The sequence below is a fragment of the Manis javanica genome, chromosome 4, assembly GCF_040802235.1.
Source record: "Manis javanica isolate MJ-LG chromosome 4, MJ_LKY, whole genome shotgun sequence".
Classification (NCBI taxonomy): Eukaryota; Metazoa; Chordata; class Mammalia; order Pholidota; family Manidae; genus Manis; species Manis javanica.
Window position 1 is genome coordinate 104,376,063 of NC_133159.1, and position 243,793 is coordinate 104,619,855.

Genomic DNA, 243,793 nt, shown 5'->3' on the forward strand with positions numbered 1-243,793 from the left:
AGGAACACACTCAACAGAGTGAAATGGCAACCTACATAATAGAAGAAAATATTTGCAAATTATATATCTGAAAAAGGGCAAATAACCAGAATACATAAAGAACTTCTAAAACTCAATAACCCAACAAAAATATAAACAATCTGACTTTAAAATGAGCAATGGATTTGAACAGACATTTCTCCAAAGAAGATATACAAATGGCCAATAAGAACATGAAAAGATGTTCAAATCACTAATCATTAGGGAAATGTAAATTAAAACCACAGTGAGATACCACTTCACATCAATTAGTATGGCTGTTATCCAAAACCAAAAAATAACAAGTGTTGTCAAGGATATGGAAAAATTAGAATCCTTGTGCACTGTTACTAGGAATGTGAATGGGTGCAGCTGCTATGGGAAACAGTATGATGATTCCTCAAAAAGTTAAAAAGAGGATTACCATATATGATCTAGCAATTCCTCTTCTAAGTATTTCCCAAAAAAACTGAAAACAAAGACATGAACACCTGTGTTCATAACAGTATTACTCACAATAGCCAGAAGGTAGAAGCAACCCGTGTCCATCAAAGAATGAATGGATAAACAAAATGGGGTATATACATATCATGTAATATTATTCAGCCTTAGAAACAGGTACATTCCCTGACTAACCTTGTCAAAAGAATATGGAGAGGTTTAACTAGACAATCTCTGTATTCAGAGATAAAATCAAAAACTGAGAGTGAGCATGAAATACTGTTCTTTAAAAAAAAGAATGGAGTAATAAGTAAATGTCAAAATAAGAGTGCCGTCCACTGCTGAATTCTCAAGGCCCTCATTGCATTGCTCTGTAGGAACTGAAACTTGAAAAAGGACACAAGAAAATGATTTTCTGGCTGCTGTTATTGCTGTGAGTAATAAACTTCTTTTTTTTCTGACCCAGTAGTTTTGTATCTTTTGCCAGCATCCATGAAAATGAGGCATGCTAATGTGTTAGCTCAGAATTAGGGTAAAATGTCAATCCCTTCACAGTTCTTGGCAGTCAACAATTACAAATCAGAAAATGAGGCTCAGCGAGGTTAGGGGATATGCTCAAGGCCACAGAGCTAATACAGAGCAAAGCTTGGATATAAACTGTCTATGTAGCTCCAATTCAAGACTAGATATGCTATTTGAGTTAATGCTTTTGAGAAAGGAAACCTGCTGATAAGAAGGACTGAGGGACAGGGGATTATCTGTGTATCACTTTCACATGAGATGTATCAGGCTTTAAGTGGGATGGCTATTAAGAACTCCCTGCAAATTCTTCAGAAGGGTAAACTTTACTTTCCTTTAAAGCAAGAGAAACTTAAAGAATGGTCTTTAAAGTCAGCGATGGACTTTCGAACTGTAAACCTTTCCTAAGTACCATTACAATAGTTTCTGCTTTTGAGAGATTGCTGGATGGCATTGGTTATAATAATGAGGTATTAAAGTAATGTGATGTTAAGGGACACACAAGGCTTTATGATCCTTGCTTCACAGTAAGAGAGGTATGTGTTTAGGCCAGACAATAAAAATCAAATTGAGAAAACCACAAAGTGATTCCAAACATGTGAAGCTGCTGCCACCTAATGTTTAGCCTTGACCAACATCTGTCTTCCCCACTTCTTTTGATTGCCTTCTCACTGTGGGAACCACAGGAATGGACTCCAGGCGAGCAGAGCCCTGGGCGTGTGATGGTTATCTTTGCCACAAAATAAATGAGCTGGTCTGGAAAGCTTCACCTTCAGAAGGAGACTTTCACTTTTTGGTTGATATATTGAAATCTTTTCCTGAGGTATCTGCTAAGTAGAACTCAGGTTGTATAGTGGGTGAAAAAGAGAGGATATATATAATATTTCTCAGAAAATTGAGAAAAAATATCATTCATCTGAATATTCTTCTTTTTTTTATGTTTCAAGCTGTTATAACAGTGCTAAAGAAAGAAGTTTAGCTATCCCCAAAAAAGTAACCAGTAAAAATTCAAATCTCTCCTGAAACCCCAAATTCTATCCAGCTCTCAGCTCTTCTGAGCCCTCACAGGGAGCAGGTGAGAGCAGAGAGCGGTTACTCTCATGCTGGTCTTTCCTCAGCGTCAATCTCAACCTCCAACTCTTGTTCTGTAGACATGGAAATTGAGATTTCTAGATATTTAGGTATCAAGACATGCAATTAATAAATATCAGCCTCCAGGTTTGAACCCAGTAGGCCCTAACCTCCGAACTGTAACATTTCTATTTCCTTATGCTGGCTTCCCACTGAGAATGCCTTTAGGGCAGATGAGGACAAAAAGCACTAAGAACTAATAAACCAAAACCCCAATTTTCCTTATTTTGGAATTTTCTATGGTAGACCCCATACAGTCCCAAAGACTCAAAAGCTTAAGAAAAGGTAAATAGAAATCACAAATTATTTCAGATCAAGTTAGGACCAAATCAAACACTTCGATATGACATTTTTTTTTTTTAAATCATGAAGTGAGCCATGGCAGGACAGTCCTGAACTAAACAGATGAGGTATCCCTGCCCTCGTGAAGCTTACTTCCTTAATTAAATCCTTCCTCCTTTCCCAAGAACCTTGTTCAATTCATTCTTGTAACCTTCCTGGCCCTAGTGAGGTACTTGCAGCGCCTGCTTTAGCCATTTGGAGTCTGGCCTTCATATGGTAGAATTGCCTAGAGAAACTGAGTATTTCTCCCTGTGCTGAAGGGCTGAAAATGTGGTTGTCCTGGATGCTCACTGAGTGTCTGCGTGGGTGTATCACCCAGTACAGTAGATGTAATTCTGGATCTGTGAGGCAGAGATCAGAGTCCTTTTCCTGGCTAGTGCTAATCAGGTTATCTTGGGTCCTTTATAATGGAAGCACTAATTCCTGTCCTATCCATTTGCATCAGTTACAGTTTTTTATTATAAGCAACAGAAATGGTTTTGGCCATATGACATTTTTAGCTGAGGTCTTCTTCAATTATTTTTCTTACAGAAAAAGCACTGTGCACATGAATGTAAAGAATCATACCTGTCCATATCCATTAGTATGTAAGCATCATGAGATCAAGGTATTTATGTTACTTACTGGTATATCCACAGCACCTGGGACAGTGGTGATCATCTATCTAGTAAATTATCAATGGAGATTAATTAAATAAGTGAATAAATGAAAGAGTGATTTCATCATTATTTTTTTGTCTCTGAGTTCAACTTCAGATACTTCTGTCTATAGACTCATCTCCATTGAAATCCAGATCATGTCTGAAAGTATTTTAGAAACCCTGTCTTATCAGTGAGTAGGGTCTAAAATGAATCTTGTGGCCTTATCTAGGTACACCATGAGTTCATGATTTGCTCTTAAGCTAGCTAAATAGCATGTTTTTACTTTAACTTTCACAGCACAAGTCAGTGTATATGAATAGACATGTTCTAGGATCAGAGATCTGTCCTATCGGATAAAGTTTTGATCTCCAGTCTGCCCCTATCTCCTTTCTACAAAGGCTGGACTGATCCTGTGTTTTAGCAACTGACTTGTGTGCTACCTTTCTAGAGACACCAACTGCCACACCTCACCTATCATACCAAGCCTATTAGATAAGATGCAATAATTTATATTCCTTCATGTGTTTAAACTTTTCTCCAAGTTTCACATTCTTCAAAAAAATGAATTTTGCTTTTTAAAAATCCATGTACTGAATACTATGTGATGGCTGTAATATGTATTTGACATATGCTTGTTCATGGACTAAACATTGGTTGTTCTAGCAAATTTCCTCCAATATACAATATGATAGAACTCATGGCAGAGAGACACAGGAAGCAAGCTCCATCAATGAGGGCTTCATCCTCATGATCTGATCACCTATCAAAGTCCATCTCCAGATTGCATCACATGAGGGATTAGGGTTTCAACCTATGATTTTTGGGGTGACATAAACCTTCAGTCCATAGCAGTACCCAAATCAGAGGTTCAGATAATAAGAGTGTAACAGAGAGAAAAAATTCTGCTCAGTGCTGCGGCCCTGAACACAGGCTTGTTAGTCACGAAAAGGAGTTTTGCTTGTGGCATAAGACTGATGCAAAAATCACTTACCAGAAACTTACCTCTCCCAAAGAGATAAGGAAGTATGTACAAAAATGACAACCAGTTTGTCAAGGATTTATAGGAACATTGTGGCCAAACCTACATCAATGAAATGACTGGAGTCAACTTACCAAGAATAAAGAGTCTCACAACCCTTCTCAGACTCTTACTGATGCCCAGATGTCTGAGGCTGAGGGTCGCTCCTGACTTCAGCTCCCATCTGCAACTCCCCTTCCCCAATATGAAAGATGTTTGAACTCAAATCTATCAAACTGAGTTAAGATGGTTCTGTAGGATATTAGTCTGTCATTTTCCCAGTTTTCTGGCTTTCTAATAAAGTCTCTTTCCTTGTCCCAATACTTTGTCTCTTGACTTATTGGCCTGCTGTGTCATGAGCAGTATATGAGCTTGGATTCTGTAACAAGAGATCAGTGTACAATGGAAGAGATGGAAAAGTTTTCTTTGAACATGGGGGGGACACTCACCCTAAGCTTTGTGAAGTGAATATAAAGAGTGAGAAGAGTATTTAATCATGGGAAACATGAACTCTAGCACACATACCCACAAAAGGATTGGAAAGATGGATATTTTCTGAAAAGGAATCTTAATGTAAGTTGTAGTATAGTTCAAATGATGTTGAGTTAATGACGCAATGTTGTCTATTGAATGTGCATAGAGAGAAAGAAAAAGAGATGATGGGGCCTGGGAGAGGGAATGAGAGAGACCTGAAATTAGTGAACAGCTAAAACACTGTGCTTACATGAACACACATAAAGTATCTTCTAAAAAGATATCTTTTGGGCAGCCTGAGTAGAGCAGAGGAAATCTCCTCCCAAAACCAAATATATCTATGAAAATATAACAAAGACAACTCTTCCCACAATAGAGACCAGAGGACACAGGACAACATCCAGACCATGTCCACACCTGCGAGAACCCAGCACCTCGCAAAGCGGGTAAGATACAAACCCCGGCCTGGCGGGTCCCAAGTGCCCCTCCCCCCAGCTCCCGGCGGGAGGAGAGGAGTCAGAGCAAGGGGGGAGAGGGAGCCCAGGACTGCTGAACACCCAGCCCCAGCCATCTGGACCAGAGCGCAGACACAGTGCATGTGTGGGTTCCTGGATACTAGGGAAACAGACCAGCAAGACTGGTGAGCAGGTACCAGAGGCCGGCGCCAGAGGACAAACAAAAGCAAGCGGCCATTTTTTTTTTTTTTTTTTTGGCAAGTGCTTTTTGGAAGTCTTAAAGGGACAGGGACCGCAATACTAGGGAAAGAGGGCAGCAAGACCGGTGAGCAGATGCCTGAGGCCGGTGCCTGAGGATAAAGAAAAGCTAGCAGTTTTTTATTTTTGTTTGTTTGTTTAATTATTTATTTAAATTTTTCTTGTGGTTGTTGTTGTTTTGTTTTCGTGAGTGCTTTTTGGAAGTCTTAAATGGACAGGGTGTGACACTTAGTCCAGAGGTGGGGAATCTGGGGATCTCTGGGCACTCTGACCCCCTGGGCAGCAGGGAACACGGAGGCCCCTTACTGAGATAAATAGCCTCCTGGCTGCTCCCCCTACAACAGGGCTCCACCATTTTGGAGCAGCGGCCCAAGCCAGGCCATGCCCACAGCAACAGCAGAGATAAACTCCATAACAGCTGGGCAGGAAGCAGAAGCTGGGTCGGCATGCAGCTGCCCAGCACAAGCCACTAGAGGTCGCTGTTCTCCCAGGAGAGGAAGGCCACAAACCAATAAGAAGGGAAGTTCTTCCAGCCATCACTTGTTTCAGCTCTGTAAACTTTTTCTATCACCATGAAAAGGCAAAATTACAGGCAAACCAAGATCACAGAGGCAACACCTGAGAAGGAGACAGACCTAACCAGTCTCCCTGAAAAAGAATTCAAAATAAATATCATAAACATGCTGATGGAGATGGAGAAAAAAATGCAAGAGCAATGGGATGAAGTCTGGAGGGAGATCACAGATTCCAGGAAGGAGATTACAGAAGTGAAACAAACTCTGGAAGGATTTATGAGCAGTATGGATAAGATGCAAGAGGCCATTGAAGGAATAGAAACCAGAGCACAGAAATGCATAGAAGCTGACATAGAGATAAAAGGATCTCCAGGAATGAAACACTATTAAGAGAACTGTGTGACCAATGCAAAAGGAACAATATCCATATTATAGGGGTACCAGAAGAAGAAGAGAGAGAAAAAGGGATAGAAAGTGTCTTTGAAGAAATAATTGCTGAAAACTTCCCCAAACTGGGGGAGGAAATAATCAAACAGACCACAGAAATACACAGAACCCCCAACAGAAAGGACCCAAGGAGGACAACATCAAGACACATAATAATTAAAATGGCACAGATCAAGGACAAGGAAAGAGTTTTAAAGGCAGCTAGAGAGAAAAAGGTCACCTAAAAGGAAAACCCATCAGGTTATCATCAGACTTCTCGACAGAAACCCTACAGGCCAGAAGAGAATGGCATGATATATTTAATGCAATGAAACAGGAGGGCCTTCAACCAAGGATACTTTATCCAGCACGACTATCATTTAAATATGATGGTGGGATTAAACAATTCCCAGACAAGTAAAAGCTGAGGGAATTTGCTTCCCACAAACCACCTCTACAAGGGATCTTACAGGGACTGCTCTAGATGGGAGCACTCCTAAAAAGACCACAGAACAAAACACCCAACATATGAAAAAGGGAGGAGGAGGAAAAGAAGGGAGAGAAGAAAAGAATCTCCAGACAGAGTATATAACAGCTCAATAAGCGAGCTAAGTTAGGCAGTAAGATACTAAAGAGGCTAACCTTGAACCTTTGGTAACCACGAATTTAAAGCCTGCAATGGCAATAAGTACATATGTCTCAATAGTCACCCTAAATGTAAATGGACTTAACACACCAATCAAAAGACACAGAGTAATAGAATGGATAAAAAAGCAAGACCCATCTATATGCTGCTTACAAGAAACTCACCTCAAACCCAAAGACATGCACAGACTAAAAGTCAGGGGATGGAAAAACATATTTCAGGCGAACAACAGAGAGAAGAAAGCAGGGGTTGCAGTACCAATATCAGACAAAAAAGACTTCAAAACAAAGAAAGTAACAAGAGATAAAGAAGGACACTACATAACGATAAAAGGCTCAGTCCAACAAGAGGATATAACCATTCTAAACTAAATATATATGCACCCAACACAGGAGTTCTGTGAAACAAATACTAACAGAACTAAAGGGGGAAATAGACTGCAATGCATTCATTTTAGGAGACTTCAACATGCCACTCACTCCAAAGGACAGATCCACTGGGCAGAAAATAAGTAAAGACACAGAGGCACTGAACAACACAGTAGAACAGATGAACCTAATAGACATCTATAGAACTCTACATCCAAAAGCAAGAGGATATACATTCTTCTAAGTACACATGGAACATTCTCCAGAATAAACCACATACTAGCTCACAAAAAGAGCCTCAGTAAATTCCAAAATATTGAAATTCTACCAACCAATTTTTCAGACCACAAAGGTATAAAACTAGAAATAAATTATACAAAGAAAACAAAACGGCTCACAAACACATGGAGGCTTAACAACATGCTTCCAAATAATCAATGGATCAATGAACAAATCAAAATAGAGATCAAGGAATATAAGGAAACAAATGACAACAACAACACAAAGCCCCAACTTCTGTGGGATGCAGCAAAACCAGTCTTAAGAGGAAAGTACATAGCGATCCAGGCACACTTGAAGAAGGAAGAACAATCCCAAATGAATAGTCTAATGTCACAATTATCAAAACTGGAAAAAGAAGAACAAATGAGGCCTAAAGTCAGCAGAAGGAGGGGCATAATAAAGATCAGAGAGGAAATAAACAAAATTGAGAAGAATAACACAATACCAAAAATCAACGAAACCAAAGGGCTGGTTCTTTGAGAAAATAAACAAAATAGATAAGCCTCTAGCCAAATTTATCAAGAGGAAAAGAGAATCAACACAAATCAACAGAATCAGAAATGAGAACGGAAAAATCATGACAGTCTCCACAGAAAACAAAGAATTATTGGAGACTACTGTGAAAACCTATATGCCAATAAGCTGGAAAACCTAGAAGAAATGGACAACTTCCTAGAAAAATACAACCTTCCAAGACTGAAGGTTGTAACACAAAAGTTAAACAAACCAATTATGAGCAAAGAAATTGAAACGGTAATCAAAAAACTACCCAAGAAAAAAACCCCTGGGCCAAACGGATTTACCTCGGAATTTTATCACACACAGAGAGAAGACATAATACCCATTCTCCTTAAAGTTTTCCAAAAAATAGAAGAGGAGGGAATACTCCCAAACTCATTCTATGAAGCCAATATCACCCTAATACCAAAACCAGGCAAATACCCCACCAAAAAAGAAAACTACAGACCAATATCCCTGATGAACGTAAATGCAAAAATACTCAATAAAATATTAGCAAGCCAAATTCAAAAATATATCAAAAGTATCATACACCATGACCAAGTGGGATTCATCCCAGGATGCAAGGATGGTACAACATTCGAAAATCCATCAACATAATCCACCACATCAACAAAAAGAAAGACAAAAACCACATGATCATCTCCATAGATGCTGAAACACCATTTGACAAAATTCAACATCCATTCATGGTAAAAACTCTCAGCAAAATGGGAATAGAGGGCAAGTACCTCAACATAATAAAGGCCATATATGATAAACCCACAGCAACATTATACTGAACAGCGAGAAGCTGTAAGCTTTTCCTCTGAGATGGGGAACTAGACAGGGATGCCCACTCTCCCCACTATTTAACAGTGTCTGGAGTACTGTGTACTGGAGTGTACTGGAGGTCCTAGCCACGGCAATCAGACAAAACAAAGAAATACAAGGAATCCAGATTGGTAAAGAAGAAGTTAAACTGTCACTACTTGCAGATGACATGATATTGTACATAAAACACCCTAAAGACTCCACTCCAAAACTACTAGAACTGATATTGGAATACAGCAAAGTGGCAGGATACAAAATTAATACACAGAAATCTGTGGCTTTCCTATACACTAACAATGAACCAATAGAAAGAGAAATCAGGAAATCAACTCCATTCACAATTACATCAAAAAGAATAAAATACCTAGGAATAAACCTAACTAAAGAAGTGAAAGACCTATACCCTGAAAAGTACAAGTCACTCTTAAGAGAAATTAAAGGGGACACTAACAAATGGAACTCATCCCATGCTCATGACTAGGAAGAATTAATATCATCAAAATGGCCACCCTGCCCAAAGCAATATACAGATTTGATGCAATCCCTATCAAATTACCAGCAACATTCTTCAATGAACTGGAACAAATAATTCAAAAATTCATATGGAAACACCAAAGACCCCGAATAGCCAAAGCAATCCTGAGAAAGAAGAATAAAGAGGGGTGATCTCACTCCCCAACTTCAAGCTCTACTACAAAGCCACAGTAATCAAGACAATTTGGTACTGGCACAAGAACAGAGCCACAGACCAGTGGAACAGACTAGAGACTCCAGACATTAACCCAAACATATATGGTCAATTAATATTTGATAAAGGAGCCGTGGACATACAATGGTGAAATGACAGTCACTTCAACAGATGGTGCTGGCAAAACTGGACAGCTACATGTAGGAGAATGAAACTGGACCATTGTCTAACACCATACACAAAAGTAAATTCAAAATGGATCGAAGACCTGAATGTAAGTCATGAAACCAAGAAGCTCTTAGACAAAAGCATAGGCAAAAACCTTTTAGACATAAACATGAGTGACCTCTTCTTGAACATATCTCCCCAGGCAAAGAGAACAAAAGCAAAAATGAATAAGTGGGACTATATTAAGCTGAAAAGCTTCTGTACAGCAAAAGACAACATCAATAGAACAAAAAGGAACCCTACAGTATGGGAGAATATATTTGAAAATGACAGATCCAACAAAGGCTTGACATCCAAAATATATAAAGAGCTCACCCACCTCAACAAACAAAAAACGAGCAATCCACTTAAAAAATGGGCAGAGGAACTGAACAGACAGTTCTCCAAATAAGAAATACAGATGGCCAACAGACACATGGAAAGATGTTCCACATCGCTAATTATCAGAGAAAAGCAAATTAAAACTACAATGAGATATCACCTCACACCAGTAAGGATGGCTGCCATCCAAAGGACAAACAACAACAAATGTTGGCGAGGCTGTGGAGAAAGGGGAACCCTCCTACACTGCTGGTGGGAATGTAAATTAGTTCAACCATTGTGGAAAGTGGTATGGAGGTTCCTCAAAATGCTCAAAATAAACTTACCATTTGACCCAGGAATTTCACTCCTAGGAATTTACTCTAAAAACGCAGCACTCCAGTTTGAAAAAGACAGATGCACCCCTATGTTTATTGCAGCACTATTTACAATAGCCAAAAATTGGAAGCAACCTAAGTGTCCATCAGTAGATGATTGGATAAAGAAGATGTGGTACATATACACAATGGAATATTACTCAGCCATAAGAAGAAAACAAATCCTACCATTTGCAACAACATGGATGGAACTAGAGGGTATTATGCTCAGTGAAATAAGCCAAGCAGATAAAGAGAAATACCAAATGATTTCACTCATCTGTTGAGTATAAGAACAAAGGAAAAACTGAAGGAATGAAACAGCAGCAGAATCACAGAATCCAAGAATGGACTAACAGGTACCAAAGGGAAAGGGACTGGGGAGGATGGGTGGGTATTGAGGAATAAGGGGGGGAGAAGACAAAGGGGGGTATTAAGATTAGCATGCATAAAAGTGGGGTGGGAGAAAGGGGAGGGCTGTACAACACAGAGAAGACAAGCAGTGATTCTACAGCATTTTGCTATGCTGATGGACGGTGACTGTAAAGGGGTTTATAGGGGGGACCTGGTATAGGGGAGAGCCTAGTAAACATAATATTCTTCATGTAATTGCAGATTAATGATAACAAAAAAAAGAAAGGGGGATTACTCCTTGATAGGATAAAACTAACTGTAAGTCAACGATTAATGCTTGCTTTAAATATCCTTTATTTTGATCATTTAAAGGGTATCAGATGATCAGCTATGGAAGTACATTTTTCTGATAATATTCTTTTCTCTTAAAAAACAAACAAACAAAAAGCAGTTCCTGTGTGGTGACCTCCAATAAGTTATTCACAATGGTATAAAGGGGATTTCAAAGGGTGGGCAAAGGGTCTGTTTGTATTTATACAGAGGATCAAAGTCTAATTTGGCTACCCAGAAAATGAACTAAAATACGATATGAAGAAGAAGTTCCAACATCATCATACTCTGGAAGAGTCATTCCAGAAGATGATCATCAAAAAACGTCAACAAAGATCCTGGCGCTGTTGCAGTTGCAGCTGCATTCATCCCACCGGTTCCTGGAATTGCCATTGGAATTGCCATTGGAAGGAGATATCTAAGCTGGCCTGTGCATACAGTGAAACAACAAATTTGACTAGATCTATACTGTTGGAACTCAACCAAGAATTAGGAGAAGTGCAAGTTGCAGCGCTTCAAAATCTTGAGACTACAGACTATCTACTGTTAAAAGAACATATGGGATGTGAACAGTTCTCAGGAATGTGTTGTTTTAAATTGTTTTATTTTTTCTCAAACTATTCAAATTAAGTTAGACAATATCCATCATATCATAGATAAGTTTTCACAAATGCTTAGGGTGCCTAACTGGTTTTCTTGGTTTCACTGGAGATGGCTGGTAATTGTAGGTCTGCTTTGGTTATGTAACTGTATTCCTATTATGTTAATGCGTGTGCACATTTTAATTAGTAGTTTAAAACCTATACATGCTTAAGTTACTCTACAAGAAGATATGTCAAAGAAATAACCAATCTTCCCATGTTTTCTTCCATCTGCTACTTCTATAGCTTTTTTTCTTCCTTCCTAATTACAACCCTTAAATAGAATTCGTGCCTTATATGGAATTTACCGAGTATCATAATTCTTCCAAGTGGTAAAGATACCTCAAGACAAATGTTGGGCATAAAACCCACAGGGCATAAATCTGCAAAGAAGTAAAAAGCTAACCTTTTCAAACAATATGGCTTCTCTCTCACTTACCAACTTTACATTTCCCTGTATGGCCCCGGAAGATGACTGGTTAGCCAGAGACGGGTAAGATTCCTCAAGGGAGGAACAACCTAAGACAGGCACAGTCGCAGGGGGGCCATCAGGTGAGAAATTGGAGATCAACAGAGGTGAGGCTTAGAACCTCGCCCCCCCTGTTTTGAGAGAAATCTTCTGCATCCGTGGATGTTTTGTTGCCCTTGTCTAGCTTGGATTAATACTTAGTCTATAGGCACACACCTGATCATCTACATTTGCTTTCTTACAGCACTAAACTATGTTTTCTACCTTTATCTTGCATCTACCTACAAGTTCAGCATTTTATTGAAAATAATAGTAATAATAATAATAATAATAATAATAATAATAATAAGGGAGAAATGTGGGATTCACATACAAATCAAGTATAAAAATTAAACGAATATTCATATTTGACCTGATTGTTTATAGTTCATAATGCGTGATCAAAACCGAAAGTTTCTGTGACGACTGCCCTTGTACTGTTCACCACGTAAGAACTTATTCACTATGTAAAAATTTGTACACCATGTAAGAACTTGTTCGTTATGCTTCAGAAGATCTGAGATTGATGAGAATTAGGCTTGGGGTGGATTAATGATTGTGCATTGAGTCCCCTGTACAGAATTTTATTGTGGTTAACTATTAATAACCATTTGATCAATAAATATGAGTGATGCCCTCTCAAAAAATAATTAAATAAATACATAAATAAAAAATAAAAATAAAAAAAGTTATCTTTGATTAGTCAAGAACTCAGCAGGAAATAGGTTGAAGAGAGTTTAATAAAGGGATTGTTTATAGGAGCAGGAGGGTTTGAAGAACCAGTGAGGACTGGCACCCAAGGACTTGCAGCTGTGGGAAGCCATTACCATCTCTACACCTGATGTTGCAAGAGCAGGGAATGCTCTTACTCTTATGTGACTCGGAGAGAAACAGCCTTGAAATGAAAGTAAAACACACAAAAGAAAAACTGCTAGCAAAGCCATCATTACCTGGTAATGGCTGGGCTACTTTAAGTACACAGAACACTTCTCTCCCTCTCCCATCTACTGTTGCTTCCTCTTGTTAATCCGCTGCTTCTCAGTGGGGCCAGTTGCCCCCCAGTAGGACATTTGACACTGTCTGGAGAGATTTCTGACTGCCATAATGGGGGTGGGGTGCCATTGGCATTTAGTGGGTAAAGACCAATGGTGCTGCTGAACACCCTGCAATGCACAGGACGGACCCGCACAGTAAAAATGACCTGACCCAAAACGTTGGTAGTGTTCTGGCTGAGAAACTGTTAGAATAAACAAATTTAACTAGAAGCTGAACGTAAGGAGGCTGAATGACACAGCCCATTGGCATCAGCTTTTTGGGGCATAGAAAAAAGAAATTCAGAGAAACGATCTGGGCATAGGGAGGTGTCAAAAGAATAATAAGCAAAAATACTCATTTTTTCTATGTATTTGCTTTCAAAATACTCAGGTAGTTTGATAGTAATTTGATAAAAAATAGGATAAATTTTGAAAAGTTTTGTTGTATAAATAATTTGTGGCAACATCTTTTAATGCAACACGTCAATTTTAAAAGATAATGTTTTCAAAGAGGTGATTTATCTTTAAATCTCCAAAATCCTTAATCCTATAGTCAGGGAAGAGTCAAAAGAAAACACTATAAAATGTATGCGTTTCCTTAAGGAAATGGGTCAATAGCTTATTGAATTGTTTCAACTAAGAAAATACATTTATTATATTAACTATTGAATTCAACTTTATATTGAGGAAAATTGTGATTTTTAAAAGACCTCATATGTTCTTTTAAATAGCATACTTAGTTAAATATAAAGGAAGAGTATAAATAAGCATATAGGAAGATGAGTTCAAGTCTCCAGCCAGTGGAGAGCAGTTTATCCCAGTGCTCGTGGAGGGATTTTGTTCTCCAGCTTTTACAGCAACATGGTGCCCAAATCCCTTCCTGCCAACTACTCACACCAAAATTATGGTTGTCTTTTGTTATGAAGTATTTTATTTTTCTAGGTTGTGTCCAAGTAATGCTAAAATGAAATGAAGTATCAGTTATCTTCATTTTTTTACAACAAATGTTTGTAAAACATCTGGATATATGGCAGCCTGCATCACTGATGAAGAGCTTTCCTTTATTTGTAGATATTTAGAAACATGTTTATATAGTCATTCATTGTATGTCTCAAATGTCATTAGAATCAGAGTTTTAACTAGCATATAAGACAGAAGAACATAATTTCCAAGACTACATTTTAAAATTTAGGTCAGAAGCTCAAAATTCCACTGGCAGGTGATTGTCCCAAAATACAACTTTTGCCACAAGAGAACTGTTGTGTAGCTCAATAACAAGTTCCAGTCATCTAAGCCTGTCAATTTTATAATATATAAATATACACAGTCCACTCTTCTTTAGTCAGTAGTTCCTTTGTATGTATTTAGTTTTCAGAGGGTGGTTTGTATGACCGTGCCTTCACCTCAGCTGCTCTGATAACTGAAGCATGTGGTACTGAGCCCAGCAACTGAATCATTACAGCCCTGAACAAACACTTCCAGTTCTTCAACTGTGGCTTCCCATAGTGAGTGCAGACTGTATGAATGACTAGTGACTACATAATTTAGGTGCAAAAAAATAACCATTACAGCATTTGGATCATTATCAATATGTTGTATTTCCTGTGCTTATTTCACTGTAGCTGGGAGACCTACTCTTACAACAGCTCATCAAAATAAAACCTTCAAAGGTACGAATCACAAGACCTTCATGTTGAGTTTTATGTGTAGAGATCTTAGAAGTTTATTTTAAATCTTTAGCTTTTTGCAAGTACCATATAGGACCAGCCTCATGGACAGTGGACAGTTAGACAAAATGTGTCTTCAGTGTCTTCATACCACCCTGGCAGCTCATTTTCTTCCTGTCCCCATATTCCAAATGAAACATTTTGCTTGTATACCATGTAAGAGAATTTTGAAATACTATGCACCCTCCCGTTCATTTTAAATTTGATATGATATAAAGTGATAAGGTTTAAATAGTAGTGAAGGGTATGTTTTCCTGTATATGTTACAAACTTTTAGTGCTTTAATTGTATTTTATTATAACCTCAGAGTAGTGGATTTACCTCATTCAATTTATGAAAAAGCTCACCATATCATCCAATGAGCAAAGTCAGTCCTCCTTATCAAACTAATTAGCCAAATCAATTTTGTTTCCTGCAGAGAGTCAGAATGTATTTTTAACATAAGAATCTATCTATATATATAAATCTCCATATGAAAACCTTACCTTTGCAATCTGGTCCTAGGAGAGTTAAGTGAAAAAGTAAGTAATGGCATGGAACCTTGCCTGGAGTGGATCACAGGGATAAAGTTAGACATAGACCCCAAGAAGCTCTCTTTCCTTGTCTTCACTGAGAAATATATTCTGCTGTTTCATGCCTTGGAGATGTTTGAACGATGGGACTGAAAATATTCTCCACTGGTAGGGAATAGGCTTTCTTTTGTAATGTGGTAGAAGGGCAATCGTAAAGAAGGGAACTGAGATAGCAGAGGTGGCAGGCTAAACAAGCTTTCCAAGGACCAACAATATTAGGAAAGACTCACATGGATGTTGAAGATTTGAATATCAATTCCTTTAATGCTATTGATGCCTACCCTACTCACTAAAAAGCTTTCACATATCCTCAGGTGTGTGCATACCCAAGTTTGAAGATCATTCTAGCAGATCAACGGTGTTTGCTTTTTCTAATTCAAAAAATATACATTTATACATATATAACATATATTTCCTAGTCTTGATCAATTGATAAATTGTAGTAATACATTCAACATACAGTAATGTAACCGACACTGTTCTCAGTCCCTTGGGTCATATCAGTGTGGCAGATTGTATTCCTGTTTCATTATTCACCCTCCTGTCTGAGAGACATGCCATGTATCCCTGTAAGTGTAGTGTCATTCCTCATTCCATTGTCAGTCCTGTCTATGTGACTTTTTCTGGTAAAGAAGAGTGAGTGAGTGCATTATGTACCTCATCCAAGCAGAAGCTATAAAAGCTTTGTGAAATACATTGATCATGTTCTCAGCTTTCTGCAATAAGCACATCTCAGCAAATGGCTACTCCTTTAATGTATCTCCTCTACCTGGCCTGAGAAGGTACATGCAGTTCAGCAGAACCTGGCAGGAGCTAGCAGAGCTTTGGATGAGCCACAGCCCTCATGTAACCTGAATAAGAAATGAATGTTTCTGTAGATACCACTGAGATTTGTTAATTACACAACAGTTACTGCCACAAAACTTACCAAGAAAACCAATCAACAAAATTGACAATATTCCTACTCAAAGAGGTTATGATCTACATATGTTCAGTATATACAAGAAAATAATGTATGGTCAGTATGTGCTCAGCTATGACATTAAAGAGTTCATGCATATTTCTGTTTAGTTCACATTAAATTTTTTTTTCTTTTTGGTTGTCCTGCTTCAAAGTTGTAGGAAACAATAGCAATATATGATAACTTACACTTTTGATTCCCTACTACTGATCATACGTTTACTTGAAGCAACAATAGCAAACAAAAACTGCTGTCCTTAAACAAATTATTTCACCTTGCAGTGAAGAAAACTTGAATTTATTTGGCAAAGGAAGCTTGAATGGGCATAAAGCCCTTACATAAACTGAATGAAACTATTAAGCTGAATGAAAATTTTCATAATATCCTATGAAATGTCCTTTCTTAGAGTGTGAGGTTGTTTAAATATTAGTCTAGTATTTCCCTTTTCCCATTAACATTTACCTCTTCTGTGTGCCAAAATCTAGTCATTCAGTTCACACCTACTGAATGTCTTTGACATACTGCCACCATTCCTATACAGCCTTTCTCCTACTGGAATCACAAGTATCAGTGGGTTTTAAGTGTTTTATATAGTTCCCTTTTAAATATACATTTCCATTTACTTCAATAATTTTATGAAATTGATGATGTAATCCTAATACTGGAATAAACAAATACTGGTTGATTTAGGCACAGAAAATGAACATTGATTAAAATTCTAATATTAACAACATACCTAGAAGTTTAGTTTATGGCTCTGCATTATGAAAGTAAAAAGGTTATTGCAAGTGCGTATAAGGTCTCTCATTGTAAGATATGGAATAAAGTATCAGAGTGTTATAATATTATGCCTGTCTGATACTTTGTGCATTTTTAATTACCGTGACATATTGTCTTTATACTTTTAGCACCTATATGTGTTCCACAATAATAAACAGCTTAGCTTACTTGTGTTTTAACTTTATTTTTTACATATTTATTGGAATAAAGTTGACAAACAATGTTGTATTGGTTTCAGTGACTTGATAATTATATACATTACTAAATGCTCCCCACAGTAAGTGCCATTATCACCTGTTACTATACCAAGAATATTACAATATTATTGATTATATTCTCTATGTTGTATTTCCATTCTTATGACTAATTTATTTTACAATTGGCAGTTTCAACCTTTTTTCCCCCTTCACCTATTTCAGTCATCCCCCAGCCCTCTCCCTAAGGTAACCAACAGTCTGTCATCAATATTTATGGGTCTATTTCTTTTTTAGGTTTTGGTTTTGTTTTTCCAGATTCCACATAGAAGTGAAATCATGTGGCATTTATTTTTCTCTGCCTGGTTTACTTCACTTAGCATGATGCCCTCTAAATTCATCCATGTGGTCACAAATTGCAAGAGGTCCATCTTTTTTATGGCTAAGTAATATTCCATCGTGTATATGTACCACTTCTTTATCCATTCATCTATCGACGGGTACTTGGGTTGCTACCATAACCTTGCTATTGTAAACAATGCTGAAATTAATATAGATGTGGATATATCTTTTTGAATTAGTGATTTTGTTTTCTTCTAGAAAATTCCCAGAAGTGGAATCGCTGGGTTGTATGACATTTCTATTTTTAGTTTTTTGAGGAACCTTCATATTGTTTTCCACAGTGGCTTCTCCAATTTACATTCCCACTAACAGTGTAGGAGAGCCCACTTTTCTCCACATCCTCACCAACACTTGTTATTTCTTGTCTTTTGGATAATAGCCATTCTGACTGCTGTAATATGATACTTCACTGTGGTTTTGATTTGCATTTCCCTAATGATTAGTGATGTGGAACATCTTTTCATGTGCTTGTTGGCTATATGTGTATATCTTCTTTGGAAAAATGTCTATTCAGCTCCTCTGACCATTTTTAATTTTTTTTGAGGTATATGAGTTCTTTATATATTTTGAATAATCCCTTATCAGATATATCATTTGAAAATATATTCTTCTATAGAGTAGGTTGCCTTTTTGTTTTGTTGAGGGTTTCCTTTGCTGTGCAGTAGGATTTAGTCTCAATTGTTTTCAGTTTGCTTCTTTTAAGATTCTCTCTTTGTCTTTGATCTTTGACATTTGATTATAGTGTATCTTGGTGTGGACCTCCTTGGGTTCATCTTGTTTGGAGCTCTGTTTCCTGAACCTGGTAGACTGTTTCTTTTCCCAGGGTAGGGAAATTTTCATCTATTAACTCTTCAAATAAATTTTCTTCTTGTTTCTTTCTCTCTTCTCCTTCTAAGACTCCTATAATGTAGATGTTAAGATATTTGATGTTGTCCCAGAGCTCTTTTATCCTATCCTCTTTTTTAAAAATTCTTTCTTCCTTCTACTATTCAATTTGAGTACTTTCCATTTCTCTATCTTCCAAGTCACAGATCCATTCTTCTGCCTCCTCTAGTCTGTTGTATCAGAGTGTTATAATATTATGCCTGTCTGATACTTTGTGCATTTTTAATTACCGTGACATATTGTCTTCTGTGTATTTTTTTATTTTGTTATCATTAATCTACAATTAGATGAAGAACATTATGCTAACTACACTCTCCCCTACACCAAGTCCCCCCGACAAACCCCATTATAGTCACTGTCCATCAGCATAGTAAGATGTTGTAGAATCACTACTCATTTTCTCTGTGTTGCAAAGCCCTCCCCTTTCCCCCACCCCCCACATTATACATGCTAATCATAATACCCCCTTTCTTCTTCCCCGCCCTTATCTCTCCCTACCCTCCCATTCTCCCCAGTCTCTTTCCCTTTGGCAACTGTTAGTCCATTCTTGGGTTCCGTGATTCTGCTGCTATTTTGTTCCTTCAGTTTTTCTTTTGTTCTTATACTCCACAGATGAGTGAAATCATTTGGTATTTGTCTTTCTCTGCTTGGCTTATTTCACTGAGCATAATACCCTCTAGCTCCATCCATGTTGTTGCAAATGGTAGGATTTGTTTTCTTCTTATGGCTGAATAATATTCCATTGTGTATATGTACCACATCTTCTTTATCCATTCATCTACTAATGGACACTTAGGTTGCTTCCATTTCTTGGCTATTGTAAATAGTGCTGTGATAAACATAGGGGTGCATCTGTCTTTTACAAACTGGAGTGCTGCATCCTTAGGGTAAATTCCTAGAAGTGGAATTCCTCGGTCAAATGGTATGCCTATTTTGAGCATTTTGAGGAGCCTCCATATTGCTTTCAACAATGGTTGAACTAATTTATATTCCCACCAGCAATGTAGGAGGGTTCCCCTTTCTCCACAACCTTGCCAACATTTGTTGTTGTTTGTCTTTTGGATGGTAGCCATCCTTACTGGTGTGAGGTGATATGTCATTGTGGTTTTAATTTGAATTTCTCTGATAACTAGTGATGTGGAGCATCTTTTCATGAGTCTGTTAGGCCATCTGAATTTCTTCTTGGGAGAACTCTCTGTTCAGCTCCTCTGCCCATTTTTTAATTGGATTATTTGCTTTTTGTTTGATGACGTGCATGAGCTCTATATATATTTTGGATGTCAACCCTTTATCAGATCTGTCATTTATGAATATATTATCCCATACTGCAGGATCCCTTTTTGTTCTATTGATGGTGTCCTTTGCTGTACAAAAGCTTTTCAGCTTGATATAGTCCCAGTTGTTCATTTTTGCTTTTGTTTCCCTTGCCCAGGGAGATATGCTCATGAAGAAGTTGCTCATGTTTATGTCCAAGAGATTTCTGCCTATGTTTTTTTCTAAGAGTTTTATGGTTTCATGACTTACATTCAGGTCTTTGATCCATTTTGAATTTACTTTTGTGTATGGGATTAGACAGTGATCCAGTTTCATTCTCTTACATGTAGCTGTCCAGTTTTGCCAGCACCATCTGTTGAAGAGACTGTCATTTCCCCATTGTATGTCCATGGCTCCTTCATCAAATATTAATTGACCATATATGTTTGGGTTAACACCTGGACTGTCTATTCTGTTCCACTGGTCTGTGGCTCTGTTCTTGTGCCAGTACCAAATTGTCTTGATTACTATGGCTTTGTAGTAGAGCTTGAAGTTGGGGAGTGAGATCCCCCCTACTTTATTCTTCTTTCTCAGGATTGCTTTGGCTATTCGGGGTCTTTGGTGTTTCCATATGAATTTTTGAACTATTTGTTCCAGTTCATTGAAGAATGTTGTTGGTAATTTGATAAGGATTGCATCAAATCTGTATATTGCTTTGGGCAGGATGGCCATTTTGACAATAGCATGGGATAAGTTTCCATTTGTTAGTGTCCTCTTTAATTTCTCTTAAGAGTGTCTTATAGTTTTCAGGGTATAGGTCTTTCACTTCTTTGGTTAGGTTTATTCCTAGGTATTTTATTCTTTTTGATGCAATTGTGAATGGAATTGTTTTCCTTATTTCTCTTTCTTTTGGCTCATTGGTAGTGTATAGGAGAGCCACAGATTTCTGTGGGTTAATTTTGTATCCTGCAACTTTGTTGTATTCCGATATCAGTTCTAGTAGTTTTGGAGTGGAGTCTTTAGGGTTTTTTATGTACAATATCATGTCATCTGCAAATAGTGACAGTTTAACTTCTTCTTTAGCAATCTAGATTCTTGTATTTCCTTGTTTTGTCTACTTGCCATGTCTAGGACCTCCAGTACTATGTTAAATAACAGTGGGGAGAGTGGGCATCCCTGTCTTGTTCCCGATCTCAGAGGAAAAGCTTTCAGCTTCTCACTGATCAGTATGATGTTGGCTGTGGGCTGTGGCTTTATTATGTTGAGGTACTTGCCCTCTATACCCATTTTCTGAGAACTTTTATCATGAATGGATGTTGATTTTGTCAAATGCTTTTTCAACATCTGTGGAGATGATCATGTGGTTTTTGTCTTTCTTTTTGTTGATATGGTGGATGATGTTGATGGACTTTCGAATGTTGTACCATCCTTGCATCCCTGGGATGAATCCCACTTGGTCATGGTGTATGATCCTTTTGATATACTGTTGAATTCTGTTTGCTAATATTTTATTGAGTATTTTTGCATCTACATTCATCAGGGATATTGGTCTGTAATTTTCTTTTTTGGTGGGGTCTTTGCCTGGTTTTGGTATTAGGGTGATGTTGGCTTCATAGAATGAGTTTGGGAGTATTCCCTCCTCTTCTATTTTTTGGAAAAATTTAAGGAGAATGGGTATTATGTCTTCTCTGTGTGTCTGATAAAATTCTCAGGTAAGTCTGTCTGGCCCCAGGGTTTTGTTCTTGGGTAGTTTTTTGATTACCATTTCAATTTCTTTGCTCATAATTGATGTGTTTAACTTTTGTGTTTCTTTCTTGGTCAGTCTTGGGAGGTTGTATTTTTCTAGGAAGTTGTCCATTTCTTCTAGGTTTTCTAGCTTCTTAGCATATAGGTTTTCATAGCAGTCTCCAATAATTCTTTGTATTTCTGTGGAGTCTGTAATGATTTTTCCGTTCTCATTTCTGATTCTGTTGATTTGTGTTGATTCTCTTTTCCTCTTAATAAGTTTGGCTAGAGGTTTATGTATTTTGTTCATTTTCCCAAAGAACTAGCTCTTGGTTTCATTGATTTTTTCTATTGTTTTATTCTTCTCAATTTTGTTTATTTCTTCTCTGATCTTTATTATGTCCCTCCTTCTGCTGACTTTAGGCCTCATTTGTTCTTCTTTTTCCAATTTTAATAATTGTGACATTAGACTATTCATTTGGGTTTGTTTTTCCTTCTTTAAATATACCTGGATTGCTATATACTTTCCTCTTAAGACTGCTTTCGCTGCATCCCACAGAAGTTGGGGCTTTGTGTTGTTGTTATCATTATTTTCATATATTGCTGGATCTCCATTTTAATTTGTTCATTGATCCATTGACTATTTAGAAGCATGTTGTTAAGCCTCCATGTGTTTGTGAGCCTTTTTGCTTTCTTGGTCCAACTTATTTCTAGTTTTATGCCTTTGTGGTCTGAAAAGTTGGTTGGTAGGATTTCAATCTTTTGGAATTTTCTGAGGCTCTTTTTGTGGCCTAGTATGTGGTCTATTCTGGAGAATGTTCCATGTGCACTTGAGAAGAATGTGTATCCTGTTGTTTTTGGATGTAGAGTTCTATAGATGTCTATTAGGTCCATCTGTTCTAGTGTGTTTTTCAGTGCCTCTGTGTCCTTACTCATTTTCTGTCTGGTGGATCTGTCCTTTGGGGTGAGTGGTGTGTTGATGTCTCCTAAAATGAATGCATTGCAGTCTATTTCCTCCTTTAGTTCTGATAGTATTTGTTTCACATATGCTGGTGCTCCTGTGTTGGGTGCATATATATTTAGAATGGTTATACCCTCTTGTTGGACTGAGCCCTTTATCATTATGTAATGTCCTTCTTTATCTCTTGTTACTTTCTTTGTTTTGAAGTCTATTTTGTCTGATACTAGTACTGCAATACCTGCTTTTTTCTCCCTATTGTTTGCATGAAATACCTTTTTCCATCCCTTGACTTTTAGTCTGTGCATGTCTTTGGGTTTGAGGTGAGTCTCTTGTAAGCAGCATATAGATGGGTCTTGTTTTTTTTATCCATTCAGTGACTCTATGTCTTTTGATTGGTGCATTCAGTCCATTTACATTTAGGGTGATTATCGATAGGTATGTACTTATTACCATTTCAGGCTTTAGATTCGTGGTTACTATCTAAGAGTCTAACTTAACTCACTTAGTATGCTGTTACAAACACAAACTAAAGGTTCTTTTCTATTTCTCCTCCTTTTTCTTCCTCCTTCATTCTTTATATATTAGGTATCAAATTCTGTACTTTTTGTCTGTCCCTTGATTGACTTTGGGGTAATCAATTTAATTTTGCATTTGCCTCTCAATCAGCAGCTCCACCCTCCCTACCATGGTATTACTACCTCTGGTGACAGCTATCCAACCCTAGGAACACTTCCATCTATAGCAGTCCCTTCAAAATAGACTGCAGAGATGGTTTGTGGGAGGTAAACTCCTCAGCTTTTGCTTATCTGGAAATTGTTTAATCCCTCCTTCACATTTAAATGATAATCTTGCTGGATAAAGTAATATTGGTTCCAGGCCCTTCTGCTTCATGGCATTTAATACATCATGCCACTCCCTTCTGGCCTATAAGGTTTCTGCTGAGAAGTCTGATGTTAGCCTGATGGGCTTCCTTTGTATGTGATCTTATTTCTACCTCTGGCTGCTTTTAACAGTCTGTCCTTATCCTTGATCTTTCCCATTTTAATTACTATGTGTCTTGGTGTTGTCTTCCTTGGGTCCCTTGTGTTGGGGGATCTGTGGATCTCCATGGCCTGACAGACTATGTCCTTCCCCAGATTGGGGAAATTTTCAGCAACTACCTCCTTAGAGATACTTTCTATCCCTTTCTCTCTCTCTCCTCTTCTTCTGGTATCCCTAGAATGTGAATATTGTTCCGCTTGGAATGGTCACACAGTTCTCTCAATATTCTTTCATTTTTAGAGATCTTCTTTCCTCTCTGTGCCTCAGCTTCTTTGTATTCCTCTCCTCTACTTTCTATTTCATTTATTGTCTCCTCCACCGTATCCAACCTGCTTTTAGTACCCTCCATTTTGTTCTTTAATGATTGGATCTCTGACCTGAATTCATTCCTGAGTTCTTGGATGTCTTTCCGTACCTCCATTAGGATGTTGATGATTTTTATTTTGAACACCCTTTCAGGAAGAGTCACAAGGTCCATATCATTTAAATCTTTCTCGGGAGTTGTATTAACAATTCTACTCTGGACAAGGTTACTTTGGTGTTTCATGTTTGTATATGGTGCCCTCTAGTTTCCAGAAGTTCTATTCTGGAGCTGTTCAGCCCCTGAAGCAGTGTTGTGGGTCACCGGGGAGAGGTACTGGTGCCTGGGTGTAGGAAAGAGCTGTTCCCTACCTCCTGGCTGCTGTGCCTGTCTCCACTGCCTGAGCCAGTGGGCCCATCACACAGGTATAAGTTTTTGTCCCAGAGCAGCCAGATATGGATCCCTGCTTTCCACAAGCAGCTGGAATCCCAGTTTCCCCAGGAACTCTGCCTGTATTAACTTTCCAACCCAGTAGTCATGCGAGTCTCATGAAAGCACCATGAGATGTAGGTTTGTGCTCCCAGCACAGATCTCCAGAGCTAGGTATTCAGCAGTCCCAAGCCTTCCACTCCCTCCCTGCTCCATTTGTTTTCCTCCCGCTGGTGAGCTGGGGTGGAGGCGGGGCTCGAGTCCCATGGAGCCATAACTCTGGTACGTTACCCCATTCAGTGAGGTCTGCTCTTTTCTCCAGGTTTGTGCAGTCTGATGCCGTCCTCTTTCCTGTTGCTCTCTCAGGATTACTTGCACCATTTAAATTTTCTAATTGTATCCAGTTTTAGGAGGAAGCCTCTGTCTCTTCTCTCTTGCCGCCATCTTTTCCGTGATCTCCCTTCTGTGTATTTTTTCTTTCATCTATTGAATTCTTCATTTCTGATTGGTCCCTTTTTAGACTTTCTATCTTTGTTGAGGTCTTCCTTCAGTTTCACTATTATTTTCTCAATCTCAGTGAGTCTCTTTATAACCATTGCTTTAACTTCTTCATCAGGTACATTGGTTAACTCCATGTCATCTAGGGTTTTGTTCTGTTTTTGTGTGTGTGTGTTGTTGTTGTTATGTTGTTTGGGGCATATTCCTCTGTCTTCTCATTTTGTGTGACTTTCTGTGCTTCATTCTATAAATTAGTTGAAAGGGCTTGCTCTTCCACTCTTGCAGGATTAGCCTTGTGTAGGAGAGTACTCTGTGTAGCCTGAATGTACATCATGATTTTGGCATACTAGAGGCCAAGGAAGTGTAAGAGGGGCTTTTCTTGATGCTAAGGCTCTCAGGGATGATCCCAGAGATAAGGCCTTGGGGACCAGTTGGAGGGGCCCTTGGGTGCGTATGTACAGGTTCTGCACTGGTGGGGCAAGTGCTGGGGAGTGCACTTTAGAGAACTCCCAGATTGGTGCCAGCTAAGTCCCTCTTCCTCCTCATCTGCATGCCTGTGTGTGCTCTGGGCTGCTGGTGACCCCTCTGGAGAATTGCTGCACGGTCTTGCTGGTCGCATGGAGTCAAGCTCCATGCACTTTCCCCCTCATCCCCTGCATGCTTGGGCTACTCCTAGGAATTCCTGCATCAGCACCTGCCAGTCCTGCTGGTGGTTGGGATCAGGCACTGTGTGTGTGTGCGTTCTCCCTGGGCCTCAGTACTCTGGGCTGCTCTAGGAAATTCCTGCATTGGCACCCACTGGAGCCTGCTGGTGGCTGGGATTGGGCACCATGTGCACATATTCCTCCATGGCCCCCATGTGCTCTGGGCTGCTCTGAAGAGTTCCCACCTCAACTCCTACTGTGTTCTGCTGGTGGTCAGAGGTCATGCCCTGCACTCACATTCCCCAGTGGTGTTCTGGGAAGTTGCCTCTGCTGTACCAGCCTGCAGATTTGTGCACACTCCTGTAAGCCAGGGAACTTTCTGGTTCTGCTAATGGGGGCTAGGCCAATAGATAACAACAGTCAGCAAGATGGGACTGCTGGATCTCCTGCATACCTGGGTATGGGTAGAGGTTGGGGAGCTGCGTAGACCAGGTCTGAGTTTGGTGTGTGTGCCCAGATTATGCTCTTGGCTGCACTAAGATGTGTAGAAGGAGCACAAACAATGATGCTGGCTGGCTCCCCCAATCCCAAATTGCCTCCAGTGTTTTCCTTGCCAAGTGGTGGATATTTTGTTCTGAAACTTAGGTTCTCTCACTTATGGTGTAGTCAGACTTTAAACTGACAAATGTTATGTTTGTTTTGTTTTTTCTCTGCACCTCAGGGCAGAGAATCCATGCTTGGCTCTCTCAAAAATATCCCTCTCCCTTGGCTCTGCTGGTCACTGTGCTAGGGTTGGGGTTACCATGGTTACCCTGTCTCTCTGTCTCTTCTGCTTTTTTTTTCTTTTTTATGTGATCATTGTCCCTGGTTTTATAAACATATTCACTTCAGTCTCCATTCTTCTTTAGAGTGAAATGCTCTGTGAGTAGGTATAGATTTGTTGTGTAGGTGTGAAAAAGTGGATTCAGGCTCACTCTACTCTGCCCATCTTCCTAACTTTATTTATTTATTTATTTATTTATTTATTTATTTATTTATTAAGGCCGTGTATTATTTGCTGATTAATGGACACAACACCATGTAATTTATTTTCAAGTGTTTTTTTTTGAAAGGCTGTGCTCATAAAAATCAGGAAAAGTTGGAAAGACTGTTAAATCACTGAAACTTTGTATCTTACACAATCTTATTTGTACAAAAATACAAATTAAGTATAAACATAAATTAGTGATAATTTTATGCAAATATGTTTTATGTCATTTCAGTTATATATAAAAGTTTCTTGGTTTAGTTATTTGTGAAAATATCAATACCAGATTGAATTACTACCTATTGGCAAAAAGCCCTAAAAAGCTTACTTTAGCATTAATCTTTTTTACATGGTTAAGTGCATTTCCTATTTTGAGATCACGTAAACACTGGAAAAAAAGAAAGAAATGAAAGGGCAGCATGTCCATAAACCAACAAATAATTTGGCTGTCATGTATCATAAAACACAACCCACACACACCTGTACAATAAACATTATGCATTACATACACACATGGGTGTACATGTGTGCATGCATGTAAGCGCATACACAAGCACATACCTACAGCCAGTCATAAAACAAAGCCTAACGACCGGCTATTTCCAGTTCGATACTCAACTTTGCATTTTTTCTTACTTTATGAAATGAATAATTTTTTGTCACCTTTCCATTCTTGAAGACAGTGTGGAGAAGATCTTGACCATACTCCTCTAGGTCTCCCTTTTCCTTCTTCAAGTGTAACAAAATTCCCTGCTGGTATCCTATGTAAAGATAATCAGCCTTTTTTGGACCTTTTTCTTGGGACGAGCAACTGGGTACTCAAAGACATTAGCCCCAAGGCCATTGGTTACAACATAATTGTACTTGAAGGAACAATTCAAGAGATCTCTTGTGACCTTCTGTAGCAAACCACCACCAGAACAGAAGGCAATATTTTCAAAACTCCTTTTGTTTTGCTTCATGCCTTCTACAATCTCTTGTAAGGTATTAACATCTACTCCATCTCCTTGAGTAATTCTAAGATAAGGAGGCAGCAACTTGTAACCCTTTGAGTTCTCAGTAACAGGAAACTTCTTACCTAAACTATCCAAAACCTTTACTACAGTGTCAAGAGGATTTCCAGAATCAGGTCTGATTATTAGTGGTGCCTCTGTACTTCTTGATAGTATTAAATGTCTTAGATCTTCACCCCATATTTTCTCACAGGCATTAAAAATGTCGTATCTATTGCTGACCACAGATGCAGGCACTGATGAAAGCTGTTACTACATGTCCAAAAGCATCTTTTTCACTCTTTCTCCCAAGTTGCTATGGTACTGTGCTCTGCCACTGCAACAGAATAACCTGCCATAGGATCTTTCGTTTCATAGTATTTTTTAATTAAAGCAATTCCTGCTACTGTGTCTGTGCCTTTGAAGTTAACCAAGTGAGCAGACCCTCCGATGCCAGCAGTCTCTTCAGAGGAGACTCCTCTGTAGCCAAAAGCCATGTAACTTGAATTCCAGACCAAGTTACCAGAGGTTTCTAACAAATATTTGGCCAATATTTTCTTCTGCTGTCTAGAATTTGTGGCCACCGTGATTGGACACCAGGACTGAACAAGAATAGTCTCAATCCACTTTGTAAGCCAGTAGCACTCGGATCTGTGTTTTCCACTGTGAAGAGAACATTTCCTCGGGGAATGACAGAGCCTTCGGGAACAGCTTTTATTTCTATTGGAAGATGCCCATCGTATTTCTCAAGAATGTAGTTCCATTCCTTTTCATTAAAGACGTGATCTTGGAAATGCTCTCTGTAGATCTCTTTGGCTTCCTGGATGTTCTCTTTGGTTACTACTTTACCTTTTAAGTACTTATTAAGAATGTACTCAACCCATAAAATACTGTTTCATCGAATTTCACCTTCCTTATTTTGGAGTCTTCTGTCTTCTTTTCACGGCATTCAAAGTAGAAATAGACTTTGCTTGTGTTGGGTGGGTACGTTCATAGTGGGCAACCTTGTAGGGGTCGGTGGCCAGGAGGATGTTGAGCTCGGCCTGTTCCGCAGCATTCATCTCGGGCCAGAGAGCCGGGGCCGCGCGTGGCGGGCTGCCCGGCGCACTGCAAGGGAGAAAAATGAGCTTCCCCGCGCTCTGATGCGTAAGTCACCGCTCGGTCGGGGCGGCAGGGGAGAGGAGGGAGAAACGGGGCAGAAGGAGGTGCCCGGGGAGGGCGCGCCCGCAGCCGTGACGCGGTGGGGGGCGGCGGTGGCTGGTGCGCTCGCAGACCGGGGACTCCCTAACTTTATTTAAATATCGAAAAGAATAGGTTCTACTCACACTTTCTTCTTATACTACATTTTATGTTTATAAATTACAGCTCTTTTGATATATGTAGGATGGGGCTCATTTATTTTCACCTGCTGACTTGTATCATAAATGTGTAAGTACACCACATTGTATTTATCGATTCTCCTGTTGACAGACTGAGTTGTTTCCAATGTTTTGGTACTATAAAGAATTCTATAAATATTCTTATACATGTCTCCTGGAACATAATACTGAAGAATTTCATGGTGTATGTTTGAAGTAAAATTGAACATAAAATGTGTACATGTCTAACTTTATAAAATTAAGCCAAATTGTTTATCACAGTGGGGGTGCTGGTTACATTCCACCAGTGATAAATTTGAATTCTTGTTATTTATATTCTTATAATACAAGTTATTAACTAATCTTTCCATTTTCCTTTTTTTAGATAATTCTAGTAAGTACAAAATGATGACAATTATGATTAATTTGAAATTCCATGTTAATATTTTTGGACACGTTTTCACTCCTATGTAACTACTGTTCATATTTTCTCATTTTCAGGGGTGGCATGTATTTTACCATCTTGACTTTTAGGTATCATTTATACGGTCTAAATATTAATCCATTCTTCATATCTAGTTCACAGTAGACTTCTCCTAGGTAATGTCTTAAAACTTATAAAAATGTAGCATGAGTAGTTATACTCCTTTTCAGTTCCCCTGAAATTACATAAATGTAAAGATATTTACATTAGATACTGAAAATAATACTTAAAGGAAGATGATGACATTTTATGACATTGTTAAGGAAGAAAAAAATCTGCTTACAGGTAAAAGATCATTCCAAATTCAGTCAGAATGTTTTTGAAATCCTATACGTTCTAGGCCATGCTTTTTGTTATGCTTTCAAACACATCATTTTTAGAACACTTCCCTTTAGAATACATACTTTTGCTTGTTTGAAAGTATCCAACTGGTAGTTTTTTACCCTTTGGAATATTTGACAGATTAAATGAGTCTCTTGATTTTGGATTCAGGTCCCCTTAGTTATTTACTGTTTGCACCTGAGCAAGTAAAATCGCTAATTTTGTTTGTAACCAAAACACATAACAGATCAGTGAAATCTGTAGTTACATGTATAACACAAAACTATAATAGCACATAAATTTAATGGTCACTTGATTTGTATCAGAGCTATAGAAACAAAAGCCAATTATAATTAAAAATATTGTATTTACCATGAAAATTGGATCATTATTCATTCCAAGTAACATCCAATAATCCATTATTTAGCGTAGTATTCCGGTGCAAAATGAATAGAGATTGTGTATAAACTGAGCTGACTGGTGTACAACCAGAAATGTCTACTTTTACCCCAAACTTCTGAACTTTAATAGGAAATAGATTAAAAAAGCAGTGAAATATTTGTCTATTAATGAAAATGTTATTTTAAGTAAAAATAAATGAGTTATACATTATAACTATGTTCTTCATGCCAAAGTTTATTATATACTCTAAAGGAAACAAAAAAGTTTAAGAATTTGCACCAGGTAGGTCAATATCAGGGCTCACATATTTTTAGTAAAACCAGCTATTGTGTGTTTACAGTTGTTTTGTGGCTCCTTCATATGGTGAGCAGCTGGGAGTTTGCAACATCAAGTTCATGAAATATTGTCCTACATAATTCCCAATGCCTTCCTTATGCAAAACAGCATAGCAGTAGCAGAGTTATGAATTTAAGCCTTGGATGAATAATACATTTTAATGCATCCTAAGGGTTCTATAACAATGCCAGAATACCTGAGTTATTCTTAAGAGCTCTAAAACTGAGTGATTGAAGGTCTAAAAGTTGCTGCAAAGGGATATGGGATGTCAGTGACACTGTAGGCTATACGGAAAAGCATGCATTATGGAAACAGTCCTGGATTTGTATTTTAATTCTCCTTACTAGCTGTGTAGCTCACTTTAATGTGTAAAATAAGATAGTTAATACTAGTCTAGATAAGGCTGCAGTAACAAACAACCCCTTATAAAAACTGAGTGGCTTATAAAAAGAAGGGTTTTTTTTCTTACTCATGCATTAATGGACTGTTTGTGTGCTGCTCTCCATTACATCAGCTCACTCTGTGACACAGCCCAATACAAAAACCTCTGCCTCGTAAGTTGTTAGTTGAAATAGAGGGAAAGAGCTCCCACCAATAAATAGTTCCATACGGAAGTGACACATGTCACCTTCACTCAACAATGTATTAACTAGCACTCATTGCATAGTCTGACCTACTCATGGTGGAGTCTAAAAGAGCTCTCCAACCATTCAACCAAAAAGCAAAATCTAGAAATCCAAAGATCCAGCAGCATGAAAGATTACCACAGGATTGCTGAGAATTTACTAATAATCTGTGTAAGGTTTTTAGCATGGTATTTATGAAATGTAATAGTAAATATCTGGAAACATTCTTCATTAAGGGTTGGTATTGAACATACAATATTGGTATTACAAAGAAAGAATAAAATGACATCATGTATGAGCAAATTTGTTTATACTTTATGTTGTTTCTTTGGTGAATGTATTTTAAAATATATAAAACATCTTTTTAAACTTTTAAATGTTTAATTTTTAAATATCACCATGATTTGTCACAATTATCCAACTAATATGAAATTGAGAAATTAGAAAAATCAAAGGACTTATGTTTCCATATACTATTTGAATCTTTCCCAAATTTATTAAATATGGCAGGAAAAATTTTGATAGAAAAGTTTTAATTAATGATTTAAATGAAGAGAATCAAACAATAAAATTTATAGTTCAACTCTAAATAGAACTCAAATTAAAAAATTAATTTTCTTTCCCCAGGGCATGCAATTACTTTCTGATAGGAGCAAAGAAATAGCTTCCTTCATATTTTCTCATTGTTTTTGCTGGTAGAGAGAATAACCACAAACATGTTCAGATTTATACAAGTACTGTGCTTTCTGGATTGTTCCATACAGAATAGTACATATGATGTTAAAATTCCTATAATGAGCAAAGAAAATTTATTGTTATATTTCCAAGTTACTGTGAGACTATCAAAAGCACACTTTAATTCCATTTGTATTTACTGATTATCAAAAGCAAAAAATTATGTTTATATCAGAAAATAAGAGCCATGAAAGAGATCGAGAAAAAATATTTTAGCTATTTATGGGACAAAAAGTGTCTTGAAAAAGATTTGTGTTCCAGTTTTGACCTCCAGGTACATCAGTAACTCATAACCCAGAAAAGATTATCACACTTTATCTGGAAAGTGTTTAGAATACAGGCTTGTATTATCATAAATCAGATGTTATACCCAAGCTCTAAGCAAGCAAACCTCCTCACAAATGTAATTGATTAGACTTTTCCTTATTTATTTATTCATTCACTTATTATACTCATCATGATTGTGCATCACCTCCTCAAAACTTCTGGTAACTGGAAGTTTAGGCCTGTGGGGTAAATGGAAGTTTTCACGCAGAATTTCCAGAATTTCTTGCCTGGCCTTAGTCCATTTACGTACCAGTGGCTGATTATTGCAGCAGAGCATCCAGGTCCATCTACAGCAAAGGGTGGAGAGAAAATGGCCATTTCTCTCCTCCCCTCCATTTCTGGTACATAATTGGTCTAGCCACCAAGGACCTGCCCATGGAGTTTCTCCCCGAGGGGACAGACAGGGGAAGAGAGCGCGCACAGTGGCCGAAGGGAATAGATGGTGCAGGGCCTGGCTAGCCATCTTGAGCAAGTTGTAAGAAATAAGTCTTTTGCCCAACCTTCCCCTTGCCCTCTTTCAGTTTCAAGAGATTGATAGGGAACTTATACCAGGAGGGAATCACCCCACCCACCTGTTACTCCCAGAGCTACAGTGCCTTAGACTTTAAAAACTATTTCCTAAAACTACCAAAAAAAGAGAGAAGTTAATGCATCTTTTAAAGGCATTTTATTTAAAAGCCAAGGAATAATATTAGCTTCTTGTGGAGGAAAAGGGATTTTTATAACCATAACCACATTTAATATTTGTCTAAATGTGAAGGCTTGCTTACCACTTACCTAAACTATGCATATCTCTGCAAGCTTAAGATGAACGTCTGTACATTTTTTAATGCTAAAAACCATATCTACTAATTCTTCAATAAATTTATAAATCCAGTGAATTGTAAGGAATTGCAAACAATAAATATATATAAACAATACATATATATATAGTATTTGGGAATATTTTTTAGGGCATGGCAATTTTTTTCACACTACTAAAAGTAATTATGGATTTTCTTTTTTAGAATATTTTCCATTTTTCTATCTTCAGGCTTGAATAACTACCCAAGTTGAGTAAAATATATTACATTCCAATCCTTGTCATATAATATTATTCTGGCAAGGTTAACTGCCACAGACTTTCCCAGGATCAGAAACTGCTCTTAATTCCTCTTAAGAGATGAAGCTGGATGATATGAGTTGTGAGATAAAATACAGACAGACTGGCTGACTCTGGTCAACATTCTCAATCCCTTATACTTTATCGTATCTCACTTGAAGCTAAGGAATCAAGTATTAGGAAATGGAACTAAAGTTTTTCCAGGAGACAGGTGAATATTTATTATCCTGATACCTGAAATTTAGGAACAAGAATTCTTAGCATTTACTTGTTATAAAATGAATTTAAGGCTGCTTGCAATGTAATAATAAGTCAAAACTAAGTTAAAAAAAGGAAAACAATAATATATATTAACACCATGTATAATAGTGAATGATTGAATGTATTGCTCATAAAACAAGGAATAAGGCAAGGATGTTAGCTCTCACCAATCTTATTCAACAAAGCATGAAAAACAGAAGAAAACAAAAACAACGCAAAACTCTTTTACCAGTGAGTTCAGCAAGGTCTCATGATACAATCATATTTCTATAGAGTAACAAAAACCAAATCACCATTTACAAAAACTTAAAAGTGAAATACATATTTATAAATATAAGAAAACAAGTACAGTATTTGTATACTGAAAATTACAAAACACTGATGAAAGAAAACAAAGAAGAACCAAATAAATTAAGAGACATACTACTTCCACGATTTGGAAAATGAAACATAGTCAGGATATCAATTCTCCATGAATTAATCTATAGGTTTAACGTAATTCTACCCAAATCCCAGTAACATGTTTTGTATATATAAGAAGTTTATTCTAAGAATTATACAGAAATGTAGGAGAGCTAGGAAAGCTGAAACAATGTTGAAAAAGATGAATAAAATGGGATAGATCTCTCCCCAATTTTAAAACTTGGTACTTAAACTTCAGAAAATTATTTTATTTGAAGAAATATTATTCTTCTTAATAACGATATGTACAATATAAATAGCACATACGTTATCCTTTAATTGTTCTTATAGTTCTTAAAGGGTTTATGCATAAACTACTTCTTGCTAATCCTATCACAGTTTGCTAGATGATTCACATGAAAGTGAATTGGAATTAATACATTTAGTAAATGGAAAAAATTGTAACCCATATTTCTGGCTCTAATTTCAGAATTTCCGTATTGCTACACAAGTCTGTCTCTTAAAGGCAATATATAGTTTTATTTAAAATGAATAAAATTTTACATTTTATTATAGTGTAATAAAAATTATTTACAGTGAATATTTACAATGAATTGTTTGCAGTTATTTATGAGTATTTCTATATGCATTCCTTGGGTATGATTTGTAAGGTTTAATTTTCAAAAGTGTAAGTGTATAAAAAAGGATAGTCTTTAATGGAACTTGAGGTGAATTACTTTGTACCCAAAGAATGCTCATAATTGACAACTTTTTAAAAAGTGTGTGCATCTGCATTTGCAGTTTGGGATCCCAAAGTCACACAATATAGCATAACATTTTGTTTTATACCGTATGTAAAATAATTCATATAAAACATAAAAATGGGCAATCTGTGTTTTTCTACTTAAGCAAAAGGATCATGGAGAACCAGGAGTGATGATTGCCAGCATCTCTAAAGCAAATCAAAGAAAAGTGGAATATTTAGGAAAACTTTGTCAATTAAAAATTTTTTCTTATCATTTGTTATCCCAAATTGTGGAGAATTGAATATTATGCAGAGACAACGATTCACTAAATCATGGAATAAAACAAAGTGGTGAGATGTTTTTACATTAAAAACAAACAAAAAACCTCTCTCGGTCTCTGTCTCTCTGCTCCGCTGCTCCCTCTCTCTCTCTCTTTCTCCACACCCCCTTCTGGAGCAGCCACTCTCTCCTTCAGATAATAAAGTCTCTTGCGTGGGCCCGTGTCTCCTGAGTCATTCTGGGTAAGGAGGGTCGCGGCGAGATACCCTTCCATTGGTGCCGTGACTTCCATGAGGCTCTCCCATTGACTTTGCTCTTCCTCTGGGAACCTGAGCTGTTCTGGGAACCTGAGCTGCCTGATCCTCCTCCACGGGCTCACTGTCCATTTCCCCGGCCGCTCATCTTCTCACTCAACACTGGCCTTTGATTTGGATTACCAACTTCTCTCCAAAGACGATGATCTTTATTGAACCTGGAAAATGCCATCGCCACTGCAGACCAAGGGCTCATCTGAGGACTGCCCCCCATCAATACAAAAATGAACTTCATCGCCCCTAATCAGCAGGAAGCAGTTACTGAAGACTGACCTTCACCCCTTCCCAAATCCTTTACCACTTATAAAACAGAAAAGGGAGGAATGTAAGAAAATAGTAATTTATCCTCCATTTGTCCCATGGCCCCAAGCACATAAGCCGGTGAGAATTATGCCTGGGCTTGCCTGGGGCTTGACTGGGTTTACCCCGCCTTATCTCTAAACATCCTGACCCTCCCCCAAGGCAACAGGTCGAGAGGATCCGCCACAATAAAAGGCAACACGCTGCTGCCCCCTCTCTCTCTGTCACTGTCTGTCTCTCTGCTGCTCTCTTTCTCCACTCCCCACCCCACCCCACTTCTGGAGCAGCCACTCTCTCCTTCAGATAATAAAGTCTCTTGCGTGGGAAAAAAAAAAAAGTTATAGTGACCAAGAAAATGCCCATCAGATCAGTTTCTTCTCCTTGGCTGCTCCATTTCAACTCCCACGTGACATTTGGTATTTTTTATCTTGACACATTAAAGTCTTAAACCTATGACCTTTCAAAGAGTTTAGCAGTCAGAATTTATTGCTACAAAGATAAAGGGATAATTCAGTTTTCCAAATATGGCTTGGATAAAGTCAAGGCAACATATCACAGACCTAAAAACGCAAATGGCACCCCTATAACCTAGCATCATGGCCTGCTTCCCAGAGAACCTGTTCCTTAATTCAACCATATACAGAGAAGTCCACCATATTTACCAGGAAAGAGAGGAGGTGGACAATGGGGGTGTCATAAGCTCACAAAGATCAGTGCAAGTGCTATAACTTATAACAGCTTTGCTCTATAAATGTCATGAGTTTGACATTACATAAGTGAAATAAATGACCTCCTTGGCCTTTTTATGTATATTGGTTTACGTATGCACTAGAGGTATGGTGAATATCATACTAGGATTCATAGAGCTTGGATTTTGATTTCAGCTTTACTAATAACTTCATGTGTGACCCTGAGCAAGTCACTCAATGTCTGGCCCCAACCCCACATTGATAATCTATAATTGGCAGCCATGGATGTTGGAAATTACTTAAATAGCTGGGTCTTGATTATTTTTTTCTCTTATTTTCTTAACTGTATTTGGCAATCTTTTTTTAATCTTTGAGATTTCTACCCCATTTATTAATTCATCAGCAAATTTTTTTTGATATCATTAATGTACAATTACATGAGTGACATTATGGTTACTAGACTCCCCCTACTATCAAGCCCCCATCACATATGCCATTATTACAGTCACTGTCCATCAGCATAGTAAGATGCTATAGAATCCCTACTTGTCTTCTCTGTGTTATACTGTCTTTCCCATATTCCCCCACCCACTACATTATGTGTGCTAATCGTAATATCTCTTTTTCCCCCTTATTCCTCCCTTCCCACTCATCTTCCCCAGTCCCTTTTCCTTTGGTAACTCTTAGTCCAGTCTTGGGTTCTGTGATTCTGCTGCTGTTCTGTTCCTTCAGTTTTTGCTTTGTTTTTATACTTCACAGATGAGTGAAATCATCTGATACTTGTCTTTCTCTGCCTGGCTTATTTCACTGAGCATAATACCCTCTAGCTCCACCCATGCTGTTGCAAATGGTAGGATTTGTTTTCTTCTTATGGCTGAATAATACTCCATTGTGTATATGTACTACATCTTCTTTATCCATTCATCTACTGATGGACACTTAGGTTGCTTCCATTTCTTGGCTATTGTAAATAGTGCTGCAATAAACATAGGGGTGCATATGTCTTTTTCAAACTGGGCTCCTGCATTCTTAGGGTAAATTCCTAGGAGTGGAATTCCTGAGTCAAATTGTATTTCTATTTTGAGTTTTTTGAGGAACCTCCATACTACTTCCCACAATGGTTGAACTAATTTACATTCCCATTAGCAGTGTAGGAGGGTTCCCCTTTCTCCACATCCTCGTCAACATCTGTTGTTGTTTGTCTTTTGGATGTTGGCCATCCTAACTGGTGTGATGTGATATCTCATTGTGGTTTTAATTTGCATTTCTCTGATGATTAGCGATGTGGAGCACCTTTTCATGTGCCTGGTGGCCATCTGAATTTCTTCTTTGGAGAATGGTCTGTTCAGCTCCTCTGTCCATTTCTTAATTGGATTATTTGCTTTCTGTTTGTTGAGGTGTGTGAGCTCTTTATGTACTTTGGATGTCAACCCCTTACTGGATATGTCATTTATGAATATATTCTCCCATACTGTAGGATGTTTATTTGTTCTACTGATGGTGTCCTTTGCTGTACAGAAGCTTTTTAGTTTGGTGTACTCCCTTGTGTGCATTTTTGCTTTTGTTTCACTTGCTCAAGGAGATGCATTCATAAAATAGTTGCTCATGTTTATATTCAGGAGATTTTTGCCTATGTTTTCTTCTAAGTGTTTTATGGTTTCCTGACTTACATTCAGGTCTCTGATCCATTTTGAGTTTACTTCTGTGTATGGGGTTAGACAATAATCCAGTTTCATTCTCTTGCATGTAGCTGTCCAGTTTTGCCAGCACCAGCTGTTGAAGAGGCTGTCATTTCCCCATTGTATATCCATGGCTCCTTTATCATATATTAATTGACCATATATGTTTGGGTTAATATCTGGACTCTCTATTCTGTTCCACTGGTCTATGGGTCTGTTCTTGTGCCAGTACCAAATTGTCTTGATTACTGCGGCTTTGTAGTAGCGCTTGAAGTCAGGGAGCATAATTCCCTCCACTTTATTCTTCCTTCTCAAGATTGTTTTGGCTATTTGGGGTCTTTTGTGGTTTCATATGAAGTTTAGAACTATTAGAACTATTTTCTCTAGTTCATTGAAGAATGCTGGTGGTATTTTGATAGGAATTGCATTGAATCTGTAGAGTGCTTTAGGCAGGATGGCCATTTTGACAAAATTAATTCTTCTTATCCGTGAGCACAAAATGTGTCTCCATTTATTGGTATCTTCTTTAATTTCTCTCATGAGTGTCTTTCATCAGCAAATTTTTAATGAGTACCTACTATGTGTCAGACACTGTGACTAACAGACAAAATTCAGTATTCTCTTGTAGCTTGCATGCTGAAGTCCAGCTCCAGCTGGGTGGGGTGTGAATCCTAAAAGGATGAGATGGAGGCGGTGCATGGAGAGACAAGACACAGAGTCAGATGGAGGTGGTCTCTTGATAAAATGCCAATGACAGCTTTATTTATTCCATTTTGCACATGGATATGATTATTTTTATTATTCTGCTGAATAATTGGTATAGGCAGTTGATTAATAGGTATAGGCAAGCTTTTTTCTTCTTCTTTCTAATCTATTCATGGTTGGTCAAGTGTTAGACAGGTGATTGTTTTCTGTTCCTTGACGGAAACTTTTCCTAGCAGCATGTACTCTTTTATATTTTACGTTTCTATGCAACGCAGTTCCTAAGTAGTGCATGTGACCATAGGAGCGTGCAGTATGTAGCAGTGACTATGGAGTCTATCAGCTCAGGGTGAAATACAGGTCACCTGCTGCCACAGTTAGCTATGATTCTTTCCCACAAAAATATTCTTAGAGGCTTTAATAAATTTATAATCAATCTAAAATCATAAATTCATATATTCATTATACACTCATTTATGGAGCACAGTAAGCAGCAAACTAAATTTCCCCTTCTTTTCTAATTTCTCTTTCTTCTGGGTGAATACCAAAATCTCCCTGACATATAATACACAGGTCTCCATGACTCCACTACTGCAGGGATTAAATAAGTTCTTACATGATGAACAATGCAAGGGCATTCATATCATAGAAACTGCTTCAGTTTTAACTACAAATCTTAAACTATAAACAATAAAGTCAAATATGATGTATGATTATTCATTTGATTTTTATACTTTATATGTGAATCCCACATTTTCTCCTTTATGTTTCTAATAAAATGTTGATGTAGTAAGTAGATGCAAGATATAGATAGAAAGCATGATTTAGTGCTGTAAGAGGGCAAGTGTAGACGATCAGGTCTGTGCCTACAGACTAGGTATTAATCCAAGCTGAACAGGGCAACAAAACATCTATGGGTGCCAACAATTTCTCTCAACACTCGGGGGGGTGAGGTTCTAAGCCTCAACTCTGTTGGTCCTCATTTTCTCACCTGATGGCCCCCCTGCAACTGTGCCTGTCTTAGGTTGTTCCTCCCTTGAGGAATCTTACCCGCCTCTGGCTAACCAGCCATCTTCTGGGGCCATACAGGGAGATGTAAAGCTGGTAAGTGAGAGGTAAGTAATGTTCTTTGAAAATGTTAGCTTTTTACTTCTTTGCAGATTTATGCCCTGTGGCTTCTATGCCCAGCACTTGTCTTGAGGTATCTTTACCACTTGGAAGAATTATGGCACTTGGTAATTTCACGTATGAGGCACAAATTCTAGTAAAGGGTTGTAATTAGGAAGGAAGAAGAGAAGCTATGAAAGTAGCAGATGGAAGAAAACATGAGATGGATTAAGTGTCAGACAGGGTTATTCCATTCAGTAATCTCTCATAACTCTATTTCTATAAAACTCTCCATCACTAATTTCACTAGCAATGTAAAAAAGGGGGGCATTCCCACTTAGGTGGAGATGGGGTAGTCTATGTTTGACTATCTCCCTGCAGGTTTTGGTATTCCATGCCAAGATCGCCATCTGGCCCCTGCGTGTTCCATTCTTCAGGAGCACTGTCCTGAAAAGCCTCTGGGAAGTTTATGTTCTCCTCCTTTCCATGCTGCTTATCAAAGGTTAGCTTAGCCCTTGGCAACAATGCAAGCAAAAGCAAAGCCAATAGTATAATGGAGAATAACAAAATCAAGGTGGGTAATAGGGGGAGCCAGCTGGGAAGGCCCTTGATTTGAGAGGGTCTTCCTCCAGCCTGAGCTTTGCTACACAGCTGGAGTAGCATGGCTCCCGGCACTTGCATTCTATTCCATTTTCTCCAGGAATAATGATTTACATTAGAAATGATTATGTCAAACAATTTTCACTACCATTGCTTCTAGTGAGCTAGCTTATCTCTGACACTCTTTTTAAAAGAAGTTTGTGACTTTATTCGTTCAGCTTTTATTTGAGGGGGAAATATCCTAAAAAAAAATACACTTTGTATCAGTTTAAGTGCTTAAACTGCCTTCAGAAAATCAACCCTTAACATAATCTTAATGACACCTTTACCAAAAGCCTCATAACAATTTGGCCTTTCCTGCAGAAAGTTCAATCTATTAATAATATTCAGTGTTTTAAAGGGAGAAAAACACTTATAGCCCTAATTCTAAGCATTGATTTCATTCTGAATGAGCCTAGGAATCATAGAATCATAGAATTCTTTATGTGCTACTACTGGTGCTCACTTGTGGGTCTGGGTTCCCATTCAGACACCGTCTGCAGATCATGTAAATCCTCAAAGTGAGGTAAAGTTATTCATGTAATTTAGCAGTCTTCATTAGAAAATAAAATGTGTGTACTAGCAAAGTGCAGAGGCTCAATGCTCATTGTCCCCTCTGTCAAATGTCACCTCAATTATCATTTATTTACTGATGCTAGACATTGTATGCCCTACAAAAGATGTAATGGTACTAGTAGTGGCTGCCATTTAGTGAGCACTTACTATGTGTCATGTGCTTTAACTACTTTAGCTCATTTAACAATCACCAACAATCACCACAACACATTTTACAGATGAAGAAACAGAAATTTTGGGAGGTGAAGTAACTTTTCCAAGGGCATGCAACTAGTGAATAGTAAATTGGCATGCAAGACCAAATAATCCGATGCCAAAGCCTGCTCATGTTAACACTGGGGTCTCTCTCCAGCTTTTGCTAACAGGCTGAGGGGAAGGTCAATCATACACACGTGAAACAATGCAAGAACTAATGAACCAAATAATGTGTTATTGTCTCTAAGTCCAAAAGGATGCCAGAGGGAAAAGCATTTGGCTGCAGTCAGAGAGGTAGTTCCTTAACTATCAGATTAAATCCACTCAGAATACATACATTAAACATTTATTTGAATGTTTGATACTATCGGAGATACAAGTTCGAACAAAGTATGTGCCTTCTCTGAAAGCATTTTTAACTCCTGAGAAAGAAATCTAAATCACAGACACTTCTCACGCAGCCCACGGCAAGGAAGAAGGTGGCGAGTGCTGTCACTGTAGTAAGAAGATGCGCTACTCATGAGAGAGACGATTTCTAAGCTGGTCTGGAATTGAAGTGAGGTGGGTGCAGAGTCAGAGAATTAAGGGAAAGAAGTGAGAAGAAAGAGGAAGCTCAGAGAGCAAAGGGAAGGGCAAGTTCTGGGCACACGGGAGGCAAGGCACGCAGACCAGTTTGGCCAGAATATGAAGCGTGCGGTCTACAGGAGAGAATGATAAGGCTGAAAATGTGGGTGCAACTCAGACGTGGAAATCTTTGCTAATGCGAGGAGTTTAAAATCCATTCTTTACAATGGAGAACCTTTTGTAAACCTTCTAATTGGACAGTGACAGTGATGAAAGGCAGAAGGAAGCAGGCCCAGCTGGATAGAGCAGCAGGGAAGAAGGTTTGAAGACTGCGCGATACTCAGGTGAGAAGTAGAGGGCTGTGCTGTGGAGAAGGTGGTGAGACGAAGAGGAAAAGAGGAAGGAAGCCCTTACAATAATTCAGCGAGGACATACTGAGTATCCTAGGCTCTGCGACAGTAGAAAATGAGATGCGCGCTCGGGCCAGTGACACAGGGCTGGGGAGAGGAGCCCAGGTGAACAGACGACTTCAGGTGACGGCGCGCGAGTGACGCAGACGCAATCTGCGGTGCCCCCGAGAGGACAGCTTCCAGGGGAGCGCAGCCTTCTGCGCCTCAAGTAAGATCGCGTCTATCACTGGTAAATCACTTATAAATAAGTCGTTGCGGTTTATATTCTGGCTGTGTTAGATTTAAAGTAGACAACCTTGAGGTGTCTCCCTGGGATGATCATATTTTTCATGATTTTTCACAAGACTTTACCACAGCACTATGGTCTCAGTGTGAGATCTCAAGATGTCCTATCAGTAAGAAACTGTAAAAACTTATTCATGCAACAGATGTTTATTGAGGAGCTATTCTGGGCCTTCGGGTATAGAAAAGAATCATGGGGCGTGGTTCCATCTAAAAAGATGTGCAGTTGTGTAAGGAAAATAAAACCAACATATGAGAAACTGTGGATGCTTCTTTGTCCACAAAGACATTGCATGGGAAGGAATGTTTTCCTTTCATTCACTCACCGGACTGATGAAACTATAATTCCTTGGATTTCTACAACATTCTACTGCTGAAAGAGTATTTTTTACATAGATGATGCCTTTACTTCTAACAAATCTGCAGAATGGGCACTGTTAGCTCCGCTTCATAAATGGACAAACTGAAGTTAAGTTTTAATACTTGACACAAAATAGTGCTAAAGACAAACTACCCCCACATTGCCAGCGGCCTGGAGTTTACTGAGTGACCCTGGAAGATGGACTTGCTGGTCCTGGCCTGGAGGTGGTGGCCACAGTCGTGAAACAGGTCACGCCCCCTGACCTCTAGAGGTTTCTGACCAGGGGTAAGCCTTGGGTGAGTGTCTGCTAAAAAAATTCATCAATGCAGGAACGAGGTGGTTATTGATAAGCTAGGCCATCGTCATCTTGATGGTCCACATGGTTTTCCAGGACCTTCCTCCTATGCAGAGGGCCTGGGTAGAGGGCGACCCGGCCGAGGGAAAGGTACAAAGGTCTTGGGAAAAACGTCCAGTAGGGAAAGGAAGGCGCCCTCCCTCGGCAGAAGGCAGTTCCCCTAACATAGCCAAACTCCTGCTGGCCTCGGTGTACCCCCTTCCCGCCTCCCCCTCCCAGCGGTGCGGTGGGCAGGCATTCACGCTATTGCTGAAGCCCCGTGGGGCAGACCACCAGCGCCTTGACTGCGGTCGCGGGAGCCGGGGGCTGCTAGGGGGCGTAGCCGAGCACCCAGGGGGCGGAGCCCGGAGGTGGGGCGGGGCCGGGACGCGCATACCGTTACCCGGCTGGTTACGGGAGAGCGCGGAGCCCGCAACGCCGGGAAGCGCTGGGCGCGCGCGCGCGCGGGAGCGAACCCCGGCTCAACCATGCGCCGCGTTCCGTACCCGTCGGCCCTGCGCGCCCCAAGTCCCCGAGCGCGGCCTGCGGAGACTCCCAGAGTAGGTACCCGCTCTCCCCGGAGCTACGCGGCGCTGCGCGGGGGTTCCCAGCTCGCGCTCCTGGAGATGCCCGAGGCCCGGAAGCCCTGAGAGGAGGCAGCTACTTAACGGAGGGACGGACGCTGGCAGGAGATGCTCTCGCGCAGAGGAGGAGAGGGCGGGCCAAGCAGGGCGCGGGTTAGCCCTGGGCAGGGTGACAGTTGAGCGTTGCCGGGGGTCGGGGGCACCGGCGACACTGGAGCTTGCGCGCGTGGGTGCGAGTGCCTCCGGGTCGTCATTGGCTATGGGAATGACGGAACTTGTCTCTCTCTCTCTCTCTGCAGGGATCTTGTATAGAAAATCTGCTCGCCAGGCCAGTATACGTGGGTGTAAGTGACTCTTCCGGAGGCTCCCCCGGGCCTTGAACCCCGGTCCGTGTGCCGGGCAACTCAAGCCAGCGCAGTGGCGGGAGCGCAGCTCCCGGAGGAGCAGGTACCCCGCGCGTTTCTCGGGAGCTGCCTGCAGGCCTGCACTGCCCTCTGGAGCTGGGGAGGCGGGAAGGGAACGTTCACGAGATTCATAAGCAGTCCGTGACCATACTCTGTGGAAAAATTAAGTTTCGCAGCTATCAGCAGTACTTAGGGTATTAGAGAGAAAGGTCAGATGTCACAGCCTTAGTCAAGGTTCTGATGCCATTTCAGGGAATGGAAATTAGTTAATATACTCGTAAAGATGAAGTTTGGAAGGATCAAAATTCAATGGTCTGTTTTGATGATCGCGAAGTAGTCGTCAAACCTACATTTACCAGAATAAGAAATCCATGTCACTTTTTTTTGCATTTTAATAAAAAGACAATTTGCAAACAAACCAGAAGCGTTGTTCAGTATTTCTTTAATTAAACAATTTAACTCAAAATATTATGAAGGTGTAGTTTTGACAATAATGACAGTTTTCCATTACTAGGAGACAATTTATATAAACAGGAAACGGTTATGGTTAAACACGACTTATGCAAACAAGAATTTATTTTAATATGTTGTTATTTCATGATCAGATATTTATATGTGAAAGGGAGGATTATATTGCATTAGTTCGGGATTTACTCACTATGGTTTCTGTTGTGCATTTCCCCTTGGGCGTTTTTGCCAGTTCTACTTTCATATAGTTTAGAAATACATTTCATTTCAAACACTGCTTATACTAGAATGGGAATTGAATCCTGCAGAAGACAGTTTCAGTTTTTGACGATCATAATCACAGAAATGTACTTCTATTTAAATACAGCTCTGTATTTAAATAGAAATACAGCTATTTTAAGTAAGACAGGAAAATAATTTTGCATGTTTATCAAGTTCTGAAAATAATTCAGAACATAGAAGTACAATTTCATTTTGAAAATATTGCCTTGACAATACATAGAACGCTTCCTTGAGCTCTGTAAGTTCTTTATTTTTTAATCTATGAAAATATGACATCTACTTTATTACCTAGGCCACATATCTTTATTGACTTTAGAATTTTTTTCAGTGGTAAGTGCTAAAACTCTGGGACATTGTGCTAGTATTTTCTGGAACACGCATGGAAGTTGTTTCTTTGATGAGAGTGTCTTTTACTGTGAGTCCAGGCTGGATCTTGAATTTAAAGTTAAGGACATGTGAAAACTTACACGCTTGAAATTGCAGTACCTTTCCTTTCCAGAAGATTTGAATAAGGAACGTCATTAATATTTAAGTAGTTATAAGAGGGATTTTAAAAGAATAGAAAATTTTTTTACTTTGTTAATCATGAACTTTACATACATATACATACATTCACACACACATATATATAATACATACACATGAATGGGAAATAAACATTTCCCATGTAATGTAATACATGTAAGACATGTAATAGCCACATGCTGTCCTTAATAAATTAATTCATTAGTTAAAACTCCAGTACATGAACCTAGGGCATATTGGGGGATTTTTAAAACACATGTGAGGAATTCCGATAACACTCATGAAGAGAATTTGATTCTCCTTTTGACCTTTTTAAATCTGAGCCTGTGACCTGTTCCACCATTCAAAAATTAGCACAACACAAAAAGCACACAGGCATCTTTTGTACATGAAAAACGTCAAATCATTTTAAATTTGATGAATCAATATTTAAAGTCAAACATTTACAATTCTGGAAAAGATCAACGTGCTCTATCTGTTGACTACAGGTTGATTAAGAATGCCCACCATACAGCTGCTTATGTAATGAGAGAGCCAGAAACAGTTTAACCACTGAGTATATTTTTCTTATGAAAGCTGATTTTTAAATGTTCATAGCCTTTTTGAAGTAACCCTAAAAAAAAGAACAGTAAATCAGTATGAACACAGTTTCTTTGCACGATTTACTGGTTGAGCAGTGAGTTCATTCATTGTATTTTGTCTAAAATGTTTACATTTAAAAGTAAGATGTTTAAACAGTATTGGGTTATCTTCTAGTTCACACACCATAGAATATGTCCCTTTTAAACTGAAGTTTTAAAACCTGGGTTTTAAAAAGAACAACCACCCATCAGCAATTCTCTAAGACAAAGGAACTTAGTATATCTCCAGATTAAATGTTACTCTGCTCTTCATTGGGCTTGGAAAGGTCTAATAGGAGGAGAGTCTAAAAGAATGGAGGCTACTTATACTGGAGAAGAACATTACCAATGTTACGAACAGTGGTTTTGGAATCTAGGCTTCTGAAATAAAAATTTAAACAGCTGTGTTTTAGACGTGGTGGTGCACAGTACTCTTTAAGATAGACTGTCCATGTTTGAGGTCCCATTGGTCCTTGAAGTTACAACTGTTCTTTTTGTATTTAAAGATAGAGAAACATTTATGAATTTTTGGGAAAGTACTTTGGTTATAATATGCCAACATGTCATATAATATAATACATTAATTGAACATGCTGAGAAAATTGACAGTGATTTTCCTAAGCCAAAGTAAGGAGTCTACAGCTGAGAGAAATAAAAAGAACCTCAAAATACCCTATCCTAGGTTAAGGTCAGTTAAAAATAATAATAATTATAGAGTCTGACAGTGAGTGGTTCCTAATGTTTTTGAGCTTTAGGAAAATTGAACATATTGTATTTGGCAACAAAACATTGTAGAGTTGTGGGGTAGTAGAAAGTATTTCATGGTTAGAAAAAGGGAAATATTTCTCATTTCCCAGCCAACAACAATATGTATATGCTTTTTACTATATGCCTTTGTGAGCTTCCTCAGCTACAGAAAGGACTGCCAGATGCATGACGCAGGGAGACAATTTTCAGAATATCGTGAAATTGAACAATTTCATGAGCCTAAGATACAGAGTAGCTATAAGCTAGGGGCAATTGTCCTGTTTGGAAAGAGCCATACCCTAAATTTCTAATTAATTTCTTATTCTCTTGCCTATGAACTGACATCGCTAAGCCATTCATGATTTTGTTCCACCATTAAAATGTAAAAGGCTTGTATGTATAACATTGGCTTTATTTCAATGCTGATTTTATAAATTGAAGCCTGCCATTTTACTTTAATGTTGATTTTTTTAAAGTATTTAGTTTATTGCATACTGGAAAAGTGTATGGGTTCTATGTATTTTCATTACATAATGGCAGCACAGTTTTATTAGATGAAAACCATTGCCGATTGTGTGTACTGCATGTTGGGTAGTAAATCGAATAACTTTCAAGGATTAAAAAATAAATTAATTCTGAAAAAAATATCCAGATTATTTGAATTATTCTAAAATTCATGTAGTCTGCTCATTTACAAGATAAAGAAGAACATTCTCAGGAAGTTTACTGAGTTGCTAAAATTAGAAAGATAAATACCAGATCTTCCTCCTTAGAGATCTTTGTCAATATTATATAGCATTGCACTCAAGTAATGAGGTCCTGACCTGAATTGTGTTCTACCAATGTAATTTTTATTTCAATCTCAAGTTACAGTTGCAGTTGCACTTACATTATCTTAGCCCTTACAACAGCCCTAAGAGGTAAAATATTATCCCTAATTAGTTAATTTATTTATTCCTTGAGCATATATTGGGCACATATTTTGGGTGATTTACAGTTTTAGAGTGAAATCACAATTCTAGTCTCTAAGTCTTCAAACCCTTCGTGGTGATAAACTCACCAATACCTTGATTGGTGATAAAATGAAGAGAGCCCTGCTTGACAACAGGGAATGGTAGAGACTGGGCCCCAGAACATATATGTTCTTCTGTATGTGGACAACTGATGCTTGGCTGTAGTTCATGTTGCTCATGGTTGCCAGATTTTCTGATTTTTCAAGAAAACTATTTTTAATATTGAAAACCTACCTTAAAAAATGAAGTGCTGCAGTGACTGAAGAAAACAATGCCACTGGCCAGATAGAATACAAGGGCTACAAAAGAGGGAGAAGTAACCAGATAATAATGCCATGAGATGGAGGTAATTCCTGGGTGCTAGGGGAACACAAAGAAGAGATTTACGGATACCCCAGAACTTTGAAAGTCAGTATGGGGCCTGCATGATAGATGAAGGCACAGTGTATAAGAAGACGCCAAGGCAAGAGGGAGGGCGCATTGAGGGAGTTGCCCGTTGCAATGGCCTTGGTGGTTTGGGATCTGGAGCTGCTCCCCCTAGCGGCGGGCCTGCAACTGTCACCTCTTTGCCTGCTGACAGCAGCACAGGTTTTCATGATTTGAACAAACAAGTGGAAGAGGTGTGCATTTCAGCACCTGGTGGTTTTATCCGCTTTAGAGGATGGCAAACTTACACACATCCCTATTAATTAGCATTCATTCAAATGAGCAAGCTGAGCAGCTTGGTTTGATAAAAAGCCACTGTCTGTGCAGGTGGACAGAATGTTTTGCCAGCTCTTTTGGCTCCTGTCTCTGTTTTGTGCCTGGCTCTCCCGATACTGCCACCCTGCTCACTATTGTTGAATAGCAGATAGTGAGACAGAAATTCCAAACTCCTAGAACAGAGTAAACCACGATTATTAGTCTTCCCCTTATTATTCAGCTAGGGGAATTTTCTCTGCACATGTTTTACAAAATTGTTTGCTAGGTTGTAGATGTTATCTAGTCTGGATATTTTGGCAAACTATGAAAATTCCAGTGGACTCAGTATATAATCTCAATAATTTGTTTATGTCTTCTTAGATAAGTCATCCCCAAATAAATACAACACCAAAGGGCCAGACAGAAAAATATTTCTTTTCTACCGTGAATGCCCAGAAGTTAAAAGCAATTTCAGTAAATACCATTCCATGGCCTTAATTTTATTTTAAATATTACTTAAATTCTTGTTATTTCATTAAATTTTTCCTTCTTTTTATGAATGCCAAAGCATTTCATAAAGTGTTTCTTTTTATTCCAGGAAATTCACAGTGACACAACACCCCACCAGCTAAATTGTTTATTTCTAAATACTGCCTGGCCAAGCTATATTAAAAGGGGATCTCACCACCCCTGTTAAACTGTAAGCTCCTTAAAGGGCAACTTGTAGGGTTCCACCCTAACTTGATACTGCCTCCTTTCAGGTGCCTAATAAATGTTTATTCAAAATATGTTGAATAAATAGATAAATCATTAAATGTATTACATTGTTACATAGTTTTGCTTTTTTGTGAATGTAGGCCAACTGTACCAAATGGAAGGGGTCACTGGGTGCTGTGGTGTAGTTTGACACAACCCTAAGTCAACCTGGCAGAATGGCTGGGAGCCACGTTTGGAGTCACCAGGCATGAATTTGACTTAGTTTCCAACATCTCTGTTAAATGTGTCCTATGACCCTCAGTTGTCTTTCACATTGCGAAGGGCTGAATGTCTACTTTAGGGCTGGTAGTAAGGGGGAAACAGTTGTACTTATTATAAAACCTTTACACAGTCCTTAACAGTATAAATGCTTAGTTCAAACTTTGAATCTATCCTGGTCTTTGAATACTTTCTGCTGGCCAGTAGGTCTGGAAGCTGCTTGATTGTGACCCTCAAATCATGTCTCATATTCATCTGTCAGATCAGTCTTCAAGGACTGTTAACATACATTGGATCATTTGATTTTCAATAATATTAACAACAAGAGCAGGCATTGCTAACACTTAGACAGCACTCATTATGTGCCAGAAACAGTTTGCATTAATTAATTCACCTTTATGTGCTCCGTATCTATAAAACACATGGATTCCTCACAGCAGTCTCAGGAGGCACGTATTACAACTATGCCAAATTTAGACATTAAAGAAACAGACTTAGTTAAGTAACTTGTCCAAGTTCACATGCCAGTAAAGTGGTGTTTTCAGTAACAACCATCACAACAACATCTGCCACCATCATCTATTTAGTTTGGGCCAGGCATTGTTAAGCACTTTATATGCATCATCTAAGTTAATCCTCACAACACCCCTGTGAGATAGGTTCTGCTTTTCCCAAATGATATGTAGTCTCCAAGTGACATTGCCAAGAAATTGTACCGAAAACGTAGGTGTTCTGGCTGCCATTTTCCCCTGACAGTCTGCAGTAGAAGGCAGGCTCTTTTTACCCATTTTGGGCTTACATGCTGAAAACTTTTCAAACCTGGACTCTAGATCAGCCCACGGCTGTCAGGACCATCTCCCCAGTCTCAATTATTTCCCAGCCTCTTGGTACAAAACACCAGGCTTAAAGAGAAGTGATGTATTTCAGTGGCACATTTCCATCTTCAGCCCCAAATGTGAGAAATCTTCTGTAAATAACTGCTTGCATTTTTTACAGTGACTTAGGATGTTTAAAAGTATATCCCTGTATCATTTATTCCTGTCTCCTACCCTGAGGCACTTAGTGCCTTGAAGAAAATAATATATATCTGAAATAAAAGGCTTACTCTGTCCACCACAGAATTCAGTCAGTTATGTGCAACCAAATCTCAACTTGTTTTCCTCAATATATTTTTATTGGTTTATGCTTCTTCATTCATTAATTCAGCAAACATCCACTTATCACCTCTATGTGCCAGGCACTATGCTAGACACTGGGAACACACAGAGCAATAGGGGCGGTCCCTACTTTAAAGTTGCAGACAATGTGTTGAGTAAAACTGATATACAAATAAGCATAACTGTTGTACAATATGACAAATACACATACATGGATGTAGAAAGAGCTGCAGGGCAGCAGGGAGCAAGTCTCTTCACTGTGCTTGGTTGTGGACAGCATCTCTGCAGGGTCGATGGTTGAGCTGGTTCTTGGAGAGATTCTGGAGGAGAAAGGCCCTCCAGACCAACATTACAGGCTGTGCGAGAGGTCAAGATCACAGGAGCTCAGGAGACATGTGTATTGGGATGACCAAGCTGGATAGCCAGCAAAATCAGTGGGCAGTGATGAGACTGGTGGGCCAGCCAGTGAGCTTATAGAAGGCATGGGTGGACAGCTAAGGAGTCTAAAAGATAATTCACAGGGACAAACGCATTCAAATGATTCAGTGTAGCATGTGTGTTGGGAGAATAACACAACTCAGGACGTATGTTACAGATCTATTACTTTGTTTCTACCTTGTCCTCTAAAAAGTCTATATGCAAAAACCGTAACACTTTATTTAATTTTCTCCTTTTTTTTTTAGTAGGGGTTATGTCTTCCTTTAATTACATCACCTCTTTTATTTATTTACTTTCTATTTTTCAAAATTTTGGTATCATTAATATAAAATCACATGGGCAACATTGTGGTTACTAGACTCCCCCCATTATTAAGTCCCCACCACATACCCCATTACTGTCACTGTCCATCAGCATAGGAAGATGCTACAGAGTCACTACTTGTCTTCTCTGTGCTGTACTGCCTTCCCCACGCCCCCCTCGCCACGTTATGTTACATCACCTCTTTTAAATTAGAAACTCTTCAAGGTAAAGAACCACTGACTTTAACTTTTTCCCCAAGAACATTATACATATTTTTCCATATTAATGAAACATTCACATTATAAGGAACTTTTAGGAAAAAGGGGGAAAAATTCACCCAGGATGCCATAGTATGAACCTCACCATTGATAATATTTTGAAGTCAAAACCATATTGCCATGACTTCTAATGTAGTGTGCATGCCAGTGATGGCTTTTATAAGAAGATAACTACAATATTTGTCCACCTTTCAAAGTAATTACTACAGTGTCCCAGGAGAAAATTCTGTCCAAACTAGTTGCTTGATTCTGGTATGCTCTGACTCTCTTTTTTCCTCATGTTTTGTGTAAATGCTTTGGAATTTATGCCTTTTATTTCATATTGGTTTAATCCATATAGATTTTATGTTTTTATTTTTTTAATTTTTTTCTATTTAAGGGTTGTAATTAGGAAGGAAGAAGAAAAGCTATAAGGTAGTAGACGGAAGAAAACATGAGAGGATTGATTATTTCTTTGACATATCTTCTTGTAGAGTAACTTAAGTATGTATAGGTTTTAAACTACTAATTAAATTGCGCACACACATTAACATAATAGGAATACAGTTACATAACCAAAGCAGATCTATAATTACCAGCCATCTCCAGTGAAGCCAAGAAAACCAGTTAGGCACCCTAGGCATTTGTGAAAATTTGTCTATGATATGATGGATATTGTCCAACTGTACTTGAACAGTCTGAGAGAAATCAGACAAATTAAAACAACCCATTCCTGGGAACTGTTCACATCCCATATGTTCTTTTAACAGTAGATAGTCTGTAGTTGTAAGATTTTGGAGCGCTACAACTTGCACTTCTCCTAATTCTTGGTTGAGTTCCAACAGTATAGATCCAGTCAAATTTGTTGTTTTACTGAAAGCACAGGCCAGCTTAGATATCTCCTTCTTCATTCCAGTGGCAAGTACAGGGAATTGGTGGGATGGATGCAGCTACAACTGCAGCATCACCTGGATCTTTGTGGAGGTTTTTTGATGATCATCTTCTGGTATGACTCTTACAGAGAGTGCTGATGTTGGAAGTTCTTCTTCATATCATATCTTAGTTCATTTTCTGGGTAGCCAAATTAGGCTTTGATCCTCTGTATGAACACAAACAGACCCTTTGCCCACACTTTGATATGCCCTTTATACCATTGTGTAGAACTCATTGGAGGACACCACACAGGAACTGATTTTTTTTTTAAGAGAAAGGAATATTATCAGAAAAGTGTACCTCCATAGCCAATCATCTGACACCCTTTAAGTGATCAAAATTAAGGATATTTAAAGCATGCATTAATCGTTGATTTACAGTTAGTTTTATCCTATCAAGGAGGAATCCCTCTTTTCTTTCTTTCTTTTTTTTTCTTTTTTTTATCTTTAATCCACACTTACATGAAGAATATTATGTTTACTAGGCTCTCCCCTATACTAGGTCCCCCCTATAAACCCCTTTACAGTCACTGTCCATCATCATAGCAAAATGTTATAGAATCACTACTTGTCTTCTCTGTGTTGTACAGCCCTCCCCTTTCTCCCTCCCCCCATGCATGCTAATCTTAATACCCTCTTTCTTCTCCCCCCCCCTTATCCCTCCCTACCCACCCATCCTCACCAGTCCCTTTCCCTTTGGTACCTGTTAGTACATTTTTGGGTTCTGTAATTCCGCTGCTGTTTTGTTCCTTCAGTTTTTCCTTTGTTCTTATACTCCACAGATGAGTGAAATCATTTGGTATTTCTCTTTCTCTGCTTGGCTTATTTCACTGAGCATAATACGCTCCAGCTCCATCTATGTTGCTGCAAATGGTAGGATTTGCCCTCTTCTTATGGCTGAGTAGTATTCCCTTGTGTATATGTACCACATCTTCTTTATCCATTCATCTACTGATGGACATTTAGGTTGCCTCCAATTCTTGGCTATTGTAAATAGTACTGCGATAAGCATAGGGGTGCATCTGTCTTTCTCAAACTTGATTGCTGCATTCTTAGGGTAATTCCTAGGAGTGGAAGTCCTGGGTCAAATGGTAGGTCTGTTTTGAGCATTTTGATGAACCTCCATACTGCTTTCCACAATGGTTGAACTAACTTACATTCTCACCAGCAATGTAGGAGGGTTCCCCTTTCTCCACAGCCTCACCAACATTTGTTGTTGTTTGTCTTTTGGATGGTAGCCATCCTTACTGGTGTGAGGTGATATCTCATTGTAGTTTTAATTTGCATTTCTCTGATAATTAGCAATGTGGAGCATCTTTTAATGTGTCTGTTGGCCATCTGTATTTCTTTTTTGGAGAACTGTCTGTTCAGTCCCTCTGCCCATTTTTTAACCAGATTATTAGTTTTTTGTTTGTTGAGGTTGTTGTTATATATTTTGGACATCAAGCCTTTATCAGATCTGTCATTTACAAATATATTCTCCTATACTGTAGGGTTCCTTTTTGTTCTTTTGATGGTGTCTTTTGCTGTACAGAAGCTTTTCAGCTTAATATAGTCCCACTTGTTCATTTTTGCTTTTGTTTTCCTTACCCGGGGAGATATGTTCAAGAAGAGGTCACCCATGTTTATGTCTAAGAGGTTTTTGCCTATGTTTTTTTCTAAGAGTTTTATGGTTTCATAACTTACATTCAGGTCTTTGATCCATTTTGAATTTACTTTTGTGTATGGGGTTAGACAATGGTCCAGTTTCATTCTCTTACATGTAGCTGTCCAGTTTTGCCAGCACCATCTGTTGAAGAGACTGTCATTTTGCCATGGCTCCTTTATCAAATATTAATTGACCATATATGTTTGGGTTAATGTCTGGAGTCTCTAATCTGTTCCACTGGTCTGTGGCTCTGTTCTTGTGCCAGTACCAAATTGTCTTGATTACTATGGCTTTGTAGTAGAGCTTGAAGTTGGGGAGTGAAATACCCCCCACTTTATTCTTCCTTTTCAGGATTGCTTTGGCTATTCAGAGTCTTTGGTGTTTCCATATGAATTTTTGAATTATTTGTTCCAGTTCATTGAAGAATGTTGCTGGTAATTTGATAGGGATTGCGTCAAATCTGTATATTGCTTTGGGCAGGATGGCCATTTTGATGGTATTAATTCTTCCTAGCCATGAGCATGGAATGAGTTTCCATTTGTTAGTGTCCTCTTTAATTTCTCTTAAGAGTGACTTGTAGTTTTCAGGGTATAGGTCTTTCACTTCTTTGGTTAGGTTTATTCCTAGGTATTTTATTCTTTTTGATGCAATTGTGAATGGAGTTGTTTTCCTGATTTCTCTTTCTATTGGTTCACTGTTAGTGTATAGGAAAGCCACAGATTTCTGTGTGTTAATTTTGTATCCTGCAACTTTGCTGTATTCTGATATCAGTTCTAGTAGTTTTGGAGTGGAGTCTTTAGGGTTTTTTATGTACAATATCATTTCATCTGCAAATAGTGACAGTTTAACTTCTTCTTTACCAATCTGGATTCCTTGTATTTCTTTGTTTTGTCTACTTGCTGTGGCTAGGACCTCCAGTACTATGTTAAATAACAGTAGGGAGAGTGGGCATCCCTGTCTAGTTCCCAATCTCGGAGGAAAAGCTTTCAGCTTCTCGCTGTTCAGTATGATGTTGGCTGTGGGTTTATCATATATGGCCTTTATTATGTTGAGGTACTTGCCCTCTATTCCCATTTTGCTGAGAGTTTTTATTATGAATGGATGTTGAATTTTGTCGAATGCTTTTTCAGCATCTATGGAGATGATCATGTGGTTTTTGTCCTTCTTTTTGCTGATGTGGTGGATGATGTTGATGGATTTTCGAATGTTGTACCATCCTTGCATCCCTGGGATGAATCCCACTTAGTCATGGTGTATGATCCTTTTGATATATTTTTGAATTCAGTTTCCTAATATTTTATTTACTATTTTTGCATCTACGTTCATCAGGGATATTGGTCTGTAATTTTCTTTTTTGGTGGGGTCTTTGCCTGGTTTTGGTATTAGGGTGATGTTGGCTTCATAGAATGAGTTTGGGAGTATTCCCTCCTCTTCTATTTTTGGGAAAACTTTAAGGAGAATGGGTATTATATCTTCTCTGTATCTCTGATAAAATTCTTAGGTAAATCCGTCTGGCCCGGGGGTTTTGTTCTTGGGTAGTTTTTTGATTACCATTTCAATTTCTTTGCTCGTAATTGGTTTGTTTAACTTTTGTGTTTCTTCCTTGGTCAGTCTTGGAAGGTTGTATTTTTCTAGGAAGTTTTCCATTTCTTCTAGGTTTTCCAGCTTGTTAGCATATAGGTTTTCATAGTAGTCTTTAATAATTCTTTGTATTTCTGTGGAGTCTGTCGTGATTTTTCCATTCTCATTTCTGATTCTGTTGATGTGTGTTGATTCTCTTTTTCTCTTAATAAGTTTGGCTAGAGGCTTATCTATTTTGTTTATAAGTTTGGCTAGAGGCTTATCTATTTTGTTTATAAACAAAGAACCAGCTCTTGGTTTTGTTGATTTTTGCTATTGTTTTATTCTTCTCAATTTTGTTTATTTCTTCTCTGATCTTTATTATGTCCCTCCTTCTGCTGACTTTAGGCCTCATTTGTTCTTCTTTTTCCAGTTTCAATAATTGTGATGTTAGGCTATTCATTTGGGATTGTTCTTCCTTCTTCAAGTGTCCCTGGATCGCTATATACTTTCCTCTTAAGACTGCTTTTGCTGCGTCCCACAGAATTTGGGGCTTTGTGTTGTTGTTGTCATTTGTTTCCATATATTCCTTGATCTCTATTTTAATTTGTTTGTTGATCCATTGATTATTTAGGAGCATGTTGTTAAGCCTCCATGTGTTTGTGAGCCTTTTTGTTTTCTTTGTAGAATTTATTTCTAGTTTTATACCTTTGTGGTCTGAAAAGTTGGTTGGTAGAATTTCAATCTTTTGGAATTTACTAAGGCTCTTTTTGTGAGCTAGTATGTGGCCTATTCTGGAGAATGTTCCATGTGCACTTGAGAAGAATGTATATCCTGTTGCTTTTCAGCCTTCCTCAGTTTTTAATTGAGCATTTTATGTGATTCTTTTCTTTTTTCTCCCGAATGTCAATTATATTTCTTTAAAAAATATTTCTAGTGCCTGCTCTGTAGTTAACAATATACATTGACAAGTAATCTCAATCAGCTTTCAAATAACACTGTAATGCTTCACAGGTAGTGCAGTACCTTATATCAGAGTACTCCCAATTCTTCCTTACCATCCCTTGTAATGTTGCTGTCATTCATGTAATTTCTCCATAAGCTGTAATCACCTAACAGATTTTTGCTATATTATTATTTTGAACAAACTGCTATCTGTTGTATCATTAACAATAAGAAAAATAAAAGATTTTATGTTCATTTATTCCTTCTGTAATGTTCTTTTTTTCTCTATGTAAATATGATTTTCTCACCCTATGTCATTTTACTCTTTGAAGAACTTCTTTTAACATTCTTCACGAGCCAGATTTATTGGCAAAGAAACCCTTTGATTTTTGCTTTTCTGAGAATGTCTTTATTTCTCCTTCACTTTTGAGGGATAATATCGCAAGATACAAAATTCTAGACTGGTAGGGGTTTTTCTTTCAACACTTTAAATATTTTATTTCACTCTTTCTTCCATGGTTTCAGAAGGGAACCCTGATGTAATACTTACCCTTGCCTTTCATAGAGGAGGTGTTTTGTTCCTCAGACTTCTTTCAAAATGTTCTCCTTGTTTTTTATTTTGTAGAGCTTAAATATATATGCTGTGATGGTTATACCATTTTGTATGTCAACTGGTTGAGTCATGGTGTCCATCTATGTGGTCAAACATTATTCTGGATGTTTCTGTGAAGGTGTTTTTGGATGAGATTGACACTTAAATCAGAGGACTATGAATAAAGTAAATTACCCTCCATAATGTGTATAGGCCCCATACAGTCAGTTGAAAGCTTTAATAAAGCAAAGACTGAACCTCCCCAAGCAAGGAGTTCTGCCAGCAGACTGCCTTTGAACTTGAACTGCAACTCTTCCCCGAGTCTCCAGCCTGCTACGCTACCCCATAAGATTTTGAACTCATCAAGCCTCCACAATTGTATGAGCCATTTCCTTAAAGTGTTACATACCACACACACACACACCACACACACACACACATTCACCCAACCTGTTGGTTCTACTTTTGTGGCAAACCCTAATGAATAACAGATTTGGGTGCTGGGAGTTGTTCTACAGGCACAGAATCTTAAGAATGTCTTTTAATTGGTTCTGGGGTTTCTAGAACTGGCTGTCTAATCTGATTAGATTTAAAGGCATTAATGACTTTCTTTCCAGTAGCAAAGAAAATACTGATAGTCCATGGCATGATGTTGAAATAGAGACATGCAAAATAGCACCACTGGATTCTCCTACTCAAGCACATACAAGAAAGCAAGAGTCTGGGTGACCACATATATGATACCATCAAACATTTCTGTCAGACTAACGGGTATAATGAGATTTACTCACTGCATCACAAAATACAAGTGATATATATGGGACTGGGCCCATGTACACCCTGAAGGTGCAAGTTACATGAAGAGGTGACATAACCCCACTCCTGCTACTCCACCTTGTCTCTCACAGCCTGCACATGTGGCCTCATGGGGAGTTCCCTACAAGTGACAGAAAGGGAAGACTGAGGCCTGGTTCACAGGTGGTTCTGCATGATATGCCCTGAAAGGGGACAGCTGCACCACCACAGCGTTTTCTGGGACATCCCTAAAGGACAGTGTGAAGGGAAGTCCCCCAGAGGGCACAAGTTTGAGTAATGGACCTCGTTGTTCATTTTCCTGGGAAGGAACATGACTGGAGAACTGGTGACAAGGAAGTCTGGGGAAGGGGTATGTGGGTAGATCTCTCAGAACGAGTGGAAACATGAAGATATGTGTGCTCCATATGAATGCTCACCAAAAGGTGACCTCAGCAGAGGAGGATTTTAATAATCATGTGGATAGGATGAACTGTTCTGTAGATACCAGTTCAACCTCTTTCCCCAGCCACCCTGATATTGCCCATGGTGGCAGGGATGGAGATTATGCTTTGGCTGAGCAAGATGGACTTCCACTCACAAAGGTTGACCTGGCTACAGTTTCTGCTGTGTGCTCAATCTGCTAGCAGCCAACACTGAATTCCCAGTTTGGCACCATTCCTGAGGGTGATCAGCCAGCTACCTGGTAGCAGGTTGATTGCATTGAACTACTTGCATCACAGAAGGGGCAATGTTTCGTTCCTACTGCAGTAAACACTCTGAAAACAGATTTGCTTTTCCTACACACAATTGCTTCTGCCAAAACTACCATTCGTGGATTTCCAGAGTACCTTGCCCACTCTTGTGGTAGCACTGCTTCTTGTTATAAATTAAATTGTTCCCCTGCCCACTGCAGCCCACTGCTCTTAGCCCCCCATGTGACTGTATTTGGAGATAGAGCCCTTCAGGAGATAACTTAGGTTATATGAGACCAGGTAGGGTCCTAATACAAATAAGACTGGTGTCCTTATAAGAAAAGGGAAAAGACACCAGAGTTTGCTCCCTCTGTGCTCAAGGAGGAAAGTCCATGGGAGGGCACAGAGGAGAGGTGGCCTTCAGTAGGCCAGGAAGAGAAGCTCAGCCAAAAACCAGTCCTGCTGGCACTTTGATCTTGGACTTGGACTTTGATCTTCAAAAGCAGAAAAATGGACAACTCCAGATTTAGAAGGCAGGTAGCCTGGAACCAGACATTTTTAAAAGTAAACTTGCACTTCCAGAAAACAGCCAGCCTCCAATGACAGCTCCTTACTTTCTGGAGCAGACATGGCATATGTTTTACACTTTTTAAAGAGGCAGTGATGCTCTGGCCGACCAATACCCACATCTCCTCTTAACCTGTTAACAAAAGGCCACTCTATATAATCTATAAATATCCAAAGCAGCATTATATTAAAACAGTGTTTTTTTATTTCTCTCTTAATTGGAAATTCTCCAGGCAAAGATTATACATGAATTAACTCCACTGAATATCATTCAAAAAACTTAATGATAGATCTAAACATCATTAATTGAGTTGTCACATAACAGAGAAATGGATGTTGGAACCACATGTTAGATGACATAGCCAAAAATTATAAATGGAGTAACTGTCATTGATTTCTGGAGTTACTCTCAAAATTGTAAGTGGAATAGTTGTCACTATGATTTCTAGAATTATGACTTAATGTCCATTTAAAATATACTATATGGTATATTTAACTTACCTGAAAGCATACTTTTAAATTTTACAAAATTAAATATTTATTGGAACTAAAATTTACTTATTGGACAAGTAAGATCAGTATAGGAAATTTAGGAAGTTCGGTGTCATTAGGAAGAGAAAATAAATACAAGACTTCTACAAACTAGAATACTATGCTACCAATATTTTCTACATTATTAGAAAATCTGGAAGAAAGGAAAAGTAGTTTTTAGGCCAAAATTATTACACCAGTCTGATGCATACAAGAGTCTTTAGAAATACAATGTGACATAAACATTTTCTATGCCCTTAAATGTCAATCAGAATTTTTTTAAGTGTTCAAAGGTATTTCAGATTCATCCTTAATGATTTGATTGTTTTCCTTATACCTAGCACTAACCAGTAATTTATCTGCAGCTAACCTTCGTCATCTGTTAATTTTTTTGAATTACAGATTCAACAAGACAGGAAGGGCTAGAAAAAAAAACCATCAACAGGAACCTTACACTCCACTGAAATTCTGCAAACAGAGGTTCAGTAACAATCCCCACTCTGGGGCGAGGACGGGTTGGCTGTGCACCACAAATCAGGATGTCTGTGTCTGCTCGGACTCAGATGGCAGCCATTGCCGAGGTCAAGCCAGGACAAGATGTATCACCTGTCACCTCTCCTACCTGAGAGATGCTTTAGCTCTTGAGAAGTCTCTGCACTGAGCCCCTAAACGCTGGTGAGGCCGGGACTCGGGATCTAAAGGTTAAATAAAACTGCCCTTAAGAAAGAAATCTCAAGACCAATGAGAGAGAAATCCTGCCATCATGAAATCTGCTTGGGCTGTCGCTGGGTCCTCCACCCTCAAGATCTGCCCTGAGATTTACATTCGGCCTGATGGCCTGATTTTCAAATAAATTCAAAACAGGCTAGAACACATGACTTGGACTTTGCTGGATATTTTGATATTTTAAAAAAGGTGCCCTAAGACCTCGGCCTTTGCTACCATACTTGCTATAACATGAAACTTTGATTTACGTATTGGACTTAAATTAGGCGCGGGGCGCGGATCCGGCTGCTCCCTGGAGGTAAACTACTTGACCTTTCTTCCAAATTTTCTAATAATGTAGAAAATATTGGTAGCATAGTATTCTAATTTGTAGAAGTCTTGGATTTCATTTCTCTTCAAAGTCCTAATGACACTGAACTTCTGAAGCCGCGATCCTTTGCCGAGACCCCAGCGCGCCGACCGCTGGCGCCGGCAAAGGGGCCCCCGCGGCGCGGGAGGGGCGGCGCCCCCGCTGCTGGGCGCCGGGGTGGTGGGTCGCTGGGGCTCAGACGCACCCACCCCGCCGGCGCCTGCAGCCTCCGCGAGCCGGGGCTTCTCGCGAGCCGCAGTCCCCTCGCCCGAGGGATCGCTGGTGCTGCCAAGGGCCTCTTGCACCTGAACCTGGGGGTGGCCAGGACCCTTGTGGCGCCACCTGAGGCTTCAGGGACAGACGGCTGGGGCCCGAGGCCCGTCCCGTTTCCGCAGTGCGGCGGTCATCACGTTCCCCTCACACCCGAAAGGTCCCCCGGTTCAAAACGGGGCGGAAACAGCCTCCTTTTCCTGAAAGTTAAACTCTCCCTGTCTCAGTGGAACACCCCTGGCCGGGTGTGCGGCCGGGAAGAGCGGGAAGGCGTGGTTGCACCGTGATTCTGACGGAACACGAGAGAAGCGCCGTCACTGCACGCGCGGTCTGCTCTCCGTGAGCCAATGCTCATTTCTCTTCTCCTCGTCGTGTTGGGTCCCCGCGACAGTGAGCACTTCACGTTTGACTTTAGAGCAGGAAATCCTTTACAGTTCTCCTTATCTTCTAGTTCCTCAATCTTCTCCGTAGACTCACAGCTTCCCTCGACTCTGGAGCACGATTTCGCAACAGGGTGATTTGCATGACTCAGTCAAAGGACACGAATCTCATCCGCACCTGGGTCTCAAGCCTTGGGTATGTAGAGCCAGTATTGCTTATCCACAGCAACTCAAGAGTATCTTTTTTTGTATGTTGCTGCAATTTAAAAAATCAACGCTCACCCAAGGCTGCTAGAACCAGCCTTTGGCAACGATACTGTGATACTTACCGTGTATAAAAGGTTAAGTATTTTGGTTGTATTCCTGGACAGCGTGCTTGACTCTTAACCTAAGGAAGTTGCGATTCACATCCACCTAGGGACCATGCCCTGCAGTGCCACCAATGGGTTTCCATTCTATTATTTTATCCTTCCTTCAATTGCTCATTACCCTCAAGTAATTTATTCCTGATGCTCTCCTCCGTTACGATTCTTCTGGTTTTCTCCATCTCTACATGTTAGTATGTCTGGCAAATGCCTGAAACCTTCATCAAAGACAAGTCACCCAGCTGGACACAACCCCATTTACTCCCACCTGGAACTCCCGTGGGGCAGGAGGTTTCAGAGGTGGAGCAAAAGGACTTGAATAGATGCAACTATCATTCCTTTTCGAGGGAGCAACTCCATAAAGAAGTTTTTGTCTTCTGCCAAGTCTAAATTGTAAGACTGGAGGCACCAGGGGAAGGGGTGAGCCTGCTGGACAAGCTCAGGCCTCACCAAACAAGCCAAAGAGACCAACAGGTTCTGGTCTGACAACATTCCAGAGCCTGATCGGATAACATTCCTAACTAGAGCCCTTCCCCCAAGCTAGAAGAGTAGTGGTAACTTTCCAGTACCTGGCTAAAGGCCATTGAGAGACCCCCAAGCATACCCTAAGCGAGCCAATCCTGGCGCCATTGTACACCTTTCCTCTCACTCCCCCTGCTTTCTTTAAAAACTTGCTGCCTGCCCTGCTGGGTACAACTTCCCCAGCCTCCATTTCTGTAGACGGAAACCTCACCTGGGAATTGCGTTCAAATAAACTACCTGGCCCTTTGTTGCCTCTCTTTATCTGCTTATTTCCGCTAAAATTTATCTTACATTTGGTGCCAAAACCTGGGAGACAGCGTGAGCGTGGGGCCCCGACCAGCCACCGGTGGCTCCGCCCCCTCCTTCCCTGACCCAGGACCTCAGCCTGCTCTCCACTGTGTGGACTATTTTCCAGTGAGTCCCTCAGATTCCCCTGGTTTGTTTCCCTTCCTAACTCTGTTTTCACCTGGTCCATTAGAAATCGTAGCTATGTCCAGGTGGGGGTATCCGGCCCCTGGGCATCTGGCCCACCCTCTGCAGGCATCCGGCCCACCCCTGGCCCTGCAGTGGGGAAGAACCCCAGCCTCACCCAGGCTCCCAGAACGTCTCGCCTGACTTGGTGCACTTGGGACGCTGGGCGCTCCTCTCAGCGGGATTAGTTGGGGAGTGGCACAGACCTGGGGAACCAGCCCTCAAAAGCAGAGGCCCAGACCCTGTTGCAGTGTCTCATTTCTAATCTGGCTACTCTGTATTTGTCCTGGGAAGTTTGCAAATGGAAGCTGGTCTTCCTTTGCTCTGAGGCCTGGCCTCAGTATCTCTTGGACAACCAATCTCACTGGCCCCCTGAGGGAACTTTCGATTTTGGCCTCCTCACCGACTTAACTAATTATTGCTACTGGAGTGGAAAGTGGGGTGAAATTCCATATGTGCAGGCTTTTTGGACTCTGAGCAGCCACCCAGATTTGTGTGTTAAGTGTACTCCTTCCCAAGTTTTGTTGGCCCAGGCCTCTGCCAAAGACTGCCAATCTCTCCCCCTCCTATTACTGGGAGGCTCCTCTCTGACAGACTTGGCAGAGGATCTCGGCTACCCCACTTCCCGCTCCTCCAGGCCCACTGTGGGGGCCAGCTCTCTTCCTCAATGTTTCTCTCCTCCATCTTGTTCCCCTTCTCTTCCAGTTTCTCCACCACCTCATTCTCCTTCTCTTCCAATTTCTCCACCATCTCGTTCTCCTTCTCTTCCGGTTTCTCCACCATTTTGTTCCCCTTCTCTTCTGGTTTCTCCACCATCTTGTTCCCCTTCTCTTCTGGTTTCTCTGCCATCTTGTTCTTCTCTTCCAGTTTCTCCACCACCTTGTTCTCATTCTCTTCCAGTCGCACCGCCATCTTGCTCCACAGGTGCCGACTCCACTTCGGATAAAACAGATAAAACTCCCCCATAACCTAGTCCCCTCTCTTCAAGTTCTTCACTGATTCCCAGGTTGTATCCCCTGCTACCAAGGTTGCCTCCTCCATCCCCTCCTTAAAACCCACCGCTGTCTTACTTGCCAAGGCTGGCGCCCAAATGGTCTAGACCTCCTATAATTCGCTTTAAGTCACAGCGGTCTCAAGCTCATGTGATGGCTCCTCTGAGAGAGGTAGAAGGAGCTGAGGAAGTAGTGCAGGTTCATGTTCCCTTTTCCCTGGCAGACTTGTCCCAAGTAGAAGAGTGATTGGGGTCCTTTTCCTCCAACCCCGTAATGTTCGCTAAACAGTTTAAATATCTCACTCAAGCTTACAAGCTCACTTGGCATGATATACCATGTCACGGCAGTGGCACAGCACTGTGCCAATGAGGCCCATGCCACAGATGAGCAGGAACCTATGGGAAGAGAAGCTATTCCTCTACAAGAACCCCTGTGGGATTATAATTCTCCCAAGGGATCACATGGTTCGGTACTTATTGGCAGGTATGAACTCAACTGCCCAAAAGGCTATCAAATATGATAAGCTTAGAGAAATTATCCAGAAACCTGATGAAAACCCATCAGAATTCCTCAAGCGCCTCAAGGAAACCCTAGGGGCTTTCACTAAGACTGACCCAGCCTCAGCGTTAGGTTCCTCTCTCCTGGCCATGCATTTTATAACTCAGTTGGCTCCTGACATCAGGCGCAAGTTTAAGAAGGCTGAGGATGGTCCCCAGACCCCACTAGGAGACCTGGTAGATACGGCATTTAAAGTTTTTCATGCCCGAGAGGATGAGAGCAAGAGGAGGTCAGCTGCCCGACTGGCAAAACAGACTCGCGCCATAACAGCTGCTCTGCAGCTGGCTCGTGGAGATCGTTGGGGTGTCCCTGAAGATTGACTCGAACCTCGGGGCCCTTGCTTTTGGTGCAGCAAAGAAGGGCACTGGGCACAGAAGTGCCCCAACCAACCACACAGACCGACCAGACTGTGCCCCCGCTGCAGTAAGCAAGGTCATTGGAAAGTAGACTGTCCACTCAGGGGTGGTCCTCCTCCGGCGGCAGAGCCCTGTGGGGGGTGGATGCCCTCGAAAGACTACCCTTCAGACCTGCTGGGCATCCTTGAAGACTGAAGATGCCTGGATTCAGACACCACAATCACCCTCGCTGAGCCCAGGGCCAAGCTGTGGGTATCAGGTAAGCCCATCTCCTTCTTGGTGGACACAGGGGCTACCTACTCTGTTCTCCCCTCCTTTAAAGGGCCTCTGAACCCTGCCAAGGTGTCCATAGTTAGGGTCATGGGAAACCTCTCCAAGCCTTTAGAGACAGGCCCAGTGGCCTGCACCTTCCAAAGCATCCCATTTACTCATTCTTTTCTGGTCATGCCTTCCTGTCCTACCCCTCTGTTAGGACGGGATTTGCACTATAAGTTAGGAGCCTCTATTTCCCTCCCACCTTTTAAATGCTTACAGGATGCCAGAGACTCCCTCATTGCTTTGGTCGGTGAAGGGGAGTTAGACGATGGGAACCTGAGTCTCCCAACTCCCTGGACTGCTGTCAATCCGGTCGTGTGGGACATCTCCACCCCTGTAGTAGCAACCCACCACACCCCTTAAAGACCCATCCCACTTCCCCTCTCGGCCTCAATTTCCTATTTCACAGGCTCACTGTAGGGGGACTACAGCCTATTGTTAATCATCTACTCTCACAGGGTCTTTTAGTACCAACTAACTCTCCATGCAATACTCCCATCTTGCTGGTAAAAAAGCCTTCTGGAGCGTATCGCCTTGTTCAGGACCTCTAAATAATTAACAAGGCTGTTATTCCCTTACACCCAGTGGTGCCTAACCCATATACTCTTCTGTCTCAGGTCCCTTCAGGTACCTCTCATTTTGCTATACTAGACCTTAAAGATGCCTTTTTCACTATACCTCTCCACTCACACTTGCAGCCGCTATTTGCCTTTACGTGGGAAGACCCTGACACCTGTCGGTCTAGACAATTGACCTGGAAAGTTCTACCTCAAGGTTTTAGAGAGAGCCCCCATATTTTTGGAGAGGCTCCAGTGGAGGACCTCTCATGACATTCAATGGGCAAGAGTACCCTTCTCCAATATGTGGATGATCTTTTACTTTGCAGCCCCTCAAAGGAGGCCTTGGTCCTGGACATCACATCCCTTCTTAATTTCCTGGCAGACATGGGATACAGGGTATCCCCTACCAAAGCACAGCTGTCTCTACCTCAGGTTACATACCTCGGGCTAACTCTAACTCCCACCACTAAAGCCCTGATGGCAGATCAAACGGCTGCGATTAAAGCTCTCCTGCCACCTACTTCAGGAGCCAAGATACTATCCTTTCTAGGATTGGTGGGGTTTTTCAGACACTGAAACTTTGCCCTTCTGGCCAGACCTTCTGGCCAGACCACTCTATGTGGCTGCCACAGAGACTCCTACTGGGCCTCTAACATCACCTGCCAAGGTAGCTTCTGCTGTAATAAGTTGTGGGATATGTTGCTCTTATCCCCCCTGTTAATGCTCCCTGACTTAACTAAGCCCTTTACCCTATATACAGCAGAGAGGGCAGGGGTGGCCACTGGAGTGCTGGTACAGCCAGTGGGGCCGGGGTACCATCCCATTGTCTTTCTCTCCAAACAGTTGGATACCACCGCCAGAGGGTGGCAGCCTTGCCTCTGAGACCTGGCAGCTGTGGGAAGTCTGGCCCAAGAAGCTCTGAGATTAATTCTCCAACAGCCCATTACTGTGTATTCCCCACACCAGTTACAAGATATTTTGAGTCATAAATAGCCTCCTTGAGTCCTTCAAGGGTACAGGAATTCCACCTCCTGTTTATTGAACATCCACAGGTAACCCTACAAGTCTCTCCACCCCTTAATCTAGCCTCCTTGCTTCCACCCCTTAATCTAGCCTCCTTGCTTCCCATCAGCGATTGGGCAGATGAGCCCACTCATTCCTGTGTAGAGATTGTAGAGGCTCTTAGAAAACCTAGAGAGGGCCTACAAGACATGCCCCTCGAGGACCCTGACTTGACCTTTTTCGTAGATGGAAGCTCAGTGAAGGGGAGTGATGGGGTGAGAAGGGCAGCCTATGCAGTGGTGACTCTGTCACAGGTGATAGAAGCAAACCTACTCCCATCTAAGACCACCTCCCAGAAAGCCAAATTAGTGGCTCTTACCCGGGCGTTACAGCTGGCAGCCGAGAAGAGGGCCACAATTTATACTGACTCTAAATATGCCTTCCTAATTACACACACTCATGCTGCAATTTGGAAAGAAAGGGGCTTCCTTACCACTAAGGGAACCCCAATCATCAACAGCAGGCTGTCAGCTGCCTGCTACAGGCCCTACAGGACCCCAAGGTAGTAGCCATCATGCATTGTAAGGGACATCAGACTGGAAACAATACAGTAACCAGAGGTAATGCATTGGCAGACACCATGGACCAAAAATTAACATCCGGGTCTGGGCAACTCTCTGTGCTGTTTCTTTCCCCCTCACTATTGCCCCAATACCCCGATGACAAATGGAAAATGCTTCTACATCAAGGGGGAATGTTGGGAGATCATGGATGGATATATCTCAGGGGACGAACTGCCCTCCCCCAAGCCCAAAGCAGAGATATCATATCCAAAATTCATCATTTTTTTACATATTGGGCCAGAAGACATGCACCAGTTTCTCTCCCCCATATTTGCCCCTTATGGTCTCTTCAAGGCCATAGATCAGGTGCACCAAGCCTGCACTATTTGTCATCGCGTCTCATCTCAAGGTGCTCTGAAGATTCGGATGGCTGTCCACCAGATGAGAGGAACAATCCCTGGACAGGACTGGCAGGTCGATTTCACCCACATACCTAAGCATAAAAAGCTCTGGGATTTACTAGTTCTGGTTGATACCATTTCAGGGTAGATTGAAGCCTTCCCCACCAGCCAAGAGACAGCTTTGGTAGTGGCACAGACATCAGTGGCGCATATCATCCCCCGCTTTGGCCTGCCTGCCTCGCTACAGTCAGACAACAGGCCTGCTTTCGTCTCTCGGGTCACTCAGCTAACAGCCGAGGCTCTCAATATCACCTGGAACCTCCATATACCCTACCAACCCCAATCGTCAGGTAAGGTCGAAAGGGCTAACGGTCTCCTAAAGGACCAACTAACTAAGCTGTCTCTAGAGGTAAAGCTCTCGTGGCCCGATCTTCTCCCCATCGCGCTCACTCGGCTGCGTGCTGCCCCCCGGGGACCGGCTGGACTAAGTGCATTTGAGCTGATGTATGGCAGGCCCTTCTTATTAAACACAGGCCTGCCCGCTACCTCTCCTCCTTTGGCTTCCTACCTTCCTTACTTTACAGTGTTGAGACATCTTCTTAGGGAACATGCAGACCAGCTCCTACCCAAACCTACATCATCCAACAACCCAGGAGACATAGCTATCCTTCAGCCAGGAGACGAGGTACTCCTAAGAGAACTCCAGCCAAAATCTCTCCAACCCCGCTGGACAGGGCCTTATGCAGTAATCCTCACTATGCCCTCAGCAGTCAAACCACATGGGCATTCCCTCTGGTATCACCTTTCTAGGCTCAAACGGGTACCCAGACATGATGAGTGGGTGTCTTGTGAGGTGGATCCTCTTAAGCTGTGGGTTAATCATGTCAAGTACAACCAGCCAGACGAATAGCCTGGTGGTCTCCAGGCAGAGTTATTCTGCATGGAAATTTAAGCTCCAACTAACTCTTTACGGAAACCCAAAGTTGCCCACGTGTAGGTTGTCAGGCACTGATTCAAATACCTGTACACACAGACATCTTAAACACTTTCTCAAACCCTACTCTGTACTTTCCGTATGACCAAATCTCTCATACATGTATTTTCCAGTCTGACATGTATGGGGGATGTCATCCTGAATTAGACACATGTAGAGTTCATGCAGTAGAAAAAACAGCAAGAGGAGTCTCTGACAACATGTTCTTCAGAATACAAGATAAGCTATACATTACCATTAGTGACCCATGGGAGCCACGGTGGGAAAAAGGAGTACAAGGCAAGCTATACGACAGTTACTGATGGTCCCCACAGGGCACAGTATACATCAAGAGGGAATGGACCACTGTAAATCCCACTCTCATGGAAGTTCTAAACACCCAGGCACAGGTATCAAGTAATATTCTAAAAACAGGACAGGCACTAAAACAGAAGATTCAGTCGGACCCCTACCCCCACTCTCTACGACCAGCAGGAGCACCACTTTCCTGGGTCAGAGTCATTAGAGAAACAGTGTGGTTTCTTAATGCTTCACATATCCTCAGCAATGTGTCCGATTGTTTCCTCTGTGCCTCCCTCCAATGCCCCCCGGTGGCAGCAGTTCCCATTAGTTTTTTCCAGAATCAACTAGTGAACTCCTCTGAAAAAGACTGCGGCCTCTCTTTAAGCAAGGTACCAATGTGGAAAACAAGCCTTAAGCCTGAAGCTCGACATAGGTCCGGGGCCACCAGAAAATGGCATGAAGAACCATCATCCCCACTGACCTGCTACCTGACCCAGCATTCCACCATCTCGAAATTGTCAACAGGAAGCCAATGCTGACGACGGGTAACTATAGACACTCTAATCTCCCTTCAAGGGGGTGTGTTCTTCTGGTGCAATAATACACTTACCCAATGCATCAACAGCACCACGGTAGGACCCTGCTTTTTGGTGATGCTGGTGCCCCAACTAACACTGTACAGCAAACCTGAGGTAAGACAGGCACTGGACGAATAGTCTATATATCAAAACACTAGACAGAAGAGGATGGTTTTTCTACCTGTGCTAGTGGGAGTGAGCCTAGTTACTGCAGTGGCCATGGCTGCCACAGGGGCAGGAGCATTAGGCCATAGCTTAGTCAGCTCTCAGGGTCTAGCAAGTCAATTGGCAGCGTTAGACGACAGAGTGAGCTTAACCTTGGGAGAAACCTCGACCTCCCTTATTTCCCTCCAGCGACAACTTACTTCCCTTGTCCAGGTCACCCTTCAAAATCAGCGGGCCTTAGATCTGCTTACTGCAGAAAAGGGTGGAACCTGTATTTTCTTGCAGGAAGAATGCTGCTACTGTATCAATGAGTCTGGGGTCGTAGAACAAAGCATAAAAAAACTACAAGAACTACAAAAAGACCTCCACAAAACATGAGTACCTGAAGGCGGCCCTTATGGGTGGCTTCAGTCCCCCATAATGGCCTGGCTAATGCCTCTGCTAGGCCCCTTAATAACAGTTTGTGATTTTCTCTTAATTGCCCCATGTGTTTTCAAGTTCCTTCAACAGCACATGGCAGAAATTTCACACATAAAAGTTAATCAACTGTTGCTGCACAAGTACTCACCCCTCCCGACTGAGCCTCCTCTGGCCGTCAACCAGCCTTAACCCCCTCCCCACAATGCCCCTTGTCAGCAGGAAGTAGCCAGATCAAGTCATCGCCCATTATGACTAAAGGGCTGGAATGTAAGGCTGGAGGCACCAGGGAAAGGGGTGAGCCTACTGGACAAGCTCAGGCCTCACCAAACAAGCCGAAGAGACCAACAGGTTCCGGTCTGACAACATTCCAGAGTCTGATCAGATAACATTCCTAACTAGAGCCCTCCCCAGGCTAGAAGAGTAGTGGTAACTGTCCAGTACCTGGCTGAAGGCCAATAAGAGACCCCCCATGTACCCTAGGTAAGCCAATCCCAGCACCGTTGTATACCTTTGCTCTCCCTCCCCCTACCTTCTTTAAAAACTCACTGCCTTCCCTGCTGGGCATGACTTCCCCAGCCTCCATTTCTGTAGATTGGTAAACCTCACCCGGGAATTGCATTCAAATAAACTACCTGGCCCTTTGTTGCCTCGCTTCGCCTGCTTATTTTGGCTAGAATTTATCTTACATAAATGACCTGGACCTGATTTCATGTTGTAACCCTCAAGGTATAAGAATTGCCCATATGCATGTTGGACTAAGCTGGCCTCTTTACTTACTTTCTGAATGTTGTCCCACTGAGATTTGACCTTTGCTTCTGAACTACTAATCCAGAGCTTTGATCCCTGGACCTTAAGATAATGTTGGGAGGAGTTAGTTCATAAAACTTTTTGAAAAACAAAAATTAGCTGACCACCAGTCAGAGAAAAACATGCAGTTTTGATTCATTCTGTGAACCCAACAAGATTGAAATGTTCAGTGAATTTGCTTAATCTTAGAGTGCCAAAAATTCTCTATAGACCTGTGACTGAAAGAGTTCAGAGTCCTACCAATGTAATATAATCCTTCTCGAGTTCTCCTCCAATTGACTGAATCACAGTATTCTTCAAACTTCCAGGGAGAACTAAGCTATGCCTTTAGAGAAGAAATCCAGCATGAAATGATGTGACTTCCTACCAGGTCCCTCTGGTAACTGGGTTTGACAAGGCAGCTCCACTGGCTTTCACTGGCACATCGGAACCAATATTTAAACATATATATGGAATTTCATTTCCCTTCTCCTTACATAATCCATAAAGCCACTTATTACCACTTATTCCCAACCCCAAAGACCCATCCAGGACCCTTTTATTATCTTACACTCAAGCAAAACTTTGTTCATGCTTATTTTATTGTCTACCCTTCTCAATTGTTCTGCTAGAATCTCTCTATTTTGCAGTAAATTCTCCTTCCTGTCTTGCTCAATTCCTTTCTTGTGTGTCTATCAGAGAGCGGGAGGGGAATATTTGTTTCTTCATTTATCCATTCTTTAATTAATAATGTAGATTGAACACTATGCTAGGTCCTGAGGATGTATTATGTACTTAAATGATTGGCTTCCTAGGAATTACCAATATTTTGGAAGACAGAGACAAGTAAAAAAATATTTCACTAGAGAATTATTAATGTCAAACTGTGAATAAGCACACCAGAGGGCTTCTAACTCAGGTTAGGAGAGTCAGAAAAATCTTTCAAAGGAAATGGCTTCTGAAATAAGACTTGAAAGATGAGAATGAATTAGAAGACTGAAGAGGGAGCAGTGAGAGACAATTCCCCATAGAGGGAAGAACATGCCTGGAAGTCTGAGAGTGACTGACATTTGGAAGTAGTTCACTGCTCCTGGATTTGATACTTGGCAAGAGATATTGGGATCATGAGCATGGATACAGATAGTAAGGTATTAAGACATTTTAGTGAAGGAAGATGAGGGACACTAAATGGAGTTAGGCTGCAGGTATGTCCAGCTGTAGGGTGTGGAAGGGCCACTCACAATGCCATGTGTCAAAAAGACTGGAGTAGACTAGACTGGTTGTAGGGAGGCCAACTTTATACTGGTGCATCGAAGGAGGTAAGTGTACAGGTAAAGATGTCAGGTGTTGGCAATACATATATGTGCTTTCCTAAGCACCAGAATTGTCTACTGATAGGATGACTGAATGTGAGTGTGTTAGCTCTCCTCCCAAGATGTTTGAGCAGAAACTGCATGATGATGTGTCAAGAGTCTTTCAAAAAGATTCTTGCATCAGTTGCCTCTCAATCCTTTCAATTCTTAAGATTCTTTTTTACATGCTTGAAAATTCTTTCACCAGACAGGTTTGTTGGTTTAAGATGTTTTTACACTCACCTCAATATGAATTATAAAATCGGGTGTCCTGAATTATAGTAGACAAAGATCAACTAACTGTGCCTCAAGAAAATATGGAGGGTAATTTGCAATAACAATACAGCTATGTCACGGGGAAGGCAGTACAGCATGGGGAAGACAATTAATGACCCCATAACTTCTTACTATGCTGATAGGGACTGCAATAGAGGGGTTGAGGACTTGATGATATGGGTGAATGTTGAAGCCACTGTGACTGTGTTGTTTATGTGAAACCAGCATAAGATCGAATATCAATGATACTTTAACAAAAAAGAAAGAGAGGAAGGCAGGGAGGGAGGGAGGAAAGAAGGCAGGAAGGCAGGAAAGCGGGAAGGAAGGAAGGAAGGAAGCAAGGAAGGAAGGAAGCAAGGAAGGAAGGAAGGAAGGAAAACATGGAGGCTATACTAGGACAAGAGATGTGCTTGTGTAGAGGGCACCTGGTATAGGGTTGGGATCAGGGAGGGGTCAGCCTCTCTCCAGGGGAGGATTTGTATAATTGGGTTGTGCGAAGAAATTTTGAGTAAGAAAGAGAGGCCAGAAGTTAGATACAAAGATCGGGTGAGGAGTTTAGAATTTGCGTCATAAGTAGTGGAAAGTAAGTCTCACAAACAGAGCATGATGGGAACAGGACTTTTGGGTAGTAAGATTGGTAAGACATTTGATAGGAGATGATAGAATCAGAGAAAGCAGTGCATTAATCCAGGCATCACTGATGAGACTCTGGCATAAATTACTACGAGGGAGACAAAGTGGTAAGAGATGCATGGAAGACATTTTTAAAAAAAACCTAAACAGACCCTGGTGAGAATGGGGATATATAGAGGGGAGGGGGAGGAGCCCCAGGCCCCCTCCTGCATGTGACTGAGTGGACATGAAGCTACTCGAAGACTTCAGTCAGCCCACTCTGTGAGAATGTACATTCATTTCACAGTAGAAATCTAAATGTGTTTCATTATGGAGTGCTGCCCCGGATCTCACTGGAAGGATGCAAAAGGATGGTGCACTGAATTATCTCCCTAGAGAACCTCAAAGTTCTGATTCTGACACTTCTGGCGCCTACACTGCTGAGAGGGGCCTCAGACCTCCACACATTACTTATTTTGATGATGGAAATAGATGTATGCATATTTGAGCAAATAGGTGAGGGTGGTCAAAAATTACACACAATAAGAAGTTTAAGAGGTTCCAGAACCCTAATAAATTTGTATAATTTGGTTCTTGGTCTATAGTTGCCCAACCCCCTATTTCATGGTGTCCTTGAGGGCACCTCTCCCCCTTTTATTTTGTGACTGTGTTTAGAGATGCACAATTCCTTCTCTCCCATCTTCTCCTATCTCTGTAGAACCTGCTCTCTCTAGGTTAGAGGACTTAGGTTAATAGTAACTGAATAATAGGTGTGACCTCATCTGCTCATCCAAGTGCTCTAGACCCAAGTGGGTGATTTTCACCTCAAGAAGATTCCTTCCTGGGCACCTGACATCTCAGTATCCCCAGATACAAACATGAAAGGTGGTATCTCCAGTATTCGAAGGCCTTTGTTCATGCTTATTTTATTGTCTACCCTTCTCAATTGTTCTTCTAGAATCTCTCTATTTTGCAGTAAATTCTCCTTCCTGTCTTGCTCAATTCCTTTCTTGTGTATCTATCAGAGAGCAGGAGGAGAATATTTGTTTCTTCATTTATCCATTCTTTAATTAATAATGTAGATTGAACACTATGCTAGGTCCTGAGGATGTATTATGTACTTAAATGATTGGCTTCCTAGGAATTACCAATATGGGTATGCATCCTTAATTTTGGATATTATGGTTATTATTTCAAGAATTCCATTTTGTTCTTTTCAGAGTTTCCATTTCTCTTTTGGTTGCACATTTATTTACTTTTGTTTTTCAAGATCCTATTTCTTAAGTCTTTGGTAGTCCAACTTTTTATGGACTATATTTTCACTTGATTATGGTACCTCTTTTATTGTTTGTCTCATTAGGCATCTTGTAATTTTTAGTATATGTCAAGCAGTATGTACAAAGAATAGTAGGGATTGAAATAATACTTACTCCCAGATACGATCTTGCTCATTTTCTTATCAGGCCTAATTTACACTTGAGCCGGGTCTAGGTTTTGTTACACCTAAATTAGATTCAATTTGCTGCTGGCTTCAAATGTCTCAAAGTGAGATTACAATTTTTCTGTCCATATAGATTGGGATCTGAACATCAGTAAGACTGACATTTATTTATACAATACAGCCCAGAGACCATCCTTCTCTTTCTTTATCTGGTATCTTCTGTTTGTACAGTATGGCTGCCAGCTTCTGGTCTCACAGAAAAACTTTCATTGTCCTCCATCCCTGCTGTAGGCTTCCTGCACTCTGTTCTTTCCACCCTCCTTCCCTGCTTCCAGGCTGCAATGGATGACTGCAGTTTGCAGGATGAAGTCTTGTTGTGCCACAGAGGGATGTATTTCCGGCCAATGCAGGGCTACTGATGGGCACTCAGTGAAGGCCCTGAGTTTCTAGTGGTTTTGTTCTCTGCAGTCCTGCCCAACCAAGACTTCAGCAGTCCATAGATCTGCACTTGGGCAAGGCCCTTATGCCTGGGAGTAATCTCTAAGCTTATCTGCCATGTCCCAGCCTTCAGTGGACTTCTGTCTAGCACTTGGGGAAAATATCTGCCTTGTGCTTGGACAAGATCTGAGTGTGACCTCTCTCAGCAAATTTTTTTTTTTTTTTTTAGTTCTCAGCATTTGTCAGGTTGCTTGCTTGCACTTTGGGAAGGCCCTCTGTACCCAAGGGAAGGACTCACTTTCCATATGAAGAGTCCAGCTCCAGGCCAAAATCCTATGTGTGACTCTTCAGGCCCAATCATAGGCAGTTAGAAAGCTTTGCCTGGCAGACCTCACAGGGGAAGCTGCCCTCTCACGCAGACTTGGTGAGCAGCCAGTGCATTCACTGAGGTCTTTGGAAGTAGTTGCCATTAAGATCTAAGCATCCTCTTCCCATAAGCAGCCTGAGGTGATCTCCAAAAATGGTTTGCTATTCACTTGACCCAGAAAACCCCATAAAATCATGCAAATCAAGAGGTTCAAATCTTTGTGTTCACTTTAAGAACACTTGTGAAACTGCCCAGGCCATCAAGTATACCCAGTATCTGAAGGACGTCCCTTACAGAAGCAATGTGTGCCATTCCGTCGCTACAATGGTGGAGTTGGTAGGTGTGCCCAGAACAAACAGTGGGGATGGACACAGGGTCGGTGGTCCGAAAAGAGTGCTGAATTTTTACCGCACATGCTTAGAAATGCAGAGAGTAATGCTGAACTTAAGGGTTTAGATGTAGATTCTCTGGTCATTGAGCATATCCAGGTGAACACAGCCCCCAAGATGTGGCGCAGAACTTAACAGAGCTCATGGTTGGATCAACCCATATGTGAGCTCTCCCTGCCACACTGAAATGATCCTTACTGAAAAAGAGCAGACTGTGCCTAAACCAGAAGAGGAGTTTGTGCAGAAGAAAAAGATCCCAGAAGAAACTCAAGAAACAGAAATTTATGGCCTGGGAATAAATTCAGCATAAGATAAATGCAAATAAAAGTAAAAGCAGAAAAAAAAACCGACCTCAGCATCCCTGCCCACTCCCACTTGGCCCAGCCCTGCTCTGATGCGTTATCTGCATTCCTAGCCCACGAGTGGGAGGTTCGGCTGACACACTGCTCAGAGGTCTCTGTGAGGATGATCTTATCAGGTAGCCTCAAAGACACTTTTCTCCACTCTGACTCAGTACACAGTACTTTTTGCTAATCCTAATCCTTACCCCTTTGCTAATCCTAATCCTTACCCCTCTTGCTCCCCTGGCCCCTGGGAGCCTTTCGTTCAGGGCTCCCTTGTCAGTGAGATGATCCTCCCATCTGTACAGATATATTGGACGCTTCCTTGTTGTTCTATGGGGGAAAATGGAACATTGAAGGAGCTGGCATCTATTCTGTTTAGCCTCTGGCTTTTCCTACAGCAGTAAATGAAGTAAATAAAGCCTTGGCCGTTACTTTTCATTTGGCTTGCTGTCTTAACTGACCACCCCAACGCCTGGCAAGCTTGCTCTGTGGCACAGCCCTCTGGCACTGCCCTCAGCTTCCAGTGTACTATGAATCTGCTGATGTCTGTGTAAATTTGCTATGGCTGTCTAACAAAATACCACAGACTGGGTAGCTTAAACAACGGGAATGTATTGTCTCACAGTTCTGGAGGCTTGAAGTCCAAGATCAAGGTGTTGGCGGGTTTGGTTTCTCCTGAGGCCTCTCTCCTGGGCTTGCAGAGGGCAGCCTTTACTCTCTCCTCACAAAACCTTTTGCTGTACAAGGAGCACCCTGGTGTCTCTCTCCCTGTGTCCTAATATTCCCTTTTGATAAGGACACCAGTCAGATTGGATTGAAGCCCAGCATTACAGCCTTGTTTGAGCTTAATTACCGTTTTAAAGGCCCTATCTCCAAAAACAGGTACCGTACTCTAAGGTCCTGGGAGCAAGGACTTCAATGCATGAATTTGGTTGTGGGGGAAGTGGGGGGATACAATTCACCCCATAAAAATGCCTGTGAGAAAAGTGGATAGATGGGTACTGACTTGATCTGTAATGGGAGCTTCTTGGGATTCTAATCCAAAATGTTGCCATTAAAACTTTGTTAAAGATGTGGCTGATTTTCGTGTACTCACCTCTATTGCAGACTCCCTCTAATTCCATCAGTTCACAGGAGATAAAAACAGTCACAGATCTCTTCTTTGATGGAATGGGCTTGTCACTTCCTGGAATCCAGTTCACTTTACTTTCTTTGCATTCTGGCTCTCTGGTGGCTTTCAGCTCATCTAGATTTTTCTCATGGTTAGGGCAGAAGTGGTATTTTCTTGCAATTTTTACATCCTAATTGGAAACAAATGTCCCCCTGGTGATCTTTAAAAGCAACGCTCTACCTATACACACCTAGTGGCATGACCTCTAGGGGCTTCAAAGAAATCTTACAGTTGAATCGAAATTTTTTGGTTGGTAATAGTATTGTGGAGCAATTCTGAAAATCATTTAGGTTTATTACAAGCAAGAACAAATGCATAAATATGCTGCTGCTGTGGAAATTGGTGTCCTCACTGTGACAGAAGAATAAAAAATGTCATGGGGAAGGTTCTGATGTCCTGATGCTTTTATTGCTGAGAGACAAAGATACCATATCGCTGAGAACAACTAACACCCAGATTTTGGTTTCTAAATATCAATAACCACTATAATGACCCAGGGATTTTGAGAAATGGCTGATCCTAGGTCTGGCTGTATAAAAAATAAGATCCTGGAAAATATAGCTGTGCTATAAATCAATAAGATGCTCAAAGACTAATGTGGACATGTCAGGAGCACACAGGTACTGACTTGGAGGAATTCATACTGGCTACATCGGTTTGTCACCTATCACCTAACTGAATGGATCTCTGTCAACCACTAACCAAGTTCATCAAAAGAAGTTCATTTCATATATCAAAACCACAACCCCACACACTGATGTTACTGATGGAAAGAAAGAATTGTACATGTACAAAGAGGACAGATAGATGATAGATAGATAGATAGATAGATAGATAGATAGATAGATAGATAGATAGATAGATATAGACAGATATTAAATAAAAGGACAAGATTTAATGTGTAAAAGCCAAAACTCTCATTTTTACTCATGAGATTCAGCAGGACGACCAATGGAACATGGGCCTAAGGATCCTGGTCCGCACAAGGGGCATTGTCAGGTATGGCATTCTATTGGCTCCTGTGAATTGTGTAAGTTGATCATTTTTGCAGAAATAATTAAACACTGGCATGGAAAAATACTGAGTCAGTTGTCAGCATTCTAGTTTACTGTCATATAGGAAGGAGAACGGATGTTAGATTGTTTGCATCCAACAAAGGCAAGAATACAATTTATAAAGAAAAGAGAGGAGGATCAAATGTCGGGGACCAGCCGGTTTTTTATCCCACTGGATAAATGGCTTGGCAGGAAACTATCAGAGAGGTCACTCTGGCCATTCTTCTCTGGACCCAATTAGTTGGAAGACTTCCTAAACATCCTGGAAGTTTAGTTGCTGAACAGCACACAACAGGGTATCTCTGGATAGTGCCCACATGTCTTTCTGTCATAGTTGAGTCAGGAAGGCAGCACTGCCCATGCTAAGAGTATCAGATAGACGTATAGAAATTTTGGTGTGCTGGCAAAAGTATGAAGAAAAACAGTCTCATTGCATTAGAAAAATGCATTGGAATATAAATTGGCACACTTCCTCATGAGGTCAAACTAAGAAAATACAAAGAGAAGCAGCTTCTAGCAGAGGTGGAGTAATAGAACTAGATTTACCCACTCACCTGAAGTCACTCTCACTCAAAACAAGAACAAAAAGAAAGAGATAATATACATGAAATTATGCTTTTCAAGACCTGGACATCAGGCAACAAAGGGTAGCAAACCTATGAGACAGCGACCAACAAGGTGAGCCTTGTGTGATGGCCCCAGCTTTGTCAGAAGAACTGTTTCCAGACTAGGCACAAGGGAGGGATCTGAGGCAGTTGAAGAGACTGCATCGAGAAGCTGAGGCCGAGTGTCAGAGAGGGGAGGAACAACCACAGGTCTTGGGACAAAGAACCAGTGAGGAGAGAGCTGGGTAGAGAGAGAACCCAGGAATATGGAGAGGTTCCATTTCTAGCATTCAGCAGAGTACTGATCAGTGAGCTCATGCTTGCAAAGAAATTGCGTGAGGCCAGGGAAAGAAATATCTGAAGAGATTATGGAACAGGGCCTGGTATTCACATAGCGCAGGAAACAGTGCCTACTCCCACCAGTTAGGCTGGGAACTATTCACAGTTCACACTGCTTCAGTAGTAAGAAATAATCAACCCTTGAATGAGAACTGCTCCTGAACCACCTAAAACAAAACAAAACAAAACAAAACATAAAAGCAAGATCCAAAAAGATTAAACTGTTTACTAGTTAATTAACTGTATCTCAGAACAACACTCAAGAAGATTTATAGGAATATCAAATAGCCAGTACCCAAGAAGGTAAACATTTACAGTGTCTGGCATCCAAGGCATGCAAATAGGTGGGAAAGCATGCCCCATAATGAGAGGAATGATCAACCAAACTGAAGCAGAACTGACAGGATGTTAAAATTTGCAGGGGGGACTTTAAAATAATTACTACAACTGTGTTATATATGTCCAAAGAGTTAAGTAGAAATATGGAACATACATAAATGGCCGGAATCCAACTTTAGAGATGGAAACTCGAAGATCTGAGATAATAAATTCACCAGATAGAATTACAGCAGATTAGACACTGCAGGAAAAAAAAAAAAAAAGATTAGGGAACATAAAGCCTGAACAATTGAAAATACCCAAAATGAAACTCACAGTAAAAAAAAAAAAAAAATGTTTTTTAATTGAACATCGTGTCAGTGAATGGTAAGGCAACTTTAAAAGGTCTAATATGTGAGTAATTGACGTCCATGAAGAGACCATGGAGAAGAAACAATTTTTGAAGAAACAATGGCAGCAAATTTTCCAGTCATAATGCAAATTATAAACCCACTGATCCAAGGAGCCAAATGAACCCTGAGCACAAAAAATCATGAAGAAAACCACACCCACTCACAAGAGAATTAAACTCAAATTCACTGAAAAAGGTATAAAGTCTAAAAAGCAGCCAGAAGAAAGAGACGATAAATACAGAAAAAAGTGAGGATTATGTCAAGATTTCTCATCAGAAGCAGTGAGAGTGAGAAGACAGTGGAGCAACATCTTAAAAGAACTGGGGTCAGGGGTGGAGGTGGGACAGTTGATGGGGAATTCTATGCCTCCTCCCCTAAAAAGCCTTTCAAAACTGAAGGTGAAGGATGACATTTACCAACATACAAATGCTGAAGGACATTGTCACCAGCAGACCCACATGGCAAGAAATATTAGAAGAGTCTTCCACTCTCACAACCTGTGGAGCAGTGTTTATCAGGCAGTGACAGGTGTGCAGCTCCCCCATTGCCCATCACATCCTGGACAGTGTGCAGACATTAAGGGCAGTTGCTGTATTCATCACATTCTCAAAGAGGAACCCCTCTCCTGGGGCTGTGAGGCTTTTTAGCTGCGTGGCTGAGGCACCAGTACCTTTCCTGGCAAGGCCACGGCCTTGTGTCCAAGTCCATTGTTCCTGCTGCATGTGATGCGGCAGCCCTCAATCTCCAGCCCTGCTCTCCCTCCTCGGATTTCATGGCTGCAAGAACCCTGGGTCCTCCCTGCTGGGTCAAGGGCTAGGTATGTAAGCTTGCGATTGCAGGGCTAGGATGTGGTGAGCAGACCAGGGGCTGCAGTCCAGATCCCCTGAAGCAGGTTTCCATGGAGCAGGTTTGAGTTCCCAAATAGTCTGAAAAGGCAACTCCAGCTCCAAGAGGCCAGGCTGCAGAGGTCCAGACTTGGGAGAACCATTCCTTAGCTCTCAAATGATTTCCTCTTTACACCATTACAAAATGTAACGGGAAAACGCAATGTGTTTTATATAAAATTATAACAAGTTCAGGACAGCCAATATGTGCCGCCTGTTGTGTGAAAATGTGTGTGCAGATCTTGAATAAGGCTCCTTCCTCTGTTTAACTGAAACATATCCTGAGATTTCAAGCCAAATCATTTTAAAAAGTACCACTACCATTTAGAATTACCTGTGCACGACTCAGAAGTTTCTGCGAAGCTAGTAACATACAGAAAAAATGTGCTGACATGTTGATGTGCAAAATACTTTTATAGTTGTACACATTTAGTTCTATACAAAGTTTAATTTGAGTCATAATACTGCAAACTGGTAGTTTAGGGTATAGCACCATTGGCAATATTAGTTAAGCCCCAGTTGTCCATTCTGGCTCACCAACGCCTTCCACTTCCATCTGAGGGCGCTTTGTCCTGAGTATGGCCTATGTCCCCAGGGAGTGCACAGAGATGTGACTCCATCTTGTGATGCTTCCTATTGGACAGACGCTTTCTCCTCAGCAGCACTTATTTGTGATTTGCCTGGAGAAAGGGAAGAAATGCCTAGACTTTGTGGTATTCAGAATGAAAAGCAAATGATTTCTCTCTCAGCAAATAATGACATTGTGAGATAAATCATTGCAAGACCAGGGATATAGGAATGGAAAATAAAAACTGCTATGCCATCAAGCTTGACATGTAATCTTTTTTTATTTTGTCATAAAAATGCTTTTATATAAATTTCATCTTACCTACTTTAAGAAGGAAACTTCGAAAAGTAAAAACAAAGTGTGCATTTTCCTTACTATGTATAGTTAGGAATATGCGGTCATTCTATTGGTTATTGGGTCTCTCATACAAACAGATATAGTATCACTTTTAAGAGAAACGTACACAAGGAAGGAGCCAAGTAGCACACAGTCACCAGGGGGCCTCAGGGCAGGTGAACGCGTCCTCCCGCACAGGCACCTACAGTCAGTGAACTGCTTAAGGCCAAAGCCCCAAACCACCTGCCAACATACAGTACACCTTTGGTTCTCTGCTCAAGAGTTATGAACTTGCAAATTTAATAATAAGATGATATATGGCCTTAAGCATCACAGCTGATTGCTTACATTAAAATCTTTAGTTCTCAGTCTCTCCTTCACATCTCTCCCTGCCTCACTGTCACATAAGTCAGAAAACGATGCTTAACACAACACAGAAGAAACAAATTTTAAAAATGAATCCCAAAGGTGGACAGGAGTCAAAGGAAAAATTTATAAAAGTGAAGTAAACCAAAAATGGGGGTGAGGGCCTATACATGACATGAAAGATGCGTCCCATAGGAGCACAGTCTCCAGTTCAGAACCCAGATGAGAAAGTGATTCTCTGTTTCACCCTCTTTTTTTTAGATACTATACAACTCAAGGGTTCTTAAAATCTAAGAGACTGATAAATGCTCGCAAGGGAGTGTCTTCCTCCTTCTCATTGAAGCCTGTTGTCTGTAATGGCAGCTTTCACATTCCCTTCCCTGAACCCAAAGGACCCCAAGGAGAGACAAGCAGGTCAGGCTCGCACTGTGCTTGGGGCAGCAGGAGGCCGTAATCCCAGGCTGCTGGATCCCAATCTTTGGGGAAGTGGGGCTGGGACAGAATGACAGTGAGGGGCAGATGTTGCGGGGGCCACACTGGGCACTGTGGATAGGTTCTCCCCATGTGTGAATTAACAGGTGGGGCCAGGGGTTAAGAGTCTCCATTTAGAAAGATAAAATGCTACACGCTATGAAGAAGGCTGACAGAGTTGCCATGTGAGGGAACATAGAATGAACAATCCGCTTATATCAGGGCACAACTGATTGCTTTTGTTGGCTCAATGAACGTGGGCAGGACTGAAAAGCCATTTGCAGACCGCCTCACTAACAGACACACAAGTTTTCCTAATGGGACTGCAGATACAAATCAGGGAGGTGTGAAGCCAGGACACGCGCCCCCAGCCATGGCAGGAGTGAGGACTATTAATCCGACCCGAGCAGGGTAGGCGGTGGGCCTATTAACATCTGAACAATGCACTGGCAGAGCAAACACGTTCCAGGTGCCTCTGACACCCCAGCACTGGGCAGAAGTGACAGCGTGGCCACAGGACCAATTGTATGCTGACTCTGGGAGAAGAGGAAGACACGTATCTTTTTCCTATTTCTAGTGTTGACTAGAAAGCTTCTGCCCTTGACAAGACCACAAATCAAGACAGCAAACTCAGGTAAGACACAAGCACAATCTGAACATGAGGATGACAAAGACAGTGAGTCTGTGATTGTCCATTATCACCTAGAAAGTGACTCCAGGAAAAGAAAACATCCCCACTCAGTTTCTACATTAATTGCCTAAAAGGGAATGTCACGACTGCTTCAAAGGAGAAAATGGTGGCAAAAAATAGCAACGGCTGACTCATAATTCCTCCCTTTCTAACCTTCTAAGAGGGCTGTACTGGACCCTAGAAAACTAGGCCCACTTTCTACTTCCCGCATTTGAACACAGACAGTCCATGTGTTCAGTGAGGACCTACTGGGTGCACCAGTAACTCAGACCATGCAGGATGGAGGGAAGACTGGTGCACTGGCTTGCGATCAGAAAGAGAATCAGAGGTAGAGACTGACCTCCGGACCCAAGAAAGACAAATGTCACGAGGTCCCTCGAGCTGATGAAAGTTCAGTTCTAAACTGAGGGAATATCCTTTGAGACGTTTTCTCCTGTGGCGATATGTGGAAGGAAGGGTTTAACAGCTAAGACTGGCTTCCTCTGCTGGGGGTGAGAGCGGCAGGCTGAGGGCTCTGAGTCCCAGGATCGCACGTGTCTCACACCGGCAGGAAGGGGAGGGGCTCACCAGGGCGCAGCCGCTTCTTACACTGGCTCATCTCTCGGCCATTCCCCCAGCATCCTGAATCTTCGTCTGTTCAGTTTTCTTTCTTTTTAAGGGAGGGCATGGTGCCTATGCTGCCAGATAAACCTCACACTGAGTAAGCCCACAAATGGAATAACCACCGCTTTGATACTTATCCTTCTTCCTGATAAGGTTTATATGAAGCCTGTGTGCAGGCAAGAGAATTAAGGTGCAGCCTCTTGAAGGAGTCTCTTGTTCCCCAAAGTGGGTTCTAGAAAAATATTTTGCTCCCCTTCCTCTTCTGGGAATGACTGTCATGTAGGAGAATGCAATGTGTCTATTTTCTAAAGAAATACACTTGAAAGATTTGTGCTGAGAACCATAACCTAAGAAAACTGTGAGACTCCTAGGGACCCTGGGGAGACAGGAGGGCAAAAGGCAGCTGGAGTTGCTTTCCACAGCAGGAATGATTGACGGCACAGAAGTCCTGCCCTGTGACGTGGTGGGTCCATGACCACACAGGGAGGTGCAAAAATTAAAGCACCAAATGAAGTCAAAAGTATTTCCAAGGATGAGAAGATGAGACAGGTGAGTCAACTCAGGCAGAATTCCAGGGCACAACTCCCAAAAGGACTCCACTGCAGAATCTTCTCATGGGTGAGGCAGAAGCCCTCAGGGCTTAAAGCGCAGCCTGAGCTCCAAGACCACCGTGGCTATACCAGGCATCCGTCCTCGCCTCCACACAGAGGAGAGTAAACGTGGTTCCGAGTCTTGTATTTGTCTTGCATTTCAATGAACTTGGCTTGATGGGCAAGAGATTAGAAGGAGCCATGTCCCTCTTCGAAAAAACCCTTGCAAATACCCAGGGAAGCTGAAAAAATTGCTTCCTTTGCATCACCTAAAAGGTTAGACAACCCCTTGCCTCCTGCCTCCAGAGCTGGTTGCAGAGATTTCTTCATTTCTCTCCCGGATGACCTTCATTTGCTCCTCAGCAGCAAGTACAGCAGGCAGCTCTGACCCCACACGGGCGGCAGACTCCCTCATGCGTAAACCTGCATGTTGCTGCGCGGTGGCTCAGACATGTGTGCTCCGGGTCCCCGCTGGCCTCCTCCAGCTGCCCCAGGGGTAGGGCTGGTGGTCACATCTGACCAGTCAGAAGCGGAGTGGGGCGACGAGCTCGACCACTGGTCAGGAGATTCTGGGGACGGAGTCAGGTAGGGATGCTCGCCCTGCAGGTGGCCACTGTGACCGGGCGTTCGCTCGGCAGCATTTGAGGAAGCATAACTGTGCTGGGAAGGGGGCGTGGGATACTTGCCCACAGAGGCTGGGAAAGGGTGATAGGCTGGGAGAATGGTCTGAGCGACCTGCCCGTCCTGCTGGGGCATCATGGCGGTGGGGAAAGCCATACTGGGCACACGAGCCATTTCTGGAATCTGGTACATGGTGGGCAGAGGGCCTGCAACAGTGGGAGGGCAGTTGGACTGAGGCTGGGGAGCCCCAGCTGGTTGGGCAATGCTGCCCTTGGGGATCAGCTGGAAGGTCACGATGGGGGGCAAGGGCTCCCGAGGGGCGGCCAGATGCTTCCCTTCGGGTGGCCTGCTCTGGGAAGCTGCACCAGGGTGGGTGCCCTCGGCTGGAGCCAGGACCACACCAAACATCTCATTGTACTGGGTCTCATTCATCTCCATGTGGCTCATCCAATCCGCTGGGACAGGGACGGGATGGAGCCGCCCCAAGCTCCCGGCGCTGCCGCTGCCTGGGGGGACAATGTGGCGGTGGGACAGCAGCTGGCTCACAGAGGGCAGCATGGTGCTGGCCCCAGGAGCCAAAGGCTGCATCTCATGAAGGCTGGAGAAGGAGAGGGCATGCTGTGCATGGACCGGGGCAGCGGGGGCAGCAGTGGCCAGCATAGGGTTGGGGGAGGCCTGTAAGATTCCAGGTGATGTGATCAGTGGAGAGGATGTGGTGTCAGAAACGTATGTGTGAGGAGACTCCAGGGAGTCAACGGGGGACAGAGTCACTGAGCTCTCAGACAGCTGGCCCTTGTCACTCAGAGACTTCTTCCTCCTACTACCCTTGGCCTCCTTGGCCTCCTTGGCAAGGTTAGGGAGGCTAGTGGGCATAGCACTTTTGGCATTGGGCCGTCTAGGCTTCTTGCCCATTGGGGTGTGCTTCAGACTGAGGAAAGGTCTGTTGGGCCCGCAGATGACAGGTGAGAGGGCAGAAGTCAGCACGGTGCCTGGAGGGCTCGGTGCCACATTGTACTCGTCCAGGAGGCGCACAATGTCATGGTGCATGCGGTCCCGAGCCACGTCCCTGGGGAGTCGATCCATGTGGTCTGTGATGTCTCGATTGGCAAAATGCTCCAACAGGATCTTGGCTGCTTCATAGCTCCCCTCCCGGGCAGCAAGAAACAGAGGTGTCTCTTCCTATAGAAAAGGCCCACACAGAGCATTCTTGAGAACACAGCAGTGTTTCTCAATCTTTTTGTTATTATCATCTCCTTTCAGACATTTTTTTCTGAACCATTCCCTAACATAAAAATTTAATACCACATATAAACTGTATATCTGTGTACTGAATGGATATCTGTGCTTTATACATAAAAAGAGTAAGACTGTTTTATTCCCCCTAAGAGCTAATTTCAGCCCACTGGGGGAGGTATCTCCTAAATTGGGAATATGTGAAATAAAGCATGCTCCTGAGCCAGAGATTTACTTAACAGGGCACCAAGTTTATCAAAATAGGATTCTAAGAGGAAAAAGAGTTAGAAATTAGAAAGGCAGGAGGAGAAGAACCTGAGGTAAGTAAGAACTTGGTAAGATAAGGGCAAGTAAAAGAAAGAAGAAACAACAGGCACAAGTAAGAACTAAAATAAAGGAAAAGAGGAAATACGTGAGAGAAGATAGGATGAACCAGAGAGGGAAGCATGGCATGAAATTTAGAGAAAGAAAAGCAAACAGGAAAATATCATGGTGTCCAAGAACAGAAATAAGAGCAGCAGGAAAAACAATGAAAATAATAGAAAAAGAAGTGAGCATGAACAGAGCAGGGAACAGGGAAAAGGGAGGTGTCAAGGAAGCAAAGAGCAGAGAAGGAGACACCACAGCCCTTCACAGGACAGCCTGCTTCAGACTGAGAGCTGAGCAGGCAGAGGGCTCGATCCTTACTCTGGCCTGAAGAGACCCAAGACCCTTCCCTCCAGCTCTCTGGACCGAGTTCCCCTCAAGGCCACTTCCATCTTTGTCTAAACCTATTCCAAGACGAGCTACGGGAGGAAAGGGAAGGCCTCAGACCCCGCGGTGCAGCTATGCCTGCCCCCTCAGCTCAGAGCCCGGCTTGTACCTTGTTGTCCTGCATGTCTCGGTTGGCCCCATTTTTCAACAGCAAAAGGGTTGCCTCCACATTATTGACAGCAGCTGCCCAATGAAGAGCAGATTTTCCTGCAGGGAAAAGCATTGTTATAATCAGACAGCAGAAGGACATGTTCTTCTCCTACTATAAGGAAGCTTCATGACTTGTACAAGGAAACCTTGAACTTCCCAGAGAGCAGCAGGAAGCCAGTTCTCTGTGGGAGCCCACAGGAGAAATATAAGTATTATCTTCCTTTTCCTCTGTTCTAGAAATACTCCAGTACAAGCTGCCTAGCCTTCAGAAGACCTCCACATAAAGGGTCATTTTTCTATGGTATCCACATCCTCCAAATGGCAGACTCTACCCTGTCCACAGAAAGGACAATAACCTACTTATATATCACATGGCTGAACGCTATTCAGGATATCTCACGATCTCCTAGTGAAGTCAGCTCTCAGAAGTCCTTAGACCCAGAGGAGTATGCCTGGGTACCCACACAGGCAAGCCCTTCATAGACCTGCTGTGAGTTCTAAGAACTCTTATTAAAAATCCCTTCCCATCCTTATCCACGGCTTCCCAATGGCTCAGTTCTCTCAACTCAGTATGTTAAAGGAAGAATGAATGAATGAAAGAATCTTCAGTGGGTTCAGATCTGAGGCAATTCTCCAAGGGTCATGTCACAATTCTCCCCCTTAGAGACATGCTTTGCAGGCCAGAATCTGGATCCTGCCTTGCGTCCCTACCATGGTCATCCACTGCATTCACATCTGCTTGGCAGTTGATCAGTTCTGCCACCATCCCTTCTACAGCCAGGCGGGCAGCCAGGATCAGGGGCGTAGTGCCGTCATTCATTCTGGCATCTAGATCAGTTACTCGGTTGCGGATCAGAATCTAAAAGAGAAGAAAGTATAGAAAAAGATAATGAAGATAAAAGAAGATAATGAAGTGAAGGGAAGAAATAAGAACATCAAAGCTGAGGCTCTAGTGGAAGTTCCTAGGAGGCAGGGAATGTCTTGTTATCTTTGTGCCCAGGACTCAACCACGGTCAATCAATAAATATCTGTTGAATGAATGTACAACAAATGGGTACTCAAAGACAACAGCTCATGTAAAGTGACATACTTTTCCTTTCTAAAGAAAGAAGAGGGATGTAGGAAAACATCACAACCTCAATTATGGTATACAGTTTAACATGATTCAGAATGCTTCCAATTTCCTCACACAGGTAAAATAAAAGGGTGTCAAGGAGTACACTGTCAACTCATGCCAAAAAAACTACCAAGGAGCAGCTAGAATCCCACATGGTCAGATAAATCTGGAGCAAGAAGCTAATACTAGTCAAAGGCTTCAAAGCAGGTATCACTCCTGTTACGCTGGGAGGCGTTTTGGCCTATCAGAAGGAACAGTGATTCAGGATCTGGAGACTGGTGTTATCTGCTATTGGCTCTGCCACTGACTGGTTGTACATAGTTAGGTTGGTTTGTCTGCCTTCCTTTTCCTGTTTCCCGTCTAGCAAGCATGACTCTACACCATCTGTCTACTCTCTCAAAGAATTATTGAATGAATGTAATGAGATATTAAGTGCCTTAACAAAGATCAATGTTCTTTACCTGAAAGACACCCTGGGCGTCAGCTGCCACTGCAGCATGGAGAGGGCAGCGGCCCATGTTGTCCTGGGCATTGGCATCAGCACCTGCATCCAGGAGACGCTTGGCAGCATCAGCCCTCGAGTAGCGGGCTGCAAGGTGCAGGGCCATCTCACCAGTCCGGTCTGTCTGGGCCTGGAGACTGGCTCCCTGGTAGACCAAGTCTGTGATGATGTTGGCAGAAGAGTCCTCTGTATCTTCTTCTTCATCACTCATATCTGAGCTGCCTCCTCGGAGAGAAGCCAGCATCAGTGGAGTGCACCCATCTAGAGGAAAGAAAAATCCCAAGAAGTATTCAAGGAGGAGGGCATTAATAATGTTCCATCAGCCCTGTTGTTAAAACAGTTCAATTTGAGTGAAGTTAACTCTTATGGGAAAAAAAATCTCTCTGCTTACTGTTGTAATTGGCAATTAGATTTACATTTATATTTATCTACTTTTCCTCTGTTAATGTCCTTTTTGTAAAGAGTAATGAGAAAGTAAGAGTTTTTTAATGTGGGTGTTCCTCTTTAAGTTAAAGCAAGCTTTTCTGTTCAAGTTTCTATGTGCTATGTTATTTTAAGTTGGACATTTAAGAATACCCAATATTAATAGAACTGAATGCAGTACAGTATCAACTAAATTAATTATCTATCCCTCTGCTTTGGGATATTATTTTCTATCCTACTAAAATCTAACCCATAAAATCAGCCTATTTGTTCTCAGGCATGCTGTATATGAAGCAATGTGAAATCCTTCCTTTCCTTCTCATGTAAATTCATAATTTCTGCATGCCTGTACTCCATAAGCATTCCTTCCCTCAAGCTGATTTAGAGTCTGAAATTGGCAGGGGGCCTATTGCCAAGCAGGGCAAACATAGGGGCTACAATGCAGAGCCAAGGGAAGGCATGGCCTGGTGCTAAGGGGAGGCTGGCAGGTGCTGACCTGGGCCACGGACGTTCACGTCCAGCACATCCACCTCCTGCTCTGCCTGCGGAGGAGTGAGAGCCAGTGATGGTGTCCTACGGATATCCGCAGCTTCCAGGTGCTGCTGTGTCCATGGACGTCGATCGACGGGGTCATCCTCTTCCGAGAGTAAAGCCTCATCTTCAGCCTGAAAGGAGAAGACAACTCCCCACCTCAGTTTGGCCCACCGCCAGGGACTGTGGACAGGAGTTAGTCCAGAGTCTCCCAGCATGTCTCCTAATCTTCCACCCAATGTTTTCTCTCCTCCTAGTCGAACCATCCAGATGATCACCCACACCGGTTTCCCACTGCTATCATCATGTGGCTCCTGTTTACCTCTCCTGCATCATCTGTACAATTCTCCCAGCCTCCCCTTCCCAGCCTCTAAGCTTCAGCCTTAATATGCCGCTGACATTACCTACCTAATATGCTATCTCTAGATTCCCTAAAGCACCATTTCTTGCTTCTAGGCTTTTGCTTGCTTCTCTGCATGCCATGGCCTCTCCCAATTCTTTGACTAACTTCTGCCTATCCTTCAAACAGAAACTGGACTTTAATTTCTCTTGTTGCTCTTAAAAAGTACACTCCACTTACCTCTACTTAACCCACTCTGCATTAAATGCTTATGTGGCACTTCAGCATGCTCTACGACTAGGTGGTAGGGTTCTTGAGGAGAGGCAACAAGCCTTGTTCAAGATGCCTCCCTGTACTTAACACAGTACCTAATACATAGCAACATTCAGGAAATATTTGTTGATCAAAAATTATTATTGTAATTTAAAAAACAGATATCCTTGATTGAATATTTAGTGATAGTAAGGCATTTTATATATAGTATTGAATTTAATCCTCGCAGAGGAAGAATTATATTATCCTTATTGTACAGATAAGGATAATTAAGTGCAAAGAAGTTAAGTAAATTTGCCAGCTACTAAGTGGCAGAGTTTTGGACTTGAATCTAGTTCCGATTGTAACTAATGCCATGCTTCAGCCATCATGCTATATTATTCATGCCTGTATTCCTCAAGCATTTGTTTCTTTGAGCTAATCTCGGATACCCACGGGATCTGTGCATATCCCAGCCATGAAGAGCTATGGATGGGTGGTCTCCTTCACAGCAGCCTCAGCCCAGTCTACCTGTCACTCTATGTGGTTTTAGTTTCCTGGGTTGAAGATGCAAAGCTTCCAAATTCAGTGGTCACTGGCTTTCTTACCTGCTTGATTTCACCTTCCCTTCCAGAAGGCAAGGAGCACCCAGAGAGAAGTGGGGCTCTAGCCATGAAGGAAATTGCTATCTATATATATCAGTCCTCACTGGACTACCATTAGCATGACACTGGAGGAAGGAAATACATTTGTTTTATTATTTTATTATTTTTAAAGAGCTCTCATTGAAAAATATATGTAAGTAACCTAAGGTCAATCAATGACTTAACCTTTCATAACGACCTTGGAGAGCCGCTGCCTGGGCAACAGACGAAGACTATCACCCTTTCCTTCCATTCAGGATACTCTAGACACCGACAGAAATCTGAAATGTGACCAGATAATGCCTGACAGTAGGGGTCCTCCCATGGCAGCTTACCTTGGCTTTCTTTGCCTGGGGCCCTTCATCATCAACCCAATGTTCATTTGTTCCAGAACCAATTAGGTTAGCCTCTGAGACTTGCACTGAGAGATTTCTGATATGACAGGATTATGAAGCAGAAAAACAAGAGCAAAGGTTAGTCACAAGACTAATATAATGTTTTTCAATACTTTTTCCACCATGACACACTCTCATGACTATACTCATATTTTTGGGGCCTTGGCCCAGAAAGAATGGACAATCTTTACATCTTACTGCTTGAGTAAACATCCTTTCTCTGTTGATCAAGAACTTAACAATAAAAGTGTGCCTTAACACAGAAGCTGAGCACCACTGCAACAATACGTGCAGAATAGAGGCATCCAGACTCTGAGAGTTATTTAACAGTCTCGCTGAAGGCACTGGGTGAGCATCATGCTCTAATGGGACAATGCGGCAGGACAAGAGCTCTGCTTTCTGATTTACTCCTGCTTATTACTACCATGAAAAGCAGCTTGTTGGCAAAGCCTCTTACTTTAGCCCCACGGCATCCTGTCCCACCGGCTCACGTCGCTTGTGATTGCTGGAGTCTCGGCGAAGAGTAAAACCTTCCGGCAGCCAGAGAGAGCCATGCTTACGCTTTCGTTTCGCCATGATGACCCCCAGCAGGATAATAAACAGTATAATGACAACAGCAACAGCAAGAAGGTAGAGAAGCTGAGTGCGTTTGGGGGTCAGGGATTCGCCTGAAAGTACAGAGACAGAATGCGCCGAATAAAAACATCAACCTCTCAATATTAGCATCAAATTCATTGAGAGGGCAGTGCTGACCTCAGCAGCCCTGAAAAATAGAGAACTGCACACTGAGAAGTGTGCCATTTACTCTCTGCCCCCAGGTGGTGCCCCCCATACCAGCACTACTTACTGACAACAGACACCAGAGGGTATGACAGTGTCCCCTGGATGGCATGGGAGGCCAGAAGAGCTGCGGCTGCATCCGTGTTTTTGAAGCACTGGTCTGAATCTTGAACACACTGGCGGTTGTCGATTTCCAGAAATACCTTAGTACTGTGGGGTGGCATGGGAGAAGAGAGAAAAGGGAAATGTTGAGTAAAACAGAAGGCTGCCAGTCAAGCAAGCTGAGTTAGAAAATGAGTCACCTGCCGAGCAGGAGCCTTCCTTCCTCACCATCCTCCCCGCCTCTGTGACGCTGCCTCCAGGAAGACCTCAGAAACACTGTCTCTCTAGACCCCAGACACTGACTCCTACTTACAGAGTGTCTCCCCTTCCTTGATCTGGCTTCTGACACAGGCAATGCAAGACCAAGTGAGAAAACGAGGGAAAGCTGATCTTCACGCCCTTCCACCCCTTCCTACAGACTCAGTGGTATGTATTAGCACTCTAGAATTATACCCTTCCATATTTGTTATCCTTATTCTCCTTTGTCTCTGCATCTGTAACTCAGCTAGATATGGAGCTGAAAGTTGTGGGATAAACAAATAGAGGGTATGAATGAAAAAAACAATTGTAGAGTATTACCCTTGTCAAAAAGACTTACATTATAAATGGCCGTGAAAATAAGGCAATGATTGACACAAAAAAGGAGCCACTGCTAAAGGGATATGAGGCAAAAGGTTAGAGATTCTAGCATGTGAGAAGGCCTTCCTACATCCTGCTACCTGCTTGCTCCAGCCCACCTTCAGGATCCAAGATCTAGGCAAACCTTTCCCCTTAAACTCGAGTACTGGGATAATGGGACTGTTGTGCTTGGTGGGCTCTTATATTTGTCTGCACTTTGCAATTATTATAAGTTCAGTTATGACCTCTGCATATCAAAGTGCTCAGCTCTATAAAACTGAGCTTTAGGAAGTTCAGAACCCAAAAACCTACCCAGCCACCTCCTGTTCTTGATCGCCAGGGAGGGACCTGCGTGCCATCCTCTGCTCCTTCATGGCAGCAGACCTCTCGCCATAGTAGGGGTAGACCATGAGGCGGCCCTGGGAGTCCCGCTTAATGCGTAGGTTGGTGTGCAGCAGGGTGCCCAGTGCCCGCAAGAAGCTGCGGGCGTCCTGGAGCAGCTGTTCGGGTGGCATGAGCACCACGATAACCAGGGTGCCCTCTGCCAGGTTCTCTGGCTGGTCAGCTGCACAGTCCAGCCCATCCCAGCCACACTCCTCGCTGTTGCACCCCTGGTCACAGTGGTTGTCGTTGTAATGGTCTGCGCAGTACTTGTCATACCTGCGCAGGGGAGGCAGAGTGGGGAGAGAGTGAGAAAGGGGCTCCAGCGCAGTTCTGCTTGGGTCTCCACTTGGAAAGACTGTGGGCTCTCTACCCGCCTTCTGTGGCCCAAGCTAGGCCCCAGATGTCCTTTGACGCCTCCTTGACTCTCCTATCCCGATATCCTAGAGTACATGTAGTCTATGCCACTCCACCCCAGGGAGGGCTCCTCGAGTGACAACCAGCACTGTGCTCCCTGTGCTGTGTGGGCTTACAGGCTCCCTGCAGCCATAACCTTGCTAAGTCAGACTTGGAAACAAACCTGCACACCTGTAACAAAACCAGCCTAGTTCATGCTTCCTCTGTTCTGCTCTCCACTGCCCTGGGGAGGTACCAACAGTGAGAGTGAATGGTGCCTCTAGAGGTGCCCTCTAAACCCAGACATGTAGCCCTAAATACCAAGAGTTGTTCTACAGAGGACCATGTCCACATAGCCCATTTCTTTCCCAGTCAAAACTGAATTCCAACTGTGGAAGTAGGCAGGGAAGGCTGTGTTCCATACAGGACACCAGATCTAACTTGGACAGCCTCTTTCAAATGCTGGGAAAAGGTCACTGGAGTTCCAAACCTAAATAATGCTCAAGCCATTTCATCTCCCCTCTTCTCCCACTCCTACCCACTGTGGGTCACACCATTTGGTACGACTTGCCAGGCTAGCACAGTGAAGAGATTTGGGGTCAGGAACAGTTGTTAAGTGCTTTAACCTCCTGGGCCTCAGTTCCCTCATCTGCAAAACACCATTAACAATGCCTATGCCTCACAAGGTTGCTGAGAATTAATTGGAGTAAATTAAATGGGGTGGCTACAAGGGAAGTTCCTGTGTAAGCCATAAAACACCCTCTAACTGCAACAATAAAGCCCAGGAGGCTTAAGGGGCCTACTCTAGTTAATGCCTCTTGATATATTTAGATGGGGAAGCCCAGTCTTAGGGAAAGGAATGGGGTGAAGACAGAGGTACAGACCTTTCCATCCATCCTGCAGGCAGGTTGTGTGAGAGGCTGCCTGAGAGTGGGTAACACACTTCCAAAAATTATTTCCCCTAGGAGGTCACGAGAGCAGCAGATGAGAAGGCAGAGAGAGGCACAGAGAGGGTGGCTGTGCAGTGAGCATTCCTGGACCATTGTCAGCAAGGGAGACCACAGGATAGCATGTGACAGGACAAGGCTGACACTGGAGGAAGAGGGACTCAGGACACCAGTCTGAAAAGCAGAGGCAGCTTGGGCTGAAGCACCGGAGTGGTTAGGAGCGAGAACAAGAAACCAAGGTGTGTTAGTGACAGTCTCCCTCAGCTTCTGGGGACCCTGGACCCTTACTTGCACGTCTTGCTGTTCCCCTGGCATTCGAAGTTGTCAAACAGGCACTCAGCTGTGTTGCATAGCTCATCACATTGGTTGTTGATGTAATCCCAGCAGGCAAGTGGGGAGGAACAGTTGGCCCAGGGGTTCTCCATGGTGAGGGAACAGTCACCTCCATCCCATTGGCAGGCATGGCTGTTGCAGGCCTCATCGCAGACGCCATCTCGAGCTTTGTCAGAGCAATACTGGCTCAGACAGGTAGCAGGAGGGGTGCTAGTGGGGGCTGAGTAAAGTTCACAGTGGCTGCCCCAGAATGGTGGAGAACACTGGCAAGAGTAATAAGGAGGCTGGCGCTGAGGGTAGCAGCTACCCCCATGCTGGCAGGGGCTGCTGGCACAGCCTGATGCGCAGTCCTGAGGGTTGGGGCAGAAGCAGCGAGGTCCTGAGACTGTGTGCACACACTGCTCCCCTCTCCTACACTTCACTTGTCCACAGCTGCTCTGGCACCTTGCCCCCGAGAATCCCTGTGGAAAGCAGTGAACAAATAAGGACAGCAGGCCGACTCTCAAGCGTGTGCCCCATTTTCCCTGCCACTCCTTCTCTGTCACACTTCTAGGGAAATAAGGCCTAGACTCTTGGCTAAGATCCCTCCATGTAGTCTCCTGGACCAAGTTCTAGGAAAAGACCACTTCAAATCAACCTACAGATCAGGGCTGAAGGTTCCATGGCATGAATGCAAAATTCTCTCACTTTAAGAGCTCACCTCTAGAAATTAAGTCTACAGGTCATGGTGGGATAAGAGTCAGGTGACACTATCTGTAAGTACCTCCTCTAACCATCATTAGATCACTTATATAATGACTTTACGGCGGGGGTGGGGAATCATTTCAGGAATTTTGGATCTCTAAAAAAGTTTACCATGTCAGTTCATTCTTTTTTTTTTGGTATCATTAATCTACAATTACATGAGCAACATTACAGTTACTAGACTCCCCCTGTCATCAAGTCCCAACCCCATACCCATTACAGTCACTGTCCATTGGCGTAGTAAGATGCATAGAATCACTACTTGTCTTCTCTGTGTTGTACAGCCCTCCCCATGACCCCCAATTTATGTCTGCTAATCGTAATGCTCCTTTTTCCCCTTATCCCTCCCTTCCCACCCATCTTCCCCAGTCCCTTTCCCTTTGGTAACTGTTAGTCTATTCTTGGTTTCTGTGAGTCTGCTGCTGTTTTGTTCCTTCAGTTTTTTTCTTTGTTCTTATACTGCACAGACGAGTGAAGTTCATACTCAATACTTCCTGCTCAGCCCAGGCTAAGGTTATTAGATGTTTTCCACACATAGTGATTTCTGATTTGGGGAGATTTTAGCCTCTGGCTATGATAAAAGTTTGCACAGCAATTGGCTAAAACTTAAGTGGCTAAAACTTAAAAACTAAAATGGCTAAGTGACATTTCCAACCAACTCTGCCACAGTCTGGGCAGACAGACTACCCTTTACAGAAACCAGAAGCTAGAGACTCTCACTAGTCCTGTTTTCAAGGGATATTCCACCACTTCTTGTGGTTTTCCCTTGGGGATTCTGAAGATTTGCCATCACAGATTAGGGAGCTCACTGCTTCCGGGAGTATCTTAATGGTTTTAAATGAAAAACCCAAGCACTTTCTTCTGAAGAAGTTAAAATTAAGATTCCCCACCAAGAAAGTTCCCCACAGAGCTTGGAAAAACCAGGTTTGATCTCAGCTTTGTCACAGACTGCATGGAAGAGTGCTTCTTAAATAGGCACAAGGCACTTACCGGGGGACAACGACAAATGAAACCATCAGGCATGCTGCTGGCCACAGCACAAGTCCCTCCATTCAGGCAAGGCATCTGGGGACACACATCGACGAAAGTTTCACAGTGACGACCTCAAGGCAGAAAATGAAAAAGAGTTTTAAAAGCCAGAAGCAGTAATGGCCAGTTACCGAGCAGAACACTGCTAGGATATGATCTACCAAAGGATTACAGACGGAGCAAGAGGTATGACGTTCACTTCTAAGCCTAGGGAACAGAAGAAGATGAAGAAGGACTCACTGGGTCACAACCCAGCTGAGCCATCACTGGTCCCGGCCAGCTGCCTGTCTGTCTTGCCTACACAATAAATATAAATGGTGGCATACATTCCCAGACTCGAGAAACAGGATGGATATGAAAAAGCAGTCTAATCCCACCAAGAAAAAAAAAATGGGGGCAATGACACCTCACAGCTTTCTTTGAAGGTGCTTTAACTTTCCTAATTCAAAAGAAACACTTAGCAAAACTGTTCACTGCATTTTGTTAACATCATCTACTTCACAGAGGAAGGTACAACAGGCTAATACATCTAAATGGTGATTTGCAGTTTTAGAGAATTTTAATCTATGCAATGTCTCTTTTCAAACATTTTCTAGCCTTTCTGTGACCTGACTGACATTGCTTTAAAACACAGCTCAATTTTCTCAGAGTTTTCTCTAGAAACAGATGTAAAACAGAGGCATTTTGAGGCTGCTACTTCATGATATAGTAAGCTAAGCAACTGAAATATCATGGGGGAGATGTGGAGGCACAGCTGGGGCCTCTTGGCAAATAGCAGGAGACAGGACGCATTTAGCCGGCAGTCACTTAGAAAGGAAGAGGTGGCTTTAAAAAGGAAATTAAAATAGTAATCATGCTGGCTAGCCAGAATTAAGAGGCAAGAGTTACCTGATGTTTGTCTCTTCAAATCCCAGCAGGAGCCACTGAAAGTAGCCATCACATGGACACAGGGCTCAGGGACTGAAGGTCCCTCATTGTTCATCTCAGCAACGGCACCCCACAATAATTACCATGAATGGACTCCAGGACTTTTTTCACTTTCACAAGTGTGGAAAATGTGCAAACACCACTTCCTGGCTGTGTGACCCAGATTCCAGGTGTTCTCTACTCCTTCCTTCATCTCTTTACCCCTTTCTTTGGAAGTGCTTGTCCATGTGGCAGATAAAGGAGGCCTCAGAGGCAATGACAGGAACAGGAGCCAGCTTTGCCTTTCTGGCTTCCTAAGCACATTGTGGCTAATATGTGGCTAAAAAGATGGACCGTTCATATCTTTCTGGCTAGCACTGCTTCAGTAGGTGTGATGTGCATAATGGATTATTTCTCTTTTGAAATTGCATCCAGGCATCTTTCATTCTGCAAAATCCCTCCCATTCTTTATTCAAAGTTCTGAAAGTTAACATATCTTTAAAATTGGAAGGAAGGAAGTCTGGAGATGGGCTCAGCATGTAGCAGAGTCCAACTTGCCAAATTATCTAAATAGACTACTGCAGCCTCTTATCTGAACTCCCAAGGAATACTACTACAGTATAAGACTCTGGGAATGACTCCAGAAATGCCAGGCAGGTTTCTGAGTATCTGATAGTACTGCCACAAGTAGATACAAACAACTATTTAAATCCCCAAAAGTTACCACCTGCCCTTCTCTAGAAGTAAGTAGTAGGTGCTTATGATAAAGCCCTATTCTGAGGTAGGACCTGGTCATCTTCATGATCTAAGAAAAAACAAGGACCTTGAGGACAAAAGCCTCCATAGGAGCATGGCCATGTGCTAGCTGCGTCGGCCTCACCTGGGACCACTGCAGCTTTCTATTCACACCTCATCAACTGACGTTCGGTTCAACACACCCCAGTTTGGGGCCTACTCCCCTGCAGTGACCTAAAAGATCCTAAGCTTCTCTGGGTTCCAGCGTGGAAAGAAGGTAGTCATTGACACCCAGTAACTCAAGTCATTACATGTCAAGGAAGGAAGGCAGGGTGATGAAACCAGAGCTGGACATAAGGTCCCAAAGACAAGATGTTATTTTGCTTAGATGGAAAGAGTTCTGTGGATGGATGGTGGTCACAGCAGCACAACAATATGAGTGTGTGTAATGCCACTGCATGGTGTGTCCTTAAAAACAGTGAAGATGCTAAACTTTACATTATGTGCACTTTACCACAATTTAAAAATTTTATTTTGCTCAACTACTCCCAGCACCTATTTCTTCTTTTATGTTTCTGCTATGGTATGACATAATCAATATGTAACAAAAGAGAAACTGTTCCTCAGGAAAAATAAAAGGTAGAGATTGATTATAACATCCATGGAGCACAGTCCTAAGGACAAAACGGGCACTTGAATTAAGCTGGTCTAATTCTTCATATATAAGAAAAGCTTCCCTGGGGTCTAGGGCATGTCTCACAGAGCCCAATTTCCTCACTCAATGCCCCCTCCATCCAGAGGGGCTGGGAAGCTGGGGAGGCTCTCACCAGTGAAGGCACTGCGGCAGACACAAAGGTAGTCGTTGGTGAGCTGTATGCAGTCCAGGCTGCCCTCAGAGCTGCAGGGGTTGGAGAGGCACTCATTGATGTCCCCCTCACACCGCTCTCCAGCAAAGCCAGGCAAGCAGCGACAGCTGTAGCTCCCGATCCTATCCACACACTGACCACCATTAAGGCAGTGGGGGCCCCCGGCACAGTCATCAATGTTCTCTTCACAAAGCAGGCCTGGAGGAAAGAGAGCAGAGATGGGGAATTATGACACTCCTTGGAACACTGCTTTCCAGTAAGGGAGAGACACCTTTGCAATCAATCAAGTTATACTCTTTTATCTGTGGTGAGTCCTTTCAGGTCAGGCAGGGCAAAGCACATCCTTGATCCATGACAGTGGCCATTCTCCTGGTGACTGGTAGGAGCAAAGGAAAGAATCTGTTGAGGGCCGCACATGTGCTCTCCCATACAACCCGGGAAGCAGTTCCCTATGGAGCAGCCGGTATTATTTGTCCCACCTGGGAGATGAGGGAACTGGGGCTCTAGAGAGACTCGGTAAGTTTTCATTAGTTTATTCATTTTAATTCAAAATATAAAATAGTTCAAAGAGAATATAACAATAAATATATAAATTACAAGTATGTAAAAATATTAGTAAGAAGTGGAACTAAATTTTGAGTTGAAACAACTCAATGAATTGTAAATATGATAAACTCAAAGAGACCCACATCCACACATCATAACCAAACTGTCAGGCAAAGGCAGAAACAAAGAGAATTTTGAAAATACCAACAGAGAAGCAACTTATCACATACAAGGGGTCCTCAATAAGGTTAACCACTGATCTCTCACTAAACAAACAAACAAGCAAACAAACAAACATGAGGTCAAAAAGCAATGGGATGATTTACTCAAAGTGGAAAAAAAAAAGACTGTCAATAACAACAGCAAAACTATTGTCTAAGCCATCTTTAACAAATGGTTAGAAGAGAGAAATTCTGTTGCCATAGGAAAGGGTCCACTCTAGGACTGACATCTCTAATTTATAAAAAGGTTGTGGTATAGCAGAGATTTTAGTGTGCAGTGAATATCTGTGTGCCCTCCCACATTTCCCAGCCTCTTCTGCAGTCAAGTTGAGACCATCTTCCTAATTCTTGCCAATATATTATGAGCAATAGTGATTGGTGTCACTTCCACATGAGATAGTGAGAGCTTTTACATGATCCTACAAGTCTGTCTCTTCTATCCTGCTATGGCGGCCTTGGAGGCCTACATATACCTAAAATATCTAGAGAGGTAGCCCAACATGCCCAGACTTTATTTGGGTGACCAGAACAAAACAAAACACAAAAACCAGAATAGACCCATAGACCTGTGGAACAGAATAGAGAGACCAGATATTAACCCAAACATTTAAGGTCAATTAATATATGATAAAGGAGCCATGGATATACAATGGGGAAATGACAGCTTCTTCAACAGCTGGTGTTGGCAAAACTACATGTGAGAAAATGAAACTGGACCATTGTCTAATCCCATATACAAAAGTAAACTCGAAAAGGATCAAAGATCTGAATGTAAGTCATAAAACCATAAAACTCTCAGAAAAAAACATAGGCAAAAATCTCTTGGACATAAACATGAGCAACTTCTTCATGAACATATCTCCCTGGGCAAGGGAAACAAAAGCAAAAATGAACAAGTGGGACTATATCAAGCTGAAAAGCTTCTGTACAGCAAAGGACACCATCAATAGAACAAAAAGGCATCCTACAGTATGGGAGAATATATTCATAAATGACATATCTGATAAAGGGTTGACATCCAAAATACATAAAGAGCTCATGTACCTCAACAAACAAAAAGCAAATAAGCCAATTAAAAAGTGGGCAGAGGAGTTGAACAGACACTTCTCCAAAGAAGGAATTCAGATGACCAACAGGCATATGGAAAGATGCTCCACATAGCTAATCAACAGAGAAATGCAAATTAAAACCACAATGAGATATCACCTCATACCAGTCAGGATGGCCACCATCCAAAAGACAAACAACAACAAATGTTGGCGAGGATGTGGAGAAAGAGAAACCTTCCTACACTGCTGGTGCGAATGTACATTAGTTCAACAATTGTGGAAAGTAGTATGGAGGTTCCTCAAAACACTAAAAATAGGAATACCATTTGACCCAGGGATTCCACTCCTAAGAATTTACCCAAAGAACGCAGCAGCCCAGTTTGAAAAAGACATATGCAGCCCTATGTTTATTGCAGCACTATTTACAATAGCCAAGAAATGGAAGCAATCTAAGTGTCCATCAGTAGATGAATGGATAAAGAAGATGTGGTGCATATACACAATGGAATATTATTCAGCCATAAGAAGAAAACAAATCCTACCATTTGCAACAACATGGATGGAGCTAGAGGATATTATGCTCAGTGAAATACGCCAGGTGGAGAAAGACAAGTATCAAATGATTTCACTCATCTGTGGAGTATCAGAACAAACAAAAAACTGAAGGAACAAAACAGCAGCAGACTCAGAGAACCCAAGAATGGACTAACACTTACAAAAGGAAAGGGACTGAGGAGTACAGGTGGGAAGGGAGGGATAAGGGGGCAAAGGGGGTATTACGATTAGCATGCATAATGTAGGAGGTGTGGCACAGGGAAGGCAGTATAACACAGAGAACACAAGTAGTAATTCTATAGCATCTTACTATGCTGATGGACAGTGACTGTAATGGGGTATGTGGTAGGGACTTGATAATGGGGAGAGTCTAGCAACTATAATGTTGCTTGTGTGATTGTACATTAATGATACAAAAAAATACACACAAAAAAAAACAGAAAAAAACACTGTTGTGTGAAGCTATGGAGATTTGAGGTTTAATTTTCTACCACTGTCCTAAACAGTATAACAGCTCAAAGGAATGAACCAATAATGAGTCATAGGACAAATCTTCAAATATTTAAAGGCTGTTCTGCCCTAGTTTTCTCTTCTTATTCTCATTGTATATCAGCCTGTATGTGGGGTACTCTTCTGTGCTAATTTAGCCAAACTCCGAACTCAAGGAAGTTATCAAAAGTCACTGACATAAAGGTCTAAGACAATAATAAATGCCTCCCTAGCATTCTATTCTCTTTGACACTGAGATGAAACTTCCCACCATTGTGGATGACTTACATTTTTTTCACATGCTACTCAGAGCAGGTACCATTATAACTACCTCTCTTCTAACATGAAATACTCCAAGCTCTTTCCAGGAGATTGTTAGGAGGCAGGAGCAATGTCCATAACAGAATGATGGTCCCACCATTCACAGTCTAGGGTTATATCTCATTAGGCTTTATTGCAGTTCTTAATTACAGCCTTGGGTCATCAGCCTCCTCCCCTGGGCTTATGAACACAGACAAGTGTTTTCATCTCATTCATTCCCCTACCTTACAGAGGAATACATAAGCAGGTAAATGTGAATTTATTCATTCAAGAGGCCACTAGGTGCTTTCCTTTAAAGCATCAAGAAATCCTGCTAACTAGGCCAATTTTGTTGCAATATTATGTCATTTCCACATTCTGTGTTTTGTGGAACATAAGATTCAACAACAAACAGACAGAACTGAGAACATGAGGTAGAGCATCAGAGGTAAGCAAGAGATAAGAGAATGAAATGGCTTGAATTACCAGGATTCAGAACTAAAGGCGTGACTTTTTAAAATCCCCCTAACACTGAAGATGGGTTTATAACAGAGAGGGCCCTGGCCAGAGAATGGGTAAGGCTGATTTCATACCCCGAGTGCCTGGTGGGCAGGAGCACTTGAAATGGTTCACAAGGTCGATACAGGTGCCTCCATTCTGGCACGGCTGATTCTGGCACTCATCCACTTCATACTCGCAGTTGACGCCCTGATATCCTGGGACACACTGATAGGACAAGGCAAAAAGGACAACAAATGTTGGACCACTGCTGGAAACAGCATGGGAGCAAATGAGATCTGGAACATTAATGTGACCCTCCACGCCCCCCCCAGCTCCTGTACCCCTCTCCAGCATCACCACACCTACTAATCATCCTGTGCTGAGTCAGTCTGCAGCTTACCAGAATTTTCATCTTCCAGCTAAAACAGGCACTTAAAGGGAAGGTAAAGGACTGAGTAATCTGAGGGGTATTTCAGATATGACCCCTGTGAGAACTTTCATTCATCCTGTGTGCAGTTTTCCCATCTTTAAAATGAGTTCCTTTGTATGTGATGAGGACCCTGTGACTCAGTCAAACGGTATGTGTGGATGGTAGCAAAGGCATTGCATTTATTGATCTCCAGGTTCACAGAACTCTTTTGTGTGTGAGAAACTGGTTGAGATGGGGGTGAGAGCAGGGGGAAGTGGGCTAAGCTAGTGAGGTAAATGAAGGGGTTTGAGAGATTTCAGGGCTAATCCAGGAAAAAGAAGTTGGCCATGAGGTGGCTTTATCTGGGCAAAGCTTTGACATGGTGCAAGTGGGGGAAGTCCCTTACAGCATAAGCTTGTCCACAGTCAGGGAGGAGGGTAAGGGGAGGAGTACAAACGAACTCCAAGGGAAGGGGGTAGCAGAGAGGGGCTTACATGTTTGGTGATGTCACTCAGCAGCCAGGAGCTCTGAGAGCAGCAGGAGCTTGGGGTCTTTATGCCCTGGGCTTAACTATGGCTACTAGATATTGGGAGCAGTTGTGCAGAATATACAAAACAGGCTAAAAATCTATTTAAAACAATTGGATGTGCAAAAATTTAAGTTTGGCACTGGTGGCTTTTGAGCTGACAGATTGCAGCCTGTTGTGAAGAAATAAATAACCTACGGGCCAATACACAGGGGCCATCTTTGACTTCTTTATGAGAAATACAGAAACAAAGCTCTTCTCAGTGTTGCTGGGTGGCCTGAATTGGTATCAAATTCATGTATCTGGTGTTTTGTTAACATCTTGTTCTAACCATTATCAGTTTAGGCATTAAGGAGACAGTGACACGTCCCTTAAAAGACACACAATTCCTCAAACATACACAGGTAGCACTTAGTATGGTGCCACATGGAATAGGCTGAGCAACATTCTTTTTGAGAGAATTTTTAGTTGATTGATCAATGACTGCACACGAAAATGGCACGAGTCAGAGGAACACTCCTCAAAGCAGTTTCTTCTCCCTCAGCTGCTGTTCTGGGAAGTACCAGGGTCCACTGAGTTGGGTAGGCCTGTGAAATACACTCTAGCTTTGAATCCTGGAGGCAACCCTGTGGAAGGGCGATGGTTCCAGACCTTTACAAAAATATCTTGCAAGAGGTATGTTAACTTATTGCACAATGGGACTGAAGGAAACAGTGATTAGTAATAGTGTAATGGTGACTGGTAAAACAATCTAGAAATTGTAAAATAAGACCTCAACAGCCAAATCAATAATAGTGCTCCCAACAGTGGTGCCAGGCTCTGGGAGGTCTCCGACTTCTGCTGCTCATCCCTCTCACCTCACACCTGTATCCACCAGTGGAACCCCTGCAGGTGGCTCCGTGCCGGCAGGGGTTGGACAAGCACTCATCAAGCTGCTCCTCACAGTAGCTCCCGGTGTAGCCCAGGGGGCACTGGCAGTGATGTGAGTTGCCCGCGTTGATACAGATGCCTGAGTGCTGGCACAGGCGGTCCGTGGACACCCCTGTGAAACCCCGTGGAGGAGGAAACATCACAGAAGAGCATATGACACATCCGGTTCATACCAGCGAATGAACAAACTAATCTAAGCCACTGACACCTAAAATCTTATTCTTGTCTCATTCACAATCCTCAGCACCAGGTTTACATACACTGAAAACATGCAAGCCCTGAAAGTAGAATATGTCTTTGCTTCATTTCAAATGCATTTCTTTTTGGAATCTCTCCACCTGTTCCTCTGCCCTTTCACCTCCCATCTCAGACTGTTTCTCTAGAGCCTTGCCCATCCACTACCGACTCCCCTTTCCTCTCCTCCCACAGTAACAATACACGCCCTGAAATGCCACTGGTCAGTCTATACTTGGGGGAATGGTCCTTGAGCCTTAGGGGAGGAGCTCACCTCTGCGGGAGGCTGCCACCTCACAGGAGACATCGGGCACGTCACAGTAAGCACCTGCCCATCCAGACGGACAGAGGCACCGGGACTCCGCTTTTTCCTGAATGCAAGTACCTTTGTTTTTACATGGAGACCGACTACAGAGGTTCACCAGGGTCTGAAACAGAGGCGTACATATACAGCAACATCCAAATACCAGAAACAAAGACAATAAGTTACATTGTGTTTTAGGAAATCAAAGAAAAGCTCATTAATTAATCCAAAAATAAAATAAGAGCCTTCATCTAAGCCTTAAGATAGACCGTGTTCCCAGGTAATCTAATCATTTCATATAGTCTAATTCCTCTATTTAAAAAGTCTAATATTAAAAAGTCTAATTCCTCTATTTAAAACCTGCTATTTAAAAAGTTCTTACTACAGAACTGTAAGAACTTGAGGAGGCCCAATAGGTTAAGTTATTCCCTATATCATGATTATGTCTAGAGGAAGCTGAGTGAGTGGGACAGAATTTAATTACCTGACAGTTTTTTCCAGTGTAGCCCAAGGGGCAGGTGCAACGGTAGATACCCAGGCCATCAACACATATTCCCTCATTCAGGCATGGATGAGAGTTGCATTCATTGATCTCATGGACGCAAAAGGGACCAGTGAAACCCACGGGGCACAAGCAGGAGAAGGAGTTAACCCCATCGACACATGTGCCACCATTGAAACAGGAGCTAAGACACAAACGGGGAAACAACATCAGCCACGGAGCCTGATTCCTCTGCCCAAGAAGTAAGGTTTCTGGACTCTAAGATATTACAGGCACAAATACTTCTGAGCCCCCCTAACTCTAATATCCAGTAAAATTTTCTTATTCCCAAACTAGACTGGGTGCCAATCAGCTTGAGTCCCAGTTTCCTTTCCACAACCAAAAAATACAGAGGAGTATGTAAAAGACTGAGCTTACTACAGATTCCCAGAGAAAGTGAAGGTCTCCAGGTTTTACCCAGTCCTATAGTTTTCCATGTATGATATTTCATTTTATCCCTAAGTCAATTTAATTTGTAAAAAAAAAATGATAAATATATAGCTCTTGACTCAAGACTCCTTTAGAAAGAGAAATAGGACTTGTTGATAAAGAGAAACTTGTTGGTAACAATAAAAAGAAGCAAACCTCCCTGAAATTACTTAAAGGCTGATGACAAATCTGCAAAGAAATAGGTGATTTTAGATTGCCACCTGAAATGAACAAGAGACCAAGAGGAGAATGGGACAGAATTATAGTTCTTTCTGTTTCCTACACAAGAAATAAATGATGATCCACCGTATGAGCTTTTCAGCCTCTGACCTTTAGCCTGTGAACTACATGTCTACAAGGAATCAAGAACTGGGCAATAGGAGGTGCTGGTGGAGCAATCCCAGGAATGTACTCTGTAGTTTTCACTCCTTTCTACCTTTTACCGTAAAGACACTAGTAGCTGAGAGCAGGGGTTGCTCACCTCTCAGTGCACTCGTCGATGTTGTTCTCACAGTGGACTCCATCAAACCCCACCTGGCACTTGCAAGTGTAACTGTTGACGTAGTCGGAGCAGGTCCCTCCATTCTTGCAGGGTTCACTCAGACACTCATTCATGTCTGTCTGACACTTATCCCCAGTGAAGCCCGGAAGGCACAGGCAGGAGAAAGTGTTCACTCCATCTACACAGGAAGCTCCATTCTGGCAGGGATCTAAGCCATTACATGCAAGAATCAGAGCTCTGAACAGCAGCGCCAATTTAACCTTACACTGATAAAAATGAGTAACCTGAACTGAGTCACACTAAGAAAAGTAAATATTCAGATTTTTCTGTGCTTGTACTTTTCTTTATGTCTATGTTGCTCTGATTCCTCCATTTATGAAAGTGACTATAGTAACACTTGCCTGAGATTCTTAACCTGTTTAATAAGTGAACTTTATGTACACCACTAACAGTTTTACAAGATTAATGGGGTCATAAAACTTGCATTGACCCCACACACATTAGCAAATTAAATATGTGTCCCCAACATACAGAATCTTAGAATATCAGCAAATATTTTCAAAAGGTGCATGTGGTGGTGGAGTAGGTGGGGCAGATCAGAATATATATTAATCAGCCCCTGTGCTGATCTTTCTTTCTTTCTTTTCCCTCCCTTCTTCCCTTTTTTCCTCTCTTTTTTGTTTTTTTGTCTTTTAGATTCAGGTAGAATTGAGAATCAGATTTTTACTTTAAATATAGTTTAAATAGAGCAGAGTTTTTGAACACTTTACACTCACAGCAATTAATCAACAAATTTTGATTTGATAATAATAAATTATTATCTTGGTACAGTCCTCTGCAGTATAGACTGACACACAGATCAGAACAAGAAAAACAAGATGTAGCTCCTGCTCTTACTGACCTTAAAATATAATTGCAAAGACAGGCCATAAACATAAAAAGAAAAATAGACACCAGGTGGGTAATGTAGCCCCTATCTTATAAGAGAGATATTTAATATACCTTCTTTGTCTATTAGGCTCCTTGCATTCTAAAGCTCATCTGCAATCTCTACTGAAGCAACTGTAAAAAACGTATTATCCCTTGTTGTTCACAGTACACAGCACACAGCTACTACAATTTCCATAGCACTTTTTATGAAACTCACCATAACTTACTGAATTAATTTAAACTAACCATACATATTGCAAAAGTATGACTTTAAATAGGAAAAAATGTTAAATACTGAAGATTTAGGCTAATATACTAATTAATGTGGGAAAGGAATCTAAATATTTGATTCTACCCCCTTAAATTTCTCCCTCAATTGTACCTTGGACATATTTTTTTCACTGTCACACAATATTGATGTTATTTGTCTACATGTCTTTCCTAATAAACTATGTGTTTCATAAACGTGAAGGCTGGGTTTTATTTATTGTTTCACTGCCAGGACCTAGTCTGGTGCCATCCATATGACAACCTGAAAGCATCTATGCTGTGAATTAAGGTGTCATTATTCTTAATGCACTGTGATAACTTCATCAGAAGCTTAATGATTCAGTCATCACACAAGTAACTGAGTGCTAATAAGTGTGTGTGTGTGTGTGATGGACCTACTGAAGCTGGACCTCTAGAGAACCACCAAGAAGAAGCAAGTGGAACAATCTCCAGGGTCTACAGCAGGCTGAGAACAGCTGATGTTCAGGCCAGTCAGAATGAAAAGACTTCCTAACTTGTGTGGCACTGAGTACAGACTTAAAAGAGTAAAGTCCCAGTAATGAGCCATTTCAGCCCAAGACTAATGGCTGTTCTGGACCCACCCAATAAACTTTGAAAAAAAGACTCAAAAATATCAAACTGTTTCCAAATAATCCCTAAACAAAGTTTGAAAATGTCTCGAAGATTTTTTAAGCCTAGCATCTGGTCAAAAATTACCAGGCAGGCAAAGCAGCAGGAAATACAACTTGTGAGGGAGGAGAAAAATCATCAATAGAAATGGACCCAGGAATTCTCCATATGGTAGAATAAGTATGTGGAAAATAAAACAACCATTCTAAATATACTCCATATGTTCAAGAAGTAGAAGAAAGCATGAACGTGACAAGGACAGAGACAAGTTTATAAAGACTCAAATAAAACTTCTAAGATAAAAATAAATGTCTGAAGGGGAAAAATATACTGAATGGAATTAACAGCAAACGAAACACTACAGAGGAAATGACAGGTGAAGTTGAAAATATGGCAAAATACCTTCAAATAGTAAAAGTAAGTGAAATAGAGCATTGGTGAACAGAGGAACAACTTCAGACAACCTAAGAGGTGTATAATTAAAGTTGTAAATGCGAGGCAAAAACGTTTTGAAAAAATAGTGATTAACTATTTCCCAAATTTGTAGCCACATACTGAAAAGGGTCAATGAAGCGAAGAAAGAGCAGAAGAAACATGACACTACAATAAAGGGCATCAAAGATCAAATTGCTAGGAATCAGCAGGAAGAGAATATCCTAAAAGCAGCCATAGTAGAGAAAATAACATATAAAGAAACAAATATTAGAATTACAGCAGATTTCTCCTCAGAAATGATGCAAGGTAGAAAACAACAGATGGATGATTTTAAAGTACTGGTGTGAAAAATCAACTTAGAAGTATATTCCCTCGGAAAATATCTTTGAAAACTAAGGCAAAACCAAAACCTTTTAAGATGTACAAAAGCAGAAAGAACTGATCGCTTAGGAGATAAGCACTATAAGAAGTAGTAAAGGAATTTCTTTAGACAGAAGGCAAATATATCTGATGGAAATACAGATCTACACAAAAGAATGAACACCACCAGGAATTAAAAATATGCAGATAAATATAAAGACCTTTTATTTATTTTTCAAATTTCTTGAAAAAATAGTTGGCCATTGGACAGTGACTGTGAAGGGGTATGTGGGGGGGACTTGGTGAAGGGGGGAGCCTAGTAAACATAATGTTCTTCATGTAATTGTACATTAATAATACCTAAATAAATAAACAAACAAATAAATAAATAAATAAATGAACAAATAAAAAAATAGCAATAATACATTAAAAAAATTAGTTGGCCATTTAAAGCAAAAAATACTATTCTGGGAGGTTTATGGCACATACATTATATGACAACAGGACAGAGGGCAGGAGGAGTGTAAATATTATAAGGTTCTTATACTCTATATAAAGCAGTATCATTGAAGATAAGTTTTAATGAGTTAAAGTCACATAATGTAAACCCAACAGCTACCAAAAAAAAAAGATATACCTAATATGCCAGTGAAGAAAATGCAATTATAAAAAATACTTAATTATTCCAAAAGAAAGCAAAAAAAGAGGGAAATGGAAATAGAACAAATAACAAGATGGCAAATATTGAACCCAGTCATACAAAAAATCATGTTACATTTAAATGATGTAAACACCCCAATTAGAAGATATGTCATATCAGAGAAAAAAAGCAAGACCCAATGTGCATTCTATAAGAAACCCACTTTAAAGACAAAGATGTAAAAAAAATAAAAGGATGGAAAAAATATACACCTTTACAATAATCAAAAGAAAGCCAGGAAGCTATATTAATATTAGGCAAGGCAAACTTCAGAACAAGGGATAGTACCAGGATTAAAGAAGGTTATTTCATGACAAAGGACTTGATTCTTCAAGAGAACATAACAATTCTAAATGCATGTGTGCTTAATATCAGAGATTCAAAATACATTAAGCAAAAACTGATAGAAGTGGAAGGAGAAATAGACAGATACATAATGATAGTGGGAGATTTCAATATCCCTCTGTCAATAATTTATAGAATAAGTAGAAAATCAGGGAGGATATGGAAGACCTAAAATACAGTTAACCAACACAAACTAATAAATTTATAGAACACTCCACCAGATAGCAACACACAGACATTCTTTTCAAGTCCACACAGAGCATTTACCAAAACAGACTATACACTAGACCATAAGACATGCTTTTTAAATTCAAATCATGAAGAGTATGTTCTCAGATCACAATGGAATTAAACTAGAAATCAGTAACAAAAGCTCTCTGGAAGGAATCAGCAACAGAAGATATTTGGAAACCACAGAACACACTTCTAAATAATCTATGAGTCAAAGAACAAACCAAGAAGGAAATTAGGAAGTATTTTAACCTGAATGAAAAAAACCATGACATATCAAAATTTGTGAAATATAGCTAAAGCAGTGTTTTGAGGAAAAATATATAGCATGAAATGCTTATGTTAGAAATGTAGAGAGAAATAAAGTTAATGACCTAAGCTTCTATCTTAAGAAACTGGAATGGAAGGACAAACTAAATCCAAGGTAGGCAATGAAAAGAATAAACAGCAGAAATCAATGAAATAAAATGTAGTAAAATAATTGTAAAAAATAATGAAACTAAAAATGGGTTCACTAAAAAAGATTACTAAAATCAATGAAAGAAGACACAAACTACCAATATCTGAAATGAGAGAAGGGAAATCAGCACAGATCTTATAAACAGTAAAAGTACAAATAAGGGAATTTTATGAAGGACTCTATGCCAATAATTATGACAACCTAAAGTAAAACTCAATCATTGAAAAATACAAATTACCAAAGCTCAATAAAAATGAAATAGATACCCTCAATAGCATTGTATATACTTAAAGGCATTAAAGTTATAGTTAAAAATATTCACCAAAAGAAAAATGTTTCTAGGCCTCTATATTTAGTAGAAATAAACCAATTCTACACAAACTCTTTTGGAAAATAGAAAGGGATTAACTCCCAGTCTGTTATATGAGGCTAGCATTGCTCTCTTACCAAAATTATAAAATGTAGTACAGGAAAATTAGAGAACAATATCCCTCATGAACAAAATTTTGGAAAATCATATCCAATAATATATGAGAGAGATAATACATCATGACAAAGCAGAATTTACCCCAGGAATTTAAAGTTAGTTTAACATTTGAAAATAAATTAACATAATACATTTTTATTAAAAGACCAAAAAAAATGGTTATTACCACCTCATTGATACAGAAAAATTACTTGAGAAAAATCAATATTCATCCATTATAAAAAGGAAAAAAAACTCCTAGCAAACTAGGAGTACATGGTAAGTTCCTCAGTTTGATAGAAGGCGTCTACCAAGAAACCTCTGGGTAACATTACACTTAGTGGCAAAAGACTACATGCTTCTACCGCAGAATCAAGAACAAGGTAGGAATTGGCTTCTCTCACCATTTCTATTCTGCATTTACTGAAGGTCATACTCAATACAAAATTGCAAAAATAAATAAATAAATAAAATGCATACAGATTTGAGAAGCAATAAAAGTTACAGCACTTGTATTTATTTAGGAATAATATGATTATCTCTGCAAAAAATCCTAGGACTCTAAACTAGAAGCTAATCTAGAATTAATGAGTTTAGCAAAACTACTAAACAAAATTACCCTTTAAAACCTTTAAAACTCATACTATATATAAAAGTTGACTTAAAATAGATCATGAACCTAAATAAAGGTCAGTGCCTAAAGCATAATTTTTAGAAGACATCGAAGGAGATAAACCTCAGTGACCATAGCAAAGATTTGTTTAAGAAGATACAAGGAGTATGAACTAAAGCAAATTAAAGATATATTGAATTTTATCAAAATCAAACTCTTCCTCTTCAAAAGAAAGTCAAAACAGAAGCTAAAAGTTGGTAGAATACAGGTATAAAGCAAATACCTGACAAAGAATTTGTATGTAGAATATAAAGAACTTTCAAATAAATAATAAGACAATCCAACTCTTCAAATGGGCAGAAGATTTGAATAGATATGACATCAGATAAGATATACAGCTGGCTAATAAGTACATGAAAAGCTGACCAACATTAATAATGCAAGTTTAAAACCACTGTGTAAATACCACACACACACACCAGAATGGCTAAAATTAAAATAAGTAATCATACAAAGTGTTTCTGAGGATGAGGTTCAACTGAAGTTTCATACCACATTTGTGGGAATGAAAATGGTATAACCACTTTGGAAAACATTTTGGCAACTTTGTAAAAAGTTAAACATATACCTACCACACAATTCATCTATTCCACCCCTAGATATTTACTCAAGAGAAATTAAATCACATGTCTGCACAGACTTACTCACAGCAGCTTTATTTGTAATTCCCCAAAACTGCAAAAATGCCAAATGTTCTGCTAGTGAACTAGTCTATCCAAACAATGGAATACTACTCAGCAATAAAACAGAATGAACTATTAATGCACACAACATGGATGAGTCTCAAATAATATGCTAAATAAGAGAAGTCATATTCCCTTTTCCCAAAAAGAGTTTGCATTATATGATTGGAAATCATATAATAAGTTTATATAAACTTACAAAAAATGCAAACAAATCTACTGGAACAGAGATATACTCCTGGTTGTCTGGGACAGAGGAGTGGAAAGGAGGGTTAGATTACAAAAGAGATGAGAATATAATTAGGGGGATGGATATGATCATTATCTTGAGTGATAGTTTCAGTTGTCATATGTCAAAAATTATTGAATTGTACATTTAAAATAATGGTGGAGTACTGTATGTTAATTATATCCAATAGATCTGCTCTTTCATAAAAAAAAACTATTATAGCATTGTCCCCACTTCGTTAATGTACAAAAATCAGGAACTGAATGCTTAAAAGAGATTCCATTGCCTCAACTCCTAAAGCACTAGCTTCAAAAGATCTTTTAAATACTAATATTAAAGATATGTGATAAAACATTGCCATGGCCAGTCTCAGCACTGATGGCAGCTGCCTCCACTGAGCCCTTCTCTGCTCCCTATGTGCTTCCCTGTCCCTCAGGGGGCCTAGGAATTGGCTGGTATACTCACTGGCAAGGCAGTCATCAATGTCCTCCTCACAGTCCATCCCACTGAAGCCTGGAGGGCACTCACACATGTAGCTGCCCTGGGTGTTATGGCAGAGACCATGGTTCATGCAGGGCTTGGAGACACACTCGTCAATGTCAATTGTACACCGTTGACCTAAAAACATAGAGGCACTGAAAGATTCAGTCTTTGGAAGCTGATTCCCACAGAAATTTATGTGGGGCCTGAGCTTCAGCTTGGGTGGATGGGGTTTCTTTAAGAATGTTCTGGCTGGTCTCCTGCTTTGGGATGTCTTTTAAGGATTCTGTGCCTCCGACAAGTTGCTGCCCAGGTGCTAAAATTCCCTATAGAACATTATGCTTTCAGACTCATGTTGGAGTCTTCAGCCACTAGGCGGCCCCAAAGACATGCCAAATGGAAATAAGTCATTCCAGTTAGCAGCTCTTGGACAAGGCCTGTGTTCTTGACAAGGAGATGGCTTCAGAAAACCAAGGTCATCTGGTGACCTGATCACTTTGTTTGAAGCTCTTGGTGTCTCCACCTTCATGTTGTTACCTTGCCAGCCAGGAGCACACAGGCAGGTGTAACTCTCAAAATTTGGTGCCTCTTTGCAAACAGCAGCATTCTCACAAGGGTTTGGGGAACAAGGAGCCAATACAGTCTGACAGTTCTTGCCTGTAAAGCAAATGGCAAAGTGTGTGATAGAGAATTAGCCAAGGAATCTGAAATTCCCCCAAATTCTATACCAAAGAATGGTCTCCAAATTCAAGTCTCTAAAGTAGCAGTTAAGAGCTCTGGATTCAGAGAGATCTATGGTTCTTTGAGTCTTGGCTCTGACCTGATTACTAATTGTATGACCTTAAATAAGTTATTTATCTTCTCTGAGACTTCTACATAAGTAACATGGGAATTAGGATGGTAAGTAACTCACAGAGGTTTTTTTGAGGGTTAAATGAAAAATGCTTCTAAAGTGCTTATTAGGATGCAGCCTGGCACACGGAATGAGTGCTCAGCAACTGTCAGGCTGCTGTCATCTGTGTGTTATTATCACAAGTGGTTTCACATATCTGGAAACCCTCATCAGCAGGGGTGATGGCTCCTGCATATCCAAAGCTAAGGTTCAGCTGCTCAGAAGTTTAGCCTCACAGATGCTCCTCCACATGAACAGAGAAGAAGCAACAGCATGGACTTGTGCTCCTCACAACCTCTGCCAACCTGATCCAGAAGGCAGTGGGGTGGATCAGAGGCCAGCAGAGGTAGGAAACAGGAAAGTAATTCTGACTGCCTGGTAACATGTCCCCTTATACTGACATTGACAACATGATGTGGATATTTGCCCACTAATATTTCCTGCCTTAGTATAGTGAATATAAACTTTCAGCAAAAAAATAAATAAATAAAGAATGCTTTTATTAAAAGGGAAATTAGGTTGCTTTTAAAGTCATATTACAACTAATTCAATTTTAAATCTTATCCTAAATTTTGTATTCAGAAAAGAAAAAAAATTACCACAAATTTTCACCAGCATCCCCAACCAAAATTTAATGTACTTGGTCAGAATAGTGGCTTAAAAGGGAAGGCAATGCTGCTTAGTTCCCTTTAAGCTGACAATAAGAACACTTAACAATACTCAGCATTGAAATTTTAATCTACATATGATTTCAGTCTAGCATAATTTCTCAAAGTTCACATGTAGCAAATTCTTGTATTGGGAGCCTAAACTGAAGAAATACTAATAGCCTATATATAGCCAAATATTCTTATAGTATCAATAACAAGAAGACAAATAAATATTTTCAAGATGAGCTCTACCCTTAAAGTCACACACAGGCAAGCCTATGACATGACTGAACAAGGTGACACCTGCTTCACATCTATTTCCCACAATCACAATTCTCATTCTTTATGGTTGCAAGGAAGATGATCTCCCTGTCACCTAATGTGATCAGCACTGTCACTATGGAATGACATCATTTAGACTGTCTTTGTCTGGGGATCTCCAAACATTCTGATTTTATCAACCAGGCTGTTTCCCTACATGAACATTTCTTCTAAAGAGGGGCAAAGGTAACAATGCAGTATCAAGGTAACAGAGTCATGCTTTTGGCCACTGTCACTAATAACAGCTACTATAGCAGCCGAAGACCCCAGGGGAGTAAGAATTCAGCCATGCTCCTGCCTGCATGCTGCATACTGGAGAAACATGCAAAGCCATCATCCATGTTTCTGTTGTGTTCCCCATGGGGAATAAAATGGATGACAAGAAGGTAAATGAGCCACACAAATACAACTAATCACAAGATGGAAGTAAAGAGGTAGGAGAATACAACAAAGAAATGTCCAAGCACACTCCTAAAATACCACCTGAAACAAAGAACACCTGATACGAAATGAAGTCACACCCATGTCTTCTGTGCGTGTGACTGCCATCCAAGGGGTAATACTCGGAATGACACTTGGTGATACTGAATGCGAGGAGAAGAATGACAGCCTTTAGATTCTGAGAGACTTCGGAGCAATTCCGAGATCTACCACTTGCCTTTGTGACTTTCAGCAAGTGACCTCCCTTTGCCTCATGTATAAAGTGGTGATAGGAACTGCAACTTTGCAGTTACTATGAGCATTAGATTAAATGATCCAAAGTATTAAAGTATCTGGCACATAGTAAATTACCAATAAGTGGTAGTTGCTGCTTTACTGAAATTTAGACTAGGAGTGCAGGCTGTGGAAACACTGGGTCCGTTCAAATAATGGATTAGGCTATCAGCTAGCTATGCAACATTTCCAGCCATAGGTGATTTAAAAAAAAAAAAAACCTTTTGTCAAACTCCTAATTTACAAAGAGGGCAAAAGGGTGTCCCCACCACTTGCATCTAGGGAGGCCACATTGTTTTCTCAAGAGCTCAAGATCCACTCAGTGAGGGGAAAGGGCCCCAGGGAGTGACTCCTTGCGCGGCGTCACTGCTCCACAGACCCCATCTCTGAGACCCCAGGGCCTGGCCCGGAATGCAGGGCTCACCTGTGTGCGGCAGCACACAGTGGCAGGTGTAGCCACTTATATCATCAAAGCAGGTTCCTTGGTTCAGACACGGATTTGAAGCACATTCATCAATATTCACCTGACAGTTGTAGCCTATAGACAGCAAAGAGGAAAAACCAAACACAGTGAAAACTTCTGTTAGCAATGCTCTCAGGGGTAAACATTTAACATTTCAGAAATTGCATTTTCTTCAGGCCACTGGGACCCCTGTTCACTCATGTCAGTGACAAGTCCCTGAAATATGGTCAGTCAGTAAAAGACAGTGCTCAGTAAGTCAAAAAGATAAATGCAAGAGCAGTATATTCGAATAGCCTGAAAGTTTAATGTACCTCCAAATACAAGTAATTTCTCATTAATAAACCAAGAAGTTCATCAAGGGTAAAAATATGTTGCTTATCTAAATATAAGCTCTCTATATGAAAAGTACCTAGCCAGAGCTTTTAAAGTGGGTATGAGTTATCAATGATAACATTTTTTATTAATCAAAGTCTCTGATTTATGCCCATACATTCATATGCACAGTCCCTAGCACGGACGTGGTAGTCCTTCCTGAAATCACAAAGCTGTTTTACCCTGATCCAAGTCATACAATCTCCTCCCACTAAGAAGAGGAGAAAAGTGAGGAAGGATTAAATGGGACAGAACAGTACCCACATATTACACACCTCTGCATCTTCACTGGGCCTGGCACAGAGCCCTAAAGCAGAGGAACTACAGCACTGAAAAAAAGAAATCGATAGTCTTAATACAGAGGTCTGGGTTCAATTGTACTCTGCTACTCAATAGCCATACAACTTTGGATGTTATATTTTAATTTTGATTTTCTTCGTTCATCAGCAAGTCTCAATGAGGCAAGGAAATGAAAGTGCTTTTAAATCTATAAGTTTCTTTGCAAATGTAATATAATCTACCAGAAAATTAATGACCAGAATACAGTCTCAGAAACTTTTCAAATAAGCAAGTAAAGTGACCAAGACATACTGCTGTATCACAGTAGCCTGGAATAATTTTTGAGTGGGGAAATCAATGACTAAGTGGATAGAGGAGTACAAATATAAATCACTTACCCACAGATTTCTCTCTCATGAGTTTCTAAGAGAAAACTGATGGTAGAAAAAAAACACTAACAACTCAAAAATGATTTTACTCAATATCCACTATTATGCATCTTTCCAGAAATCCAAAGCTGACTATGTACCTAAGAACATCTCAATGTGTGAGAGAATTTGCTGGAAGAGTTTTGAACACATGGAACCTGCCATACTATTGCTATCATAATTACACTAAGACAATATTTTCATTCTACCACCAGTACCTCTTGAATTACCAAAGAATCAAACCTGCACCAAGAAGCTTACCTTTAACCTGTCCAAAGTTGTATAAGTGGAATGCTAGCTGCTCACCTTAAATAGCACTGTTTTACTAGCTCACCTCTCTGCTAGGCTGAAGGTACGATCTATATCAATTTATACTTTTATCCTCCAAGTGCCTTATAAATATTAAGTGTTCAAATCATGTTTGCTATGAATGAACCAGAAAAAGGAAGGGAAAAGAAGAGAGGCATGCAGTACACAACCATGAAAAGACAAGAGAGGGGAGATAGAAATATGCACTTTTGTTTTTACCTTTAAAGCCCTTCTTGCAAGAACACCTGTACCCATCCACCAGATTGTCACAGGTCCCTCCATTCTGGCATGGGTTAGAAAGACATTCATTTTTGTCCACTTCACAGTTGATGCCAACCCAGCCTGCATCACAGAGGCACTTGTATCTGAAAGAAATAGGATTCTTTACTGTGGGGGATGAATGTACAATTGAGTCATAGCTGAAATACAGAACTTGGTGACAAAATGAGGGACAGAGAGCTCATAGGTAAACTAATCTCATTTCTACTCTTCCACAGACCTATACTTGGATGACCATGGACATGGTGTAAATCACATGGGCCCATCTGGAGTAGCAGTAAACAAACCTTAATGGTGCGTCCCTGCCTCACAGAGATACTAGAGAAATTAATTAATTGTAATGAGCCTTCATATGTAAACAGTGGTTGGTACAACATATTGTGCCAATCTGAAAGACACATTAACATGGATAAATCTGCACAGTTCGTTTCTTATATATAAAGCTAAAGTAAAGCAAACCATTGGATCCATTGTTTCTGGTACAAAATAGACTCCCAGGAAGCAGGTTAGTATCAGAGACCCTAAGCCACTCTGAAAAGGTCCTGGAATGTCTGACTTCTGAGACATGCTTTGTTATGATCTGAAACCCTGCCCCAGAAAGCACTTAGGGTACTGAGCGAGAAATGGAACAAAAAAAAAAATGTATTTGAAAAATGTGTACATTATTCACAATTTGAACATCATTAGCACCTAGTGTGTGTTATTAGGAGATGATAGCCTCTTTGCTGGAGATCCTTAGCAAAAATGGAGATGAGTTAGAATGCTCTGCAGCCTGCCATACTCTGATGGAGGAATACTGAGGTGATTCATCTTGGAAGGAACTTGATTTCCCATTTGTCTCTAAATGCACTCTCCATTCTTTTACCTGTTGTAAGTATAGCAAATAGCAATGCCCAGAACCCTGTCTTCTGGGAAGCATAAGAAGAGTATTGGACTATCTCATGGGACCTAATGTCACACTATGATTCTAGAAAATTATTTGCCAACACATCACAAAACTCTGAGGGGCTTACAAACTGTGACTATTTCATCGGGGCCACATCTAAAGTTAGCTGAGACCAACTCTTCAGCAGTACACCCTGGTACTGTGATAGAACAGAGTTGAGCTTTTTTAAGTGGGGGTGGGAGGTGGAATCAAATAAGGTACCCCTCAGAACTCAATCATGCAATGAATAATAAGAGCACAATGGCCAAGGACTCATAAAATAACCCTGGGTCCCTCCATGTGCTGACTATCCACATGAGGGAGACATTCCTCCCTATTTTTCAGCTGCTTAGTTATAGAAGGAAGGGAAGAAATGGTGTTTTGGAAAACTATGATGCAAACTACCAAAATCTTAACCAAGTCTTAGCTCAAGTCCCTGACTTCTACAGGGTACGGCCAGTACTAAAACCCAACTGACTGGACACAAGTCAATAAGAAACTATTGGTATGTGGCAGCTACTCACCCATTAAGACCCCCAGAACAGTTTCCATGGACGCAGGGATTGCTCAGGCACTCATTCACCTGTGAGTAGCAGCTGGGGTGATGGGGCCCCTCAGGGCATATACATCGGAAACCATTCACATCATTGATGCATGTTGCACCCTTGCGACAGGGATTGGAGGCACACTCATCAATGTCAATGTTACATCTCTGCCCTGTGGAGAAGGGAGACCATTTTGGTCAAGTTCAATATACTTTGGGAACAGACACAGAACTATGAGATATACTGTGTTGACACCTCTCCTCAGGCTATGAGATACCTTCATCACAAAATGTCAAGATTTAAGAAATAAGACATCCAATAGCATTTAGGGCCATGAGAGGAAGGAGCAAACAGCATTGACTTTCAATAATGAAGAAAAGATAACAAAATGCTGGAATGGTGTTACAGTGTTTTGATATATATATATATATTTCTTCTTTACTTCATCTTAGAAATGGGGAAATTTCACAAGGATTCAAAAAGAAAACACAATATTACCAAAGCTGGCTGCTCCTCTCAATGCTGTTCTGAGTACTCTTCAAAGAAGCTTTGCTTTTCACTGTGTTCAGCTAGTTTACTGCAGTCAATTTTTAGTTATTTAGTTAGTCAACCTCTTACATTTCTACATATGATACACTTACCTGGAATGCTTAATGAATGGATTTTAGTTTAATTATTAAACTGTTTAAAAAGAAAAACCACTTTGTTTCCATTCTTAGACTTGCATTAATCCATTTTTTGTCTCAGGAAGAAGAGTATTCAAAGTATAATATTATTGTCCTCTGATAATTGAGAAAACAATTCAGCACTTCTCAACCTAGTCCAGTGGTTCTTAAGCTTTAATATGCAAAAGAGTTGCTTAAAGTATGTATTATAAAGGAGATTCTTGGGCCCCATTTCCATGGATTGTAATGGATGGGGTCCAGCAAACATTTAAAATAATACAGATGGTTCAAATACCACATTTTGAGAAACTCTGATGTAGACAATTATTATCATTAATAAGTGTTTATCAAGTTTATCATTATACAAGGATGTAAATGCTCAGGATATACAAACTGAAGTGAATTATGTTCTTTTTCTAAAACATACCCAAGACAGCCCTTTGGAAGGACGTCTGCCATAACCTTGACATTTATTACTTTAAGCTGAATAAAGTAAAATGTGCCAGTTACATGGGTTTTGCTTTGTTAAATTTTGAATAATTGAGAATTATGTATTCCAAAATGATATAAAATTTTGAAATAACCATAAGGTTGCACATGAATGGCAATAAGCAACTGCTATGAAGGAATTCACAAATTTCAAAGAGTACAATTTTCTGATTCAGATAAAAACCTGCACTTTTATTTAAGAAAGAGTAACCCTTCATTTAGAAGAGGAAATTCCAAATAAAATAGATACACACCCCTTTAAAACATGGGAATTAACATTTTTTCACCCTCTGTTGCTCTCTAAACCATCACTGGTGGCTCTCCTGGTAAAGACCCATAATGTGATAGTGGTTGCTGTTTTCCTCTTCAGTGTTTTATTAATAGCTTATTTAAAAATACTATTTCTTTAGCATCAACCTCTAATTTTGTTAGATGTTGCCACTGGCACTACAATATGAGCCAGAACTCTTCAACTACACAGCTGTTCTCAGCTTGCTATTCAGGGAAGGATAAGAGGAAAAAGCCTTCATTTTCTGTCCTTTTTTTTGGAAGCATCTTCTCAGAAGCCACTCCTCTTGTTTTCTTTATTCGCTTTCAAAACTCTTTACAGAATCAATTTTCAAGCCACTTTAGCCCAGAGGGTTAAGTGCCTCCTTGTTCAGCCTACCATGTGGGCTGACAGCTGCCTCACAATCAAGGTCCTACTTTTAAGGAGTTACCGCCCAGCATCAGAAACGCCCAGCACAAGGCTATGTACCTTGTTTAGCTCAGGAACTACTGCACGGGAAGTTAGCCAGTGTTCCTTACCTTGTAACTATTTAACAAATAGTTAAGGCTAGTCCAGACTCCAGAGCCTCGAGTTAGATGTCGGAAGTACCACATTTGAGTTCTAGACATTCATTCAGCAACATTTACTGAGTGTTTCCTCTGGGCTAGACGCTGTTTCAACACTGGCTAGCGAGGTGACTGGGGGAAGCCTGCCTTCGGGGACCCAAAGCCCTCACTGCACCACTCACAGGTTCAGGCCTTGGACACCTCAAGCTCTCTCTCTCAGTTGCCTTTTTTGTTAAATGAGGATAATAAAACTTCCCTATCTACTTTTTTTGTTTTTGTTTTGTTAGTTTTTTTGTTGAAATGTAGTTGACATATGACATTGTGTAAGTTTCACAAGGATTAACTGTACCGGTAGATTTGTTACTCATGGTTGGCCTTTCCATGTTATTTGAAAACCACTAGGGTTTGGTAGATTGCGAAGCTTTCAAAACTTCTGTAAATGATGATTTATACCTTAAAAATACAATCAAGTCTCATTAAATCATGTACCTCTGAGCATTACAGTGAATACTTTCAGTATTGTCTACTTGAAATATTGGGAATTTTCTAATAATATTTTCTAATATTGTGTTTAGCTACTGCTGCCTAATCTGTCTTTTATAAGTCGAGTATAATTGACATATAACATATTAGTTTCCTGTGTACAACATAACTATTTAACATTTGTATATATTGCAAAATGATCACCATAAAAAGTCTAGTTAGTATCCATCACCATACATAGCTGAAATTTTTTTCTCTGGTCCTTTGCCCCTTTTTTAATCAGATGATTTGCTTCTTTGCCATTGAGGTGTATGAGTTCTTGACCTATTTGGATATTAATTGCTTAGCAGAAATATTGCTTGCAAATATTTTCTCCATCTGTATGTAGGTTACCTTTTCAACTTTGTTTCCTTTGCTGTGCAGAAGCACTTTGATTTAATGTAGTCCCACTTATTTATTTCAGTTTTTGCTGCCTGGGCTTTTGGTTTCTTATCCAACCTATCTACCTTTATGGCCTGTTATGAGAAGTCATAAAAAATGAATATGAAGGTGAAACTGAAAAAGTAGTCTGTAAACCTGAAAAATACCTTATAGATGAAACATATGATTTATTTTTCCCATTCAATCAGTAGGTATAAAGAGGTCTGAGAACAGAAAAAAAGTAAAAACTCCCTTAAATCTGTCAAAGCTGTTATAAAAATTGTAAAAAGAAAAAATGTAGTAGTATTAAAATAAAACAAAGGAAAAAATAAAACGCCTTAGATTTACAGCTCATGAATATATACCACAGTTGTCTTGTCCTTTCAGCAGCTGATTTACAAAAAAAAAACAGACAAAGAAAGAAAGCAGTTCCAGAAACAGGGTACCACCCAGTTATGTAGTTATGTATGCTACACCTTAAGTTTATTTTAGAATATTTTTAGCCTACGTCCTCCCTCCTTAACCTTCCTGGTTTGCTGAATGTTAAAAAGAAAGTGAATATGATTCAATGGCATTTCCAAAAAAACATAAGTCCAGTCTAAGGCTTACATATCTAAAAAGAAACCATAGCAGGCGCCTCCTTCGGCTGTCCAGTGAAGTGGGCATGGGCAGGGCCCTAGAGGTAGGGCTGCCTGGGCTAGACTGCTGAACGTAGTGCACCGGTACTTACCTTGTCTAAGCTCTGGGTTTCTCATTGATACCACAGGAATGATAATAGCACTGACAAATGAGATTAAGCATTTATTGATTAAGCATGAGATTTATTACCTCTTTAAGAAAAATGCACCTATTATCCTATCTAGCAGGAATTTTTGTGTATTCGGTTGGCTGTCATTTAAAAATCTTGGAATAACAAGTTTCAGGACACCAAAGTATATCTGGCTACCACCAGCAGTGCTGGGCATGAGATAGGAGAGCTTCCATTACACCTGTCTTCTGGGTGATTTTCTACTAAGTGGTCATGGTGACCCATGTGGGCCACAAACATTCCTCTCTAATGTACACAATCATACAAAGTAGGAAAAAGGATTGTGAAATACAGAGGAAAATAAGTTCCCAGCAGGCAAGAGGCAGACATTCACTTCACTTGGCTCCAACTGCCTTTTGACAGCATAGTTTAAAAAGCTCTCATAGAAGTTTCTCACATTGGTTGCAAATGACCAAATGGCATTTATTAAATGGTAGCATCATTATGTAAGTGCCTGCTTGTGTGTGGCACTGTTTACAAAGAAAAGGACAGGCACAGCATATGCCCTCTGATGGCTCCATTACCAACCAGGTGTGTCAGTAAGGGGCCTCAGAGTTCCTCAGTAGCCTCTAGCACTTTTTGATTAGAAGAATAAAAGATAAAGGTAATCTTACTAACACCAAGAAAGAGAAGAAAGGTGTGTGAGTTTGTGTGTGTTTACACACATGTGTGTGTAATGTTTTAGCTGTTTACAATTTAAGAATTATACCCAATTTTACTATTTTCTTCCCCTTTGGGAGAAAACATAATTTGTGCTAGCCAAATTAGGTTGGTCTTCCCAAGTTCTGGCTCATCCAACAAGCTTCCATAAGAGGAAGTACTCAGAAAAAAGCATTTAGTGTTTGCATAGAATTTTACCTTGCTTATACCTTTAAAGGAGGCACTCATTATTAAGTCTAGAAAACTAAAGGTGGCTTTGGAAGTTGTATAACTCAAGCAAAGGGACAGAAACTCATGGTATCGTCTGACTAGAAATTCTTTTCAGGTAGCTATAAACACATGGCCTAAAAGCACTAATTAATGAAAAATTTCATGTTACAGTTTAGGAAAGGCATGTATGCATAAAACTGGGCTAGAGAAGCACAAAAAAAACTTCTAACCTTCCAAGAGAAAATGAAATAAGAAACATTTGGAACATAATTTTCCTTTAGATGCCCTTTTCCCAAAGTGATGGGGCTGTAGGAGGGACCTCCCAACAAAAAGAGCATCACCTGTGAATCCTGGTGAGCAGACACAACTGTAACGATTAATGCCATCCATGCAGGCTCCATGGGTACAAGGGTTACTTGCACAGTCATCAAAATTGATTTCGCAATTAACACCTGCAAAGATGAAAGGAAGGAAAAAACATGCAATATTATCCCCAAGGAGGCCCATGATCTCTGCTTGTGATGCTAGGTTTTCAAAAACCTAAAGAGTATCCAGCCACCCCAGGATAGTGGTAAGTAGCAGCAGTTCTCAGAGCGCAGTCCTCCAGACACTGCCAGGGGGACCGTGGGGGCAAAATCAGTGCATTAATCATACGAAGCCACTATTTGCTTTTTTCATCATGTTGGCATTTGCACTCATTTGCAAGAGAAATGGGGTAGGAATGCTGACCCTTAAGCAGGATTCAAGGCAGTGGCACTAAAATGTACTGCTGGTCACTGTATCTTTCCCCTCCATGCACTCAAAGTTAAAAGAAAACTAAACAAAAAGATAATTTCACTTAAGAATCACTTTGGTGAAGCAGTCAAGATTAACTTTATATTTTAACTGTAGCTTGACCCGTGAGTATACGACCACTGTTCACGTGAAGACATGGGAAGGCCACATAAAGTGATTCCATGGCATGCCAAAGCACACAACCATCTCCAGGAAAAGCAGTTGTGCTGTTGTCTGAGTTTTGAACTGAAACAGTTGCCTTTTTCACAGAATCCCACTTTAATGGAAAGAACAACTGAAAGACAGACCAGGGCTATTCAGATGTAAGTATTTAGCAAACATTATATGAAAGAAATGAACCTGTCATTTCAAGGAAAACAAATGGCAGTACTGTGTTCCAAAGATAAAATTTAAGCTTTCATGAATATTAGAGTTTAGGAACTTGTAAGCTTTAAACTGACTTACCCTTGCAGGCTAAGTACAGGATAGATCTTAAAGGGTCTGATAACTTCCTGCAGTATGCTGCCTTCCTCCCAGTCTATTCCCCAGATGATTGGCAGAGTTTGGTTGTTAAGAAAAACTTAATTGTAGATATGGGTAACTAAACAGTAGGGCTGTACCAACCATTATTATTAATATTACTTTGTAAAAACCTCATGATGCTTCATTATTTATTTAACATGAATTTAATGATGCTTCTGGGGGTATCTTAGAAAAACACCTTGGTACTTTCCAAAGTCTCAAAATGAAGCCTAGTAATAAGGATGTAAATTAAATGAAAATTCCATGACAAAATGCCGTAAAGATTCACTCACACTTCTCTAATCTTCTCACTCAACCACCAAATCAAGTTGCTATACCCATTTTATCATGGACTTGCACAATTACAGCACCACAGCTAGGATGTGAACCAGGCTGTCTGGATTCTGTGCTATTCACATAACACTGGTCACTCTGTGGCTAATAAGGTTCTACTAGCTCACTAGCCACAAATGAGGCAAGGATTCCACATTCCTTGTATACAAATGGATGCCTTTAGGAGATGTGTGTAACCCTGGGTTGACAACGCCCATTTATCCACAATCAACCAAGGCAGGCCACAGCAAGCCATGGTGGTCCAGAGCGACTCCACTCCCAAGGCCATGTTTCATAGGAGCAGAAACAGCCAGATACCCACCCTTGCCAGGCCAATGAGATTCTCTCATCGGAACGTTGGGACATGAACTGTGTGCAAACTGCCCTGCTTCCTGGTTATTTCCCCTAAGCCTTATGGATCAGTTCTGTCTTGGAATCCCTAAGATGTGACTGTGTGCTTCACTAAATTCTCTTTGTTTTGCAGTTGTTGTTTGCTTGTTTGTTTATGATTCCTTAAGCTAGTCAGGTCGGGATCTGTGACTTGGAATCCAAGAAGGCTTACTGAAGATGGTCTCCCACCACAGGACCACGGGAGAAAGACAACATCGAGAGTGATTCTGGGTAGTATATCTCCCCTTAAGTACACAGTGAGTGAGAAACCACAATTATAAACAGCGGGTATAAAGTATCCTTCTGCCTACACATTCTCCAAATCCCAACCTACCAATTCAGAACCGTATTATGAATGGGTCGTGGATTCTTATTCTAGAATGTGAGAGTCTATCATAACGATTAACTGAATGAATCCTTTCCCCCAGGCCTCTGGTACATGCCAGGTCTTTCTCCACCATCACAGACCAAGATTTCTTTATGTCACCTGCATCTCTTTGCTTCCATTCTCCAAACAGGCACAAGAATGCATGTGGTGGTTTGCTGAGAGATTCTGCGGCTGCCTTCTCTGTGCTGCTTGCATGCTGCTCAGCTCCAATTCTTGCCTACTCGGTGACAGCTACTTACACCCCACCTTCCCCGTCCTCCCCAGGGAACACACCTGACACATCCTAGCATAAAGATATAATCCCAGGGAAAACAATGTGCTTGCTAACCCACCACTCACCCAGATTTCCAGTACACTTGTTATAATGGTAATGATAGCAAAGCCTAAAACAGCCCGCCATTCTAAAGACATCCATTCAATTGCTTGTAAATCTCTCAAATTTCTTTTTGCACTGCAATTTCTCATGTGTGGGGACCAGCCCGGAAGCAAATTGCTTTTGGAAGGTCTCACAAAGATCTATTCAGCTCTTTTAGTGAGTTATCTAAATGTGGGGAGGAGGGAGGCATTTTCAACTCTGAAGGCATGGGATGTTTTTTGTATGCTTGAGCAACTCAAAAAGGACTTTGTTTTCAAACTTGGCATGTACGAGGTCTTGGAGGAAGACCAGGGCCTTTGACAAGTTTGAAGAAATAGATTTGGAAATAACAAAATAAAATGAGGCCATCTGACTACCTCCCCCACCTCTGCCCCCTACATAGGCCATTTTCCTTAAATCGAGAATGAGACCTCAATAAATCACTCTCTTGTATTGGCAGGCTCCCTTCTAACAAAGGCACATACTAGTTAATCTTCACTAATACATTTTCCTTTGATCTGAGACATAGTACTTCTCTGTCCATTAACCACAGTTGTGACTATAATTATACCTCAAATAAGTAAAATAGACTCTAGTGAAACCTGTGAAATGCTGCTGCCTGAGAAAATCATTCAACATTCCCTCGGCAAGGAGGAGCATGCCCTCACAACTAATAAGCGGTCATTCAACTGGGCAGGAATCAGCAGCAAACTCAGTATGGTAAATGGCAGCTCTACATTCTAATTTACAATGGCTGGGGCAGGCTGCAAAGTCTCTCCTTTCCCTTAGGATCTCCCAAAAAACCCAAAGCCTACCAGAGACAGAGGGCAGGAGAAAAGTGTCACATTAAAGATACCGGACTCTGAAATGGAGAAAAAACAATTGAAAGGACAAGAGGGATGGAGGAAAGGAGAGGGGAAGGACCAACTTCATTAATATGAGCTAGGTGGAGGTTAAAGAAAAGAAGACGATTGAAGCAAGCCACAAAAGCAGGAGGGTTTTCAATCTTAGATAATAATTGCAATATTCTAAAGTGGCTTCTAACAAAAACATATACACAGAATCATCAGCTTTATAAGCTATTATCTCTGAGATGTTTCTGGCTGTGCTTCTCAGAATCAGGACAATTTCTCAGGTGTCTACACATATGTCAAGAAAGCCTGAGACATCTGTGTAAATGGTTTTTGAGAAACAGTGAAAACCCCATAGGAAACATAAACACAACAGGCTTACCTGACGTGCCTGGCTGGCAGTTGCACTGGTAGCCATTTACCAGGTCAATGCAGCGACCGTCATTCAAGCAAGGGCTGCTGTAACATTCATCTATCTGGTCACTGCAGATGGCACCCATGTACCCAGGATTGCAGATGCAGGTGTAGGAATCAATCCCATCCTGACACTGGCCATGGTGGCAAGGATCCGGGTCACAATTGTCGATGTTCTCCTCACATAACACACCAGTGAATCCTTGGAAGGAATTTTACCAAGGAGGCTTCAAAACCAAGGTGTCTACTACACATCAGAAACTAAATGCAGACCTATCCACTTACCCTACACATGTTATGTCTTGAAACAATTCATACTGCAGGCAATGAGCAGTAAAAACTTACTGTTTGCATTGCTTTACAGGGCAAGCCCTAGGAAGTTGTGTTTAAAATAGTTTTTCAAATCAAATTTGTAGAATTCAAATACCTCTTTCTAAATTACCAATGGTTTCACTGCAGAGATGCTTTAACTGCACCTTCATCTCACATTGGGCTTCAGTGGAGAACAGCTCTCAGTCTCTTGCCTTTCTGTGTTTACATCTATATTCATTTCCACCCAAACCCAACATACAGGTACCTTGGCTTCACGTACCTTATCTTCCCAATTCTGAACTTAAAAGGACAGAGAACTTTTCTTTATTCTTCTTAGCCCCTGCCAGAGTACTATGCTTACATACTAAGTTTTTAATAAATACTTGTTGAATAACATGAATGAACAAGTTATGAGCAATTATAAGAAAAATGGACAAATAAAAGCTTCTTCACTCAACATTAAATCTCTTTTAAAAGGCTCCAGTAGGGTTTTCCTCCCTTTTTGACATGAATTCAAGGTTTTTAAAGTTCCTCCAGTGAAGGTTATTCTCCATGAACATAATATGGCCAGAGGAGGAAAAAATCTGGAACTTCTCCAAACAGAGACAGCAGTTCATGAAAAGAGAAGGAAGTTAGGTAGTTCACTGGACAGGGCCTAACCTAAATAAGCCCAATAAGTGGTAACATTCCAATACTACAGAAGTAGTAATTCTCTGTGTTTATTTTATGATTTAGCTTGCTTTTTGGAATCAGAAAGAAATCATGCTTATGATGTTTAAAATCCTTTAAGAATCCATTTTTTAAAATAAGAAAAATGTCTTGACTCATATTCATAACTTCTTTCTCTCTTAAGCAGTAAGATAAAAAAGAAATTGGGAAATCACCTTCTCTAATAATTTCTAGTTCTTCTCTATAATATTGGACTGTACAAAACTAAATGTGTAATAAGGGACATCTGGCTTATTCAAATCCACTCCCAAATGAGAAATGTGGCCACAGATTAGAAATGCAGAATATTTGTAACCAGATTCTTTTTGATTCTAGTAAAAGTCAGGAAGGAGGATCCTAAGTCTCCTAGACAGAGCTCTCTCTCCATCTGTTCAGATATATAAATGACCTTCATCACATGAGAAGCCTTCTATGCATTCAGAGTAGGGCCATTCAGAGTAGACTTGGACTTGTGGCCACCAAGGATTACATATACTAGTTGAGACAAATTCCCCATTTCTGTACACATACACATACATAATCACCGACAGACTTCTGGGCCTTGTTTAATCACTTGCCTCAAGAAATACAGAGACAGGCCTCCTGCTGAGAAGCCCCAGTGAAAAATAGCTTTCAACTGGAATTCCTCCCTTTCCCGAAGGAGTCAGTCAGGCCAGCTGGAAACTCACCACTGCCAAAATCTGTCCCCAAAAGACATGGACACCAAATGGAAATGTCCAGGCCACAATAGTGGTGGAGAAGGAGGCAGGTGTTGCAGAAGGAAAGAGAGGGAGCAGCAGAAAAATGTGCCGGAAGAAGCTCTCTCTAAACACAGAGAAGCCCCTGTTAGGACTGGCCTGATGGGGCATCTGGAAGAGGACAGTCTCCTATTTTGTTCCAAATGGACCTAATAGGGGAATAAAAGTGAGAGAAATCTTACCTGTGGCACACTGGCATTCATAGCCATTTGGGTGATCAATACACTTCGCCCCATTGAGACATGGAGTACTGGAACAGTCATCAATATCAATCTGGCAAACTGGCCCAGTAAAACCTTCAAAGGGCACAGTGATGACACAAGTCAAAGGATTATCCTATGTCTTTCTTTACTATGAGAATGATATCCAACAAGTGTTGGGCTGTTACTGGCACAGTTTATACCAATGGGTCAGCAAATGTAAAATGATTCCCCCCACCAGGCAACAGGGACAACTGGGTGAAGCTCAGAGCATCAGAGGCAACTAACTGTGGTATGTCTACACCCCTGTTTCTTCCCAGCACAGATTTCACTTCCAGTTAAAGGACTGAATGATTATAGGTGGAGCCCTCAAACAAGCAAGGGTAGCTTCAGAGTAATTGGTACCTTCTCTCTGAAGAAACAGTAAGAGACTACAGGCTATGGCAGAAATTCTGGCATTGTCTTCAACAGTAGCATTTGGGAAGCAAAACGAGAAACAGGGTGTTCTTTGGAAAAATGAATTTGTGTTGTCTGTTTCTAGACCCATGGGTAAAATGTCTAAAAATAATAATCTCACAGAGGAGCTTCAAGAATATGACCCATGGGAAAAAATAAAACTCTGAATAGCCTATAACTAAGGCTTCTATGAGGTATGAACTTTCTGAAATACACACATAGACAAAAGGTCATGGGCCATTCAGAGTAGACTTGGACTTCTGGCCACAAAGGATCACATATACTAGTTGAGACAAATACCCCATTTCTGTACACACACACTCCTATCCCGAAGTGCTCAGTTTAATGACTTCCTCATGTACATCCCACACACATTCTCTCCCTCCTCCCTTCCCTGTGGTCAGTTAGCTTTGTGCTTTTAAATAAAACAGGCAGGTGGTGGGCACTTACCAGGCGGACACAGACACTGGAAGCGATTGACTTTATCCACGCACTGCCCATTGTTCACACATGGGTTGCTCTGACATTCATTTATCTCCAATTCACAATGCACACCTTTGAAACCTGAACAAGACAGATCACACAAGTGGTTCAGAAAGACATAAAGAAAGGCATTCTAGCCAAGAAAGCACAATTTGCAAAGATGACTACCATCCTCTATGAGCATGACCATTTCTGCAGAGGGCCAAGGGGACTCTGCCATAGTGGGAGAGAGTCACTGTAAGTATCAGTGGGCAGAGGGACACTGTGAGATACCCATGTCCCTGTGAAAAGGTGAAAGAAGCTACCTCTAAAGACACTGGTAAGACCTAGTATACCAGCAAAGACTGTCCCACATTCTTTGATTGTCCAACCTTCACTTTCAGGACAGTGCCAGCCCCCTAGGGTTCCTGAAACTGAGTCGGGATGCTCTCATCATGCAAGTCAAGGTCAGGAGGGCCTCTCCAGGCAAGAGTGGCCTACATCCTCAGTCAGGCAAAACAGCCAGTGTCAGCGGTCACTGTAAACTGCACTTAGCTGTGCTCTCTGAGGAGTCAAGAAATGGTCTTTCAGAAGTGCTCCAGAATACAACAAAGCATGTGTACATCCCTATGGATAAATGGCAAATTCCTGTACAATTATGAGTAAAATTAATTCTTACAAATGGAATGGCATGGTATTTGTAACAGATCAGGGCATCAGGAAAGCTAGCTATTTAATGGCAAAGATTCTTATGGAAAATCCTTCATGAAATTAAGGAATACTTGCAGAAAAACAATCACTTCTGAATTTTTCTCTCACGTGTAACTGATGTTGACATTCAGGCTTGTTTGATCTGGTCCCCCTAGCTCTAGGAATCCTAGCACTGCTGATCCTAAGGATCCCCTTGTCTGGGAATCCTGTCGTCATCGTGGAATAAGTGCTGACAGAGCCCACGGAATTGCCACACTACACGGAGTGCTCCACCTAAGGGAAATGCAGGGCAGTGCCTCCTGTCCTGAGCCCACACGCTTATGGGCCATGTACCTGGCATGCACAGACACGTGAAGCCTCCGATCTTATCCAGACAGGTGGCATCATTCTGGCATGGGTCTGAATGGCACTCGTTGATGTCCATCTCACAGCGAGGCCCCGCATAGCCCCTCAGACACTCGCAGTGGAAGGCGCCGTCTGTGTTCACACATTTTCCTGCATGCTCACAAGGGTTGCTATTGGCTGGAAGAAACAAGCATCTGTTCCTCAGATCAAAGCACTTGATGGAGTTTCCACAAATGTGGCCTACAGAAGCACAGAAGCGGGTTGCCTGCTACAGCCTTAGGGTCTGGCCTTCCATAACTTGGTTCTCAACTTCCTACTTTATTCCTTAAAACAAACAACTAGGGCAATCTCACCCCTGTGCATATCTGCTGTGCTTTTGTTCAAACTGTCACTGAGATAGGGATTCATATTGAGAATCAAGTACAGACCTTCCACACATCTCAGTTCTGAAAACAGAATACAGGGTAACTCTGGAAGGTCAGTTGTAAACAGTGGGCATGGAGAAGGAGAGATCTGAGGTTTAGAGCAACACACTCCTGGAGCAAAATATGCTTCAGTTTAATGCTGGCTGAGCTCGGCAGACCCCGCGAGGAACAGGAAAGGCTCCACGTACTCACCCATGGCGCACTCATCCACATCTTCTGTGCAGTCAGCCCCTTTGTAGCCTTGCGGGCAGGTGCAAATGTACTGCCCGTTCAGAGGGTTGGTGTCACACAGTGCCCCCTTGTGGCATGGATTGCTGATGCATGCGTCATCCAGGTGACATAAGAGACCTGTCACAGGGAGGGGCAGGAACAAAGAGAAATTGTTGCTTACCTGGGGGAGTTCTGTCTTTCACAGAGGAGAGAAAATCTTATGATTGGCTCACCAAAATCCAATATGGAGATTTAGAGGAAACTTCCCCTTCTCCTGAGCCTACCTTAAGGACAAGCTGCAGGACACCCTGGTGCTCCAACCCTGAGCCCTCAAACTGGACATCTTTTAAGGTAGATTTACCTACATGTCTAAACTGAGATGGTTAGATAATGGGGACAGGAAAAATGTGGATATATCCTTCTGATAATGCTGACAAATTTTGCTAATAAAAATAGAGGATGCCCACTTACTACACTGATGGACAGTGACTGCAATAGGGAGTTGGAGGGGGGGCAGGGAACTCGATAATATGGGTGAATGTAGTAACCACATTGTTTTTCATGTGAAACCTTCATAAGAGTGTTTATCAATAATACCTTAATTTAAAAAACCTGTATAAAAAAAAGCAAAAAACAAACAAAAAATAGAGGATGCCCAGTTCAGTTTGAATTTCAGACAAACAACAAATAATGTTTTAATATATGCCCCAAATTTGCCTGCATCCTGTATTTTATTTAGCAACCTACTTTCCCAAAATCATACTACCTGATATTCATGGGGCCACTAGCATTTCACTAGTCTCAGAAGAATATTATCAGCCTTTACTAGGGCAGCCTTTTAATAATGTCAGCATTCCTTACTCAAATGCCCCCAGGACTCTGAAGATATTACTAGGCCCATGTTCTGCAGAGTTCACATGGGAACTGGATTTTCCAGTCTGCAATTAGCTTAAGAACAGGTGACTAAGGCTTCTACAAGCTGGAAATGGGGTTTTGGAAAGGTATGACTATGAGAACATTTCAAAACTGTTGGGCACAAAGTTCTCTCAGTTAAGCTGTCTTCTTCTATCACATTCCTCCCTTCATTTTTCTACTCCTAAAACTAGGAGCTGTTAAAGTGAGAGGCTAGATAGAGCAATGTCAACTTGGCCATCTGTTAAAGTCCTCCCTGAGAGGAATATTACCACAGGCATTGAGAGTTAGAATATATTGAAATGCTTCATCCCTGCCAATGACTCCTGAGTAAAAGGATTATTTCTTCTTAAAACGAAGGCCCTAAATCCATTTAAGAGTAATTTTTTCATAACTTCTGGGAAACTAATCTTAATTTCTGAGGTGCTTTTCAGCCTATGATCTTAAAGGCAATAGTTACCAACTTTCATTTTAGGAGATGAAAAACTGTAGTACAAGGAGTTGAGAGGAGAGCCAATGGTCCTAAGAAGATTAACTTAGTGGCACTTTGGCCAGCAATTACATCTCCAGAAGAGTAATCTTAAGTGACATGTTCCTATAGATGGTAACTAAGCGGACACAATTATTGGCATGAAAAAGAAGAAGGCAGAAATCCTGAATGCTCATCAACCCCTTCCCTGATCTCCAGGCTGTCCTCTTGCTGGTCTTACCTGCCTTTCCTTCTGGGCACATGCAAGAGAAGGAGGCCACACGGTCAATGCAGGTGGAGCCCGGAGTGCAGGAGGCAAAGGCGCAGTCATCTATGTTCTCGCTGCAGTCGTCTCCACTCCAGCCGTTAACACAGACGCAGCCATAGCCCCCATTACGGTTGGTGCAGGTGCCCCCATTCTGACAGGCATTGGGCTGCAGCAGGCACTCGTCCACATCCTCTGTGCAGAACTGCCCTTTGGGGGGAAAAGTTTGGGGCTTTGATTAGGGTTCTTAAGTCTCAGAAGATGTATCTCATACCAGCCCCCACACATTCTTCATCCTCATGTGACCTGCCTAAAATTGAGGCAAGCAGAGCTCATAGCAGACCAGAGCCTAACATGAATTTCAAGGCCACCTTGGGCCATCTTAGTGATATTTATTCCAGACAAATAATTTAAAGAAGAATGGAAGTTGCTATCCCTAGGAGTTCTGACAACATGCAAATTTAAGCCAACCAATAAGGAGAAGATAAGTTTTGTGGGATCCTTAACTCAGTTAAATCTCTGGGACAACAAACATGTAAGTGAAAAAAGCAAGGGGAGAAGAGTGTAAGAGGTAATTAAGGAAAAGAATAATAAGGACCATGAAATAAAGTGTTAGGGCAATTGTTCTATGCCTGGACTATATCAACATCAGTATCCTGGTTATGATACTGTACAAGAGCTCTGAAAGATGGTGTTAATGACTGAGGGAGCCTTAGTAAAGGGCATAGAGTATCTCTCTATATTGATTCATATAATTGTGCATGAAACTACAATTATCTCAAAATAAAAAGTTTTTAAGTTAAAAAATAAAAGTAAGGGCAAGCAAGAGTAGAGAGAAGAGATGATGGACAATGAGAAGTCTTGGTAAACTACAGATGTGACACGAGGTCAAGATGAGGAGATTGAAGCAAACTGTGCTCAGTCTGTGGCAGCCTCGCCTCAGGGATGTGGATTTGAGGGATAAGATGCAGAAAGAGGACCCAGGGTAACAGAGGATGGAAAAACAATCAGTTTGCTCTGCCTGAAAGAGAGCAACTCAGGACAATAAATATGAGACCACATGTGAATATGCATCAGGTCACTACAATAGCAAAGGATGGGGGGCTACAGCAAAGGCTCTCAGGGCCCATGACAGGGAACAAGAGTATGTCTTCAACTTACAAGGAAGGATTTGTGACTAACAAGCACTTTAGTGCCAGGCCACCTGAGTTGTAAAACAAGTTGATGAATCAGTCTTACTGAAGGTCTTTAATGCAAGTTTAGAGAGCCAGCAAAGGGAACTAATAATACTCAGATCATCTGAATTCTCTAAAACACAAGTGGCTGAAACTCAACAAACCTCCTTAATCCTTTCTTTGTAAAGAACTCAATGAATAACTGAAAAAGGCATTCTGATGAAGAGGCCCTGTAATGAAAAAGCACATGACAGTTATACTCAGAAAATGCCAAGGCTCTCCCTAGTCCCTAGAAAACCTAACAATAATTCAACTAATTTTCAAGTAATTTTAGAAAGCCTGCAATGTGCCCAGCTGTGTACCCATCATAGCCAGCAGAAGCTAGTTATATGGGATCTTGCCTGCCTGCCTGTTCCTTACTTCTATCCAACCTATATATCCATTATCGCAGAAACTATATCACTTCACTTACTTAATTGCAAATTCATCTCCATCTCTTGGGCGTAAGCAATCTCAGTTCAGGAATGTTTTTGTATTCCCAGCTAAAATTCCACTGCCTAGATGGCGGGATGTGTGTGTGGTCATCTCTGTAACTCCGTGTCAGCACCCATCCTCTGTCACCTCTCCTCACCCCACTTCATCCATGTAATTCTTGAAGAGCCCATCTTGTCTTTACATCATTATGCCCTTCTAGTCATAGCTGACTGATTCAGGATGGGCAGATGATACAAGCTATACCACTGTGTCTCTTTTTCAAATTTTGGACTAGAAACCTTTGACACATGGACTGAAAGGAGGAAATGGCCCATCTCCAGATAATGTGATAAGGGTGAATCAGGAGTGCACAAAAGAGAAAAAAGGAATTCCGGTGTCATTCAAGTTATTGGTTCCAGCTGTTCCCAAAGCCTGCCTACTCCTAAGCCCAGTCAGGCGGACAGCCATTCTGAGAACTGTCCTTTCCAATAGGTTTCCATAATTTCATATGGGATTTGACAATTGCAACCTATAATATTAACTAAGACAGAGTGAGTGAGGGAGGGAGGGATTACATGGGCAATTATTTCCCCCAGGGTAGAAGATGCCCTTTATCACAGAAAGCTTTGCTCCCTTACTGTGTTGGCGAGATAAAGACAGATATATAATTAGGATACAGTGAGATTTAGAAGTGAAAAAATGAAGAAGTAGGTGAAGAATTGCTCTAGCCTGGAAATTACTGAGTCTTGTCTCTTATGCTAGCTCAAATATCTTTGCTACCCTCAAACTAACCTGACTTGCTTCATGTGAGAAATTTAGATACTGTTTTTCATTTTGATTGGCTCTGTGATAATTCTGAGTATAAGACGCTGTGTGTTTAACAATATCTCACATGTATTTCTTATTAATTATAACACCCAGACACTTAAATATTATAGCAAGACTGACTGGGTAAATAAAGCAAGGCTTGGAAATCTGGTACTCCTGGGAAAGGAAACCAAGAGTCATTGCCTACTATGAACCAGCATTAGACTTGACCTGTCACAAAACTGATGTCACTTCAGTTGAGAACACAGGCTCAGAGAAGTCAAACCACTTGCCCAGAGTGGGGCAGGGAGTGCAGAGGAGCTGGAATTTGAACTACAGCTGCCTGACTCTAAAATTCTTAAAGACTTGAGGTGTGTCTCTGGCCATATGAAGACCATCTCTGTGGATCTCAGCTTCCCATGTGCACAGGTGCACAGAGCATGGGGATATGGAGAGGATGAAGAGGGTGAAGATTATAATCATGACTCACATGATGGGATTACTGGGAAAACTTATAACTCCGAATTGCTATCCAAAAACAGATATATTTTGGGGGACAGTTCAAAATCATGTCTTTTTTAGTAAGATTGATTTTTGAAGGTTTGAGCCGTTCACTGAACACCTTAGGACTGCATACCTGTTAGACACTGTTAGAAAAAAAAAACCTAGAGAGACAAGAGAGAGCCCAATAAGTAATTTTCTATGGAATGGGTCATTTATCTCTAAGGATCAAGCACATTTCTCCAGAACAACAATCCTTCTCAGGCTCATTTCTGCCAGAATTACTATATCCTCATTCCAACTCTATAAACTATATTATAAATTCATAATGAGGAAAATAGTAACCTGGGTGGTCCCTACAATTGCTTGTTCCAAAATTCCCAGCAGAATGTCTGCTAAGACACTGCATTTCCTTCATGTCACCACCCTCTTGGCAAAGGAGGAAAACAATGGAGAAGCCAAAAAAAAAAGTAAAAAGGCAGGCTCAGAAAGGCGAAGTAACCTTCCCAAGCTCACGACCTAGGACGTGAGAGCACTGTCATTCAAACCTGATCAGTTTGGCTCTAAATCCACTGCAGCACAGTAAGTCTCCAGCCTGGGCTTGGTCAACAAAATCTGCAGACTAAGTCCAGGACTAAGACCCTAGCGTCAGGGTGTCAAACACACTGACAGGCACAGAAGCACAAGACAATTAAAGAACACCCTTGCTGGGAATGAATACAGGAAGAAGGACATTCAGTACTGAAACGGGAAAGAATCTTGGTGATCATCCAGAGGGGCTGGGAGCATTGCTGAGGGCCTTTGGCTTTTCCCACTGTTTCACACAGGACGGCGTCGCCTGCACAGGATGGAGAAGCTCACTGAGGACGGGGGGCTCAGGTCTGGAAGACATGAACACGACTGGAGGGCATTCTATGGCTGGGGCCTCAAAGGAGAGAAGGCTGGTGACCATCTGAGGTTTTCAATTTGTTTGAAGGACTCATTCAATGGGAATTCTGGCCGTGATATAACAAGCAAAGGGGAGATGTTACAGGCTCACTGGTGGAGGGAAAAATGATCAAAATTGCATCTGAAGATTAGTGTGCTGGCAGAATACAGGAGAGACTAAACACAAAGTACCTTCTGTTGGCAGGGAGAGAAGGAAGGAGCACTAAGTTATGAGCTACCCAGTGTATAAAAGCCTCCGGTGAAAAGGGAGAGCTGTGTTGTTTGCCTGCCCTACCCAGCTGTTAATCTCCCATCCCGACGGGTCTCTGCATGTATCATCACCTGTGTCAACACATGACCTTTGCTAGTGAACTCCCAAAACACATTGCACAAAGCTCAGTTAGGAACGTTTTTAAGGGCATCCATTATCCCTCTTAAAATTTCCACCTGCCAGATATTGCAGGCAGCTCCTACTTAACACCAGGAAGAAGGCAGTGGGCTATTAGGCCCTTCCCACCACCTACCAGCAGAAGAGAAGTGAAATAACTTGTATGTAGAACTACCTTCTCTACTGCCATCATGAGCCTGAACTAAGGCAGTTATGAAATGTCACACAACCAAATTCTTGGCTGATATCATAACACTTAGAGCCACCGAGCTACTGATCATTTTCTGGCTGATCATGTTTGCCTCTTAAGTAGGTCTCAAATCCGTATCTTCCCTTCATGTATTTTACTCCAGCCACACTGGCTTCCTGTTGCTTCTTAACATTAAGTTGTTTCCCACTGCAGAGTCTCAAAATATCCTGTTCTCTACACCTCAAATAGTCTTCCCCCTCCTGTTTATGTGGCTAGCTACTTCTCATCCTTTGAGTAGTCACACAACTTAAGTAGATCCCTACATCTCCCCAGTTTCCTCCACCATTGCATCTACTCCATTCAATCAATGTTGCCATGTATCAAAGCAGTGATTTCATATTTATTCACTCTATAATCTCTGCCCCTGTTACACTATAAGCTCTATGAGGGCAGGGACTGTGTCTGCAATCACCTCAGTTTACATGTCAGGCACTGTACTTGGTTATCAGTGGTGAAACTGGCCTTACACCTTAGATCTCACCAATATGCTCATTTTACAGATGAGGAAACTAGGACCAGAGAGATACAGTGACCTGTCCACATTTACACAGCTAACTGAAAGACTAAAATTGGCAAATTTAAAAATGGAAGTTGATAGGCACTACAAATGACATTGGGGGTGTGAGATCACAGGAGATCAAGTTAGTCTTCAAACTGGGGAAGGGACAGGGAAGGGTTGAGAAACACAGGGGCAGAGCAAGACGCCTCACTGGCACTCTGACAGAAGGTACCCTCCCCGCCATCAGGAAGACAAGCATCTGTGTGGGTTTGTAGCCATGGTCACTTTCATGTTGGTCTCTTCTTACTGCCCCATCCTCTGATCTTAATACCAAAGGGTGGAGGATTAAGCGTATGGGCACAGCCTGTGACGGAGATATACCAGGTGAACCCCCGGGGGCCGCCCTGAAACGGAACCACTGGCGCAGCTCTAGCTCCCCGCTCTGGACCACTAAGCAGGCATCACCTCGTGAGCGGCCGCACACTGGATTCAAGCAGCCCGTCATGGCTCCGTCAGGGGCCAGAGGCAAACCGTCCCCCTGACTTGGCGTTATGAGTCACTGGGAAGTGGGAGGAGGGAGGGAAAAAGCAAAGCAATGCTCTCGGAGCCTTAGCCCTTTGGGGAGAAACCCTCCGCCGGCCCACTCACCTCTCTGTGAAGTGTGTGGAAGAACTTTTATCACATTAATGGCCCTGCTACGTGTCAACTCTCATTGCAGCAGCACTCACGAGCTTGGCTGGCCCTTGTCCTGACCCTGCTACCTCCTCTTCCACAGTAAATCCGGGGCATTCAGTCTCCAATGTGTTCTTCCCACAGGCAGTCACCCCAGCTCCTAAGCTGCCGAGTTCCATCTTTCTGTATCATAGCAGGGCATTCTTACAACCTCCGTCCTACAAAACCTTCTCCCCGACACACAGATTTCCCATTCTGCTGCTGAAGGGAAAGAGCAGAGGACAAGTGGACTATCGTCCCCTGCTGGGACTAACGCTGATTTGAACACTGTCTGTAAACACTGGAATCTACAGGGTCTCCCTATAGAGGGACTGTGTGTGCGCACTAATGCACAAGCTCGCTGGGTGCAGGCCAAGCCTGGGGGCATGCAAGGGGCTAAGGGGATAGCGCAAGGGGAGGGGATACACATGCACACAAAGGCGAGAAACTCAGGGCCCAGTCCCACTGACCCGAGAAGCCATCTTTCCAGGACTCCTGAAAAGCCTGGTTTCCCTGCATCCGATCAACGTGTTTCTAAAGCAGCAGTCAGAGTGGTCTTAGCATGGAAGGTGGATTGTGCCGTTTGCCTGTTCACAACGCTCTGATAGTTTCCATCACACCTAGAATAAAATTCTAAATCCTATTCACACCGTCTGCCTACCTCTCCAACCTTTCCCCCCTTGAAACACCACTAGCTCTAGCCGCCCAGGCTTTTTATTGTTTCTCAACATGATCATAATCTTTCCCTCTGTGGGGTCTTTGCACATGATGTTCCCTGTGTCTGGACCACTCTTATGCTCTCCTTTGCCCTAAATAATTTGTCCTCATGGTCCACAGCTGAAATGTCACTTTCTCAGGGAGCCAATACCTGCCCACTCCAAACTCCAGTAGTTCCGCTTGTTCATATGCCATCCATCCTCCCCGGTTTTCTTGCTAGGCATTCATTACAGCTCAGTATTTTACAGGTGGGCATGTGGTTTATGTCTGTCCTCCTCACTAGATGGTAAGTTCCATTGAGAAATGTGTGGTAACCGTTCACTTCATTGGTGACACCCTAGCATTTTGCATTGTCCAGTTGATAATATTTCTTTGGTATTAAAAAATATTTGTTAAACAAATGTTCATCTGCTCCTGTCTTCTCTCGCTGAAGTCATTCTAATCCCAAAATAATAGTCATCTTTCAAAGTAATCTACCTCACACCTTCAGGGTTTCTCTATTGTTCCATACTCAAAGTTTCTATCATCCCTTATCTACATCCACCAGTCAAGATACAGACTTCTCATTCCACCCCCTCCTGAGCTGCTGAACTCCATATCATCTTTACTACAGCAAATTTATCTTGCCTTTTGACCCTAATTCTTCAACTATGTCTCAAGGGTAACTTTACATTATAGTGGATAATAGCCTTCTTCTTCAATTAAAACCTAAGATTTTCCTAAAGATGTCATTCCAGTCAGCCCTCTTCTAATTGCCTTCATCTGGATGATGGGTAAAGAATCAATTTTTTTCTTTTTTCCCTAATGCTGCTACTGACTCCAAACAGTAAAAATATACTTATTAAGCTATTTCTGGGTACCACACACTGCAGTAAGTGCTTATATTGATTATCAAATGTAATCCTTGATACAATTAGCCCAGTGTTACAAATGTAATAGAGACATGGTCCACAAGAAGGAAAGATACTAAAGTACCTCAGGGAGGAAGGAGAAGAGACCCTGGCAGAACCCAGTGACAGTTCTGAGGTTGGAGGGATGAAGGTGGGCCAAGAACAATGGAAAATTTAGTGCTCTGATTCATTCATTCCTTAATTTATTCAACAAATATGTATATACTATGTGCCACACCCTGACCTATATACACTAAGATTAAAATGGTAAACAAAACAGTTATGGTTTCTATCCTGCAGAACTTACAGACAAAAAAGGGTTTCTACAACCACACAAACAATTATGACTGAGAGTGTTAAGTGCTCTAATAGATACATGTTGCCTCATGAGCACATAGGAGAACAGGGAACTATGTTCTGCAGGTCCCGTTAGGAATGGTATGCTTCATTGGCAGGCCACAATTATGACCTAATGACAGCCCATTTCAAGGCCGTGTATTTTTTTTTTTGACAATTCATTTTCTTACAAACAACCCCTTTAGACCAAGTAAGCTGCATTTACAACAAGGATTTGCCATCCAAATATTAATAGTAATGAACACATTTGTCTTGGTACTTCTACTCTAACTACAACTTCCCATGTCCTTCCTCACTCATTTTCCACAACAATTTCACCTAACTTACCTCCCACTAAAACTCTTGAGACTGGGCCCCTCCTCACTAAGCCAGTTTATTAAGCAACCGCCTTCTAACTGCCTTAACTCTTAGTCTAGCTATGGTTCCATGGTGTCGACTGCATGAAGTTTCTGTCCCCAAGAGCTACTGCCCTTCATATCTCTCTCTCTCTCTCTCTCTCTGTCTCTCCCGACCCCCCCCTTCTTTTTCTGTACAGAATTTTGAATAAGTGAGCTATACACTTTCCTCCCTTCTTCCCTCCTCAACATCCACTTTTCTCTTTAGCCCCTTGCAATTGGCTCTTTCTCTCCTTTATATTGAAACTACATTTCAGAAGATTTCTAATGACCTCAAAATTCTGTGACCCTTTTGCAATTATCATTCTTATTTGAGTGTTTCTGGTTTTCACTCATTTAATAACCATCATTTACTAAAACTGGACCCAGGGTTGCCAAAATAAGTAAGACCAGTTCCCAATCCTCCAGAGACTGAAAGTTTGTTAGGCTAAGACCAGAAAACTGTTACAGGTGCTACAACAGAGGCATGTAGAGTTGAGTCAGTCTTAAAATGCACACCCTGGCTCAGGGATGCTGTGATGGCAGAGCTTCCTCCCAACTCTCACATACCCCCTTCTGTCCTTCCTTCTTTAGGCCCCTTTCCCCATTCATTTTCTTAGGTGTGGACACTTCTCACAATTCACAATTCCACAGGTCCAAACCCTCTGCTGGTCTCACTCCACCCACTTTCCCTTACGGACCTGATACACACCCGAGGCAACCAAATACAAGATGCAGAAATCTGCGTCTCTGCCCTCTTCCTCTATTCCAATCTCCTGGCTCTTACTACTAAATGTTTTCCACGTGAAACCCACCTCAAACTCAGCATCACCTCTACCTCATCTCCCTGCCTCTGTCACCAGTCCCCACATTGTCCCACTATGCAGATTCAAAACAAGTGAGCTCTCCTCAGTAACCCCCTCACCCATCCGAGTACTGAGATGGTCCCCAGTTCCTATTTATGCTTCTTTCTAACTCACATTCTTTCATACTTTCTACCTCCTATTGTGGTTTTGTGTAGATGTCCTTATTTCCTCGTAGTGAATTTGGCCATTCTTTAAAGAGAGGAGTTAATGTGCCTCTTATGGTGCCCAGTGCAGTATGCTGGATAGAACAGTTAGTCAGTCAATAAGTATCTGCAGCTTCAGTGCTGCCATACAGACATTCTACAGGGAGCCTGAGAGTCATGTTGCAAAACCGGTTCTTGGCTGGTATGTAGCCAAAGCCAGACACCGAGTCATGGACCACAAGGGCAGAGAAGACCCCTCAGTCTCACCTCCTGCATTTTGTGTGGGGCTATACTAACCTCAAATCCCTGTTCCAACCAACACGACCACTCATCAGCTCTGAGGCCTCTGGGATGAGGCGCTCCAGGTTAGCACTCTGGCAGTCTGCCCTACTGATAGCAGACTGCAGCTGGGGTGAGGAAGCCAAATTCTAGAAAACAGGCTTATTATTAAGCCCTCACAATCAAGTTGACAGCAGAGAAACTGAAATGGGAAATTCATTTTCCCATTCCTTGTGCAGAATACAAATGAGAAAACATTTGCAGTTCCAGAAATAATTAGTTCCTACTTTTAGTCAAAAAGCTCCATTCTTATAGTATATAAAAAAAAACCCAGAAAAGTGGTTGTGAGAAAAGCCTCATGCTAGAGAACCACTTGCCACCAACTAGAGGCTAGACTGAAATAGGGGCATTCAGCTCAGAATCCAACTACCACCATGAAGAGCTCCGCTCCCAGACACAGGTGCTCATGCCCCACCTCTGGCCGGGTGCACATCCTGATTCACGCCAACGTTCACACTGAAAGTGAGACAACCGACAGCAAAGGGAATCAACCAACTCTTTAGGCTCATCATGTCATAAAGGAGAGCTGATGGAGAATGTGGTTAGTTTTATGTGACCCGTGTTCACCTAAGTTCCATTGTTCGCTGCTGCTTAGTGTCCCAGTGCACTGTTCCAAGCCCAAGCTGAAATTCCATTTCTGGGTTAACAAAAAGCACAGGAAAATAAATCACGCCTGCCCTAGAACTGAACCCAAACCAAAAGCTGCCAGAGAGGAATTTGTGAGTTGATTTTAAAGTCAACTTTAATTCTGAAGGAAATGAACCTTTAAAAAAAAAATCAAATAACAGTGTATGTAGTATACAGACAAAACATTAGTCTATACTGCTTTAATTTGGGGCCTTTGAAAGCATTTTCTTTCTCAAATGGGTACTGCCAGAGCAAAACTTTTCCCAGAAGATGTCTTGAAGCCAAATACTGCAAAAATAAATATTTTGTGCTCAGGGGCCATCAAAATCTTAGGTGTACCTCCATTTTCTAAAGGAACATCCAACTTCTCAGATGTATCTCTATAACAAAATTCCTATAAAAATGTAAACCATTTGCCCAACACCCAATACTAATTTCTTTCTTCCATCCGGGTTTAGTTTATACAGAAGAGTGGTTGGTAGCTTTTGAAAGTGCAAATTAACACTATTCTAGACAGTCATGTCAGGTGAAAAAGCACTGTGTTGGGCTAGAACACAGTTGTGTCCACAACTGATGTGGAAACCACACCAGAAGAAGCCCAACATGCTTTCTTATAGTGAGGCCAACATAAGTCCATCCCTCTACCACCCAGGATCAGAGGTGATGTCCCTACATAGTAGCAGCAATGGTAAGACCTACAGAACATCTTTGTATCTAAAGTACTGTTGTCCAATAGAAATATTATGAGACACACAGATTTATTTTAAGTTTTTCTGGTAGCACTTAAGAAAAAGAAACTAGTGAAATCAATTTTAATATTCCACTTTATTTAAATCAGTGTATCCAAAACACTATCATTTCAGCATCTAATATTTAAACATTATTGGTGAGACATTTTACTTTTTTTCATACTAAGTCTTCAACAACAGGTATATTACAGTTGTGACACATCTCTATTGGACTTGTCACATTTCAAATGCTCAATAGCAAGATTTGGCTAATGGCTACCATATCAAACAGCATGGATCTAGAATGTTTAACATGAGAATTATTTCCTTAATAAATGAAAAGCTCAAAAAACTTTTCATTGCATCATTTTTCTCCCAGTACCCCAGTAAAGTAACTAAGAGTTATTAGTTCCAGGGATAGCAAATAGAGCCTTCTGAAGAAAAGGAAGCTGACTCTTGTATCCCAAATCACACCAGGAGTAGGCTTGGAAAAAATTTCTGGTCATCCTGAAATCTAGAACATGCTGCAAAAGACCAAGCCTTCTATGTATGTGCACCCAACAAACAGAGTACCTATCAGTCTCCTCTCATTAAAAATGTGGCAAATTCCCAATTCTCCATTTATTTCAAATCGATACCTAGTTTTTTCAGCTATATAATCCCATCCATCCTTTTTCAGATAGTTGATAACTTCATTTCCTCTCCTAGTATCCTACTCCAAGCCTTCCTTTCCTGTATTGTCAATAGCCAGACCAACTCTACTCTACACCTGGGAATTCTAAAGGGAATTCTGCAATAAGGTTCCTAAGTATAGTGAAAAAACCACCAAACTATATATAAAACATTCACTTAACATTAACTTCTAATCTCAAAATAACCAGGTAAAATTTTTAAAAGGAAAAACACAGAGAATAAATCACCATATCCTAGAATAATAAAAACTATAGATTGAACTTTCAATCTATTTCAGTCCTTAAAAAATAAAGACCACACATAATTTATATAGAAAGAAGACTATAGATTTGAACATACTAGAGTTCAACAAGCCTACATTCAAACCCTAAACCAACCACTATGTGTCTAGAGTAAATTGCTTAATCCTTCTGAATATCCATCATCTGTAAAAAGTATATTTAATAAACTCTATCTCTAATATAGTTACAAAGATTACACAAAATAAAACACTGAACAGTTATCATAGTATATGGGTGTTAATAAACATTAGTTAATGCCCACCCACCCAGCCCATTTATTACTTTGTGTAAAGCAGAAAATACTCACCTGAATTTATAGCTCTAACATCAAGAGAAATCAAAACCCTATGTCCCCAAATTTTCTTTCTAATCTTCTCAGAATGAGGAGGGGGCTGGGATGGTGAATAGCTCAGCTATATACTACTGAGAACAAAAGTCTATAAAGAACTCTAGTGACTGGTGTCCTCAACAGTTCAACCACCTCATAACTCAGTACTTCCCTCACCCCAAGCACATAGTACTGCCAAGATTAATGTGGTGCCGTCATCATGGAGGCATGTGTGGGGTCGTAAGGGAGCCCAGGGGAGAACACTTAGTTCAGTCTGAAGAGGTCATGGAAAGTTTCCTGAAGGAGGCAGCCACTTGATCTAAGCCAGGCAGGAAAAACTGTTAAGGTCAGTAGGGACAGGGGTGGAGAAGGGAAATACAGAGAAAAGGAATGGTGTGTATGAAGACATTGGGTGTGGTAGGTTGAGAAGAACTGGAAGCAGTTCTAACTGATGGATTATGAAGTGCTGTTAAATACATGCGAAGCCTGGAGAAGCAGATAAGGCTGAGGCCAGGAGGGACTTCATACAGTGGAGGAAGGACCATGGCCTTTATCCTGTTGGTGATGGAGATAGCAAAAAATGAGACCGTCATTGGAAATCAAAGAATTGGCATGAGTAAAAAACAAGAAGGAGCTCTTTGGTGGGAAGCTAAGACCTGAGTCACTTAACATAACAGCAGATAGAAAGAAAAAAACATTGCCATGTTGCACTTAATCCATTATTTCTGCCATTGTTTTTAGAAAATACAGAAACACACGGAAAAAGAAACATCTTACAAGGACTTTCATAGAAAAGAGGTATTTATTAAACATTAAACAAATGATTTTGGTAAAATATCATTTCACCAGGAAAGTTTCCCCTAAGATTGGGCCTTGCCTTCCTAATTAACATCCAAGAAACCAAGTGTGGCATCAAAGAAAAATCAGCAATGAAATGACAATACGGTTTAATCTGCATGATACCAGGATCTTTAGTACCTTGGAGTCACTGTCCCACAGGGCAAGGGAGAGATTAGAAGGGGTCAGGCTCCTAACAAGTTTCTCATCCTACTCAATACCACTGTGAGGATCATAAAAATTTAAATCTTTCCAGTTATTGTTTGTCACAAAAATAACTTCACAGTAATTTTTTTACATTTTCTGAAAAAAAAAACGGTCTCAGAAAAATCTACTAGAAAAATGGCAAAAACGAAAGAGAAGAGAGAATATGACAGAAAGAGCAGAGGACTGGGACTGAAGTCTTAGGATCAAGACAGCAAGAAGAAATTCTAGAGGAAGTCCAATTCTAGGGAAAGCTGGCGGGAAAGTATTTAAAAGGACAGCTTGGGGATTAAAAGAAGAAATGTGTGCCCTTCTAAGGCACCATGTTACTGAAGTTTTCAAACCTTTCCATCTTTTTCTATTCATAGTCTACAGCTCTAAAGAGTAGTCTAAATAATCAGCTGTTACAGATAAGGGAAAACAATTCGAGGGCTCTAAAGAACAGTCCAACATCAAGGCTTCTTCGCTGGGCACAATCCCTCACTGATACCATAGGTCCTTCCTTAAAACATTAACTTATGTTTGGGTTTCCACATTAACTCTATCAATTTCTCTCAGAAAGGTTCAATTCTTTATCATTTAATCAGTTCTTAATTGTCTTCACTTTCAGTTAGATAAATAGATATAAACAGAAACTGGAACCAAATATCTGCATAAAAATCACTTAACTTTCAAAAAGAAGTAGAAACTTTATCTGCCTGAGATAACATCAGAAACTTCTCAGAGGTTGTAAAATTAAGCAAAACTACTCTTCTAATGTCAGGGGCCAAAAATACCTACCATTGTCCTACATGCAAAAAGGGATATAGAAAAGGAAAGCAGAAATGTAGATGGAAGACATGAAAATAATGTCATCAAGAACACCTGCCACCCTTTTGTGTGATCACAGGACCTGACAATGAGATAAGCTTCTGTCTGTGAACAAGCTCTGAACTCCTACAGTCTATATAACTTTTCTTTTCTTTTTTTTTTTTGAGTTGGAAGAAGGATGAGTATTTTAATAGCCTTTTCACAAAATTTTGAATATCATTAGATACTACACCAAAACTTGGCAAGTTGTAATTTTTCTTTTTTTCTCTCCAACTTTACCGATATACTTGACATATAACACTGTGTATGGTTAAGGCATACAGTGTGATGATCTGATATATATAAAACTGTGAAATGGTTAAGATTAACATATCCATTACCTCAAACGGTAACCATTTTTTTTGTGTATGGTGAGAACACCTATATTTTCACATTTAAGTATGTTTTTTTCCTCTCAAATATTTATTAAGCATCTACTATGTTCCAGGTCCTGTGCTGCTTTTCCCAGATAATAACTTCAGAGTCTGTCAATAATGCTTCTCTCTCCTATCACCACAGCACCTAGCACAGTGCTGAATGCAGAGCAGCTGCCCAAGAAATGCCTGTGGTATGATTTGTTGTTATGTGAACACAGAGGAGAGCCAACAAAGTTAGCACTGTGCCCAATGATGTAGCACAGAGACCCCTGTAAAAGCTGCCCACTTCAGTAACAGCCTCGTGCTCCTTCTGACTGACTGATCACACTGTACATACCTGTCCACTGAGGGGGGCAACGGCAGTTGTAAGTATTGACCCCATCCACACAGACTCCTCCATTCTGACACTTGTGGTTAGGGCAGTCATCAATATTCTGCTCACAGGTGCTCCCTTCAAAACCTTAATAAAAGAACAACAGAAAATGATGAATTCTCTTCTCCACAGGACGTTGTCATCAGAACCAGATCTATTTCATTATTTCAGCTCAGGAGCCAGCAGTTCAAACCAGGACTCACCATATAAAAAAATCCCCCAATCTTCTGTCTTCTCTTGCCTCAACTACAGCTAGACAGTTAAAGTGATTCATTATTCCAATGATGACATGTCCTCACAGTTACCTCACAAGTATTTCAAAGTGTTTTCATGAAATAAAATCCCAGTGAAGATAAATGTCTACTCAGATGGCTATTCACTGGTTCTAAAAAAAAGGATATTAGATTTGCCCCAGCTCATGCTGGATTAATGGGAAGAACAGATAAAAGATTACCTAATTAAATTTAAATCCCTTAATTTTTTTCTTGGGATGATTGCTTGGGAAAACTAGGTAAGGGGGGGGGGTGCCTAAGAAAAAATACTGAATTTAAAGTCTGAAGATATGGGTCAAGTTCCAAACTCACTACCTACAAGTTATTTAACACATGGTAAGTAACAAACTCTGAATCAGCTTCTTCATCTGTAAGATGAGGCTGATTCCACCTGCCTAGCCTGCCTGTCTAGGCTGTTATAAGTACCACAGCATGAGAAATGTACAATATAAATATTAAAAGCTACCTGAAAATGGGGTGGCATTATTACTGGTTAAACTTACCAACCCTTCCAATTCTTCATCCTCCCCTCCACATTTATAGCATTGCTTCCTTCCTCTTGATTTTTCCCTTTTGTGAAAAATGGAAGGAGCCCAAGGAACTTCACCCTACCGCTCATCATGTGCCCTCTGTAATACATGTATTGGGCTTCTTCCTCCTCACTACCAAATCCCTGAGCTATTAAAATAGAAGACTACCAGCTTTAAAACAAGAGAATGTTCACTGAGCATTCTACTACTTGAAATATATATATATATAGTATGACTGTTTGGCCTCTTCAAAACATCCCTTAGGATTCTTCTCTCCCATGCAAGATATTATACTAGGCACTAGGGATAAAACAGTGAGTAAAAGAGCCAGGGTATTTCCAGCCCAGTGGGCTGACAGATATCAGTCACACCTTGCTTTTATTCACTCCTACCGCAAGCTACTGTGGTATTCTATTCTACGTCTGCTTTGTTACACTGCAACATGGCTGGTTTCTCTGAATACAGTGGCAACTCATATAATTGAGTATAAAACAAGTAGCCAAAAAAATCACCCTTCACAGGTAATCATTTCACAGAAAATGGGGATAACTGAAGCTTATGACTAAAGAGATTTGTAGTTCTCCAGATATTTGGTATTCAGTCTACTCAAGGAGATGAATCACTAAGTAAGCTTAAGAAGGACTATGAAAATTTTTGTTAGACTCAGATTTTTAAAGATTTATCATATTACTCATATATCTTCTTAATCATATAAAAGCCTTACAAATGGCTGAGTCATAAAATGTTACTTATTTAAGCCTAACCCTAATTATGAGAAACTGAGGGCAAATCTACAGATTCACTAAGCAGCAGTCCCTAAACAAGAACTATGGCCTGTGCTCACAGTTGAGTGCTTTTAATTGAAGCACTCTTTAGAAAAGTTAAAGATACAGTTTTAGAGTGTGGGAAGGAAATAGGGCTCCTGGCCCATCCTCTGGAGCAACAGTTTGGTGGTGCTCGAGACCTGGTGATGGTCATCCTCCTCCTGACTTGATCTGTCTGGTGACTAAGACTAAATACGGTTGACCAGGGTCCTCAGGGAGATAATGAGGCCCTTGTAGGCAAACTACAAGGAATTGAAAGTATGACCCTGAATTTATACCAGCCAATGCTACAACTAACTAAACTCACCAACCATAAACAAATTAAGAAAGCAGAAGCATTTCAGCATGACCACAACATATAAGAAATAAAATGTCTTATCTTTATGACTGACTGACTATTTTGAGGTTGTACTTCCCTGTCAATAGGTAGGTAGATAAGAAGGCAGGTTTGTCATGGAATAGCTGAGTGACCATGGGCAAGATACTTAAACTTTCATTTCTTTCTGGGGGAATTAACAGGATCTACCTCAAAGGGTTGTCATAAAGATTAAATGATTGCATGTCTATATTAAAAACACTTAAGTCAATAAATGTTTTTGGAACAATTGACTATCTACATGCAAAAGGATAAAATTGGACCCTTTCCTCACACCACACACAAATATCAACTCAAAATGTAGGTTAAAATTATAAGACTCTTAGAAGAAAACACAGGAGTATATCTCTGTGACTTGGGCTAGGCAAAGCCTTCTTAAATATGACTGAAAGCAAAAACAACAAGAAAAGAAATAGATAATTTGAACTTCATCAAAATTAAAAACATTTGGACTTCAAAGAATACCATCAAGAAAGTGAAAAGACAGTCCACAGACAGGGAGAAAATATTTGCAAATAATATATCTAATAAGAACTTGTATCTAGGATATATAAAGAACTCTATGACAATGGTGAAAATACAATATATAAACAATAATAAAAAGACAAAAAACCCAATTATATGAGATAGCACTTCACACTCAATAGGATAGCAATAATCAAAAAGATAGATAATAACAAGTGTTGGTGAGGATGTGGAGAAATCCTCATTAACAGCCGGTTGGAATGTAAAATAGTGCACCTACTTTGGAATATAGTCTGGCAGCTCCTGAAAAGGTTAATCACCCAGCAATTCCTCTCCTAAGTATAACCCTAAGAGAAATGAAAATGGATGTCCAAACATAGCAGCATTATTCATAATAGCCAAAAAAAGTGGAAGCAGCCCAAATGTTCATTAACTGATGAACAGATAAATAAAATGTGGTAAATCCATACAATAGAATATTACTCAGCCGTGAAAAGAATGAAGTTCTGATAGCTCCTACAACATGGATAAACTTTGAGAACATTAAGTGAAAGCAGCCAATCACAAATGGCCACATATGATTTGTCCACTGATATGAAATGTACAGCACAGGCAAATCTAAAGAGATAAAAAGTAGATTAGTAGTTGCCTAGTGCTTGGAAGGAGTCTGGAGGAGAAGTGGGATGACTACTAATGGATACAGGGTTTCTTCTGGAGTGATAAAAATGTTCTAAAACTGATTATGGTGATAGTTACACATATCTGTGAATATACTAAAAACCACTGAATTGTATCTATTTTTTTAATTAATTAATTAATTTCTTCTTATTTTGGTATCATTAATCTACAATTACATGAGGAACATTATGTTTACTAGACTTCCCCATCACCAAGTTCTCCCCACATACCCCATTGCACTCACTGTGCATCAGCATAGTAAGATGCTGTAGAATCACTACTTGTCCTCTCCATGCTGTACAGCCTTCCCCGTGCCCCCATACACATTATGCATGCTAATCGTAATGCTCCTTTTCTTTCTGCCCCCCTTATCCCTCCCTTCCCACCCATCCTCCTCAGTCCCTTTCCCTTTGGTAACTGTTAGTCCATTCTTGGGTTCTGTGAGTCTGCTGCTGTTTTGTTCCTTCAGTTTTTTCTTTGTTCTTATACTCCACAGATGAGTGAAATCATTTGATACTTGTCTTTCTCCACCTGGCTTATTTCACTGAGCATAATACCCTCTAGCTCAATCCATGTTGTGGCAAATGGTAGGATTTGTTTTCTTCTTATGGCTTAATAGTATTCCATTGTGTATATGTACCACATCTTCTTTATCCATTCATCTACTGATGGACACTAAGGTTGCTTCCAATTCTTGGTTATTGTAAATAGTGCTGCGATAAACATAGGGGTGCATCTGTCTTTTTCAAACTGGGCTCCTGAATTCTTAGGGTAAATTCCTAGGAGTGAAATTCCTGGGTCAAATGGTATTTCTATTTTGAGTTTTTTGAGGAATCTCCATACTGCTTTCCACAATGGTTAAACTAATTTACATTACCACCAGCAGTGTAGGAGGGTTCCCCTTTCTCCACATCCTCACCAACATTTGTTGTTGTTTGTCTTTTGGATGGTGGTGATCCTTACTGGTGTGAGGTGATATCTCATTGTGGTTTTAATTTGCATTTCTCTGATGACTAGTGATGTGGAGCATCTTTTCACATGTCTGTTGGCCATCTGAATTTCTTCTTTGGAGAACTGTCTGTTCAGTTCCTCTGCCCATTTTTTGATTGGATATTTGCTTTTTGTTTGTTGAGGTACATGAGCTCTTTATATATTTTGGATGTCAACCCTTTATCAGATCTGTCATTTATAAATATATTCTCCTATATTGTAGGATGCCTTTTTGTTCCATTGGTGGTGTCCTTTGCTGTACAGAAGCTTTTCAGTTTAATGTAGTCCCAGTTTCTCATTTTTGCTTTTGTTACCCTTGCCCAGGAAGATATGTTCATGAAGAAGTCGCTCATGTTTCTATCCAAGAGATTTTTGCCTATGTTTTTTCTAAGAGTTTTATGGTTTCATGACTTACATTCAAGTCTTTATCCATTTCAAATTTACTTTTGTGTATGGGGTTAGACAATGATCCAGTTTCATTCTCTTACATGTAGCTGTCCAGTTTTGTCAACACCAGCTGTTGAAGAGGCTGTCATTTCCCCACTGTATGTACATGGCTCCTTTATTATATATTAATTGACCATATATGTTTGGGTTAACACCTGGACTGTCTATTCTGTTCCACTGGTCTGTGGCTCTGTTCTTGTGCCAGTACCAAATTGTCTTGATTACTGTGGCTTTGTAGTAGAGCTTGAAGTTGGGAAGCAAGGTGCCCCCCCACTTTATTCTTCCTTCTCAGGATTGCTTTGGCTATTCGGGGTCTTTTGTGGTTCCATATGAATTTTAAAACTATTTGTTCCAGTTTGTTGAAGAATGCTGTTGGTATTTTGACAGGGATTGCATTGAATCTGTAGATTGCTTTAGGCAGGATGGCCATTTTGACAATATTAATTCTTCCTAGGCAAGAGCATGGAATGAGTTTCCATTTGTTAGTGTCCTCTTTAATTTCTCTTAAGAGTATCTTGTAGTTTTCAGGGTATAGGTCTTTCACTTTCTTGATTAGGTTTATTCCTAGGTATTTTATTCTTTTTGATGCAATTGTGAATGGAATTGTTTTCCTGATTTCTCTGTTTGTTCATCATTAGTGTATAGGAAAGCAACAGATTTCTGTGTATTAATTTTGTATCCTGCAACTTTGCTGAATTCAGATATTAGTTCTAGTAGTTTTGGAATGGAGTCTTTAGGGTTTTTTATGTACAATATCATGTCATCTGCAAATAGTGACAGTTTGACTTCTTCTTTACCAATCTGGATGCCTTGTATTTCTTTGTTTTGTCTGATTGCCGTGGCTAGGACCTCCAATACTATGTTGAATAACAGTGGGGAGAGTGGGCATCCCTGTCTTGTTTCCGATCTTAGAGGAAAAGCTTTCAGTTTGTCCCTGTTAAGTATGATGTTGGCTGTGGTTTTGTCGTATATGGCCTTTATTATGTTGAGGTACTTGCCCTGTATACTCATTTTGTTGAGTTTTTATCATGAATGGATGTTGAATTTTGTCGAATGCTTTTTCAGCCTCTATGGTAATGATCATGTGGTTTTTGTCCTTCTTTTTGTTGATGTGGTGGATGATGTTGATGGAATTTTTGACGTTGCACCATCCTTGCATCCCTGAGATGAGTCCCACTTGGTCATGGTGTATGATCCTCTTGATGTATTTTTGAATTTGGTTTGCTAATATTTTGTTGAGTATTTTTGCATCTAGTTCATCAGGGATATTGGTCTGTAATTTTCTTTTTGGTGGGATCTTTTCCTGGTTTTGGTATTAGAGTGAAGCTGGCTTCATAGAATGAGTTTGGGAGCATTCCCTTCTCTTCTATTTTTTGGAAAACTTTAAGGAGAATGGGCATTATATCTTCTCTATATGTCTAATAAAATTCAGTGGTGAATCCATCTGGCCCAGGGGTTTTGTTCTTGGGTAGTTTTTTGATTACCAATTCAATTTCTTTGCTGGTAACTGGTCTGTCTAGATTTTCTGTTTCTACCTTGGTTAGTCTTGGAAGGTTGTATTTTTCTAGGAAGTTGTCCATTTCTTCTAGGTTTTCCACCTTGTTAACATATAGATTTTCATAGTATTGTCTAATAATATTTTGTATTTCTGTGGGGTCCATCATGATTGCTTCCTTTCTCGTTTCTGTTTCTGTTGATGTGTGTAGATTCTCTTTTTCTCTTAATAAGTCTGGCTAGGGGCCTATCTGTTTTGTTTATTTTTTCAGAGAACCAGTTCTTGATTTCATTGATTTTCTTCTATTGTTTTATTATTCTCAATTTTATTTATTTCTTCTCTGATTTTTATTATGAATTGTATATTTTAAAAGAGCGAATTATATGGTATGCAAATTATATCTCATAAAGCTGTTATATAAGGGGCAAAAGCACTTAAAACACTGGCTAATGCATAATAAGTATTCTACACATATTAGCTAATACTGTTATATATCAATGAGATCAAAGCATCCCTTAGAGATTATCTGGTCAAATCCTTTCATGTTACAGATGAAGAAGTTTAGGGCTACATGCTGACTTATCCAAGTTTACATGCTTACGGCTAGTAGGTAAGTGTCAGTATACTGAACCAGAAGCTTTAGCAGATTTCAATCATCATGCTCTCTGGGACTCCAGAGATCCCTTTCAATACTCTGAAAAACTGACCTTAGGTCAAAAGTTCTCATGTCTGAGAAAACTCAAGCCAAATCAGTTCTCTTCCAAAGTTAAGACAGGATTTATGCTTTAAAAATAGAGATACAGAACTCTTTCTGGAAATAGCTAGCAAATTCTTGTAAGAAAGTCTACCCAAGGGGGGAGAGGGTAAGTTTTATATGAATAACTTGCAGTGTGATCACTTCTTAAAAATGTATTTTAAGGTTTTAAGGGAAAGGGAAACAGACAAGTTTCCAGACCTGTGGATGGGGTGGGTGTAGCTGATTTGCAGGGAGGCTCACATGGCCATTCTAAAAGAAGTCTACTGCTTAAAGCCAATTCATGTCCTTAAAAGGCCAAAAGGAGAGAAATTAAACTTAGAAGGAACATTTCAAGACTGTGCGGTTATAAAACCATGGTTTGTGTAACTGATAAATGATGACACTAAGGGTGGAGGACAGAAAAGAGTCTTTTGAACTTGTCATCCCACACAGAGAACAGCATCTCTCGAGGGAGAGTCCCTGTCTTTCCATTTTCAGACCCTGGGAGGTATGCGGGTGGAAGGGCTTGGTGGAGAGGCACAGGAAGAGAGCAGAAAGGGAGAGAAGAGGGGGCGCAGCCAGGCCTGCTCGTAGGCCAGCCTGAAAGTCCTCAGGAAAAATTTCAGTGCACAGGGATGAAAGAGTAAGGACAAAACAGAGATTTTTGGAACTGGACAAGGGAAGAAAGGTAAACGCCTACAAGGCTATTTTCTCCTCCTACCCCTGGGCAGAAATCTGTCACAGAAACAAACTGGTCTCATCTGTGTCCAGCTGGTTTTCTTGGCACACATCCCCCACCCTCTGAATGGGCCCAGATGAGCTCACTTATGCCGGTGACTGGCCCATGACTCCCCGAGCCCCACCACCCACCCAGGCTTCTGCTTCCACCTGCCCCCCTTGGTATTTTACTAGTCATCTCCACTTTTCTAACTTTATCACCAAAGAAGTCAGAGAAATGAATAAGGCTATTCAAAAGACACAAACTCAGTAGATTAAAAATGTTATGGAATATAGGAATTCACTTCTCTATCACATCCAATTCATTTATTTGTCAAGTATTCATTGAGGTATAATTTTGTGCCAGGCACTAAGTTGGGTACCGGGGGAAAATTTAAAATGAGAGGGTCTACTGGGAAAGATGAACAAATAAACAATCAGTCTGATAAGGTACACAGGCTGTCAAAAGACCTCAGAGGGTCTCCAATCCGCATGGGGGTGGGAATAGAGAAGGCACGTCAGTGAAATAGGTGCCTTTGACACATCAAAAACTTTCTATTTCGAAAGGTAGGTTGGGGAGGAGAAGGTGAAAGACAGCTGAGGGGACAGCATGGGCAAAGGTGCCAAATGTGGGAGGGCAGAAAAGACTTCCAGCAACATCAAGTGAAACTGGACAAGTCAAAGGAACTAAAATAATGCAGCCTGAAAAGCAGTATGATCATTTCTGCATCTGCTCCAGAGAAACCTGACAAGTGTGATTAGTATAATACTTAAGAGAACATCACATGCTCCTGTGTATGAGAATGCAAGAGGGAAGCTCCTGTGTATGAGAATGCAAGAGGGAATTATTTCTAACAGTTTTTAAGCTCAGCAACAACAGGGGACGCAGAGGCCACATGTGCTTAAACTTTATTTTGATGATACAGAGATGTTACATATAATCAGCCTATGAAGTATAGAGGTGGTTTACAAAGGATAAACCTTCACTGTTTGGAGAGGACAGATCAGACAACTTTTTATGATATTAAAAAAAATCATAGGGGAATAAGGAGGTGTAAGAGAGAAAGAAAAAGGGAGAACACATTGAGGATTGTCCAATCTAACTATGAAGTCACAAGGCACAGCCAGTGTATTCAAACAGCTCACTGTTTTTTGATCAATGTGTGCCACTTTACAAAATACCCACAAATCCCAAACCAGCTTCTCTCATTCTCTCTGCACTAGTTAGCATTAACCCCAAAATATTTAGGAATCAATGATCTCATGATTTATTTTCTATTTTGCTCTTATGTTAAAATTATTTGGCTGAGTGTTCCTCTTCAGGGTTTCTGCTCAAGACTTTACTTAATGGTAGCTTACAAAGAATCTGGGTTAAAAACAGTTGCTGATCCAAGGAGAAGAAGAAATACATTTCCTTGATTTGATTCTTAGTTCCTTCTCAAATATATTGTTTCTTTCTCCTTCCTAGGAGAACCACTTTTGTCTTAGTCACACAAAATGAGTCATTTTTGCAGTTTGAATTCCCTTCACATGCATCTTACAATAATACTAAAATCAACTCACAGTAAGTATAGTGCCCTTTGCAGGAAAAGAGCTATAACTTAACCATTCAAATATAATCACTACCTTATGTGGGGCTCACTGAATTTCAGCATTGAAAAGCACTCTAAACTTCTTCTTAGCCAGTACTAGAGTATACAGGAACAAAAGGAGAAGCAAAACTGATCCAGGATGAATGATACCAGGAAACAAACAAGGAGACCAATTATGGTCTCAATATGATGACATAAAAAACTCAAGTTAGTCAATAAATATTTGTGTGCCTCTTGTATACCTGGCACTTTTTTAGGCACTTGGGATACATCACTAACAAAGATAAAGATCCTAGCTTTTGCTTTGGAGAAGGGAAAAGGCAGCAGAATCTGGAAAGGACAGACAATAAAGAATAGACATAATATGAAGTAAATTATATAGTGCAAATTACTTAATAATAAGATGGATAAGTGTTACAGAGAAATAAAAGAAAAAGCAGTCCAGGGCCAGTAATTAAAGAGGGAAGAGGAAAGAGAGAATAGTTACGATCTGAACTAGAGTGATCGGAGCAGGCCTCTACTAAAAAGGCAGAGATTTGAAATGTGGATGGTACAGCCCTTTAGGAGTTGCAGAATACCTCAACAAGCTACTCTGACTCCTGCCTTGGTTTCCCCATTTTTAGAACTGAAATCATAATTCTCTTCAAATAAGGGTGTTATGTACTTAAGATAAGACTAGTATTTTAAGCAACATTTTAGTCTCTTGAAGTAGGGGGAGCTCTGGAGGGAGGAGCAAGGACAATGGTAATGCATTACGAAAAGGACTCGGTGAAAGAAAATCAATTCCAGGCACTATTTCCCTATATGGAAATAAAGTTAATACTTTTCAAACTCCACCTGGAATATAACAATATTGAGCATAAAATCTCACAAATTGTGTAAATATATATTCACAATGCTACTGCATCATCTGTTGTTTCAAATTCTTCTTTTAATTTCCTTTTATGCATTGTCCAAGCTGATGTCATCTGTTTTAGACCATGGGATCTCCAAAAGGCAAGAACTAGTCTGCTAAACTATTTTTAAATGTTTGTATGATGCCATACATTGGCTGATACGTAACAAACTATTTAATCATAATTAGAAGTGTGTCCTTTATCTTATGACATGAACCTACTTTTTTTTTAACCTAAACACCTCAAAGCATTTAACAAAATGTCTCACACATTGTCAAAGCACTTTCACAGGCAGACACGCAATGCAGAGTGATGCAACAAGATTCACAGAGCACAGGCTTTGGAAATAACCTGCTGGGCTTCAGGGCACAGTTTAATCACATGTCAGCTGTGAAGTTTTAGGTACATAATTTAACATCTCCGAACTTGAATTACTTAACCTGGGAAAACTCAAAAAATAATACCTATCCCCAAAGTTTTTGTGTAATTGAGCTAATGGATGCAGAAGTACCTGGCATAATGCCCGACTCATAAGAGGCATTAAATAAACATTAGTTTTCTCTTTCCAAATCTCCCCCTCCCGCACAGAACCCTCCATCTCAATCCCTAACACACACGTGCACACACACACTTCATCAGTGAGTAAATAAATGTCTTACTTTAAACTATAAGCAGAGCATAAGAGACAGCCAAGATCTCCTTCCTGTATCCCACTAGCCCTGGCAGCTTCTCAGCTGTGGAATCCCTGGTTATTTCCTTTCTCAAGGAGGAGATCTATTCTGGTTTGACAGATCCTTTCCTGGACACACTCTCAGAATTCCCTGAGGTTCTTATCGTGGCTAATGGATAACAATGCAGAGACTACAGAAGTGAATAATCACTCTCTCCTAGCTAAAAACTTCCTTTATTGACTTCTCTTACTTCCTGTCAGTATTTTGCTGCCAAATCAACCTCTTGTTCCAGGCAACTATTAAAAGTAATTTTCTTGAAACCGAAAAACACATTTAGCCTTCAACAATAAATCACAGTAACCTTAATTACCATCCACTTAGACTATTAGGATATTTGTAAAATTATTTACATTTCTATTTCCTTCTTTAACCCTTAAAATGCAAATATGGGAGTGAAAAAAGATATCTGCTATTCCTTCTACATGATATGTGGATGGCAGTAATATTATGTTAATAAAAATTTATTTAGTGTCTAGAATGGTAACATTATTCTTCATCAAAAGTGAAACTAAAAGCAATATAACTGACAGCTGGTTCTTGTGGCTTATAGTCAAACAAATGGCATAAAGTTTTCTATTCTACCACTGTATCCCAAGCACAGCATAGCGCCTAGGACATAGCCAGCAGGCAACACATTTTTACTAAACAAAATGCATAAATTACCACTTGGTTCTATATGGAGGACCAACATATAACTTTCAATCCCCAAAAGATAAAACACACAATCCCATTATATGTTAACCATACCCACAACACTGGAATATAAGATTCCAATTCCAAAAGAGCAGTTAGAACAACTTTTTGAGGCACTTTTCCTTCTTTTGTTTTTGCTTCTTTTGCTACAGTTTTCCTTCTTTTGTTTTTGCACTAAGGATATCATATAAAAACACAATCTTTGTTGCTTAGTAAGTCATCTGCTCCAGCTGCTTGTGTTCTGCTCCCAATCAAAAATCTCAGTTTTCGCCTCCTCCTCATTTTATAAGGAGTTTAGTTGAATTGGCCAGGCTTGCTCCTTTCTCCATCTCTGCAGAACACTGGACACCAAACTCCCAGATATGACTCCTCTTTCTGCTTCTATCTTGGAGTTAGAAGATACTTTCACAGATTATGCCACACATAATCTATTGGCACTCACTGAAAAGTGCTCACTTTCTAACAGAACATGACCCTCATGCCATTTCCAAAATTTTTCTAGCTTCAAGTCAGGGGAGGTTTACCCCTAACCCTAACCCTAACCCTAACCCTGAGGGTCAGAAGCCCAGGGAAAATCACAAAAGGGTGGGTGGATTTAGGTAATAGGAAAATAATCTATTATTTCATCTGAGGAAAAAGCATATGGTAAAGGTGACTGATCACATTATTATTTTCATTTCAGTTTAAAGTACTTTATTAATCACCATATATATTTTTCAATGTCTAATTCTCATTGTTTTCTTTTCTAATCCATAGACTTATCTATCTCTTTCCCAAAGCTCTCTTGCCCTTATTTCTTATGTTACTCCAAAAAGGACAATAAATAATTTCCTAGCCACTCTTCATAAATCCCAATATGTTAAATTACCCCCTACTCAGTTTATGGACTACATTGGGCCCATAAAACTCCACCCTCACCAGCAACTCACCCTACAAAAAATTCTCACTTCCCCTTTTCCCTGCTGGGAGGGATACTTTCTAAAGGAGCAATTAACCTATACCTACCACCTTGCTTCTGTGCTGGAGGCACAGCCCCCAATCCCAACACACTAGGGGACTACTCACCTGGAAGGCAGTTGCATTCAAAAGTGAAGTCACCAGTCTGCCGGCAGGTGCCCCCGTTGACACAGGGTGAGGGTGCACAGGGCACATAGGGGCTGTCACAGTGCTGGCCTGTGAAGCCCTGGGGGCACTGGCACTGATAGGAACCTGGTAGGTTGAGGCAAGTGCCACCATGCTGGCATTGTCCTGGAATATCACATTCATTGACATCAGTCTCACACTTCTGCCCTGTGAAGCCTGAGAGGCATCTGCAGGAGAACTGGTTGGCCACAGTAGTACAGGTGCTTCCATTTGCACAGGGATGAGACAGACAGGCATCCGTCCATTGGCACAGCTCACCTAAAGAAAGGATAACACAGCTCAGTACTGCCTATAGAAGTGGAAGTAACTCCCTCTTCAGCACCCACAGCCCCTACTCAGTAGGTCACATCAGGAAGTTACTGCATGGAGAATCCCAAAGTTCTCTGAAATTTTCAGGAAGAAGCCCAAATCAGAGCCTCCTCAGGATCATCTGACATAAGCACTCCCCAGGGCCCTCAGCCGAGACACAGGGAGGGGACTTCAGGCTAGTCATGTGAAGCCCAGTTCTGCAGGATTCCATCAGTGCCCACGTCAAATAAGGGTCTAGATCCATCTACTGTCTGCTCCTCCATTTGGGATGCCATCTTCCTTTTTGTTTATGCAGTGATCTCTGTTACTGTTCTCTACTTACCTTGACAACTCTGTGCATAAGTCACCATTGCTATAAAGTGATCCACAATGCCCCCATCAGCTCCCCAAATCTCTCTCTCTCTCCCTCTTTCTCTCTCTCTCTCACACACACACACACACAACACCCCTACACATGTGTACAAACACCCCAAGTTTGCTGATTTCTTTCATTGAATCACCTGCTACACTGGCAGGAGCCAGTTCCCTTTAGTAGGCTCTCAAACCATGTCTTTTGAATGGATGAAATGTATTGGTAGTTTCCACAATATATAGTTACTAAATATACCCCTTAGATGATAGAAACAAGTCAATACTATTTCCATTTTTTTTAAAATGCAACACACATGCTCACATATTCTGTGACACATTTTACTAATTGTGGTCTTGCTATAAATATTGCTTGATTTGTTTGAAGAGGATAAAGAATCTCTGGATCTTTATATATGTAATGAACTAGAAACTGCCATGAAATAAAGGTCTAATAACTCTTGTGGCCTCTCTCAGGTAGAAAAGCACCAGAAGTAGCAGGAAGACTCTCACATGCTGAATCATAAGGCATGACTCCAAGAAATCAAAGCAGATTCTTTGAGGTAAAAACAAAGAAAAATTACTCCCATGCTACTAGTCAATTTGATATTCATGTAGCTTTTTGCTTCATTAGCTTAAGCTTTTTTTTAAACTAAAGATATGAGAGCTCTCTGAATTTTTAACACTCCAGTTGGTTACCTACATAAACATTCAAATATTTGGCTGCCATAGAAAAGCAAGTAAGAGCCATAACAGTTTTTCTAAAAGGAAGGAAGTGACAAATGAGTACAGAGAATGTTCTCTCCCTATCAAGGAATTTCAAACCAAAGAGGAAAGTTGCAATAGAAATCTGGGCACAACACACATAATTTCAGGGTGCTAAGCACAGAAAAAAGTGAAGAACTGAAATTTTTCTTCCTATTTTTTCTTCATTCCACTGAGAGGTACTTACATATAGTGGAGAAGAGATAAAAATGGTTACTTCTGGCAACCGTGTGTATCTGAGTTTTGCCTACAACTGAAACAGAAAGGTCCCTGAACTTGGTCCATTTAGAAGCAACCTATAAGCCCTAATTTCCTGCCTCTGTCTCTCATCTCTGAGTGGAGACAAGCTAATAAGGTCTGACTAGGAAGGGGATAAAGCTATCACAAAACCAAAAGGATGAGCTTGACCTGTGGTGATTCCTAAAGTGACAGACAAAAGCAGCAGATGTATAAAGATGATCAGAACCCTACAGAACACCAAGAAGATCCTTTCAAGGGCAAAGGACGTTTTAATGTGGGTATCACTTCAGAGTAACATTTTAATTATGAAGAAAGCATTACTGCAATTTCGACTAGTCAAAATTAAAATGTTTTAAATGGGTATGCCCTCCCTTGCCTTGCAGAGCAAAACTCAAAACTGACTATCAGAAAAAAATTTTCTCTTAACCACCAAATCTCTTCAAGGACACAGCAGCAATGCTGTCAGAGTCATGATGAAGATAATGGATCATCCTATCTATCCTCTACTCCTACCAACACCTTTTAATGAGAAATCAGAACAAGTATTCCAAACTCACTGACCCAGTCTGGTGTTTTGAATATGTTTTTTATTTCTGTTTATTAGATGTACAGAAATGTTGGTGTATGAGGGATAAAATGGTGAATGGCTCTCCTTTTCTCATCTAACTTAATAAATACTTATGGTCCATTTTGAATAAAACTCAGACCCACCTCCAAAGAACCCATAATTTAGTAAGATGAGAGACATGTAAAAAAATAATTTCAATAAAACATGACACATACAATAATAGAGCACAGAGACTACCTGCCCAAAGGAATCATGAAAGGGTCACTAACACAGAGTTTTAAGTAAAAAGGGCATTCCAGGCAAAGGGGTGTGCAACAGCATGGAGGCAGCAGGAAGCATGATGTTTTCAGGAAATGATGAGAATGTTGGCATGACTAGAGCTAGATGCCTGTGGGGAGATAAGGCTATGAAAAGTTGTGAGACCTGGACTGTAAAGGGCTTAGGCAAGCCATGTACAAGAGTTAGCAGTTTCTTCTGTGGATGATAAAAAGTCAATAGACATTGTAAGAAGGCGGGTTTGTGGAAAAATTTGCATTTATAATTAAAGATGTAGCAATGTGAAAGACACACAAGATGGGGAGAAAGTAAAGGCAAGGAACCTAGTTAGGAAACTGTAGTCTGACAATATGGACCTCAACTATAGAGTAGGAGAGGAAATAGAGAAGAGTAAACAGGTGACACATAATTCAGAGGCTGGGCTGAGTCTAAGTGGGGTAAGGACGAGGAAGAGGGTGTTTCTAGTTTGGAGTACTTGGAGTATACACTGGTGCCATCTATTTATATCAACATGTTGAGTCTGACATACCTTTTGAATTTCCAAGGATACTATGCAACACAAAGTTAGAAATATGAGCCTGAATGTCAGAGTGGAGGTGGAGTCAAGAGGATGACTGAGAATCACCAGCAACTGATAAAGATAATCACAGCTGAAGCAACTGGACGTAATGAAATTCTCTGGGGGATGCTCAGATACTGCTTAAAAGACAGCTTAAAACAGAGTTCTAAGGAACATAAAAATTTAATGGATGAAGACAAGGCAATACAGAAGCAAAAGGAACCATCAGAGCTCAGAAAACCAGAAAAGTCAGCACCCTGAATGTCCAGGGAGAGATGATTTCACAAAGCAAGTAGTCAATAGCACAAACAGCTTTTCTTCTGGTGAGAATGAAGTAATTCTGATCTCCAATCTTGACATATATAATTTAGGCAATCAAATACTTCTGAGTAGTTTTTTTCTTTCTTTATGCCCTTCCTATAACTCTCAGAAGTAAGTTAAAGATAGTAGTCTGGAACATTCCAGTCCCTTACCATTACTGTTAAATGTGCACCAGAGTTGGGAACGCTTACAAGCTAGATGCTAAAATCTAAGAGATGCTGAATAAAGGTAGCTGCTGAGAATAGGGAAGTATGGGCCCAAATTCCATTTGTTACCTGTAAAACCAACTTGGCAGGTGCACTCATAGGCGTTCCGGCTAAGCACATGGCAGGTGCCTCCATTCAGGCAGGGGTGAGACACAAAGCAGGAGTGAGCGGTAGAGTACTGGCAGTCCTCGCCTGTGAACCCCAGGGCACACCGGCATGTGGCTTTCCCCAACAGGGCCTGGCCCACACATGTCCCACCATTCTGGCAGCGATCCTTTTCACAGGGGTCTCGATGCTGACAATATTCTCCCAAGAAGCCCTCTGGACATCTGTGTGGAAGAGAGAGGAGCCCATGAAAACACTTGACTTCTTTAAGTCCACACACTTATGAGAGAGACAATGCAGTCCACTCAAAAAAATACTAGATGGTGAATTGGGAGACTTGAAAGCACAATCTGTAAAACTGTCTCACTTTACCAGAAGTGCTTAGAGAATGCAGCCAAACACTCCATGTTCTTTTGAGTCTTGGCAGAAGACCAAGCGGATGATCCAGTATGGTGTGCCACGGCCAGTCAGCATGACCCTTATTCAAAGGCAACTCAGTTTTTCTCATGTAGGCACAGGCTGCAGGGTGTAACACTCCATTTTGTGAAGCATTATTGATACTTGTCTGTTTAGATTCATTAATTTTCTCATTTTGACTAAGTCATTTGATATTAAGACATTCATATGATAATTCCAGAACTGAACCTTTTATGCTCTCCAATAATTGAGACTGTGATAAAGAATGAAAAAGAAGGTACAGGAATGAGAAGATTCAAAGTGGTTTTTTTTTTTACTTAACTCTATTAAGATATAAGTAGCAAGGAGCTGTTTTAACCTCCAAAAAAGTACTAAATATAATTAAAATAACATAAAAAATATCTAAGGTACCATATAAACACTGTAGTGAAGAAGGGAAAACAATTCAAGAATAACATTCTATAACACTTTCCACATGGTGTGTTGAAGAATCTTTTCATATGCCAACCACTGATTGCTAAAACACACAACCATCCCAAATTGTGTATATTATTTATGACAATTTTCTCCAAACAGCATAAAAAAAGACATGGAAAGTCATTTTCATAATAAAGAGGTTGTTTTAATGGGACCTCTGAGAAGCATTTAAAAGAAGCACAAACTTTTAAGAACTCTGTAAATTTTACCATTTGGCTGTCACCCTAGATATCTGATTCAACCTATTTCTCCATTTACTTCTTGGAGGACAGAAAATTAAATCAAATCTACAAAGCTGTTTCACCACTACCTTGAAGATAATGCATGTAAACCAAACTGTAAATCTTCCCCCTCAAACCAGCTCCCATCACAGCCTCCTACATCCAATCACTGCAACCTGGTTCTCCCAGTCACCTGAGACTTAAAGCACCAGAGTCATGTTTTACTCCTTCCTGACTGTGCCAATCATATCTAAGACACTTCATTAGCCATTGGCTGGCAAGGCAAGGTCTTTAGAGGTCACAGTTATGAGAACAGAAGGAGGATCAGATGTTAGGGACCCAAGACAGAATATGCCCAGATGAATGACACAGTATAAAATGGCTGGAGGAGGAATCAGAGCTGGTAAGTAGCTACAGTGGCAGTGCTGTAACTGGCCACAGTCTCCTCACACCTCCCAGAGCTATGTACAGCAAGCGTGGCAGAGCCAGAAGCAGCTCGAGCTTCGGACCTCTTCACGAGCAAGTGAAGTGAGAGATCAAGAGACAGTGAGAGGAGGAAACAGCACTGAAACCAAAGACTGGTGGAAGATTCCTTGAGGAGTCGCACCTTATACGGATAAAAGGCCTGTCTGGATGGAGTCTTGGTGCTGCGACCGTGAACTAGTTACTTTATTTCACTGACCATTAGTTCTCTCCCCTTTTAAATAGTTTACAGGGCTACCTATATCATAGGATTATTGTTAGAATTAACAAAATCAAGAAAGTGAAAACCCTTATATCGTACATTAAAAAGTTTTGCAGGTACCAAAGGGAAAGGGACAGAGGAGGATGGGTGGGTAGGGAGTGATAAGGGGGGGGAGAAGAAAGGAGGTATTATGATTAGCATGCATAATGGGGGGGTGGGAGAAAGGGGAGGGCTGTACAACACAGAGAAGACAAGTAGGGATTCTATAACATTTTGCTATGCTGATGGACAGTGACTGTAAAGGGGTTTGTGGGGGGACCTGGTATAGGGGAGAGCCTAGTAAACATAATATTCTTCATGTAATTGTAGATTAATGATAACAAAAAAAAAAGGAAAGAAAAGGGGGATTACTCCCTGATAGGATAACACTAACTGTAAATCAACAATTAACGCACGCTTTAAATATCCTTAATTTTGATCATTTAAAGGGTGTCAGATGATCAGCTATGGAAATACATTTTTCTGATAATATTCCTTTCTCTTAAAAAAAAAAAAGCAGTTCCTGTGTGGTGATCTCCAATAAGTTCTTCCCAATGGTATAAAGGGCATATCAAAGTGTGGGCAAAGGGTTTGTTTGAGTTTATACAGAGGATCAAAGCCTAATTTGGCTACCCAGAAAACGAATTAAGACACAATATGAAGAAGAACTTCCAACATCAACATCCTCTGGAAGAGTCATTCCAGAAGATGATCATCAAAAAACTTCAACAAAGATCCTGGCGCTGTTGCAGTTGTAGCTGCATTCATCCCACTGGTTCCTGGACTTGCCATTGGAATGAAGAAGGAGATATCTAAGCTGGCCTGTGTATGCAGTAAAACAACAAATTTGACTGGATCTATACTGTCGGAACTCAACCAAGAATTAGGAGAAGTGCAAGTTGCAGAGCTCCAAAATCTTGTGACTATAGACTATCTACTGTTGAAAGAACATACGGGATGTGAACAGTTCCCAGGAATGTGTTGTTTTAATTTGTCTGATTTTTCTCAAACTATTCAAATTCAGTTAGACAATATCCATCATGTCACTGATAAATTTCACAAATGCCTAGGGTGCCTAACTGGTTTTTTTGGTTTCACTGGGTATGGCTGGTAATTGTAGGTCTGCTTTGGTTATGTAGCTGTATTCCTATTATGTTAATGTGTGCATGCAATTTAATTAGTAGTTTAAAACCTATACATGCTTATGTTACACTACAAGAAGATATGTCAAAGAAATAATCAATCTTCCCATGTTTTCTTCCATCTGCTACTTCTATAGCTTTTCTTCTTCCTTCCTAATTACAACCCCTAAGTAGAATTCATGCCTCATATCGAAATTGCCGAGTATCATAATTCCTCCAGGTGGTAAAGATACCTCAAGACAAGTGCTGGGCATAGAAGCCACAGGGCATAAATCTGCAAAGAAGTAAAAAGCTAACCTTTTCAAACAATATTGCTTCTCTCTCACTTACCAACTTTACATTTCCCTGTATGGCCCGGAAGATGACTGGTTAGCCAGAGACGGGTAAGATTCCTCAAGGGAGAAACAACCTAAGACAGGCACAGTCACAGGGGGTACATCAGGTGAGAAATTGGGGATCAACAGAGGTGAGGCTTAGAACCCCACCCCCCCTGTTCTGAGGTAAATCTTCTGCATCCGTGGATGTTTTGTTGCCCTTGTCTAGCTTGGATTAATACTTAGTCTACAGGCACACACCTGATCATGTACATTTCCCCTCTTACAGCACTAAACTATGTTTTCTACCTTTATCTTGCATCAACCTACCACTTCAGCATTTTATTAAAAATAATAATAATAATAATAATAATAATAATAATAATAATAATAAGGGAGAAATGTGGGATTCATGTATAAATCAAGTATAAAAATCAAAAGAATAAACATAATTGACCTGATTGTTTATAGTTCATAATGCATGATCAAAACCGAAAGTTTCTGTGATGACTGCCCTTGCACTGTTCACCATGTGAGAACTTATTCACTATGTAAGAATTTGTTCGTTATGCTTCAGAAGACTGGAGACTGTTGAGAATTAGGCTTGGGGTTGATTAATGATTGTGCATTGAGTCCCCTATACAGAATTTTATTGTTGTTAACAACCATTTGATCAATAAATATGAGAGATGCCCTCTCACAAAAAAAAAAAGTTTTGCAAGTGAAAACATTTTTCTACCTTTGTACTTGAGGAAAATAAGCTTTATTTAGATTATAGCTTTATTTGATAATAAAACTGGCTGTTTTCTGATTTTTTTTAAGTAGAGGAGCAAAAAATATGTATCACAGCTGAAATTAACCCTGAGCTATATTATTAAAAGCACTTCCAACTTATTCTAGAAATCTGTTATAGATGATGTTAAAAACTGTAATACAATTCTCACTCATAGTGACAGTTCTCCAGGCATTAAGCCTGACTGACAACTCTTGGTTCTCCCATTCAGAAATTACTCACCTTGAAGTAATGGCAAACTTTTAAACTTGGGTGGGCTTTGCCCAGCTTTGCTACTGGGCTTTTACATCACCACCTCCTCCCCAACACTACCAAGTGGCAAGTACTCAGAGATGCAAACTCTTTTAAGTGTTATCATTATAAACATGTAATGAAAACATAAGGTTCTCAAGAAAACAAAAATGAAATAATATGAAATATTCTGGAGCCCCCAAAAAAGTATTTCTGAATTATATGTTACTAGGATTTAATCTACATTGTTGCTGCCTACCAAGTATGGAAACGTAAGTTTCAACTAACATACATTTAAGAAAGCAGTAGAAGTAGAAATCGCAAACTACAGTTCTACTCTGGCCCACTGCCTGATTTTGTATGGCCCATAAGCTGAGAGTGGTTTTTGTATTTTTAAATGGTTAGGAAAAAAAATCAAAAAGAGGATAATATTTTGTGACATTTAAAAATTACATGAAATTCAGTATCAGTGTCCATAAGCAAAGTCTTATTGGAACATAGCCACACTCATTCATTTATGGACTGTCTATGGCTACTTTTTCATTACAATAAATGGGTTGCGTAGTTGCAATAAGACCATATGGCCTATAAAAATGTATTCTATCAGGTGTTCTACTGAAAACGTTTGCCAGCTCCTAAGAATGAAGCCTAATTTTTTAAGTGGTGTCCAACATGCTTATTAATAGTGATGTTGATGAAGAATGTTCTCATATCAGTTTCCACAAATACTACATTCATTCACTCATGCAACAAACATTTAGGAAGTTTGTATTATGTGCCAGGCATTGTCTAGTGCTAGGAAAATCTTTGAATGTGAGTCTAAATTCTAGTAGGAGAAGACAAAAACCAAAATTAGTAAGTAAAATATATAATTTGTCAAGTGGAGTTAAGTGTTATGAAAAAAAAAACAGGAAAAGTGGATAGGAAGGACTGGGAATAGTAGGGTAAATAAAGTTAGGTGTTTTGGTTTTAAAAACTAACTCAGAGAAGGCCTCACTGAGAAGGCACAGTTGAGTCAAGACCTGGATGAGGTGAGGAACTAGCCACCTGGGTATCTAGGGGAAGTATGTTCAAGGCAGAGGAAACAGCATATGCTAAAATAGGAATGGTTCTGGCATGTTTGAGGAATAGCAAGAAAACCTCTCAGGCTGTACCACAAGGATTAAGAAAAAGTGTAGTAGAAAACAGGTAAGAGCTGTAGCAGGGAGAAAGATCATGAAGGGCCTTTCGGCCACTGTAAAGAAGGTTTTAGAGTTTTATGCTACATGAGGTAACATTAACTTACCCTTCTAAAGTCCCACATCTTATTTTTATGTGAAACTAGACCTATTGTTGGTATAATAAAAAAGACTTAATTTCTTATTTAAGATGTTCTAGGATATTAATAGGCTACAAATAGATAGCATCCTATTTCACTATAAAATATGTACAAGTCTCTTTTAACCTACATTTTTCATTAAACCTCATTTCCCTTTCCAAATTCTTTCTTCACAGCTAAATACTTCTATAGCTGTAGCCTAATTTCACAGATGTCTTCACTTTCTTTTCCATCTACTTCTTACTTGTCCCTTTGCAACAAAACTTAAATTTTAATTATTGCCTCACCATTTTAGTGGCTCTTCTATGCTTAAGATAATAATATCAATAAAAATAATAGGTTCTAAGAGGAACAACTCTCCCCTGTCAAGTTCAGTGGTCTCATCTGAGATTTCATCATGAGGAAATTCTCTCTCCTACAGGAGATATTTCTGACCATGCCTTCCATCATTTTAATCTTTTTTTTTTGAGAGGGCATCTCTCATATTTATTGATCAAATGGTTGTTAACAACAATAAAATTCTGTATAGGGGACTCAATGCATAATCATTAATCAACCCCAAGCCTTATTCTCAACAGTCTCCAATCTTCTGAAGCATAATGAACAAGTTCTTACATGGTGAACAAGTTCTTATATAGTGAATAAGTTCTTACATGGTGAATAAGTTCTTACATGGTGAACAGTGCAAGGGCAGTCATATCATAGAAACTTTCGGTTTTGATCACGCATCATGAACTATAAACAATCAAGTCAGATATGATTATTCGTTTGATTTTTATACTTGATTTATATGTGAATCCCACATTTCTCCCTTATTATTATTATTATAATTATTATTATTTTTAATAAAATGCTGAAGTGGTAGGTTGATGCAAGATAAAGGTAGAAAACATAATTTAGTGCTGTAAGAGGGCAAATGTACATGATCAGGTGTGTGCCTATAGACTAAGTATTAATCCAAGCTAGACAAGGGCAACAAAACATCCACGGATGCAGAAGATTTCTCTCAAAACAGGGGGGGTGAGGTTCTAAGCCTCACCTCTGTTGATCCCCAATTTCTCACCTGATGGCCCCCCTGCGACTGTGCCTGTCTTAGGTTGTTCCTCCCTTGAGGAGTCTTACCCGTCTCTGGCTAACCAGTCATCTTCCAGGGCCATACAGGGAAATGTAAAGTTGGTAAGTGAGAGAGAAGCAATATTGTTTGAAAAGGTTAGCTTTTTTTCATCATTTTAATCTTTTTACATCTGACTTCTATGACTCTCTCTATCTCAAAGCTTGGTAAATTCTTAGCCTAGATAGCTGACTCCTTTTCTTCTTCTGCCCCATCAATCACAGCCACCTGAGAGTTTAAGTCTGAGCTGCACTGCTCTTCCCTCTCATATGCATTTTATTGTTGTTGCTGTTCATTTGGTTTTAAACAATTGCCTTGATGCATTTGACTCCCAAATATACAGCTCCAGTTCCTTATGTTCAGTTTACTAAATATCTTCTGTGTACCATAATATAACTTGCCAATACTTGAAACTAAACATTTGATAAGTATGATCATTTTCTCATGAAACTTGAATTCCTACATTTTTCTAAGGCTTTCATTCACAATCTCAAAAGTCACTTTTGGTTAATTCTTTTAAATTATATATAATTTTTTACCATGTTCTTACACGTCTTGTTAATGGAATTCCTACAATACTTATAATTAATATTCAGTTTCCTTTCTGATAAAAATTCTGACCATCTTAAAAGCCTCAGGACAGACACTCTGTTGCTGGCTTTTCCCCCACTTTCATCCATCTTTGGAATAACAGAACCTTGGGATTCAAGACACCCTAAGGTAATTTCTACCTATGAAATGACTCTTTCTAAAAATCCTTAAAAGAGGATCACTAGCCTCTACTTGAATATAAGCAGTTAAGCAAGGTGCCTAAGAAATAGCAAGAATTTAATAAATGCATGAAGTTATTACTGTTTCTGCTATTAAGAATACAGACTCTAGAACCAGACCACCTGGATTTCAATTCCAGCTCCCCATTCACTGAACGAGTGATCTTAAGCAAGTTATTAGACCTCCTTGTTGTAAAACAGATTTTAAAATAGTGACTACTTCACAGAGTTTTTAAATAATTACAATGCACTTAGAACAGTATCTACCACATAGTAAACATCATGTATTTGTTAAGTAAAATGAAATACAATACTGGCTCATGACTTCAACAATAGAACAGTCTTCAGCATGGGTAGATCCCATTTAAAGCTCTTTCTGATATCTTAAAATTCTACCTTCCCTCTTAGGTGGATGCCAAAAGCTGAAAACATAAGTCTTATGCAAAAATTTATAGGTTTACTGAATACTGACCAAGCAAGCATGAAGCCAGTAGACTCATTTGGTGCTCCTCCATGGTCATGAACATGCTAATAATATCCTAAGGAAGTGAAAGAGGATTAAAGATGGTGGTATGAGAGGTGAGACGGAGGCTTCCTCCTAAAGCCGCATATAATGTGAAAATAAAATTAATATAACTAATCCTGAGAGAGCAACAGGAAAGAGGACTGTGCCAAACTGCATACACCTGGAAAAAAAAATAAACCTCACAGAACAGGGTAATGTACCAAAGCTATGGCCCGGCGGGACCCAAGCCCTTCCACCACACCACCTCACTGGTGGGAGGAAGAGAAATGGAGTGGGGAGGGAGTGGAGGCCTAGAATTGCTGAATACCTAACTCTGGAGATATGCTCTGGGAGCACAAAACTATATTTCATGGTGCTTGCATGGTACTCTCATGATTAGAGGGTTGGAAAACTAAGACAGGCAGAATTCCTGGAGAGACTGAGACTCCAGCCACTTGTGGAAAGCAGGGATCGATATCTGGCTGCTCTGGGACAAAAGAAAGGCAGGCAGTCTGAGAGCCTTCCTAACAGCAAGAGGGCTGCTAAAGGGGCAAGGACTGCACAGAGCTTACTGCTCAGCAGAAAGGATAGGTAGACAAAATTGTCCGGGTGCACTCTGCCCAGCAGGTTGGGAGCTCTCACGATCTTCAGGTGCTCCAGCTCCCTGGCCGGCTACACAGCTCCAAGGACCCCCTCCGTGATACGCAACCTACTGCACCTTTCTCCCAGCCAGCCCCACCTAGCTTGCAAGCTGACAAACCCTACCCTGACATTAGGCCAGCCAGAGGAAAGACCTGTCTAGAGCAACTACAAACACAAAGCACAGAGGCTTATACCTGTGTGCTCGGCCCACTGGTTCAGGCAGTGGAGACAGACATAGCAGCTGGGAAGCAGGAAACAGCTCTTTCCTTCCTCTAGGCACCAATACCACTCCTCAGGGACCCCCAACATTGCTTCAGGGGCTGAGCAGCTCCAGACAGTAGAGCTTCTGGGCACTAGAGGGCGCCATAAACAAATATGAAATACCAAAAGAACCTGGTTCAAAGTAAAATTATGAATACAACTCCTGAGAAAGATGTAAATGACATCAACCTCATGAATCTTCCTGAAAGGGATTACAAAATAAAAATATTTAACATGCTGATGGAGGTACAGAAAAATATTCAAGAACTCAGGAATGAATTCCGATCAGAGATCCAATCATTGAAGAGCACAATGGAGAGTATTAAAAGCAGATTAGATAGAGTGGACGAGACTAGAAATGAAATAGAAAGTAGAGAAGAGGAATACAAAGAAGCTGAGGCACAGAGAGAAAATGGATCTCTAAGAATTAAAGAATATTTAGAGAACTGTGTGACCAATCCAAACGGAAAAATATTCGCATCATAGGGGTTTCAGAAGAAGAGAGAGAGAAAGGGATAGAAAGTGTCTTTGAGGAGGTAACTGCTGAAAACTTCCCCAGTCTGGGGAAGGAGACAGTCTCTCAGGCCATGGAGATCCACAGATCTCCCAACACAAGGGAACCAAGGAAGACAACACCAAGGCATATAGTAATTAAAATGGCAAAGATCAAGGATAAGGACAGACTAGTAAAAGCAGCCAGAAAACAGAAATAAGATCACATACAAAGCAAAACCCATCAGACTATCATCAGACGTCTCAGCAGAAACCTTACAGGCCAGAAGGGAGTGGCATGATGTATTCAATGCAATGAAGCAGAAGGGCCTCAAACCAAGAATACTTTATCCAGCAAGATTATCATTTAAATTTGAAGGCGGGATTAAACAATTTCTAGATAAGCAAAAGCTGAGAGAATATACCTCCCACAAACCATCTCTACATTGTATTTTGGAGGGACTGCTACAGATGGAAGTGTTCCTAAGGTTTAATAGCTGTCTCCAGAGGTAATAAAACCACAGTAAAGAAAGTAGAACAGCTAAATACTAAGCAAATGCAAAACTAAATAAACTATCCCCAAAGTCAATCAAGGGATAGGTAATATGATACCTAATACATAAAGAATGGAGGAGTAAGAAAAAGGAGGAGAAAAAAAAGAACCTTTAGATTGTGTTTGTAATAGCATATTAAGTGAGTTAAGTTAGACTCTTAGATAGTAAGTAAGTTAACCTTGAACCTTTGGTAACCATGAATCAAAAGCCTGCAATGGCAATAAGTACATGCCTATGATAATCACCCTAAATGTAAATGGACTGAATGTGCCAATCAAAAGACATAGAGTTACTGAATGAATAAAAAAAAAAGACCCAACTATATGCTGCCTACAAGAGACTCACTTTAAGCCCAAAGACATATGCAGACTAAAAATGAAGGCATGGAAAAAGATATTTCATGCAACCAAAAGGTAGAAAAAAGCAGGAGTTGCAGTACTTGTATCAGACAAAATAGACTTCAAAACTGAGAAATTGACAAGAGACAAAGGACATTACATAATGATAAAGGGGTCAATCCAACAAGAAGATACAACTATTATAAATATCTATGCAGCCAACACAGGAGCACCTACAGATGTGAAACAAATACTAACAGAATTAAAAGGGGAAATAGAATGTAATGCATTCATTCTGGGAGACTTCAACACTCCACTCACTACAAAGGACAGATCAACCAGACAGAAAATAAGTAAGGAGACAGAGGCACTGAACAACACATTAGAAGAGATGGACCTAACAGACATCTACAGAACTCTCCACCCAAAAGCAGCAGAATATACATTCTACTCAAGTGCACATGGAATGTTTTCACGAACAGATCATATTCTAGGCCACAAAATAGCCTTGGTAAATTAAAAAAGATTGGAATTGTACCAACCAGTCTCTCAGACCACAAAGGTATGAAACTAGAAATAAATTACACAAAGAAAATGAAAAATCCCACAAACACAAGGCGGCTTCACAACATGCTCCTAAATAACCAATGGATCAATGATCAAATAAACACAGAGAGCAAGCAATATAAGGAGACAAATGACAACAATAATTCAACACCGCAAAATCTGTGGGACACAGTGAAGGCTGTGGAAAGAGGAAAGTATATTGCAATACAGGCCTACCTCAGGAAAGAAGAACAATCCCATATGAGCAGTCTAAACTCACAATTAATGAAACTAGACAATGAAGAACAAATGAGGCCCAAAGTCAGTAGAAGGAGGGACATAATAAAGATTAGAGCAGAAATAAATAAAATTGAAAAGAACAAAACAATAGAAAAAAATCAATGAAACCAAGAGTTGGTTCTTTGAGAATATAAACAAAATAGATAAACCCCTAGCCAGACTTATCAAGAAATAAAGAGTCTTCACACATAAACAGAATCAGAAATGAGAAAGGAAAGATCTCTGCAGACACCACAGAAATACAAAGAATTATAAAAGAATACTATGAAAAATTATATGCTAACAAACTAGATAACATAGAAGAAATGGACAAATCTCTAGAAAAATACAACCTTCCAAGGCTGACCCAGACACTGAAAATCTGAAAAGACCAATTACCATCAACAAAATTGAACTGGTAATCAAAAAACTACCTAAGAACAAAACCCCTGGACCAGATGGCTTTACCGCTTAATTTTATCAAGCATTTAGTGAAGACATAATATCCATCCTCCTTAAAGTTTTCCAAAGAGTAGAAGAAGAGGGAATACTTCCAAACTCATTCTATGAGGCCAACATCACTCTAACACCAAAACCTGGCAAAGACACCACAAAAAAAGAAAATTACAGACCAGTGTCCCTGATGAACATAGATGCAAAAATATTCAGCAAAATATTAGCAAACTGAATTCAAAATACATCAAAAAGATCATCCATCATGATCAAGTAGGATTTACTCCAAGGATGCAAAGATGGTACAGCATTCAAAAATCCATCAACATCATCCACTACATCAACAAAAAGAAGGACAAAAACCACATGATCATTGCCATAGATGCTGAAAAAGTATTTGACAAAATTCAACATCCATTCATGACAAAAACTCTCAAAAAAATGGGTATACAGGGCAAGTACCTCAACATAATAAAGGCATATATCACAAACCCACAGCCAACATTATACTTAACAGCAAGAAGCTGCAAGTTTTTCCTTTAAGATCGGGAACAAGACAAGGATGTCCACTCTCTCCACTGTTATTCAACATAGTACTGGAGCTCCTAGCCATGGCAATCAAACACACAAAGAAATAAAAGGCATCCAGACTGGTAAGGAAGAAGTCAAACTGTCCCTGTTTGCAGATGACATGATATTGTACATAAGAAACCCTAAAGAACCCACTCCAAAACTACTAGATCTAATATCTGAATTCAGCAAAGTTGCAGGATACAAAATTAATACACAGAAATCTGTTACATTCCTATACACTAACAATGAACTAGCAGAAAGAGAAATCAGGAAAAGAATTCCATTCACAATTGCATCAAAAAGAATAAAATACCTAAGAATAAACCTAAGCAAGGAAGTGAAAGACTTATACTCTGAAAAATACAAGACACTCATGAGAGAAATTAAAGAAGATTCCAGTAAATGGAAACACATCCCGTGCTCATGTATAAAAAGAATTAATATAGTCAAAATGGCCATCCTGCCTAAAGCACCCTACAGATTCAACACAATTCCTATCAAAATACCAACAGCATTCTTCAACTAACTAGAAAAAATCGTTCTAAAATTCATATGGAACCACAAAAGACCCCGAAAAGCCAAAGCAATCCTGAGAAGGAAGAATAAAGCTGGGGGGTTATGCTCCCTGCCTTCAAGCACTACTACAAAGCCACAGTAATGAAGACAATTTGGTACTGGCACAAGAACAGAACCATAGACCAATGGAACAGCCTAGAGAGACCTGATATAAACCCAACCACATATGGTCAATTAATATATGATAAAGGAGCCATGGACATACAATGGGGAAATGACAGCCTCTTCAATAGCTGGTGTTGGCAAAACTGGACAGCTACATGCAAGAGAATGAAACTGGATTATTGTTAAACTCCATACACAAAAGTAAGCTCAAAATGGATCAAAGACTTGAATTTAAGTCATGAAAACATAAACCTCTTAAAAGACAACATAGGCAAAAATTTCTTGAATATATGCATGAGCAACTTTTTCCTGAATGCATTTCCTCAAGAAAGGGAAACAAAAGCAAAAATGAACTCATGGGACTACATCAAACTAGTAAGTTTCTGTACGGCAAAGGACACCATCAACAGAACACAATGGCATCCTACAGTATGGGCAAATATATTTGTAAATGACATATCTGACAAGGGGTTAACATCCAAAATATATAAAGAACCCACATGCCTCAACACCCAAAAAGCAAATAACCCGATAAACAAATGGGCAGAGGATATGAAGAGACAGTTCTCCAAAGAAGAAATTCAGATGGCCAACAGACACATGAAAAGATGCTCCACATCACTAATCATCAGGGAAATGCAAATTAAAACCACAATGAGACATCACCTCATACCAGTAAGGATGGCCAGCATCAAAAAGACTAAGAGCGACAAATGTTGGCGAGGATGTGGAGAAAGGGGAAGCCTCCTACACTGCCGGTGGGAATGTAAGCTAGTTCAACCATTGTGGAAAGCAATATGGAGGTTCCTCAAAAAACTAAAAATAGAAATACCATTTGACCCCGAAATACCACTCCTTGGAATATACCCAAAGAATACAACTTCTCAGATTCAAAAAGACATATGCACCCCTATGTTATCACAGCACTATTTGCAATAGCCAAGATATAGAAGCAAACTAAGTGTCCATCAGTAGATGAATGGATAAAGAAGATGTGGTACATGTATACAATGAAATACTATTCAGCCATAAGAAACAAATCCTACCATTTGCAACAACGTGGGTGAGCTGGAGGACATTATGCTCAGTGAAATAAGCCAGGCAGAGAAAGACAAATGCCAAATGATTTCCCTCATTTGTGGAGTATAACAACGAAGCAAAACTGAAGGAACAAAATAGCAGCAGACTCAGAGACTCCAAGAAGGGACTAGTGGTTACCAAAGGGGAGGGGTGTGAGAGGGGAGGGAGGGAGAAGGGGATTGAGGGGTATTATGTTTAGTACACATGGTGTGGGGGATCACAGGGAGAACTGTGTAGCACAGAGAAGGCACATAGTGGACCTCTGGCATCTTGCTGCACTGGTGGACAGTGACTGCATTGGGGTATGGGTGGGGACTTGATAATATGGGTAAATGCAGTAACCACATTGTTTTTTCATGTGAAACCTTCGTGAGAGTGTATATCAATGATACCTTAATAAAAAAGTTTTTTAATGAATAAAAAATGTTTTTAGCAATATATTCATAGTAGCAAAAAGTGAAAATAACCCAAATATCCATAAGCTGATGACTGGATAAATAAAATGTGGTATATCCATACAATGAAAAGGAATGTAGATCTGATATATGCATGATATGGGTGAGCCCTGAAAGCAGCAAGCTAAGTGAAAGAAGCTAGACTCAAAAGGCCACACATTCTTCTCAAGGGCACATGAGTTCATTTTTATGAAATGTCCAAAATACACAAATCTATAGAGGTAAGAAATAGATTAGTGTTGCCAGGGGCAGAAAAGAGGAGGAAATGGAGAGTGACTACAAAGGAGTAGAAAGTTTCTTTGGGGGGTAATGTAAATGTTTTGAAATTAGATAATGGTTATACATATCTATGAATATATGAAAAACCACTGAACTGTATACTTTAAAAGGGTGAATTTAATAGTATGTGAATTACGGGATCTTCTTTTTCATTTTAATTCTGTCTCCCTATAATTTCACCTACTGGCTATCCCTGTTCTCTAGAACATAAAGGCCCAGCTTTCTGCTTCTCTTACATGTAGTTCTTCAAGAATATGAAGATAGGTATGTTGACCCTTTGTTTTAAATTTTCCAGGATTCAGAACTTCGGGCTATATTCCTCAGTATAAAGTTATTTCCAGACCTCCTCACCATTTTAGTGGCTCTTCTATGTTTAAGTAATAAAATAGCAATAAAATAACAGTGACCAACATTTTTTAAAAACTACATATTATGCATTTGCTAAGCACTTTACAGCTATTATCTCTTTTATTATTCCCGTATAACAGTATATTACATTATGATCTCTGTTCTGTAGAGCAGGATCTTGATGCTTGGGAAGATAAAGATTTCCAGCTAGTAGATGGCACAGCAGGATTCAAACAAAGACATGACTTCAGAGCTCAGTTTCAGCACTGGGCTATCCTGCCTCCCCCAACTAGATAATTCTAGTTCTTCAAAAACCTCTTTAAAATATGGGGCCCAAATGGAAAAAAAAACAAAAGCAAAAACAAAAAAACATAACATGTGTTCTTACCAGTGCAGCATAGAGCTAAACTATCACCTCCTTTGATCTGGACACAGTTTCTACTATTGCAGCCTGAAACTACATTCAATGGTTTAGATGCTACCATATATTATTATGTGTTACTGAACGCACAGTTAAAGAGCTCAAATCTTTTTCTCACATGGACTACTTTCATGCCATATCTCTCATCCTATACTTGTGCAACATGTTTTTTTAACCCAATAACTGGACCTGTCATTTGTCCCTTTTAAATTTACCATGCTGACTCTTTACCCCAAGTTTCTTTGAGTTCACGCTTCACTCATATAATCACAGAATTTCAGCACCATACCATACCCAGACCTTTGTTTGTTCTCCCCCAATCAGTTTGTTCTCTCCTGTGACCAAGATGTCAGCACACAAAATCAAGTGGTCTGAACCCCTACTGTGCTAATGAGGACAACAAAGCTAACTGCACGCCCCGTTTGTTGTCTGTCAATCTATCCATTTCCCCCAGTTTGCATCATCTACAACTGCATCTCTATTTTACCTAGCTCTTTCATCAACACATAAAATAGTACTTAGCTGAAAGAATTCTCCTAGGTCTTACCCCACGATTGGCACGTAGTCAGTTAGCTCTACTGTCTGAACGGCACCAGCATCTTATCCACACCTCTCCATAAGGATAGCCAGGAAATTCCTTGATTGAAACTCAGCACACTACTTAAAGAATAATCTTACTCAAGCATAATTGTGACCAGGTCACTTCCCTGCTCAGAAACTAGCATTAGTGCCCAGCCCTTCAAGTCCAAGTTCCTTCGAACTTTTGACCTTCTTGTCTGCCCTACTCCTACCATCTGTCTTACTCCTTAGTAATCCATAGCTAAACACTCCAGATTATTTCAATACTCTTATGTACTGTTCCCTATAAAAATTTTTCTAATTCCCAAGAAAAATCATGCCTTCTTATCTGCTATGTCTCTAATTTGTGTTCCTTTCTTCCATCCTTGCCTCAAAGATTTGTTCAAAACCTATGTCCACCATTAAGCCTCCTCCAAACCATCTCACCCATCTCTGATCCCTCCAACAGTAAGATGTAGTGCCATGTTATGCACAACATTATTTCTACCAGCATGGTTCTTCTTCATTTAAGCCATTGCAATATTTCTTTCCTGTGCCTCTCTCAGACTCCTACTTGATATTTTTTTCTGGGGGAGGGCATATCTAGAGACCCTGGTGTAGATGCCTTGAATACCATGGGCACCTATGTACCATTAAGCAACTGGTTCCAAAGCAAGTTAAATTTTAGGATAAAGTTAGTCTCTCAATCCAAATCTGCTACAAAATCACCTTCCAACCCCGCACTGTGCTCTGCCTGGTAAGACACAGGCCAAAATGACCCTCAGTATCATCCCAAATTACAAGATTATCCCTTATAACCCAGGAGACTAAACAGAACTACAGACATGGGAAGAAAAGGGACAAATGGTTAAGTAAGACAGAGAGAGAGATAATGGGCCCTTGTTTCCTAAGGCAGGAGACCTTTCAACTTTGCAAATCCCTGTTCAATTGTAATGCAAGTACACCATATACTCTGTTTGTCTAAATGGGAATTAAGACTCTCTTCCTGAAAACAAGAGCTTAAATAGATCTCTTCTTGAGATGGCTCAAGCTGAGTGTGGCTAGAGTCTGCAAACATGACTCATCACCCACATTCTCTCATAGATCTGTAGTTCTGTTAAGTTACCCCAGTATGACTTTTGGAAAACAGCCCACATCTTTTCCAAAAGGTGTACATATAAAATTTCTTCCTAAAAATAACCGAATAAACCTAACAGCTGCCTTTTGTTCTCTAAACTATATGAATGCCTCCCTCCTGGAGGGAATTTATCACTTGTTTTAGCAGTTCTCTCAGTTAACTTCCTCCAGTTCTATCCCCCTTCTCCAGCTTTGGAACTATATAGTCCACAGAGAAGGCTGTGAGTACAGGGAAAGTCTGCCAGGGAGGCTTTTTCCTTATAAAATAATCCCATAAAGTCACTGAATACAGATAGGTCCATACAGATATATTTATGCCTTTTTCTGAAAAATTCTGCCATTTCTTTTTTTTTTAATTCTGCCATTTCTGACATGAAGAAGTCTACTCTCTCATTGTTACTGTTCACACACACATGGGGATTAGGGTGAAGGGGAAAAATGAGGGAAGAAAACAAGGGATTCCTCTTAATGGAACTAGAAAACATTCCAATTGAAAGGATGCCCACACAGTCCCCCCTCAATTAAACAGATGAAAACCAGACCCCAACTCTCACATGTCACCAGCAGTCTGGATTCGTTTACATGTAGCCACTTTACAGATTTCAACAAAGCTTGGATTTGAATAGCAATTCCAATCTATCTGGCAATGGCTGCAGTTCAGGATCAGTCTCCCTAGTAATACAGGACAGAAAATTTTGTTCTTTCAAGTTTCCTAAGTGAATAGCCACTCATCTAGAGAAAAGCTTAAAACACTGTAGCAGCTTGTGTCAGCTCCAAGATGACTGAAGTCTGAACAGGAAATAGGCCCCTTTTCCAAATAAAAGCCAGTGTTCTTTCTTATTTTCTCCACCAAACGTTCTGTATCAGCAGGGTGAGCTCAAATTGCATGGAGGGCTTTGCTGCAGCTCTGCCTTTAGCTTTTTTTTTTAGCGAGGATTTGGTCATTAAAAAAATACAACAACAAAGCAAAACCTGATTGCATACAAAAAGAAAAAGAGAGGCGTGCTTTACAAAACAGCTATTTCAAAATCATGATTTTTTAAAAACTATACAGAATGTGGAACGGAGGGGAAAAAAATGTCTCATGTGGGTTGTGTCGGCCCTGCAGCTGCTCCTCATTAAAGCTCCTCTTTACTCCCTCTGGGCTAGTTTCCAGCAGAAAATTCTTTAAACAGAACTCTGCTTTCAGCCCACTTTCTTCTTGCCCTGGGCCTCTCGGCCCCCCAATCCTCAGTGGCAGCCTGCCCTAGCTGAGCTCTAGCGGGGGTAGCTGTCATTAAGGTAAATGAGGTAAGGGCAGGGGAAAAAAATAAAACACAGAAACCAAATTAAGCATTGGTCAGTAACAAAGGTCTGCAGTCTGAAAAGGCCCCAAATAGGTTTGTTCTCTCCTGTGACCAAGATGTCAGTTTTAGTTTCCTGTCCTCCCGCCCACCCCCCAGTTAACATAGATAAAAATAATTGTTAACAGTCAAGGCTAACTGTAACCAGTGAAAGTTCCTATATAACATTTAATTACCAAGGCTCTGGCTACAAACTTCTCAATACCCCAGAGACCACAGAATCAACTCGAAATTCTTAGGTTGTCATTCAGAAGGCCCGATTTGCTAGTCTAACCTCACCATCCCCCTCCTCCCAGTACCTCCAGTTTGATTTCTCATCAGACATCAACTAATTAATTCTGTAACTCTGTATAAAGGTTACTAACAGAGTAGCTGAGTTATGCTAATTACGGGGGAAAAAAACATGCATGGAGACTTCTAGTCAACTTCCTGGTAAGAGGGGAAGAAAAGGGAAGCAGCTCTGTCCTGCTGACTTCTTCCTGCCATCCCCACTCCCACTCTCACCTCCCCCTTCAAAAAGGAGAGGAAAAAAACGGAAACACTATAGCTTACTCAGCAAGAAGGAAAAACAAAAAGAACTAAAAAAAAAGTATCGGTGTATAGACTTAGGGATCAGTACTGGGTTGGTTTGTGGTAAAACACACTTTCTAGGGCTTTGCTGGTTTGATATAAAGGAAACAAAGACAAATATACAATCAATCTCTGTCTCTCTGTCGCTCACACACACACAAACACACACAAAACTTGTAGAACAACTAATGAAGACTACCAAATACTGCAGGACAGCCCATTTTTCTACTATGTAAATTTAGCTTCCTGAACAGAACATTTCTGCTTTTCTTGTAGAAGTATTTCAGAAAATGTTAATCTTGGTTCCCACATTAAGGCTGAATGCTTCCAAATTAAAAGTTTCCCACAGGAAAAGAATTTCACGGGGAATTGTGAGGCTGGGAATCATCTTCTGAAACTCTACCTCACTTGATTTCCATGTGTTCAGGTTTTTCATCCCCCCTCATCTGAATAAAGCAATAAACACACACTGATTTTAAAAAATCCAAACCAAAAAGAACCTGCAGCAATACAAGCTTTAAAGCTGCAAATTCACAGCATCATTCACCTGCATCAGAGACTATCAAATCAGTAACCATGGCAATGAGAAACTGTGCTTTATTTACACAGGAATTTGCAAACACCCTTATCTTCCAGTTTACAGTTTGGGATCATTTATCAAACTCAAAAAGCTGAACTGAGCGCCTAGTCTCTTCAGTCATCACTTGGAAGACTGGGCAAGGGCAGGCACACAGCCGTGTTGAAGGACTTGTGTTGCCTTTATAAAAGAAGGTGGTCTTTCCTCAGTCCTCTAGCTAGAATCAGAACTTGCCATATTTCACTATGCCAGACCCTATGAAAATGTCTATTTGTGATTAAAATATGGCAAATATACTCTATACATATGAGTTTACAAAAAGCACCCTTCAAAGTAGTGGGCAAAAATGAATGAGTTAAGCCAGTCGTGTACAGCAGTTGAGCCAAGCTATACACTGTACAGTTATTGCAAGGAGTCTGCAAACACTTACAAAATGCTATCATACTAAATTATGTCCTGTCCATATTTAAATGGATGCTGTTATGATTATTAAACACAAAGGTAATATAGAATAGTTGTTGAATTGTTGGTTTTGATATTATGCACTGTATTTCAAAGAGACTGAGAAATGGTTTCATCTCAAGATCATCTTTCATGCATTGCACTCTTGCTAGGCTGACTACTTTCAGCTTCCAGAATGTGATTCAGTGCACAGCTTTTTACCTCCAGGCCTTTGTACATGCTGTTCAATCAGCCTAAAACACTTTTCTCCACCCTCGTCTCATAACTAAGCCCCAAAATTCCTTCAAGCTTCAGCTTAAATGTAATCTCCTAAGAGAAATAAGCTTAACATGCCTGCTGTATGTTCTCATAAATCTAACATACGATATTACTCACTATCCTTTATTATGATTATTCGTCTTCCCCCAAAAGACTAAGAATTGTTCATCACCGTACTTCCACTGCCTAACACAGTATCTGGCATGTAGGAGGCATTCACCTATTCAGTGCTCATATTTTTAACAGAAGCTAAAGGCAAAATGCAAGGGTCCATAGAATCTTTGGGAACCAGTAGGTTGCTATTTACCCAAAAGATTATCAAAACAAATTGAGATTCCTGATATATACAGGATTTCTTAACCCTCATTCACCCTTAAATCATTCTAAGCCAAACTTACGTGGAGATTTTCTTTCTTTAATCACATATTTCCCAAAAATATAAAGTTCACAAACACAAATACACACACATGCACACACACACACACACACACACACACACAGTCTTTATGTTCTCTCTCATTTTGATTAATCTTTTACTAATCTTTAATAAAATAATGACTACATAAACCAACAGGAGCCTGGAGTTCTGAGTGACAGGACACTCTGCAAAGTGGCCTCAGAAGCATGACTGCTAGATTTCATCAGGACTGAACAGTGAAAATGAAACAAGATTTCAGTGAAGAAGAGTGAGTATGGGTGTCTGCTTTCTATTCTCCAATAGGAGTGGATTACCACCTTCAAAGTTTGTGAGTCCCAAAAAATGTCTGAAAGGACAATAATTCCAAAAGCTTTTGGTTTGGTCTGAAAGGATTCCTCCTTCAAAAAAACTGTATCCAAATCATATCAAAGCAAACCTGAATATGAAAGTAAGCTGGAGAAAATCAAGACAATTTGGTACTGGCACAAGAACAGACCCATAGACCAATGGAACTGACTAGAGAGCCCTGATATAAACCCAACCACATATGCACAATTAATATATGATAAAGGAGCCATGGACATACAATGGGGAAATGACAGCCTCTTCAATAGCTGGTGTTGGCAAAACTGGACAGCTACATGCAAGAGAATGAAACTGGATCATTGTCTAACCCCATACACAAAAGTAAATTCGAAATGGATCAAAGACCTGAATGTAAGTCATGAAACCATAAAACTCTTAGAAGACAACATAGGCAAAAATCCTCTGAATATAAGCATGAGCAACTTCTTCCTGAACCCATCTCCTTGAGAAAGGGAAACAAAAGCAAAAATGAACTCATGGGACTACATCAAACTAAAAATTTTTTGTACAGCAAAGGACATCATCAACAAAACAAAAAGGCATCCTACAGCATGGGAAAATATATTTGTAAATGACATATCCGACAAGGGGTTAACATCCAAAATATATAAAGAACTTACACACCTCAACACCCAAAAAGCAAATAACCCGATAAACAAATGGGCAGAGGATATGAAGAGACAGTTCTCCAAAGAAGAAATTCAGATGGCCAACAGACACATGAAAAGATGCTCCACATCACTAATCATCAGGGAAATGCAAATTAAAACCACAATGAGACATCACCTCATACCAGTAAGGATGGCCAGCATCAAAAAGACTAAGAGCGACAAATGTTGGCGAGGATGTGGAGAAAGGGGAAGCCTCCTACACTGCCGGTGGGAATGTAAGCTAGTTCAACCATTGTGGAAAGCAATATGGAGGTTCCTCAAAAAACTAAAAATAGAAATACCATTTGATCTGGTAATCCCACTCCTTGGAATTTATCCAAACAATACAACTTCTCAGATTCAAAAAGACATATGCACCCCTATGTTTATTGCAGCACTTTTTACAATAGCCAAGATACGGAAGCAACCTAAGTATCCGTCAGTAGGTGAATGGATAAAGAAGATGTGGTACATATACACAATCTTCTTTTTGGATTATTGTTTAACCCCATACACAAAAGTAGACTAGAAATGGATCAAAGACTTGAATGTAAGTCATAAAACCATAAAAATCTTAGAAGACAACATAGGCAAAAATTTGTCTTGTTTTTTTTTCAGCCATAAGAAAGAAACAAATCCTACCATTTACAACAACATGGATGGAGCTGGAGGACATTATGCTCAGTGAAATAAGCCAGGCAGAGAAAGACAAATGCCAAATGATTTCCCTCATTTGTGGAGTATAACAACGAAGCAAAACTGAAGGAACAAAATAGCAGCAGACTCAGAGACTCCAAGAAGGGACTAGTGGTTACCAAAGGGGAGGGGTGTGGGAGAGCTGGTGGGGAGGGAGGGAGAAGGGGATTGAGGGGTATCATGTTTAGTACACATGGTGTGGGGGATCACAGGGAGAACAGTGTAGCACAGAGAAGGCACATAGTAGATTTCTACACTGATGGACAGTGACTGCATTGGGGTATGGGTGGGGACTTCACAATATGGGTAAATGTAGTAACCACATTGTTTTTTCATGTGAAACCTTCATAAGAGTGTATATCAATCATACCTTAATAAAAAATTTAAAAAAAAAGAAAGTAAGCTGGAGAAAACTCTACATTTCTTCAAACTTAAAGAAAATTTTAAAAATTTATTTGTAGATTCTAAATAAATCATTCTCCAAAAGAAAAGTAATCACCCTTGTTTTGGCATGCAAACTGTTCGGTGAGTTTTAGCAAATAAATTTTAGAATGCCCAGAAACACTGTTAAGATCCCATTTACAAAGCCTTAAAAGCACAGATACTAAAAATACTGGATACCAGGGAAAAAGAAGTAACAGTTTCTAACGCCATTTCAAAAAACCACTACTTCCCTTAAACAGATACAACCATGACCCAAGGGGTAAAAAATTGGTTTTGCGGAAAGGTCAAAAAAAATCTTTGATACTACAATGGTGTGGCCTTCCAAAAGGGCCATAGATAAACAGGTATACAGTATAACTACTTTTTAAAACTGCACTGGGGGTGGAGGGCACTTAGGAAAAAAGTCTAAAAAGGTTCCTTTTGGGCAGGGGAGAAACGTGATAAAAAGGTTCAGAATCACTGAGGTAGCAAATAAAGGTATACAAATAAAGTAATTCTTAGCCTGTTATTTGGCACTCATAATTCTCATGAATGTTGGCTGAATTAAATAAAAAAGCTTCTTACAAATGTTGCCTGTATTCATATATATTCAAACTCACATGTCTTGAACTTAGATGTTCTTCAGCTTTGGAAGTTCCTCCCCTGTGCCTAATCTGCTGAATGAAATCAAAGTCTATGCCTCCACAGGGACAAAGTGAAAATCCAGCAAACCTCAACAGTGATTAAATGAGAAAGCTTATCTCACATACATCTAGATACCAAAAAGATAATTTCTTTTAAAAATACAATGCTATTATTATTTTATATTACAATGTTATTATTTATTACTTTATGTACCTTTCATTCTTATAATGAAAAAAACAACAGCAAAATCCACAAACCCTCACCATATGGACGATGCTACTAGCACATGTGAAAGTCTTCACCTACTGGTGCCTATACATGGAAACATGTTCTATCACCAACTAAACTGCTGAGACTGTTTATCTGTTTTCCTTTAGAGTACAAGCTTTTGAGAACAAATATACTTATTAAAATCATCACCATCGTAATAATCACCTAGAAAGCTTTTCCACACAGAGGATAACTTTCATGAAGTTAATGACACCTCAACATTTACTCCTTTTACAGCAATAAGAGAACAGTTATTGTCAAAGAAAAAAAGTGTATTGCTTTCATTTATTTTATTGATACCACTCATAAACTTAAGAGAAATCTCAACTTTGGTGCAGACCTCCAGGATAGATCATCTCAACTAGAAAAGCAGCATTAACCAAAAACTGATACAGGAAGATTCAGACATAATTCTTGGTTCTAACTTCAGCAACATCTGCTTCAATAATTTATTTTCTTTTGTATGTTAAGAAAAAACTGACCATAAAGAATGATTCTTCCAGTTTATACCTGGAAGGACATGAAGCATTTCAAGTAGCTATTGTGCTCTAAGTTAAAGGTCAGCAAACATTGTCATGGGTGAAATCCACAGACCACCTGTTTTTGGTACTTCCAGGCCAGAAACTAAAACTGGCTTTTACATTTTTTTAATGGTTATGTTTTAAAGAAATATATAAGTACCTACATAATATCCTTAGTTTGTCTCTTACGCAGAAAAGCCTAAAACGTCTATCATCTCGCACTTTAAGAAAAAAGTTCGGTGATCCTTGCTCTAAGGCCCTGACAGCATTAAAGTGTATGTAGGCAAAAATGCTTTTGAAACGCTCCCTTACAATTTAGGTAACTTTTTGTTTACTAGAAGTCAGGTTATTATAGAAGCACCTGTAATGAACTACGGTCAGTTTCAGAAAGGCAATCAAATGGTCAAAGGATCATTATCTTTTGCCACACCCCTGCATAATTATCACTAAAAATACTAAAAATAATGGACATCATGGAAAAAAATTATGGTGTATAACCATAATGTGTTGACTCAAGACAAAAAAAACACTATTTCGCTTAAAAGATAGGACAGTGACACAAGAAGTCAAAAAAAAATCTTAACCATTACAATGATTTGTGGCCTTTCAAACCAGAACCAAATAAGCACCCTGCAAGTATACACTCAGGTCAATCAATGTGAAGATAAATGTGTTCTGAGAACACATTATATTTACCTCCAAAAGATGGAGGTAAGAAGCACAAGAGACACTGTGAAGCCTAAGGTGGCCACCGTGGACCTATACTTAGCAACCAAGCTGAAGCTCCAAATAAGATCTCCCAAATCTAAACAATACACCGTGTTATGGCAGAAACCATAATATAAATCATAACCCATGTTTTCACACTAACTCTGGGGAGGCACTTCCTTACTAACTGAGACAGGACAGAGCCATGCCCAACATGGCTACATTCTCCTGCACCATTTTGCTTAAAAAGCCCATGTCTAGTTATTTTTATTATTTCCAGTATTCAGGGCATACTGGAACAAATTCATATATTTATATATATCCACATATATGTGGTAATAAGTTTATTTTTTATCTGAACAAGAATAAAAATATAAATAGTGCTTTGTTTTACAAAAATATCTCACCCAAGACTTCAGCACGTTCCCAGATCTCTTTGAGGAGCGGCTCCTCACAGACCTTTCCTCTAGACCAGTGCTGGCTATGCTGCTAGATGTTAACCTTCAACAAAGCCACTTCTCTCTGAGCCTGAGTCGCCTCATGTATTAAAACAAAATGTTAAGTCAAATAATCCCCCATATTCCCTTTAGTTGTAAAATTGTATGATTCCATTTGAGTATGTTCCACAGCCCCTTGGATATTAATATAGACCTTCTTTATGAGGAACTCAAAAGAATTTCCATACTATTTTGTTTCACAGAGCATTAAAAAATAAAAATGTTGAAGATATGTCAAAGAAATAATCAATCCTCCCATGTTTTCTTCCATATGCTACCTCTATAGCTTTTCTTCTGCCTTCCTAATTACAACCCTTAAATAGAATTCGTGCCTCATATCGAATTTACCGAGTATCATAATTCCTCCAGGTGGTAAAGATACCTCGAGACAAGTGCTGGGCATAGAAGCCACAGGGCATAAATCTGCAAAGAAGTAAAAAGCTAACCTTTTCAAACAATATGGCTTCTCTCTCACTTGCCAACTTTACATTTCCCTGTATGGCCCCGGAAGATGACTGGTTAGCCAGAGACGGGTAAGATTCCTCAAGGGAGAAACAACCTAAGACAGGCACAGTCGCAGGGGGGCCATCAGGTGAGAAATTGGGGAACAACAGTGGTGAAGCTTAGAACCTCACCCCTCCCCTGTGTTGAGAGAAAGCTTCTGCATCCATGGATGTTTTATTGCCCTTGTCTAGCTCGGATTAGCACATAGTCTACAGGCACACACCTGATCATCTACAATTGCTCTCTTACAACACTAAACTGTGTTTTCTACCTTTATCTTGCATCTACCTACCACTTCAGCATTTTATTAAAAATAAAAATAATAATAATAATAAAGGGAGAAATGTGGGATCAACATATAAATCAAGTACAAAAATCAAACGAATATTCATATTTGACCTGATTGTTTATAGTTCATAATGCATGATCAAAACTGAAAGTTTCTGTGATGAATGCCCTTGTACTGTTCACCATGTAAGAACTTATTCACTATGTAAGAATTCGTTCACCATGTAAGAACTTGTTCGTTATGCTTCAGAAGATTGGAGACTGAAGAGAACTAGGCTTGAGATGGATTAATGACTGTGCATTGAGCATTGACCCCCCTATACAGAATTTTATTGTTGTTAACAACCATTTGATCAATTAAATATGAGAGATGCCCTCTCAAAGAAAAAAAAATCCTTCCAAAAAAAATAAAAAATAAAAATAAAAAAATAAAAAAATAAAAAAATAAAAATGTTGGCTAGAGTTAAAATTCTTGATCTTCAAACTGCCTCAAAAAAGCCCAAAATTGGTTTTTTTTTAATTCCTCTCTCTCTCTCTCTCTCTCTCTCTCTCTGCTTCTCTCTCTCTCTCTCACACACACACACACACACGTTCAACCACATCAGTTCTTGAGGGTTGGTACAACAATGAAAAGAATGCTAAGTAAGTCTTTAGGTTGCCTAATGGGATCTGAGAAACAACTTTTAATCCTGATTAGTTTATATTTTAATCAGTTATGTTACAAAGTGAAGTCACTTGGCCATATGAAGCCTTGCATTCCTCACATATAAAACAAGATGAGTGGGAAAGGTGCTCTTAAGTATGATAAGTCTACAATTTTGGCTTTTGTATTCCCTCAGCAATAATGCCCAAGGGTACAGTGATGCTTGCTGATGTTAATGTTGATGTAATGTCAGTAACTGTGTATGTCTTGACCATCTACCTGTGTCTCTCATATCCTTCACTCTGCTTGCCTATCATTCTTCTGAGTGCACAGACAGTTCAGTACATGTTTGTATGAATGAATTGTTGCACACATCACACTTTCAGCTTGCCCCTCACAGGAAGCATAAGAAAACAAAGTATAAGCAAAGGAGAAAGAACGATATACTTAAGACACAGAGAATAAAAAGAAATCCTGAACCTAAAAGAGAGAGAACAGCCTTACCATCTACCCCAGAAAACTGGCTAACATAAGAATCTGTTTTCTTCAACACAGAATGGTGGTAGACGCTGCAGTCTCTTCATGGAATCTAACCTGTGATAAATTATATAAAGCTAAAAATGACCAGTGGACACCTTAAACAATGGTCTGGAAACTGATGCACCAAACTAAAACTTGGAGGGAATTAATCACTTTATTCAGTTAATGCAGGGCCTTTTTCCAGATACCAATCTTATACATCTTCTCAACACAGTATAAATGCCCATCTTACTCACTTCCCCAGCTTATGATGCTCTTCTTAATCCTTATAAAATTTAGGAAAGAATAGGTGATGTCCCATAATTAGAGAGTATGCTTCTGTGGAGACTAATTATGAACTCTGACAGCCAGTGTTGCTCTTTGCCTGGAAGGAAATGAGTCAACTTTTCACTAGTAATTAAGTTTTGTCTATTTTTTAAGAGTGACCCAGAAATTCAAGCCCAAGAGTTTTAACAGTATGAGGCAGAGAATCAGATACCACAAACATTATATACAGAGATAATTAAGACAGAGAATTGAAGTCAAAAAGGCTCCTGAGGTACTTTTTAGGATGACTGAGGTTTCAGAAGGGGCCCAGTAAAGTAATTCCTCAAGGAGATGTGTGTGGCTTACACAAGAACTGGCATTTCAAAATTTTGAAGGGACAGGAAGCTAAATGGCTAAGGCCCTGCCATGGTCTAAGCAAGAGAATCCTAACCACTGTCAAATGTTTTCCACACAGAACAGGGCAGCCCTGGTTTACTCCAGATAATTGAGGGTTTGGATATGTACTATATGATCAGAGGAAACAAGCAGTAAAGGACATGAGCTAATTTGGAGTAACCAGAGATGTGGCTAACAGATGCCTGCTTACTCTGGATCTCTGAAAGGAACAGTGTCAGGTCAGTGATGCGCTGGACTAGAGATCTGAGGCTGGAACACCTGCATCCTCAGGTAGGAGAATGCACGATGCCATACGTGGAGTTGGTCCTGTTCTTGGTGTCTGCTTTTGCACCACTCCTCCTATCCCAACCCATTCTTTTTCTTACCTCAGAGATTCTAGGATTTTGAGTTTCCTTGTACATGGTATCCACAAGCCTACCTGGCTGCTCTGTTCTGGAAGCAGTGAAGAATCAACAGTCAAGGTGAAAAAGGGCTGAGAAGGTAGAAGGGTGACTGCTCCCAGCTGCCCTCTCTGCCTGTCCCCTGGTCCTCCCCTCACCCTTCATGTCAGACGTCCAAGTCAACATGCACCAAAGGAATGTTTTTTTAAATCAGTTGTCTGTCACTCTGTAATGAGATTAATCCACAAACTGATTTAGTGAATGAAACCTCACACAAACTGAAGTGCAGATGGATGAGCAACCAAAATGAAATGAAGAGCTCTGAAATGATTACCAGGGGACGGCAGCCCTGCTAGTCCCCTAAGGGTCTCTATTGCCGTCCTTCCCCCTCCGTCTCCTCGGGCACCAGCAATACTCTCAGATTCATAATCTATGTGATCCACTAAAAATCCTCTGACTTCAGTCCTCTGTCCCATAGGAGTTGCTCTCTTTTCTGAATCTCCATAGTTCTTATCATCTGACCTCCTGACAATTACAGGTTGCTTTATTTTATACATATAGATATGCCTCATCTCCCCAACAAGCTGGCAGCACATGGATGAGACCATCGTGCCTATGCAGGAGAAACACAGCATTCATTAGCAGACGCTCCTGAGGAAGTGTCTTGTAAAGAAGGAAATCAGATAACACAAGCCTCTGAAGGCCTTTATGCTTAACCATAATAGCCAGCTCAATAAATACCAGTTTGATGAAAACTAAAGTTTTCTTTGAAGAGTTCTGTCAACTTAATGTCCAAATTCTTATGCTGAAACTCTAGTCCCCAATATGATGGTATTTAGAGGTAGGGGCTTTAGGAGGTAAAGAGGTAATGTCATTGAGGTTGGGGTCCTTGTGATGGCATTAGTGCTTTAAAAGGAGATGAAGAGACCAGAGCTCTCTCCCCACCGTGTGAGGCTACCATGGGAAGGCAGCTAACTGCAAACCAGGAAGAAGGCACTCACAGGGAACCAAGTCAGCCAGCACCTTAACCCTGTACTCCTCAGCCTTCAGAACTATGAGAAATAAATGTCTGTTGTTCAAGCCACCCAGTCTGTGGTAGTTTGTTAGAGTAGTCTGAGCTCACTGACACAAAGAGTGGGGATCATACAGTGCTTCAGAGTCTACCTGACTTTTCAGTGTTGAGGATACAAGATTATAGATACAGTAACTATAGGAAAGTGGCCTGAATCTATGCAGAGTCAGTACCCTAATGGCTACTATTCTACACAAGTCCTAATCAGGTTATTTTCTCATTAACACCTACCTTCTCCTCACACTTATTTGAAGAAGGAAAACTGGATATAATGTTCCAGCTGGATATGTTCACTTAGTAACACATGCTGTCACTTAAATAATGCCTGCATTTGTCTTTGCCTTCACTTTTCTTCCATAAAGGCCTTTCATAAAGATACAAGTAGGAGATAACTTAGGAGAGGAACATTTTAAACAGAAGGCAAATGCATTAATAAGGGAAGGGGGAAGGCATCAGTACAAGAATCAGTAATACATTTTTGGACACAGAATGAAGTGCTAGTGGAGATTACTGAAGTGGGACATGGAAAATTCTGGGAAGCCCCAGAGAAATTGTAATTTCACTTACATCAAAATATAAAGTAAAACACAACTAAGACAAATATGAAAACAAAATACTCACATCACACACACACACACACACACACACACACACAGTAGAGGTGGAGGAGACACGAAACTTCATTCCTAGCTACAGGATGCTAAGAAGAGGTCTTGATGAAAACCTCCACCATGCCCACACATTTATGCTAGCTTACCAAAGAAAAAAGTACTTGGAAATTTTTAGATAATTACATTTTTATATTCTGATACTCCCATCCCTCTGTATTTATTGTATTCTTGTTACCTTTGATGGAAGACAGACAGCCAAATTTTTAAATTAAAGATTTAATTAAGCTACTCCAGATCCTAAAAGAAAAATATTTCTCATCACTTAGTCATAAGAAAAAAGAGGAAAAGGGAATTCCTACATGAAATTAATGGTGCTGACATATCACAATGGCACAATAAGAAACTTTACATAGGATTATGTTAACCTGGGGACTGTGTTGAAAGAAGCTTAGCTAAATTCACATCTATTCATGCCAGGTTTCCAGGCCAAAATTAGTTGATTTAACTTACTGGCAGTTGCCCAAGACAGGCAAAAGGATACAGGTAGAGTCTAAGAATCACTTTCTCCTATTTATCTACCTAACACTGAAGTGTACAAAATTTTCAACCTAAAGAATAAAACTTAGTTGAAGAGAGAATGGGAATTTTGTTATTATATACTGATAAGAAGCTGATGATTCGAGATTTCCTTTATGAAAAATTCCTCAGGGACACTTAACATATTTGTTAAAGGATTTTTCAAGAACCTAAGTGTTAATGAGAAGAATCACTTAGGAATGTACTATTAAAGGATTTCAAGTCCTAAACAGGGAAAGCCTCACAGGACATATATTCATACATCTATCTCATGATGCAAATGTAAGATACTATGTTTAACAACTTGTGACTTTTGTGCCATCAGCAACATTTATCAGAAGTTACTGAATGTGTCCTGTCTCAGTTTCACAGTTGCATAAAATCTGTCTGGACTTGCTCATCTTCCATTAAGAAAAAGAAGGGAGAGGTTTCAGGTTTTTCAATTTAGCTTTCTCCACTAAAGAGCATTTTAATAGACAATATCCTCTATCCCCACTTTCTCTGCTCTCTTCTTATATTTCATCTGAGTGATTGCACTGAGCTTTCTAGTCAAAAGCCACTTCTCAGAGGTGTAGCATTAGCCCAGCCTGGCCCCTGTACACTCCTGTAGCTACAGGCAGGCTCAGTACTCTAGTATGATGTGAGCTGCCCAGGCCTACCTAATACTACTATCTCTACTTTAAAATCAGGAACTATATATATAAGGCAGAGTTATAACCATATTCCTGATCTGAAAAGCCACCTTTCAAATACTTTCGAATGTTCCACACTTCCTTTTCAGAAGATCCAGTCTGAACTACCCTTTTAAATAGATAATTTTGTCACATTTTACTGACTGACAAACCAAGACTGAGAGTGATAGGACATTTTCCAAGGATACATCTCAGGTCAGCTACTTAAGAGTTATGTGATTCTTGGGCAAATTATTCAACCTTCTGATTTTCCATATACTCATTGGTAAAAACAGGGATATTAAGACTATCTACCTTATGTGAAAATTAAAACAATACATGTAAAGAGCTTAATTGAGCACAGAGCCTGGCACATAATAAGTGCTCAGTAAATGGTAGTTAGATTATTATTCTTTCACTGCCAAAGATCCAATTGCTAACAGGTATTAGGACTCAAACACAAGTCTATCTGGCATAAAAATGTATTTCCTCTCCATATCACCAAGCAGGGCTCTTCCAAATTCCTTAATCCATTCACCAGTGCCAGACTGAACCATACTGGAGCCTGAGGCAAAAGAAAACAAATCAGTCATACTGATCTTTTTATTTAAAATTTGAATTTTTTTATCATGGCTTTTTTTTGTATCATTAATATATACTTACATGAACAACATTGTGGTTACTAGATTCCCCCCATTATCAAGTCCCCACCACATACCCCATTACAGTCACTGTCCATCAAGCATAGTAAGATGCTAAAGAATCACTACTTGTCTTCTCTGTGCTATACTGCCTTCCCCGTGCTAATCATAATGCCCCTTTTTCCCCTTATTCCCCTCCTTTCCCACCCATCCTCTCCAGTCCCTTTCCCTTTGGTAACTGTTAGTCCGTTCTTGGGTTCCGTGAGTCTGCTGCTGTTTTGTTCCTTCAGTTTTATCTTTGTTCTTATGCTCCACAGATGAGTGTAATCATTTGATACTTGTCTTTCTCTGCCTGGCTTATTTCACTGAGCATAATACCCTCTAGCTCCACCCATGCTGTTACAAATGGTAGGATTTGTTTTCTTCTTATGGCTGAATAATATTCCATTGTGCATATGTACCACATCTTCTTTATCCATTCATCTACTGATGGACACTTAGGTTGCTTCCATTTCTTGGCTATTGTAAATAGTGATGCAATAAACATAGGGGTGCATATGTCTTTTTCAAACTGGGCTCCTGCATTCTTAGGGTAAATTCCTAGGAGTGAAATTCCTGGGTCAAATGGTATTTCTATTTTTTTATCATGGTTTTTTGCATTCATTTTGATCTTTTGAACTATTGTAGTAAAACACCTTTTTTTCTTGATTACTGAGTTTAAATTTTACATCTGATACAAATGCCTCACTCACCTCACCGTGGTCCCAGCCCTACCATTCATTGGTGGTTCCTGCACAAAAAGACCTTATTATAATCATCATTTCACAACTGGCTTTATAATACTCCAATAAGACTTATTCTAAATCTCTTTACATAGCCCAGGTTAATGAATTGATAATTATTTTATGATTTCCCAAAGAAGTGTGAAATAGTATAATAACAATTATCTATTAACTACAACCATTACCATGGACTCATGTTATCTGTTAAATGTGGTATACATGAACAGCATATAATAAATAATTTTTGAATTAATAACTCCTTAAGCATCACATTTAAAAAAAGGATTACTCTGTGTAAGGATTTATTAACCAAAAGATAGAATTATTCATTTTATGGGAAGGTAAAAAAAAATATATGGAAAAGACACCAGGCTTCTGCTAGCATCTGCCAGATAAACTGTACATATTATGTTCTGCTAAATAGGGCACCCCACTTGAAGGAGCCTTACTGGAAGAACCAGTTTCAGCAGAAAAGAAAGAGAAAGTGATTTACCAGTTGGTATTTTCCTCAGTGTATTTCTTTGACCTGGCACTGCCCCTGAGCAGCACTGGATGCACTGACAGGGTGAGGGAGCCACTGACATGTTGAGTCAGCCATGACTTTTGAAAATGCTTTTCTAGGGAAACAGCATCTCAATACAAATATTGATAATGTATCCTCTCCTATAAGCTCTGGAAGACTCCAAGGATCTCTATTCTCTCCTGACTATACAGAAATTTATCAAGAGGACAAAGAAGGCAATGGCTCCAGTTTTCTTGGAAGACTTAGGGAGGCCTGGACCACCAAGATCCTGGCAAGGAAAACTGTTAGTTGTTAATGTTTAATATTTCTTCCAGCTAGTAGACAAATTTTAGGTAAAATGTGATGCAAATTGTATTTTCTAACATTTTATATTTATAATGATTTACTTTAAAGTGTAGCTTCTAGTCAGATACTTTGGCAAAAAGTAGAGATTTTCAAGTGCAATCACCCACCCACAGGTGCCTATGTATCTCATGGTGACTGTCCACTGTCTAACAGACACTACTAGTTACCTAAGTAGTATGCAGAAATTCTTAAAAGATTCCTTTATAATATTTATCATTAAAAATAATGGTAGGATAACTTGGACCAACTCTCTTGGTTATAATAATTATAAACTCTGGACAAAATATTAATGGTACCAGAAAGCAACCAAAAGCAGGCAGAGACTGCAAGGGATATTAGCCCCAAAAAGAGAAGAGCAAATTATATGAAACCTACATTTATTTATACAGCTTTCCCCCTGAAGGTATTCCCCAGGCCATGAAGAATGAAAGGAATAGAATGCAAGCAGAAAATGGGTCTTAATGGGCTGAGGAGTCAAAGGTATCTAAAACTGTCAAAACAGCTAGAGTTTAAGGAGGAAATCCTGGAAAACAAAGAACCACAGAGCAGGTAGCCCTAAAATATGCATACAGCTCCACTCAAATCCTTAAAAGATTCCTGTCTGTACATGAACAAGATGACACTTAGGAACCCAAGGGAAAGCAAGAGCTGACAGGCTGACAGGCTGAACATGGTTCTGGGAGTAGGAGGTTTGAATTCAATTCTCCTCAAATTAGAGAGGCTTAGGAAACACCCCAGAGCTTGGTAAACACCTCACACTTTCCACTGAACTTGCGAGGGGGTCATATCTTAGGAGTAAAAATCATATCCCAGGACTAACATGTATACCACCAGAGTAAAGGCAAAACAGACCCACCACAGCAAAGCTTAAAACCAAGCCTCCGCAGAAGCAAGGTGATCTTCTAGTAATGCGACATCCTGCTAGAACAAAACCCAACATTCTTTAGTGGAAGATAAACTTTAAAATGTATCACCCACAATGTCCAGTAAATAATTACTATAAACATGAAGTAAAGGAAAATTGCTCCCATAGATAAGAAAAAGAGCTGTTGGCACATTCACACCCAAGACAACTAAGATGTTAAAAACTGGCAGACAAGGACTTTAAGTAACTATGATAAATATGTCCTTAAAGGGCACATTTTTGTGAATTTTACAAATCATAACCTCACCCACCCCAACATTCTAGTGAGCTTAAGTTACCCATGATTTTTAATCAAATTGGGATTTGGAATGGTTTATACTTGAAAGCCTGAGACAAACTTGAAAGTGATTAATGACAACCAGATTTAATTATACATTTACACCTCCCAGTAGGACAAGGAAGAGAATAAAAAATGTCTTATAGTGAGAGAGAGGGCCTCATTAAGATTTGACAACTATTTAGGAGCAATAATTGGGTTTTATGTAAGATCCCACTGGTTCTCCTTGTCTGGCACCCCAATCAATCATAGACTGAGAGAGTATGTAGGTCCCTAACAGTGAGAAAAAACAGTTAAGCTGTGTACAAAACTAACCTTTAAAAGTACTTATCTTCATCTGTCAATGTGATATTATCAAGGATTCTATAATTCTATAAACAACCATTTATTTTAGCTGAGTCAGCATTATGCTCTAAACAGGCAAATACCTTCTACTTAAAAAAAACATTTTCCATTAATTCCACCACCACCACCCCCTCCATAAAAGGAATTTGGCTTCAACTTTCTTTACTTAATCCACTAAGCAATAGCATGAATAAAAAGATAATCATATGCCCTGCATGTCTGATGTAAATTTTATAACCCTTCTAAACATTCTAATACTCATTTACCATTTTGTGAAAATAATTACTGAACAAGCTGCATTAGCTTCATTCCCCAGGGAAAAAGAAAAATGGTGAAGATATACTGAAAGGTCTGCTAAGTAGATGTTATTTTTGCTTAAAATTTTGCTTACCCTTCCGTGGAGGTTGGCACGGCATAGGAGGAGTGATTGATTTGGCCTCCCTGATACTGTTCTTACTTTTCCTGTGTCCACTTATGTCAACACTGCCACTCATAAAGATGCTAATATTACTCTTATTAAGGTAGAAAAACACTCTCCTTTTACAAGTTTTGTTTTTCATACGAGTCTCCCCAAAAGATGATCTCATCCATTTTTTCCTTACTCTCCCTTTCTCAAGAAGCTTGTTTTCCTCACAACAGAGTTGGAGGACATCAGAGGAACCCACCCAGAACTAGATCCATAAGCAACCCCTCCGATCAACAAAAAAGTATCCAGGGACAGACTTCAGGCAGCTCCAGTTTTATCAGTCATGAAGTGAGTTCCCTGTTCCCTGGCAACTTTGTTTTTCCAGAAACTGGGGGGCAACTTTGTCTCTCTCACTGTGATTGAAAAGTTTGAGACAACCAGTCCACAAATCTGTTTTCTCAAAAGGAACCCTTAGTGCCCTCTCCTAGTTAAGGGCTGAGGTTGGCCTCCACTAGAAACCCTTTCTCCCCATGTCAGACCACAGACAGACATGTAGGCCAACACTTAGAATCTATTTGAAATTCTCCCTACGTAAGTCATCAAGTTGAATTATCTCCAAATAGAACTAAATTACCTATCTATGGTACTACCATCCTGGATGCTATATGAGGCAAATAAAATTCTCACAAGAGGATCTGTTTCTTTTATTTAAGAAAAATAGATTAAAGAATATGTCAATGATATCTATTGAGTACCTGTGGGTTCAAGGTTGAGCGCTAGCTACATATCAGGCACCGTACAAGGCACTAACTGCACAAAGGACCTCACCATCTAGCAGGAGAAGCAGACACATCAATATATGACCACAACGTAATGGACTGATTACCACAGGAGAACTGAATAATAGAATAAAGCAAGTAACTGAGAGACCAGAGGCCAAAAAGGGACTAGGCAAGATTTCAGTGGCAAATTCTAAGGTATTAAGTTCTTCTCTTATTATCTCCAGTTGTATCTCCATTCCTGAAGGAGAATGTAACACATGATTTTGGATTTTTTTTCCAGCTAGTAAAACTAAGTCAGCAGCCCATAATCAGTTACACAAAAATTTTCATTTCCAATGTTATCTTTATTCCAATCCAAACAACATATTGTTAAGCTTCACTGTCATCACAGCTTAAAATATTTTCACATGAGTGAAGAAAATTTTTCCTGACTTTGAAAAATTCTTTTTTGTCACAGTAAGTAACTTAGATCCTTGTGTCAGAATGGACTCATTAAACAAATGCCATTACCATATTTACAGTATTCAAGAGAATAAACAAAACCATGTTGGATAAACTCACTTAAAATGCTTACCAAGCAAGTACCTCTACCAAAGCAAAGAACAAATATACCCCATAAAAATGTTAAAGAAGATAAATTTCATGGTACCAAATCTTATTTTCCATGATATAAGTAGAATTGATACATGTTCCTGTGAAAAAAATTCGATTGAGATAGAAGGAAAACAAATGGTCCATTGAACACCCAGAGAAGCTATTTATGATATTATCTCACAGGCTTTCTCAAACAAACAGTACGGCTAGACTAGATGGTTGGAGAAAATGAAACAAGTGCTCTTGAAAACCCAGCCTACACTCCCTAGTCTTTTTCCTCATCCTATTCTTGTAAGTCCATGTAATGATATTATGCACTATCCCATCCCTGAAAATACGTGTGCATCTCTCTGTCTCAATCTCTCTTTCAGAATTGTATATTTGACACTAGAAAAAAAAGTTTCATGTGGCTGTAATATTCACTTTCATTAGGCAAAATTTAAGTTAATATCTATTTCATTTGACTTAAAAGCAAGATCATAGTAACATGATGAAGAGTGGTCCGAAGGCTTTGCCTTCAAAATGCAAGAGAATGTACTCAATATATACCAACTAGACACTCACTGAAGTCTTTTTCACAATGAAAAATATGATAATAGTAACTTCTCATTAACCATTTATGTGACAATCATAGCCTTCCATCCTTATCCTCCACAAAACTACATCAGAAAAGTTAGAGAAACAGTAATATTTCACAGAAGTATGAAGAAACAGAAGAGTAGAACAAAATCTTGTCCAGTGTCCTACTGAGGAAAATAAATATATGAAGAAGAAAAACAGCTACAGCAAAACTTACTTGCAGTATCCTGTACCATTGTGGTAGGTAACACATATTCCTTCATTTACACAGGGCTCATAGCCATCCCGACACTGCAAAGCTAAAAGTAAGAACAAACACACATTAGAAGTAAGTCATTAATCATAACCCTCAAACATCAAAGAAAAGTTAGCCAAACCAGGTCCATAGTTATTCTCACATTCAACATGGTCTGGGATTCCCTTTGGAGATTTAATCCGTTTTTGTCTTTTGGCTTCTGGGATCAAAGAAGCATGAAAGTTCATCCCAAGAGTCTCTTCCTACAGTAACTGTTTTGTGGTCTTGGATGATGCTCTTAATTCTCTGTGCCTCTATCTCCCAACACTACTAAGAAAATTAAAGCTCTGACATCCACTTCATGCCACGAGTATCTTGGGATTTGGATATTCCAGATGAGCAATGTAAGGACTCATCAATGAATATTTAGGAAGACTGGGTAGGTACTATGTCTCTGTGATATTAGTGAATTTCTTAAGCCTTCAGGTGATGTTTCAGAACAGGCCATTTCAAGAATTAATTAGAAACATCAACAATATTCATTCAGCTAACTGTAGCTGAGAGCCTAGTATGTACCAGGCACCATATTAGGATTCAGAGAAGAAGGGGAAATGGAATACATAGAGAAATGAATAAAACAATCTCTAACTTTAAAGTGCTCACAGAAAGACAGGCAACAGACTGTAAGTAGAGATTGAAGAGGAGGAGGATCAAAGTAAAGAAAATTAAAAGTTAAAACAATAGGTTCTCAAATTCTTGAACCCCAGTCCTTTATGAGGCAATGAAACAACACTTCATCACAACTCCCTTCCCAAAACAGATGACTCAGAAATAAACAGCAACAGTAAAACCTCTATTGATTTCAGCCAGAAGGGAAGGAAGGTTACCCCAAAGTCCCCCATTCACTTGCCGGATAGTTACAGTATCTTAATTGCTTAGCTTTTAGAGTTGGAATTTCCATCACGAAATGATTATCAAGAAAACTAATAACAATTAAAAAGGCAAGAGGGAAAGAAACTTACTCAAACAATTAAAATCAAATTTGCAGTTCATAAACTTTCTCTGGAAGTCAACATGTCCATCGCCTAGGATGGTTCATGTATAAATCACTGCAAGCAACATTGAGAAGTCTCCACTTGAGTTTCCTCCAGTCATACCACTCTATGAATAAACAGTGCAATATCAGAGGCCCTAGGCCTGCCCCTCCTGGGCATCAAAACCAGCTGCTTTTCACAGCAGGGCCCAGACACAAGCTGGATGTTAAAATTCTTCCCTCAACAATTACTGCATAAGAAGCTTCTGTTTGCTCAGTACTGTTGCCAAGTAATGGAACCATTTGAGAACATGTTTACAGAAATCTCATCTCTTAAAATAATATTTTTAAAATAGTAATAACAATAGCAGCTAACATATAGCACTTACTAAATACCAGACTCTGTTCTAAGCACTTTACATAAACGAATTCAATCTTCCCAATAGCTCTAAGAAGTAGTTAATTTCACTATACACCTTCCACAGAAAGGGTAAGTGACCTGCTTATTGTCACACCAGTGAGTTAAAAGCCAGAATTTGAATTTAGGCAGTCTGGAGTCACAGTGACACACTGCTTTCCACTATCTGACATTTTTCTTCTCAGGATGGGCAATATAGGCATTATTATACACATTTACTAGAAACTGAGGGCCAAGCAAGCTATGTGGGCTCCTCATGGAAGTCAACATGTCCATCGCACCACTCACTGTGGCAATGCTGGGCCTGGGCCCCACGTCTCCCACTATGTCCAGCCCTGCCTCTGTGACAGCTGTTGGGATCACACAAGCAAAGCAGTCACTAAGCTGCAACCCCAACAGGCAGATTCAGGAAGAGGGTCATCTTGTTGTCTATATTCCACTTCCCTGTAGGGCTCAAATGCTCCCTCTTCCCACACTGATAAGCCCAATGCAGCAACTATAATTAAAACAGTTAATGCCAGGTTATTTCCTCCATACCAGAGTTCTCAAACAGATTTTTTCATTCTCTTTAGACACTTTTATTAGTTTCAATGAGAACTTCCTGAGTTTTTCTATTTGCTTTTTTTTCTTTAAATAAAAAAGAAAACCTCTTGGTAGGAAAGGAATGTCTGCAGGCACAGAGCAAGTTAAGCTGCAGCTCTGTCCTCTCCCTGCAGGAATCCTGGTGCAGCAGAGGGAGTCAGAAGACCTGAAATCCTGCCTCTGCCACAAACCAGCAGTGCTACTGCAAGCAAAGCACAACCTCCTGGGGGCTCAATTCCCCTACCTGTAAACCAATCCGGGGTGAACTCAATGCTCCTAAAGGTCCCCTGTGATGCAACAGTGACACCTTCCTCATTAAAAATATATGAATGGCATGCCTGGTACCTGGAGAAATCTATCCAGAAGGGCATAAGGACCCAGCCACCCATGACTCAGAAAACCATGGATGCAAAAAAAAAATCAGTCTGTTCCTATCAAGTGTTCTGGCAAATCATTACAGCGACAGGTTCACAGAAACACAAACAACCCAAAGTCAATATGTAGCAATCAATCTAGCAAATAACTTTACAACCTAGTCTTAGAGAACCAATCACATTCAGTGATGAAAAAGGAGGTGGGCTTACAGGGCTAATAATTAATGCCATTTGGCTGATCTGTAGGGTCACGCTACCTTGAACTTTTAACATTTACCAAGCCATGGTTCTCAAACATTAGTGTGCATCAGAATCATCTGGAGGGCTTGCTGGACCCCACCCCCACAGTTTCTGACTGAGTAGGGCTAAAGTGGGCCTGGGAATTTGCATTTGCAATAAGTTCCCAAGTGATGCTGAGGCTACTGTCCAGAGGAAGGACAGTTTGACAACTGCACAAAGGTATGAGGGCCCACTTCAAGAAATCCACTAAGACCATGAGGTGAGAGGTCTGTGATGATCTAGACAATAACATATTACCTGAATGTGCAAGAGAAAAATAAGGTTTGAGACTCATGACTTTACTCAGGGGTTATTTCTAAATAAATACTGCAATCATTTGCCAAATGAAGAGATGTTAAAACTTTGATAACTCAAAACCATGAGTTAAGACTGGGAAGACTTCACTTCAAAAATTCAATTTGCATTTTCCCCAATGTAAACATTTAAATTTAACAATAAGGTTGAAGGCAGCTTTATATTTGTAGGATAAAAAATGAAATACTCATTCATACCCCAGTTAGAGAACTGATGCTTAAACAGATTTTTCAATAGATCAGAGAAACTAGTCACTCACAAAAAAGAGTGACTTTTTCCCAAATTTTCATCTTAAAGCCCAAACAGCAGTCACTCAATAAACAGTACTGACTGAAATCAGTCTCATATACTGTGCATGCCACCTCCCCTCAAAAATCGGTAAAAACAAAAGAAGCAGTGGATTTCAATTTTATGGCTCCATCCCTTGGTCATATAACACAAAATCTAGAGGCCAAGTTCTTGTTTTCATACATTTTCTGTGCAGGATTCTGGGGGGTCTGGTTTTCTAATAATCTGACCATATTTAGAGAGTATCTGCTATGCGAGGTACAGGCATACCATTAACAGAATGAAGTCTCTGTCCTCATGAACCTTATTTCTATTAGCAAAAGGCACATAATAAATGAATAAATAAATTCATTTTCAGACAGCAGTAAGTGATAGACTCTGGTGGAAACAGAACCCAGGTATGGGATACAAAGTAATTGTGAAGGCTAGAGGTGTAGAGTCTACTTTAGAGGCCAGGAAATGCCTCTCTCAGGAGGTATCCCTTGTGCTAAGATTTAAACAAAGGAGAATCTTGAAGAAATGTGGAGTCTCCCAGGCAGAGGAAACAAGTGTAAAGGCCTTGAGACAGGAGTGAGACTGGTATTCGAGGCTCTTATGGCTATGAGCATATTAAGCGAGGAGGAGAGTATAGGAACAGTCCAGGGAAGTGGGCAGGTTAGATCATGGCTCCTGCTCTAAGCAGGAGGTAAACTACTAGGCTGCTTTAAGCAAGGAAAACACAATCAGATTTATGTATGAAAAAACTCAAGACTGTACAATGTTCCATTGAGTGAAGGGCTTTTTTTCCTTTCTTATATAAACTTATTCAAGTCATCCCTTTTTACACTAGACTGAAAACATCCATTTTCTCAGCTCTCCCAAAATGGTAAGGATTTTATTCTAGTCACATCTAACCTCCCAGAAGCACCACTCGCAACAAGTCACTCCACCATTCTAATCTACGAGGGCTGTCACTTCCTAATTCTCAGAATTCACTCCCAATTTGGCTTCAGAAGGACCAGCTGAGTCCTGTCTAGTACCTTCACAGAGAGCGCAAGCTTGGCACTTTTTCCTCCAGGGACAAGCCATTTCTTACTTCTTCCAGTCTAAACCCTCATACTGACCTTCAAAATTGTAGCCTACCTTACCTACCCAGTATCCTCCCACCATACTAAATGCAGTCTCTTTAACTCAGTGCCTGCACCTGTACCTCAGCTTCCTCTGACTTCTACTTCCACGTTACTATCTAAATTCTACTCATTCCTTCAAGGCCTAGCTCACCTCCTGCCTCCCCCACAAAGCCTCCCCTTGGTGGTTCTGGTCTTCACGGGTCTTTACCTTATAATACTCTTAATTCACAATTTAGCCTTTAATTCTATACTATCTTCTAACTGTCTATGCTTTTTCACTTTTAAGTTTCTAGAGGATAGAAAACATTTCTTTTCTGTATATTTGAGGCAATAGATTTTAGCGATGGAAAGCACAGATGCTAATGAAGATCTGGGTTTGAATTCTGGCTTACTATCTATGTCTGTATCCTTCTGTGCTTCAGTTTCTTCATCTGTAAAATATTTTCCCTCAGAGCCCTGGTAGAAATGAACTGAATTAATACATTTAAAGAGCCTAGAACAATGTCTGATACACAGTAAGAGCTCAAAAAAGGCTAGCTCACATAGTAAGCACTTAAATTCTTAATAACTGATTGTATAATAAATGATGCCTCTAGGGAAATTTGTTATATTAATCAAACCCCACTTTAAACAAACTGAGAAATCTAAAAAAAATAGAAGAGCCCTAGGCAATTTAGGATGTAATAATCAATAAATGGAATAAATTATTCTCAATTGCCATCACTAATAGTCTAATAAAAGACATACTAGACTACTACCACAAAAAAAGAGGGAGATTGCTGCCTTTAAAAAAAACTGGGGGTGAGGGAGCACTGCAGGGATAAAGAGAAATGATCCACTGAAGGTAAAATAAACACTCCATATGAACAAAAATATCATTCAATTTTAATACAGTTCTATTAATTGTTGAGCAACTACTGTTAGCATGACCCTCTACTAGGCATTGGAAATCAAACAGGAATAAAACAATTTCTATCCTCATGGTTTATATAATCTAATGGAGGGAAGTTAGGGGTTGGGGCAGAGAGAATGTGACTATCTTGGAGATGACTCCAAGATAAATATGAACAAAACAAAATCTGCTTGTGTTATTATACCTTTAGCAGATCCTCATAATGTCAATATCAGAATCACTCCAAAAAGAAACTTCAAGAAATACAACACAAACCCGTTTAGCACTGAGTGTAATTCATTCCAGACCAGGTTCTAGTATTATTCAAGTTTATCAGCCTCATTTGTATATAAATATTATAAACAACAGAATAAGCTGTCATTGATTTTAACCAGTTCCAGCACCTCAGGAATTTGCCCACTTAAGGACAGGCTCAAGGAATACAGACTTGATGGAGTCATCTTTAAATTTTACTCTAGGCATTTACCTAGGTTTTCCAGGGCTCTTCAAGATCATGCCAGCTACATATCACTGGTTTAAAAGCCTCCCTTTGTTTTAGGAATCTCTAACATGAGTAATTAAGTGTGCACCCCAGTTGGCTGTATGCTGAGCAGCCTTCAATTCACTTGTTGCATGAACATGTAATTGTTTTAAACTGACATTACTTGTTACTTAGTAGCCTCTTCAAATAAACCTCTGTCTGTAGTCTCTATCACATGATTTTTTTTCCATACCCTCCTTCCTCTGTTTGCAGTGTGGTATCTGTGCTTATATCCACGGCTCACTCAACAGACATTACTTTAACGCCTTGAATGGCTGGGGTTCCTAAAATATGTGAAGAGGAGGTACACAGCACCCTCTTAACTTTCTCTCCACCATTAATGCAAATTTCCAGTAGCAGCTTTTGAGAGCGATGAAGTCCGAGTGCCCTAGGACCTTGGCTGACATGGCTGTTGTCGCTTCAGGCACATGGTGTCTAGAAGAGGCTCAGTAAAATGAACAAAGCAAAGTTTTCTAAAATGACTGCTTGCATTATTACCAAAAATAGGAGAATTGAGGGCAGACTGGGAGACATCAGGGATTTGAAATAATTCTCATAGCACTCTGCAATTTCAAACAACAAAGCTTTCACTGAATTTTTTATTCCACTTTTTGGGATCAAGCCATGAAAAAAAAAATCCAAACAAACAGAAGTGCAAGAGCTTCAAATCCCAAGTGGTACATTTTAACGAAAACAAAGTGGAGAAACATCTGTCTTTTTCCTTGAAATTCGTCTTGATTAAAAGGCAAATAAATGCAACAAGGGAAATAACAATTTCATTGTACTGATAGTGTTTTGACATTTTATGCCCTTTACAGATAATCATCTAGTAGAAGATATCGTTTCCTACTTAAGAGATGCCGATCCCAGGCCCACAGAGATCAAGGCTTAGGCTATTGGATTCATAGCAAAATAGTACTACTTTCAAAAATAGGTATGCCTTTATTTAAGAAAATACAACCAACAAAAACTGAAGCTCAAATAACATAAGGGCATTTTGACATTACTAGATTTTTTGTTTTATAAAGATATTTTTTGTTTTATAAAGATCAGTTCCCAGAGAGCTGATGTCTCTAGAACAATCCTTGATTTTTTTTTAATTTTTAAATTTTGATATCATTAATGTACAATTACTTAAACAACATTATGGTTACTAGACTCCCCCCATACATCAAGTCCCCCTCACATACCCCATTACAGTCATGGTCCATCAGCGTAGTAAGATGCTATAGAATCATTACTTGTCTTCTCTGTATATGCTGCCTTTCCTGTGTCCCCCCACCTACAATATGTGTGCTAATCATAATGCCCCATTTTCTCTCTTATCCCTCCCTGCACACCCAACCTCCCCAGTCCCTTTCCGCTTGGTAATTGTTAGTCCATTCTTGGGTTCTGTGAGTCTGCTGCTGTTTTGTAGAACAATCCTTGATTTTAAAAATTCCTATTATTTCCTATATTACAATATTGGATTTTTGCAAAAAGTAAAATTTGTCAAGATTTGCTGTGTTATGTTGACATATACTATGCACTGTTTTTTCCTTTTTTATTTTTCTGTCTTTTTAAAGATTGCATAAAATTTTTAATTTATCTATCTAAATTTATTTTCCTAGTTTTGGAGATGAAAATGGATTTAGCTCTGACATATGAAATGCAAGATTTGAAAAATCCACATATACTTATAAATCAGAGGTGGCCAATTTAATTATTACCTCTGCACACACATACATTCTTCCACCTGGAAAATACTTCCCCTCCCTTTTCTCCTTCTCCATCTAACTTCTACTTATATTTCAAATCATAGGTAAAGCATTACCTTCCTGAAGAAGCCCTCAGAGACCCTCCAGACTGATTTATATGTTTCTCCTCTGTGCTGCCATTACATCCTGTGCAGATGTATTCTAAGTGCTGGCTCACCCATCTTTCTCTCCAACATCTTGCAAATTCCTTTAAGGCAGTGACCATGATTGGCTCATCTTTATATACCCAGGACCTAGCACACTGCCTGGACATTGCAGGTATATTCAATACTTAAAAGATATTTAGTGAAGTAGCTGTACTAAGACAAAACCTATTAACAAACTCAATAACCAGTTTATGTGTTTAAAATGTTCTTAAGGCTCCAATTTTAGTAAGCGTAGGGATGCCCAAATGTGACTATGCCTAATAATTCTGATTTCATTTTGTATAAGGAGTAGAAAAGTAAAATAAGAAGGAAAAAATGGTGCAAATTTCCTGGCCTTTAACAGGAATGAAAAGCTAAGAAAGTAAAACTGTACTTTTCTAATCTTTGCAAAACTAAAACATCTTGGGAAGTTCCTGCCTTAAAATTTGCATGAATGAAGATACACCTTCCCCTACTCATCCCCATGAATTTTAAGCCATGTGTATTATGCTAAGAATTTATTAAAATTGGCTGAACAGAAGCCAAAATAATTTACATCTAAACAGCAAGTACAGAAAACTGTAATAAAAATTCCAAGTAAATGGTAAGCTAAGATAGTGTGTTTTCATTGTACAGTACCATTTTCCCTATGAGTAGATTCACTGATACACATCCATAAAACCATAGGCACCAATCTTATCTAAACTAGCCCCAATATATTTCTCTGCAATGATCTAACGTTTTATAAAATGACATTGCCCAAAATAATTACAGGGTTTGTAAGTCCAAAAGGTTCAAGATCTTGGTATAAAGAAAAACCAATAGAGGGGAAGAAGTTATATCTTATCGAGAAGTTAAATTACTCTCTACACATAGGGCTATATACTTCTATACTGTCAAAAAAGGACCATCTGAAGTATAAATCCATTGTCTTGAATTTTCTATTATCTGTTTTGTTCTCTGATCTATATCTGTTCTGTTATCAGAGATAAATTCTGACTTTCATCAATTTCCTGTCTTTTAGTAAGTGTTCCCTTTTAAAGTTTTTTAAAGACTATTTTGTTAAATACAGTTTCATTTTGAATAAAAGCGCTTAATTTTAAATATATGCTTTTAAGAACCCTTTCAGGAAAAGAATTTTATAAATATATATAATCTTTTTGCCACCCACCCAAAAGAAACAAAATGTTCTTTTAGCTTAAATTGTTCAGAATATTTTTAAATGAGTAAACAATTTCTATTGTTTGTTAATTTAGAGGCAGACCCCAAAAAGAAATAATAATGGGCAAAATTATGCTAAAAATGAAAATTGAAAAACTTAGGGTTGTTAAACATTATTATATAAAATCATGGAGACATCTGAAACCAAATGGGGAAAACCCAGAGAACAGTCTAAGATCCTTCTCCACAAACCTTTTTAAAAAGCCTTTGGTAGCAATGAAGTCTCCCACAAGAATTGAATCTGACATACCACAGTCAATGGATGGTGTTAATGGAGGACAGGTCTGAGTCCTAGATAAAGTCGCATGGTATGTATTGCTGACTGTTATGCAGTCAGGGCTTACCAGCTGGGTCACAGAGGGTCCATACCTTCAGCCAAAAACAAACCCTATTCACCTATGTACAATATTCAACTCAAAACGTTTGCACACATCACTGAGAATTGTTTAAGCCCAAGAACTAAAAAAGTCCTAAACCCTGGGTTCAAATCCAGTATATTTCAGATAAACATAGAAACCAGCACTCTGAAGAAAATACCTAAACCTGGAGATGATAAATGCATATCATTCCCATTTCCAGAGAACATGCCTGAGGCAACAACCTTGGAACAGAGGAATGTAGACAGCAGGAAAATATCAAATCTTTACTAAATATCTAGGGGAGAAGAAAACATGTAGCTCCAAACTTCAATTTTTGCTTAGTTTTGTTTTCAACTGTTCTCTTTTTAATTTGTTTCTTCAACCACAAATCAATACCAACCCCACCAACAAAAAAAAAAACCAATATTTAATACACAAAAAGAAAAAATGTTCAATCAATTCCTCTTAAAAAAAAAAGTCCTTCACTCTATAGCATCTCACTATGCTGACGGACAGTGACTGCAATGGGGTGTGGGGAGAACTTAATAATACGGGTGAACGTTGTAACCACAATGTTGCTCATGTGTAACCTTCATAAGATTGTATATCAATGATACCTTAATAAAAAATAATAAAAATATTTTAAAGTCCTCCAACTACATAAGCCTTCCAACTACTCACATGCTTTCTTTACGTGGAGTGTAAGCAAGAATTCGTCTCCAAGACTACTTAGATTTCTGTGGAGTTGTAGCAGTCATTCTGTGGAGTTTAGCAGCATGTGAAAAACAGCTCAGCACACTGATGGTCATGATCTGGTTTGCAAGTGCTGATGTACATTCTTGCTCATCCAGTTGTTGCCAGATGAGCAAAAAAAACAACAAAGACAGAAAACATTGTATATACATCAATAAATGACAATATCAGAACTTAAAACTTTCCAGGTTTGGCATTTGCAGCAACACCTGATTTGGCAAACCCAAAAGTCACAATGCCTTTGACAAAGGTTGCCTTGGTTCTAAGAGAGGCTAAAGACTTCTCTTATTCCACCTTCAGTCCAGTGTTCTCAGCAAGAGCAAAAGAAATGACCTAAAGCCCAATATATTAAATTTTAAATGTTAGGGTAAGTCTTCTAAGGAGCGTTAACTTTCTTGATCCCAGTGTTTTCCCACTCTCACAAATGAGTGATAAATTCCGAGACGAATTTTTTTTTAAGTAGCAGATGCCCTGGCCCACTATCCATTTCATCTGCTTTGCAGCTATTCCTCCTGCCTGGCAGCCCAAGGAAGTTCCAGCAAAAGAAAGGTTCTGGACTGAGCAACACATTATCTGATCCACCTTGCTTCAACCCAGCTATGATGCCAGGCACATGGTAAACGCTTGGAAAACATTTGTCAAGCCAAACTGTTGAAGGAGCAGGCCAAGTAGTTTTTTATCTCCCTCCAAGAGAACATAAACAAGTCCTTAATTTCCCACAAAGGACTAAAATAAAATCTGCAAAATGATAGTTTATTCTAGTTTTCTAAGGTCACAAAGACCTGGCAAAGGAGATATTTTAATCTCTTTTGTTTATCACTCTTAAAATACTTTCCTCAGTAAAAATTCATTCCACTCTGAAGACCAAAGAGTGTTACTCATGTTGAACAAGAGAGATTCACAAAGGTAGGTTTACCAGTTACACAACTCCAGGCTCAGTGGGAATGTCCTTCCAACTATCACCTCATCACATTAACAGGATTAAGTCCTTTGGAAAACCAGTATGAAAGCAAGTAACCCTCAGTTCCAGCAAAGGGACAAAGGATTTAGTGAATCGGGTTATTAGTGTAGTGCTGGTGATTAAATAACATTTCTCCTCTCCACCAAAGCACACATTACCTCATCAAAAATATTAAAACCAATGCTTTGTAATCACTTTGGCTATGAGCCTAAATATCAGTTACCACAGAAAGTCTCAAATACTCTAACTTTTACATTAAAGACATCAGGTGAATCAAGTATCCTCCCCTCAATGTAATCTGGTTTTTGAATTAAGTAGAACAAGGTTATAAAAATTTACACACAGTAAGGTTCTGTGAGTGCCCTTCCACGGCCACAGAAAATAACCCCAAATCAGCAGCCTTCTAAAGCACAATACCTTACCTTCAAGAAGTAACTCTAACAATGTGAATTTCAGAAATTAGCTGTCATACCCTAAATTAGTTGGCTGGCCAGGGTCCGTCCAGTATTCCTCTACCTAAAGATGGAGTTGGTGTTGACTTGGTAATGTGTAAGTAAAATTAACATCCCACCTTCTGATGGGCAGGGATTTTCAGCTGATTTCCATCTATGTGCCCCCATCCAGACCTATAAACATTCTAAGAATAATGTGAATACTGTGGCGAAACAAATCAAAGTCAGCTCACAACCCTTGAATTCTCTGCCCTAAGAAGGCTAACCATACCCAGATCAACTGGTCAAAAACCATGCTATAATAAAAGTACCTTTATAGTTTACAAAAACAAATTCATACAAATTATCTCATTTGAACCCCACAACAACCCTTAAAGGCATGCAAATCAGTATCAGCATCATTTTACAGCAGAGAAAACTGAAATTTAAAGAACTAAGGGACTTGCCCAAAGTCATTCAAGTTCAGATGGCCAAACTGGGACTATAACACATATTTTACCTCCTAATCCAGCATCATCTTTTCAGTCATGACATCTGCTGAGATGCAGTCACAAAAACCTGATACCCACCAAAACATGCAAACCTCCATAATATACATTTATGACTACAACATTCTTATGTAGGTAAGTACCCACATACCAGCTATGTACATAAAAAGCATTTACACCAAAGATCAGCTAATGACCACATGCTAGTCAAAGGCAAAACCACAACTAAGTCCCTAGGACAAGAGGGGCCACCAATGCTGCTCTAACAAGGACCAACATACATTTATTAGTATCACTCCTACCTCAACAAAAGAACCCCACTTTTGAAAACTTGCCAACTCTAGGATTCAATATACTCTAAGTACTATTTCTCAGGAAAACCATAGACTACCCCATGAGGTAAAAGAATGGATAAAATTGTATAGTGCTTCCTTTGTAAAACTCTACCTATGTACCATTTCTTCTCAATAATAGAGTGGCTTCACAGAAGCAAAAGGAAATTTTGGAACCAGATTATAAGAATGTGCACACTTTATCTTGATAAGATTTTACTATTAAAAATGATGACCCTATTAAAAGCAGGTAGCACATCACCATTTGATCAAGCTACCCATCATCAACTGATCAGAAATAAATACCTCCAAAGAGCACATCTGCAGTTGAGTTAGTGAAAACTAGACCGCTAAACAGGAAAAGTGTGCCCTGCTGCTTTGAGAATGCAGGTAGTTAATGTGGAAAGACCAGAATGCCAGAAGAGACAGCCTATTTTCTTTATCTGGTCTGCCTCTCTCCTATTAAAGAAATCAACCAAGAAGGAACAAAGACAAAAACTCATCTTCCCAAACCAGGAAATAAACTACCTAGACACATACCCTTACTGATACTGGATCCCAGCTGAGGAAACCTCAGGCAGCTCACAGCACTATTTTTCCACAAGGCTGAGAACACCAGACTCTTGTCTTCCAAAGCCAAAAGGATAAATTTCACTACTACAGTTTGGTATATTATTCTCTAAAATACCACCTTTCTCCCTCTCCATACCACAAAAGAACTGTAGAAAATAATGACAAGTTAAAATAGATTACGTTTGTTTCCCTTATGACTTTTTTTTAAAGGATATCTTACACCATATACCAACCGTGATCCATGAATTGGTAGATGAATTCAAAACAAAGTTTTAAACTACAACTGGTCTATATACATAATATACTTTCTAAAAATACATACTCCATCAAAATTCAGGAAATCTGATGACAGAAATCTAAAGAGAAAATGGATTTTTGAAAAGTCTTGGGCAAAACAAAGATAAATGGCTAGAAAGGAGAAAGAAAGAAAATGGGCAACTTCTTTTTTTACATCTAAGCCCCACTCCTGAAACAACAGCTAACTTTGCTCAGCTGAAGGAAAACCACAGGTCTTGGAATAACTGAATGTACTGTCCCTCCTTATGTTAAAATGACACTGTTGACTCACCCTCAGTAGGACATGGGGTTGGTTTAACTTGTTTTTCCAGTAACAGTAATGAACTGAGCTGCACTAACAATAATGATTTGCATCCTCACAACTAAAAAAATATTTGTAAATACCTACATATATAAAATACATGTCCCTGAGTCTGTCTGGTTCTGCACTGTAGCCAAAGCGCGTTTTATCCCTCTCTCTAATTTGCTCACCAGTCTCTCCGCAAATGATGACTGGTATCATTCCTTTTTATTTCATTACAAAAATGGAATTTCTTCTAACTACCACATTAAACATTCACCATATTTACTCAGTGAATCTTTCTCTTAGCTCATCCTCACAGTCCTGGGCTGCCAACTTCAGAAATGAGATGAACTAATTCATTTTCTTTATTTTAAGTCTTGCTCAACTTTGGGTACTGCAGAAGGCCTACAAATCAACCACCCTTGCATGCTACTAATATTCAACGGCATTCCACAACAAAATGGGATACATTCTTCATTCTATTGCTCAGTCATTTACAGTTTGCTTTCTAGTTCAGGCTGAAAGAATTTTTTTTTTTAATCAAGAAATGTTTACCAGGCCCTGATCAAATGAGGATTTTTGCACCAACAGAAACCTGAAAGAGAAAGTTGTCTGCTCTCCTTAGCTCAAAAATGTTACTTCTCAAGGAGAGATTCAATCCAATTCACACACATCCTCTATTCTTTATCTCTTTCACTCTGAAAAGATAGCTTTTTAATTTATAACTTCTATTCTAAAAAATAGAATAGAGTTCTATTCTACTCTAAAAAAAAGCTACTTTGCAGAGGAACATTAGAAATATTGAGAGTAAAAAATAATCTAATAAAAGAACAAAACCTTTGACATTAAACTCTTCAATTTTCATTCTGGACCAGCAGTCTGCAAAATGAGATGTGGGTATCCCATAGTGGGAGTGTTGCAAGACCATCCACTGGAGTACCAGAACTTCTAGAACATCTACATATTTAGTCTAAAAAACATATAATTCAGCATTACTAAGAGCTAACATATGCATGTATGGTTTAATAACTGTATATGTACAAAATTTAAAGACATTAGCAAACCAAATTCAAAAATACATCAAAAAGATCATCCATTATGATCAAGTGGGATTCATCCTAGTGATGGAAGGATGGTACAACATTCAAAAATCCATCAACATCATCCACTACATCAACAAAAAGAACAAAAACCACATGATCATCTCCATAGATGCTGAAAAAGCATTTGACAAAATTTAACATCCATTCATGATAAAAACTCTCAAAAAAATGGGTATAGAGGGCAAGTACCTCAACATAATGAAGGCCATATATGACAAACCCACAGCCAACACTATACTTAACAGTGAGAAGCTGAAACCTTTTTCTTTAAGATCAGGAACAAGACAAGGATGCCCACTCTCCCACTTTTATTCAATAGTTTTGGAGGTCCTAGCCACAGCAATCAGACAACACAAAGAAATAAAAGGCATCCAGATTGGAAAGGAAGAAGTCAAACAGTCCTTTGCAGATGACATGATACTGTACATAAAAAACCCTAAAGAATCTACTCCAAATCTACTAGATCTAATATCTGAATTCAGCAAAGTCGCAGGGTAGAAAATTAATACACAGAAATCTGTTACATTCCTATACACTAATGATGAACTAGCAGAAAGAGAAATCAGGAAAACAATTCCATTCACAACTGCATCAAAAAAAAATTACCTTGGAATAAACCTAACCAAGGAAGTGAAAGACCTATATATACTCTGAAAACTACAAGACACTCATGAGAGAAATTAAAGAAGATACCAATAAATGGAAACACATCCTGTGCTCATGGATAGGAAGAATTAATATTGTCAAAATGGCCATCCTGCCTAAAACAATCTACAGATTCAGCACAATCCCTATCAAAATACCAACAGCATTCTTAAATGAACTAGAACAAACAGTTCTAAAATTCATATGGAACCACAAAAGACCCCAAATAGCCAAAGCAATCCTGAGAAGGAAGAATAAAATGGAGGAGATTATGCTCCCCAAATTCAAGGTCTACTACAAAGCCACAGTAATCAACAGAATTGGGTACTGGCACAAGGACAGAACCATAGACCAATGGAATAGACCAGAGAGCCTTGACATAAACCCAAGCACATATGGCCAATTAATATACAATAAAGGAGCCATGGATATACAATGAAGAAATGACAGCCTCTTCAACAACTGATGTTGGTAAAACTGGACAGCTACATGCAAGAGAATGAAACTGGATTACTGTCTAAACCATACACAAAAGTAAACTCAAAATGGATCAAAGACCTGAATGTAAGTAATGAAACCATAAAACTCTTAGAAGAAAACATAGGCAAAAATCTCTTAAATACAAACATGAGCAACTTTTTCCTGAATGCATCTCCTCGGGCAAGGGAAACAAAACCAAAAATGAACAAATGGGACTACATCATGCTAAAAAGCTTCTGTACAGCAAAGGACACCGTTAGCAGAATAAAAAGGCATCCTACAGTATGGGAGAATATATTCATAAATGACAGATCCGATAAGGGGTTGACATCCAACACTCAAAAAGCAAATAACTCAATTAAAAAATGGGCAGAGGACCTGAACAGACACTTCTCCAAAGAAGAAATTCAGATGGCCAATAGGCACATGAAAAGATGCTCCACATCACTAATTATCAGGGAAATGCATATTAAAACCACAATGAGATATCACCTCACAACAGTTAGGATGGCCAAAAAAGAAAAGACTAGGAACAACAAATGCTGGTGAGGATGCAGAGATTGGGGAACCCTCCTACACTGCTGGTGGGAATGTAAAATAGTTTCTACCACTGTGAAAAGCAGTATGGAGGTTCCTCAAAAACTAAAAATAGAAATACCATTTGACCCAGGAATTCCACTCCTAGGAATTTACCCTAAGAATGCAGGAGCCCAGTTTCAAAAAGCACCCCTGTGTTTACTGCAGCACTATTTACAATAGCCAAGACATGGAACCTACCTAAGTGTCCATCAGTAGATGAATGGATAAAGAAGAGGTGGTACATATACACAATGGAATATTATTCAGCCATAAGAATAAAACAAACCCTACCATTTGCAACAACATGGATGGAAGTAGAGGGTATTATACTCAGTGAAATAAGCCAGGCGGAGAAAGACAAGTACCAAATGATTTCACTCATCTGTGTAGCATAAGAACAAAGCAAAAACTGAAGGAACAAAACAGCAGCAGACTCACAGAACCCAAGAATGGACTAACAGTTGCCAAAGGGAAAGGGACTGGGTAGGTTGGGTGGGAAGGGAGGGAGAAGGGAATAAGGGGCATTACGATTAGCACACAAAACATGGGGAGGGCACAGGGAAGGAAGTATAGGACAAAGAGGACAAGTAGTGTTTCTATAGCATCTTACTATGCTGATGGACTGTGACTTTAATGGGGTATGTGGTGGGGACTTGATAATGGGGGGAATCTAGTAACCACAATGTTGGTCATGTGATTGTGTATTATGATACCAAAAAAAAAATTTTTAAGACATTTATTTACTTAATTCCCAGCCCTGCCCCTGATGCAAATCATGCTCAGAAAAAAAAATGCTTTTCTTGGGGCATGTCTATTTTTTTAAAGTTTGGAGGTTCTTCCTTGACCCCTACAAACCCCAAACTAGGACATGCATAGCTTTAGGGATACACAACATTTGGGAGAAAATGCAAAGAAACTAGATAAAACTGATAATGTTCCTAGTTTCTCTATTTGATTCACTCTAGGTTAAGTGACAGTCACTCTTTCCTGCCATTGGGTGCTTTGGAAGACAACTCTGGTGAATATGTGTTAGAATGAAAGGGGCCAGAGAATGATGACCCAGGTTCTGTGCCTGGTTCTATCATCCAGCCATTTGACCAAGGGCCAATCACTTCACTCTCCCAGGTCTTTTAGTTTCCTTCTTACTCAAATTTTATGATTGACAAGTTAGGTTTTCATCCCATCCTTACCAGCTTCTACTTGTCATTTCTTCTAACTAGTCCATATTAGCCTCTCCCACTCTCAGTCCCTGCCTCTGTCCCTGATAAAGCCTTGACTTTGCATTCCCTCCACCTTCCATGGCCTGTTTGTGTGATGCTGAATGACACTTGCTGGAAGAGCTTGTAAGCATTCTCAAGTTACTTCCAAGTGTCACCCATTACTCCTGGACACCAAAAGCTCCTTCGTGTAAAATGGTGGGGCAGCATTCTGTATGGGACCAATGTGTATCACCACTCAATCATACTGACCATTCCCAGCCCTGCCCCTGATGCAAATCAGCAATGTACTCGCTTAAAGGGGAAAGAAACGGGAACCCAAATTACAGTGTACATGGTCTGGCAAAAGAAAATGAAGCCAAGGCCAACCATGCCTAGGTAAGCCATACTATGAGTTAAATAGCTCTGAACTTGGCAGGAACAAAATAAGGAACTAGGAAAAGCATAGAGAAGTGTTAACTCTTGTTGGTAAGATGGCCCCTCTAAGTCAAAACAGCCAAGTTCATGTCCCAGAAATGACCACCTTTTCGAAATAATGAGTCATCAAACAAGTTAATATATGGAACGTGCTTACTCCCTGGCACTGTTAGTTAAAATAATTATCCTCACTGCGTCAAGTACACCAGAGGTAATAGGAATAATGTTTCATCTTAATCTGCAAACTTTGGGGGCTCTGTGGCAGAATTTTCATCTGCCTACAGCAGTCTGAGATTCAACTTCCCTTTTCAGGTTTTGTCAACATCTTTAAAGATTCCACGGCATATTTTCCATCATGTGGGAAGAAAAGACCCAGGCAACATAATGTACTTTTAAGGAAGCAGCCTGGTGTGAGGAATAAAACAGTGGACCAGGGGCTAAAAAGTCAGGCATCTTGTCTTTGTACCATCACTAACTATTTTTGTGCTCTTGAAAAATTACTTTTCTAAGGCTTAAATATTTCAGTCTGTCTTGAAAAACATGATGATTATATGACCTATGGTCCCATAGCCAATGAGGCATCAGCTTGCAAACATTATTTTACTGTGATCTACAGTAAGAAATGTATTTTAAGTCAGAAACTCAACATTCATACTTATATATACATAGCAAAAACAAAAATTTCAAAAAACAGTATTTATCCTTACTATGTGATTTTTTCTATTCTATTCCTTTTTTTCCCCAAAAGTGCTGTTCAAGACCTACCAAACTGGTTTCATGACTCATGAGTGGTCACAACCTACAGTTTAAAAACACTGTACTGAAGCATGGTTGTAAAGAATGTGGCCTTGCAGTCAGAGAGACCTAACTCCACCATTAACTAGCTACACAATCTTGGGTAAGTTACCAACTCTTTCAAAGTTCATTTTTTAGATCAAGATTAAAATGCCAGGGTTTTTCTACAGATTAAATGAAGTAATGGACATGAAGCACTTAGCTGCACTGTACCTGACACAGAACAAGCACTCAATAAAACGTTATGGTAATGATCAATAATATCAGTGTCATTCTTACTCAATTCAAAGATTCCAGAAGAAAGTAAAGTAAGTGGAAGGGTGCTAGGGAAAGCAACAGGCTCACCTGCAGACATCAATAACCAGCAGAGCTGACATCAGGTCAGTCCTGGCCTATGTTCACTGAAGTTCCATGAGCAAAGGTACTTTGTGTCTTTCTTCACAGTATCCCCTAACAATTGTAACAGTGCCTGGCACACACAGTGGACACTCACATATTTGTTGAATGAGTTAATATACCTGGAAGTTCATCTCTGTGCACTGGAAGAGCTATGACAAGATCCCAGACAAGCGTGCATAGATCCGTCTGCCCTAAAACTCAGACACCTGGGGTTGCTCTAAGTCAGTGGTTCTCAAAGTGTAGTTCCCAAAATAGCAGTAGCATATCCTGGGAACTTCTCAGAAATGCCAATTACCAGGTCCCACTCCAGGCCTACAGGATCATCAAAAACTCTAATGTTGGGCTGTTGACCCAGCAATTTGTGTTCTAATAAACTCTCCAAAATTTGATGTACAGTCAAGCTGAGAGCCAAACCGTGATGACCTGGAACCCTACAGCAATTCCAGGGAGTCAAATACACACCCAAAGGACTCCTGTGAAGTTCATTAATCCTAGGAACTAATTACTGGAACTAGTTCAACCAAGACTCTTTAGAGCCAACTATAATCTTCAAGCAAGTTCCCAAAAATTGCTTCTCCTCTTCTGTTTTTCTTTAGCTAACCAACAGAAGCCTAAACTAAACAAAGAGCCCCTTTGAAACAACTACTCTAACATTTAGCATGAAGCCTGATTCTCGGAAGCCATGCAAAACCTGTTTCTTAAAAGGTCTCTTACTTAAGCACGTTCCCTGGGCTCACACAGTCCCATAACAGGACTTCTGGACCACAGCTTCAGGATGCTTCCTAAAACTCTACAACAGTTCTCAAAAATGAGCTAGGTCTCACAGCCAGTCTACACACAGAAAAGTTGGCACTGAAGTTACACCACACTGCTCCACCACTACTAGCCTTGCATTTGACCACTTGTCAAATCAACAACTTACTAAGTATCTACTTTGTGCACATGCATATGTTCCAGTAAAAAGGTAATCAAATATTAAAAGTCCAGAATTAAAGTTTATAATATGCTGCTAAATCAAAAAACACATTTGTATCACCAGATTGAATCTACACCTTCAGAAAGCTATGGAAAACCTCACTAATTTCTAAAAACCTTTATTTTCCAGAAGTCCCCTTACTCAGAAGCCCTGCAGTGCCAGCAGACTATAGTTAGAAATAAGACTTAGAAAAAACACAATGATTTTTATCAAAAGGAAGGAAAATATGTCTATCTTTTTCTATTCTGGAAAGGATTGTTAACATCCCTTCCAAAGGCAAAAGGGTACCTTTTAAGAACAGAAAGAGTCCACATTTCTGTCAATAAAGTAATGATCCAGTTATATATCAAAAGACAGAAGGCCTGGCTTCTGGTTCTCCATCTGCCCCAGTACCTACCATGTGAGTTTGCATTAGGTCTCACAGGACCTCTGCCTCAATCTCCACAAATGAACATGTGGCCTTATGAAAGATATAACACACATGAAAGCGCTCTGCCAACTATTGAGTACCATCTCAACATGCAAATTTATTCCTGTGAATTGAATAATGGCCAAATGTGACCAAAATAATTTATACTATAAAGTGCTCATAAGTGGTTTGACAACAGCTAAAACAAAAGCATAAACTAGAAAAGATACTGAATACATTTGTACACATAAAACAGCATGATGCCACAAATGTGAAGGCTCTCAAATGACGAAGAAATGGATGAGAAAAATTACCCATAGTACAGCAGCCCTTCCTGGTTTTGGCAAAAATGTGAGCTGGAGAGATATGGTACTAAGAAGGAAAATTAATGACAAACAAGAAATAAGGTGAATTGTTGTGAAAACTCCCAGAAGGATATGTCTGAAGAGGACTTTGGGAGAGAGGGGTAGAGAGGGCTATGCCTTTGCCAGGCCTAATGCACCCACTGTCCTGGGAGCACTGCCTTTTCAAGCAGCGGCAGAAAGAGCTGAGCCATTACTCTTGCTGATAATGATGAGAAGACGCTGATGGGATGATTGCACATCAACAGTTCTCAGACTCAGATGTTGTGTAACTGGGTGTGTCCATCTATGTCACTCCACAGATGGTTATTAAACTAGTTACAACTTCCCTAAATCTTTTTACTAGACCTGAGCAGCATTCTGGACAGCTCTGCAATGCCAACTGAGAATAGGCACTATTATAAAAAAATTTAAACAGTTCCAAGGTCTATTTCTCCTCCTAACAAACGCACATGTGCACATACACACACACACACACACACACACACTTAAAGCAAAGATATTTAATTCAAATATCCAAATTGTCAAATTTGAAATTCAAAACTTTACCAAAACCATAAATAGTCCTTTACTGCATTAAAAGCTACAAGTCTATTCATTTTAACCTGTCATGAATAAAAAGTATGATCAATTCCCAATTTTCTATGAACAAACTATAGCATTTTGGATAATCTATGTGCCTCAGGAGCAACCCTGTTAACAAAGCTCTCCTTAGGCTAATGGAGAATGGGATCCTCACTATTATGATATTCAACTGCCAAATTCTTCCTAGTTTTCAAAGAGAGGCATGGCCCCTATGTGGCTAGATGACAGCAGCCTTCATCACAGAAGCTCTCAGCTGACCACAGGAATGGCCAAATGCCCAGCTGGATTAATGAAGAGTCAAAAAGTTCCAATTGGCATTTTGCTCATATTGAGGTGTCAAGCTTTCAACTAGCTGGCCACTCTTTGTAGTCAGCTTTCCTACACTGTACACCTGAAAGAACGTTTGTTGAGTTGGCTCCCTTGTAGGAAAAGCAAAACTAGCATTAGCACTCATGTGGAAGGCAAGCAGACTTTCATAGATAGAGAGAAATAAGACAGACACTCGTCTAAGTTATAGCCTTAGAATTAGTAAGCTAAACTAAAATGCAATATGTGAGTTCGATCTTTTTCTTTCTTTCCCCACAAACATTTGGCAGAGTTAAAATTTTAGCCATCATACGTTTTCTTCCCTGAAATGTACTGGTTACAGTTCCCACAGAGGCTAACTACGCACTTCCTTGTGGGTGGATGTGTAAAACTACCATAACAAAACATATTCTATTTCCTCATTTTGATTAAAAGGAAAGAAGAGATGCTAAAGTGCACTTACACAAGTGACAGTGCGATACTGACATGCCTCTCTGAATACACAATTTATATTCTGTTTAGATTTAAAGTTATAATGACTAAGGAGAAAGATGCCAAAAGCTATGAAATAAAATTACATTAAGGAGTAGCATATGCTGTATGCTCTTGAGAGATCTTAGGGAAACTTAAAGGAACATGAAAGTCACTTCAGGCTTCTCAGGAAGAAGTAAGGCTTGAGACATTTAAAACAGTTGAAGAAAAATACTAAGAAAGAGACATCGGAGCACACAAAATGCACATTATGGGCCCACTGGCAGAACACACGGAAGCTGTGATGGCTTCAGCTGAGTCAGCCACACTCTCCTGTCTATTTCACTCTGTATTAGCATCCTGCCTAGGTAATAGGGACAACTGGTTACTTTGGGCACAGAATAGCTTTAAGAAATACTAACCAATCTGGTAAAGAATCATCAACTTCTGCTTCATTGCTGTCATGCTCTCACACAATTAATCAAACAGAAGCGAAGAGAATCCTTTTTTATCATGGGGAACAGAATTCAGATTTAAGTACCTATGGAGGAAGCCATGTGGCATAATGAAACCAGAACTGCCCTAGAAATCAGAACATAGTTTCTAATCCTGGCTTTGCCATATACTCACCATGTGACCCAGAGGAATTCCTTTAAGCTATTTGAGACTTATTATTTTCATCTGTAAGACTAAAATAATATCACCAGGCCTCCCTCTAAAGAGCTCATTTGTAACTCAAATAAGATCACGTTTATAAAACAGGAAAGCACTATTTAATGTAAAATATTATTTTACATAAAATTCCCAATCCAAAATTCTGTGAAACAGGAAATCCTCACCATCTAGCTCAGATAACTATTACATGATTCAAACTAGGTCACATACACCTACATTATAAGAATAGCCCCAATTGGGATGGGAGGTATATATGTGCTGGGCTAGTGTAACCAGCTTCAACATTTTTTTTCTAATCACCCCACCACTCTCCTGGTGTCTCAACAATGCTCATGAACTACAAGCAAGAGTAATAATCTCCTCAACCTCCCCTGGCCTCCTCTGGCACAGAAATCCAACATAGGCCACTTTACATGCCTGATTAGATAAGCTTTCCCAATGCTGAAAACCAAATGCTTCTAACATTTCAAACCTGATTTCTATGAAGACTCATGGGTGAAAGATGGAAACAAATAAGCTAACCAAGTAGATCCTCCTTACTGAAAGAGCTTTCCAGCTTTGATTTGAAACACTTTTTTTTCCCCATGAATCAACTGTTTCTGAGATGAGAGGTGCAAGATGCTGCAAACTATGAGCAGACAAAAGGATTAGAAAGGCTTTTAATTCATACCCAGTTAATCTACAAACTTGAAATTACTAGACAATAGTGCTGTTGGTCTGTTCTTTAGGTGACCCACAACCTTGCCTTGGCAATGCAGCAGAGACTAAAGCGAATCATGCAAAGAAACTGAAACAGGAGGTCCAGAGACAAGTATCCCCAGACCCTAGCTTCCAAAGGGGGAATTAACATAGGGCTGATGAAGTTTAAATTTTGGGTCCCCCTACATTTGAGTGTCTATTTTGTGCCCAGAACCATGCAATTAAATGTTTTTGCAATATTTACAAATAATCCTACAAGTTAGGTATTACTGTTACTCCTATTATGTAAGTAAGGAAACAGAGACTTACACTCAGTATTCTCAGCTAAGCATCAGAGACAGGTCTAGCTAGTTCCAATACTCACCAGCTATGCTAAAGTAAACATCAGAATGTAGTGGGTAAGGGTCTATAAAAGAGATTCCAAGAAATAATTTAAAATGAACAATCAACCTTTACTATCATTTGTATATTTCATTATCCTGAATATCCCTGGGCATTGTCTCCACCATTCAACTGGTGACTAAGACAATTAAACCTTAAGGAGAAAGTCCAATATGTCTGAAGGGACCCAATGTCTGATCATGCATATGTAGGGTTGTATTTTAAACCAGAAGAGATTATCTGGGATTATCATTGATGTCAAACATATTTCATCTATTAGTACAGATGACCTCAGTTCTCTGTAAAGTAGGAGATAATAATAAATAAAAAGTTCACAGAAAAGAAGAAAAACCAAGGTTATCCTCTTGCTTTTTCTCTGATATGTGTAGAAATGCTGCACACAGTTAATTCACAGTTCCCAGGCCAAGACAGGTTAGTACTGGGTAGTTTTAGTAATTGGCTATGTCCATTGTTCATATGCTGACACATTCCAATCATTTTGCATGTTCTTTTGCATCCATTTCAGAATGATACAGTAAGAACACAAGTGCAGAGTCAAGAAAAACCTGTCACTAAAAAGACTGGTACAAATATTACTCTGGATTGCCATTTGCAATGTTTCAAACTGTTTTTTATTAAAAAAAAACAAAACTACACATTCATTCCTGGTCTTAATCTACTAAAGAATTTCTTTTAAGATCAAGAAGTAACAGGGAAAGAAAAGCTAAGCAACCTACTTTGGATTACAACAAACAAATCCATTATTCCCACTTACAAAAGGATTTAGAATTTTGAAGTTAAAATAACTTCCACATTATGCAATATTCATTCAGAGATAAGATGTCAAGAAGAGTAAAACTTAAGTCAGTTTAGTACACCAAATATTACTAAATTCAACATTACATTATTGGTGAGACCACAGGATTCTACCTACCCACAATGGCATTTTTACAGTGGGTAAGTGTGTGTGCTTTGGCATCAGGTAAGAGGGGTTTCAGTTGCTGTTCTATACCACTGGCTATCTGAGTGACCTGAATGACCATCTCTGAACCTTTCAGTAAATAGTTATCATAACACCTACTGTGAGGTCTGAAGAAACAGAGAAAGTACTTTGTCCCCAGGCATCTGTCACAAAGTAAACCTCAGTATATGGAAGATATTATTACTTCTTATAAGCTCCCTGAGGACAGAGATTTTTGTCTGTTTTGTTCACTCTATTAATGATCTTGGTCAGCTTTTATGCAAATACTCCCAGGTCCTCCAAAGTGACATTCACATTTCACTATATTAATTGCATTCAAATGCTGCTATCCTTAGTGTATACCTCCTCTCTTTTACTGTAAGTGGCTTCAGCTGCCTTTTTTGGAAAGACTTAAATTTTTGAAAAATATTTTAAGTGTTTTAAGGGTATCTGAGTTAACATATGTGTCACTTAAATTTTTTGTAAACAGTGTGCTTACACATAATTATAAATACCTCAGACTATAAAAGAAAACCTCTCATAGTACTCCCACAACTGAAAAACAAAATCTTAGAAATAATTATAGAGGGAGCAGAAGGGAGTGGTAGGTAGAAGACAGTTTACTAAATCAGCAAAATATAATTTGGAGCTGTGTTTTAAAACAAAAACCTGACAATCATTTGTTCAAGGCTGCCAAAACTTGAGAATAAGCAAACTGTCATGGGAAACAAATGTTAAAATATGAAACCCTTTTCGGAGAAAGTAACTCCACCAGTCCTGGCCAATCCAGTTCTGAATCACTAATGTCACCAGCCCTGCTGGGCTGTCTTAACCACTACAAAGAAATCCAAAGGGACAGGCAGGGGCTCACAGGCAAATATTTTCTATCACTGACATTTTCAATATGGCCACACCTCTCCCCTTCCCCACCCTTCCACTCCTTCACTGTTCCCTTTTCAGACCTCAAAAAACAGAGGTACATCAACAAATGGTACATCATTTGAGTAGTGAGTGTAGAGGGAGGGTCACTTGACTAGAAAACAAGACCTTGGACTCTGGCCCTAATCTTGACCTATCTGTGGGCCCTTTGGCCAGTCATTTTGCTCTTTGAGCTTTGATTTCCTCATCTGTAAAACAAGGATGGCTAGACAGATGGTTCCCAGCCTGATATCCCAAAATCTCCAGGAGTCCCTGAAGTTGTAATAATAGACACTGGGGTATTTTTGTTACTACAAAATGTCTAACAGATATGATCCATTATGCACTATAAGGCTAATTAAAATATCAAATATTTTGGCTTTATGCCAGTATTCCACATGGTGACACCGGATGGCATGTGATGTTTGTCATATCATAGGAAATTGGAGAACAAGAATGTTGGACCTGCTATTATCCTTAAATGATTAAATACCTATCAATGCAACTTGTATAACAGCCAATATTTCTCCAAATTGAAAATACACCCCATTTTGGGAACAGACTCAAATACAACACCCCTAAATATTTATAGGGTCACCAGAAACCAGTGGACAACCTATATGCTGTAAAGATGAGGTTCTTATTTCTCACCAAGGCTCCAAATTTGTCTTCCACTTTTGATTAAAGAAAAGTGAAAGCAACAAAAAGCCAGTCCATACTGCAACATAAAACTACCAACAATAAATATGATTTACTGCACTCTTACTATGTGCAAGGCATTGTGCTATGAATTTAACATTTATTAACTTATTTAAACATCATAGCAACCCCAACAATGACATACTACTATTATATTCATTTTATAAGTAGTGAAATTGAGGCATAAAGAGAGTACTTAAGAAAACTTCCCAAGGACACAGGGCTAGTATGTTTAGAGCCAGACTTATAAGTCTCCCCACCATCTCTCCCCATAAGCTAGTAACTTCCTCTCAAAGAGAAGGTGCTACAAACACAGACAGGAATGTCCCCAGGCAGAGCCCTCATGAGCTGGCATTGATTCTCGGAGCAGCCCTCTGAAGGGGTCACAGCTGTGGCCCATTTGGGCTTCAAGACTCATCTTTAGTGGGAACTCCCCTCTTCCCAACCCAAATTCAATTTGCTTGTCCTGAGTGTGAGGAAGGCAAGGGCCATCAGTCAACTAATTCCATCCATTTCCTAACTTATTTAGAAGATACAAATGATTTCTAACAGCTGGTCTCTACATTCTAAGAACTGACAGTTTTACAAATTAATTTTTGGTCATATATATCATATAAACATTCATCTTCAGTGTACTGGAATGAGTAAGTATTACAGAGACCGACAGACCCTAGCTCTAAATCCCAAACTCTGCCACACTTGCTAACTGCATAGTCCTCAGGTGTTATAAGTCTCAGTTTCCCCATTTGCCTACTCCCCTTCTGGTGGGGTTGCTGGGAAGTGTAATTGTATGAAGATGCATAAAGCACCATGTTTGACTGGGAGGCCCTGGAGCTACAGGGAGGTTTGAATCCTGGCTCCATCCCTCACTAACCACATTATTCACCCCAACACCCACAGCTATGAATCTAAGCTCCAATTCCTTATCTGTAATATAGGTACATATTTTCTACCCCAAAGGATAGCCATGTGAATTAAATGAGGGAATATATTTAAAGCCCTTACCAGAATGACGGACACATAAAAATTCAGCAAACGTTGATGGACAGTGACTGCAATGGGGTATGGGGGGGGAGGACTTGATAATAAGGGTGAATGTAATAACCACATTGTTTTTTTGTGAAACCTTTATAAGAATGTATGTCAGTAATACCTTTAAAAAAATTCAGCAAATGTTAAAACAAACAAACAAAAAAAGCTGAGGTTTAAAAAGTCAAAGCACAAGCTTTAAGTTCCAGCTCTGTCACTTATTATCTAGGGCTAAACAATGGCATATAAACGAGCTAACCCCTCTAAGGCTCAGTTTCCACCAAGGTTTTTGAAGATTAAAGGAGGCAATTGCATTAAGAGTATTCTGTAAACTCTGCACTACAATGTAAATGCTGGGGTGGTTTTATTTTATGAAAATAAATTTTATGTTAATTGTATTGATTGGTTTTTCCCAATACTAACATCATTTTTACGATGGAAAAAGCTGAGGCAGAGAAACTTTAAGCCACAGAGGGAAGGCTGATGGTTCCAAAAGTAGGCTGGAGTAAAGGACTGGGCCATAATAAATTCAGATCATGACAAAGCAGAATGAATAAGCCTTTAAGAAAAAAAATGAGAATAAACACCCATCAACCTGTTTTCAATCAGCAGCTTCACATGCTGACAAGCCTCTCAGGGTACAATCTAGACATAAGAATTCTCTAATTTCCTCCTAGAAACAGTATTCAACTTCATGTTGAGAAAGAGTTTCACCATCAAATCGCTTTACCCATCCATAAATTAACTTTATGGATGGAGCACAGAAACAAACACCAGTGGACACAAACTAGAATCTCTAACTGGCATTCTCTTAACCATACCTTTAAAACAAAGTCATAATCCTTCAGAAAGGCCACAAGTTCTGGTTGGTCAGAAATCTCCTTGTTCCCCAGGTCTCCTCAAACGAAATATGGTAATAGCTGGCACACAACCAGCACAGTAAATTCCAATGATTCTTGAGAAAGCATTCATATTGCCTGAAATTACTGTGAATCAAACACATAAGACCTACAGGGCTTCCACATAGGGCAGTTCAGCTGGAGCTCTTAATGTCAAAAGCAGCAGGGCGCCTAAACAACACACAAGCTTGAAAAAAAAGCAATCTACTCTTCTTAAGTGCAACATTCTTCAGCAACAACACTGATCTCCTACCCACTGTGCACACAGCACTGCACTAGGGGGGTGGGAGGCTGCAGCTAGAAGAGGAAGAAACAGGTGGTGTCCGTGGGGTGCCAAAACAACAGGTTGATTCAGTCACTTCTGTTCCACAACTAATCAATTTGGTCAGGAGAAAGGGGAGGGAATCTTAGTCATCCTGTTGTCTGACCAAATTGACTGGGTAGACAATTATCAACTGTACAATTATCAACTAGGTCAAAATATCAGATTTAGTAGTGCATTAGCCCTGCCTTTCAGGGATGTTACATACATCAAAAATCTTGGGTATCTAGGAAGACAAGCAGAAGCAGCTTTCCCACTACCCACCCCAAATCACATAATCAGTTCCAGAATATACCGTTTTCCTCCAGTATCTTCTTAATGTAAATTGTGCATTTCCTGGACACAGACAACTAACAACTTGTTGATTTTTGATAGACTGGAATTTTAAAGTAGCTACAGAAAATACCAGTACGCAATCACATAAAAAATTGACCTAGCCCGTCAGAAATCAAAGGATAAAAAAATTAACCTATCAAATTAACTATTTTGATATCAATATTGTTAACAATTTGGTATTACATACTTTAACCTACCCATATGTGTTGCAACATATTTAAGAGAGCACAGGGACTAATACCTTTAATATTTAAACAGCTTTTCAAATCAGTAACCAAAAAATGAACACCTTGATGGGAAAAGACAAAATTTACCGAAATAAATAAATAAAAAGAAAAGTTAATGCAGATGGCCACTGACCATATGGAGCATTCAATATCACTGTAATCAGGAAGGCAAATTAAGATGAGGTAGCATTTACTACTTATCACACTCATGAAGAGTTTTAAAAATAAAAACTACCATTGACAATGGTTGGGACAGTGGAAGTCTCATATTCTGCTGATAGAAGTATAGCCTGGTCAAACAATATGGAAGGAGATTTGGCAGTATGTATCAAAAGCCGTGGAAAAATATTTATATTTTTATTTATAAAATATTCACATTTATATTTATAAAATATTTATATTTATATAATACAATAAATATTCCTACCAAAATTTATATATAATTAGGAAAATTGGAAACTAGAAATATATTTTAGTTTAAGTAAAATATAACAGATCCTTAAAATAGAACAGTATGTAGCATTTAAAAGCATGTTCTTAAAGAATATTTATATATGTGAGAAAATGTTCACAAGATTTTAAGTGGTACAAAAGCAGAGGATAAAATTGTGTGTACTTTAAAATTCCAATTATAATAATTGACCTGAGGGGGAAAAAGCTGTTGGAATGTATCAAAATAGTAACCATGGGTTTTGGTTGGAAGTCATGGAATAATTGGAGATTTTAACTTTCTCTTATGTTTTCCTGTTTTTTTTTTTCTTAAATCCTGTTTCCCAATTTTCAAAAATCACTCCCTTTGACATACTAATTTTCCTTTTGGAAATCTAGCTAAATGAAAAAATCCTAAAGAGGGAAATTCCTTTCTGTATGAAGATGGTCAGTATCATTTATATAAGAAAAAAAAAATGGGAAACAACCAAATTAAAAGAGAATGGTTAAAGCATAGTAAACCTACTGAGAGTGTTATTTAACCATTTAAATTAAATTTACAAAAAACTGTTTGAAAATACCAAAATACTTATAACCACCAATGAAAGGCAAAACAGAAAATTGTATATATACACACACATATACATACATTTTATTACTTTTTATTATGCATTCTTCATGTGTGCCTATACATATACAGATAAATATAAATCTATATAAATAATAATAAATATACATAAATAAAATGAATCAACAACTTCTTTAAAACTAAGGGTATTTATTTAAATTTAAAAAACACCAAAAGATGTACACCAAAATATTAACATTGATAAGATTGTGCATTATTTTTCTTATACTTCTCTAGATTTCTCAAATGTTCTTAATTACTTCCAAATGTAATTCTTTTTAAGTAAATACCCTCTCTGCAAAAAAATCTCATAAAGGTGCCAGAGAAAATCAACAAACTATAGATATGAGTTAATGATATGTAAATATAAGGAATAACAGAAGTTGCTATATAGGCCTAGCTTAAAATGTTATAATGTTTGTTCTTAGTTACAACCATTTTCCTTGAATCTCTTAGTAAGTATATGTCACAAGACCCATGATATATTGTTACTTACTTTAAACAGCAACTTAATGCCAAAGACTCTCATGATTCACAGGTATGTTTTTTTCTCTAATAACCCTCATAAAGATTAGAAAGTGCTTTAAATGTTAATAAGGTAAATATCTTTAATGTTTCCAACTTAAAAAGATCAAGCAAATAAAGGCATGTTCACAGCAAAGAAAAACATAATAAAAAGTAATAAAATAGACATGTTCTCAAACTTCAGTCTCAACACTTTACAAACAAAAGCATGTGAAAGCAAAGAATGAAACAAATTTCTTTGCAGCTTACCGTATTTACCGTTTAGAGAAGTTAACACATTAGCACTAGTTTTCTGACTATTCATACTCAGAAACTCAACAGAAAATATTAGTGAGCAAACAGTAGTCAATTATCCTTATTTGAATGTTGGATAAGTATGCCTACATCACTGATCTCTGTTTGGTACTAGTTAAAATAGGCTATTTAATACTTGAGGCTTATGAGGCTTCTAGAATCTCCTCATAAAAGAGAGATGAAAGTAAAAGAGAATGAAAAGGAAGCAAACAACAATTTGAAAATGTACCTGCCTCTGAACAAGGTAGTATACTTCAGAATGCAATGGCACCTTCTTGTACAACTCTTTATTTAACAAGCAAAATTGTATTTTAAAGGGATGCTATTTGTTAAAAGACAACATATTATTGAGGAAACAATATCTGACTCCAAACAAAATATTATCATGTTTTCCTCGTCTCACAAAATACACATATGCTTTCTTCACAGGAATAAATTATTTGAGGATGAGAAAGCTACTCTTAACCCAGAAACAGGTTCTGCAACACCCATAGATCCAACCTGTTTTTGTGAGACAATGAGTCCATCTTGGCATGCTATGTGGCTGAGGTATTCAAAGAACCAGAGTCACTGCCCAGCTGCCAATACCCTGCAGCAGAAACTGACTTGACGACCAGAAACTGCCCTGGGCAGGCCTCTGTGATAAGTGCTTTGGTCCCAGGGGAAGGGAGACACAGATCCCTTGCTGCCTGGCCCAAGGACCAAGGGCACCAAAGCTGTACCAAGGTAACAGGCCTGCAATCCACAGGTGGCAAGGAACAATAAAATGACCCCTCAACAGTTTGTTCAATCATATCTAGTAAAGTCCAAACTTTGAAGAGCTGGTAGAACAGGGTTTTGCCAAGACAAGCACAAGAGGGTGAGGGAGATGTTAATCAATGCCACCCGAGGCAGCAGCTCTGGGTGTGTCCACACTGCATCTCAGTCACTGCCTGGCTGTGACAAGAAGTTCCTTCAGCTACTGCCACTGAGAACTAGATCTTCCAAAGAAGACACTTCCACCAAACTTGTCCTAGATCAGGCCTGGCAATAGACACCACAACACAACATGTGCCAAATTCATATTTACACCCCCACCAGACAAGGGATCTTTGTCTTTTCTCCAAGTCAAGTTTTGATAGTTCTAAATTACAGCAGAGAAAGAAGAGCAACAGACAAGCCCAGCAGAGGTGAGCTGGGGTTGCTATTCCCTAGCAGACCTGGAGGTGACTTCCCCAGACCCTACAGCTCTTAGTCACCCTGACTGCAGGAAACTGCTCTCAGAGAGTGTAAACAAGTGACTAGATGACTGTACTTCATATTTCTAATTGGGTGCTCGCCAGTCTTGCCTCCGTGATGACATCAGCTCTGTAGGGGGCAGGACCCCATCTTCTACATGGTCAATGATTTCCATAAATACAGAAGAAAACCCTTTACTCCCTACCATGTGATGCGAAAGGAATTACAAGTTGAGGATGTCAACACACCACAATCCTTCCTAACACACCACTAAGACAGCAGAGCTACAAAGGTAAATTCTAGAGCCAATAGCTAGGGCTCCTACCAGAGCATCATATAGAAGCTTACATATTTACATATATAAATTAATTAATATAGTAATTCACCTTTCTTACTCTGAACTATGGCTTTTGTCATCCCCATTTCTTGGCTTTTCTCTACTTTTTAAGGTCACAATGTGTTCTCTGCCATACAGCTGGCATTTCCCTCAAGAAGAAAAGGAGAGAAAGAAGAGATTTATAGCAATCCTCTTCCTACCACCAGTGGACACAGCAGTCCCATCCAGAGGCCTTGAGCAGATCCTTTGAGATCTGAAGCCACTTGCTTCTTCCCATCAGGAACAGCAATATCAAGTGTCTGTCAGAGTAGCATACCTGGGCTCCTCCCTGCAGACTGCTCTTGTTCTGCTTGATTCATTCCTCCCTGATTCTCCCTTCCTTACTCCATTTGCTGCAGCAGACGAGATAACCCAAAGGCAGGACTGCCTGAAAGGAGTGACCCTTATATTTTGTTGCACTAACACATTTGAAAGAAATCCCTGACACCCGGTAGGTGTTTGTGGGTTAACAAAGCAGACATCCTCAAAACAGCATCAGTCACAAGGATTCAAGACAAAACTCCTTAACAGACACCACAAACACTGTGGAATGATGATGTATTCTGGCATCTCAGGTAACATTCTGATGGAGGATAAGGGGGTTTCCACCAAAGTCATATATGACAAACACACCGTAGTCCTAGGACTTTGAATAGTTTGCAGATTTTTTTTTTAAGACAAGACAAACAATTTTACCAGCCTTATAGGGATGCCAGACCAACTTCCTTCTCCCTAGTGATCTAGGCACTCAGAAAGAAGCAGGCACTTTCATGGGGAAAAAATGACCAGGACCCAGTCAAAGCAACCTATCTCTAGCACTATCAAAGAACAAATAAACAAAAACTAACTAAAAAACCCTTGGCTTTCCTAGACTCACTCAGCAGTGATTTCAAAACTTCCATCTATAAAAATTACCTGGCTGTTTCTTTGTTGTTTGTTTATTTATTTATTTTGCTATTATTAACGTACAATTACATGAGCAATATTATGGTTACAAGACTCCCACCCATTATCAAGTCCCCACCACATACCCCACTACAGTCACTGTCAATCAGCACAGTAAGATGTTATAGAATCACTACTTGTCTTCCCTGTGTTATGCTGCCTTCCCTGTATCCCACCCCCTGCTACATTATGTATGCTAATCATAATACCCCTTTTTCGCCCTTATCCCTCCCTTCCCACCCAACTTCCCCAACCTGGCTGTTTCTTAAATGTACAAATCCACAGATACTATTCCAGACCCACTGAATCAGAATCTCCAGGAGGACACCTAAGTCAAGAATATCTTTATGTTCCTCACTGGGTTTAAATCTTTTTATGGATGGGTAGGTGTCAGTTTAGTAAAGGGCACCCCCCATTTTAGATCCCTGTCGCCCATACAGGGCTCAGAACCCTAAGGTAAATTCCTGAGAAGATGCCAGTGGGTGCATCTTAAGGAGACAAATTACATCTGAATATAAGTAAAATATGTATTTATTATATCATAAGGAGATAAATTACAGCTGAATTTAGGAAGATCTTTCTAAGAATTAGAGCTGTCCAAAAATGGACTAACCTGCCTCCAGAGGCAGGGAGCTACCTCACAAGAGGTATTCAAGCAAAAAGAAGGTAGGCTACCTCCTGACAGAATGTTGTTAAAAGGAGCAGATCCAACATAGGATGGATAGAAGGACTAGATGAATTTTACAGCTCTTATCAACACATAAGTCAACATAGAGGAAAATTTTACCTATCCATTAATTAATAAAAATCAATAGCATAAAAGTTTGTATGTATGGTCAGCTTTCAACTGATCTTTTCTCTTCAAAGAGTAAAGGACCATAATGACACACCCTGACTCACCCCAGCCTCTCCTCCAGAATGTCCCAAAAATGGGGATGACAGAGCGGGAGTCACAGTGCTGTGACCAAGACCTGTTGCTTAACTGACTCTCCATGTTGGGTATATGCCTGATAAGTTTTGTAGAACAGAGAAGGGATGTGTGTAACATAGTCCCTGCCCTCAAGGAGCAAATCTTGTTGTGGAGACAGCTCACACACTGTACAGTTCTCAAAACCTTACTTACCATGTATCACCTTTAGAGATTTTTTCAGTGGTAGTGGTTTTCAGAGAATTTTCTTGGTGGAGCAAAAAACAATAAACTTTACTAAATGTGTGTATCCTCTTAGTCTAGTACAAGTTTTCAATATCCAGCACACAGTGAAAAACAAAAAAAAACAAAAATCATCTAAACAAACATAACTTAGTTAACTAAGTTTTGAAATTACTCTAATTTTAAAAGTACTATTCCAACAATCCCCAAAATGACCAATTAGAATAGTGTGGCAATTCTAAACAAAATAATAGAAATTGCTGGCCTAGTAATTTGGTAATACAGGAAGCAGTAGAAGCAACTCAAGTGAAAGGCAGGGGGTGGATGCCATTGCCTTTGAGGTTAAGTTCCAAAGTCAGAGTGACCTTTATGAATTGCAGAAGTGATCAGAAAAAAAGAGACAAAGAAACCATACACACACACACACACACAGAAATTCAAAATGGCAAGTTTAACTAAACATCTGGCGAAGGGGAAAATTTGTTTTTTCCCAAAATTTGGTTTTCTGATATTTTCTATATCAGAATCACCTGTAATCACCTTAGTATTTCCCCAAATACTATTTTTTAAACTTTCTTGGAGTACCACAGTCCAGAATAAGAAAATGACTAAAAGTACTGTTGACTTGAGCAAGCATGCACCTATGAGACACCATGGCCAGGTGCAAGGGTTGGGGTGGGAGCATTAGAATAAACACATAAATGAAAAGACATGAGAAGCACACATTTACACTAGCACTTGAGGTTGTTCACAGTGTTTTTGTGTATCTGAGCTTATTTGTAAAAGAGATGGAATTGGGGTGGACAGTGGATGATGCATTGGACTGAGGACCAGAAAAGAGTTCTTTCTAGTCTCAACTCTGATTGGCTCCATGACTAGGGACAAAGTACCTGAGCAAACAGGACCAAACAGTGTCCCTCCCGCAAGGTCACAAGACTAATTAAAAACAGTCCTGGAGAAGATTCTGGTCTTCTGACTCCTAGTCCAGTGATGTTTCCAAACAAAATATTATAAATATGGTAGACCCATAAAGAAAGAAGAGGACACTAGGAAAAGAAAACCTTTTGGTTTCAGGTCATTTGCAGAGAAAGGAAAGAAGAGAGGAGAAGGAGAAGGAGGAAAGAGTGGGAGGAAAATGAAAGGTTCGTTGTGGCACCCAGATAGAGATGTCAAGGAAAGGCACCTAAATAAAGAGTGTAAACACAATAAAAGGATCATGTAAAATCCTTTATCCTATCTTCATCCAAATCATGGCTTGGGACTTTTTACTCTAAAACCATTAGAGTTTAGATAAAAGTTTAGATAAAAGAGATGATATATATGAATGAAGTTTGAGGAAAAAGAAGTATCATAGAAGAAAAGGGGTGCATTCAAATATATGAAGCCCTTCTAAAGAGACAATGGGGACCCACTGTGCCCAGATAAACAAAAAGAAATGATATACTCTACAGCTTTTATGTTAGCAGTTTTAAAAATCTTTGACAGTCAGTGGATTAAACACTGGAATGAATAAGACTGTAAGCTGTTAATATGAAGAAGGAAAGACCCCATATACACACCAGAATAATGAACTATCAGTGGGTTCCAACCAAGCTGCTATATCAGAATCACCTGTAAGCCTTGAAAAGGACAGATTCTCCAAACTAATAAATCAGAATCTCTGAATGTTGAGCCCAAGAATTACCCCAGCTGATCCTGGCACAGCCAGGACCTGGAGTTTTGTTCTATCACAGTGGACAGGGAAGGAGGAGGACACTAGGACTGGCATCAGAGAGTGGGAACTAGATCAATGCAAATTTTGTGGGCAAAACAGAATTTCTGTGGGTATGATATTTTTAAAATGTATTGTAAGACTTCTCTGAAGCATCCAAGCATATCCCACTGAATTTAAACATTTTCTAAAAGTCCTGATGTCAGCAACTACAATTCAGATGAAGGAAAAGTGACTCCTCTATGTCATAAGAAGCCTACAGAAAAGACAGTGGAATGGGGATGGTACAGAGGGATGTCAAGGAGATGTGGGTTAATATTTTTAAAACTCAAAACATCAGGAAAAAGAAAAGGAAAACTAGAATAATCACTCTCCTTCCTCCTCCACCCCCCTGCCCCCAAAAAAAGAACAAGAAGAAAGAGAAAAGGCAAATAGTTTTAGGATAAATTTCATCTCCATATGAAAGAAAAAGCAATCACTGTGATTTTTTTTTTAAGCAAGAAAAGAACTTGGCTGAGAAATTATCTAGTGGGCAGCAAAACCAGGGAATCACTTCCCATTGCAAAGCAAAAGAAAACAAGGAGCAAGGGGTGGTCTTGGATAGCCGTTTAGACAATTAGACAGATGGGTTGACAGCTCCTTGTCTTAGGAACTCAATGATGTTTAAATTAACAGTTGGCCACAAGCCAAATACAGGAACACTAAGTTTGGAAGAGTGTCTTATAATTGGCACTTTGGCAAAACACAATGACAGTGGATTGAGAAGATCCAAGAAGCCTTCATTGCTCGACTCTGAAAATATTTAAGATTTGTACCAGGAAACAGGTTTTTAAATCTCTTCTATTACAGTAAATTAGCATCTGAAGAACACCTGTCTAAAAATCAAAATATCTAAATATTTTGTCCTTTGACCTAACACTCAACTTGTTCACTAGCTAATAATAGCAATACCTCATTAGTGCAGAAGTATAAAAGATATCATTCTGAGTACTAGGGTCCTAGAGTAAGAGCAGCCTTGAGTGTCAGAGTAATCCTATTTCTGACATCAGTCTTACTTAACACTTAATTTTGCAATCATACTTATTATTTCTTCCAACTCTCTAAAGTAGGTTAGTTCTTTAATTCTATTTCATAGGTGAAGAGACTACAGATAATGAAGATTAAATTATTTACTAAACCAAGTTAATGGTGATCAAGTATTGGAACCCTCAGACCAGCCCATTGTTTACATTCTCTATCAGAAGTCTACAATTATACCTAAAGCTTTCACTCAAAGAGAAAGGAAAGGCAAAAAATACTATCACATGTGTTTTGTTAAAGGCTTTTGAAACAACAGTTTGGGTTCATCACCACACAGCCTCCTGGTTCACTTTTGAAATTCTCAGGGACCCAAAGGTGTAGTATGGAGTTTGAGCCCTCCAAGAAGAATCAGTCTGGTGCAGAACAACCCAGTACTGTTCTCTTTTAAACATCTGAGATCGGCATGTCAACTGCCTGTGAACAACAAAGAGGAAACATTTCCGAAGGTCATCATCTTCTTAACCTTTTCTTTGTAGAGACATAGCTCGTGTACTTGTTTTTGGTTTTTGGTAAAGGTAAAAATCTTCCTTGAGATTAGGCTATTATCCCTTTCAGTTCAACAGGCATGCACAATCCACCCTCGCACTGAAGCAGAGTTCAGAAAAAATAAAACACAGCCCTGCCCTGAAAGGACTTTCTGAATGCCTTTTGACTGCCATGGGTTTAATATACCTCTCTTAATTAATCCTATTAGCAGGGTAATTTCACTCCCATTTTATTGGTGTGTTCGTATAGCAGAGCTGGATTTGAACCCAGGATTACAGAGCAGGCCTCCAAAGCCCAAGCTCTTTCCACTAAACAGACTTAACAAATCTGGAATCTAGGAGTGTGGATGGGATAGGTAAGTTGTGATTTGTTTTCCTTTCTTTGGTCCAGCCGTGTTCAGAAAGACTTTTGCAAATACTCAACCATAACGAGGCTTTCTAAGAAAGCACTTTGAATTAACGTACCAACTTTTCTTCAACCGCACCTGCCCCACCCCCAGACGTGCCAAAGGAGCAGCAAAGGCTGCTGCCTGGTTGGAGGAGTTGGTGATCGTCACACCACATTCCTGGGGCTGGACACAGACTCTGAAAAAGCTCCGTAGCTCCGCGCCTCAGAAAAAATAACAGCAGTTAAGAGTTTTAAGTCATGTGGCTCACCATGCAGCCACACCAGTTTCCCTACTGCTCCTGCCTCCACCTTTCAAAGTGACTCGAGCAAAACACACCATATTCACCGCAACCATGGATGGATTCGGAGTGTCAGAACTCAGGCGCACCACAAACCCCTGTTCCCCTCCAAACCAAACCCATACGCCGGCCTGTGCGCCTCCCCTTGGCAAAGCGAAGTCTGGCTGTGAAGGTGCAAGCCGTTGGGCTCGGAGGCCCTGCCCCCGCCCACTCCACGCCAGGATCTGGCATTCCTTTGCTCAGCCCATCTGCGGTCCGCGGCCGGCGATGGGTAGTCTCGGGCAGCGCGCCCTCTGCTCTCCCTCGACCCAAGGAATCGCGGGACCAAAACCGCAAAAGAGACCACCTCCCCGAACTCAAGTGCTCACGAAAGCAAGTTTCTGTGACTAGCTGCCCGGCCTCCCTCCGGCCGAGAAGGCATGTGTGAGGCTACGGGCCGAGGGGAACAAGAGACGGCGCGGGGCGCGGCCAGGGAGAGGGCCCTGGCGATGTCCAAACTTTGGGGAACCAAGTGGCCTCACTCGGGCAGAGCCCGGCCTTCTCGCAGGGAGAAGGGCAGATGCAGGGGAACGGTCGCCCCAGGCGGCCGGCCGGGCCGGGCCAGGCCGGGGCAGGGACGACGGTGCGCGGGCCCGGGCGCACGGGACAGCACCCCTCGGCCCGATACTCACCACGAGCGGGGACCGCGCAGCACAGCCAGAGCGCCAGCAGCACCCACAGCGGAGCGGGGCTCAGAGCGGGCATCTTCTCGGTCGCCTCCTCCGCCGCGGCCCAGGCAGATCCACATGGGGAGGGGTCCCGACCAAGGAGCCCCCACTTTCACCACCGCACCTCCCGCTTCTGAGGCTCACGGCCTCACGCAGCGCCCCAAAATTCAGGCTCAAATGCCTCCACTCCCCACACCCTAAGTCCGCCGCTCCTGAGCCGCCGCCTCAGCCGCCGCCCGAAGTTTGCTGAAACTTTCTTAAGCGTGCGGCTAAGCAGCCTCATGTGTCCTTCCGCCTCGGCCGCCTCCTCCCGCCGCTAACCCCGCCCTCCTGTCGCCGCGGCCAGGCCCCGCCGCCTTCGGCACCCAGGGGTTTCCCGCAGGAAGAAGCGCCGGCCCTCGCTGCCGCGGAGGGATCTACTACAGTCCTGCGACACCCCTCCAGCCTACCC

At 40.2% G+C, this 243,793-nt stretch overlaps 1 protein-coding gene and 1 pseudogene across 1 annotated transcript; both read right to left on the bottom strand.

Moving 5' to 3' along the window:
* Positions 1-27,976: 27,976 nt before the first annotated feature.
* On the bottom strand, positions 27,977-28,780 carry LOC108390790 (nicotinamide phosphoribosyltransferase pseudogene; annotated as a pseudogene).
* Positions 28,781-81,854: 53,074 nt separating this feature from the next.
* On the bottom strand, positions 81,855-243,577 carry NOTCH2 (notch receptor 2). Its single transcript, XM_017650050.3, has 34 exons — positions 243,307-243,577; positions 203,768-203,849; positions 165,844-166,103; positions 162,105-162,440; positions 149,562-149,684; positions 134,859-135,092; positions 133,219-133,374; positions 132,590-132,778; positions 131,534-131,647; positions 130,610-130,723; positions 128,618-128,851; positions 124,964-125,074; positions 120,033-120,225; positions 118,524-118,669; positions 116,878-116,991; positions 114,414-114,533; positions 113,862-114,014; positions 106,964-107,192; positions 105,997-106,198; positions 105,483-105,636; positions 104,902-105,086; positions 103,202-103,334; positions 99,410-99,646; positions 96,903-97,015; positions 95,124-95,629; positions 93,424-93,771; positions 92,459-92,601; positions 92,069-92,279; positions 91,552-91,648; positions 89,946-90,114; positions 88,986-89,287; positions 88,119-88,266; positions 87,367-87,464; positions 81,855-86,450 (listed from the first exon to the last, which is right to left on the bottom strand). Exons 1-34 carry the CDS (start codon positions 243,377-243,379, stop codon positions 85,062-85,064), a joined length of 7,416 nt encoding a protein of 2,471 aa, XP_017505539.3. The 5' UTR covers positions 243,380-243,577; the 3' UTR covers positions 81,855-85,061.
* Between the last annotated feature and the right edge of the window lie 216 nt (positions 243,578-243,793).

What these genes read in the sequence shown, in the direction of transcription:
- NOTCH2 (XM_017650050.3), bottom strand. Translation starts at nt 243,379, where the DNA reads ATGCCCGCTCTGAGCCCCGCTCCGCTGTGGGTGCTGCTGGCGCTCTGG. An exon ending in GTGCCCAGAAGGAAAGGCAG is followed by an intron (nt 133,375 to 134,858) that starts GTAAGACCAGCA and finishes TCCCTGTGACAG; the next exon opens with GTCTCTTATGTCACCTGGAT. An exon ending in TGTTCTGGGGGTCTTAATGG is followed by an intron (nt 118,670 to 120,032) that starts GTGAGTAGCTGC and finishes TATTTCTTTCAG; the next exon opens with ATACAAGTGCCTCTGTGATG.